Source organism: Trematomus bernacchii, unplaced genomic scaffold, assembly GCF_902827165.1.
Source record: "Trematomus bernacchii unplaced genomic scaffold, fTreBer1.1, whole genome shotgun sequence".
Lineage (NCBI taxonomy): Eukaryota > Metazoa > Chordata > Actinopteri > Perciformes > Nototheniidae > Trematomus > Trematomus bernacchii.
Genome location: NW_022987593.1, coordinates 7,070,794 through 7,307,762, shown reverse-complemented (window position 1 = coordinate 7,307,762; position 236,969 = coordinate 7,070,794). Strand labels below are relative to the sequence as shown.

General features: G+C 39.7%; 10 protein-coding genes across 25 annotated transcripts; 4 read left to right on the top strand and 6 right to left on the bottom strand.

Moving 5' to 3' along the window:
* The first annotated feature begins 4,155 nt into the window (after positions 1-4,155).
* On the top strand, positions 4,156-20,289 carry cpe (carboxypeptidase E). Its single transcript, XM_034130263.1, has 9 exons — positions 4,156-4,480; positions 13,576-13,772; positions 13,945-14,112; positions 15,182-15,299; positions 15,678-15,860; positions 17,230-17,369; positions 18,075-18,174; positions 18,348-18,466; positions 19,111-20,289. The coding sequence occupies exons 1-9, from the start codon at positions 4,237-4,239 to the stop codon at positions 19,207-19,209; spliced, it is 1,368 nt and encodes a 455-aa protein (XP_033986154.1). The 5' UTR covers positions 4,156-4,236; the 3' UTR covers positions 19,210-20,289.
* Positions 20,290-21,848: 1,559 nt separating this feature from the next.
* tll1 (tolloid-like 1) lies at positions 21,849-75,799 on the top strand. The gene is made up of 23 exons (XM_034129245.1): positions 21,849-21,962; positions 24,102-24,161; positions 31,378-31,859; positions 47,908-48,030; positions 48,225-48,305; positions 49,338-49,511; positions 49,612-49,729; positions 51,846-52,024; positions 53,539-53,644; positions 54,810-54,934; positions 56,583-56,698; positions 56,952-57,054; positions 57,690-57,806; positions 58,050-58,195; positions 58,637-58,832; positions 58,938-59,063; positions 59,693-59,853; positions 59,939-60,119; positions 65,291-65,416; positions 69,091-69,218; positions 71,709-71,922; positions 72,234-72,484; positions 73,565-75,799. Exons 3-23 carry the CDS (start codon positions 31,679-31,681, stop codon positions 73,697-73,699), a joined length of 3,087 nt encoding a protein of 1,028 aa, XP_033985136.1. The 5' UTR covers positions 21,849-21,962; positions 24,102-24,161; positions 31,378-31,678; the 3' UTR covers positions 73,700-75,799.
* Positions 75,800-79,492: 3,693 nt separating this feature from the next.
* stox2a (storkhead box 2a) lies at positions 79,493-95,403 on the bottom strand. 2 transcript variants are annotated; one of them, XM_034129273.1, is made up of 4 exons: positions 95,064-95,403; positions 85,966-86,118; positions 81,510-84,036; positions 79,493-80,325 (listed from the first exon to the last, which is right to left on the bottom strand). In XM_034129273.1, the coding sequence occupies exons 1-4, from the start codon at positions 95,401-95,403 to the stop codon at positions 80,124-80,126; spliced, it is 3,222 nt and encodes a 1,073-aa protein (XP_033985164.1). In that variant the 3' UTR covers positions 79,493-80,123. The 2 variants fall into 2 exon arrangements, with proteins under 2 accessions (XP_033985164.1, XP_033985165.1); XM_034129274.1 differs by lacking the exon at positions 95,064-95,403 and adding an exon at positions 87,739-88,943.
* Positions 95,404-96,727: 1,324 nt separating this feature from the next.
* On the bottom strand, positions 96,728-102,640 carry casp3a (caspase 3, apoptosis-related cysteine peptidase a). The gene is made up of 6 exons (XM_034130229.1): positions 102,333-102,640; positions 101,824-101,963; positions 98,895-99,023; positions 98,593-98,768; positions 98,382-98,493; positions 96,728-98,282 (listed from the first exon to the last, which is right to left on the bottom strand). Exons 1-6 carry the CDS (start codon positions 102,395-102,397, stop codon positions 98,053-98,055), a joined length of 852 nt encoding a protein of 283 aa, XP_033986120.1. The 5' UTR covers positions 102,398-102,640; the 3' UTR covers positions 96,728-98,052.
* Positions 102,641-104,432: 1,792 nt separating this feature from the next.
* On the top strand, positions 104,433-109,925 carry LOC117481950 (butyrophilin subfamily 3 member A2-like). Its single transcript, XM_034129893.1, has 7 exons — positions 104,433-104,466; positions 106,377-106,397; positions 107,637-107,807; positions 108,165-108,212; positions 108,778-109,056; positions 109,413-109,573; positions 109,892-109,925. The coding sequence occupies exons 1-6, from the start codon at positions 104,433-104,435 to the stop codon at positions 109,520-109,522; spliced, it is 663 nt and encodes a 220-aa protein (XP_033985784.1). The 3' UTR covers positions 109,523-109,573; positions 109,892-109,925.
* Positions 109,926-111,920: 1,995 nt separating this feature from the next.
* Positions 111,921-122,901, bottom strand: LOC117482314 (oxysterol-binding protein 1-like). 8 transcript variants are annotated; one of them, XM_034130398.1, is made up of 20 exons: positions 122,741-122,901; positions 121,467-121,637; positions 120,894-121,102; positions 120,563-120,725; positions 120,353-120,464; positions 120,075-120,273; positions 119,519-119,633; positions 119,346-119,409; positions 119,067-119,234; positions 118,739-118,984; positions 118,477-118,597; positions 118,274-118,377; positions 118,047-118,142; positions 117,648-117,832; positions 117,312-117,541; positions 117,130-117,168; positions 116,902-116,949; positions 116,102-116,140; positions 115,955-115,987; positions 111,921-114,887 (listed from the first exon to the last, which is right to left on the bottom strand). In XM_034130398.1, the coding sequence occupies exons 2-20, from the start codon at positions 121,598-121,600 to the stop codon at positions 114,745-114,747; spliced, it is 2,448 nt and encodes an 815-aa protein (XP_033986289.1). In that variant the 5' UTR covers positions 121,601-121,637; positions 122,741-122,901; the 3' UTR covers positions 111,921-114,744. The 8 variants fall into 8 exon arrangements, with proteins under 8 accessions (XP_033986289.1, XP_033986291.1, XP_033986290.1 ...); XM_034130400.1 differs by having other exon boundaries at positions 119,346-119,406; XM_034130399.1 differs by having other exon boundaries at positions 122,735-122,884.
* Positions 122,902-123,891: 990 nt separating this feature from the next.
* On the bottom strand, positions 123,892-126,984 carry sart1 (spliceosome associated factor 1, recruiter of U4/U6.U5 tri-snRNP). The gene is made up of 2 exons (XM_034130397.1): positions 126,885-126,984; positions 123,892-126,708 (listed from the first exon to the last, which is right to left on the bottom strand). The coding sequence occupies exon 2, from the start codon at positions 126,667-126,669 to the stop codon at positions 124,348-124,350; it is 2,322 nt and encodes a 773-aa protein (XP_033986288.1). The 5' UTR covers positions 126,670-126,708; positions 126,885-126,984; the 3' UTR covers positions 123,892-124,347.
* Positions 126,985-127,060: 76 nt separating this feature from the next.
* On the top strand, positions 127,061-152,591 carry pcm1 (pericentriolar material 1). 8 transcript variants are annotated; one of them, XM_034129827.1, is made up of 40 exons: positions 127,061-127,226; positions 128,534-128,648; positions 128,808-129,056; positions 129,600-129,926; positions 130,853-131,023; positions 131,600-131,719; positions 131,937-132,123; positions 132,408-132,517; positions 132,790-133,063; positions 133,154-133,304; positions 133,613-133,828; positions 134,490-134,656; positions 135,774-136,003; positions 136,737-136,879; positions 137,022-137,151; positions 137,696-137,863; positions 138,002-138,180; positions 138,361-138,567; positions 138,651-138,945; positions 141,082-141,227; positions 141,318-141,628; positions 142,579-142,759; positions 142,863-143,170; positions 143,738-143,899; positions 144,129-144,185; positions 144,375-144,547; positions 145,701-145,829; positions 147,723-147,843; positions 148,217-148,378; positions 148,499-148,596; positions 148,831-148,965; positions 149,060-149,263; positions 149,873-149,932; positions 150,027-150,177; positions 150,571-150,719; positions 150,825-150,888; positions 151,023-151,246; positions 151,404-151,496; positions 151,625-151,748; positions 151,886-152,591. In XM_034129827.1, exons 2-40 carry the CDS (start codon positions 128,553-128,555, stop codon positions 151,909-151,911), a joined length of 6,498 nt encoding a protein of 2,165 aa, XP_033985718.1. In that variant the 5' UTR covers positions 127,061-127,226; positions 128,534-128,552; the 3' UTR covers positions 151,912-152,591. The 8 variants fall into 8 exon arrangements, with proteins under 8 accessions (XP_033985718.1, XP_033985720.1, XP_033985714.1 ...); XM_034129829.1 differs by having other exon boundaries at positions 137,999-138,180; positions 141,157-141,227; XM_034129823.1 differs by having other exon boundaries at positions 137,999-138,180.
* A 345-nt stretch (positions 152,592-152,936) lies between these two features.
* asah1b (N-acylsphingosine amidohydrolase (acid ceramidase) 1b) lies at positions 152,937-158,058 on the bottom strand. Its single transcript, XM_034130453.1, has 14 exons — positions 157,912-158,058; positions 157,712-157,758; positions 156,999-157,089; positions 156,831-156,917; positions 156,654-156,732; positions 156,487-156,561; positions 156,331-156,376; positions 156,083-156,227; positions 155,896-155,950; positions 155,731-155,812; positions 154,960-155,091; positions 154,469-154,592; positions 153,708-153,764; positions 152,937-153,616 (listed from the first exon to the last, which is right to left on the bottom strand). The coding sequence occupies exons 1-14, from the start codon at positions 157,978-157,980 to the stop codon at positions 153,527-153,529; spliced, it is 1,179 nt and encodes a 392-aa protein (XP_033986344.1). The 5' UTR covers positions 157,981-158,058; the 3' UTR covers positions 152,937-153,526.
* A 14,217-nt stretch (positions 158,059-172,275) lies between these two features.
* Positions 172,276-183,376, bottom strand: frg1 (FSHD region gene 1). The gene is made up of 9 exons (XM_034129251.1): positions 183,232-183,376; positions 182,262-182,329; positions 180,190-180,312; positions 177,948-178,005; positions 177,332-177,446; positions 175,981-176,085; positions 175,696-175,787; positions 173,293-173,403; positions 172,276-172,434 (listed from the first exon to the last, which is right to left on the bottom strand). The coding sequence occupies exons 1-9, from the start codon at positions 183,288-183,290 to the stop codon at positions 172,398-172,400; spliced, it is 768 nt and encodes a 255-aa protein (XP_033985142.1). The 5' UTR covers positions 183,291-183,376; the 3' UTR covers positions 172,276-172,397.
* Between the last annotated feature and the right edge of the window lie 53,593 nt (positions 183,377-236,969).

Here is a 236,969-nt window from a genome sequence, read left to right as displayed (position 1 = left end):
TTTTCTGGATGTTTGTACATGCATCCCATTCTCAAGGACGTAATACAACAGGAATGCTTTGAGGGTTCTTCTTTAAATTTGGTTCACTTGAACTCAAAGATGACAGGATTTGATTTCGGGGGTCAAAGGTCGAGGTCACTGCGACCTCACAAAACCAATTTTTGGGAAAAACTCTAGAATTATTACACTTCTTATCATAATTTCACACAATTGTTTAAAAAAGGATACAATTATGGAGTGATGACATGTTGAACCGACATGGATGTAAACTGCAACTTGACTAGCTGCAGAGGGAAACCACGATATTTTAGTTTTTTATACAATTTTCTACATGAAGACATTTGATTACCTTCATATTTTAGATAAGTGTAGATTAACAGTACACTGCTGTAGACAGCTGTGGGTTGATGGAGGAAGTGAGCGTGTTTGCTGCTGTAGGTTCCCTTCATCTCCTCTCTGCTGCACTGTGGACACACCCCTGCTGCTGCTGAGTCAAGTTAGCCAACAGCAGCCAGCAAACAGGAAGTGAGGCAGTATTTATACCAAGGACCAAAACTAAGTGATTGAGTGACATGAGGAAATGAATGCAAAACATGGTCGAACCCCATTCGTTTTTTTTTTTACTTACAACTATTTGGACTCCCAGTATTATTGTTTAATCTTTATATTCCCTTTGGTGATTAAAAGGAGGGAAAAATACCAAACAACTGAGAGCCAAAAGTGACATCTTTATATTGCTTGATTAGATTATTTCATAATGTCAATTTTCATCACAATCATTGTCTACCAGTCAAGATGAACAGAGCAGATCAGTCAGTTGTATGTTTTGATGTTTTATAATTCGATACCGATACACAAAAAAAGCAGGAAGGAATAAAAAGCTGAGTTTTATTGGATTACTTGTCATGGCTAGGTCCATTTATTCAGATTGGTCTTTTTGGTTTCAATATAGACTGTTTTTATTGTCTGTCTTGCTCAAAATAACCCCATGCTGTATACTTTTAAGATTTGCACCTTACTGTTAAGCATTTATATGTACTGTATTTGACTTTGGCATCAAATATATTTTGAATTTGCACCTTTTTGATACCTTAGGTTATATTTTGTTTTTGCATGTTTACCATATTTGCACTACAACTACAGAACACTTCTCTTATGTTATCCTAAATGTGGTGGAAATTCCACACTTAATCACCTTCTGGTAAGAAAATAACAAATATACAAGCTTAAACCAAAGTTGTGTTATTTAATAAAGAGTTATAGCATTGAACAGAATCAATGTTATTTCCAGCTGGAAAGGCCAGAGGTCCTGCACTAGTAGAAAACACCAGGATCTGACCCTGTTACAACAGAAAAACAAGCACTTTATACAGGAAAAAGACAACAGGGGGGAGGTCTCAGCTAGGGAAATTACATTACAGGCCATTGAAATGTTGGCCAGACGGGCGAAACTTGCTAATTACAAACCTAAGATCCATATCAAGGTTCAAGGTTCAAGGTTCTTTATTGTCAATCTGACATAGCTACAGAGTAATTATGTAGTTGAAAATCTTATGTCACAGGCTTCTCCAACAATGCAACATAATAACATAATAACAATAAGAGCAAGAGCAATACAAAAAGAATATTAGTTATAAAATAAAATAAAGTGATGATGTGGAATAGTGCAGTACGAGTCTATATACAAGTTATTGGAATGATATATATATATTAGGTATTAGATACATACTACTGAGTAGCAGATGAATGTTTGAAGTTGTTTCAACAGTTCAATTTTTTAACAGTCTCACTGCCCGCGGGAAGAAACTGTCTCCGAATCTTCTTGTCCTTGCCAGGATGCTGCGGTAACGTCTGCCAGACGGCAACAGAAAGAACAGTTTGTGGCTGGGGTGATGGGGTCTTTGATAATCCGTAGTGATTTCTTCCTGAGCCGCTGGGAGTAAAGGTCTTCCATGGATGGCAGCTCCGTCCTGGTGATGTGCTGTGCAGTTTCCACCACCCTCTGTAAAGCCTTACGATCGAGGTCGGTGCAGCTGCCGTACCAGGCCGTCATGCTGCCAGTCAGGATACTCTCTATCGTGCACCTGTAGAAGTTGCAGAGTATCCTGGAATCCATTTTGAACCTCCTCAACCTGCGGAGGAAGAAGAGCCGCTGTCGAGCTTTCTTGGTGATGGTGGTGGTGTGAAGAGACCATGTCAGGTCCTCAGTGATGTGGACCCCAAGGAACCTGAAGCTTTTGACTCTCTCCACCGTAGTCCCATTGATGGCGATGGGGGCGTGTCCCTCTCCCTGCTGCTTCCTGTAATCCACAATCAGCTCCTTTGTTTTGCTGATGTTGAGATGGAGGTTGTTATCCTGGCACCAAGATGTCAGGTTTTCGACCTCCTCTCTGTACGCCGTCTCGTCATCGTCTGTGATCTGGCCGATGACGGTCGTGTCATCAGCAAACTTCACGATGGTGTTGGAGCTGTGTGTGGCCACGCAGTCGTGGGTGAACAGGGAGTAGAGGAGAGGGCTGAGCACGCAGCCTTGAGGGGCACCGGTGTTTAGAATCAGGGTGGAGGATGTGATGTTTCCCACCCGCACTGCCTGGGGTCTGCCCGTCAGGAAGTTCAGGATCCAGTCACAGAGGGCGCTGTTGAGCCCGAGGTCTCTGAGCTTGATGGCCAGCTTGGAGGGCACAATGGTATTGAATGCTGAACTGTAGTCAATGAACAGCATTCTCACATATGTGTTCCTGTTCTTCGGGTCCAGGTGTGAGAGGGCAGTGTGGAGGGTGAGGGCTATGGCGTCGTCTGTGGACCTGTTTGCTCTGTAGGCAAACTCTGCCAGCTGAACTGCACACACTCTGAGAACACGGCCAGGGATGCCATCAGGTCCAGGAGCCTTGTGTGGGTTAACCCTTTTAAAGGATTTACACACATCTGCCCTATTTAAAACAAAAGGGCAGTGTAGCTCCTGGTCCCTCTGTACCTCCACAGCCTGGCTGCTCTCAAAGCGTGCAAAAAAACTGTTCAGCTCATCTGGGAGAGATGCGCACGCAGACACTCCCGCAGCACCCCCCCGCTGCTCCTTTGTAGTCAGTCATTGTCCTTAGTCCCGCCCACATATTCCTAGTGTTACAGCCTTTGAAGTCAGATTCCACCTTGTCTTTGTACTGTCTCTTTGCATTTTAATTGCTCTCCGGAGATCATACCTAGACTTCCTGTACTCCTCCAAATCTATGATCTTGGAGTCAAATTCCTCGTACGTGTAAACCTACCTGGTAATAAACCTGTTTCTGTTTCTGATTCTGATTCTGATTCTGATATTTGCTTGACAATAGGGCGGCGGTGGCTCAGTCCGTAGGGACTCGGCCTGGGAACCGAAAGGTTACCGGTTCGAGTCTCGGAATGACCAAGTGACTACCGAGGTGCCCCTGAGCAAGGCACTGTCCCTACACTGCTCCCCGAGCGCCGACCTAATGGCTGCTCACTGCTCCTAACACCAGGATGGGTCAAATGCAGAGATCTGATGTCCGGCGGTGGCTCAGTCAGTAGGGGCTTGTACTGTGAGCCGTAGGGTCGCCGGTTCAAGTCCCCGGTTCAAGTCCCCGGTTCACTGTGTGTGCTGTGTGCTCTGCATGTGTCACCATTAAAGAGGGTTTCATCCCTCCGATTCTATGTTCTACAATGGTCAAGGCGACACCCTTCTGTCTGTCTGAGAACATTTAGTAGCTAGGCGTGAATTTAAACTCTTAGAAAATAAAGTTACAGTGACATTATATATAATTAAATAAGACTTATGATAAATGTCTACGATTCTAAACTTTCTTGAATTAACAGCCTTTTTTCTTAATAAAAATACACCTCAAGCCTTTATTATGAAATCTGTGACCGGATGTGAAACTCTTGTGTGGTGCTTGACTTTGGAGGGAGTCTGCGCTCAGACTCAGGTAGAGCAGAGCATCACACAGGGACAGAGAGAGAGAGAGAGAGAGAGAGAGAGAGAGAGAGAGAGAGGAGAGAGACGAGAGGAAGACGAGAGCGAGAGAGCAGAGATAGAGAGAGAGAGAGAAGAGATATGAGGAAGATAGAGAGAGAGAGAGAGAGAGAGAGTAGAGTATAGGGAGAGTCTAGAGAGACAGAATAGAGAGAGAGGTATATATTTATAGCCTATAGCGAAGCTGCAGCACAGAGATAAGGCTTGGGACCGACACATACAGACAGGGCTTTGGGAAAAGAGGTCACGTCAAGATGAAACTCTTCACTTCGGTGGTTTTATTCGGGGCCGCAGTGGCCCTAGTCAGCGCGGCAGTAGTAGGCACCGAGGGGGAGATCTCCTTCGAGTACCACCGCTATGAGGAGCTGCGGAAGGCTCTGGTGTCGGTGTGGCTGCAGTGCCCGACCATCACCCGCATCTACACCATCGGGGAGAGCTTCGAGGGCCGCGAGCTGCTGGTGCTGGAGATGTCAGACAACCCCGGGACGCACGAACCTGGTCAGTTTTACGCATACAGAAAGTCATCATAATGCGGTGAATGCACCCCATCCCTGCTGCCTTTTGTCCCCCGACTTCCTTCACCCATTATAACAAGCTGTGATAATAACACAAACACATCACGCACTATTGCGCATAGCAGGCTGCAGGTGCGTTTATTTAATGTGAGGGTTCATTAGAGACCACCCGTGTGGCTGATGGGGGCTGAAATGACTGGGGAAGAACAGAGGAGGAGCGCAGGTGTGTGCGGTGCATTCAGGGGCCTGCTGCATCACTTCAGAGGTTTCTAGATGATAGATTGTGGGATCAGCCACGCAAAGCCGCCATTTTGCTGGTTGATAAAGATCTCTTCGTGCTTATACCGAGTCGTGATGTTGGGAAAAACATGCCAAACGGGGCTGATCATATTGCCACGGCTCATTTGGGCTGCCATTTGGGTTTATATGCCTCCCAATCAAAAGCAGATGTGTCAGTGGTGTTGGTTGCAGCATATGAGAGAAAATAGTCCATGCATGGCCTTCAAAAGAGGAAGCCTTTGACTGAATATGAAATGAAGTCTTGATAGGGTTGGACTAGTTATGGTGTCTCTTAGTGGATGTCTTGACTTCCCTTCATCTCCATCAACCTCCTTGATGTTGTCAGGTCCCGACTGCAGGCTGGTGGAATCCATAGAGTAGAAGAAGTCAGCATACAGTATGTGAGACTTTTTGGTTGAAGGGCAGTTTTCACACCAGCCACAGGAACTGCAAACCACCACTGCTGCTTTTAGATGCAAAGCACCTTCTCCTTTTTCTTAAGTCGCCTCAAAAGGGGAAAATGTCTCAGTTTTATCACTTGAGTGCATTAAGGAGATCAACATCACCTTTGAAATCTTCTGATTGCTTCAGGATATAGAGGCCATGAAACAGGAGTAGAAAACAAATCTCAAATGTCACCAGAAAAAAAGAATCACTATTCAAAAGTGTTTTTGAATATGGAGGAGCATGGCCTAGATTACCTCAAGCTGTTAGATGGAGACAAACATGGAGAGCCAGATTCTATTACATGTTCCTTTACTTCTTCCCTTTTGTGTTTTACATCAATCTGGAATGAAATCACACCATAGCAAAATATAGCTTTTATAATATAATAGTCAGAATCTCAATCTTGATAAAGATTGTAAAATGATCTAGCTTCAATAATGGAAATAAGTCCTTTATTAGTCAATTCAAGACAACAATATATATTTTTCATGAATACATTTTATTGTTGTTAAATAACAAAACCAAATTGGACATTTTATAATCCAAAATAGGGCACACAAATCACCATATCAAAAATAATGTGCATTAGTGAAATCATTCATCTTGAAGAAAGAATAACACTATCAGTGAAATTCAATTTTAACTTTTGTTTTGCAAATACCATTATATGAGCATGAGGTGAAGAATCCGTAACCATTACTGCACAAAAGCTTAAAAAAAGAAAGAAATGAAATTCACTTTTTACACAATGTAAAATATGTGTATTATTACAGGATATCTATATATATATATATATATATATATATATATTAATTTTTTTAATAGTCAGATTAATATTAATATCGTGACAGTATAAACTTCCACTAAAATGAAAACATCAGTGCACCAAAAGCAGTAATTCCACATTAAAGGGGACCTATCATGCCAAATGCACTTTTGTACGTCTTTTATACATGAATATGTGTCCCCGGTGTTCCAGGGAACTCACCAAGTGTCAGAAAACACAACCCTCTCTATTTTCCTCCATACCCAAATCTCTAAAAAAGGGGCTGCAACGGATCTGATAAAAACTGATTCACTGAACACTTCAATGACGTCACAGAAGTGGCGCTACGGCTATTGGGCCAACTCTCCACCTATCAGGGGAATGTGGGGTTGGGCCACGGCCGGCCATTTCCGCTCAAAAGCGCTGGAGACGCTGTAGTACATATGCCAGGCCTGTAAGTGGCGCTGTAGTTTGCCACAAAAGCAGCGAAGAAGACTTCCCGCCCATAGTTACCATGGTTACCCTTCTGTTTATTCTCCGCTGTGGCTTTTTTTCTCCCTCCCCGAGGCAAGCGTTTGCTCCCGCTGCAATGCAATCCCTCCCCGTCGAGGCAAGCACTGTAATTCTCTCCGGTTAGTCCACCAGCAGATGACAAACACCCACCTCTCCGCCTCTTCCAAGGAACGAGGGGACCGTGTGGCAGAGTTTCAGTTTCAGTTTCTTTCGCCGGTCAAGATGTCCGTTAAAGTTTAAATCTTCCGGACAAAATTAGAAAAGTGCCGGTCAAAGGTCTTCTTTGTTATTTATTGAGCTTTAAAACAAATGAATAACGACTCTATAGGCCTATAACAATATAATAAAACACGGAGGACGGAGATCTTTTTTTCTCCCCCTCTTGACTTGATCAGAGCACGGCTCCCCTCTCCTGCAGGGGGGCGTGGTCAGCTGCAGCTCACAAAATCAGACCCGTAGACAGCAAACAGCACATAGAGCGAAATGAGGCATGGCTAAAATGCATGATCTGTTTGGTATTTTGAAAACAGAAACGTATAAATATACCTTATATAGGTATGGCCCTACAATATATCATTTAAATATAGCATGATAGGTCCACTTTAAAGGATACATTTAACCTTAATGAATGTACCCGTCAGTGATTTCAGTCTGACTCTCAAAACAAACAGGAGGTTTAACTGTTGCAGCAGGAAGTGATTAATTTCTTCCAAGTACTCTGAAACAGCCCTCAAAAGAAAAAAACAAACATTGCCTATAATTACACTTTATATGGTGTACAGGCCAGTTTGTGGTGTTTGTAACTATATGTTTCATGTAAAGGTGTATTTTCTTCTCTGTGCGGTCTGAACGGTGCACCACAGGTTTGTGTGTGTTTAGCTGCATGGTCACAGAGTCTAATGACCGTATGTGCGTACTGAATAAGCCCGTAATAGTCTGGTGGGCGTGCGTCGGCATGAGTCACAGTAGCGGAGTGGAGACCTTATTACTACCAGATGAGTTTCCAACAGGGGCAGCACCCCCTCCCTCCTCTCTCTGTTCCTCTCCTTCTACCTCTGCTAAGCAAAACATCCACAGCAAGGAGTGGGATGAAACAGAGGAGAAGAGCTCCAGAGACTGACATGTCAAAAGGAGAGTGAAGGAAGATGGTTTAGATAAAAGTGTGTGTGAAATCTGCAAGGACAGGAACCTCTTTTAAGATTCCCCTTTAAAATGCCAGACCAATATTTTATCCGACCTCGCAGTGTGTTGAAACTCTGAGGTGGAGCCGAAATAGCAGTTGCCGGGGCAACAGATCGGCTTAGTGCACTGAGCTGATGGGCAGCTCGTGGTTGGCTGGACGGAGGACGACGGTCCTGGGCTCATCTGTCGGTGAGCAGCCATCTGTCACACTGCAGCACAGGAAATGCCTATAGCCCAGAGAGTAAACACACTGGTAACATATTCATATAAAGTCTATGCAGTATAGGAACCATACAGTGGTTGGAATAAACTCAAGTTACTCTAATACTCTTCTTAAATAGTTTTTAGTCATTCTTTTTATATTAGCAACAGATCACCTGACTACTTGTTGGTGAAAAGGGACTCTAATGCTGCAGTTCCCATCTAAGTTCCTTCAAAGCAGTGTTTCCCAATCAGTCATTAAACACATTGTTTTGGTTTTACGTCCTGCTAAAAGCCTTCCTTTAGGTTAACTCTCTCCGCTTCCATCAATGCCGTTTCTGTCTGCAGCAGGCAACTGTTTTCAACAAGAAATCTCTAGCTAGCGCTACCTGCCCAGCACCAAACATGAAAGAGTTAGAGACTAGCTGGTGAAGAAACATGAACAATTAGCAGACAAAGAGCCGGGTATATCCCTTACAAGTAAATGTATACTACAGAGGTTATAGATGAAAGGTTTGATACAATCTCATCTAGCTAAACTGCGTACAGCTAGAGACAGCAGCCGGTTAGGTTAGCTTAGTTTAGCACAAAGAATGGTAACAGCTAGCCTGGCTCTGTCCAACAAAACCTCTGCCAACACCTGAAATTCTCACTATTACCAAAGCTTTAGTGTAAATGTACTGTTTTACTGGCATGATCATGATACTGGCTGAATTTCAAATATACAAACTATGAGTTAAAGATTTTCAATATTCCGCCAACCATTCATCAGCGCTGACATGTTTTCTCATTTGAGGAGGAGGAGGTGTTTACTTCTTGCAGCTGGGCCATATCTGAGTGTTTAAGGGCTGAAAAGAGCGGCTTCTCTGCGGCGAAATGAGCTCCGGCCAAACTCTTCTGACTCTCATGTCTGGAACTATTTACAAGGCTTCTAGTGTGAGGAGAAACCCTATATTGTAATGGTTTTGGCTTTGTCTGAAGGTGCAAAAAAAATGTCAGTATGAGGCACTGCTTCAATATACTGTAGACCCTCTCATATACAGTAGGGGAGACGCTGGGGTGTTTTATCGGACGACACAGGAAGTATGTAATCTCCAGTGAGCACGCACACAGATGCTCGGTCATATGTGTAGCAGCCAGCTTCACCGCTGGATATGTATCACATTACATATTGAATATAAAGTGAAAAACAGGCAGACATGGGTTTAATAGTATCCATACAGTGGAGGAGAATAGAGTGCAATCCCAGTGCATTGAAAGGCCATTATAGCTGAGCGGAGCCTCTTCAGGCGCAGATAGCAAAAACAGCTGAGAGGAAGAACAGGATGAGATAAAAAAAAAAAGAAAGGAATGATGATTGAGAAAACGGGAAATGTAACAGGAGTGAAAGGGTGACGAGGGACAAGAAGAAGGACGGGCGAAAGAACGTAGAGGGAATAAGGGAGAAGCAGAAACGGAAAGAGGAGAGAAAGGCCAAGCCATCAGCCAGAGGTCATTTATTATACATCAGACTCCGACATGCATCCTCCTCCGCTCTGCCTTCACTCTGCTTTCCTTCTTCTTCTTTGTGTTTCTGTTGCCAAAGCTTCATTTCTGTTTCTTTCCTTCTTCTGCACATATTTGAATTGTGCTTCTCTTTCCACCATATGCTGCATCTCAACATGCTGGGTAACAAGCATGATTCATGTCACTCTGTGTATTGGCCATACAAGCAGCCAAAGTCCCACCTCTTTTCACTCGCCTTTCACTGTTGGTTTACTTCTTGTATTCAAATCTTCTGATCTTCTAAAACATGTCAAATTAGTTTTCCATTTTCTAAGCATCAGCAGTCAGCAGTCTCTTTGGTTGTTGTCGGTGAATGCTACCATTTGTTACCAATTGTATGTGTTTGTTAAAATTAAGAATATGAGTCAACTGAGGTCTGGACTCTTTGTCGGACAACATAATACATTTAAAGGCATCATCATAGGCATCTTAAAGTATTTATTAAGAAAACACCGTTTAAAGTGGGAATCACGTCAGTTGTTTGGTGTATATATATTTTTGATAATGTAAATATAAAACATACAAAACAGAGAGAAATAGAGGTTGAGTTACAGAAGAAGCTAGATTGTAAACGGTCTACAGACTGTGACTCTTTGTTCACGTTGTACAGCTGTTTTATAATATGTTTTATTTTACCTGTGTGTGTGTGTGTGTGTGTGTGTGGGTGTGTGTGTGTGTGTGTGTGTGTGTGTGTGTGTGTGTGTGTGTGTGTGTGTGTGTGTGTGTGTGTGCGTGCCAGGCAGACAGTCTGAGTGTGTTTACTCATCCTCCGAGTTGATTTGTCTCCCTAAGCACCTGCCCGTGTCAGTGTTGCCACGACGACTAAGAGCACTTCAATAGGGTGCTTCCCTAATGACGTGGCTGCAGTCATTGTTACGTGGTCACCAGGGAGACTGTATTGATCACCTGCCATGCACAATGTGATTAGTCCTGATAAAGCGAAAGATAATACAGTGAGGTTTTGTCTGCCTCAGATGTGTTATATGATCTGTGAGGAGAGGAGCCACGTCACACTGTTACACACACGCTCAGGGATATCTATCTATAGTAACTCTCTCTAATGTTTTCACATGTGAAATCTATTGAAACTAAAGGAGGAGAGGTTGTACACACACTAAATATCGTAAAAATTAAACAAAGCAACCATCTTCTTTCAAGATGTTCTTTAGGCAAATATATGAACACAAAGCTGGCTTTCTATAGGCTCAAGAACAATGACTTACTTAAATGATTTGTTTTGATGATTGACTAAGGATACAAATATATATAAAACCTCCATGTTTGCTAGTTTTAGTAACAAAATAGTGCATTGGATAACACAAGACCTTTTCAGACAACCTCTAGGAAACTGTGATTTTCCACAAATTGCTGACCTTTAATGGAGTTGGTTACAGACAAAAATGACAGCTCATCCTACAATTTTGAGAACACAACACCCATCATTCTTTGAACACATATTTGCCTGAAGAAAATCTTTAAAGATCAAAATGCTTAGAGTTTTTTGGAGCTTACAATAATTTGAGTGCGGACTACCCTTCCTTTTCCTTTGTGCACTGCTGTTGTCCTGTGTCTGTAGTACCCAATTTGGTTTGGGTGTGCACACTCTCCAAGTTGTTTTTATTTAAATCTACAAACCCTATTGTGCATTTACCAAATACATAAAATGATGTTTTGCATATAACGAATTCATCCGTGAACATTGTTTATGATTGTACAACGCAAATGGAAAATGATAAACTGTCCAAAAACTACATTGCCCTTATGTGAAGTATGAGAAATGTACATGTGAACCTTTTATGTTACTTTAAGTGTCCTGTCATGTGTTTGCACAGGAGAGTAAAAGCTCAGAGAGGTGCAGACAGTTTGACATACAGAGAAATAAGGTAGGACAACACTTGGTAGCTCCAGAGGGAAGAAGGACATTTTGATTTGTCCTAGCTTCTTGCTTGCCTTCGTGCAGAGAATCCACCTCTGGTTAAACGTGTTTGCATATCTGTTTAAATAGTTCTTTTACATAAGCACAAGTAGCAAAAATGACAATAAATGTAATTAATACAAACATGTATATGCCGTAAATTACCATTAGTCCTTCTCCTGCCTGCCTGCCCTGCCTCTCAAATTCATTAATTCTTACATGTGTAGGAGTAAGGGAAGGCCTCCAGATACTGAGCATCTGTGTAATAGTTTGAGACATACTAACTCATTTAGGCAGAGTACAACTTCAAAGTGTGTGTGTATGTGTGTGAACGTGTGGGCGCACGTGTTTGACAGCTCTGTCAGGCCTCTTACGCCTGTAAAAAACGTTCACAACGCTCAGAACAGAAAGAGTTAATTGTAGTCTTGAAATCATTAGTAGAAACTCAGAGAAGAACCAGAGCGTTTAAAAATAACCTAACTACCAGATGTGTGTTTGTGTGTGTGTGTGTGTGTGTGTGTGTGTGTGTGTGTGTGTGTGTGTGTGTGTGTGTGTGTGTGTGTAGCCACTGGGAAACATCAAACACTCAAGAAAAACCTCTAAACTGGATCAAGAAGATGCAAATATTGACACGCATGTATAAATTAATCTTGAAAGCATTACTTTTATACAAGCAACAAATTGAACTTAATGATGGGAATTAGGAGAAGAATCCCTGGAAATCGCCCAATTAGAATAGAGGCAAAAAACATTAAAACACACACAAAAAGCACCTCAATAGAAACTGGATTTGTTTCCCGAAAAGCCACAGAAAGCCACTGTTCTCTGGTTTGTAGCTAATCAAAAGAGTGGGCACAGTACCTACTTCGTCATCCTCTTTGTCCTTTTGTACACGGCTTTATATAACTCCTTAGTAGCACTTTTGCTAATGTGTGTATGTGTTTGTATACTCTAAGCTTGCACAAAGAGATTCAGAGAAGAAACAGCTAATTAGTGTAGTAAACAGATGGTTGGAGCCGGGTCATTAAAACACAGCTTTACTGAGCACACTGATATCAAAAGCTCAACATATAAAACCAATATCTCCTGATGATGATAAAGAAAGGCAGGTAAAGGAAAGCAGTCATGTTGGATGACAACATACTGTAGGTGGTTTAAGATTGTATTAGTAAGTTGATAAATCAAAAATAATTCTAAAATGCATTTATCGTTTAAGTCATTTATAAAGAAATAAAGCTAAATAATTGTCACCATGGCTTTGCATAGGAAAAAACACACTTACAATTATAATTTGAGCAGAAGAGTGGGCTTTTACCTTTTTTGCTGGTAGAGAAAACGTACTGACTTAAAAGGTTTATTGCAAAAACAAAATCCTTGCAATCTTGGTCATAAAAGCATTGTTTAGTTGAGAAAAAGGCTTTTCACATGTCAATATCAAACAACTTAAATTCAGACACTTTTCACATGTAAAATGGGTTAAGATCATTGTGTCTGTATATTACAAAATGTATAATATTCTTAATAAAGTACTTGAATGTTAAATTTCGAATTTGAGAATATGCATTGCTTTTGTTTTTGTTAATGCTGTAATGAAGGATGACGCATTACAAGCTATAAACAGCATGATGTTGGGCCCATATCTTACAAAAATACAAAAAAAAATCATATCATGTCCTTGAGGGAAACTATTCAGTGTTGAAGTCGTCTCTAACCTCAGATCTGTCCCTCCAGCAAGATTCAGGCAGACCAATCTGTGACAGTGTCAGTCAATAATCCGCTGTCTGTCGCTCTTTAGTGTCCAAATGGAGTTCTGCACTGCTGTGTTCAATTGTCTTTAACCTTTTAGCTGATGAGTCAGTGTGTTCGTCCCTGCTGGAGCGTGAATAACTAGCAGTATAGTCTATAGATCTGTGTGTGAGTGTTTATGTGTGTGCCCAGGGTAAACTCCCTCACAAATGACTTTATCAGTGAGCTTCTCTTCTTTGGTTTTCCATGACTAAAATGGCCTTTTCTCACAAAGATTGTGACGTTATTGTGATATTTCGCTCTGTGGCCTTATGTGATTGGCTGGTAAAAGGTGCATTCACATTCAACCTTGTGAAAGTCCTCCTTCCTTGTAACACATTCCTGTTTTCAGTTAATTATCTCGCTATGAACTGTACAAACGCTGTACAGAATAAGGTGGAATAAATGATGTGGAATTAAATCTCTGTTTATGTCTTCCCTGCAGGTGAGCCTGAGTTCAAGTACATCGGCAATATGCACGGAAACGAGGCCGTGGGCAGAGAGCTGATCATCTACCTGGCTGAGTACCTGTGCAACCAGTACCAGCAAGGCAACGAGACCATCATCGACCTCGTCCACAACACTCGCATCCACCTGATGCCCTCCATGAATCCAGACGGCTTCGAGAAGGCCGCCTCTCAGGTGATGAAACAGCACAACAATAACACCCAGTAAACAAACCTGATCTGAGGCTTTAGCACCAGACAGATTACAAGACAACAGATTTAGCCAACACGGCTCTTGACACATAGAAAGGAGCATCAGTATTTATTAAAGCTTTGTGTCTGAATATCATCTCCTGTTTCCTGCTCAGCCCGGAGAGATTAAGGACTGGTTTGTGGGCCGCAGTAACGCGCAGGGCGTGGATCTGAACCGTAACTTCCCCGATCTGGACCGCATCATCTACATCAATGAGAAGGAGGGTGGAGCCAACAACCACCTGCTGCAGAACATGAAGAAGGCTGTGGAAGAAAACACCAAGGTACACAAGCACAGAGAACATGGGATTAAAGGGACCACAAGCAGACGGTATGAATGGTTAAAATGGCTGCTGATACTTTTTATCGCCAACCAAACCCATGAAAAGATAAAAGCAACAACACATCCATAAATACTTTGTCTTTGGTACTCAGCCTTTACCCACTTCATCCTACTGACCATGTTAATCTCTACAAATGGGTCACACATTTATAAAGTGTAACATTTTACACAAAAATAAATCTGACATCTACAGTGTTATTGAAACAGGAGTAAGATCTGCACGTCTTCAGACCCTATTACATAAACATTTGGTTTCCTTGAGGGGTATTTACAGCAGCAGGATGGTGTATGTGGGATTGACATAAAGCTGCTAAAATATATATTGGCCATTATTTTTGACAATAATAATATATCAAATTTGTTGACAGTTTAATAATGTAAAAGGTTTGCTGATTGTGATGAAAATCCTATTATCACCTGAATCTGGAACTACCTATCTACTGTAGATACCTGGATTTCTTTGTTCATTCTCCAGATTGTGTGGAGTTGTTTTCAGCCCTAGCACTGCCAGCTAAAACACTTTTCAAATAACACTTGAGACTCACTACACTCACGACCCACCACCAAACAGCAGAGAGAAACAGTTAGTGTTTATCTGCTAAGCATAGTGGAATATCTTCCAGTTAAAGCTAGATATTTTCCTTAGGTTAGGGTGACCAAAACCAGAGCTAAAAGAGACTACTCGGCCTGGTATGTCATCTCAAAAGGTGACGATATGTCAGTGCTGTTTTTACTGATATCAACTGGGCTAAAAGCAGATCATTGCAGGTTTATGATAAACTATAGAGCCTGTTAACATGGACCCTAGTGCAACAGTGTGATGTGTTTCATTTATAAGGAACAATGAAGCTCTGTGGCACAAACACTATAAACTACATCAGGCATCACTTATCAATAGAATCAACAAGGAAAGGGTTTTAAGGACATCAGGTGTGTGTAGGTTGTAAGTAAGGACATATTTTGGATACCATTATGTATTTTTCAGTATTAGTGATGTTTTTTCTTTGCAGCTGGCTCCAGAGACCAAAGCAGTGATTCACTGGATCATGGATATCCCCTTCGTGCTGTCAGCTAACCTGCATGGAGGAGACGTGGTGGCCAACTACCCATATGATGAGACCCGCACTGGTATATTAACACACAATTTGGACACACAATTTCAAACCCAGCCCTATTTGACTGTTTATTGTGTACATTTTTTCCCTCAGTCGTTATGAGAATTCTTCCACAGATTTAACGAGACACATATATGACCTTTACATGGAACAACAAACACTTTATGAGTTTATTCTTCAGAAAGTCGTAACTTTAATCTAAATCAGATGGAGAATGTTTCGTTCTACTGCTTCCTGTGCATTTATTACTCAAAGTAAACTAAATGTTTTTGCGCAGGCATGCCTTTAATTAGTTTCAGATGAAGGTGTTTAGTTCATTAATACTTTATCCCAGGCGCTGTGTAAACATTGTGCTCTTGTGTGTTCCCTTCCCTCTCGTTCCTCCTCTCAGGCTCCACTCATGAGTACAGCTCCAGTCCAGATGATGTTGTGTTCAAGTCTCTGGCCAAGTCTTACTCCATGTACAACCCAGTCATGTCCGACCCCAACCGCCCCCCCTGCCGTAAGAACGACGACGACTCCAGCTTCAAAGACGGCATCACTAACGGAGGGGCCTGGTACAGCGTGCCCGGAGGTAAGAGGCCACCAGAGCCCAATAGCCGCGTTCACACCGGAGTACTTTTCACCGTACTTTTCACGTTTAGTTCCGTTAGTACCCCTTATGTCGCAATCACACCAAAAAGAGCACTTAATCCCGGGAACTTTTACCCCCATTTTTAGTGCCTGCTGAGAGATCGTACTTTCCTGGGGGAAAAAAGTGCCCCAGTTCTGATTGGCTGGGCGAATTGCAAACCACGCCCCGTACAACTCTGAAATGTTTTGTAGAGCTGCCATTTTATTATCCTCGCATTAGCATTCGCCCAGCGCACAAACGCAGAGAGACTAACTTATGGCAACACAAAATAAAACATGGGAGCGGTAGAGATGAGGAGGTGTCGGCGTTCTGGCGATTTACTCGGAAGGCTTCAGTAGAAGCTGCTGGGAGTCCCAGCAGCTTCTACTGAGGCCAGTCCCCAACTCCGGAGACTTCCGGCCGGGGACTCCGGGTGGCAGTATACGCCGTGAAGTTGTTTGCGGCCTGCCAGTAAACCCAAAGCAGAAGAAGACGAAGTGACGTCAGCAGCTCATTTGTGTAATCTTCCCTCAGGGAATTTATTCCGGTGTGAACGCGATCTGTACCAAGTGCCGGGGCACTGAGTGCCGGCACTCAGTACGGCAAAGTACTTGGTGTGAACGCGGCTAATGTGTGAGGTCTAGGGTTCTGCAGAGGAAGGGTTGCCTGGGTTAATAGGTTAAGAACTTAAGGCTAGATATAGATGAGGCTGATGTTAATATGGATATTTGATCTTATCTTAAATAAGGTCATCATAAATCATAATCATAAGTTTCCCATGCATAAATAGAAATATTATTCATATTAGCCCTTTGCATTTTCTTGCTGACATTATAGCCTCTGTATTTTTTTCAATCAGGCTTTTTGTCATGTTCTTTTCATGATAGCAAGCAAAGCAGCTTTTTTATTTATGGTTAACTCTCTTTTTTTACATGAACACATTTATTCTTATAAGAGTCTGTTATGTTACTAAAGAAATGTGCATGAACGAGATATTTAACATCAAAAAAATAAGTTGTCAGTGCTCTCTGATGTTAAAGTTTTAAAGCAATTTCAACACATCCTTGTGTTAGATCGTACTTATCATCCAGACAGGTATATATTTATTTAAGCTAAAATAATCTGCTGATGGGTTGGACTGTCCATCTGCTCTATTTAAAAATGTTACTTTAAAACAACAGTCAGTGTTTCTAAAAATCTATTTACCAAAATATATACAACTGTCCATATAAGTGTTTATGGAAAATCACCAAAAATGTATGTTACTCTAATTTCAACAAATCTACTTTCTGCTACTTTCTTATTCTTGTTGCTCTCTTACCCATCACAGGAATGCAGGATTTCAACTACCTCAGCAGCAACTGTTTTGAGATCACTCTGGAGCTCAGCTGTGACAAGTTCCCCAGTGAGGACAACCTGAAGACTTACTGGGAGCAGAACCGCAACTCACTGGTCAGCTACATCGAGCAGGTAGGCAGCATCGCCTGGACTGAGAAGATGTCCGTATTATCTCTAGTTTCAGCGGTGAATGGGATGTCGTTTTTAATCTAGTTTTAGTTAATTTCTAACTCCAGAGTCAACTCTAAATTACCATTTAAAAAAAACATCTCAGGGAAATATAGTAAATGGGGTAAATAAAAATCGGTAAGATGATGGTCGAGAAGTCTTTGTACTTAAATAATATAAACAACTTGTTTGTGAGTTGTACTGTTCTAAAGGGGACAACAGATGCATTTTCTCCTTATGATTTTCTATGACACCTTTTTTGGCCAAGTTAGGGTTAAGTAAGATCAACGATTATGACTTAGTTAAGGTTGGGCAAAGATTGCCTTCATGGGGAAACCAGTGTTGAATGTTGGATGTCAGAGGATGTGACATAAACTGCTGTCTCACAGTTTCAAAGTCACAACCATCCACCCTAACCTCAGAGGTTTTCTTCATGTATGACAACATAACATCACTTCCACTTTTGTTACTTAAAGAGTCCATTGTTACAAAATGTGCCTTAACAAGTGGATTGTTGTAAATATTGCTGTTGTATTTATTCCCTTGTCTTTTGTCTAGTGTGTTATCCGTTCCAAAGAGCACGCCATGTACATTTAAATCCCATTAAACCCATTTTCCGCCCTGTTTCCCTGAACCAAACATTGATTATTCCTCTTGGTGTGTTTGTAGGTTCACCGGGGTGTAAAGGGCTTTGTGCGTGACCTCCAGGGAAGCCCCATTTTCAATGCCAGCATCTCTGTGGAGGGCATCGACCACGACATCACCACAGGTATCAGCATCCAGTGAAAATTCACACAATCCTGAGCTCAGTGACATGAGGTGTGCCACGAATGTAATGTATGATGTTGTAATGCCCTCTGGTGGACAAACTCAGTAGTGCATCACTTTCTTAGCAGCTCTGTTGGGTGCTTTTGTATTAATGAGAAAATCTGTATTTTGTAGCCAAAGATGGAGACTACTGGCGCCTCCTTGCTCCAGGAAACTACAAAGTGGCAGCCACTGCCCCAGGATACCTGACGGTCATCAAGAAGGTTGCTGTTGCCTTCAGCCCTGCAACCAGGGTGAGACTCACAGACACACACAACTCTGCCTCACATTCACTGTGTGCTCTCTTTTTGTCTCCAAAAAGGTAGTATACAAGAAGTGCTTTTTGCTGAATCTCAAACTGCTGATTTATTGTGAATATTTTAATATTAGAGCATGTGAGTTAGAAATGACCTGGTTTGGTTAAGGTACACATATGTAGGGGGACGTATGACTGACTCCCAAGAATTGAGATAAACCGTTTTAATTTTTTTATAACAATATGTTTATCAAGTTACATTTAATTGAATTTTTAATAAAAAAAGAATGAACATTATGTATCCATATTTAAATGTATCCAGTATTATACTATCTAAAACATATACATAATATAAACATACAGATTAATGAGCAAACAATATTAAAATGATAAAAAAAGGAAATTAACTGCTAATACATAAATTGTAAAATGATTTATATTATTATTAGCTGTTTTGGTCTTTTTTATGGGGCATGGTAATAAGCCTTATTCATTTTAAGCTCTGAAGTGGGAGTCTTTACTTATCGATGAATTTGTTGCAAAATCTAAAACAATCCAGTCTATGGTAGGACATTTCTAACTTGGAATATGTAAAAGAAGAACTCTGTTATTATGTCTAATCCGTGGTTTTCTCCGTCTCAGGTGGACTTTGAGCTGGAGTCTCTGATGGAGAGGAAGGAGGAGGAGCGCGAGGAGCTGATGGACTGGTGGAAGATGATGTCGGAGACACTGAACTTCTAAAGCGTTTTGTCTGGCTGATGATCGGACCGTCTGCACAACGATGTAATATATTCAACATTTTGTGTGCCCGTCCACTCTTAAAAGAAGAATATATTGTCTCTTTATTTGTTTTGTTCTCTTTTCGATCATTATTTTATGGATTATTACTGTTTATTAATGTAATGGTTTGCCTCATACTCCTGTTGAATATCCTGCAGACACAGAAATAGACACAATAGGACTTTGCAGGTAGTTTGTTGGCAGTGAGATCGGTGTTGATTTCTGTGGTATTGTGTTCTTTATCGTACACGTGATTTGGTAACCATGGCACCCATCTATATAACCAACGAGTGACTGAGTAATTGTGTATGTAAAAGAGCTGTTTACATCATTACCACATGGATCCGTCGAAAATTATTCATTATTTTAACTGTTTTAAATGTCTCCGTTTCTCCAGGCTTTAGTACAAATTCAACAAAAAAAAACACACTCCCTTTTGATTCACAGTAATTTGCACGCACACATTAACTCTGTTTTTCTCTATGTAAAATTCGCTACGGTTTAGAGAAAGTCTGGGACATTGAAAACACTGTAAAATTACTGTAAACATTATATTGTAAAAATATATACATGCAGCACCGTTTCCCTGTTTGTTATCGATGTTGAGATCTCTTTTTTTTAAACTGACTGCAGCACAGCTTTGATTTTAGCACAAGATGAATGGTTATAATATATACTGTATTTATGAACTATAGGTATAGCAAGAAATGTGTGGTTTTGTAACTTAAAAATCTAAGAAACAAGGCCATAACATCGATAAATCAGTCCACTTGAGTCTACCAAAAGCCATGTTCCTTTGTACGTGCATTTCACAGGTAATACTGTGGTACATAAGGAAATGTGGTACATGCACAAGTTGTGTTTTTCAAGGATAAATTAACACTAATCTTCTAAGTAGATACAGAAAGTTTAACTGACTGTAGAGATGAAGTTCACCTGGTTTGAGACCGCAGAAAGAAATTATTGAATGTATATCTATAGAAACAGTTACAAATGTAAAGAATGAACTGATCAATAAAACTCCCCTCTTTATGTTGTCAATCTGAAGTCCAGTGTCTACTTTTGTTTCAGCTCATTCACATAAACAGTAGCAACAAAAAGACAGAGATTAGGAGTGTCCTACATGTGAAGCAAAGTGTAGTGTGTTAAGGTACAATTATACCATGTACTATGTACAGCAAACACCAGATGTATATATCAAGTATTAGCTGGCTGTTATATGACATTCCATGAGAACAAATCGGCTAATATTTTGTATCTTAACAAAGACAGCAAAAATATTGTAGGCGTGCCTGTTAAATTGAATAACCAAATATACACCTTTAACCAAAAATGCTTTGGTAGTAACATTTAAATGGAATAAATTAAAGGGGACCTATCATGCAAAATGCACTTTTGTACGTCTTTTATATATGAATATGTGTCCCCGGTGTTCCAGGGAACTCACCAAGTGTCAGAAAACACAACCCTCTATTTTCCTCCATACCCAAATCTCTAAAAAAGGGGCTGCAACGGATCTGATAAAAACTGATCCAGATTTGAACACTGTCCTGACGTCAGGACAGTGGCGCTACGGCTATTGGGCCAACTCCACCAATCAGGAGGAGACAGCCACGGCCATTGCCGTTCGAAAGTGCTGGAGACGCTGTAGTACATATTCCAGGCCTGTAGGTGGTGCTGTTCTCACAGAATCAGCCCTTGCAAAAACAGAGCTAACATTTTTCAAATTGAGCGAAATGAGGCATGGCTAAAATGCATGATCTGTTTGGTATTTTGAAAAAAAAAAAGTATAAATATGCCTTATATAGGTATGGTCCTACACTATATTATTCAAATATAGCATGATAGGTCCACTTTAAGATAATCTTTTCTAAGCCATATTATTAGGGTCACATGTAGATTTCAGTGCGATCTGTCATTCAACAATTCTGAAACATTAAATAGGCATGTGCCATTTTCCCTTCGAGAAGGTTATGATATCCATGGATTTTCCTCGGATTTCTATTGATCTAATGTATTGCATATATCTCCATGTAAAGCACTTTGTGACTTTGTTTTGAAAAGAGCTGTAGCCTATAAATTATAGTTATAATTGGTTTTATGCTGAATAATGGTAATAAAAAAAAAATCCTATATTAACCCCATAGACTGTATATATAAAGATTAACCCTCATCAAGCCTACTTAGTCTTTGTCTGTAATAATATAGAATTATGATAGTCAACATAAATTAAATAAACTATTGAACATCCATTTTGAGTCCCTCTGGGAAGTTTTGCAGTTATGAATAAGTCCTTTATGCAAGATGTTGTATCGCTTTCTCTTTTTTGTCTATATTTATTATTATTACGAGGTATTAGTTAATAGTTTGTGACTTAATGGTGCAGGATTTGTCCAATATTAGTGTTATTATAGTGTTGTGATGTGATTATTTTGAATAAATAAAGAAAATACACTCTTTAGGGAGTGGTTGGAGACATGTTTCAGCTTCATGGTTGCTAGGAGGCTAGTTGCCAGGCTTTAATGTGAGTGTATTCTATAATATAACCGCTAGGGGGCTAAACAACCTGTAAACAAGCTAACAGGTGCACCACTAGCATCAAAACACCGGTTTAAAAGTCGTTATGGCTAACTGGGTAACGAAAAGTCGCCTGCTTACACACCGGACAGAAGAACAACGTCGTCGCCCCCCTAAAGTATTTTTTTCTGACGAATGTAAGTTCAACATTGTATTACCTTGTTTTAGCTCTTGTTTATTCATCACCAACCACTTAACTTTCAGCATTAGCTTTATCGTTAGCTTGCTGGCTAGTTGCTTACGTTGGTATGTTTGGTGCTTAAAAGATGACTTAACGGTTAAGGTTATTATGGTATTTAACCAGAGTTGGAAGAAGTACTCAGATCTTGTACTTGAGTACAATTACAAGTACCAGAGAGTAGGAATACTGTTTTACAAGTAAAAGTCCTGCATTATACTCAAAGTACCAAAAGTAAAAGTACTCATTAGGCAGATCGACCCACTTCAGAATAATATCTATAAATATGTTTTGATTATAATAATTATTGATGCATATATATATATTTATCATAGCTGGTAAAGGTGGAACACATTTTATAATTTTAGTTACTGCTGGGTATTTTATGAATTTAGTCAAAGTGTAACTAAAGTCCTATTTAAGTGCTGATTATGTTTTATATCATATATGCAAAGTAACTTAAAGTACAAAGTAGCCGAAAATGAAAATACTCAAGTAAAGTACAATTCCCTCAACATTGTACTTAAGTACAGTACTTGAGTAAATGTACTTAGTTACTTTACCCCTAAGTATTTAACTGTGTATGGCAATTCGTTCATTCATTTTTTATTATTATGGGTATAACAAGTTTTTCATTTAGGTGGTGATGTCATACTTTTTTGAAGTCTGTATCAAGTCATGTCGGTATTTTCAATCTCTCAGAAGGTTTCTGTTGGAGTGCATCTGCAATGCTTCTACAACACAATGTCTCCTGTACTGTGAGTGTGAACATACTAGAACAATATACTATAATCATCAAAATGTTAAATATGTACAGTATTGTACGAATGAGGTTTCATGATGACTCAAAGGCATTTTATAACTTTAGGACTACATTAACCCTTAGCCCTCCAAAAGCTGTTGGAAGGATGACCGTCTAAAGTTTGATTATAAAACTGGTTGAAGTGTGGTTGAGAAAATAATCTTAGTACTTAAGTGTATGAAAAGTTTGGAAATTGCCATACCCGAGTGATAGTGTATATGTAATGTAATGCAAGTTAAACAGTAGCTGTAAAACCATGTGTTCAGGTACTTACTAAAGGTCTTACTGCATAATCCGTGCATATATTATTATTGACACACACACACACACACACACACACACACACACACACACACACACACACACACACACACACACACACACACAGCAAGGGTGGCACTTTTAGTCCAACTATGCAGTTGAATCAGCTGTTTTAGAACGAGATGCTAACTCTGCAGATCAATGGCCACCTTGGTCTATTACTCATACTGGCCCTATTAGCATCTGCTATTAGCATCTCCTCATCAATACCATTGATCAAGCTGCTCTGGCTTCAGGACAGAGTGGGACAGAAGAGAGGAGAACCACAGAAAGAGCAAGACAAAGACAGAGAGAGAAAGGAAGATACATAAGAGATCGTATATTTATCTGATCAGACAGTCAACAGTCAAAGGTGATGTTGTTCAGAGTGACACTAGACAATTCAGCATTACATAACAATAGTCTATTTTCGAACTATGGATTATGAGCTATACATTACAGCTGACGATTATTTGAATAATTGAGGAAATCTGCAGATGTATTTTTATTGCCACTTTAGTCAACATCATCAGTACATAACATATTAGAAAAGCATTGTCAGCAGACAGTATGCATTGTTTTAGTGATAAAAACCGTGTTTTATTATTTATTTAGGCCAACAACTTCACAGCATCTTGTGAGATGAGACGATATTTCAGTGAGGTTTTTGTCATTACTCCTTTAATCCTGCAGATGACAGTAGTGTGCTGATGACCTGACAGTACATTAAGGGAAGTTCAGTCTACTCAAAGAGCCAACTTGGTCTCTGTAACGCTCTCTGAGGATCCACCGCCTGGTCATGGATCATTATTTGGATGTTCTCCTTGTCATCTCTAATGTGCTAATGGTCACTAAGGTCATTATTCAGTAGAGTTGACTGCTTGAAAAACTACTTTGTTATTTACCATGTGGCTACTTGAGAGCTTGTTAATGTTTGTATCTGTATAACTAAACTAACTGTAATTGTCTGTTACTGATGATGCCTTCATTTCTTAGGTGGTGCAGACCGATAAGGAACATCCCCCCGCCTGTGATGAATCTGCTAAACCTGACTGAGTGAGTTTGTGAATGCTTAACATAAGTTACACCATATTTAAATTTCGAGACAACTTTGAAGTCGTCCAACGGTTAACTGTAGAAATACATACAAATTAACAGTGTACCAAAGCAGCTTTTAACAGAAATGAATTGACACACACACACACACACACACACACACACACACACACACACACACACACACGCACACGCACACGCACACACACACGCACACTGTCCAAGGTCTTTACTGCTCCTACAGTCTTTTTGTGGAAGCATATCTGCAGGGAGCAGAGGACACACACACACACACACACACACACACACACACACACACACACACACACACACACACACACACACACACACACACACACACACACACACACACACACACACAATCCCAAGTTCCTGAAGGAGTGCTGGTGCTGTGTCAGCAAGGGGCTACTGTTTACACACACTAACACTCATGCACACACACACAGCATCTTGGGCTTTCAGCGAGATGGTGTGAAAAGGAGAATTGAGACGCTATACTGTAGCTCACTTCGTACGATTCTTTCTCTCATTCAATTTTCAATTCACTTAAATCAAATTTGGGAACACATTTCTTTTCCGCATAGCTACAAAACGTGCAGATGAGGTGACATTAGTTCACCTGAGTTCAAATACATTTCACCTTGAATTCTTGAATTGGGTTTTGTATGTACCCATTACATTAATGTCTTCAACCTTTCTATTACAAGCTCGTGCTGTGTGTGCAAGTGCTTTTCAATTACAATTATTTTAAATCCCTTTCATAACTTCACCTAAATACTTTTTTTAAAAACCTTTTATTTGTAATACTTATTGATTAACACTTCCTATTCCTTTTCTACCATATAATGTTTCTTACTGTGGCAGCTTTGTTTTTTCTAACAGTGGTGTTGTGCTATGCAAATAAACATTATTTATCAAGAGGACATTCTACTACATAACTAAAACTAGGAAAATCTCCACACCATCATCCCTGCATCATTTCCCAGTATTCATTTCTCTTTCATCCATCTTTTCCTCCTTACAGCTGCACACATTTGTTTTCTTTTACTCCAACATATATCCTGTGTTCATTCCTTCTCGTCCCTGTTGATTAATTCTGGTGGCACGAATACAAAAGCGGTCCGTGTCATCTTTCCAAGCGCACGACCAGGATCATGAATGTGAGCCCACACAGTCACATGCACGGAAAACACAAGAGGCAGCGGAGGAGAGACGAAGGTGGAGAATCTGAGCCCTGAGAGGTGCAGAAAGGAGGAAATAAGAGCAGGAGAGAGAGAATGGCACGCACAGCTTGGCATTTAAACAGAGGATTTCCTCTGTACCTCGTCTTCCCTCCGCTCCCTCTGTTTACATAAGGAGAGACTTCACATAGCTCTTATGAGGAGTGTGATTGTGCGTATAAGAGTTATCCACTTACACAGGACAGTAACAGCCATCATTTATTTAAATACTGTTTCTTCACGTGGAGGTGTGAATGGAGAAATCTGATCATTCCCCTTTAAAGGTTCCCTTAAATTGCCTCAAAGTTATTACCCTCTTTTTTATTTAATTAACACCAATTCAATTTAAGAAATAAAGGGATAAAGAAACAAAATTGCTACTAAACAATATCTAAGTGTTATTATCCCCGGGCGTCTGAGGTGTCAGCAGACTGTCTTCCTGCTGCGTTTTAGCCAATAGGTGATGGATGTCTCTGGCCACCTCTTTGCTCCCTCCGGGGGAATTTCATAAAACACTTAAGACACTATCAGAGTCAGCAGACCTGAGAGAAAACTAAATATTTTCCTTTTTCCTTAACTCTTCCATCTCCACATTTTATCAGCTGTCACATGTTTGAGAACCAACGTGCAGAATTGTCTCACACAGCATTAAAACAGAAGACAAGTCATGAGGGGCAAACAACGAATAAGGCAACCACACGAGACATGGTTTTAGAAAACTAAATGATATGCCTTTAAAATGTAATATTCACAGTCTATTTGTCTATCTGTTGTCTTTATTTTTTAGGGATTTCTTTCAGTCAAGATTTAAACAATTTAAACTGAAAAGTTGTTTTCACTTTCCTGTCTGGTTTCATGTATCGGTCTTTTATGTTGGGAATCAGTTGCATATTTGTAAATTCATCAAAGTGGAGCCACATTATCATTCCCTTGGATTTTTTGTTTCTGTTTTATATTCACTCTCCTTCTTGCTCTCTCTTTGTAGCCATTAACTCCTGACACAAATATCTGGCTCTTTAGCTGCTAAATGTCCCACTACTGTATGTTCAACCAGTAGTACTGTGTAGAGTTGAGGGGAACTGCAGTTTTTGCTGGATAATTGTGTGTGTTTTCACTATGAGCGACCTCTTTTACATTGCTTTTTAGGGATGTTCGATCAAGTTGTTTCAAAAAGAAATACAACTCAGGGCTCTCTTCAAGAACATTAAAGTTATTCAAATGAATCGAATGTTTATGGTTGACAGTTGAATATCTTCGCATTACATTAAGGATAAATGCCTTGTTGCTTTTTAGAGGAAATGTATTTGCTTTATTTATAAAGTGTCCTCCATTTGTTGCTTGAGTGCAGCCCATGTCTTATGAATGTAATAAACTGATATCTTGTGCAAAGAAAAGATTATTAATTACTGACTTATTGGGTTTTTAACTCGCAAGGCCCCCCCCCCCCCTCGGTGAAACACAGCTCCATGACACAATGCCAGAGACTCTCACACTGAGATTAAATCAGTGCACATAAATGAGGTAAATGACACACATAATAACTCCTACACTGCTTTTTATGGTGTGGGGTGTTTCACTACGGGCGGGGACCTACAGTCATTTCATTTTAGATATAAAAATCTTGATTAGTTCAGCTTTAAATCTGAGTCCAGTCAAGTCTCAAGTACACAGCTGATGTATTTTGCCAAAATGATGAGATTTGTTTGACTCCAAAGCACTGCCTGCCTGTGTTTAGAGATATATCGACACAGTGACGATTGTTTTTTACACTTTGGAGTTTACAGCAGAGAAGACGATTATGCGGGTTTGGTTTGAGGAGTCTCTATTGATGTTTTACTGTTTCTCTGCAGTGAAAATTGCTCATTGCTGACTAAAGTTAATATTACCACATCTACTAAATTCCCATCTTTTACTAAACTATCAACTTTATTATACTGTTTAATATTCAAAAGAGTGAGTTTTGGCCCATTCTATACCTTTTTAAAGTTAAACAATTAAAGTGCAAACCTTGTGTAGTCGAGCTCCTGCATATAGAATTGATGTGAAAGTGTGTTTGAAGCTAATAATAGTGCTCCAATACCTGCAGACCACAGCACTTGAGGGAGTCTCGAGGGGCTGCTGCTCAGAGTGAGGGTTCCTCTGTGTGTGTGTGTGTGTGTGTGTGTGTGTGTGTGTGTGTGTGTGTGTGTTGTGTGTGTGTGTGTGTGTGTGTGTGTGTGTGTGTGTGTGTGTGTGTGTGTGTGTGTGTGTGTGTGTGTGTGTGTGTGTGTGTTGTGTGTGTGTGTGTGTGTGTGTGTGTGTGTGTGTGTGTGTGTGTGTGTGTGTGTGTGTGTGTGTGTGTGTGTGTGTGTGTGTGTGTGTGTGTGTGTGTGTGTGTGTGTGTGTGTGTGTGTGTGTGTGTCAGGGAGGGGTGGTGTTGGTCAGAATGCTGGCGAGGTACTTTCACAGAGTTCCAGAGACGCACTGATCAATAAATGCTTTAAATAGGGGCACAAATACCTGCACACAGCATTAATCTCAATAGCTGGATCCTATTTAAGAAGGAAGCAGTTTGCTGAATAGATTGGCTGGGTGGCACAGAGTTACAGTAAGTGGTCCGAGAGGCCCAAAAGCCGCTCAATGCCTTCCCCAGTGTTAATTAGCAATTGCTTAGGTTGAGACGGCAGACCACACACACACACACACACACACACACACACACACACACACACACACACACACACACACACACACACACACACACACACACACACACACACACACAGTTTAAGTGAGGTTTACCCACACAATGGCCCAAGTTTTGTTGAATTAGTTCAAGATAACTTTATTGAACATGCTGCCAAAACAGTATCACACAAACCAGCACTCCATTTATACTGTTAGATTGCATTTAGTTGATAAAAGACGACTATTAGTTATACACCTGAAGGGGCTTCAATATGCCCCAATCCTTTGTAAATGGTCCCTCAATTCGCAAAACACAAAACAAGGGATGACCTTTGAACTTACAGCACTGCAAGTATGTTTCTTTTGACTTTATATGTTATCTTATGGTCTTTATGACTTGCTTTTATCTGACAGGAATACATTTTTGATGTATAATTCATGTATTCGTGTAGCTTTGTACTGTTTGTCTTGTGTTCTTTCTTGTCTTTTTTTTAATCTGTGTTTTTTGTTATTTTCTTTTTTTATATTGACATGCTAAATATTGACTAAAGATGTTTGATGCCCTATTAAATAATAATAAGCCACTAATTGTTGTACACAATTGCTAAAACATGCGTTAACATTCTCTGAACATCAGTATGATCATCCAGATATTTGGATGAATTTGACAATTTCTACCTGCCGTTAGTTTGATGATAATAGACATTTTTCCCAGCACACTTCAACTTCTCCTAGCTTGAAAAGCAGAATTGAAAGTGATAACCTTAATGATGGCATGTTGAAGTGTAATATTGCAGTGAGCAGCATGCCTGATACAAGAATCTTCCCTAAGTGGAATGCAGGCATCAATAATGTTATTAAATACTTCTGTGCTTTCCCTTATATCTTAATATCTATCTGCTGTGAAATAGGCTTAATGTGAACACTTCCTTCTTTTTAGGCAAGGCAAGGCAAGGCAAGGCAAGGCAAGGCAAGGCAAGTTTATTTATATAGCACCTTTCAACACAAGGCAATTTAAAGTGCTTTACAAAAATGGAAGACATTAAGAAAATGGCATTTCAAATCAGTCATTAAAAAGAAAAGATAATAAAATAAACATTAAAAGAAAAAAGACATGGATAACGTTTACGTTCTTCCTCTTATAATATGAAGGGTCAAGTTGTCACTGAGGCCTATTTTTGGTGACAGGACAAAAATCGTGTGTGTGTGTGTGTGTGTGTGTGTGTGTGTGTGTGTGTGTGTGTGTGTGTGTGTGTGTGTGTGTGTGTGTGTGTGTGTGTGTGTGTGTGTGTGTGTGTGTGGTGTGTGTGTGTGTGTGTGTGTGTGTGTGTGTGTGTGTGTGTGTGTGTGTGTGTGTGTGTGTGTGTGTGTGTGTGTGTGTGTGTGTGTGTGTGTGTGTGTGTGTGTGTGTGTGTGTGTGTGTGTGTGTGTGTGTGTGTGTGTGTGTGTGTGTGTGTGTGTGTGTGTGTGTGTGTGTGTGTGTGTGTGTGTGTGTGTGTGTGTGTGTGTGTGTGTGTGTGTGTGTGTGTCCTCCAGTCCAGGGGATTTGTGTCCATGCCTCGGGGCGTGTGTAGTGGACAGCTTGCTGCTGGATTGATAGAGTGACGTCAGCACGTCGCTACCTCTCCCCGAGGGCAGGATTAGTCGGGAGCAGCAGAGACAGCGCTCCGGTAATCTCCCGGTGATAAAATGGGGGGAGACGGGCACGTTCGGAACTGCCGGTACCGAGTGATACCGGTGGCCCCCTGACACTCCTGAGGTCTGACTCCTGCATTTGAAGCATGAGGGGTCGCTTCGTGACGCCGCAGCAAACCGACGCGCCCCGGGCAGGTAAACGCAGCAGGTAAGCTGTGGAGAGGCAGGGTGAACTCGTCTCAGGAGGATTTACCTTGGCAGGGTGTCCACAGGCTGCACTGTCTGTCAACAACCAACAACTGTTATTTGTACTGCTTACTGTCTGCCGTGTGTGTGCGTGGAGGTTGGGAGATTATGGGCTGGTTGTTGACAACTTTCTACGTTCCGTGCAAAATTAAAGTGAAAAGAGGCGAGATTTAACTGGTGGTTAATGTTCTATTCTCCATTTTTAAAGCATCTTTGGTGTCACACACATAAACACATACTGAGAGTAGTGGTTAATTCAGCGTACTTTTGGGTACCAGTGATGCAGGGGAGGATCGTGGACCCACTTGAACTCGGTTCATCTGTTGTTGACGAACCGACTGCTGGCAAGGTTAGTGTTTATGACAGATTAGAGGAGACATCATAGCTGCCTGTCAAACTGCTGTAGCTGATAGTGCATCAGAAACTGAATTTAAAGACAAACCAAACACGTGCAAAATAAACAATTTGAAGTAAAAAGTAAAATCGTCAATAAGTGTGGATTTCAAGGTTCATAAGGTTTACTTTTGTGATGTAGAAACACTCAAAACACTCGGGCTAGTGTTCTGGTTCATACTAATCACCCTCTGAATGTCAAAGGCTCGACATGCTTGGGTGTGCGTATCTTTACGCACAAGTTTAAATGTAGTTGAATTGCAATTCATTAATAATCTAACCCTTGATCTTTTTCCATTTATCTCTTTCAAGGACATACATTAGGGGCGAGAGGAAGTGTAAGAGCAGTAAAGGAGTCCTACTATAACCCTCTACCTCTGGGAATTTATGGTTAGGCTGCCACCTACTTGGCACCTGCCTCTTAATCACCAAATAACACCCATTATGGACCGGGTATAAGGGGTGATACTAATGACCACAGGCCATTTTGTAGCCGCCTTGTTAATTTTACAGCTACCGGTTCTTACTGTAAATCCACTGTCTAACGGACCCGTGTGAGTGAAGGTCCAATAACATGTGAAGATCAGTGCGCGCGAGATGAGGAAGGAGCTCCTGAAGTTTATTCATTACATTGGTTAATCCGAATGCATGCGCTTTTGCTGCTGAGTGTGTGTGTGTGAGAGAGTGAGTGAGTGCAAATGAAACGGCAGCAAATGCTCAGTGAATAGAGACAATAAGGAACAAAGAAAGTGTTGGTTCTGCATCACTTAGGTCGAACAGTGCAAGTATTTGGCTGTGTGTGTGTGTGTGTAGGCGGTGAGCTGACTCGGGTTGAGAGAGATAGTACCGGACACGGGAGGGAGAGAGAGGGAAAGGGAGAGAGAAAGAGAAAGAGGTTGCCCTGAGACAGTCAGTCAGTGCTGGTTGGGAATATGCGAGGCGGTTGTTTCTTATGAGCAGCACACACACTTTGCGCTCACAGATCATCCAGTCACCGTCCACTCACCGCGTCCTTCTCTCGTTTCCCCACACAGCAGCCTCACCTGCGAAGCCACAGCTGAGGACAGCAGAGCTCCTCGGCGGACACTTTGCTGACTGACAGACACCGGGACGGACAGACGGACACCTCAGTGAACCTTCACCATGGAGGAGAGCCGGGCAAAGTAACTTCCAGCAGCCCACAGCACCCTCAGCCAGGCTGTCAGAGAGGAGATCCGCTTCACAATGACCCGTTAAATTCCTGCCGCTGATGCTTTCTTTGGAGAGTGGATTGACCATCTCCTAACAGCGGAGGAGACGAGCAGAGAGGCCTTTTTTCATTCTTTCAGTCTTCAGATGGACCGTGTGCCCTCGGCACTGGCAGCTAAGATGCGCTGGATCACGCTGGTGCTTGCCGGCTTGACTTTCTGGGGCAAAGTGACTATCTGTAACTGTTTCGACTACGAGGAGCCAGACTATGATTATTACGAAGAGGAGAGAGCAGAGACCATTGACTACAAAGACCCATGCAAAGCTGGTAAGTCCTGCAATTACTCAGTTTTTAGTTTTTTTAGGATAATCTGTTAATAACCTATAAGTATTTTTACGCGCCTGGTCGCTGTGATCCAATCCCTCTCACGCGCGTTTAAGCAATGACAACGAGTTTGTGTGCATGTATATGTGTCTGTGAATTGGTCCAAATGTCCCCATTTTCCCACGATTCATAACCGACCGTTATGATCCCTTGGTGGTGCCACGTGCAGTCCGGTGACTGTCCCGCTATGAGCTCGTCTCCACCTGAAATGCGCATGCATCACCTGTAGGCAGCATTCCATTTCTGACCGAAATGTCTTTGCATATATCAATTCTCTGCACGAGTTTGTGTGTGTTTGTGCATGACTCCAGATGTTACATCAACCATCAGATGAGAAACAGCTGGACCCAACTACACCAAAACAGCGCTGATGCACGCTCGATATGTTTTTCTGTGAACGAACAGATACAAACACAATGATACCATTTTTGTTGGACCTTTAGAGTCCCTGAACGAGAGTGTATGTTTTAGTCTCGTGTGTTTGTGTAGTGAAAGAAGGAGCATCCATTCACAGTGATCATGAATTACTTTTTTCAATTATGTAAGAGTTCACATATTAAATATAAGTTTTCTGCAGCAGATTATAGACATTTGATTTGTGTGTGTGTGTGTCATGTCTGGTGTCTTTGTTGGCTTTACCAAAATGAACTAATTTGATAACACAAAGCTGGGGATTCACTTAGGACTTCTGTGCACTCCCTTCTAAGATATCTGTCTCTTCATCTTTCTCTTACGCTATCATTTATGTCCTTCATGTTCAGTTTTTGTCGGGGTCCAGTCCATGTTTTTCAAAATGTCATAGATCTGTACATGATTTAAAACACATTTTCATTAAGCTAAATATCCTACAATACTCATCATATAACAATATCTAACATTGTTATAGTCATAACAATTAAGCGTATTGCAGATGTTAAAATATATGATCCAAAAAAGACAAAGACCTTGAACACGCAATGCTCTATCGCCAACCCTATATCTGATTTCACCTTGCCCTTCATGTTTTTGTGTGTTTAGGTTTACAGACATGTGTCGATCACCTTTTTAACACTATCTGACTGTCACCACTCACACTATGTAGCAAAGCTCAATGGCCACTATAAATGATTGTTGCACGATAATCCTCTAACAGCACCAGCATCATTCCCTTTGAGCAGTTGGAGAAATCTGAGCGTCTCCTCTCTTGTTGTAAGGGAGATGTGAGAGACGGTGTTGCATCTTCATGGTTAACATGCTTGCTTTGGTTACAGCTGTGTGTGTGTGTGTGTGTGTGTGTGTGTGTGTGTGTGTGTGTGTGTGTGTGTGTGTGTGTGTGTGTGTGTGTGTGTGTGTGTGTGTGTGTGTGTGTGTGTGTGTGTGTGTGTGTGTGTGTGTGTGTGTGTGTGTGTGTGTGTGTGTGTGTGTGTGTGTGTGTGTGTGTGTGTGTGTGTGTGTGTGTGTGTGTGTGTGTGTGTGTGTGTGTGTGTGTGTGTGTGTGTGTGTGTGTGTGTGTGTCAATGGCTTTTTTAAAGCGCTAATGTTGTCTGTGATGACATATTGAACTGATAAGAACTCAAACTAGAACACTGCATTTACACGCCGACCAACACACATTCCTCACATACCAAATACACAAACCTGGAAACCCTGGACACTGGCCAGTGTTTGTGTGCGCTTTTATGTTACACTGATCTCTGTGTGAGTGATTTTATGTTGATACTGCAATCCCATGACTTTGTGGGTTTTAGTTGTGCGGAGTCCTGACCGTGTGTTTGGATTGAAGCCCGGCAGGTTACAGGGAGACAGTCAGTCTACATATCATATGTTTGAGTAACTGAGCGGCTCTTGTAGGTTAAAATAACTGAGGTGGAAAACCCAGGTAGTGTTTTTATTTGCTGGAAATATCAGTGTACATAAAGAATGTTTTCATACTTTCATGCTTAGATTTCTCACAGCAATTGACCACACAGTATCTGGTTTCCTCTAAACCTCTCCATTTCTGTTTCTTTCTATGAAATCTTGTGACATGTTTTACCAAATCTTTACATTTTTTACGTTATTTTGATGGCCTTTTTTTCGCTTTCATAGGATACATGAAATTCAGCGCAACCAATAGCATGAGAAGGATAGGCTAGGGGGCAGCATGCGGAAAATGTCCCTGTCTAGACTTGGACTGGGAAAATCAGATTAACATGGTATGCATGTTGTGTTCAGATTAAGAGCAAATCAAATGTTAACCTTGCTTTATTCATGCCAAATAGACTGCTCAAGTGCAACCAAGGGTCAGAATGGACATTTTTGTATAGCTGTCATTCACATGTATGTGTGAAGAATTAAAAACTTGTATTAAAAAACTCCCCATTTTGCTCCTGTCCCTTCAGATGAATCATTAGCCATACACCTCAGGATAGCCTTAAATGTTTTCCCAAGTTGAAACAGTTTCAAATTTAGCATATCTTTACATGACAGGAAATTATTTTTGCTTATGAATATATTGCAAAATGTAGAAATAGAAATTCAAGAGTCACTGATTCTATATTCACATATCACATACATTGTTTTTTTTCTCAATTTTATATCATTGTAGTAAAAATATCTTTTACACAACCACATTCCCACTGCCTACACAAGAGGAATAAATGTGTCCTCTCAATATCTACATATACAAACATACATATTTGCACATAAATCTCACACATCTACATACATAGAGACAGAATTGCACTAGTGTGAGTCTACACATGTGCATGCAAGTTTACAGTATGCTTTTGCACATGCACATCCATCCAGAAATTGGGAAAAAAATCAACAGATTAATTGATAATAAAGACGATTGTTTGATACCCCCTTAGCTCGGACCCATGTTGTGTTGAGTGTGTATAGAGTTGGTGTCGGTGTGATTCTGTGTGTGTGCAGCTTGTAAGAAGTGGAAGCCGCTCATTCCAGGCCTGACCCTGTGGCATCGGTCTGAGTGGTTGGTATTCCGCCTCCTGTTTTTGCTGGGAAAACACAAGGGGAATATTTGGCTGTCTGCTTATCTCCTCCGAGTCCCGCACTGGTAGACAGGAGAACACACACTTCCAGGCCTTTGTGAAGTGATTTCCCTACGCGAACACACACACATGCATACAGACGCACACACTCAATACACACACACACATAGAGCTCCCTCCATTCACCCGCGCTTATCTCTTCCTGGTTGTCTGCATCCTGCTACTCAGCTGGAGATGACACACACACGTGCACGCACACACACACTCGTACGGGCGTGCGAGAGCCCCCACGCTCACTCAAGAGTCATTCATGCTTCCTTCCAAATCACTGTTCTCATAAAATGCTCACACAAACGGAGCGAAAGCTAAACAAACCTCGATGTCCGAGTGAAACTGCGGGTCATTTCTTCAGGAGTGACCCAGGAGACTAACTGCCTGTTCTTCAAATACAATAGTGGTGTATCGCAGGACTGTGCAGCAGTATAGTACAATACATAGAGTACATTTTCTCATGGGCGTCTCAACTTAGATATTACAGTACAGGAATTACAATAAGAGTTTGTGCTGCAACAAGGGTGGAAACAAAACAAAACAAAGCAACAATGCCGCTTGCATGAAGTCATTTATACTCAAATCCTGCAGTGAGGAAATCTTATTTGCTCCTCTCCACACAGGGATTGGAGAGCCGAGACAGGTAGAAGAGTTGGTTGAAATATATAGGGCCAAGATCATGAGCACTTAAGGAATAGTTACATCACAGTTTCCATGTGGAGCTTGAACAACCAGGACCTTCCACTTGAAGCACGATCTCCGCCCCACTGCCCACATGAAGAAGTTCTTATGAAAATGGCTTTGTTGTTGAGATAACTACCAGCTGCTGGATGTGTAGGAAAGTAAATCACATGTTGTCAATGAATTTGTTTTCAGTTACTTACTAAGCGATGTAAGAGTGATTTATATCATAACTTTTTCTGTGTGGTCGCTTGGTTTTTAGTTGGAGTCGCTCCAACATTTGTAGTTTCTGGGGTCTTCACCATGACAATTAAGTGGGTTTGAAAGTCACCAAAGGTTCATCATATTTTTACAAATACATATTTGCTTTAGTTTGGTTGGATATTGTTTCTTTGTAATTGCTGCGTGAATTATCCACAAAGAGCAAATGTAACGACTGTATAGACATTTGTTGTTTCTTCATAAGTCCAAGAAAGAAATCAAGAGTCCATTTCGGTTGTACATTATAGCACTGTTCACATGTTCTTTGCACTGAGAGCACCCATTCACAAAAGTGAATGGCTCTGAGGTATAATGTCTGTGAGCTTCTGATAATTTTAAAACAGAAAAGCAACTTAAAGCAAGCTATAGACACTCAACACTCAATGCTCTGATTTTTATCGGGATTCAGGCGACTGCAGGTGTTTATTTGGCCGTTTTCATATAAGCTCAACAAACACTGTACCCTATCAGTGCATCAGGTGTATCTAAATAGCTTGCTCTGAGTGTGCCTGTGTGAAGTGTTTGTGTGCTTTTGAGTTTTTCAATCATAGAGTGAAGCCCACCATGTCGTGACAGTAAGCTGCAGCTACTGTTCACCCCTTCCCCCATTCCTCAGTAGGAAGGAAACTAGAGCAATGTGTGTATGTGTGTGTTTGACACTGAGGCTGCATTGTGTGTGTGAGCGAGAGGACGAGCGGTCTCACTCATATAATATTAAACAGGATTTTCCCGAGCACAGCGCTCCTGCCACTGAGCTTCCGAAGTCCTCTTCAGGATTCCCGCCTCAGCACAAACTCGGCGTCCGCGCTGAGAGCCCACTGTTTGTTTTGGAGCGTCATTGTTCCGGAGCTGCAGAAGCCATGAGTCAGCGCCGCCGTCACTCCGCCCACCTGCCACGATTTGCTCAATTATTAAATGTCTGCCTGCTTTTATGTCACCTAGCTTCCCTGATGGTATTTATAGCAGCAAAATCATTCGCATACACCTATTATTCGCTAGGAGAAAGCCACCTTTTTAGAGTCAAACTTTTTAGATGTTCCTTGGATTGTAGGAACCCAGTTGTGGTCACAGCTGGAGCCCCCCCTAATAATGAGTTGACATTTGCTGTAAATCTCCAGCTCCTTAAAGCAAGGCACCAGCTGCACACAGCTGATCATTTTACCTTTCATATTGCCTAATTTCTTGTCATTTGATTCATTGCTATAGTATAACATATAATTGATTGCCTCTTTCAAAACTGTTCTACACTTCTAGACCTGAAGCTAAGCCAGCTGTGTCAAATCATTCCATTTACGTGATTTATTTCTGTAGGTCTGAAAAACTCATTAGCCTATATACTGTAACACTGAAAAAAACCGTTACATTAAACATCAAAGAAAACAGTTGTTTAATGAGTGAAGCAGTTGGGCCTTAACAGACTAAAAGACATAAAGAGCGGGACTAGCCACTATCCTCATTAAAAATAAAAAAAAACCCTGCCTTCTGTTAAACATCTTTCGTTTTATGTAAGAGCGTGTAACCTTCCGGCCCCTGGGTGCACACCCTGGACCCCCTGATGGTTAAACCGGGTCATGATCTTGTCTCGTCACTATGTCTAGCCAAACCCATGACCAGCTTGAGAGGAATCTCTGTGTCACATAATGTGATTAGGAGACTACACCAACTGAGTGTGTCCGTGTGTGTTTGTTTTTGTGTCTCTGTCATATGATATAGTGTCCTTTTGTCTCATACCGAACATTTCTTTGCCTTTTATCCCTTTCAGTTTATGTGGTGGAGCGCTCTTTAAGTGTGCATTCTTTTGAAGTTGCAGATGTTCCTTTCTGCTGAATATTATAATTATCTACATTTTAGATTCAGTTACAGTACATTGTAGCAGACACACAGACTGTTTGGAAAAGAAACTCAATAACCTTTTATTAAAAAAAAATCATTGTCTCTTTTGCCTTACAAGTAATTGTAATTTAAATGTGACTTACATATTTTAACCACCGCTGGCACTCACTTTTTGTCTTTGTGTTTTCGTGAAACACCACACACAGCTTTCATATTCATAGAGATTCATATAAAAAAAATGAAAAGATAAATAGTTCTCCTCGACAACTGACAGTATGTCCTTGTTAATTGGATGTGTTTATGATCAGTCTGGGCTTTATTTCCAGGTCGTTTCAGATGTACAGTGGTTCGCCTCGCTGCTCTGCCATCTGTTTTTAGCTGCGTTCATGCTCGAAGAAACTTTCCTTCCTAATCTGTAGACAAACACACACACACACACACACACACACACACACACACACACACACACACACACTGCGCTGGAGATACACAGGGATGTGTCAGTGTGAAGGTGTGCTATTGGGTCTTTGTCAGCATCTAGGAATGTGTTTTAAGACCGCAACAACATATGATTAGTGTGTTTGTGTGTCAGGGTTAAACTATGACATCACGCAAACATTATCCTGAACTCTGCAGATGCACAATAAACATCTGGTAAAGGAAACAGTGAAGCTTAACCTGCTGGACGATAGAAAAGTTTGCAACTATCATGGTTTCAAACTAGTTTTCTTTTTCAGTCTTACATGAACACAAACACACACACACACACCATTTATGTCATGGCAATTTCATTTTATGTCACAGAGGTTTCTCTCTGTGCACTAGGGTGCGGGTGTGAACTTAAACTTGGACTAAGTTTGTACATTTCTAAGCAATGACACCACAGACTCCTCGCTCCACATTGCAGCACCTTACATGCTCCAATTGGCCCTTTGTTATTCCATTTTAAATACTCACAATCAAAACTACAAGTCATAATCTCAATTTAAAGTCCTTCTCAAAGTGATGCTTTGTAGTTGGCCACACGATGGAGGCTATGGTTAACTTTGTCCTGAACTGGTTATGGTTTCCAGCAGAGACAAACATCAAAACATCCCAAGAAACTTCTCAAACCAGTCCTACCCTGTAGCATAAAACCAGCACAGGTGATAAACGCCACATTGAATGATTCCACATTGCACAATTGACGTTCAATGACAACATACAATGCAGATGTAGCGAGGTGGAAAGTAAGGATGTGAAGGGTAGGGGAGTGAATCTGACTTTGGAGCCTTTCCCTAAACGTCAGCATATCTTAACTATAGTTGATTTGCTGTAACCATGATGTTTTCTGTATGAAAAACACGTTGGAAAAACCTTTTATTAGATGTAAAAAACAAGAGAGTTTGGAAGAGTTGGCCAATGTTGACATTTCCATTTGTTTGTAGTGTTATATTATCCTGTAATGTTAATATATCTCGTAAAGCTATAATTCTGCCCAAACATGACATAAACAGGGCTTTCATTCGACCCTAATGATAATCCTGCATGCATTGGCTCATTGGCCTGATGCTGCACTTTCTATAATAAAAAAAGAAAGAAAGTTTGAATAGGAGTTAAATACAAAGTCACCATCATAAACATAGTGAAGGTGATTCAGATTCAGATACAGTTATTGGTTAAGTGAGTTTTCCAGTAGTCAGACAAGTGAATGAGTCGGAGCCAGGTTTGGCAGGGAAAGCTTGAAAAGGCGGTTGATTAATAATCGGGGAAATGTCAATGAATGCTGACAAAGGCGATTCTAGATATCGTGTTATGTCTAAACAACGACCCAACAAGACTTTAGTGATAAAACAGAGTAACAATAGTTGCCAATTTTCTGCCAAATCGATTATTAAGTGTCAGGAGGAGACATTAACAGTGTACTCAATTTGGCAATATTCTGACATAGATCTGGCAGGCTTTGAATGGCACTATAATGGTCTACTCAGCTCTGTAGTATGATGCGGTTCTTGTTTCGCTGTACAGTTTTTAGACCTTCAGTTTTGTAACCTTGCCCCATTTGAACAATGTCAACGTCCAGTGATTTCAAACTGCAGCACCTGTTGTTGCTCACAAAGGGTTAATGTGGATCAAACAATTACTTTTGGAGAAAATCCTCTAACAGGGCCGGGATTATCTGTTTTAATATTACTCTACATTCACAAGCACAGCTATATACGGTCTAATAATGACACAAGTGGGAACACACACACACACACACACACACACACACACACACACACACACACACACACACACACACACACACACACACACACACACATACATCTGAGCCCACCTAGAGTGTGACCTTATATTTGCTTAATGAGGAGCTTAGTGAGATGTGTGTGTGTATGTGTTATATACACCCCAGTGAGTACAGCATGAGTGCATAACTCAGCAGTGCATAAGTCTCTGCTGCATTGTGCTGTGGTGTTTGTAAAATGTCAAAGGAACAAATTAATCTGTTCAAATTAAATCCTCTCTTAATCACACACGCGTACACAACACACACGTACACAACACACACCGTGTAATTTAGTCTCTGCTTGTAACCCATCCCAGTATTAGGAGCTGACAACTACTCCAGAGCGCCGGGGAGCAGTACGGTGCTTTGCTCAAAGCCAACTCGGTACTGCCCAGGAGGTTAAAGGTCCACACTTGAACTGACGACCCTGTAGGATAAAACAAAACATAAAATTCAAGCAGGAGATAATTTCTTTTGTATAAAAGTCACTTTAATAAATCAAATAAAACTTAACTTGAACTAAAGCCTTAAAAAAATGCAATTCTGGGCCGTTATTTAGCTCACCTGGTAGACCACACACTGGGGCTCACAGATTTGAATCCGACCCGAGGATAATTTACATTTGTCAATCCCTTTGTCTCCCCCTTTTCAACTCTCTCTCCGATAGTGAACCAAATGAATACCACCGTCCCCAATATTGTTTGACTTAGTTTATTAAAGCATCGTTACATTTATTAAAATTAAGGGTTACTGTCTTATCCTATAAACTTGTACAGTACTACAGTATGTTTTTCAGGTGAATATTATGTTTTAGTGGATGTTGTTTGCATTATTGAACATGTTAGTATTTCTGCTCTCACAAAGACACAGTAGTAGGTTTGACATTTGTAAGCAGGCTGCAGAGTCAACTTGCACAAAGCAAGAGAGAAAGAGAAGTTGATCAATACAACAAAATACGATCCGCCTGCTCTCTAAACAGCCACCATGTTGGGAGCTGCTGGATGCATGTGAGGGAAGTCTGCCTCTCTGTGTGTGTGTGTGTGTGTGTGTGTGTGTGTGTGTGTGTGTGTGTGTGTGTGTGTGTGTGTGTGTGTGTGTGTGTGTGTGTGTGTGTGTGTGTGTGTGTGTGTGTGTGTGTGTGTGTGTGTGTGTGTGTGTGTGTGTGTGTGTGTGTGTGTGTGTGTGTGTGTGTGTGTGTGTGTGTGTGTGTGTGTGTGTGTGTGTGTGTGTGTGTGTGTGTGTGTGTGTGTGTGTGTGTGTGTGTGTGTGTGTGTGTGTGTGTGTGTGTGTGTGTGTGTGTGTGGGTTGCTGCAGTGCCCCTGCTGAAGGGCGAACAGTAAGGCCCTGGTCAGCATGATGTAGGTCTCCTGAGATGTCCTGGGGTTTTTGGATCAATACCTTTGCTCCTGCATCTCCCTGCCTCACTGTCCTCACCCCTCCTCACCCACTGGCTTGACTTTGGGCTATTTATGGTATCTCTATGGATTAACAAGACCCCAACAATCAATGGGCCAAACTTACTATCACTGTACACTCCCTCCTATATCTCGCTTTGTACCTCTGCTTGTGTCAGCTCCTTTTCTCTGGAAAACTTTGAGTCCTTGTAGTTTCTCGTGTTGTCCTGAAACAGCTGAAATTACTGGGAGTGTAATGTCACATACACACAGTCAGCCGAACAGAAACAAAAGCAAGGGGAATATCATTTCTAATGCAGATGCAACCTAATACGGTCTATGTTCATATGAGAATTCACACAGATAATGATTTTTTCCTGCTGACGTGGGAGTCTCTCTTAGTGAACCCATTCTGGGTCTCGCTATGACTCCACCACAGTTTGCAGTAAATAGGAGTGTCAGTAGAAATGTTGTCACCCACAGGGCAATTGGTACCAGCGCCTGTTCAGACCACATCATAGCACAAGCCATGGTGTAATTGGGTTATTTTTGGGTCTTTATAGGGTAAAGCTTTTAACAATCAAATAAAACCTTTTTTTTTTAATAGACGTCAAGTTCAAACGCTTTACTTTTCAACCACCAACTCACTAAATGCAGCCTTTTTAGTTAAAAAAAAAAACACCCAAGGGGAAGATAATTTATGGTACTATAACGTTTCTTGTATCTGCAAATGTTAATATAGTGTTAATATTTATTTTCCAGACATTACTAATCGAACAATAAATGACAAGAAATAATGTTACAGTTTTCTGTCTTGAACCGTCTTTGATAACTCTATCTGTATCAGATGTGTGATGATTTACTGGTTTATAAAATGACAGAAACATGTTTGTCATGTCCATGTATCAGCAGCAGGAACCTGTACATGAATCTGTGTGTACTTGTACTCTGATTCCGACAAACAAGGCGCTGAAGATAATGAGAAAATACTAGGGTTGGGTATTTAAAAAAAAACATTATAATTACCTGTCCCCTGACAGCAACAGAATAATTCATTTTGTTCTAGTTGAATGAAATGCCACCAACACCAAAAGCCAAACATTTTGGTGGCACCACTGAAACGTCCACTTGGTGAAAAGCAATGGAAAAATATCAAATGCACATGAACATTTGACTGGAGAAGTTTTGATACTAAAAAAACCTGACTGATAGTGTGTTTAACAAACTTAAACTAGCTTTATTAAATGTCAGGTCTTTGGCAGGAAAAACATTTTTAATCAATGATTTTATCACTGAGCACAATCTCGATTTTATGTTCTTAACAGAAACTTGGATTGAACAAAATACCAGTGCAGCTGTTCTTATCGAATCAACACCTCCCAACTTCAGTTTTATGAGTCAGGAAAGAATGCATAAGAAAGGAGGTGGAGTTGCTATTCTGTTCAATGATTCCCTTCAATGCAGGAAGACATCTTATGGGAACTTTGCTTCTTTTGAATATGTGGCCCTTCAGCTGAAATGCTCCTCTCGAGCTCTGTTCCTAAATATCTATAGACTACCCAAATACTGTGCAAGCTTTTTTGATGATTTTACCGAGTTGCTGTCTATAGTGTGTATTGACTTTGACCATCTAGTCATTGTTGGTGATTTTAACATCCATGTTGACAACCCCCAGGACAGAGGGGCTAAAGAACTGTTTTGTGTTCTTGATAGCTATGGACTGACTCAGCATGTGGCGGAGCCCACGCACAATAAGGAGCACACTCTGGACTTAATTATCTCAAAGGGTCTGAATATCTCAAAGGTTGTGGTGACTGATGTTGCACTCTCTGATCATTCCTGTGTTTTCTTTGAGAGCTCTATTTCTGTTCACAAAAATGTTCAAAAAAGAGGTAACCACAAAACGATATTTAACTGAAAATACTAGGGAAATGTTTACTCAGAATTTTTCTTCCACACTTGCCCCTGCTAACATCTCAGTAAATGATCTAGTAGATCATTTTAATTCAAAAATTAAAAATGTTATAGATGCCATTGCTCCAACAAAGGTAAAGGAAGTGACTGGGAAGAAAATATCTCCATGGAGAAAGGCCATGACCGTGAGAACAGAAAAAAGAGAGTGTCGAAAAGCTGAACGCAGGTGGCGAAAAACAAATCTCCAGGTTCACTTTGAAATCTATAAAGAGAGACTTGGCCTTTATAATTTGGAATTGAAAAACGCACGACAGTCTTTCTTCTCTGACATCATTACCAAAAACAAAAACAACGCACGTGCCTTGTTTGCTACCGTCGACAGACTAACTAACCCCCCAGTGTCAGTAGCCTCTGAATTTCTATCCACAATGACTTTGCCTCCTTCTTCACTGACAAAATTCAGAAAATCAGACAAGCAGTCAGTGCCTCTGTATCAAGTACAGCAAATGTGTTGTCCCTACAGTATGTCCACCTAATATCAATTCAAACACCATGACACAATTCCATCAGATTATTGATAAAAACCTAGAGGACATTATTCAACTTCTGAAATCCTCCTCCTGCTGCCTTGATATTATTCCAACAGGATTTTTCAAAGATGTTTTTCCTTGCATGGCCTCAGATCTACTTCATATAGTAAACAAATCTCTTCACTCAGGTATTTTTCCACAGGCCCTGAAAACTGCAGTCATTAAACCGCTCTTAAAAAAGAATAATCTAGATGCTTCAGTAATGAACAATTACAGGCCCATATCAAACCTGCCATTTCTAGGTAAAATCATTGAAAAAGTAGTTTTTCAACAGTTGAGTAACTTCTTGCATTTAAATAACTGTTTCGATGTGTTCCAGTCAGGCTTTCGTCCAAACCGCAGCACTGAGACTGCTCTTGTAAAGGTCTTCAATGACATCCACTTAAACACAGACAGTGGCAGAACTTCAGTGTTAGTATTATTAGATCTCAGTGCTGCATTTGACACTGTTGACCACAACATATTACTAGACCGACTGGAAAACTGGGTGGGACTTTCGGAAACAGTTCTAAATTGGTTTGAGTCCTACTTAAAGGACAGAAACAACTTTGTTTCTATAGGTAAATACACATCTGAGTTGACAAATATGACATGTGGGGTACCTCAAGGCTCCATCTTGGGGCCTCTTCTCTTTAACGTCTACATGCTACCACTGGCTCAGATAATGAAGAACAACAAAATAAGTTACCATAGCTATGCGGATGACACACACATTTACGTAACAATTTCACCAGGAGACTATGCTCCAATTCAAACACTGAGTAAGTGCATTGAACAAATCAATGACTGGATGTGTCAGAACTTTCTCCAATTAAACAAAGATAAAACTGAGGTAATGGTTTTTGGAGCCAAGGCAGAACGTATAACAGTTAGCGCTGAGCTTCAGTCTGCAATGTTCAAAACAACAGATAAAGCCAGAAATCTAGGTGTAGTCATGGACTCTGACCTGAGTTTCAACAGTCACATTAAAACAGTTACTAAATCTGCCTACTATCACCTAAAGAACATATCTAGGATTAAAAGATTAATGTCACAGCAGGATTTGGAAAAACTTGTCCATGCTTTTATCTTCAGTAGACTCGACTACTGCAATGGTGTCTTCACAGGTCTCACTAAAAAATCTATTAGAAAGCTTCAGCTGATTCAGAACGCTGCTGCTCGAGTCCTCACTAACACTAAGAAAGTGGATCACATCACTCCTGTTCTGAAGTCTTTACACTGGCTTCCTGTGTGTCAGAGAATAGATTTCAAAATACTGCTGCTGGTTTATAAAGCTTTGAATGGTTTAGGCCCAAAATACATTTCTGATCTACTGCTAAATTATGAACCATCCAGAACTCTCAGGTCATCAGGGACTGGTCAGCTTTCTGTCACCAGAGCCAGAACTAAACATGGAGAAGCAGCGTTCAGTTATTATGCTCCAAATATCTGGAACAAACTCCCAGAAACCTGCAGGTCCGCTGCAACTCTTACTACTTTTAAATCCAGGCTGAAGACTTTTCTTTTTGTCGCCGCTTTTAATTGAACTATTCACATCTTAAACTGCACTGTAACTTTTATCCATATATTTTTTCTTTTAATGTTTATTTTATTATCTTTTCTTTTTAATGACTGATTTTAAATGCCATTTTCTTAATGTCTTTCATTTTTTTGTAAAGCACTTTGAATTGCCTTGTGTTGAAAGGTGCTATATAAATAAACTTGCCTTGCCTTGCCTTGCCTTACTACTTGGACTATTTCGGCCGATACCTATAAAGGTATTAATACCCAGCTTATAAAAAATATCTGTTCAATGTCCTCAGCTGAATTACAAAATGACAAATATCAATCAGATATTGCCATTACTGAGCAACATGGCAATATTTTTAAGGTTACTTGTCTTATTATAAAGTAAACGGAATATTTTGGGGGATTAACAGATAGAGAACGTCTTACATAGTATCGTCTACATAATAAATACATATATAGTAATAGATACATATGATTTAAATTGGCTGTACCCTTTGGATCAGATATTGTCCTCATGTAACCAACAAACTGTATCATAGAGCACAATTTAGCAGCGCACTCTCCCAGTCTTTATCTGATATAGTGATTTTTAAACCATCTGTGGTCATTGTGGTTTGCGCTTCACTTTAACAATAGTTCGGAGTCGAGCACAATGGCACCCTGACCCCCCGTTTCCTTTAGTGGCTATCCTGATTAGCCAAGTGACATGTTTCTCCCATGCCATTGTTAATGTATTAGTGTCAAGAGTCCCTGTGGAGGTCAGTAACTGCGCTCAGCTAATCATTTAGAGATGGTTATCATTCAGTTGTTCATTGTGAGGGGCTGGGAGATGTACTGTAGATATGGAAGGAGAGGGAGAGAAGAAAGAAGGAATCATGTTGTAATGAGTCATAAAGGATGGGAGAGGAAGGTTATTGAGTAAGATGCTGAAGAGAGGAAGGCAGATGAGGCCTTCTGTCGTAACAGGAACGATTATAATGTTGTGAGAAAGGGTTTTCAAAAACTGCTTTATTGTACTGTTTACACACACAACATCACAAACCTGTAATCATGTAATTTAACTCTTGAAATTTGAAATACTGCGATACACATTGTTTGTTTGCTTTATTCTGAACAAACATTTAGACCAAACATTTTTAAAGGATTTCTAAAAGAGATGCAATTGTAGCTCTGTTAAACACAAACAGAAAATGTATAAACAGTAAATGTATTAAGGTACATTAGAAAACAGTTTTTAAAAGTAGCACTAATGAAAGACATAAAAGGAAACCAAGTTTATGTTTACAGGAAGGATACACCGTAACAAAATAATAGTGCAAATGTAGTAGTTCAAAAATAATATTGCAAAATCAATGCGTTTTAATGCTAATTAGTAAAATAATCCAATACGTTGACATTCTCAAATACAAATACACTTTTAAAAAGTCAACACATTTTTTCAAAAGCAACTCTTATTAATGTTTTATTGTTATCTGTTGGAAAACTGTCCCTTTCCTGTAACTCAATAACCAGAGGATTACATTATATTGTGATGACTTCACCTCTATGGATTAAAAAACACCTGATCTACTTCCTGCTATGCGTGTTGTACTTATTTTGCAGCTGATGTGACCCACCACTGCCAGGTACACAAGTACAAACGTATTTACCTTATTAAAGGGTCTTTGAGTTCTGCAGTGCAAGTCTTAACGGGTCAAAACAGTTTGTACTAGAACTGAACTTAAGTGCAAATAAATCCAAGCTATAACAGCTTTAACAACAAAACATGGCATCATTCAGAAAAACACTCTTAAGCGGATCCAATTTCTTTCGAGTCCCGTGATTTGAATTCCCATACGTTGAAGAAAAGTGGTCCGTGTACACAACTGTTCTTATTTTCACAGTGTCTGCACATTCAAACCTGGAAGCTGCCATTGTATAACTACTGTACAGTCTAATTTGATGGCCGTTTATTAACTCTGAAGGAGAAGCAAGTGTTGCTCTTTCACTTTACCTGCTCTGATTGATCCTGAGTCACTTTCTCTTTGTCAACCTCTACTCCTGGTTCCCTTCTTCTTCAATACATGAAGATGAGTAATATCGAAGCCCCTTTTGCAGCATCAGACATGAAAGTAATATTTATTAGACAAATACAAGTAGTAAGTGGGGATGGCTCACTCAACAAAATACCACTTACCTACGTGTACATCTTATTCCCCAACCAATACAACTAAGCCAAAAAAAGACTACTTGAAAAAGACTTTATGATTCAGGTGGCACTTCATGACCAATTTGCAAAGATATCAAAATTAAGGTGTGATTTTGTACCAAACAACGTTATTGTTTCTTTGTAGAATATGAAGGCTGCAGCACCACAATGACTTTTAGTGATTTTGATAACATTTTGATTATATGTTCAGACCTACTTCTTATGATGACAAATATCATTTTTGGACATGTCCTTCAAGTGTGATGTTAGTACTGTATTATCCCGCTGTTGTTTGTGATTATAACAGATGTTTCTCCCTTTACTTCCAGCTGCATTCTGGGGCGACATCGCTTTAGATGAGGAGGACCTGCGCATGTTCCAGATCGACAGGACGATAGACCTCTCACAGCACACACACATGCACACACACTCCCGGCAGGGGCACACGTCTGGTAAGTGGACTCAACATCGCACTCTCACTCAATAATCATCATGTAATCCTCTCTCTCGCATGCTTCCTCTGAAACTCTCTCCCTGATTACCCATCGTAGAGTAAAGCCGCTTCAATAGGAAGAGGACAGAGGCCACCTGAAGATATCAGCGTTTATTGTGCATTGTTTTGATTCTTTGCTCATGTGTGTATCAGGTGGCCTGGAGGAACATGAAATCTCTAAGAAGAAAGGATCTTTATATCTTCTGCTGGAGAGAATACGCAGGTTTGGCTTCGGTAAGGACTGTAAACTTAACTACTCGCTTTTCATGTTCAAGCTAATAAACTTCAAATCCAAAATCCCTAACCTTACATCCAGGCTCTAGCGTGAAGCCTCTGGTTTCCATTATTTTTTATTCAGTATGGAAACCAACTGTTGTGCAGGGACTGAAGGCTTTTAATAGACCCCTAAAAAAAGCTGTTTAAAGGAAGTTTGAATGCACTACCAAGAGGATTTTTGGTTGCCGCTTGCCATTTTAACCATTTCAACTTTGACAAAAGGGGTGATGAAAGTTTCACTGTTATAAAAAAACGTGTATCACGTTTAAATGATCTGCAAGTTGATTGATTTGATGTGATAGTGAAATCATTCAAACTGAATTAAGTAAATTAAGTACTGCACAGAAAGTTGTTTCTTCTTCTGCATTAAAGTCCTTTTGGCTCATTGTTACAAGTGGGACACATACACAAATGTTGGTTTTTCCACTCTAATCTAATATGAATACAGCTTATATCATCATTTAATGGAGAATCTCAAATTTGAACTTTTTGACAGTGAGAAAGTCAGGCACCGATATATCCTTTATTTAACCAGGTAAAAGACTCATTGAGATTAAAATCTCTTTTCCAAGAGTGAACTAGGAATTTTACTATGAAGTAAAGTCTGACCTAAACTCAAATGCATCAGCTTTATAATACATCTGCTTTCAATACTCCGAGTGTTGCTAGATCTCTGACGGTTCAAGTCTGTCTTCTTAAAGCTCTTTGCAAGTGGGCTAACAGCTCACCTCATTCAGTATTTATCATAAACATATTTAAATGAAATGTTTAATAAAACAGTATAATTGCACAGCCACATCTATATCTGTATATGAGTTGTATTACCCTCTGAGCTGAGAACAAACTCTGAAAGGTCACGTATAATAAGACCCAGTGCGATCCAATAATCTTAGAGCTAAATTATAAATCGACATTCATATTAATAGACCAGTCATTTATTCAGTTTGAACACACATAGCAAGATCTTGTTTTTTCTCCTCGCTCTGTTAGACTATCTTCCCAAGAACTTCAGCAGGGGAGCGGCCAATCCGAAGAGCCAAACCGGGAAAGGTGGGAAGATCAGGAAGGTTGTGAAAAGACGTATTCCTCGAGCAGCCACGTCCCGGGCTGAGAGGATATGGCCTGGAGGAGTCATTCCCTACATCATAGGAGGAAACTTCACTGGTAAGCGCCTGAACTGGACTGCTGCCTGTACGCCTCAACTGTAAAATACACACTGACGCGTGATTGTGTGAAAGTAGGATGTGAAATGTGTGTGTTTCAGGTAGTCAGAGGGCCATGTTTAAGCAAGCCATGCGTCACTGGGAGAAACAGACGTGCGTAACTTTCATTGAGAAAACGGATGAGGAAAGCTACATCGTGTTCACCTACAGGCCCTGCGGGTGAGTTTGGTGAATCTCTTTGTGTATGTGTGTGTGTGAGTGTGTGTGTGAGTGTGCACCTAGAGTTCAGTAGTGACCTTGTCACAGCGAGAGACGATACGGTCACTCAACAATGGCTCCACTTTCCTTCCTGTCCTGCTGCTGTTTCCCCATCCCACCAATCACGCTGCTCACTCTAAGTTTTTGTATGTTTGTGCAGTTTTTTGTTCGTACTCTGCAGAAGAGCATTGTTCTGTCGAGTGGCAGCACGATGGGGTCAGAGTGTGTTTGTACAGTTGTGGCTCTTCACTGACTGGCTGAGAGGTTTGAGATGTTAAGGGTTCATCTCTCCGAACTGTCGTTGTGCAGACGGATAAAAGAATAAGACATGTAGAATAGATAAATAAGTTGATAAATTCATAAATTGACAGGCGGTAAATGCACCAATAGCAAATCTGATGGATGATTAATTGAATTCATTTACAAAAACAACATTCACTATTATTTTATACTACTGTCAGTCAAATCATTCGGGATAATCACTGCTTGTTGTACAGAAGAACCAATTTGAAGATTTGTTGCATAATTCTTACCAAATGTACCTATTGCGCTTTTCAGGATTCAGACATATTTGATGAACATTTTTTATTTTGACTTGAAGTGAACAAGGCTGGTCCAACATCTGTATTGTTACTAGTGACAAGAAAAGATTCAATAGCACCAACATATTAATAAATATACATATTAACTGTTAATTGCCAAAATCTTGCCCAAACTGTCTTGCCACATTTGTAGTCTTATTTTCTTACCCTGTTTTTTAATGGAACGGAAAGTCTTTTTTATAAACAAATCTTATCTTTCTCAAATATTATGCCAAGAAAAACCACATCCAAACTTAATTATTGTTTCTTATTGCAACAAACACAATACACAGAGCTTAATTCTATTAGGACTTCTGTGGACTTAACAATAATAGTTAGGCAGAACAGTGTGCAATAATCTGTACGCTAAAATATATTAATATGTTTTGGTTGAACGAAGAAACTGCAGATTGTATTATGTTTACCTTAACATTTCTTGTTTTTTGTAGCACCTCGTATACTTTATTTTTGATGATATATTCTATTTTACTTAAAGAATGGAGGAATCTGCAGAAGTTCATTTTAAAATGTATCTTATTTTTTAAACGTAAATGCCATTTCATTCAATGAGTGAAAGATCAGCGTGTTTTCAGATGATGCCAGTTTTCTCGTCCTCTGTGATTGGCTGGCTGCATCAGAGATTAGACACTTTAATCTGATGTATAAATACCCTGCAGTTTGGATGTGTGACAGAAACAGGCAGACACTGGGAGAGAAAGGAAGAAATATATAAACAATGTTTTATAAAAGAAGCCCAGTACATAGCATGTGGCACCTGTCGTGGGTGAAGTGCTGGTACTAAAGCTGTAAATGCGGGAGGAAAATACCCTATCTACTCCAGTGACTCCTGATCCCTACCCTGCGATCAGCTCGCTGCATAACTTTAATCAGATTTGTTAGCCTGGCACAGATGTCTCGGTTAACCAGAAAAATGTGTGTTTGTGTGAGTGTTCTGTGAGCAGCAATATGTGAATTCTCACAGCTTATTTTTCCCATTTGGTTATGAAACCACAGCGTTATCAAAGCGTTGTATGTAAATAAATCCTGACTCTTTCCCTGTGGTGGACGTAGTATGGGGCAGGAAATCCTGGAAAGACTGTGTGAGTCTGGGTGTGTGTGTGTGTGTGTGTGTGTGTGTGTGTGTGTGTGTGTGTGTGTGTGTGTGTGTGTGTGTGTGTGTGTGTGTGTGTGTGTGTGTGTGTGTGTGTGTGTGTGTGTGTGTGTGTGTGTGTGTGTGTGTGTGTGTGTGTGTGTGTGTGTGTGTGTGTGTGTGTGTGTGTGGGTGTGTGTGTGTGTGTGTGTGTGTGTGTGTGTGTGTGTGTGTGTGTGTGTGTGTGTGTGTGTGTGTGTGTGTGTGTGTGTGTGTGTGTGTGTGTGTGTGTGTGTGTGTGTGTGTGTGTTAAACTGCACTGCTGAAGCTTTTTTCCACTGCCAAATGTGTAGTAAATATCATCCGCCTATCTCCCTGCTATCAACTTCCTACTAATCCTTATTAGGTGTTGTTCCTATGTGGGTCGTCGTGGCAACGGGCCCCAGGCTATCTCCATAGGCAAGAACTGTGACAAGTTTGGCATCGTGGTGCACGAACTGGGTCACGTCATTGGCTTCTGGCACGAGCACACGCGGCCTGACCGTGACGATCACGTGACCATCATTCGAGATAACATACAACCAGGTGAGAATCGGTACCCACGATGCACCTGGGCCTCGGTTAAGAAAACTATAGGGTCAGTAGTTAATTTATTTTACTTGACATTGCCATCACAGTAGCATTTGAATTGGACCTAAAATGTATACGCAAGGACCGGATGCAATAGGCTTCGTGTTTGTAAGAAAACGATTACTTTCAACACCTGTCCCCCTTTTTATAACTTTAAAATTGAAAAACAAATATATACAAATACAGTAAATTCACAAATTCATGCTCAACTAGAACAGCTTTCGGTGAGCACAGTCCTCTGCCAAGTCCAATATCCCATAAAGAGCTCTTCCGATGCTCCCATTTCCAGAGTTAGGAATTCTGTCCTTCATGAGCCTTAACTCGTAATGTAGGCCCAACAAGGAGGCGTGTGGCGCAGTGGACTAGTGCGTTGGTGTTTGGATCAAGGGAGCACAGGTTCAAACCCCACTGCAGTCAGCATGTCGTTGTGTCCCTGGGCAAGACACTTCACCCCAAATTGCTCCTGTGGGGATTGTCCACAGTATGGAGGATGTAAGTCGCTTTGGATAAAAGCGTCTAACAAGTAACATGTCATGTAATGTAACATGGACTCAGAGATTGCTCACAGCGTAAATACAACACGTAGATATTTGTTACAGAGTTGTTGTTTCGACTTAAGGATGAGTTCTTGGTAATGTTTTCTAGCTGCCAAAACTCCTTTTACAGATTACTCTGGCACCAAACGATTGCAGCACTAATGTCTTATCTCACAATGTTCAGACATTATTAATGTATCCACCCTGTGATTCAGATCTGCTCCAAATGTAATGACTTCATCCCTGGCCCATGCTACACCCCTTTTCAACAAGTTTTATGACAACCCGGCCAGTAGTTTCTCCATAATCATGCAGACAGACAAACAGACTTACCAAAAGGAAAACAAAACCTATTTCCAGGAGGTAAAGATATATTCACAAATACATAGACAAAACATAGACAAGACAAAACATAGATGTGTCTACAGGGGTATTAGGGGTGATAACAATCTCATCTTCCTTTTTAGGCATTACTTAATTAAAAACATTTGTGTTGCATTAACAGAGGAGACTGATTGTCAAACTCTGTTAAGCGTAATACAAGTTTCTAAGAGGAGTTATATGAGGACGTTTTTGGACAACGCTTCTGTCAGGCCTGTGTGAGTGTGAATAAGTCGTCTAATGACTGTGAAGTCACCTTGACCCTCCGGACTGTCTCTTTTCCTCCCACACACTCCTCTGAACACGACTTTGCCAGATAGGTGTTAAATCAAATGACAGACCTGACCCAAGTTTTTATTTAGAAACAAATCTGAGCTCTCCCCTGCTCTGCTCAATTGGACTTCAAGTATTTTAATATATGCAGTAATCTTGACACACCTAATAATTTGTTTTTAGCTTTGTGTGTTCTGTAAGGATTATACTTGTGTTTGCGTTCATGGTGGATGAGTGATACAATTGAAATGTTCTTACGGGTGTATGTGTGCTTCACAGGCCAGGAGTATAACTTCCTCAAGATGGAGCCAGGGGAGGTCAACTCTCTCGGGGAGCCATATGATTTTGATAGCATCATGCACTACGCCAGGAACACCTTCTCACGGTAACTAGCGGCACAGTCTGTTCTCATGACCTGTGTTGAATTTAGAGTTCATATACACACGCTGAAAAACAAAGCAGACTTCAAACCTGAAAAACCTTTCTTTTGTGAAACGTTGATCTTGATTTTTTGAATGTTTTTTTATGTTGATGTTGTTTAGTGGAGCTGATAGTTAGAACTACCCTTGACCAACTTTCATCACTCAGGGCAAGTAAAGGCATGTTAAAAGTGAATAAAGAAAGACTGCAACTATTTATTACCCTGGCCACATGGTAAACAAATACCAACAAACATATGTCCAATTCAAGCAGCTGTAATTATAGTTATAAAATAGTTTTTCCATTTCTTTTTACTTTTGACCCATTAAACTAACCAATATCTTCTTGTGACCACATGTCATTAGTTTTTATGTCTTCTGGCTACGACCAGCTCAAATAAACATTTTGCCAATGTAAAAACAATATGGAAGGGGTTGCCTGTAGTGATAACATATTACCATATTAACTTAAAAGTTGATGATATAGATACAGATATATATTCAAAATACCTGTTTTCGAAGAATAATAAATAATATGAAAGGGACTTGAAGAGCTGCAAAAATCCAGGAATTCACAAAACAGGCAAAACACAAAAAAGGTCCTCATAAACACATTTGTTCTGCTATCATATCATCCTAATCAGAATCGGAATCTGAATACCTTTATTCGTCCCGCAGAGGGGACATTTGCATTTGTTACAGCAAGAAAAGAGCTAACTAAGAAGCATGCATAAAAAAGAAATAAATGAAAGATACAAACATAAAAATAAATTACACAATTTACAAAATACACATCTGTAATAATGTCATGACAAACTAGACTTTTCCTGAAACACTTAGTCGGTGGTCATGACTCTTGGTTTAGACCCCACTGTGTTGTTTTCTCTCAAACATCTGGAATCAGCCAGTTATTTGTCAGTATGATTGATCACAGGTTTACTTTCCATGTGAGGATGCTTTTAGTCGCTGCAATGTCCACTCCTTAAACCTCTTCAATTCCCCCACTCTGCTCCACATCACAACACAAAACAAGATAGTGATAGGATGATTAGTATTTGCTCTGAAATCATAAATTATGATGTTTTGAAGAAATATGAATGTGTGTTGAAATCTCTCGTTTCCTTCCTAAAGGGGGATGTTCCTGGACACCATCCTTCCGTCCAGAGATGAAAACGGGGTCCGGCCTGCTATTGGCCAGCGCACAAGGCTCAGTAAAGGAGACATTGCACAGGCAAGGAAGCTGTATAGATGTCCAGGTACTGATATATATATATATATATTTACTATGAGACAGTGTGGTGGGTGTGTGTGTCTGTGATCCAGCCAGAGAAATAAGGATGACCTCTGTTTATCTGCTAGTATCTTTAGTGTGAAAAATGTGCCCGCCCTTTCGTTCTCCAAGGCACAGAGGCGAAGTTAAGTAATTTGTTTTTCCATGTGACGCTATCTCCCTTTTTTCGGGTCTCCCACACATCATAAACAGTCTTTGTGTGCTGTTCGGGGGTCCCTCAGGTCCCTGCTGCGCGGTACTTACGTGATCTGGAGCCACTCTCAAGCTGAGCTGTTTGGTAATGTTGCGAAAATGTGTGATCGCAAATGTGCTGCCATCGCTTTTTGGCCCACGCAAACATCCCCAGGACAGGTTCAAGCTTCAGGTCATCATGTGCACACTTTGTCCTCTATCTTAGAAAAACAGATTGAGTAATATTTGTCACCATTCTGGTCTGTTACATTCACCAAAGCCCCTTTTTTTATAATGATGTTTTTGATCTTGATGTTGTTCTGGGAAAATACAATTTATATGAAAATATGCACGTGTGGCATTTATTTTTGGGTGTTAATATGAATAATCCCACATATATTGCGAAATATGTTACTACATTTGATAAACAAGCGAGAACAAGACTGAATTTGAGTGTCCCAGCTGGAAATATACAACTTCAACCTTATAAGGTCATATTTTAGTGATACCATATTCACTGACAGATGAACAGAGCCCCAGGGCATTGTGGGGGAAAACAGCATGCATGATGGGATAGGAGTGGCACATTTGGCTAACCTCCTTTTTGAGAGGGAGTGACAGCATTAGTCTCGGTAAGAAAATAAAAAAATGAAGACAGCAATATTGTGTGAGAAGTTTCCATAACATTCCAATCCAGCTGCAAATCATTTTATGTTGTTTTCTTTTGTGTGATTAAAATAAAGTCAGTCACTTAAAATTAAGTAAAATTACTTTATTCTGATCCACAGTGATGAGGCTTAATGACTGTGGTTAGACCTCACGTTTGCACTGATACACACAGGAATACAAACACTCATGCTGCTGTCTCCAAAATGGAACAAGCCAAACACAACATCAAACACAAGTTTGTTTTGGAGGGCAATTGTAATTCCTTTACGGTTTTCCTAATCAGGAAAACCCCCTCTAAAGGTTTCCATATGGACAGATCAGATATTAAAGAATGAAGCTGTTGTTTTGACAAAATAGTCTGTTGTAAATTTATTTTGGTAAATTGGCAGTTAACGATTAAGAATAATAATAGACATGAGAGCCATGTGTTCTTTAGTGATGTACCAATCACAAGCATCGGTACACAGATGAAAGGATTATGCACAACAGCAGGACTCACCACAAAAATGTAACTCTCTGTGTGTGTGTGTGTGTGTGTGTGTGTGTGTGTGTGTGTGTGTGTGTGTGTGTGTGTGTGTGTGTGTGTGTGTGTGTGTGTGTGTGTGTGTGTGTGTGTGTGTGTGTGTGTGTGTGTGTGTGTGTGTGTGTGTGTGTGTGTGTGTGTGTGTGTGTGTGTGTGTGTGTGTGTGTGTGTGTGTGTGTGTGTGTGTGTGTGTGTGTGTGTGTGTGTGTGTGTGTGTGTGTGTGTGTGTGTGTGTGTGTGTGTGTTGCAGCATGCGGAGAGACACTCCAAGAGTCAACGGGCAACTTCTCGTCCCCTGGTTACCCCAACGGATACCCATCATACACACACTGCGTCTGGAGAATATCTGTTACACCAGGAGAAAAGGTGCACATACACACACACAAACTCATGGGCACACATACGGACACACACACACACACAAAGTGACACACACAGAGTGACACACACAGAGTAGCAGTGAATTTGCATGCACTGACAGTAAGAGCCTGCTGATGACGATATATTGATTATGTCCTCACACACTACAGGTGCCTCCCTCATCGCCATCTCTCTTCATCTGGTCTCAGGTGCAAACATCTGTATTAAATATGTTAAATATTTACTTTTGCTCCTCCAGATTGTCCTTAACTTTACCACCATGGATCTGTATAAGAGCAGTCTGTGTTGGTACGACTACATTGAGGTCCGGGATGGATACTGGAGGAAAGCTCCGCTGCTCGGTAAGACCAGGGGACCGTCAGCCAGAGGGGCGCCGGCTACTCTTTAGTAAACTGGCTGTTCTTGTTGGCACGTTCCTTCTTTAGCTCATTAATTCTGCTGAAATCACCTCAGATGAACAAGGTTACTTCCACACTGACATGTGTGGAAGAAAATCCATTATTTTTGCGAACCTAGCTTCCACACTTCTATGGTGTTTTTAACCCTAAATCAGAAAATGTTTCAAACGCTGATAATACTGGCGCTGCTTTTTAGTTTGATACTCCAGGATTGAGCTTTAGACACGGTTTGATTCCAGATTGTGTCCTTAGTCACAACAAATCCTTCCTTGATCGAATAACCCTTTTCCAGAATAAAACAAACCAGCTTAACTACCGTTGGTTAAAGTCCAACATTGATAACAAATTACAAACATTGCTGACCGTTTAATTATTATTTTGTACCACAACATACTTGCTGTGACTGTAAACCCATGTCCAGACAGACAGTAGCACCGTACTCTATATAAATGTTTCATATTTATGTTGTTATCATGTTTTTCTCATCACTTTTCATAGGCTGTATTTAATAAAAAAAACATTGGACAACCGAGTTATGTTTCATACAGGGTTTGTTTTTACATGTGTGTTTTTAACAGGCAGGTTTTGCGGGGATAAAGTTCCTGAAGTCTTGATCTCCACTGACAGCAGGATGTGGATTGAGTTTCGCAGCAGCAGCAACTGGGTGGGAAAAGGCTTCGCTGCCATCTATGAAGGTATCGCTTCTTCCATAGAAAACCAATATTCACATAAATAAATAAATATGTATAAACACACAGATTGTAAACCCACAGCACAAAATGAAAGAAAGACTGGTTTCAAATTAGATGTTTGGCTTTAAGAAGTCTTCTTGCATTATTTATACATTCACGTGTTTCAGGTGTTGTTGGTCAGTGCAGTTTATGCTAATTTGTCCCATCTGTCCGTCTGTCTTTCTGTGTCTTTGTCCCTCTGTGCAGCGATCTGTGGAGGGGAAATCACCAAGGACTCAGGACAGATTCAGTCTCCTAACTATCCTGATGACTACAGACCGTCCAAAGAGTGTGTGTGGAGGATCACTGTGTCCGAGGGATACAACGTCGGGCTCAGCTTCCAGGCCTTTGAGGTGAGTCACTCCGTATGTGTGTGTGTTTTTCTTCCTTCCCCTTTGTGTGTGTGCTCAGGAATGTCTGGGTCAGATTTCACGCTCGTATAGCTGCTAGGAAGTTAATAATGTTAGTCCTGCATGTGTTTGTGTGTGTATGTGTGTGTATGTTAGGATTAGTGTTGCGCTGTAAAAATGTCAGTATTAATTGACTCAATATGTCCCCATCCTCACTTCACTCTTGTAAGGTCAGAGTTCAACGTAACACAGAAGCAAAGATCAACCTCATTTCAAATCGCTTTAGTCTCAGACACTTCTCTCGGGTTTAACGACACAAATAATGTCTTGTAAAAAGATTGAATTTGAACTTGTAGTTTTCGCTTAAATATTTGATAGTGACAGGATGGATGTTGATATTCACAGTGTTTTTTGCATCTACAACGTGCATGAATGGTTTTGTAGATCGAGAGGCACGACAGCTGTGCCTACGACTACCTGGAGGTCCGAGACGGCCCTCTGGAGACGAGCCCTCTGATTGGTCGATTCTGTGGCTACGACAAACCTGAGGATGTGCGCTCCACCTCACACACACTGTGGATGAAGTTTGTCTCAGACGGGACGGTGAACAAGGCCGGCTTTGCTGCTAACTTTTTCAAAGGTGTGTGTGTCAGCTGATTATGTTTTCTCAAATATATTCTAACACAAAGCCTTTTTGATGCGTGTGGAAATAAATGTGCGCTGACGTGTCTGACGTGTTTTTCAGAGGAGGATGAGTGTGCCAAGCCAGACAATGGTGGATGTGAACAGAGGTGTGTAAACACTCTCGGCAGCTTCAAGTGTGCCTGCGACCCGGGCTACGAACTAGCTCCTGACAAGAAGAGCTGTGAAGGTAACCGTGTGTGTGTGTGTGAGAGACAGAAAGAGATTAATTCATGTTTGTATGTGCATTCCTTTGGCTGTTGCTATTTTCTTCTGTAGGATATGAGTCTACCTCATAAAAAAAAAAAACATCCCAACGGCCTCCATCAACAGGAAAAAACATCTTTCTGACACAAAGCCACATGTCTCTCAGCTCCAATGCCAAACATTCTGTGAATGTCCTTTAATTCCATGAAGTTGATTGGTTCCCATAATCTCCCACATATTGAAACAACTGACCAGACCACTTCTGACGCAGAGAGAATACGCTATGCGTTTGAAATATCCAAATTGTGGTTTTGCTCCATTCTTTGAAGAGCAGTAGTTACTCCCGATCCCCAGTGAAATAGTGTGTGGGAAAATCCTGAAGAAGGTGGATAACATTTAATTAAAAAGCAAAGAGAGGATTCTAGCTGCAGACTGAATCAGTCATTCAGAACTAAAAGAAGCATGGCGTTGAAATTGTAGGAAAAAAACGGACTCTTGACCAGAGCCACCACCTACTGCTAATATACGAGGCTGTTAAGCACGGGAATCCCAATAGGTTGTTCTGTGAAATGCTGTCTTTGTGGCTTGTCTGAATTGTCTGTGTGTTTCCAGCGGCGTGCGGTGGTCTCCTCTCTAAGCTGAACGGCACCATCAGCACTCCTGGTTGGCCTAAAGAATATCCGCCCAACAAGAACTGTGTGTGGCAGGTGGTCGCTCCCACTCAGTACCGCATCTCCATGCAGTTTGAGGCCTTTGAGTTGGAGGGAAATGAGGTGAGTGTTTGTGTGTGTTGTCTTTTAATGGGCAAAGTAGCCATCTTGTTGATGTGTGTTACAAGGGCCTTGTTTGTGTGTTTAGGTGTGTAAATACGACTACGTAGAGGTGCGCAGCGGCCTTTCACCGGACTCGAAGCTGCACGGTAAATACTGCGGCACCGAGGTTCCTGAAGTCATCACCTCGCAATATAACAACATGAGGATTGAATTCAAATCTGACAACACCGTCTCCAAGAAAGGTTTCAAGGCTCACTTCTTCTCAGGTAAGACACTTGTGTTACACCTGTGTGTGTGTTCGTGTCTCAGTGGGTGGGAAGAGCACTTTTTTTTGTTTGGATAGTGCAAATGAAGATTTATAATAAATCAAATATGATAGCTCACCGGGTGCTTTGCTAACCCCCTAACCCTCACATTAATATTGGATGAACATGCAACCCCCCCCAAAACACATTTTAAATGTAAATTGAAAACTTTTTGTTAATTCTTTGTGATTTATTTGATTGTGTTATTATTTGTACCTATGATATCGATTTTTTTGTTGAAAGCAATGACATTATAGAATGCAACTATCATTGTTTTTTTATCATTGGTGCCTTTCATTTTCAGTTCAATGCTTAATTTTTCCAAAGCAAAAAGGTTGAAATGCTGAGTACATTTCATATCTTCTTATTCATTGCAGTATTATCCTTAGCTTATTTAACAATGTCATCACATAAGGCATATGTTACTCATTGTGCATCCCATGTGACTCCATTGTGGTTAAATGCTTAAGTTTAGACAAGTAAAACACTGAGTTAGATCACCGTCATGCGGTTAAACATCAAAAACAGTGAAAGCTGGTGGAAGATGGAATACAAACCAAAATCTTCAGCCCTGATTCCTTTGTCTCCCTCCACTGAGTGTTTGTTTGTTTGTATGTCGACGTACAGTATGTCATGTTTTTTTAGTATTTGTGATAGGTAATATCCATATGTTTGCACACCCCTATGTTTTTTTGTCTGTGTCGTGCTGTGTCTCCGCTCCTCCACACTCCCACCCTGCCCTCTCTCCCTCAGACAGGCTGGCTCTGTGTCGTATGATTGTGTTTGAGTCATGCAAGGACATAAAGCGCCGCCGCTCTCCCCCCCGCGGCCTTATCAACAAGCTGGCAACCTCATCAAAGGTCAGAGGTAACATGACCTCACAATCGGACTCTCTGATTGGCTCTCGTCTACCATAGACGACAGGGAATGGAGTGATCCCGTTTTATCGTGGATCATCGTTTCACTCCATTGTCCTCCAGAGGGAAACATGTGCTTTGTCCAAATTCCATACTACAGATTAGTTTTACTGATAGTATTTATACAACACAATAATAACATTTAAGGAATTTCAGCAGATGAATAAATCATTATACAAATGTATATGGGCCAAATAAAGGTTCAGTGCAAGCTAAAATTAGAAACTAAAATTAAATTGTTATTGAGGCTGTGTTTTTTAAATATGAATAATTTTGTCTTCTGTTGTGACCTCACGCAAAGAGTTGAATACAGTTCATTCAGTATTATATTTTTCTCGAACAGTTCCCCTTATTATTGGCGTTAGGCACACACAGATAAATGTGTACCAATTTGTAGTAAAAGAAAATAATAAATGTACTAAAGGAAATCGATCAAGCTACACTACAGCCTTTTTCAAATTTCTAAATCTCCCAAATGTATAAAAGATATTACTTTTTATTGTCTGGCATGTTACAGAAATGTCACAACTTTCCACTTTTTGTTTTAGTTGGAAATTAAATTGAATTGAGTTAATTTAATTTGAATGTTTTAGAGCTGTGAGAGAGTCCTTCTTTCTGTTGCGTAATAGGACAAAATGGTCTATGAGCACCACAATTGAAAATCAAATTAACATAGTAGGTATGTACAATTGTTTTATTGTTACTTTGGAAACATGCACTGTACACTCTGGAAACCCACAAAGATTTAGTGCGTAGTTATGGAATTTGGACACAGCTATGATTCCCCAGTACAAAACCTCAACAAATATTCCCCACTCGCCGCTCCTGGGATGAATTTGTTGGATGTTAACATTAGATAATAACAATTATAGGAAGTTGTCCTGAAGCAAAGATCCACATTTCTCTTTTATTACTCTAACATTTACAGTGAGTAAAAGGGAAAAGTTGAAACTGCTCCAACAGGCAACTTCAATTTAACATTTCCGTCTTCGTCAGAAGAACTAAAGCTGTCAACTGGATGAGCTCGTCAAAGTTAAACTCCCTGCAGAACACCTGGAAGTTAAAGCACTCAGTGGTGCGTGGCTTCACAGAGGATTTACTACGATAAAGTGTGTGCGTGTGTGTGTGTGTGTGTGTGTGTGTGTTTGATAAAAGCTGCTGTGTGAGTGGCTCTTCTATTGTCAGAAGCTGTTAGTTGGCAAAGATCCATCAGCTTTAGGGAGGTCCCGTTGGCCTCCCACACATCTATTCTATGTGAGTTTGGACGTGTGTGTGTGTGTGTGTGTGTGTGTGTGCATGTGTGTGCATGTGTGTGCATGTGGACATTGTGTACTTGACCTGAGCAAGATACAATGAACACTGGAGCATCTACAGCAAAGCTTCTTAGCCTCTGTTAGGGTGAGAATGAGCCCACAATAACACTGTAATACCACATCAGACACACACACAAACACACACACACACGCACACGCACACGCACACTCACAGAAGAGTAGGATTTAGTAGTTTCATTAAAAGCAGATCTAGTTTGATTCACAAGCTCTTGAGTTGAGGTGAGACTCGGCGTCTGTGTCTAATCTCACATCTCTTTATGGGAATCTGTCTCTGTCTCCATCACACACACACTCTGCTCGGTCTCACACACTCTCCCTTCCTCATGCTCTGTCATCCTGTGCGGTCATCTGAAAATTCCCACCTCTCTGTCTCTGTCTCCGACACCGAGCGAGTCCTCCCTGTGATCCTCCAGCGCTCAGCTTCACTAGAAAGGGCTTTGTCATCACGCAGTCACAGTGACGAGAAGCCATGTGGTGAGAAGAAGCCACACATTAAAGGATGAGGGAGAGGAAATGAGCAAGAAGCCGTAAAACATAAACACCCTCAGTTGGTTTCTTTCAGTTTTTGTTTTAAGGCTACAAATATTTAAACATTTTAACCTCTTAACGAGCAGCTGCCTGCCACTTATTATAAACTCATACTGTGCCGCCAAACATCGTTCAAGTTTACAGACAGCTTTATTCCCAGTTCCTGTGGAGATGAAACCTCTAAAGATACAAAATATGTCAAGCTGTATTTGGGGGAAATGTTTATAAAAACATATGACATGACATCTGGAAATGGTTGGAAATGACATCTGGAAATAATAAATTAGGTCTTTATGTTTGAATATTATATTATAATATTACTTATGTTATTATTTTACTCACTGTAAGCATAAAGCTTTAAGAGGCTGATCCATAATATGGATAATACTGTCAGGGATATGTTTTAAATTACATTAAAGCTACTAACAACGATAAAGTAAATATAATGCTTCAGCAAGAAACTGGTTAGCCTAGCTTAGCACAAAGACTTACAACAGGAAAACAGGAAAACAGGAAAACAGGGCCGTCCCCAAACGGAGGACCCGGGTTCGAATCCGTCTCTGGAGCATTTGCCACATGTCGTCCCCACTGTCTCCCCGTTCAGCCCTATCTCTACAATAAAGGCACTGGTTTCCCCCCGCAAAAAGCATCTGAAAAGCTCTGTAATTAAAACATATTTCTTGTTTAATCCATGCAATTACTGCAGCATAAAACAAAATCCCAGAAAGATTTAATTTGCCTTGCTGTACCAACTTAACTGTATCAACAACATAGAAAATACCACTTAATAAGGATTTTAATAAGCGGAAAAGGCGAGAATATTTAATAATTCAATTCTAGTTGATTTTATGTAACAGAACCGTTCCATAAACAACAGTTAGGACTCATTGAACTTTCAAGAAAACTAGTTTTTCTTGTTTATATGCAAATGTATGGAGCAAACTGCCCCAATACCAACTCAATTTATTCATGGGATCTACATTTAGGCGTCACCATGACAACTTAATGTCCCACATTTCCTACCATGTTCCGTGGTAGCGAACAACACAGATCACAGAGAAGTAGGTCTGCAGCATCTTTCCAAATGTATGGAACGAGGCTCTCAAGATGACCAACGAAGGAGACGTGTCGACAGAAGCTCTCGTCACATTTTTACAGCAGTCAGCTGAGTTAACATCAGATTGAACAGAGGCGGTCAGCCCAGGAGAGAACAGCTGATGTGAAAACAGCTGTTACGGTCAGAGACGTTTCCGAGCCAAGGCGTGAGTCTGACCACAGAGCAGCCATGAGCATGAACGCCAGGAGCAGCAGGAAGACCGTTTTACAGGCCAACAGAAACACATTACTCACACTAACTAGCCCCCTTTGTGTTTGTAGGTGTTTCTATAACTCTAACTTTCTGTTACTGCTTTTTGTCATTATTTTTAGGGCCGCCCCCTATCAGTTCATTAATTGGTCGTTTTGGTCTTAGTCAACTTAAGATTTCTGTAGTCCATTATTATATTTTTACGGTTTCATTCATGAAGGAAAAAACTTCAGATTTTAACTTCCTTTCCTCTAACCTTTCTTTGGGAATCTTAAACAAAGCCACCGACACATAGTAGTAGTCTACAGGATCGGCTTCCACACAGCGGGTTGTGTTAAAGAGTCGATGTGTCAGTCCTGATTGTGTTTTTTTTAAAACATAATCCAACAAAAGAATAAACAGTTGAACGCTTACGACATTGAAGTAGCGCTTGATTAGTGCAGTAAGCAATAAGTGAGTCAGCTGGGCATGCTAACATTTGCTGTCAAAGGTACGGTTTCAACCATTCCCATTTTCCTCTCTGTTCTGGGAATAACATTTATTTGGAGAAAAGCTTGACAGGCTTGCAGTGCCAAAAGTGTTTCGGGGAGGGGTTTACATGTAGCATACTGTCAACCCATCTCTTCTGGCTTTCACTCTCCTAACGCCCTGTAATAAATGTTTTAATTGACAGGTCAGTACCTGCAGGCTCACAGTTGTTGTTGGTGATCATGTTCGCCTAGTATGATTGCTGAATATGTACTGTATGTTCATGTTTCTCACTATTTGCCATGTTCTCTTTTACATTTTCATTGACCTTACTTCCCTAGTTTGATTTGATTGTCCTTCTTGAAAAATCACTCTTTGTTTCTTCACATCTGCCTTTTCAATGCTATCTTTTCACTCCTTTACTTATCATCTTTTTTTCCAAAACTCTCTTCCCCTTCCTCAAGGTCTCATCTTTCCGCTCCTCTCCCCTGCTTGACCTCTTGCTTCCCTCCACACCTTCTTTTTTCTTTTTCTTTCTGTTTCCACATGATTGATGTGTTGCATGTGTGTCTCTCACAGACAAAGATGAGTGCAGCAAGGACAACGGCGGCTGCCAGCACGAGTGCATCAACACGGTGGGCTCGTACGTTTGTCAGTGTCGCCACGGCTTTGTACTGCATGAGAACAAACATGACTGTAAGGAAGGTGGGTTTCACGTGCACTCACATCAGCACACACACTGGCATAAAAGCATGGGAGTGCACATGCACGTGCCGCCACATTCACACAAGCATGTGCCCCTTCACAAGAACAGTCTGCGTCCGGCTTACAGCCCGTACTCTGTTTATCCTCATCAGAGTCCTCATGACAGCAGACTGGACCTTTCCATTTGAGGACTGTTTTCTTTACATGCTTTCAGCTCCAGATCTGAAGGTTTGAGGCTTAAGATGTGGAGATGTTCTACTTGTAGTTATAAATATGACAACTGAAATAGTGAGAATGGGATGACTTTGACTTGAGGTGTGTAAAACTTGACAGGCTTGAAACTTGAAAGAATCCTTGAGAAACACCAATTAATAATAAAAAGACAGTGTCAGGCAGGTTTAGCATCAGATGTTAAGTAATTGATCACTCTTAATTCTATTATTGTTTAATATTAAAACTGCAAAATGATCTAAAATATTTGTATCTTTACTTTGAATTTTCTATTGATGACTTGTGACTGGCTCTGAAAGACTCAAGTTTAACTTTTCATTGAAATACATCAAAATGTTTTCAGTGAATTTGTTACTTTACGTGGACTTGCCCAAGACATCAGACATTACTCTATTTAATTATAGATCATTTATAACATTATAATACAGCATTTGTTTGGTGACAAGGTATTGGTCTGTGGTCAGGGGTACGGATTGACATGAGACTTGATAATGATAATAAAAATGTATTAAATTATAAAGTTCTTGTGTAGGTATTAAGAGATGCTTAACTTAATTTGCCTCATAAGACTTACAGTATAGTCACTGCAGCTGTGTCTGCTGTGATGTGTGTTTTTGTGTGAGGAACACACACACACACACACACACACACACACACACACACACACACACACACACACACACACACACACACACACACACACACACACACACACACACACACACACACACACACACACACACACACACACACACACACACACACACACACACACAAAAGAGGGAAAAAGGTTTAACTTTGACATTATTTATTAAACACATTTACCACAGTCCCCTGTGCACACACATACACACAACTGTTGAATTGACATATTATACTCAACTCTTTGAAGTTGAACTTTTGAACATGTACACACACACCACATCAACACACACACCTCTCTAAAGGCTCCCTGTGCTGCTCATAAAAACACTCGTGTTTCAAACATCTGGGAGCTTGAAAGCTTCACATGTAGCGCTGTGTGTGTGTGTGTGTGTGTGTGTGTGTGTGTGTGTGTGTGTGTGTGTGTGTGTGTGTGTGTGTGTGTGTGTGTGTGTGTGTGTGTGTGTGTGTGTGTGTGTGTGTGTGTGTGTGTGTGTGTGTGTGTGTGTGTGTGTGGTGTGTGTGTGTGTGTGTGTGTGTGTGTGTGTGTGTGTGTGTGTGTGTGTGTGTGTGTGTGTGTGTGTGTGTGTGTGTGTGTGTGTGTGTGTGTGTGTGTGCGCGTGTGGTTATGTACTTCCACACAGTATGAGCGTGTGGAAGTATAAACATGGGGAAAAATGTACATTTGGTTAGTGTGACATGTACTGTTAACATATTGGATAAATGCAAACATCACTAAAAGGTTATAATGGTCTCCTGCCAGAAGTGTGTGACACTGAGACACCAGCAGTGGAAAACTTAAACTTATCTTTGTAGATAGACATCTGTAAAACTAGAAACTGTTGTGTTATTTACTTTATTACATGGTTCTATTATGATGCGTTGGAAGCTATAACATTTCCTGTTGCAGACAATAAGTGAAACTGAAGAGATAGTCGGTTATGTCACCTAACAGAAATACAGAGTCTAAATCTGCATAATGTTTTTAGTTAGATTACTTCAAGGTGTGAGGGTTTCTGTAATAATAGTGTGTATGGAATATGACGTCTGTATTTAATATTATGTTTGACTCTCCTTTACATTTACACATTGTTATGTTGATTCATCCATCTCATTCTGTACATGGGTCCAGTTTTTCTGACTCTTAATAAAGACTGTCGCTCTGGAATACATCCTGTTGTCTTTTGCATGCCTCCTGTCTCCTATCCCCCCCCCCCCCCATTAAGCCATTCGTTTTTTAAGTAGGGTTTTCCTAGAAAACATGTATGGACTAACACAAAAGGAATCCCTCAAAATCACCACTTATACCCCACTATGTGGTGATGTCTGTTTTCTGCAGAGAGCCTGTTCTCCGCCTGTATTTTCTCTTTTATTCTCATTCTGCTGTTGGAGTATCTCTGGGCGTAAACCTCGATTAAAAAAAGTAGCGACCAGCTGCCAGAACATAACATCCAGAGGAGGTGCCGATGTAACATGGCAAGAAGACGAAGCTCAATTCAAAACCAGAGGGAATCTTCTGGTTGGCTTTTACCCTATTGGGCACCCTAAGCCTCGTCCCTGGAGGAAGGACCGAGGACAAATACTACTCTTTCTGCCTTTAATTACTATGACACACTGATGCCATGTTTGGCAAGTCACAACACATTAGGATTAGAAGCGCTAATTAAATAGGCTAGTAGTACATCAATACAAATTAACTACAGGGTAACTGTTTTCTTTCTGGGATCCTTATCGCCATTTTTACTCAGACTCTGTAGGACTTGAGACTTTCTCTGAAAAACTGGCGAGTGACTTGGACTTGCCGGAAAGATTCAGCACAAATAGAACGAACCATTGACTGAGAAACAGTTAATGTAACTTTATAATATGTATGTAATTTACTAATTTGGTCAAAGCTGAGAGTTCAGCTCAGTCCCAAAGGTGTTTTTATTTCTTTCTTTGCAAAAGGTTATTTGTTGCATTGGAGGGACAGTGTAGATGAATGCAGTTGTTTTGGGTTAAGATGAAGCTGCCTGTAAAGGCCATAGCATGTGATTCATATCATTTTCATACTAACGAAAACATCCAGTGATCGCTCGTACAACATATGGAAGCATCTGAATTCTTAATGTTTCTTCATATCTATCTGTCTTCCTTCTATTTGTCACTCATTTCTGAACTCATCCAAAATGGACCCTGAATCTGAAAAGGATTTGATTGAAATGGTGAATCTTGTAACTGTGGCCAGAAACTGCAAGAAACTGAATTCAACGCTCAATAATTCATGTTCCAATCCTACACATCTTGTGCTTTTAAGATCCATTAACCGATCATCCTATCACCAAGGGCTTAGATTTGAAATAACAGTGTTTACAATGAGTTCTCTGTTTTGTAGGAATGGTTAATGTAAATAAATAAGCACATAAATACAATTTTCTATGCTTTTATGCTATTCAATTATTTAAATTCCAAGGTTCGGTCACATCAAGAACATTAACAGTAATTTCACCTTTAAATATTGTATGTAATGAATGATTTCTACGACTAAAAGAGATTTTTTACGAGGTCTCCATCCTTGCACAGTACAGTAGGCTCAGTGTAGCAGTGTTTGTTTAAAGCATGCGTGCGTGCTTCCATGTGAAATTCACACTGAGCTTGTCATCAGGATGTGTTTCTTTGAAATCTTTTCTCTCTCGTTTGGTTCTCTCGTTTCTCCTCTTCCTGTTCCCTTTCCATTTCCTTTGACCTTTTCCTGTGCAGCCATGATTTTAACTTCCTCTTTATGTGTGTGCTTGCGTGTGTTTGTGGATGTGCGTGTTCAGCTGAGTGTGAGCATAAGATCCACAGCCCCAGCGGGACCCTGAGCAGCCCAAACTGGCCGGACAAGTACCCCAGCCGTAAGGAGTGCACCTGGGACATCACCGCCACACCCGGACACCGAGTCAAGATCGTGAGTGATCTGAAATCAAGCGGATTGTGAAGATTCTTTAACCCCTTTTCCTTTAGCATTACTGGCCCTCTTCCCTTCCTCATAAATAAGCATTATTCTGTCTGTGGGGTCATATCTCATGTTAAACCCGCAGGCTGCCCTCCCCCCTTCTCTCGCTATGATCTCGCTTTCCCATGTTCCACTTATGAAACCCAAATGAGAACGGGGGGAGAAAGTGTACGTTTGTATATTCGGGCTAACTGCAAGCGTGTGCTCATGCGTTAGAAAGAGGCCTTGGGCCGTGGCCATCTGTGTCCTTGTGGCTTTCTGCGTGTGTGTTTGTGCGTGCATTTAGCCTGCATGTACACACACACACATGCATGTAAGCGTGTATGATCACCACAAATAGTAATTTTTTACTTTGAGTTGCAGCGGATGTAATTATTTGAGAATATACCAACATATAGTGTGTCATGTGCATGATGGCTGCACTGAGGACTTCCAAGTGTGATTGTAATTTGTAGGAAGAGAGACAGAAAGATAAAGAGGAGAACATTATGTGAGAGAAGGAATGGTATTTCTCCTGACTCAGGTGATTTCCAGAAGATACTTAACACCTTTTGCAAAAGTTGATTGAGTGTATCGAGACACAAACCATCAAACAGGCCTTTGAGCATCAGACAAAATGTGGTCTAATTTTGTGATACACTTTTACGCTTCATACCATCACGAACACTGTAGATAAACAGCTGGAATGCTGGCTGCATTATTCACACACTTACCTGCATATCCTGTAGCTAGAGCATCATAAAGTACATGAGGGGGGAGACCAGGGTCATTTATGTCCCACACTGACATGTCCTCCTCTGTAACACTTATACTGTAAGTACATTAAAAGGAGCAGTGACAAAAAGCTTTTTACTTTCAAAGCAGAAATTCAGCAATGACGGTTCCCATGTGTTTAAAGTCAGCTGCTGACCTTACTTTGTAGTCTGCTCCTACATGGGCTTAATTTGATCTTGCCAATATGTAATAATAATGTAAAAGAATGCATGCAAGCAAAGCTTATTGGGACCATACAAATATGTGCAGTTAACGACGCAGCATCAACGACTGTTTTTGATAATGATTTATATTTCCGATTCCTTGATTAAATATATGGTCTACTCTACAATATATCAGAAAATAGCAGCCGCATGCTGATGTTGCTGCATGCATGCTATAAAAAACAGTCATCAACCGTCATTTAGAGTTTATCTCTTATCTATGCTTGCATAACTGAAAATTATCAAAAAAGCACATTAAGTACTTTTTGGCACCTGATTTAAATGTGTGATTTTACGCACTATTACACACATATGAAATGTGTTGTTGTGTGTGTGTTGAGATTAATAGTGGTGCTCTGTATGAGCGGGATATATTTAAAACCAGAAATCCGAGTGTAGACTTGAAATGAAGGTCATTCAGTTATTCACACACACACACACACACACACTAAACTCTCTTGGGAGAAGTAAACAAATCCACAAACCAGTATCTCACCGAGCTACAGTCAGAAACATCTGGAAGCCATCACAACCCCTCAATCAAACACTTCCCCTCTCGGTAACGACATCCGCACATCAGCCCACCTTCGCTCTCCTCCCTCTTTCCGCCTGGCCGGTAAAATCAGTGCGGTACGGTGTTTGTGGTGGCGTCATGGAGCACGGTTCAGAAGACAATCAGAGAGGTGTGTGTGTATGTGTGTGTGTGTGTGGGAGTGTGGGAGAGACGCCTGCAAGGTGTTATGACTCAGCTCACGGTGACTTGATTAGATTAGTAGTCGTGACACTGTGTACATGCATGTCAGTGTGTAAGCAACGTGTAGGCAAAGAAGCAGGCGTTCTTGTTCTGCAGATTTATATCAAAGAATATAAAATGCTAATATTTTAATTCTGGTTGAAAGAGCTTTACAGATGCGTAACATTGACGTAAGATTATTTCGTAGTGTTCCCTGCATCTCTACGAAATGTGTCTCATTTAGGAACTGTTAAGTTCTTTCTTCAACAATATTGCTGTCTTTTGACCACGATAGGCAGCTGTTTTCACATGTAAAGCTCCTACAAACCAACTAGCTGGTTATGATCATGGAGCACTAAAAAAGCTAAAAGGTCAGATCATTCTCTCAGGGTTTGGTGGAGACCAGAAGAGCGCTAAAATCAAAAACACCGTGGTTTCTTACCACGCAGATTGTTTCAGTTCCACCTGTTATAGGTTTGAGGGATCTGTGTATCATCTTAACCCAACAGAGGTTGATGGAGTTATGTGTGTTTTTAAAGCATTGAAAATCACAAAACTTGCCTTCCCAGAAACGGTGTCCCTTTTTATTCTGACTGTACCAGGGGCCTAGCCTTCAAAAAGGGTTTCATTCAAACTATTTTCTAATACAGAAATAGTGATTGGTACTCTTCTTCTCTTTCAACACCTTCTTGCCTCTCACTCAGTGCTCTCTCCTCTCTGCTTCCTTTCCAGGCCTTCAATGAGTTTGAGATCGAGCAGCATCAGGAGTGTGCTTATGACCATCTGGAGGCCTTTGATGGGGACACTGACACGGCAGCCATCTTGGGTCGATTGTGTGGCAGCAAGATCCCGGAGCAGCTGGTCTCCACTGGAAACAAGATGTACCTCCGCTTCATTTCTGACGCCTCGGTGCAAAGAAAGGGCTTCCAAGCTACACACTCCACAGGTGTGTGTGTGTGTGTGTCTGTGTGGAAGAACGGACAAGCGCTTATATGTGTTAGTGATAAAATAACACTTATGTTAGATTTTGTGTCTGTAAAGAGCATCACTGACAGTCACCAGACTGACTTGTAAAGTTTGAATAGTTTTTTCAAGAGCAATCACTCCCCCCAGTGGTTCACAACAGCACATGCATGATGAAAATCATTTGTGAAATCTGACTAGAGTTTATTGAGTCTTTAGGAAAACACAAAATGTAACAAATGCCAGATTTTTCAGATTAAAATGTCCCTCTTTCCTGACCCTCTGTCTCTGCAGAGTGTGGAGGTCGTCTGAAGGCAGAAGCTCGTCAGAAGAACCTCTACTCTCACTCCCAGTTTGGAGACAATAATTATCAGGGGCACACTGACTGTGAGTGGCTGCTGACGGCCGAGCAGGGCTACGGCATCGAGCTGAGCTTCATCACGTTTGAGGTAGAAGAGGAAGCTGACTGTGGTTACGACTACATCGAGCTGTACAACGGGTACGACGCCAACTCACATCGACTCGGTCGCTTCTGCGGCTCAGGGGTAAGATTTTTGTTCTTATTAAAGGCACATTTTTCACCATTTGATTGACTTTTACACCAAAACGAACAACAAATACATTCCAATAAAAATAATTGCTCATACATTTAAAAGGCAGCCATTCGATATTTCCAAATAAAAAATTCCAAATCATAACTTTTATTAAGATTACGTTTTTTGTTTTAACTTTAATAATTCAATTTTCCTGTAGAGATGATTGTGTCGTTTAATAATCACTGAATTTCTAAATTTGTCAAAGGAAAAAAAGCAATTGGTACAGAGATTCATGTGTGTTGTTGACACCTGTATAACCAGTATCATTAATACAATACCTAGTCTTTGTCACCTCACATCAACATTTTGAGCTAAAACTGCTGAACAAAGGTTTCCTATTTAGGAAAAAATCTGATTTATTTACTTAAAGGTGGGGTAGGTAAGTTTGAGAAACCGGCTCGAGATACACTTTTTGTTATATTCCATGGAATGCTCTTAACATCCCGATAGCAATGAATATCTTAAGTGCTTTGACAAAAAATCCATAAAAAAATGTCATCTGTGGAAGCCGTAATACTGTAAAAAGCACGACCAATCATTTTAGCCGGCCCGGCTAAAATAACTGGATGGCCTACCTGCCTGTCAGCCTTCCATCTGTGCACAAACTTATCTCGTGCCCTCATTGGTCATGTGCGCGTTCGTGTGTGTTGGAGGAGGGGCTCTGTAAGGAAGTGGCAGATTATTTCCGGCTGTGTATTTTCAGATTCTAGCGCACTCAAGCTGGTTTCTCCAAAATTACCTACCCCACCTTAAAGTATAACAAAAATTAAAAAATGTATCAATAACACAGTGAAAAAATGACCTTTATCTTCAACTATAAGTAAAAGACTTTCCACCAATAAGAATACAACAGTCAAACCGGTTTCAAAAGTCTTCCAGTTAATGTTCATTTTTTACAGAGCTAATGAAAATGTTTCCTGGAAGTTGGGAAACTATACCTAAAAACACACCTTTGACATATAGTAGCCTATATTATATTTTGATATTAAAGGACTAAGTTATACAGTACTCTCTCTCTCCCCCCCTCAGCCCAGGGAGGGGATCTACTCGCCCGGAGGTGCTATGCTGATCCGTTTCCATAGCGACGACACAATCAGCAAGAAGGGCTTCCACATCCGCTACACGAGCACCAAGTTCCAGGAGAGCCTTCACACCAGGAAATGACCTCACACACACTCTCAGCCCGCGACCTCTGACCTCTGTGCAGCCCCCCCCCTTCACCCTGACCTTCACCATGGCAACAAAAAAAAGTACAGCCCGTCCCCTCTGCTCGGACCCCGACGTACAGAAGTGGACGTCCGCAGGAGGAAGACGACACTTTGACGTGAACATTAGTCTCTCTCTGCGGGTCATCAGACAGGAAACACATGAGGGCTGGTTTTCATTTCTGCACATCAAGATACAGTGTGGATACTAAAGAGTACAAACACAAACACACGAGATTCATATTCAGAATATAAACTATGGCTTCTCGAGGAGTAAGGAGCTTCTGCTGAAAAGAAAATGCATCCAACACAGGAGTTTTTTCGGACTTCTTGTGCGACTTACTGTGATCAGACGGCTGCTCATACCCACAGTAACTGAGAGGAAACTCTAAAATAGACATTTTTATTGCCTTTGATGCCTGGGAACTGGTCTCTTCACCCCAGCTCAGATCGGCTGCAGATGATTTTAATTCACGTCTTATTGTAAAACCCATTGTGTTTACTGTATGTGTGTACAGAGAAAACAAACAAAAGGCTGTCATTTTTGCTTAAAGCTTATGCAGACGACCATCATGGAATGGGAGAAAAATATATAAAAAAATGCAAATGGAGAATTTCCAAATGATCTGTGATGTTATTGTAAAGCCTTGCATTATGTTGTGTGTGTGTCCGAGCGTGTGTCCATGCTGTTTTGGAGTTTTTTTGCACCATCTTGTAACAAACTTTCATGGATGTTTCCACCTCACCCCTCCCCCAAAAATAAAAGTGGATATCGTAAGGGAATATTTTCACAGCTGTCTCTCGGAGTGACACGATTCTGATTGATGGAGAGATTCCCATGGTGCTAAAAATGAAACTACACTGAATGACAGATGACTGCGATTGGAAGTAAAGGTTTTCAGTAGGAGACACAGTCGGCGTGCAAACAGCACAATGCATCAACAGCACTAGTCCTGTGGAACTACAACATTGCCTTAGAACCAAAATGGATGCTGTCCGAGAGTTTTCAAGGTTTTTTTGGCAGCATGTTTCATTCGTTGGAGATCTTGAATGGTTTTATCGTGAAAAACAAACATGGGAAATGTAGTCTGTGTGTGAGATAAAGTGTCAATGGTGCATGAGTGTTTGTGTGTCATTGTTGAAGCTGCTTTCAGAGATACATATACACACATGCTTACACATCCACAAATGTTGTGCGCTTTTTCCCCGAACATATCTGAACACACACTTCCCTTTCTGTATATTTGGAGCGTGGAGAGCAAAGTGCTGTAAAGTTGAAAGAATATCAAGGTGCAAACAGGTTGCATCGTTTGTTGTGTTAAATGCAAAATGTGTAAGTGTGTGTTATAGGAGATTATAAAGAAATAATGTGCGTGTATGTCTGTAAACTGTATGTTTTTAAGTTGAATCATTCATTGCTGTACGTGCCAAGCTCCAGGTGACCCTGATCCACTGTAGTTTTTGTTTTATCACTCAACCTCTGTGTCTGTAGTTCAGAGACACTGACATGACGTCCTCTGCATCAGTCATTAAAATACACACAGGTAAAAACTACACTGTCTTTTGTGGATTTCTGCTGGGTTTTATGTATGGATGTACGTTGTTTTGACCTGTTGAGGCAGATAAGTGCCAAATATTGATCCTCAAAATCAAGGCATATTCCCTTGTGTGACAGTTATCTATAAGTGTTTTATTTCACATGATAATTATATTATACTTATTATAGCAACCTTTATTGTAATTTTCTGTTTAGTCCATTACAAAGGTGAAGTAAAAGAAGCCAACCTGATTTCATGTTCCTCTAAAGCTCACTTATTATACTTGAACAGTCATATTGTGTGTTTCTATAGAGCCTGGAATAACACTTTAAAACCTATTCAGTGTTACATTTATTTATAATGAAATTATAAACATTTGGGAAACATGATTATGATCACTTGGTAACCAAGGTCAGCTAAGAAGATACGAGTAGGCCTACTGTTACCTAAGAAATGTTGCTCTAGAAATGAATATAATGCTGTGTATCAACTTCCAATAAATAAAGTCGCTAGAGGCTTAACTAGGCTTATTATTTTTATGCATTCTGAAGAAAGAGTCACTGCTGAAGTTGTTGTTCCTTGATGTTTAGTAAAGAAATGAAAACAATCACAATTGCAGGACCTCATGGTTAACAGGAAATAGCCTAGCTTAGCTCCTTTATCATCCACAAACCCTGCTTTTAAAAGCTGGTTTAAATCATCATCCAAGGCCGTAACCATGGAGTCAACATTGGGGGGGACCATGGGAAGATTTTTTTTTAAATGTTGAAGTTAAATGCATCAATCTGGTGCACTTTGAGAGCAACATTAAGATATCTATGGATACATCTCTCAACACCCATATGAAATTGAACTGTAATAGATTTACTTTTTCTTTATGCATATTTTACTAATCACTCCCCTAGCTACTATTCCTGAAAAGTTCGGTTTTAACATCAGCACTACAAGTTATTTACACAAAGAAGCTAAACCGGAGGGTTCATTAACATTACCATTACGAAATAAAATAATATAGTTTAGGGCTAACTAGAAAAAGATACCAGAACTGATGGAGGGCAAATTAAAACATGACTAACCTGCTTGGAGCATCAACGCTAACTGAAGCTGGACTCGGACGTGCAACAGCGAAATACACCCCCCGGGTACAAAATAAAAGGTATGCATAAACAAACAAAGGCGGAAACCAATTTACATATGAAAAGAATATATCATTTTGGTGAAGAAAATAAAGATTTTCAAGTATACAAATAGCCAAAATAAAAAAGTCATAGAATAGCAATTTTATTTAAAAATGTTTATATCAGTTAGGCTATATATTGTGGGAGACATTTTGAGCGTATCTGAATATTGGGGGGGGGATGTGCCCCCCCCCAATGTATATGGTGAATTCGGCCCTGCCATCATCACACCCAGGTGACAATTGTCGGAAGTGACAACCAAATATAAATGTGAGCGGTGTAAACAAGTATTATTAATAATAATAAACAAAGGCTAAATAGGAATTGTGGTTCCTACAGTCTGATATAATAGTATTTAATGATTTGCTTTTAACGTTTCGCTAAGATAGTCGCGCTGCGGTGTGGAAAAACAACACTGCGCATGCGCAAATCCTAGTGGGGTTGATTTCCTACGTTTCCCCCCAGCTGGGGGTACAAAAAATACTGTTGTAGTCGGAAAAAGTTTGTATCGCATTTGAAGAAGAGAAAGATGTTGATTATCTTTTACAGCTAAGAAGAACCTTATAAAGTTAAACTTGACATCAAACACCACTGATAGTAAACACACACACAAAAATAGATTTAACGTGGAGTGGTTGTCCGAGACCAAAACAGCTAACTGCTAGCTTGCCAGAGAAGACACTTTTACTTTCCGTTTTCTTCTGAGGGCATTGCACCTCAAAGCCAGACTTTCAGGATGTCAAGCATCTTTCTGAGAGGATTATTAAACATGAAGGCAGCAGGACAACAAGCTGAACCTTGGCAAACATGGCAACCCAAACTGACAGAACTCATATTAAGGATAACAGTCCTTTATATATACAGTCTATGCAACAGTCAGGTACGTGTCTGATTAATATCACCTGTGTTAAACTGTGGGAAATGTGAAGTATACAGTGATAAATTGGACACATATTTTATCCAAGTACTTGAGGTACTTCATTACTGGGACTGGATACTCCATTTCCTGGTTCTTTATACTTCCAGTACTTCTCAGATACTTTACTTCACTACATTTCAACGTTTTCAAGATTCAGAATAATCCTACAACAAAGATACACCAAACAATGTATCATGTGTTGAGATCAAATGTATTAATTTATTGGTTAAATTCACAAGCTAGCCAGAATAAATAGGCCTTTAGTTTAAAAGTGTACACTACTCATTTACTAGTCTATGGGATGAACACATTATCCAATATTTAAATTAATTGTATTTTAAAGAAGGGCCGTTATGAAGAATGACTATTTAAAAATGTTTACACTGTCAAAATGTAAAAAAAGTGTAATTTTCCAAAATGTATTTTGTAGACACTGACAACAATATGATCGTTGATCTATAGATTAAGATCTATGTTTGAACCATTTTAAGATTTTAAGGATAAGCCACTTACCTTTATAGGATCAGTTAGACGAGCTTCAGGTGTCACACTTTTATGCAACCGGGTGCAACCACACACACGTGCTGATATACAGCCAGAGGACCACTAGAGGGCGCTCTGTTCGAGCTTTTTAAAGGTGCTCTGAAATGGATCAAATGCTGGTGTTTTTTGTCGTTTTACTTATAAGGAATGGTTGAAGTTTTTAAATGACAGCATGAGTTTCTCTGAGATGAAAACGGAATGTTGATCAAATATGTGTAAAACTCATAAATGTTTTTTTAAATGTGAAATAATACTTTTAATTTGGACTTTTTTTGATGAGAGCATCATGTTGTATATTCATGTTCAAATAACATCATACTAGTTAACTATGCATGTAGTTTCACAAATTGTCTGACCCTCTCGGGTCCAACTGTGGCTCCATCTACACTACAGTCTATGATGACCAACCTTAAGGAACAATTTAACCAACTTAAAAGAAAAAAACAGCAGGTTATGTGATCAACACAACTATGACTTATATCATCTTATTTCAATGAAGTCGAATATTGTTTGTGCTGCACAAACCATTGGAAAATGACATGAACAAAAGGCAAACTTCATGGACTTGTGTTTGATTAGTGGATTCATCCTGAGACTTTTTATAGACTTTCACTGAGTAAGTAAACAATTATTTAGTGGTGCAACTAACAATTGTTGTCATTAATGTGCTTGATATTTGTACAATAAATTGAGTCATTGTTTTGCCCCTAACCTGATGAAGAAAAGGCCAATCACATTTCCCTTAGCCCCAGGTTACATATTCAGATCTCCTTCTTTGTCAGTTCAAAGAACAAATATGGTCCTTTCATATAAGACAAAGAAAAGCAGCAGGTTCACCAGGACATTGGTGGCATTTATGCATGAAACATGATTCAAACTATTAATGCATTATTAAAGTAGTTGCTGATTTATTTTCTGTCTATCGACTTATCATACCAGCTCTAAAATGATTAATCCTTAGAAAGAATATCTTGGTTACTCTAGGCAATGCACAGACCCCAGTGTCATCAGTCTATAAGGAGCTCTTTTCTTAGTAGAAAAATAAAATCAGCTTTATCTGACCATTTAGACATTTTAACTCAAATTCACAACAGCCGAGTCAATATGATGAACTGACCATTTTTAGTTTGCATGTTGTAGAACCTGCTGTAAAAAAGTATTCTCATTCTGTTCACACAACGCACCATGTTTGTGCTGTTTTGAAATTAAAAGCCTTCCAAAAATCTCAGAATGTCCAACTGTGATGAGACGGATCTCCTGAGGAAGATCATGGGATATGACTGAAAGCTTCAGAACAGCTACAAATCTACTTTAAACGTTTAGTCACCTTTTTTAGAGGTCAATAACTCATTGTATGCTTTAACATAGACACACAAGTCCTTAAAGTGCTCAGGGAATTGTAGGGGTTGATATTTACACGTTTATGATATCTTGACAAGCTCCGCTTCCTTAAGAACATTATGTGATATCATTGAAAACTCCAGATAAGACAAAAAATGGACCTCATGGTGAGACTTTTTGTTTTTGTGTTGTGCATGTGAGGGTGAGGTGGAGCTCATTCGGTCCAAACATCATTTTTGGTCACATAGCATCTTTAATACCACCATTATAATAATTAGGATATCAAAAGTATCGAGTATACATACATCATTTGCATTGCGGTACACAAATCTGAGCTGATTTATGTTTTTATATCTTTCATTCGTTGTTCTCAGGATCAACTTTTATTGTCTCGACATTGTGCTGATACATTGAATCGTCCTGAAGAACTTGACGCTATTTCAGGAAGGAGAACATTTAATTGGACATGTATTGTTAAGTAATATAAAACGTTTTTTTGATATTTCCAAATGTAACTTGAATCCTATAGTCTACTACTTTCCAATACCAATAGTCAAGAATCTTGATATAAGCCAAACTAGAGTCCATGTCACCAAAAATCAAAGTACTTCAGGTAGGTTTCCTCACCTACAGTGGTCTTGTAGTTTCTCTTTTTTGCAGTAAAGTTCTTGAAGCTGTGGGAACAGTCTCTTGAAGCCATGCCTGTTTTTGTAACAGTCCCAGTAAATGGATTCTCAGGAGTCTGAAGATGTGTGTTTATGTGAATGTGTGTGTATTGGTTGAGGAAAGTGAGGGTCTAAAATGGTGAAGCCCCTCACTTCCTCTGTCCTCCACCACCGTCCATGGTCTCAGTCTGTGCTGCTGTCAGACACTGGTGATGGAGGCCAGGCAGTTTGATGACTTCTGGAGTTTCTCAGGCTGTGTGGTGGGGGGCTCTGGGATGGCGCGAAAGCTGAAAGGCAGTCCGATACTACTGGTGCCGATGTGGCCGGGGCTCAGCGCTGGATTATGCCGTCTATTGCTTTCCACAATGCTGGATGTGTTGGATGCAAGGCTTTCACGTGTCCTGCACAAGAGACAACAGAGAGTCAAGTGTTGGCTTTCAAGATGCAAAAACAAATCTCACATTGTGTATGGCATTGGTGGGGCTTGGGTAGAAAAACAGAATACCCCTAAAATAAAACTATTTTCGAGTATATCTTGTGAGCGAAAAAAAGAGGATACAGACTAGTTACTGAGAAGAAACAGGTGATGTATTCAGGATCATTTTCCACTCTCTTAGATTTAAAGATATTTGATAGAGAGTCTAAGGACAGTTGATCTTGAGTTGCAATGTGGGATCTAGCTTATTTTGAGCTGAGTCTACAGAAATAGCTTGCTGCCTTATACATTTGTTTTTTCTTTTGATAAACTAATGTTTGTAGTTGTTCATATAAAGTCGAAACTTTTATTCTCATTTCAAAAATTGTATCCATTTTGTCATTTGGCTCAGCTGTTTTTGGCGTACATAACATGCATTTGTAAGTTACTAGCATGTTACTATGATTAAGGTCTCTTTCATTTAATGTTCACACACAAAATGAAGCTACCAACAGAATGAACACAACAAATTCATTATCATTTTACTATAATAGATATTATTGTTTACTTTGGCAATAAACTGGTGCCATAAGCCTTGTTTTACTAACATGTTATCCAATTGAAATGGCACCATTGGTACTTGACACTAAGAGCTGCTCCAAAAAATAGCAAATCATCAAAATTACTATAAATATAAAAATAAACTTGTTTCCACTTTATTAGGTTCACCTCTAAAATGTCTCAGTAATTGGATTCACACATTGCTGACAACAATACCATAATCATTATCAGTTCCTTAAATGTGTTGTATAAGATTAAACTATATTGTTCACTTGTATCTAATACGGTGGTCCCTGAGTGTTGATACAGAGTTGAGATCTGATTGAATTGGAAATGAAATAGGTACTACAGATGTGAGCTAAATCCATCCACTGAGAGAAACTGTTAAGAGTAGGATTTTCGGACAAAACTGAGCATGTGGACCTTGAGCTAATAATAATGATTTGTTTTATCAAAATAAAAGGTTACTTGGCCCTGGAGGGTTAAATGTTTTAAGCCATTTATATTAGCCCCAATGTGTGTCACCTAAAGTTTGCCCTAAGACGTAAGAAGAGTTCACAGTTCATGGATCATCATATTTCATTCGTTATCGATCATTTTCACACAAACCTGGGGGAGTTGAATCCACTATCCACCGTGACACTGCTGCTGTCCATGCTGTCCAAGCGTGCAGAGTGGGCCGACTTCTGGCTGCTGCTGTTCTCCGTCTCCTTGGGGCTGAGTAAGGTCAGGTTGGTCTCCAGTTTTCGCTGCAGATCATGATCCTTTTCCCGGTCCATGAGCCACTGCATGGTTCCCTCTCCGCCACCACCACTGCCTCCACCATTACCACCCACTTCCCCATGATCCTTGTTGTCCTCTGCCGTCGCCAACTCTTTGTGCGAGTCCTCCTCTGCCTCTTCCTCTTCTTCATCATCTGATACATTATAATAGTCAAAGGAGGCGGAGGGGACTGTTGGCTCTAAGCAGCTCTGTAAAACTGCCGGTGACGCTGAGGAAGTGGCTGAATTGGAAGGCTGCTGGGGCTCAGGATTGTCTAGGGCCTCTGTTGATTTGGCATGTGAGGCTTTCCGCAATGTGCCGGACTTGGTGTAGCTGCTGTCCACGTAGCCTGTGGACAAGGCATTGTGTGGAGGTTTGAACAAAGTGTCCTTGCTGAAGATCTCTTTCCTCTTGATCGACATACCACCGCCTCCCCCACCGGGATCTACATTGTGTTGGTGTGGCGTCAAACGGGCATTTTGCGCCGGCTCTGGCGTCTGGCTTGGCGTCAGCCGCACTGAGCCATTCTGTCCCTTTGCTGCCGACAAGTCCTCTTTGTACTCCATCGTGTGAGGAGAGGTGAGGTGAGGCGTTTGCCGGTCAGCCGGAGAGCCCTTTCGGAGTCCCCCTGATGAGGTTAATGTGTCATATTCTGATTTTGCCTGAGGCGAAGGGGCAGTTAGGATTGTTTCATTTGACGTATTGCACTGGAAGTACTCATCTGTTGAGGGCTTAGGAGAAAGTCCCATTAGCTCATTGTACGTTGGCAAGCTGTCTCTGCTTTTGTTCCTCTCCATCGTACTCCGAATCCTTGACTCGTCCAAACTCCCTTTCCCCAAATCAGGCACATTAAAATCAGAGTGGAACTTAGCAGCAGAGAACATGATCCTTGAGAAGTGGGAGGACTTCTGCGTGGCGCGCAGGGTGCCGTCGTCAGTGTAGTAATGACTACGCTCCTCCAGAGTGGGTTCAAAGTCTTCTGGCACCCCCAGTGATGGAACCTTGAGGGAGTTGTCCATGGACCGAGAGCGTTCCTTAGCTTGATCTGACCTCTCGTGACGCGACTTCCTGTCCTGATTGTGACTGTGACTTCTCTGCACTCTGGACTGGCACGTCCCGCGCGACGGCTCAGGGAAGGGCATCTCCGTCCGTCTTTTGGCTAGCTCCCCGGACACGTCCCACTCAGGGGTAACAGGGCAGGACGATTCAGTAACGTTGGGGTTGCTATGGACCAGGTATGTTGCGCCTCCACTTCGCCTGCGCTCCAAGGTGTACATGGCCTCCCGAGGCGAGCGAACTAACGAGTGGCTAAAGAAGCGGAAATCCCTTTCCATGAACAAGAGGTCCCAGTTTGAACCCTCTGACGGGTCTCCCCTGGAGGTTCTGGGTTTGCTGTGTGAGCGGGATTTACCATGTGTGGCCCTCCTGTGGCCCCTCCCCCTCCTGCTGCGTGCACTGTGGTGGGCTGAAGACCCCGCCTTGTTCTTCTGCGAACGCTCCTCCTCAATCCTCTTCATCACAGCCGTGTGCCTTGCAACGTTCTCAACAGTTAGATCGGGGTTGATTCTGCGGATTATCTCCATCTCCACCTCGCGGGGTATGGCCGTGGTTGGCACTTCCTCGTCACGAAGAGGCCACTCCTCCGGGGGGAACTGAGCTGAGAAGGTGGCAAGCTGCCTCATTTTGTCCTTCTTGAAACTCAGCCTGAAGAGCCTGAGACCGAACCTTTTGGATTGCTTCTCGCCACTGCTGCTGCCACCACTTCCTTCTTTCTTTTTGGTGAGAGTGTCAGTTTTATAAGGAAAAGAAGTGATGCTTTTGCTCTTATCAGCGGGCTCTTGAGGCGGCGGTTGCACGACAGGAGGGGAAGTGGGAGGAGGGGGATGAGGGTATGATGGCGGTTCTCCTCGGTGCTCCTTAGCTGACGTGCTTGGTGGAGTTTCCCCACTCTTGTGATCCTTGGGCGGCTTACTTTGATAAGAATCTCCCCTGTGCTCCTTTGGTGACTTGGTACTGTGAAGTCTGGACGAGTCTTCGCGGTAGGAGTTGTATGAGTCATTGTGATTCTTGCGAGGAGGCCTCTCTCTCAGGCAGCCAGGTGTAGATGGTGTTACATTACCAGACGGAGGTGAAGTGCATTGCTGAGGTTGCTGCTGCTGCTGTTGTTGCTGCTGCTGTGACTGTAGCGGTGAGCGCTCTTGCAGCCGATCATCCAGGTGATACCACTTGTTGTTGGTCCTGATGAGGGACGGAGTGATAAAGTAGGTCTGGGGGGTGACGATGAAGTAGCCCTCTGGAGTTGGGTAGATCTTCCTCTCTCGCACCAGCATGTTCAGGGTATGTCGCAGAACCTCTGAGCTGGGTGTAGGCACACCTGCAAGACAAATACAAATCAGCCACAGTTGTAAAACACATTTAATTTAAAAAACATTGTTATAACATCAAAAAAATACATATATTCTCACACGAGGCATATCAAATATAGGTGCCCAATTAAACCTAAAGTTGGTTAGAATATTAAAAAAATGGAACTAAGCAGTAAAAAAAATGTAAAGCTATTGTTTAAACTATCCCCCTAAATTTCCCATTACATAAAAAAAAAAGATCTTCTATCATTTTATTCATGCTATATAATGCTGTTTTTTATTTATTTCCCGATGCGTCTTTACATGAAACAATAACTAAACTTGACAAATACAGTGTGTATGGAAACAATATGATCTCAGAAGAATTTGAGATAAACTTAACTTTGGTTTGGATTCAGCTTGACAGCACATAAACAAATAAATGAATATAAGCTATTCATTTGGGTTCTCTTCTGTTTTTTTTACCATTTTTTAAATAAATAGTAATGGAAGTGTAAAAGTATTTATTTTTCTATTTTTGAATTCTAGAAAATAACAAAAATAATTGCAGATATTTTATGCGCCTCTTTTAGTAAATGCAGTTGAGTTGAACCCAACAATAACACTATGAATAACCCAGCTTTTTCTTATATTGACCAACAGCACACACAAATCCACATACATTTTTATGTAACACCATGACTTGATATGACAACCTAAGATTTAAGCTGTATGCAAAAAAGGTCATTAATAAACACTCTTAAAGATAATTAATCAGTCACCTCAAGAGTTTAGTTTAAATGGCCACGTAAACATTAAAAGTCCATTTTAAATAAAACTATTCATAGCCTTTGTCTGGCATGGCCCTGTGTTGCCTGACATTACATCACCCTGTTTTTTTCTACACAGCAATGATGCAACCTATAAGTTCAACTGCTTTCCACGCTGGCATTTAGTAGAGGATAAAGATGATTTTGAGGGACATATTTCCTTTTAAACTTGGCTACACAGTGGGTAACCTTTTTAGTGTTTGGGTAAAACCTCAGATGTTAAACATTGTGTTTGGACACATCTCAAAGAAAATTACTTTTGTGTTAAAACATTACGTCTATTTATTTATTTATTTTAAAATGTTATTTTTGGAACAACGGAACAATTTGGAAACAGAAATCACAGATAATAGTCATAAAAACCTTTGAGAGATTAAGCCTGGCCATCCTGCACTTTTAACAAGAGAATATCCACAATTCAGAATAAATCATTTGTTCATAGGCAATGTCACATACGTATAACAGCACTTGATTAAAACATAGGAAAGGAAGAAGGTAGGTGTTTTTGTACTTTTTACACATGTCCGTGGTATGATGTGATATTCAAGTTTAGGACTGCAACAATTTTGTTAACAAAATGTCAGAAAAAAGTGTACACCATAATTGGTGGTGTACATTTAGGGCAATCAGCTTTATTTCGCCCCAAAAGTCAACATTTCAAAACTATTCTCTTTACTATGGTATATGACAGAGAAAATCAGCAAATCTTAAAAGCTGCTTTAATAGTGTAATAATAAAATGGTCACTATCATGAAAATAGTTGCCAAATAATGTTCTGTTCTAATCGCTTAATCGTTCAATTGTCTGAAATCTATTCCTGTAGAAACATAATGCTATTTGCTTGTTGGTTGATAGGATGACATATTTGAATTTGAAACGAATAATTTGCTTTTCGAACCCGGCTTTTATTTAAAACATTTATACAATTAGGCTGAGGTGATTAACCAACAAATCAGAAGACAATAAACCAGGTATATGCACATTTTTGGATTTATTTCATCACCATTTTAACCTTAGTAGTAACAGTAACTGATTATTCTCTCACATATGCCTCATGATGTATTCATAAATCAGTTTTTGCATGCTTTAGTGCAGTCCCATGTTATATAAGGAGGTCAGAGGGCGTACCTGGGAAGCTGGCAGTGAGGTGCTCCACCAGAGCCTCCTGGTTCACAGGCTTGTGGGCAGAGTTCATAGCAGAGATGGCCAGGCACAAGATCTCTCCCAGCGGGATGAACTGTGACTGGCTGATAGGTGACATACTGATCGGAGACACGTCACCTGCAGGAGGAGGAGGAGGAGGAGGAGGAGGAGGAGGAGGCACAACTGTTAGATCATGAATGAACAGCAGGCGCAGCGTGTGAAGCTATGATGTAATGGTCAAACGGCAGCAGTTTGCATGCTGCCTCGCTCAGCTCCACCCCTCCTCTCTGTGCTTCCTTACAGCCTCTCTCCCTCCTGTTTCTCGTAGGTTAGCAAAGCGAGGCAGCTGCTGCAGCAACCGTAGTGCAAGATCACCTGCATTCCTCCTCATTCAATTCACATCGTCTCACAATCAAGGCATACTGTATATTAACAAAATATTACTGACTTGAGCGCCACATTTAGAGCTTACACACATTCATTCTCTGTTGCCTTTGTTGCTTTAAGCTGGCTTTGCTGTCAGCAGTAGTGAGTAGTGAGATCATCCTACAACCAGACGGCCCGGCTTCAAGCCTCTCTGAGAGCAAACATCTGCCCCGCTGAAAGGTTGTAGAGCAACACACGAATCCATCGCTGCAGCATCTGTGCTGTGGCTGACCCTGTCCTCTGACCTAAATCTGCTGATCGATAGAGAATCACGCGACACAATGAAGAGAAAATATTCCATCACAGCCTCCATCTTTGATTCCTAACCTAACATTGTGTGTCCTGGTGTTCACAGATATACAGAACAATTATTGCCTCATTGATCGCTGGTTTTAGAGTTTTGTAATCATTTTACTGTCCACACTTCTTGTACCTGAGCTGCAGTATGTGCAGGGCCCTGCCTCCTCACCACACTCAGCTGAATGGTCAGTTAGGCAACACGATGACGTTATCTCTGCTTAGTATCACAGCCCCTTAAGCTTTCTGTGGCTTTACGAGGCTTTACTCTATTTTTTTTCCTGTAAACATGAGAAAAGCTGCATCTGCCAGTGGATTGGTTGAAAAAAAATCCCGGTATTGAGCTCTTATGGTATAGTATAGTATGCAATAGTAAAGTATCGTATAGGAATGAGGTTGTAGTATTTATGTCTCACATCCTACAAGAAGGCAATAAAGACAGCAGAAAGAAATTCAAATATTTATAATAAAAGGGACAAAAAAGATCAGATGTTCTTGGTAAGGACATGACTTTGCGATGAGATAGCCTAGAAGCCATCTTTGTAATTTCAACAAATGCCAAATATAAATCTGTCACAAAATTGGGCACAGAGGTGATGCAACTAATAGAATGGAATAATGCTGAACTATTAGGGACTATACAATTATATACATACAGATTTTTATACGGGTCATTACATTTGCAGGAAATTGAAGAATATGCTAGGAAGTAAAAAGGTAACACAGATTTGGATCAACAGAAATATAGATTTAGTATATGTGTAATATAGAATTTGAACACAAGCCAAATGAGGGCCCTATAGTGCCTGTAATATAAGGCTTTAGATTAAATCATTCAAAAATATGTTTAATTCTTCTGTTTCTATTTGACTACATTTGATACATTAGAGAAGGGATCAAAGGGGGTCGTTATAATTTCCTTCATAACACGAACATTTTGTTCACTCGGAACTTTGCCCCCAAATCAAACTGTGTCTTTGCCCTGCGTAGAGTGAGAGGGAGGAGCTTCTGTAGGTGGGAGTGTCAACGACTCACCTGGCGCACGATAACTTGGCGGGGACGGAGAGAAATGAGGAGCAGGAGGGGGAGGAAGATGCTGCTTCTGCACACGGATGTCTTTCTCACTACGGGAGAGATTGTGCTCCAGCGGGCGCTCGCTGAGCTCTGAGCTGGGCCAGGCCCGCCGCACATTGCTGCTGCGGTTCTTCTTCATCGTGACCCCTTTACCAGGTGGCCTTCACCCCTAGGGGCTTGTTGGAATGGGGAGAGAAAGGGGAAGGAAGGAGGGAGGTGGGAAAGGGGGGGTGTGCAGGGGGAGGTCGACCAACCTCAGGCTCAGTGCCTCCCCCGCATCAGTAAGAACGTCCCGCTAGAGCGATCACACACCAGACATGGCAGGAACCAGTGTGCACCTTCACACACATACACACGTCTCATTTACATCCACGAGAAGGCTACAAACGACCGTGTTCGCACTGAGGGGGGTTGTCATCGGCTGCTGGGCTCTCCCAGGCTGATCTGGAGCGATGGCAGCGGCGGTGGAGGTGCAGGTGATTGCGCGAGGCATCACCCTTTCATCGCCATCAGTCCCAGCCACCATTTGTAGCATCCCCATTTGCATGCGTAGGGAGGCACATTACGTAGCCGCTCTGATGTGGGAGGAGGGAGCAGGAGAGAGGTGGGGGGGGTAGGGGTAGAGATGAGGGAAATGGGGCATTGGAAGTGAGGAGGACGGTGAGGAGAGATTTCAGAGGAGGTTTTGGGATTCGCTTGTTCCTTTTAGAGGGGAAGGTAACAGGGGAAGGAAGGGAGGGAAAGGATGGACGGTCAAATATTCAAAGCTTAAGAGGCCCAGTCTTCGACAATAGCTCAATTCACCACAGGAGTGCTCGGCCGATCCCCGGAAAACAAAAGAGCCCACTTAAAAAAAAACACAGAAATAACAGGCTCCATTCACCCTAACGGGCACTGAAACCTCAATAGTATGCCAAGCACCGGAGACGCCACGTTCACCTCCATCTTTATCCGATCAAGCACAAGACCCCATCGTCCTTTCGACAACAGCACACCAGGAGAGGGTGGGGAGAAAAAAATGGAGAGCATAGAAATAAATAAATAAATTTCAAGAATAGATATCCACCGTTTCCCGCAATCCAACGGAAGAAGGTCCCGAGCCTATCGCCGTAGCATCCATTCATTAACAGGGGGGGATGCAAACTCCAGTCAACGGCAAATCTCTTTCAACGCTAATGCTGCAGCTGCTCCCAGCACCTCCAGGAAGGGTGTGTGAGTATGTGTGTGTGTACGCGTATGTGTGTGTGTGTGAGAGAAAGTGTGTATGCGCGCATCCGCCTGCTGCGCGCGATTCTGCGTGAGCATGCGTCTGTGTCTGGGTGATTGAGGCTGAGGCTGAGGGGAGGGGAGGAGAGGAGAGGATGCAAGAGAGAGAGAGGGAGAGGACATAAGGCAGAGAGGAGAGCAAATATCAACAGCTCTTAACACACACAAGAAAAAATAAATATTCAGCCCTCAGATGATGTCTGGGGAATATCTCAGTGTCTAAATCTTTGGCTGAATTTCCATCCTCATCTTCCTTCCTCTCTGCTTCCCTTACACTCTGCTCTTGAAGGATGAGGGGCCCCTTAAACTCCCATCCATTTGTGTCTCACCTGAAGCTAAAGATTTAACAGGGCCCCAAACGGAATTGGTGTCTTTCTCATCACCGCTTCCCACCGGTTGATTAACAACTGTGTGGAGCTGTCAGTGTAAAATAACCCCCCCCCCCCCCCCCCCCCCCCCCCCCAAAGCATCACCTTAAACCCGCTCAGAGTGGCATCTCCTGCAGACTCCTGCTGACTCACATGTGTGGAGTGTGAATGTACGTTTGGAGGGACAGAATAAGGAGCAAAGTGAGAGGGCAGGACGGGCCACGGGTGAAGAGGAGGAGGAGGGGGGGTGGGAGGCGGTGGTGGTGTCACAACCAATCTGCTCCAGTTCACTGATACCAAAGAGAAAGAGGAGAGGAAGGAGGGGTGAGGAGGAGGGAGAGCGACACCACGCCAGCCATTTTATTTCTCAGTAGTGCTGCAACAGCCTTTGTTGCCATGACAACGCAAGCCGATGATCTCATAGCTGTTACCTTTGAGTGCTGTTCCCTTAAAGGGCCAGCGACCCAAGATAGAAGCAGACAGACGGGACATAGACGAGCACTCAAACCGTCTGTTATACGGACAGAGAATACTCGTGCATCGCTGCTGAAACATCGACGTCTTTCAGCAGTTATCCTCCGACAACTACAGGACAATATCACTGACCAGAGGAATAAATAGCCAGATGACCTGATAGTGGCAAGACATTACAAATAAAATATGTATCAATTCTACAATGATTTACTAGATATCCCATAGAAGAATCATGCTATCTACAAATATGTGGCTATTAGAGTGAAAACAAATAGTTGTTCAATTGATTAGTCAGTCGAAAAAAATGTATATGAAGCAAAATGTATTTACTTCCCACTGATTACACCTCACATATTAAGATTGAATATTTTGGGGGAAATACATTTATATATAACAGCTAACAGAAACAGGATTATTTTGGGTTGTGGGGAACTGTAATGACATTTTTTATTATTTTTTAACAACGGGAATAAAAGATAACTTTCAGAATAGATTTAAATGACTTTTTTTTTTTACCATGTTTATCATTTCAAGTATTGGCATTTTAACGTTTGCTTATTAGCCAAAACACAAATTGCAGCTGAGCAGAGTTGGGCGATATGGAGCAATAACATTTCATGATATATCTGACCAAATATATAACTATCCATACTGTAGGGTTGAATACTCGTGTTTTCAAAAATTATTTACGAGTAATGTAGATAAATTAACTAAGCACGTAAAGGTGGAGAGTTTGGTGAGTTCTTAAAATAACGTTACAGTAAGGCAGCTAGCTAAAGACAGCAGTTATACCATATTGCAATATCCAGAATCTAAGATGATATCAAGTGTCCTGTTCCCATATCAATATATTTGCATATTGCCCGGCCCCTCAGTTAGTTGCCGGTATATGTTTAAAACCAGAGTATTAGATGGATTATGATGGAGTAGTCCTGAGCTGTGCCAGTAAAGGATTTGTGGCCTGTTACAACTTCCTTGCAAACAGGACCATTCCTGCCGGTGGTCTGCCCTCCAGTGGAACATTTATGACAACACATGTTTTCACAGTAAACTCTCTAGGCTGAATAAAGAGACTGAGGAGGTTTTGTCACAACAGCCTACAAAACACTCCTGACATTAGGATATACGGCAACAAATCTCTCTCTGCTGCGTTTAACATTTCCCCCAATTCTCTACTGGGACCCTCCCTTTCCTTCCAGTGGAGACCCCCGGCTACAGCAGGGAATGCAGTGCCATAGTGTTTTCCTGAACAAATGCTCCACTTTTCCTTCCTTTCGAGCAGACACTCCTCCCAGTCTATTGTTCATGTCCTGCTCACAAACGCAAAGTCCCTCAGTTAATCAGATTGCATGTCAGTATTAAAAAAACACTTGGTTTCCACACAGTTTAAAATCCACAACTTTGGTCTAAGTGTTGTAATCCAGCTACTTTTTGGCTCTCAGCCCTAATCAGACATTCTCAGGCAATTTGGGGGATAATCTGCATTATATCAACGTGTAGCAGTCATAGTAAAAGTTTGGTTATCAACATGCACAGCTAGCCAACTAAGACTTCAAGAAAACTAAAAAAATCTAGATATGTCTTATTATAATTTACTAGTAATGGACATTTTATTTTAGTCTATCCTGTTTCCCTAAAATAGTGTAAGTAAAAGACAATAGTGTTAGCAGATATGCATTATAGGCCAAATGCTTACCTCCTTCAGACAGTTAATGAACATCCAATGGTGAAAATGTGTCTGAACTAAGTTTGAACTTGCCTTGTAAACTCAAATATTGACACTAAGGCTGTATGCAGCTCATACAAGAGAATACACCCTGCAGTGATTTTCATCTGTATAGAATTATTATCACTTTAGGACATTTTCTAAAAATGTTTTGCATGCTAGGACTGTTTCAAGTGATCTGGACTAGGTGAAAAAAGTTAAAGTTTAACTCCTGGTTGAATTCACATGAGGTTACTGGTAAACTAAAGATTGATTATGTTTCCTAATTATGTGTTTAAATGCATTGCAATGATTAAATTGTTTCACCATTGGTTCCATTCTGAGATATTTAATAAGTTAATACCTCTCCTACAGTTGGGGAAACTGGATAACTTCTATAAAATAAAAATATATCAGTATATAAATTGCATGAGAACCAACTGCATACGATCTGTTGGTTTTGGCATTATAGAGTCTGGTGAGTTATTAGCTATAGGACAAACATTCCACGGCTTATCAGTGTTTGCTTTAGTAGTGTCAGTGAAGTTAACGTCACTTTGTCTGACGGACAGACAAAAAAAGCGGCGCCAAAAAAATTCACAATCTATTTTAAGATTTAGCTTTTGATTATTAAAGCTATTAAATCCAATACAATCAATAGAGCTCAATGCAGAAATGTGATAACATGGACGGAGCATTAGAAGTGTTTGAACAGTCATTACAATCTAACATTTCAAGTTCAATCTGACCAATCAAGACTCTGCTGGGTAGTAGCAGCCGGTACCACAAGTTGACTTGAGACAAACAAACTGTTTAATACCAAACTTTGAGTTATATCTGTTAACTATAGTATTTACAGATACTCAAACACTACCACACCTCATGGTTTTCTGCAGTGTGTATTAGTGTAGTGTAGTGTAGTAAATGTAACCAAAAGTGTAGCTTTGCATGTGAAATATGAAAGATTTCATCACCTCTGCTCATTTTCTTGGAAGGTTTTTGATTCATTTTTCAAAAATGTGTTATAATGGACCCTACCCAACTTTACATATGCTGAATTTGCTGTGTAAGTTGGCACCACTGCTCTTTTCTCCAGCAATGTCATGTCTCTCTATTTCGTCAAGTGTAATAATATGTTCCCCCCTAAAACACTCCTAGAAATCCTGCTTAATGCCCTTTGAATTCCAGGACTAATGCATCAAGTAAAATGTAATGATATTAGCCGTGATTGGACCGATGTACAAGGGACTTAATACGATGATCAAGTATCGAGTATTTTCTGTCTTTTTGTGTTTTCCCAGCTACTGTAGATGCTTCTCATCTATGACACTGACTATCTAAACAGAGGCTCACATAAATAAGGTAATCTATGACATTCTGCACGCCTCTCTCATTTGCACACACACACAATCACAGTCAGATAAGAAAGGTTGTGAGGACAGTGTGATGTGTGCAGCAGTTGGAATAGCCAATACCTCAATTCGTCCAAACCTGTCTCAGCACATACATGAGTTATAGCCTCGTCAGAAGAAGATGAGTATGAGTGTGGGAATGAATCCCTGTCTTCTCCTTTCTGTGTGAGTAAGTCTACCTGATGTGAATTAGGTGAGGTTATAAGGTTAGATGCTGCCTAAACATTCTCTCATCGGACTAGCTTCGACTAGTTTCATGCAACCGCTTTTTCTTAACTGACAGATACATTATAACCTCAAGGGGAAGTATTTTCACAGAGCCACAAACTGCAGATAAGGCTATTTTTTTTAAAGGTAACAGTCTCATAAACAAACATTGAGAAACTCTTTAGTCAATTATGTCAATTTAGAAAAAGTCCACATCTCGAGTCTTGTCAGGCAGCCTGATTAAGACAATGAACAAAAAAAGTAGTTGAAATGAAAAAGCGGTCTTCTATTTAGAGAGATTGAGTTTAGAGCTTGTTTTTCCTATCTGGTTCTTTGTGACTGTGGCACTTAGTTTGAAGGTGAAGTAACAACAGCACTCAAGATCTTTTTTACAAGATAGACCGAGGACAAAACCGCATGCATTCGTTGCGAACAAGGTCTAATTATTTTTAACACTTGCAAGTATTAATAAAAAATCCTTAATTACAACTTTAAAGTCTCTTAAAATAGTTGGTGTCTCTTTTAGTGCTTGGTTTGCAGTTCATTACAATATTAAGGTGCACAATGTCTGAAATGGGTCTTAAACGAGTAAACATTTTTCAAGTGTGCAGCTATTTCTTATTGTTCTGGGATTTTATGGTGTAAAACTCTAAGACCTTTGTTTATATCTTAAGTCTTTAGGGAGTTGTCTGTGATACCTTAGAACAGACAAGTCCTTATCTTTGTTACTTCAGTCATTTCGAGTCCAAGTTTAATGTCTCTGTAAAGAAATATACAGTATAGGGGGTAATACAGCAAAGTTGAAATCACTTAATGTTGTATCATCCAGACAGATTACGTTATAGGCCAAATCTGTCAGGTTTAAAGTACATTTACTTAAGCACTTTACTGAGGTTCAATTTTAAGGGTACTTTTACTTCACTTGAGTATTTTCTTGTTATGCTACTTTATACTTTTACTTTACTACATTTTGGAGGCAATTTTCACAAATGTTTTACTCCACTCTTTAAAAAAAAATGTATTTAGTTACTAGCTACTTTGCAGTATGGATTTATCATACCGAATATAAATATAACAATACATTATTATGTATTATTATAGGTTAAATTACCTCAGATCTATCTACCGCTAGCAGTATATAAAGTAAAATATAATCTCCACCTTCACCAAATGCAACATTGACATTAATGCATTTATGATTAAAATACAAAAATGTGATTTTTTTTAAATCATGGGCCAAACTGGAAATGTTGTATACATCAAGTATATTTTGATGCCATACTTTTTAGTTTTACTTGAGTACCATTTTGGGTACCACTTTACAATAAGACTACCCTTATAAAGGATTCATAAAGGGTTTATAATTAGGTTGTAAACACTTTATTAATCATTAAGAACCATTTATAAACCAGTTCTAACATAGATACATACATTAACACAGGCTCACTATTTCGCAAGATGACTAAGCCTTATATTGGCTACTTAGCGAGAATCAACTCAGTGAACAACAGATACCAAGGATGCTGGCTAATGAAGAAGTAAGCTAAGTAGACAATATAAGACTTAGCAGTACAGATAAATGTGGGCTCACTATTTGGCAAGCAACCGGACACAGTTGCCCTGTTTATCTCATGTCTTATAAAAGCTTATTAATGATTTATAAAGTGTTCACAACCTAATTAATAAATGAATTACAAACTATTCGTAAACCCTTTATAAGGGTAGTCTTGTAAAGTGGTACCCAATTTTGAATACATTACTTTTACTTGTAACAGAGTATTTTTTACAATGTAGTATTGCTAATTGTACTTAAGTCAAAGATCTGAGTACTTCCCTCACTCCAAGCATACCCACCTATGAACTGGATATCGTAGCCCTGCGGTGCTTTGAGGGTCCGCCTGGTCCATCCGTTCCTGAGCACCTGCAGGTGAACCTCTTGCCCCTGAATCAGAAGCACGTGCTCATCTATCCATCCGAGGAAGAAGATCTCGGTCAGCGCGAGGGTCAGAGCCTTGTCCCAGAAGTGCTGCATGTTTACGGCTTTGAAATTAGCGAACACCTCGTAGCCGGTGACGCGTTGCTGTAACTTCGGTGGTGATGAAGATGATGATGGGGGGTCCGGTTCATCTTCTCCCCCGAGCTGCAACAGCACCAGAGCCACTGAGTGCGGAGCGACCTGCAGAAACTTCTCCATTCCTGCTTCAGGCAAAGTTAACGACGGTCCGTATCAAAATATTACACTGTTTCCTCACTGTAGGACGGTGTTTAGTCCGCGCATGTCTTAATGTTCTATCCCCAAACTGCCTGATAATCTCAACAGGTTTACACATATTTAAAGAAATGGACTACAGAGTAAAAGAAAACCGCATGAACTTATTCGGAGTTTGCAGAACGACGTTGGAAATAAGCATAAGTACAGGTGCTCCATGTAAAATCAGGGAAATTAGCAACATGACACGCCGTCCTCTGCAGCCAACTAAACCCGACTGTCAGAGAGTATTAGGGACAAAGAGGAAAGGACTAGTGCTGCGTTCAAGGACCACACGTAAACTCCTACTTTACACTTAGCAAGATCAATGATCATCAGTGTCAGGCCTCTTTGTTAGAAATGGTTGACCGGTCCTAAAACACCAGAACAAGTTTTGCAGATTGGCTTTAACTGCACAATCAAATTACGAACAAGTGAAATAAAAAGAGAAACATACAACCGCATATTTAGTGCAATATAAACGTAACTATTTTTAACGTTATTGCTTTATTGTCCCCAAAGGGCAAGTTGTCTTGTTAACAAAAGTCAGTAAGAATAATAGTTATATAAATAACACAAATATCTAAAAGGCACTTAAAGAAAACCATAGAGGTGAAACATCACCATCAAAAATGTTTTAAAAAGGTAGATATATATAATCGCTGTACTAGATTGCATTATTTTGTACAGGTGTGCCTCAAGAATGTGTTAATTTATGGCTGAAATCAGGGGAAACCATCATGTTTTAAAACAAATCCAATCCGTGCTACAGATTTTTATCCCAAGACTACAATCGTAACTTCAACCAAAGTAAAGAATTTGAATGTATGTACTCTTTATGATATTGTATTCAGGGGGCTTTTAGTCTGCTGGTGTGTGTAGCTGTTGAGCTGTGAGCGTTTGTATCAGTATGTCCTCCAGGTACCAGGTGTAAGCCTCTTGTTTGTGAGGACTAGTTTAGGTAAAGTGCATCTGTGCTGGCAGTGAGGCAACGGAGGCCCAGTTTTATTTGGCCCAGGGCCTCAGGACCTGCTGGCGCAGTTCTTCTCACCGGCATGCCAAATCTGGAGTAATCCTGCCTGTTTACACTGAAGACAGCGTGCACAAGTAGACGTTACTGTGCTGTCAAAGGTTAACTAGATTTTTTTATGAGACATGAATAACAATAGCAAGACTTGATGGAAAGTGAGCACTTTAACTTTGGTAATATATCTGGAGATATGCTACTGTAGAGCCAAAAACAAAATCACCAACACTGTAGTACAACACATAATGGAAAGTGGTTTTTATTTTGTATGGAAACACAACACCTATCTCACAGTATAACTGCATACGAATAGTTATGGAGTGTAATATATTGATAGGACTTAAACTGGATTGTCAAACAACTGTGAATGATTTTAACAGCAAGAGGATTTTAGCTAGTTTGCTGTAAATATTGGAAAATGTACTCATGAATGAGCAGCACCTGGACACAATCAAATTGCATTTCATCTTTTATAAATCACTCAATGCTAGTGGTTTAGGTTACACATAAAAGTTGGATTCACAGTTCAACAACAGTCCACTGGAAATGATTGTTTAAGAAGTTAATGCATGTAACTGTTGAAGCAATGAGGAAAGGCGTCCTATTTGCCATATCTTCAAAAAAACAAGAAATACATTACCTAGTGTCTATCAAGAAATTAGAACTTGTGTTCAAGTATGTGAATATGAATGAAAGCATCTTGCGTGTGGGCTGGCTTTACTCATGCATGCTATGGAGCCTGACACCGGCTAATGTAAAAAAGACATTCACAGCAACAGTTATTTCAAAGAAATCCATATAAACAAAACAAAACAAAAACATTGAAAATATAATTCTGAGCTTCAAAACCAACCTTACACAATATAGCATAGTAGATGTTCCTGAATTTGCAACAAGTGCAGCATTCATTTAGGCTTCACCCAATGTATCAGGTTATTATTAATTGAATTATTCTTCCACCTTCATGTCAGATGCCACCACAGTGACTCGAGAATGAAAAAGGACAATAAGGATGTAAAGAAAAGAAAAAACAGGCACATAAATCCCACATGATCCCTTAAAAAGTAAAAAAATCTGCTGACTCTGAAAAAGGTTGAGGCTGGAGGGCAGTAAGCGCATCTAGGGTTTCATGATCAAACACACAGAAGGTCAAACTTTCTATCAAAATGGCTCCCAATAGGTTTCCCTGAAATCTGTATAGTGTAAACAGCAAAGAGGCATCCACTGGTAGAAAGGAGCGAGCTTGGAATGACATTTTATCTTTAAAATTCCTGATTGTTCTTTTAACATTGTTTTAAAAAAATAATAATCTCCTTTTAAGGTTAAATATTTAAAAGAGAATAAAAGTGTTCCTGCAGTAATACATTTTTGAATGCCTAATAACTGAAATCCAAACAGAAATATCTTTATAATGCCAAACGTATGAAATGTGACTCTGCATCCCATTTACTCTCCCAAACAAAAGTAAGCTGACGTTCAGTCAGACAATGTAAACTAAAATAATTCACAAACAAAACCTCAAGCTTTTCTTCTGCAGATGAAGGCTGATGTCTTCCGATGTAGAGACATCAAGGAGAAAAATACACCTCTTTGGTCAGCATTGACACTATGCATGGGATTTGTTTCTTTGCATTGAAGCCTGGTGAATAGGTGACAGACTCAAACTCTACTGCCACCTTGTGGTTCACTCGGGTCAGGATGTGCTGGAGCTCCAATTCCTTTCCATATTTGCTGATCATTTCACACAGGGACTGCATGAACCAGGACCCGCTCGAGGTGTTCCTCCATGAGTAGTAGCCTACAGACACATGAGAGAAAGACGATGGATCAATACAATAAGCAAAAAGATTATGATGAGTATACGAAAAGGCATGCGTTTGTGTGTATGAGTATTAACCTGGGGCGGTGGAGAAGGCATACAGGAAGTCAGCTTCCACAGGGATCCTGGTAGTGCCATCCTCTGCGCTGTCTGCTTCAATGCCTGCATCCAGCTCGGTGCCTCTGCAGGCCTAATGTGAACGCACACACAAAACAAGACTTGGTTAGACAGTAGCAAAACTTAAGGGTTAGTACATGCAAGAGGGAAAAAGCAAGAAAATGAATCGTACCTGGATGAAGAAGAGTTTGGGTTTTCCCACCAGTGATTTACAGCGATCGCCTCGAAAAAGTGATGTCAGGAACTTGAGCTCCACTGGACCATCCGTACCAAAGAACACGCCCTCGTCTCCGTGACTCAGCAAGACGCAGACGAATGAGGCGTAAGAGCTGTGATCTTCCTTTGACGCTAAATAAAAAAATAGTATAGCATTTAATATATTTTGTCCAAGAGGATTCACAGGCCATATGTGAAAAGACAATTAGTATTTGTTTGTGTATGTACACATTTTGTATACAGTCGTCATCAACTTACCAGAAGTTAAAACCTGTACCATCTGATCCACTGACTGGTCGTTGTAAACCTTTGTTTTGTAACCCAACTTTCCGAACACTTTCATCGCATTGGCTGCATCTACATCTGTACCGTTTCGTTGATTCATGCCTTAAGGAAACAAAGAAAATATGGTTACTTGAACACCATTTAAAAAAAAAAAAAAACAGCCATAAAAAAGAAAAACATTCTGTATGCACTTAATACGAGTCATATTGATTTGTTTTCATATTATTTTAAAAGTTGCTTAACACTCATGATACCCCTGCACACATTTTAATTATTACATTTAAACTTCTTCTCGTGACTGTTGTGGCGTTTAGATTTATTCATGACAAGCCGTAAAAACGTGTTCTTCATTCTGTTATTTTTACGATGCCGTTGTTACCCAGGGTCTTTTGCTTACACAGAGCAACGTATGAGGATTTTTTTGCGCACGCCCAACCTGTACACACCTGCACTGTAATGGTGAGTTTTTTGAGTGCACCCTTTTTTATGAGTACATGACACAGTACATGAGCACATGTCTGGTTACCTTACATAAGCTCCACATATCTTCACTCTAATCAGCCAGAAAACATAAAGACACCTACACAGGTGTAAATAATAACATGATTGATGGCTGAAAAGGATTTGCTGTCAGTGTGATGGCTGATTTGAACATTTGAATTGAACAGAGCCATCGTTAATGTGATGAGTAACACCTGTGCTTTTCCTACGATGACAAGTCAACTCGTCTTCTATGAAAAATAGTTTCGAACAAAAGATCCCTCGTGTATATAGATTTTATAAGAAATTATTCAATTTGCTTTTAGTCACTCAAAAACGAATTGTATCAATATTCTCTAGTACTGTTTACTACTGTTAGCCATGGCAAAGTTAATCCTTAAACCTTTCTGTTCACACAAGTAATTATTCTCTAGTTAAATATTGTATTTCTGACTTTTCTATTACTTTCGGACACTAAATAGCCGTCCTGCCACCGTCTATCTGTGTCCCTTGTGTTCAGGTTTGAATTACCTCTTTAGTTTGTAACTATGGTCACCTGTTTTGTTTGTCAGAGTGAGGTTATGGTGCACAACAAGCCTTCTCTCATTGGCTCTTGCACATAATGACGCAATAGTCTTGGGAACATGCGTGGGGGATTACAGAGTACATCTCAAGAGTACATCTCAAGACGTAACTCTGTATGTTATGTACTGTATGTGCACAAATCAACCACAACAGGAACATCGTGGTTGAACAGGCGTAACCACTGCTGCCGTTTACCCCGCTCACTCATATGATGTACGTGATGTTGAACAGTGTTGACCAAGCAGTCATGTGTACTCGGTTAGTCCTGCTAGACGGGTTTGTTAAACACAAGTCTGACGGCAAAATATGACCATCATAAAGTAACTCTGAAGCTGTATTCACTTGCATTCATATCCAAGGTCTTCTCAGCCAGATAATAGAGGCAGACTCTTTCAATAACAGCACATACTGCTCCTCAGCTTTGCAAGCTTATATTGCGCAATACCCATAAAGGAAAGGAAAGTACTAAGGTCAATTCAAGGTTTATACATTATCTTCAACTACTGTAGACAACAGGCCCTCAGAAAAGTAAGTATGTATATTCATATGCTGTATGAAAAATCTCTTATCGATCCTCAAAGGGACTCAGACATGTACCTCCTTAACCAAAACATAAAGGAAAACTTATGTCAATATCTTTAATGTTTTTCTGTATCCTGCCACGCTTGAGCAAGACACCACAATATCAACGTTGCTGCGCCTTCAAATAAATATACAGAATTAACATCCTCAAAAACAGACCACACTCCACTTGGAAGAGGAACTAATCGAACCGTCTGCGTGATAAAGGCAAACCATACGGCAAGTCATGTGGAAACCTGAACTTCATAAAGAGCAACTGAAAGTGAGATGCACTGGGAGTTACTGAGTTGTCTTGTAAAAAGCAATAATGCATTACCATAGGATAAGTACTGCCTGCTTTCATCATCAACAAAGCCAACTTTACAGAACCTGTTACAGAACATGTCATTTACTGGCAGGAAACGTACAGAAGTAAAAGTAAAAATGTGGTCCCGAGCATTCCAACGATTTCATAAAGATGACAGAGAAACTAGAGCCAACCAATGTCTTACACCTAATAAAATATTTAAGAGTGTACACTTGAGCCAACCTTTAACCTTGGGCTAAGGTGTGAGTTTAGCTAAGACTAACTAAGCATTTCAAAATGGCTCTTAAATCTTAGTGTGGCTTTTTCTGGACTGCTGGAAATAACCATGAACCTGACATCAAGAGAATAAAAGATGGACTAAAGTAGATACGTTCACTTCCTTGTTGCCATAAATTACATCTTGATAATAACTGAGAATAAAACATATAATCACTATACTTAGAGCGTAACAGATGTTTTGTCAGAGTTAAAAACCCAAGGGCATATATGATTGGAGTAGAAAACAGCAAGTAAATATTCACCTTTGTTACCACTAGGGCTGGGCCATATGGAAAAAATAAATATTACAATACTTTTGATGAAATACCTATCGATATAGCAATGATAATGAAGGGTTGACTATTGATTTTTTTATTAAAACAAAATCTGAAATGTGGCCATAATGACCAAATGGGAAAAGGCAAGTTATAAAACCAACTGGTAAGTTCAGAAAATTACATAACTTTACTGTAATACAGCCTTTAAAACCAGTAAAAGACACCAATATGACGACATCCAAAACCTAAGATGTTCAAGCATTTCAGCACTAGGTTACAGACAAGAGGCTTCATTAGGACTTGTAACGTGTGTGAACATGTATTCAATTTTCAGAGCCGTTTCATTTTGAATACGTGTCATTCGTAAACAAACTGACCATAGCCCTGACCAATAAAAGACCAAATGAAATACCTGTTCTCCTTTCAAAGTTCTTGTTGTTGATGATGATGCACTGGCCGATGCAGGGGAAGTTCAGACTGTATCTGAAGCTCTGGGCGCTGGGCTTGGCGTCCACATCCATGGAGGCAGAAGCAGACAAAGACGACCCAGAACTGAAGGAAAACAAAACCAGAACACACATCTTTACTTTAACTGGAAGATAACAACACACTATAATTAATGCACGACAAAGAAAGAGCCATGAGGGCATTTAAAGAGTGAGTCACAGGCCTGCATGAGTGAAGTGACTCACAATAATATAACACCATGCTGAAACAGCTGCAGACTTACAAACAACAGCTAATACGTTATAAACAGCGGGTGAATTGATGCTAATTAGTAGCCTGTAAGGATGCTATATAGCGGTAGTATATGTTATCGAAGGAGAGCAGCTTCCTCATCACTGCCTGCTTGTAGAGGACAACAATGAGCTTAAATAGATACAAATCTAAAAAGCTACTAATAACTAAACCGTGACTTACTGTTGTCCATCGACACTCTTTGCGTCTGTGGAGTCTTCTCCAGGTCCAGTTCCGTTACCCGACATGTTTCTGATTCAGAATATTAACCACACAGTGAAATAACACACCCTGTATGATGTACAGTGAACCCGGCAGACAGCTAATGCTAATGCTAATGCTAACGCTAAGTTCAGGCTGTAAACAAAGATGCTGATGTCATGGAGAGGCGCACTCGTTTTACACCCCCACGCCTGCCGTGTGAGGGGGCGGGCCGTGTAGTGTCGTGTACTTGCCGCGGTCGCTGCTAGACCATATTGGAATTTGATGAAGAGAACCGCTCCTTGTCTCCGAACACGGTCAGTGTATGTTTTGGTCATTGGATTTTCTTTTCACAAATGGAAATTCAAAAACAAAAAACGACTGGATATTTGATTTTCGTTTTCAAATTGAAAAACCAAAATTGAAATACAAGGCGTTTTTCTTTATCACGGTCAAAAAGGGATTTACTAAACTTAAAAAACGGGATGATTTTCATTTTCTACTTCTCAAAACAAAAAATAAAATCACTAGAAAACAGAAACAAAAAAAAAACCCGTTTTTTCATATTCTGCTACCGGAAGTTACCTTACAAAATAAGAGCGCAGACGAAACTCACGGAAGTGATTTCAAAACAAAAGCACTCGTAGGCTATGCTAAAATCACACTTTGAATCACTACAGTATCCTGTTGAAGGAACTGTGATTATTATAAACAAGGGGAATTTAGCGATCACAATGAAAACGGCCAAGACTCACTTTGAGCCCAGAAAATGAATGTTATAAAGGGCTGTAAATATAATAGGCCTATTTCTAAAATGGACAACATTGTTAGGAGATTTCAACTATACAGCGATTCTGCACTGCGGTCAACTCAGCCGTCTGGGTGACCAGATGTCCCGCTTTGTGCGGTATTGCACAGCATTTTCACGACTTTTGGTGCGTTCCGCAAATTGAGACGATGTTCCGCATATTTCATTTTGATTGGCTAAAACGCTTTTCTAAAATCTGATTTATGACATGAATCAGATGCGGAGAAAGGCCGGCTCGGTTCGCTGATGGCCGGCACCGCCCTTTATTATTATATGTTTTAAACTTTATATATACAGTCTATGGTTTTAAACGGCATCATGTAAGTTGCGCTGACAGCGACAGAGGTTCACAGTGTACCACCCCCCCCCCCCGCTGACAGTTCACGAGCGTCCATAGTGTCTCTCCACCCCCCGTTGACAGTTCACGAGCGTCCATAGTGTCTCTCCACCCCCCGTTGACAGTTCACGCGTCGACATTGCATTTACATGTCCCACGGGCCACATTGTCCCACACAAACATACTCTAGAGCAGAAGTGGCTTGATTTTGTTCTCAGCATGGGACTTTGACAGAGGATTTCTCAAAAAGTAAAGAGTAAAATTACTTAAATGTATTGTAGTAGTAGGCTTACTAATACAGAGTCAAACAGTATCAATTTCATTAAGAACTAATGGTAAAATTGTCTTTTTATCACTCATCAAAGATAGCAGATAAACATACATTATGTAGGCTACTATGGAGGGGACTCTGACAGAGGATTACTCAAAAAGTACACAGTAAAAGTACTTCATTTCATTTCGGGTAGCAGTCAAACTAGTACAGAGTCCAACTGTGTCAGTTTTATTTAGAACTTTTGGTAAAAAACTCTAGAGTATGTTTGTGCCACAAGTGGTGCAGAGCTCTGTCCCACTTGTGGCTTTCTGGCACCATGGTCACCTCAGCCGTCTCTCGAGTTTGATTTTTCAAATCAGCTGCTCTTCATTTTTTTTCCTGCTATATTCAATGAGTGATACAAATATTTTTGTCCACAAGTTCTTAATAAAACTGACACTGTTGGACTCTGTACTAATTTGACTGCTACTGTTACACCACTCAGACCGCAAGGGTATTATAGGTGTAGAAAACGTTCATTTATTAACTTCCACAAGGCACATGTGCAAGATGTCAGCATCTCAAACGATCTCAAAGCACAACACACAGACACACTTCTTCTGTTCATCTCCAGCATAAAACAATGATGAACCATCAGGTGATCTGCCCCCTTGTGGTATAAACATGCATGTGCAGGTAGACAACCTCAACCTTATGGGTGCTACACTACCAGAAATGAAATGAAGTACTTTGACTGTGTACTTTGTGAGTAATCCTCTGTCAGAGTCCCCTCCATAGTAGCCTATCCAGGCCAGTCTCTAAAGAAGTTCCAAGGTGTGAAAATGCTGCTGCCGGACTACTGACTGGAAGTATTGCTGATATCATGTCCACCATCCTCTTAAAATACTCTGTCCAACAATATCAGTCTCAGGAAGAAAGGTGTTTTAACGCTTATTAAAAGAAAAACATGCATTCTTGTTCTCAGGAGGGGACATTGACAGAGGATTACTGGAAAAGTACACAGTAAGTACTTCATAGTACTTGTGGGGGTAGTTTCAGTAGTACTGAGTCCAACAGGATCAATCTCACGAAGAACTAATTGGCAACAAAAAATAATTCCCTCATCAAACTTAGCAGAAGTGGCTTGATTTTGTTCTCAGCAGGGGACTTTGACAGAGGATTTCTCAAAAAGTACACAGTAAAATTACTTCAATGTATTGTTAGTAGTAATATCCTTCAGCAAAGTAACACACTCTGTCACTCTGGTTGCCCTCTTATGATGCTGCTGTCTTTTAATATATAACTATTTCTCAGCCGCTAGTTCGTTCCTCGCAGATTCTTCAGTCTCATCAGCCTCATCCTTCCATCAGTCCCAGTCAACGCCTCCAGCACACTTCCAGTGTCTGACTCCATATGATATTGTCCTGATGCTGTAAGGGTGATGCCCCATGATCACAAAATGTGTGCCAAGGACCTCATATTATGTCCGTCATTAATGTTACATCACCCATTATAACAGTTCTCTTTCATTTTTTCTCTTGTCTTAACTGAATAGCCCTGTCTTTAAGTATAATACAATGTAAAGTCCTTTTCCTGCACCATTTTAAGGCTTCAAAAACAGCCATTTTTACTGTATGTGTTTGGAGAAATGACACAATCAATGGCCCAGAATTGTACTTTATAAACTATGAATCTTGTGGTGCTTGAAAAAATACACACTGGCTAAGCCGGCCAGGATATATGCCTTTTTTGGAGCCCTTTTTTGCAATATTTATTAAAATGTCACTTTAAACAAACCCCTATCTGAGGATAAGACAAGCAACCATAAAACGCCCTTTATCTAGAGAGCCATTGAAGCCCATGAAGAATGTATCCTTCCACAAATCTTTTCATCTGCTGTAATAATAATAAAGCTGCCACGTGTTTTCAAATTCAAGTTAAGGCACTATCTGTGCAGAACATTACAAATATTCTTAATTTGCAGTATTTTATTTGAAAAGTGTTCAGAAAGACTGCATCAAATATGCTATATCTATATATATCTATATAATATCAATATTGTTATTAACTTCAATCAAAGTCAATTTAAATAGCGGGCAAGACTTTCCAAGGGGTAAAAATGCTGCTGCCGGACTTCTGACTGGAAGTATTGCTGATATCATGTCTACCATATCCTCTTAAAATACTCTGTCTGAGTGAGAGCATGTGAGGAGCAGGGATGCTAGTACTTACGTGTGTAGTATACCATGTCTCAACGACTTACAAAGTCAGGCTTTCAAAAGAGAAAAGAAAGGAGAGAAAGACAAGAGAGAGGGACTAAAGGGCGACAGTATGTCACCCAGTTTTTCAAAAGAAAAGGTGGGTGTGGTCCATGAGTGGTGGAAATGTGTCTGTTAGCTAAGCGTAGTCCATTGTAAATAATAATTGTTATGTTTTTTTTTTTTTACTAAGCTGACATTAAGTACTGTTAATATATATACAGGTTTTTAATTTCACTGCTCTTTTAGCTGACATTTAATAAATGCAGGTACATTTTTAGCAGCTATTCATACTAAATCAGTTGTCCCTCCCCCTGGTGCCAGGACCAACAGATCCATCTTTAGGCTCAGCAGCCCTGACCTGAACCAGCTTTTCTCCCAACTGAAGGAGGTGAGCAGCATTGTGTAAAATGCCATGCCACTTAACATATCTGAAGGGAGACTGGAATACAAAATATATATATCAAAACAAAAAGCTAACATCTAATTTCAATTACACATTTCAAACACAGTATTTTTCCACATATTTAAGTTATATTTATTTGGATTTATGCATTCATGTTGAGAATGTTCCATTCAAAAATGTTATTATTAAAAAGGCATTTACACCATAAAAGATGACTATTGAGATCTATTGTCAGGAATGTTGTCTTATATCAAATAGTGAATTATACTGCAGCAGAATGTTGCACGTCTGCACAGTGTTATATTTTCACAGCTCAGTGTCAGTAAATATTGTGCGGTTAGTATTGGACTACAAGATAGATGCAAGCCTGTACAGGTAGAGTTACTTAAAGCATAAATGAGTAGGTTGGGTTCTGGAGGTGTGGTTACAGCAATTGTGCTTGGTTGGCGTGGCCTGTGCCTGGTGGTGGGGCCCAATGTGATATATTTTCATGGGGCCCAAAATCCCTGGCGTGGATGACCAGAGGGCAGGACCTATAAACAGCATTGTGAGGCTGAACAAAAGGACCGTTTGACTATGTAAATGTAGTCTTTTAACAAAACAAAACATTTACTGACTTTTTTAGGATAGCTTAAAGTAATGTTGTAAAATTACAACCGGGGGCCTTACAGGGTTAAGGGCTATTGTTTATTGTTATTTACTTTAAGATGTTTATTCTTAACCAATCATTTAATTAAAAAACTCTTATTTAAATGATGTGTGTGTGTCTCTGTATTCCTGATGATACACTGAGAGAATGAGCTCATAGTGCTGCTGATCACCATAAGCTAAACAGTCTGTATATTGCATTACATTTGTATAATGTAAGCTTCGTTGATACTTTGCCTGCGGGAATACGAAAAAAATAGTTAGATATACTGAATATTATTTGATCTATTCCACCACTTAATCCCAAATAATGTAGAGGTGTGTTGTAGGTGCCTTAAATGTGTGTGTGTTAAATAAGTGCCTTATTTTATAGTGAGATGTATTTTTATGTTCATATAATAGTGATTTCAATGCCACCCCAAAATGATCAGAATGATGCCGTGTTACCCTGCTTCCCCAGCTCCAGAGAAAACCTCCAAAATAAACTGTTTGACTGGAAGAAGGTCGGTCACGGAGGAAAAACTCTGCACGAAGTCTTCATGTACGATTCTGCTGTTTATTATGATCGTCATTCAGGTCAGAGTGAGCAGTTCAAAGGACGAGTCTCTCATTTCCAAAATGAACTGAAGCACGGAAACGCCTCCATCGTCATCAGAGATACGAATGTGATCGACAGTGGAAGTTACATCTGCGTTTTTCCCCGTCTACAGCCAGATCAAACATTCCACATTGAGCTTGTTGTTGTTGGTGAGTACTTTAATAATACAGGTAAACAATACCATCACTCCTAAAACAGCCTTTATACAGCCTATACTACTGTATAAGTTTATCAAAAAGCCTATAGCAGCATAACTATAACTTTATCAAAGAGGAAAGTATTAAGCCTACTCCCAAAAGTGAAGTGGACTTTAATTTCCTCTAGTAGATTGGGAACAGAAGTGTTATGGCACAGTGGCTTTATTCAGAGTTTCCCCCTTGGGGTTTAATACAATTTGATCTTGATCTTTATCCCATACTGACTCTCAGCCTCTGTTACCTGTATGAGGTGTTCAGCATGCTGATTACATCAAGCAGTCAAACAGTAAAATGTTTATTTCCCATTAGGTTGTGACCCATGCTTGAAATTGGAGAACAAACACGGGAAAACTGCTGGTGAGTCCTGATTATCTGTCTCTGATATGTGTGTGCTAAACCTTTGTCGCTGCACTTACAGTTTATTTCGATGTATAATTAATCCCAGTGCCACTGACTGGTCACAAAATGCTGATATAACCTTTAATTGTATAAAGTTAGTTATATTGGGGGTTGTTTATCCCTAAAACAAAGGACCAGGACAGGTAGTGTGACAAAGATTTTTTGAATGATGGAATGTCAGAAATGGATTTAGCACCTTCAATAACCCCCAAAAGCACTCCAGAAAAGTCTAAATCAGCCAAGCCACACTATTGTCTGCATAGGCTGTAATGCTAATCAATGCTAATTAACGCATTTTATACTAATTGTTCAAATTCCCAGACTTATACAGGTTAGCATCCGGCAGTTTCTATGTGCTGGGGACCCGTACTATACATTTCTAACATAAAACTTTGGGGTTCACAACATTTCAGGGTTCACTAAGCTTGCAACTAGACTAATAGCCACATCAATCCTTAAAGACTGAACAAGTCTAGTGCTGACTCATGTTATTTTTAATGTATTTTTTATTCTGTGTTCACAGGTGCCGCTCCAGAGCCTCGCACCTCGATAGTTGACATCACGGAGTTGGGCGTGCTGCTGAAATGTGACGTTCGAGGTGCTTTTCCACAACCTAAAGTAGAGTGGCAGGACAGTGATGGAAACATCCTTCCTGCTGAGGATCCTCAGGTCTCAGAGAGAGGAGGCCGCTATGACGTTAGCATCCAAACCACTGTGAACAAGCCTTCAAACAACCGCTTCCACTGCGTCGCCACACAGCAGCTGATCGGACACAGGGTTAAAGCCAACATCACCGTGTCAGGTGAGACTAGACAAGACTTTGATGTGAATATCATCTGAGATGTTCATCTGGTGGAATTTAAAGGTTCATAGACTTTAGGAGGGTCACCTTGATCTTTTTGAAGGGACACAACTTCTAAACTAAAGCAGGACATCAACAGAGAAATATCTGAGTCTAGCTTTCCCTCTCTGTCCCAAAGAGGACATATTGTGTCTCTACTTTAAAGAGTCCTCTCCTGCTGATGTTCAGGTTTATATCAGTATGTAGTGTCTCTACTTTAAAGAGTCCTCTCCTGCTGATGTTCAGGTGTATATCAGTATGTAGTGTCTACATACATGATATACAAATATTTTCTCACATTTGTTTTTGTGTTTCAGAGAAACTCTTCGAGGAAACGTTCAGCAAAGCGGAAATGAATGCACGGTTCTCTGGTGGAATTATTTGGGGAGTTGTTCTTACTCTGCTGCAGTTTTTGCTCTTGCTGTAGTTCTAGCTCTGCTTGCAGCTATAATGTTGATCATAAAGCGCTGTTAAAAAGGTAAGTTCTACAAGAGACTGATCAACCTTTCCATATAGTGCACATATCAACAAAACAGTAACCCTCTCATGACAAAAAAACATCTTAGTTTTCACAAGAAAAATAGTTTTTGCTCATCTTAAAATGTGTACCATCATTTTTGTTCTTATTAGTAAAACATACATTTGCGTTCTTTAAATAATAAAATAATTATTAAACAACATATTTGTTATATAGCATGATGCTGGACATTATCTATCATATTTGTTTGTAACTAGCATTGAAAAGTAACTTAAACTCTTAATGATGTATAATTATATGTTTTTGTGTTTGCTGCAGGTTCGGCTGGCTCAGCTCCAGTATAGTTTGTTGGGACTTCTCCAAAGTCAATGGCTCAGCCTACCAGTATGCCTAATTTTGCAAAACTTGAAAATCTACTTTCAAAAACAACAGCTCTCTTTTTTCCTCAACACCTCTGCCTTCACTGGGAGCACAGCAGCTGTAGTTCTCTTATTCCTAATGGTAGAGGAAGCAAGCACCTTTCCACATGTAGCTAGATTAGCACCAACAGCTACACAAAGCCTGCTGCTAACTATTTTAAAGAGGTCCTATTTTTATTTGTGGGGTTTTTCCCTCTCCTATAGTGTGTTCTATAGCATATCAATTCTGCAAAGGCTAAAATCCCTGTATAAAAATCTGCATAATCTAAATAATAAAATAAAAAAAATAAAACATTTAATTAATTTTTTTAAAGTTAGCCTATCATCCATCCTTACTATGGCATTTGCCACTTGATTGACGTACAGGTAAGCCAGTCTGAGTTGTATTGTGCCATACGGGTTCATGCAGTTATGAGGGGGCCTCACCTCCTCATCTGAAGCGCAAATGCGGCGCACTATAATACACTTATGCGGCGCAATTAGTGTAAGCTAACGACACAGATTGGGCAGGGTCGGCCCTGTAGGTAGATCATTTGGGCTTGGTCATTTTAAAAGTAGCTCCCAAGCTGAACAAGTGTGGGCACCCCTGACTTAGACAGTGAGAGGGAGGGGCATGATCGGGTTTTGTCCTTTATATATACAGTCTATGGCTTTGTCCCACGTGGCTCAAAACGTCTCAATAGGCACACACTGTAGACACTAATTAGAAGAACACAGACTAAAACAGCAATATACAGACAAATCAGATGATCAAACATGATCTTAAAATATATTTTATATATTTATTTATTTGCATTTCTTTGCATTTTTTTGTAATCATTATTTGTAATACTTTCTGCTGACACTAGGTGGGGCTGTGCCCCACCTGCCCCTAATGACCAGTCACCACTGGATGTTGCCTGTATGTATTAAGTGTGTTGTTACCGTCTATGGTTGTTACCATAGACTGTATGGTTGTTACCATAGACTGTATGGTTGTTACGTGTGGAAATATGTATTTTTATTTGAAACTGCATAAGCGTCAGCTTTAACAAGGACTCCCTGCATGGTGTGATCAAAATGAAGGAACATTCAAAACCAAATGTTCAGTTTGTGCCTCTGGTCAGCAGAGGTTGTTTTAATAAAGAAAGCCACGGTGTGTAGAGCATCCATCCATTTGGGCATCCATTTGGGCTTTAACTTGTGTATTTGTATTTATCTCTCTGAAGTTCTTTAGTCCAACAATAAAACAGGCTGGACATAACTCTTCACAACTTGCACTTACTGCTGATTGCCTTTATATCTAGTTAGAAAAAAAACTATTGTTACAACTTTGCACACTTGTCTAGTGTACACTAACGGCCCGTCCACACGGCGGCGTGCGTTGAAGGTTTTGACTTATTCCTTTACATTCCGATACTCACTTTTATCTTGTGGCTTTTTCTTAAGTAATAGCATTTTTTTGTAACTATTAGATCTTATTCATGTTTTAAGTTCTGGGTCTTCATTTTTTTTTTTAAAGACCTTGCAACTTTGTTTTGAAATGTGTTATAAAAGCAAGGGATGTTATGTGTATAAGTTTAACAAGCACCTTCTAAGTACTTACTACTGTAAGGGTATTACTTTACTGTATATAGTTTCAATATATTTTGATGCATATTATCTATTTTTTCTCTTTTAGTGAACAAAATGATTGTATTCTCTACTAAATCTATACAATATATATTCTCATTCTTGAGTCACATAATGTAATCAGTAGTATACGTTTTACGAATATGATACTTGAAGTGTTTGGCCAAATAAAATAATGTTGCTTTGTCACAAAACTTATCCTGTACTAATCTGAAGCCCAGAGAGGTAGCCAGACCATTTCAAGTAATACATTTAACTAACTACTCCCAGGTCGTTTTTTGAGGATTTGTATGACAAAATCAAAATCACAAAAGATATGCACTTCATTTTCGTTCACTTTAATATTGGCAACCTCTAACACAACCCTGCAAAAAAAAAAAAACTGCATTGAAGGACAGAAAAGGTGAAAAGTATGCTCAGAAAACGTAGTCGTTACATTTGTATATTTTTACCAACGTATGTTTTAAATACACTTCACACTTCAGGAGCCAACATCAAAAGTTGACATCACATTGGGCATGATCAATAATGTAATGTAGGTAAGTGCAAATACACCTTTAGTCAAGTTTTGAGAGCTGTGGGAAGTTGTGGCATTGTGACAATCTCCACCACGCTGGGCAAAAAGAAATCTTAGAAACTTAAGAAAACAAAAGTTAAAAACACACAAAGGAATGCGTCTACGCAATTAAGAGCCATGGCTAAAAACCAAAATTATTTATATGTTTAAACAGACTGCAGACGTGAAAAATCTGTAATGCAAGATACATTTTTAGTAACATCAAGCTGTACATTCCTCAGACACTCTTCATCATGTGTTTGAATGATGTATGAAGGAACATTTAATCACACTAAGCGATGGTTCAAACCTAACATGGTACACTCTGCTCAGACAATTCAGTTTACCACTTCTGAGTAAACAATGAAACAGAAAGGAGAAAAAAAAAAGCATAAGTGCATCACCTCCATTAGATTCTCTATCAATATAACCAGTTAATATCACAGTTACTTTACAATTTAATATATTTACACAGACATATTTGCAACATTACGTTTTGTGATCTTCATTTTCAGTGTTCTCCTTTTAAGTACACTTGAATATAAATGAAATTCAGATTTTTCATCAGCCACACAATCCTTCCACTCATGTGACAAACAACGGAGACGAGTACGATGACAGAATTCAGTTTTTGCAATTTCAGCGAACTCACACATTTCATTTTGTGCCAAATGTATATGCAGTGAGGCACTCTTATTGCTGTCTGTTAAAGAAAACTACACTCGCAACACACGACGACTATAATAACCCACATCAAGATTAAAGCTATGATCAATACATTTGAAGGAAACCAGGAAGACAAAAACACTTTTCCCTTCACTTCACTATTCATCAAGCCAGTATAAATCTGCACAGCTCTGCTTACATTAATCTCAACTGTTCATTTGTTGAGACTCAGCATTCATTTAGAAAGCAAAGTTTAAACGGTTACTCTAAGCATTAGTGAGAGCACAAACTTTAGTATGAAAATAAGTGTAGTGTGAGTGTGTGAGAATCAAAATAGATTTTATCTTACACATAAGGATTAGAGTCAATCTCAAACTCAAGGTGATTCAATCTTACAAGGCTTTTACTCTGAGTAATGTGGTCAACAACTAAACTATTTTAAAAGTAACTTAGCATTCTGTTTTGGGTTTAGCATGCCCCCTTCACAAATTGTAAAACTGCCCATGTTAAATGTAAGGGGGAACGAGATGTTGCGTCGCAGTTTAAGGGAGATTTTCTTTTCTTTTACAGGCTTTAGGGGATCTACAGGACAAAATAATAGTACATTCTGTGTAAAAGTTAAACAACTTCTGGTGGAATGAACACTATATAATAGGAACAAGATAAATGTATAGGATAACGAAGGGACTGTACTTATAATCTTTAAAATAAATTGGTGAAGTAGAAAGATGACAACAAAAGACAAGGTCCTATATGTTTTTCCCCATTGTGCCATTGGTATTTTTATGCTTCATATTTTCATTGGTACTTAACATAGTTTTCATTAAGGTATCACATTGAACAAAGAAAATATATTCTATTAAGGTTAATGTGCTACTCACAGAAAGGTAGTTATTCTTCCTAAATAAAAAATAAATAGAAAAAAACTTTAATTTGTATTCTTGTATAGTGAAAAAAGGTTTTAAAAAATCATATATATGTAATGACCCACTACTGTTATTAAGATAACAAAACCAGCCTTAACCGAGCCAAAATTTATCACAACGAACTACTTTCACATTTCTTCACCATGTGTTTTAGAGTGGGTTTGAGGGATATCAGGATAAAGGAAATCACAAACAAGTTTTGAAACTGACTAGCTGAGGGCAACAAAAAAAGGCTAATGTGTCAGGTTGTTTCACTTTTTGGAATTAGGTATCATTGCAAATTAATATAAATTGAAAGGCTAACTCTGCATCATGTCTTGGTGTTTGTGAGACTTCTCTTTTTAACAACATTTCTCACTTTTGCCTGTGCCACTCAAGCCCATGCATCTATGCATTTGGTTTGGGCTGAAACTGCTATGCTCAATATTTACTGTGTGAACTATTAAAACATTGGGTATGAATACACTTGACTCAAGGTGGTGCTGTGCTGGGGAAGTTGCAATACATGAATTGCAATAGTAGTCAGAATAAGGAGTGTAGAACATTAACAAGCACATGAATAACATGCTAGGGAGTAGCTCTTTCTTCCTGAGCAAACCTTGTATAGATCTCATCTGGATGATTTATGCCTTTGAAGAAAAGGCTTTTTAAAGAAAATGCACAATAACACGAACCAGAATAACCTGCTTCCAAAAGCAACTCAAAGGCTGTACCAAAGAACCATGGACTGAGAACAATCACCAGACCAACCAAGATAAACATTGTGTGTTAGAGAGGCAGTGAGGGAAATCTGAACACTAATCATCTGCAATGTGACAACAATGCCACAAAGTGCATTGTATCTACGTTGAGGGGGAAGATGCTCTTAACCCTGAGCAAATCACTTCTGGAAAAGGTGATCAGTTGAAGCTACAGACATTGAAGATTGGTTAATGTCAGGCTTGATTCTCCTGATGCTGAAGGTTGGTTCTCCACAGAGGAAGACCGGCCGGATCAGAAGATTTCGGGGCACATGTCCCAGCTGCCTTGTTCCTTGGCCTCCCAGTAACCGCCCTTGTAGACATGCAGGGTCTCTCCGGAGGCGGGGTCGTCAAACTTATCAAACCACATGGCTTGGTAGTTGTCTGGATGGGCGCCTTAAAAGGAAAGGAAAACAAACATTTAAAAAAGAAGCTTTAAAAAGGAACCTGAGGGGAGGGTGAAGAAGCCACTGAGCCATGACAAAACATCATGCTTAAATCAAGCCGACATGCTCTCAGATAGCTGATGAAGAGATATTTAATGTTTCAATTTCACCTGGCCTTCCGCAGTGTTCATTTCTTAAACAAAAACTATGACCAAAATGTTTTCCATGACTAAAACAAGTAGTTGACAAGATGGCACAGGTGTCATTAAACACTAAAATGTAACTGTCTCACCATACAATACTGTTGACGAAAAAGACAATGTAGTTGGGTTAAAAACTGCTCCTAAATCTGAATTTGTGTCGACAAAAAAAGAGCCGTTTTATTATTTTCTACAATGAAGCAGTTCCCTTTCATGTGGTGTTTGTGGTGAGCAGTCAGGAGGACTCGCAGTAACTTACCAACGTTTAAGTAAAAGATGACAACAACAGAACTTGGCAGAAAGATCAAGGCTATATTTCTGCTATACAACGTGAACTGAAATACCCCTAAAGCTACTGTATGTTAAAATAGTTATGTTCCTTTTTTAAGATCAGAAGAATAAAATGCCAACACTTTTAGTCCCCCATAATCTGAACAAAAGGATGAGGTTGACTAAATATGATCAAAACTAACAAGGACATTTGACACAGGACCAAGACAAAAAAAAACTGCTGAAAGAATTAACCCCATTCTTTAGATGCACCGTATTCGTAATGACAAACAAATGCTCCCCTAAAACATTCAAGTACCAGGTTTGTGGCAACTCTACAGTGAGCTACAGTCTAAAGGGTTTTCTAAAAACTACCATCACAAATCTAAAAACTAACAAAACAAAAACAGGATGATGGAGAGCTAGACGGATGTTACTTGCTTTGGACTTGAGCTCCATAAGCATTATGATCTTTATTGCCTTCCACTAAGAGACACCAAGTTGCAAAGGGCGTAAAGGGTAAATGGGAAATGGAGAGGATCTAAATCTAGATTATACAAAATACTAGAAAATTGGAAATATTACTTCATGTCATAAGAATACTTGCTTTGAAAAGGAACATGTGATGGTCCATAAGGGGCTGAAAATAGAAGAATTAGGGATGAATCTTTGAGAGTTAGGAAATAAAGAATGGCTATGATCTGAAGATGACTGATACAAAGAGACAGCCAATGAAATGTAAGAGGCTACTTGCATGCAACAGGTGTGAGAGGGGGAGAGTCCTCTGTGTCAGCTTTACACCAGCACAACAAAAAAAGATTTTAATCCACAACTGAAACAGCTTTCAAAATACACACACATTTTGTTTTTATGTCCGTTTTAGAAGTCCTGTGTAGCAATTTAACAAACTTGCTGGAACAAATGCAAATGTCCCCTCTGTGGGACGAATAGCCAGATATTCTAGTAGTGAACAAAAGACCATAGGCCAGACAATATTTGACCTCTAACCCATACATCACTTCCTATCATAAAAAGAGACCTTTTTGCTTAAACATTTCAAGATGTCTTTTTACCATCTTTGCACTAAAATGCCCTCTTCCCATCCGTGCTAGACTTTTTATTTGTTATTTGGCCAACAGAAGAGTGGGGGATTTCCCTTAAAAACCTAATTGGTGGCATTGTGAAGGCTGATATTAGATCACATTTTAACAGTGCTGGTCTAAATTGATTATGTGAATCATTTGAATTGACAAATAGTAACAATGTAGTGATGTCAAATTGGATTAGAGTATTGTAAGGCCTCTCTCAGCCTGTCCCTAGTAGATCTGTCTACCATGAACATATTGAAAGTGCATAAGGAGGGAATCTTGAGTCTTTTTTCAAGAGACGTGGGACAAAAAAGTGACTCCTGCACAATCATCAGCCCTTGTTTGAGTAACCGTCAACTCATTAGTATTGACAAAAAAAAACATCAATTTTTGTCATTGCTGTTCAAATGCTACACAAAGCACGTCTAAAAGTACATATTATGGTAAGCTGTAAAATGATACTTGCTTTCATCTGAAACCTCACTAGCTTCTGTGCCAGTCTCCACTCCATCAGCTAAATGGAACAGACATGGATGAAGGGATGGTGAAAGTGTTAAAAAGAAGATGTTGACGACATTTAGCATCTTTTGATGACACACAAACATATTGTACATGTGTTTATTTATTATTTATGTGCATCTAGAGTTCATGAACAGTGTAGATCTAGGGTTAGGACTAAGAGAAGAGTACTTGCTTTTTAAGGGTGAATCATTGATTGAATCCTCAGTGACAGCTTAGGGTTGAGACAGAGACAGACAGACAAGGTATTTCAAGACAGACAAAGTGGGAAAAGATGAATGGAAAGTGAAACATTGGAAAGAAACATGAGGCAAATAGATAAAAAACAAAGCGTATTCCCATCTTCTATTTGTTTACCTTCCTCAGGTGTGCTAGCTGCTTTAACAGCCTCCCTCTCTCTTTCTCTGCGTACAATGCGCTGTTTCTCTTCTAGCTTCTGCTTCTCTGCGTTAGCCTCATCCCAGCGGCCGTCCTCCATCATTTTCTGGTCAGGGCGCCGCCGACTGTCTGTCGGAGCCACTCCCTCTTCAGACTCATTGAGCGTCAAGGCCAGTGAGGAGAAGAAGTACATGTTCTCCGCTCCCTCTCTGTAAAGTCATCAACATGAAAGTTAAGAAGCACCAAGACGCAACAATTTACAAGCTCCATTAGTTAAAAAGCATTTTCAACTCTCTCAATACTACCAGAACTCACGGTAAAGGGTTCTTCTTCCAGATTTCTTTGGCTTTGAGGGTCTGATAGACAGTCCTCTGTTTGCCTTCAGTGCCGTTCTCGCCTTTACTGCTCTGCATGATCCTGGAGAACTCCATCTTCTCATCCCAGGTTCCTGATAGCACGTAATGCGCCTTCCCATCCTTATCCGTCACTACTCCTGTTACCTGAGAGACAAAGTCAGATTTAATAAAGAATGCTAACGGTAGGCAGGGCCAACAGTAGGCAGTGCAGGGAGACACAATTAAAACGACAGCTCTGCAATTCATTCATTCATTTATTACTGACAACTAAAGCTAAAAGGAGGTGTTGAGCTGGACTACATAATACTGGCTCTTTAGAGCTATATAATACAAGAAAACAGTGTGTACAAACACTCACCTTTCTTGGTACATCTCTGGAGAAGTAACTGTAGGGAGCAAACTTGAGGTGGCAGCGATCTCCTGTCTTGTGGTTCACCACGTCGATCTCCCCTGACTAGAAGAGACATTGTTGAGAAGTTACAGATAAACCCAATAGAAGAACAAGCAACATGTTCTATAAAAGACATCTATGGTATTTATTAATGAGTATTTGTGGTGTTATGGTTTAGTCAGTTTTAAATGTACCTGGTCAATCCATAGTTTTCCAACAATGATATTGTGTACTGTTGTAGTGACTTTCTTCCAAGAGTAGTGATTCTCACTTTTGTCAAATAAACACTGGATAGAACCTGGGGAAAATAAGAGAAAGAGCAATGTTAGGCCTGGTAACCTTCATGTGTAACCTGCTAACCAATATATCAATATCATATTTCACTCCACGCACTCACCCAAAGGCATGATGGAGAGATATTTCCCTCTGAACTTGCTGGCCAGGGTGATTTCTTGTCTGAGGGTCCAGCCCTTTTCAGAGAGGGCATGGTGAGCTGCAGCAGGCGGGTGGTGACTCACCTGAGAGAGGAGAGCGAGGAGAAGAGAGACAGCAAAGTCAAATCCAAATAATGCAACGGATTAAGACTATTCACGCTATTTAACAACCATGCATTAACATCCTTCAAGCGTGTTTATTTTTCCAGTGTGTTTTGGACCTACCTGCTCACAGAGGGAGCGGTAGCCACAATCTTTGAGCCGATCGAGCTCAAAGGTTTCTCCCAGCAGAGGATTGAAGGGTTTTCCTGTGCGGTGGACAGTGGTGGAGTAAGAGGAGACTGTGAAAGCGGCCACATAACACATCTGCTCCAGAGAGCTCTGACATTTAGCAGCCTTATCCAGCAGCTCGTAGTACTCCAGGTCTTCAGAGAGACGTTGCAGCATTGAGAGAGGCTCGTTGAAATTCACCTACAAAGTCACAGAGGGAAGAAGTCAGGTTACTTCTGATTCCTCTCACAGGGGAACACCAACTAGAGTACATGTTTCTTACAGGCATCGGTATCTTCGAGAGCTCCTTTCCAATGCAGTTCTTCATGATGCTCCACAGATTGAGGTAATAGTTGGGCTTGTCCGGGATACGAGTCCGCCTCTGTCTAACTGGCTCCAGCTCAAGGGTCTGTGGAGACTCTGGGTTGGATGCCAAGGACAGTTCATCAAACTGGAAGAAGAGAAAGATTAACGGTCAAGACTTGGCGTGGGGTGTTGACAAGAAGTGGATAAGACAAGTCATTACAAATCAGAACTTGCAATAAAAACAAAGTTAACACACATTAACTGACTGATCGTCCATTCCAGTCTCACAGCTGAACCCACTAACGTTGCTGCCGGATCTCCTGGCGGACAGAAGAACATACATTTAGAAGCAGTCCAAAAGAACGGAGCATAATAACAAACACATTAATTAAAGTGAGAGACATTAGGAAAAGACAGACAGGTAACCACCTGTGATACTTGGGGTCAGCGGGGACAGTAATAAACTCTGCTGGGTCTTCCATGGCATCAAAGAACTCATTGTCATCATCCTCGTCACTGGCATCACCTTTTCCGGAGACACCCCCTGTGGTAAAGCCAGGCAGTGGAAGAATAAATGACTAGGGATACTCACTCTCTGCCGATCGATCGGTGCTCTCTAAAAATGCCGATCGCGAGAGCCGATCGCATGACGTAAAATACATGACACTTTTCTCTGTGCGCGTCAAAACAAGCTCGCCAAAATGGCTTCACTAGTTGGGCAGTATTTTAAGGTGTCCGAAAAAGACAATAAAATAGTGGATTGCAACGTGTGTGAAGCAGAAATCCTGCAGCTCCACCCGCTGTGACGGACCGGTGAGCGGATCGGTATCGGCCGATACTGATTCCGGCGATCGGCCCCAAAATTGGTGATCGGAGCATCCCTATAAATGACTAAATGGCTCCATTTGCCTCAGGTATGATACACAGCAGGTTAACTGTGATTAGCATCAAAGATAGACGTTCAAATTGTAGATTTTAGCCTTACCTTTGTTACCTAAGGCTGGATTGCTGAACGAAGAGGGGAGAACTGTAGCTCCTCTGAAAGCCCTTTCCAGGTGATTGTGTTGTTTGGCCAGCTGCTCCAGAGTCTCCTCCAGACGTATCCTCTGGTCTCTTTCGCTGTGTAAGGCCTTCTGCCAGCGCTTACTGTGGCTCTGGGCCAGGGAGAGGAAGTCTCTACATGCCTTGGGGAACATGAGGGACATTTCAGCAAAGGAGACAATGTTGTGTGTTCAGAAGCAAATGAACACTTGGGTGACTTACATTAATCATGGCATTAGAGGTGATTCTGAACAGCGTGGCTCTCTCTGTTACTTGTTTCATTTTGTCTCCCACGTCCCCGCTGACACGAAGCGCCTCCAGTTCTGACAAAGACCTGCGTGTGTGGAATAAAGAAATTAATAAAGGAAATAAATTAAAGATCATTGTATTTAATACAAAGTAATCACTTCTGCTCCGTCTGATAGTTGATACCTTTGTAGAGCAGACCCATGCTTCACAATGAGGTCATTGCAGGTGTTGAGGTCCTCCACCTTGCTGCCCAGTGTGCGTAGTGTTGATTGGATTTCTAAGTTACGGCAGCCTCCACCCTGTCCTGAGGAGGGGGGCGCTGCAGGACATTCGTCACCCGAGTCATCTGACGGAGAGAATGGGGAGGATAATATGACACAAAAAATAATGATAAGAAAATACTTTCCCTATAAAAAATATAAGCATTTTAGCTTGACTTAAATGTTGCTGTACATTTGTATGTGTTGTTATTTAATGTCTCCTGCAGTCTCCAACAGATTTGTTTTCCTCTCACCAGATTCAGCCTGCATGTGGACGGCCTTTGCTTTGGCGAGCTCCAGAGCCGTGATCCATCGCTGCCTCTCTACTTCTGAGCTGGCCTTCAAGTGGTAGGTCTGTGCACCTCCGTTAGAAATGACAAAATTGCACGAGTCTTCCACGGCAATATTGGCTGTGGCCAAGTTGATGGTGCCTCGGCACGTGTGACCCATCTCTGCCTGGCTCCTGGAGACAAACAGAACAAAGAAAGGTTAAATACGGAGGTTCTAAATCCCTGTTTTGTACAATAAAAAAAAATAATGTGTTCTTCTGATGCAATTTTACATGTCCTTCAAATTGTGCAAACAGAGTTCTGGGAGCTATTAAGAGTGCAATTCAAATTTTTGTGATCTTTAAAAGTTAGAAGAAAATAATATTGTGTTACTGCCGGAAAACATGGTTGTATAAATGTAATATATATTCCCCAACTTAACACAGCCCTTTCTCAGGTACCACCTTGGCTTCCTTTTGAGCCATGGAAAACCCATCCAGGGAAAACCCTTTAATTTCAAGACATATAATTACAAAATAAGCATGGAGTGTAACTTACCTGTAGTAGGACAGCAGTCCATTGCTCAGAACAAACCAGCGTCTCTGGTAACCTTTAATGTAGTTAGTCCATTTAAAGAGCCAACCCTTGTACGTGTCTCCAGGGGTTGGAGTAGGGGGCTTTGGCTCCGACATCACGACAGCCTGTGCTTTAACTGGGTGAAGTTATAGCCTGTTAAAGAAAAGAAAAAAAACGTATCAAGATTTGCATTGATATTGATATTAATCATTTGGTGGGCATGATGAGGCTCAGTATGCTCAATGCAAATCTGAAATGTATGAATGAACAGTTTGATGAAAGCTACAGACACTGTCATCACCTCAGTAAATAGTTTATTAATTTTAACAACTTTAGATTTGTAAGTTAAATATGTCTTTCTACCATGACACTAATTTTCTTATTATTAGATGCATAATAAGTATGGATGTTTTGATAAATACATACACATAAGTATACAGTATAAAGAAATGCACATAATCATACAGTCAATCTTTACACATTTGTATTGTTTTCGTAGACGTTTTTTCAATTTAATTGTGGTAATTTGTGCTTTTAATATATTTATCTTAATTATATTTATAAATGCAACTATTATTTTCCATAGGCTACTTTCGAAGGCTATGATTTACCTTTATAGTGCAGCCTTGTTGTTGTACCGTACGGCTATTTCTGTGCACGTAAATTAAGAGCGTTACAAAAAACGAAAACGGAATCAAATTCCATGAATGTGTCCACAATACGTGGCCAATAAGGTGGTTCTGGTTTTTGTCAATGTTACAAGAGCTATGGACGTTAGGTAAATCCATGGAAGTCACCAATTTATAAATCGGAAATAGCATACTGAGCCAATAATCTATAAATACGCTACGATAGTTCGCTTATTGTCGTAAACCTGAAATCTGGAAATTACAACACATCACAAACGCCTCAGTGCTGACATGACTCCCAATAAACTGTTTAGCTAACATTTAATGGCACTGCGTTGAACCGACATCTCTCAAAGACTGAGAGCAGCCGACACCAGTCGTGTTAACACTCCGGTTATTTAAAGAATTACTAACAGATAAACACAGCCGGGACAGTGAGGCACTTCGAGATAAGTCATTTGCGAACACCAAAGCTACTTAAACAGTGTCCGTCACTAAGCTCGCTGCTAGCTACACAACAGGAAGCTGTCAAACAGCCTGACAGACGATGCTAACGATCAATCCCCTCATCTCCGTCCTATATCTACGTAACATTAAGACATATTATTACATGACACTCACTCTTACCGTACGAGACTTCAGCTGTTAACGGCCTGCATGTCGTGTTGGATGAAGCGATGTTAGCTCGCCTGTGTTAGCTTTGCTAACTACTTTCATGGATGTATTAAGGAGAGCAGCTACTTTGCTACAGGTTATTCATCTTCCTCTTCTTTCGATTTAATGGCAGCTTGCATCCTGAATGTTGCACTACTGCCCTCTTCTGGTGTCAGATACCTCCTACAGTGTCCAGTTTCTCAGATATTTTATCATCAGTGCTGTTCTTATTTGGAGGCTGACCAAGCATCTTCTTACTTTTCAACTTTCTACACTCCATTATCTGAACCTCTGCTCAGTGGTCGAAGAAGTCTTCATTTATCAAGCAATACCACAGTCTAAAATATGTTATAACTAAAAGCCCTGCAATAGAATGTGTACTTAAATAAAGATAATGTACTTGTAATATTCCACTTCTGCCTCTGCTTTACCCAAATATTGTACTTTTTCCATGATGTCTTTCTCTCCTATACGTACTTCACAAAGTGTTCACAATCATCAGTTAGAAGCTACCCATACTGTGAAAGTGTGCTTTTCATCAAATCTCACAATACCAATGTATTTACTCCAGTTATAAAGTTATTCAGTGTCCCAGTTAGTACTTACATACTTTAACATAAGAAAGGTCTTTCAAAATGCAGGACTTGGACATGTATACGAGTACTTTTAGCGAGGTATTAGTACTTTTGCCTAAATGAATAAATAAAGTGCATACCTCTTCCACTACTTCTGTTGATTAATTTTCTCCTCTGAATTAAAAAAGGTATAATAAAAATGTTAACTTGTTTTTTAAACACCCATTTGACTGTCTTAAATTACCGTTTCATTTTTATTGACCAACTACTCCTGAAATGGTGAACAAGAGTTTAATTTAATCAACGAACACGGTCTTCTGCCTTTGCAAGGCTTCCCGTTGTACTCACCCCATTTGACAGTCAAGAGTACAATTGTGTGGAATACATATTCATATTGTGCAGTTATATTCTCTAATTTGCAAATCAAAAAGGCCAACTATTATATTATTGAATGTAAATTCAAAACCATATCAATGGTGCATACTATTAATATGACAGGGGAGATGTTAATATTCAGTTTTAAAAGTATTCGCAACGTGCAATTATTTAGTTCACATTTTATTAAAAAAAAATTACAGAATTGAATTTGCCATCTACTTTTGCTACCAATAAAAACAAAAATGCATTTTAAACCTTTTGATAAACATATATTGCCTTGTTCATTACTAATGAACCCATTATAATACTCATTCCACAAAATATGCAAAAGCTGTCATTAACCTAAACAAAAGCATTTAAAAGTGTTACATACAAAAAGTAGGTTCTCATCATAAGATAATTCCTCTGAGTTACTCTTTACCCTTGCAAGTTAGCAACAAAGAAAACAATTAAACATCGATCTAAATTTGCCTTAATTTTATTGGACAAATCTTTACTACAACACTACAGATTGTATGAAGTAGGCATGAAATAGGAGCAGTTACTTTACTTAAAACATCGTATGTGTATGTCCATGTATGTGTCAGTGTGTGTTTGCGTTAAACATAATTCGCTCTTCCCCCAGACTCATTTGGTGATGTTATTTGCATTCATACTTTTCCCACTCCCACTAAGCACAAGGTAAGGGGTTTTCTGAGATTTCTGCTTCTCCTGAAGCAACGCCACCGTCCCCAGAGGAGTGTCACTGCTGCTCATCTTCTTCAGCAGGGCTTCTTCCTCCAGCTTTTTCATCCTCCTCTCGGTCTTCATTTTTCCAGACCCTTTCCCGTGGAATCGATGTGAAAGCTGCCTGAAAGCTTCTTTTGGAGTGAGTCTCCGCCCAGATTCATCCACATACTCAATCTTGACCTCAGGCTGATAGGCGTCTTTATCCTTGAAATCTTGAGTGAAGCCTCTGTATTCTTCTCTGCGACTGTATTTGTCATCAAAGCCCACCTTATCCTCAATGCAGTAGTTGTCATTTGGCAAGGCGCCTTTTGTGGCTCTGACACGGGACATCTTCTGCATTTCAGTGTCCAATAGACCTTTGTTTTTGCACAGGTGCAACGCAGCAGCAAGCCCCGAGCTGACAATGGGCTCCTCATCCAAAATGGTGGCAGAGGCAGTGGAGAAGTCTGGCGCTTTCTGCTCCTCATCCAAATTTACTGTGCTCCATCCAATATTCTCATCCATGTCCGAGTCTGGATCTCCAGCATCATCTTTCTCTTCCTTCTCCTCAAAGTCAATAATTTCCTCTTGGTCTTCTCTATTGCCCGAGAGCCCATACGTTGGAATATCACCCAGTGTTCTGCAAAACTCTGAGATGTCGTTGAAAACAATGTTATTCTTCATCTCAGGATCGTCGTCAGGACTGGCTTTATCAAGCTCTTTAATCTTCTCAGCCACCTTCTCCCCAGAGTCTTTGAGAAGCTGCTTTTGCCTCAGCTTCCTCCCTTTCTCCAGTTGTTTCTGCAGCTCCTGCTCGGCCTCATCCTCCTCAATTACAGCAGGCTCTGGAGGTGTAAAGTCATCCTCATCACTAATGTCCATTTCGGCCATTCTAACGTCATCAGACAAAAGGGGGATATCATGGGACAGTTTGACCAGCTCCACCGGCTTTACTTCCTCACTCCCTTCTTCCAGCTGTCTGCGGCCGCGACCACGGGCCCTGGAGCCAAAGTCAGTGCTGCGGGTGTCGACAGCAAGCTCGTCTGCAACTGTCAGCTTGTCCTTCTTCCTGATCTTTCTCACACGCTTTTTTGTCTTTTTAAAGCCCGTCATTTCCTGAAGTGTGTAATACTCCGAGGCAATAGAGAGAGCCGGCATCTCCAAAGACTGGGCCTGGTCTCGCAGAGCTTCTCTCATGGCCTGAATCTCCCGCTCTCGCTCCCCGTCAGCAAAGCCTCCTGTATTCAGCCGGAAACTCTTTTTCTTTTCACCCTCAATTTCCTCATCATACTTTGACAGTACAGTTTTGGGCTTGAACGCGACCATGTCATCCACACTCTCATCTTCTTCATAGGGCTTGTATTCAGGCTTCTTCTTTTTTAACTCCACATTCTTCTCTGCTCTTTCCCTGTCGATAAGATTAACATTTACAAGCACATCTTCCTCCTCTACGAGCACACCTTTGTCTTGTAGAGTCAGGATGATAGTCTGGCCCTCATTGAAGGAATCCACCTTGTGCTGCACTTTGAGTCCCTTTAGATCTTTAGCTGTGTAGGCATCTTTTTTGCCATGTGCAAACTCCTCCTCCACCAGACTGCTGACGCCAAACTCCTCATCCATCTCTTGCAGAACTTTGGCTCTTTTCTCCGCCATTTCTTTCTCTTTTGCCATCAGCCTGCTTCTCTCTACCCAGGCAGTGGTGTCATCCAGCCAGTCCTCCTCGGCTATGGTCTTGACTTTTCCCAGTTTCAGATTCTGGATGCGTTTTTCTTTCATAGCAGCAAGCTTCTCTCTCATATCTTTCTGCTTCTTGATGAGAACAGGGTTGATGGTCTCTGCCACCTTAGGATCTTCTTTGGTGCCGAGCTCCTTCTTTTCCACCTCTAATTCCAGAGGCTTCAACCCCAGCTTGGCTCTGAGTTTGTTTGTCTCCTCGATGCTGAGAGACGCATCTCCGCTTGCAGACTGAGGTGCAATTTCTGCCTTGCTTCCTTCATACCCAAGATCAACTTTCTCCTTCTTCACCCGTGGCTCCCCGGTGCTCCTCTCACCTTTGCTACGGCCCTCTCTCCCGCTTCTTTCCCGGGACCTGGAGCGTTTTCGTTTATCTTTATCTTTATCCCTTGTCCCATCTCGGTCTGTAGCGTCTCGGTCCTTATGACGATGTTTCTTATGTTCACGACGGCGTTCTTCTGTATCCTTGTCGCGGCTCTTCTCCTTGTGTTTCTTGGATGACCCCATTATTTCCTTCGAAGATTACAGCAGTTGTTAAAAACGAAGCTGTTGTGGAGAAAAAAAACGTGTTAGACGTTGCTCCTTCGATCACAAGCTCACATTAGCTTTGAATGCTAAGTGGCTAACCGACGACACAACTCACTCAGTACGGGTGAAAAAATAAAACCTCACGTTTAAAATCCGATATCAACCAACAAAGAGTAGGAATGTGGAAAAAATACCTAGCCAGCTGTGTCGTCTTCTTCACACCAGTTTAACTACTCCACACCACGGCCAGGCATACAACTTTATACATCGTCAAACAAACACCGACAGTGTTTCTGTTTCCGGAACTTCCTGTGGTGGAAGGCTAGCTACAAACTAATGTATACCGCCACCTGCTGTATGGGAGTGTTTATATCAGGCCAGGATCACATCCATGAGTTGATGTTGCTGCGTTTTGGGACCGATAAGACGTTGTTATTTATCAGTTGTCTTTAACAACAATGAGAGATCATCTGTAAAACCGTTACTGCAATATATGAAGTGCTTGGCACCGACATCTTCTTCTCTTTCTCTGTATGGTAATGGTGACATTCCTTATCCTACATTGTAAGCTAACTTAGCAAGCGCAGTTTTAAATAACATGACTAAAATGCCAGTATGTTTAACCTGCTGCGTTTGTCGTTAGCTAATGTTAGTGTAATTTAGTGTTGACAGTTTGCAAACATCTAGTTTGGAGCGATAACATAATTATCAGCTCGAAGTCTGGCTCTGCTACGCGAGCTAAGATGCTTGTTTGCTTCAACTTTTATCGAGACATTTAAAGTTAGCTCAGTTCTGCAGTGATGCTAGCTAGCATTAGCGAGGTACCTCAGCAAGCTTGGCAACTTTCGCTGCTCGTTAGCATAAGGTCTTGTGATTGTTTTGCCGACACATATAACGTGTTGTGGTGTTAAAGATTCGACACAACGTTAAGCAGCGGGTTAGCTGCTGCACATCGGGGTTATTGCGTGTTGCCATGGCGATTGTGAGACAGAAGTAGGTCACAAATGTTAAGCTAGTAAAGTTTCTCTCAATATAACAAGCTACGTACACTCCCACAGTCGTAACGTTTGGTTAAGCTAGGTTAACTGCAAGTGCTTGAATGGTGATTGATACACTTTCTGTAAGCTAACATTAGCTGGTGTCACTGTGGGGAGCAGTGACAGAGAGCTCGCGCTGCTTATTGTTTTTCCCCGGGAATTGGAGCGGGCCACATACAAAACCCACCAACGGCTGCTAACGGCAACGGACATCTCATAGAGATAGCTTCAAACAGTTAGTTAGCTATATGGTAATAGCTACACTAATGCGTCAAAGTATTGAGGTTTTCAAGCTGGTCATGATTTAAGAGTAAACATTAGCCAAAGTAAAGGCTGTTGGAAAGACATGACGCATGTGATGCTTTAATTTAACGTTAACAGTTTGGTTATTAAACCTTTCTGCGATATTAACTTAAGCGTTGACCGCAAAACCATCTTCTTACGTATGGTGAGTAACATTCATTTGTAGTCACTAATAGCCTTCTAGCGTTATTGTTGCCATTACAACATTTTAATTACAGTTAAATGTAAAATGTTCTGTTGTTTTTAGGCACCAACTTTAAGTTAACAGTGATCGATATGAACCAAAACCAGTCCGTCAGTTGGCTAATCATAAGTTAAGATTGTTTGACCCTCTTGTTCTGTGGTCCCATGCAGTGATCAGTATCTCTTTAGTTGTGAATTCCAGCAAGCTTTTTCCATGACGGTGAAATATCTTTCTCCTGCTATGTTTTTAATGTAGACTTGTATACCTCGCCTTTTGTTCTGTGTGTGGTGACCAATATACATTTTGGTGTGAATTCCAGCAAGCTTTAAGTGGGTGACATGGCAACAGGAGGCACTCCTTTTGATGACAGTGCAGAAGAGCTGCACGACTGGACTATAACCAATGGCAGTCTGGAAGATAGACTCAACAACCTGGTAAGACAGAACCTAAAATCAATGTTGCTCTATCTTGTTCCTATCATGGCTTATTAATGTAATCGTATGTATGATATGTGTGTTACACAAGATAATAATATGTCCTTATTAAAGTAAACATTTATAATAAATAGTGCTTTTTTTTTTGCTGTTCATCAGGACTGGGGTGTTCAGCAGAAGAAAGCAAACCGATCCTCAGAGAAAAACAAGAAGAAGCTGTCAGCTACGGTGGTGGAGAGCCGCCTGACTAATGACATTTCACCAGAATCCACCCCTGGGGCCGGTCGCAGGAGATCCCGCACCCCTCATTCCTTTCCCCACATCAAATACTCCACCCAGATGTCTGTCCCAGACCAGGCTGAGCTGGACAAGCTGCGTCAGAGAATCAATTTTACAGACCTGGATGAGGTGAAAAACGGCGGCACTTTATTATAAATCGTTTCTGGTTTTACATATGTCTCAGGCAAACATAAGCACGAAGACGCACATGAGAGGCACAAACACTGATGATTGTACAAAGCTTACCATTTCAAGATTTACTTTTATTATATTTTCAAGGACATGAAATACAATTCCTAATGCTTATCAGACTCTTCAACAAAAAAATGCATACTTCCTTCAGTGATAAAATGCCAAAGCATTGCCATGAGGCATCGGCAGGCAGTAAAGAAAAGCAAAATATATATTTTTAAACTCTAGCCTAGGGTTGGTTGGCTAAACTTCTTCTGCTGTGGATTTGAAGTTGGCAGAATGGCAGAACAGAAAAACATGTAAAATCCATAAGGCCATTTCATGGTGAACAAAGTTTAAAATAGTTGTGTTCTGAAAACAAAAATGATTATGAAACATTTCTAACGATTTATTAACAATAAAAAGAGGAGATCTTCATGAAAAAATACCCAACTGCTTGAGTAGTAAATTGTCTGAATTTGATCTTCTTTTGTTACTCAGAGGAGCATTGGCAGTGACTCCCAGGGGCGTGCCACAGCTGCCAACAACCAGAGGCAGCTGGCTGGAGAGAACAAGAAGCCCTACAACTTCCTACCTCTTCATGTGAACACTAACAAAAGCAAGAAGCTGCTCCACCCCTCCTCGTCTGCCCCAGCCACACCAGCTATCACCAAGGAAACCAAGAAGCAGGGCCCAGGACTCAGGGATACTTTAACCCCTTTGGTTCCCAGCAAGGAAGCTCAAAGGCTCACCCGTGGCAGTACAGAGAGGGGGCCCTTAGCGCACAGAGAGCATGGGAGAGGAGAGCCCAGAATAGACAGCAGCCAGGTAACATTGTGTTTGGTTGTTGCCATGGTTTTGTCAGCTCTTACTCTTGTTGTTCTGCAACTTGATGCCATGTATACTGAGGATTGAGCCAGACTATGAGGAGTTTGTCAATTCTGGTTACGATATGGTCCAGAGCTAAAGTATTTACTTAATAAGTGAGACATACTAGTGGTGTTTAAGGGGAAAGTCACAGTTATAGCTGGTTATAGCAAGTCATTCAATAAGTGTAAAGATATTTCACTATGAAACACAAGTGTAAACCGTTTGATGGTGTTAGATATAAATTAAGAGGATAAGTATTTATCAGTAAAGGGCCATATATATTCCTCCGTCGTTGGTAGAGAACAGAAACAGAGCTCAAAGAGCTTGATTACATTCTTACTTGCATTACTAGTTGGCCAGAAAAACAACTCAAAATGAAACACAACATTGCTCCTAATTTCTGCCTGTGTGAATCAGTATGCTAACACGTTTGCATTAATCAACTTAATATGTAATTTCAAGTCAGTGTTGACAACTACTGCTGCCCTCAGGTGGCCAGATATATCAGGTTTAAGACTAATAATCCTCCTTAGAAAGACATTATTTTCACATTTAAATGAAATTAAGCACTTTTCACGTGTAAATGTGGAAGTGTCTTGGTATCACTTCGCTTCTAGCTACTGTGTGAAACCAAAACTAGGATAAAAGTGAGGGAGATCTAGTGCAGCTGAAACTAGGCTGTATTTAGGGCAATTTATAAATATGCTACCCCTGGCGCCTAGTGAGATTTGTGCCCCACCCCTTTCTGCCCTTATTAAGCCTAGTCTGAGCTGTCGCTACAGATGCTGTCGCCTTTCCTTACGTATTCCTATGTCTCCTTTTCAATTACTTTTTGAAACCCACACCCATACGCCACCCTCCTCTCTCTCTCTGCTTGGTCTCAGGTGGTGAGCAAACTGGTACAGATCCGGGAGTACATCAGTAAGGCTAGCTCCATGCGGGACGACCTGGTGGAGAAGAACGATGTGCCGGCCAATGTGGAGCGTCTCTCCCATCTCATCGACCACCTCAAGGAGCAGGAAAAGTCATATTTACGGTTTCTGCAGAAAATGCTGGTAAGTCTGTCATTTGTTTATTTTTTAAAAATCTTTTTCAGAATTAATCTAGTTCTTGGCATTTCTAATGCTCGTAGACAAAGGTATACATTCGTTTGTGTGTGAAGCTTGTTTGTTTGCTTATTTATGGTTGAAATGGAACTGGTTTTCGTTTCAATCTTGGCAGCTTGGCACACATTTATTTTTAATTATGTTCATGTTTCATGTGATGATAAAATTAGGACATTCAGTAGCCTGCTACCTTCCATTGCAGCAGGTTGGCTTTCTTAATGGTTTGGTATCACTTTGCCTTCAATGGAGCGTTTCTGTGAAATATATTGTAGTATTTGCAGGCACTTAATTTTCTGTTTTGCAAAAGGGAAATCTAAATAACTGCAGGTGTTTTTCTCACCATATCTATAAATAAACGTTCTCATATATAGAACATTTAGAGGAGCTTATTAAGTTTTGAATAATTTACAGCTTTTAGGTTGATAGCTAAGAAATGTCAAACAATTGTTGGAAAAAGGGTGTACTGCATACTTTCCTTTTCAGTTATCATTAAGTCTCTTGCTGCTTTTTCCAATATGTCTGTAGACACGGGAGAATGATGAGGATGAGGTGGGGACCCTGGACTCCGCAGTGGGCTCAGGTTCACTTGCTGAGAGCACTTCTCTTAACATTGAGGTCCGATCCTCAGATGCTTCAAATGCAACGGTGTGTACCTTTGCATTAAACCTTTATAATTAAAAGGTAATTGCAATTTATGTAAAGAAAGCAATTTGTCTTTGATTTGCTTTTCTCGTTGTAAGTTAGATGTATTTGCTGTGTCAGTACCTGATAAGCCTCTTTTAACTTTTTCTGCTGAGTAGCATTCCAGCACTGTTTTGTTTTGTGCAGTGTTTGTAATGCTATCTGGATGGAACTATTGTAGGCTGGGCGCACAGAAATGGTGCGAGCTGACCAGAAGGAAGAGTTGGAGAATCTGCGTAAGCAGCACGAGCTGCTGAAGAAGATGCTGGAGCAGCAGGAGCAGCTCAGGGCCCTGCAGGGCCGACAGGAAGCACTAATGGCCATGCAGGACAGTGCAGAGCAGGCACTGGCTGTGATTGAAGACACTGGTGAGATACACAGTCACAGGCCTATTCACAATCGCAGACATAGTAGACAGTAGTATAGATCACTTTTCTTCCAAACAGAAATATATCAATGAGAACTCAGTTGATATCCTTTTTAAGAAACCGTTATTACAAGAACTGATTGTATTAATAGAAGGTATATTTGTGTTTTTAGTATATTCTGGTAAATATGTCAAGAAATGTATCCACTTAATGTCATATTTGATGCTGAACATAAACAAACATTCACCTGGTTTAATACATTTGACATTTGTTGTTGTCATTAGTTGTCACAGAAACGACAGGCAGTGTTTCTGGCCTGAGCATCACATCAGAACTGAATGACGAGTTGAACGATTTGATCCAGCGGTTCCACAACCAGCTGCATGATTCTCAGGTACAGTAGTAGAATATGCATTTGGGCTGCCATTGCCTCCTTAAATAAAAGCAAATATTTCCTGCTTCCTACTCCGAACTGTCTTCTGACTAAATACCGCATTATGTCACTATGTTAAGCTATTTACTTTGCAACACTTCTCATCTGTAATTATGGCTTGTTCACCCTTAGTCTACCTCTGACTTGACAAGCCATGTCAACATGGGCAAATATTTATTAACTGTTAAATAACAAATGTTTATCTCACGTGTTTGATTATTTATGTCTTGTAGACTAAAGCAGTGCCAGACAACCGTCGGCAGGCAGAGAGCCTGTCCCTCTCCAGAGAGGTGTGCTGGTCTAGGGCTCCCCAGGCTGTTGGTCCTCCTCAGCACAGGCCTCTCCTCCACTCGGCCTCTGGCCCCCACACTGGCCTAGACATGGGGGCAACAGCTGCCAATGCCAAACTCACTAAGCTCCAAGAACTCCAAGACAAAAAGCAAACCATGGACAAGATCCTACAGGAGCTGCATTCACTCAGAGACCAGACACTAAACAACAACTCATGTAAGAGTATTTTCAAATGCATGTTTTGCAGTAATATGCGGCTTTTTTTTACCTATAAAGTGTAGATAAACTGCAAGTGATTCTTTTCAGGTCGTGGCCTGTCAACACAGTGCAGTCTGAGTATGGGAGCGTCATCAGACTGTCCATCTGCTCTCTGCTCTAATGGGGCCTCAGCTTCCACTCCCTTTCATCCTTCACTCACACAACACCAGAACAGCTCCAATTCCACAGACAAGCTCAGGTAAACACAAAAACACACGCAGCTGAATAGGCAGGTCAGATATCAGCAGCAGGGAGTTGTACAGAGTGCAGTGAAACCTTGCAGACAAGCCGACAAGTTTTAGCCTTTGCTAAAGTCTTCTTGATCACAACGCTTAGCACCCATGCTTTTATAGAGGTGCTTTTCTGTAGGTGACTCAACACAATTCATTTTTGTAGAAGGGCAATTGTGAAGACATTGTGCAATTGTGTGACGTAACCTTTATTATTATTTAGCCTGGTACACATTCAGATTTCATCTAAACTTTTGTTGTTCTTTTCCCTACACAGGAAGCTAAAGGAGGTCCACAAACGTTTGAATGAACTGCGGGAACTGGTTCAGTACTACGAGCAGACTTCTGATATGATGGTGGATGCGGTCAATGAGAATGTGAAAGAGGATGATGATGAGGAAGAGGAGGAGGAAGATGAGACAGAGGACAGTTCAATGTTTGATGCCCTTTTTGACTCTGAGCAGGAGAACCGCCAGCCTGTAACCAACATCAGGTGTGTTTTGTTTCAAAAAGTATACTTCAGGTTAAATGAAGAGTCATGGTATTGTAGGTCATAAAACATTCTTAAGATAATATGTGATAAGAAAGTCATTGTATAGTATGTTGCAAAATTGTTGCATTATAGAGAGGCGAAGTCCCGCCCATCTACTTCCGACCCATGGGACCTTATTTCGGAAAAAGTATGTATTGAAGTCAATGGGGAGAGAAAGATTATCTTTCGATCCCGTTTGAATTGTGCCACGAATTACACATATGATGTTTGTCAATCTTAAAAAAAAATTTCCATGTAAAAAAAAAAAAAGGTTTCACACAAAAAAAGGTGTTACTTCACAGTTTTACGACACATTTTTTTTTTTGACTTTCAAAATGATCTTTTAGATTGACAAACATCATATGTGTAATTCGTGGCACAATTCAAACGGGATCGAAAGATACGTTTTCTCTCCCCATTGACTTCAATACATACTTTTTCCGAAATAAGGTCCCATGGAGGTCCCCGGAAGGGGAGGGACTTCGCCTCTCTATTATACTGAAACCCTTCCAATTGGAGGAGATTGTTGTGTTGTTGATGTTGTGCTCAAGTTACAGTGTGTTTAATTCTCCTTCTGGCCTCTTGATGTCTAAATAACAGTCCCTGCCCTTTCTGTCTGTAGGAACCCACAGCGCAGCGGGAACTGGACAGACTTGAACAGCCTGACCAACAGGCGCGCTGTGAGGGGCAGCGCCACTAACAACCGTGATGGCAGACTCAACACCGAGTGTGAGATCAACAACCGGTCAGCAGCCAACCTCCGCAGCCTCAACATCCCATCAGCCATAGGTACACTCATGCACATGCTTGCATAGAACCGTGTTACAGCTGATGGTCATCTTCCTTTGTGTAGTATTGTATTTTCCTTAACCCTTAGATGCACGAGTGACTGGACCCTACACTCTTCCATAAGTGGGTCAAAAAGGACCCGTATTAGAATAATATGTGTTTTTATGCCATTTTTGTCATTTTGGTTAAGAAAAATCACTTGTATTATATTTTGGTTAACTCTAGAAATATTTTATATTTAATTTTTCACTATTTATAATTTTAGACATTTGTTTTTACATTTTGAAAAAAAACGTTTTGAACATATTGATGCAAAGATCTCCGCTATTCTGAGACCCTCACAGTATTCCAGTCCCTTTTCAAAACTCATCTCTTCTCCTCTTGTCTACTCATAGCCCACTCCCCATCAATCCATGCCGGTTGATCAAGTTTGATAGTCCTATACCCCCCACCCTAACCTTCCCTTATCATGTAAAGCGATTTTGAGTCCTTAAAAAGCCCTATAAAAATATAATGTATTATTATTATTATTATTATTATACTGACAGGTATCAGATCTTGCTGTGTAAAATAATCTTCCTGAGAGGTGTCACTTGTGATGTCGTCTGTGTGGTCTACAGTGAATGTATTCCTGACAGCAACAGGTGATAAGAATCAAAGGTTCCCATCGGATGCCATAGAAAATGCATGCAGGTCATTTTTGACCCACTTATGGAAGCTTGGGGTAGAGATACAAAAACTGCAATTTTTTCAAATGTAAATTAAAAATGTGAATGGCATGATATCCAAAACATGTTTTTTGAGGAATAGCTGGAATATGAAATGATAAAAAAATGTAATTACAAAGATACTTCAAGAAAACCACCTCACCGGGTAAAAAAAGACCCACTTAGCATCTAAGGGTTAAAGGTAAACGGTTAGCATCACTATTTAATGGCATAAATAAAACGGATTTTAAATGTATTCACACTTGGCAGAGGCACATTTGTGCAAAAGTATTCGGTATCATACTGTGATAAGATATATTGTTTTATCAACAATATGAATAATCATTCTTTTCAGAAACAAGTATTGAAAGAGGGATCGAGATCTCATATGAATCTTTGCCCTCATTTAGAGTGCCAGTACAATAGGGACACCCCCTATAATCGGGTGAAGGATGACGATGAGGATGAAGATCGTCTCGATAATGAAGAAGGGGCACAGGCTGCGGCTCCAGACAGCGAGGCTTCGGGGTCGAGTCGAAGAAGCAGTCTGGGGAACAATGGGGGTTTTGCCCAGAAAGTTCATCGGCACACAGCGAAGCAGAAACTCCGGCAGCTTCAGGAGCTGGTGGCCATGGTTCAGGTGAGGCAGACGACAGGATCACATCAGAATCAGAATCAGGTTTATTGCCAGGTAGGTTCACACATACGAGGAATTTGACTTGATGTCATGGTGCAGACATAAAATATAAAACAAAAAATCTTTAAGGACACCGTAATAAAATATAGTTAAATAGCAATAAAATAAAGCAGTAATTTACATGGAAATAGAATGCTATGAATGACTTGTAGGATATCAAATATGAAATAAGAAATATGTGCAGTAAGCAGTGTTAAGAACATTGTGTGCATTGATGTAATGCATATAGGGACTACGTTGTGGCTGAGGTAAGTGTCAGTGGGGGGGCCGGGCCTTGTTTAAGAGGCCGGTAGCGGAGGGGAAGAAACTGTTCAGGTGACGAGAGGTTTTGGTCCTGATGGAGCGCAGCCTCCTGCCAGAGGGGAGGGGGGTGAACAGTTTGTGTCCAGGGTGGCAGGGGTCGGGCACTATCTCCCCTGCCCGCCTCAGGGTCCTGTGTATGTAATGTTCTTTAGCAAATCAAATAAAGGGGTTTTCTTGATTGGTTACCTTTTTATGGGAATAGAAAACACCATTAAAACAAATAATAAGCTTTGGACTACAAGGTCATTGTTCAACATTAGGTTGGTTCTTTTAACAGCTGACGATTTATTTGTTTCTGTACTAGAAAAATGTGATGTCTTATCTAATATGAATGTAATCAATGTATGGATTGTGTGTTTCTGTCTGTATCCAGAGTGATGACACTGATGGCACAACAGCTAATGAAGATGAAGCTATACACCAACAGCCAAATAATACCAGAGCTACTGTGGTTAGGTCTCTGGGAGCCGGGTCCAAACAGAGTCCCAGAGAACTCACTCTGTCCAGCAAAGCCAGGTACAGTGTTTAAAGGTCTGAAAGATTGCCGGTACAGTGGTCCCAAAACATTCATTTGACTTAGTTGGCAGCTTTTCCTTCTTCGCTGTGTGTTTTTGGTATTCAATGACTTTGCATCGCATCAACACTTTAATGGACACAGGGAGAAGCTGTACGAGGAGAAGCTGCGTCAGCAGAAGCAGGAGCTGAAGCAGCTCCATGAGGAGCGCCAGAGGCTCATTGAAATCCAAGGCAAGATCCACGACCTGCAGTGGGCTTGCCCTGACCTCCAGGTATGACACACTCACTCACTCACTCACTCACTCACTCACTCACTCAAGCACTCACTCACTCACTCACTCACTCACTCACTCACTCACTCACTCACTCACTCACTCACTCACTCACTCACTCACTCACTCACTCAAGCACTCACACAAGCACTCACTCAAGCACTCACACAAGCACTCACACATATACACATCTATACAAGGAGTGGCTGATCAGTATAAAAATCAGATATTAAAAAAACATGTGTGGAAAAAGTTTTGTTAATATTTTCTCCTACCTCTTTAGAGCAGTTAGGGGGTGGCCCACATATCTATCAATAACAAACGCAACATACTACAGCCTCCAAAAGGACCATACATTTGAATAATAATTTGTATAAAACTTTAAAAAAAAAAGTGAACATGCATGAAAGGTTTTATTGTGTAAGACTGCATAATGTTAACATAGGTGCACCTAATAAACTGACGCCTGCATGTACATCTGCTGTTACTTTAGAGGGTCAATTATTTGTATTTAACCTGTAACTTCTTGTGGTGTCCTTCCTAGTCATCTCTGTCCAGCGCTGTGAGTCAGCAGGGCTTACTGAGGAAGCTTCCAGTTGCAGTTTCCACTCCAGCCACTGTCCTGCCCTCCCCCTCCGGACCCAAAACCAACTCGGCTGTGCTTAAACCCACGGCTCCAGAAGCAGCTTCCCCTTCAGTCACTGACAATGAGGTAACATACCCCCCCCCCCTCCCCCCGCACACAGGAAGACTCTTGGCTTCCATTGGTCAAATGTCAGAGGAGATCTGTACTTTCAGAACCGTTCAGAACACAGTTTACAGGTCCTCTCTGTTCCTGTGTTGTCAGCAGCTATGGTCTGAGATGCGTCGCCACCAGATCTTGCGGGAAGAACTGCGTCAGCGCAGAAAGCACCTTGAGTCCTTGATGGCTGAACACCAGAGGCGCAGTGGTCTCGGTGACTCCCCCAGACAGATCGATGACTCAGAGGGCCTAGCTTCACCTTCACAGCCAGTCAGTAGGGATGAAAGGTAGGAGGCTTATGTTGCATTTGTAAAGTAGGAGATATTTGCAAGTGAATATCAGACCCCCCACAGCAGAAACATTGAACAACAGGAGCTCTCTCTCTTTCATATGCTGGGAAATAAAACTGAAATGTATTCCAAAGAAAACAAGATATTTCTACCTTTTTGTTTTCTTTCCATAATTAGGACAATGGCTACCTGGGGTTCCAGTCCCTGCCACCTTGATGATGATGACGATGAGGATGATGATGAGGATGAATATCAATCAGAGATCGGTGCAGAGGAGGAAGAGGAGCATGAAGAATGTGCAGATAGCAGCTCTGATGACGACATCCACATCTACTCATCCAGCAGGAACCAGTGCTCCTACAGTAACAGGAAGAATCAAGGAAGGTCAGTCGAAGTGCAGGCAGAAGGAATTATATCGCGCTGATTTTATTTTACCATGATTTGCTCACTTATCTTTTTGTTCCTAGCAACCTGAAGCCTCCAGCAGCCTTCTCAGGTGAAGGCAGTGGGAATCCATCTCTTCAGAACAAGGCTAATGCTAAGCAGCAGCAGCAGCAGCAGCAGCATCAGCAGCAGGCAAGGATTATGAACCAGTCTGCCAGCAGCCAGCATGGAGCTACACGGCGACAAGAGAACCTGCGCTGGGCCTCTGAGCTCTCCTTTGCTGAGGGCTCGTCTCAGTGGCAGGAGCAGGTCATCCAGCTGCAGAGACAGCTGGACTTCAGCACCAGCATGTGTCAGACGCTGCTGCAGGACCAGCAGGTTGGTGCTTTGAACAAAAACATACACTGACACATTTGTCCAGATCAGGTGTTTCTTTTTTATTTACACATACACTGGCACTGATCTGGATTATGGACACAAGCTTGCACCACATTTGGAGAAATCATGTACAGGTTTAATGAAATCATCTGTACTCATAGCCAGTGGCGAGCCGTGACTTTTATACCTAGGCCCTCTGACCCCAGTCCCCCTTCCCCCTTAAGTGTAATTTGGCATGCTTTTATTTTGAAGGCGAGTTTACGCTGTTGACAGGAAGTTGTTGTTGCTATGGAAACAAGAAAAGCTTCCCAGTGGGCGGAACTTGTCATAAAGTCCGCGATAATAAAACCCACCCATTTAGAGGGAAGATATGATTGGTCAATTGCACTGTCATTTGACATTACTCTCTCGTTCAGTTACTATAGCGGGCTCTCTGTGAATTTACAGCAGGGTTGCGGTCGAATAGTCCACTTAGCTTAGGAACCTTCCTAACGGAGTGAAATGACCCGGAAGTCCCTCAGTGGCAGCCATGATAAGTGCCGTTCGAATTCTCTAAATGAAAGGAAAGGAGGTTTCAAACTTCCTTTATAACCTCCTTTAGCTTAGGAACCACTGGACCTCCCTAACCTAAAGGAGAGGAGAAAATGCTGCCCCACAATGCCTTGCGGCCGCGGCATTTGCCTTGCCATCACACAACAGTCGGCCGTTCACGGAAACAACCGATTATGAACGAGAAATGATATCATGAAAGTTAGTTATTAAGCATTTTAAAACGTATGTGGTAAGTTGCCAAAGTGCTTTGTTTTGAACGTTCATCAGTATTATAATCAAAAAGAGAAATATGAACGTTAGTTTTTACTGAAATGATCAAATAAAGTCAACATTTCACAGTCTTTACTGAGCTGTGTGGGGTTTGTTCAACTTTTAAAAGATGTTTGAATGGTGATATACACAGTGATAGATGTTAAGGACTAACGTTTATAATAAATACATTTGTATTGATTTTAAGATCTTTTCATACAATCATACGTATTGGGATCATTTGTATTAATGTGGACCGGAGGAAGAGGGGCATAAGTTTCACTTTCCTTTTTTATTTCAATTCCAACTTTGGTCATGAAGAATATGTTTCTCTGTTGTCCCCGTTCATAAAGCATAAAACAACAGCATCAGAGCACGGTGCAGAGTCTCTAGATGAGTTTACAGTAGTCCCTCGTTCTTATTAAACATCCATGTTGTAGTCCGCTGTATAGAAAACTGTAGTTTCCATAGTTTCCCCACAGCAGCAGACGCACATTTATGACCTCCGCTGGCGCGTCATAAACACGTCGGATAGTGAAAGTGCAGTCGGATTCTCTAAAGTACCGCAGTCTCTTCTCCTAAATCCTTTTGAATTCTCCTATCCACTATCCCTTAACCCCATGACGTTTCACTCCGAGGTTAAGGAATAGACGATAGGGTTAGAACTTAGGAGCTGATTTTTGGACTATTCGACCGCAACCCTGGACCCCCAATCAGCTCCTATCTTCACAGTAACTCGCAGAGACGGCTAAAGGAGCTTCTTTCATTTAACCCTTCACATTCAAACAGAAACTGAATAGGCAGATTCGAAGGATTTATTTCTTTGGAAATGTTATTTTAAATTGAATTAAATCAAGTTATTTTGGTAAAACTAATGAAAAATATAACTAAAAAAATATATCTATTTTCTTAATGTTTTTAAATATTATTTTTTAGTATATCTTAGGCCCTCAGAGAGGGCCTAGAGGGCCCTGACGGCTCGCCACTGCTCATAGCTTTCTATCCGGTCTTATGGGTCTTTTTTGAAACATGCAATATTTGGCCTTAAAGGTTAATAAAAACAGAGCTTTTGTAAAACTTCCACTGTGAAGCTTTTCTCAGAAACTCCCTTCTTGGTGTTTCACAAATGTTTGACATGTGGCCCAACCAGCCCTCTGGCCTTATCTTGAAAATTGTGTTTTCATGTTTTATACATAGATTTTTTTTAGACAGTTATTTTGTGCACCAGATTGATATATTTCAGGGAACAAAGGAATAATTATAAAATTACCTGTCTACTTCTTAACCAAGCCTTTGTTGTTTCAAACAAACACATTCTCTCGCCTCCCTCCACAGACACTCTCTTATATGTTGCAAACCCTGCTGACAGGTCAGTACAGTGTGTTTCCCAACAACGTGTCATCACCACAGGTCCACCTGATCATGCACCAGCTCAACCAGTCTTACACCCAGCTGGCTTGGCAGCAAAACAACGTACAAAGGTAAAAACAATACCTTACAATAGAATCTTTATTTATATCAAGCAGTTCATCTTTTTAAATGTTGGATACTCTCTCTAACGTTTGCTTCAGGCTAAAGCAGGTCCTGAACGACCTCCTCCGCCAGCAGCAGCAGCAGCAGCAGCAGCAGCAGCAGCAGCAGCAGCCGCAGCCGCAGCAGCATCCGCCGCAGCAGCAGCAGCAGCAGCAGCAGCAGCAACAGCAACAGCAGCAGCAGCAGGCTTCCTCCTCAGCAGCAGGGTGGCAGACCCAGAAGCACGGCTCGTCCCAGGAGTCCAGCTCCGGCCCCTCAGCCTCACCCGGTGTATTCCTCCCCTTCTCCTCTAACCTGCAGCCTTCTACCAACAACATGTCAACTGCAGCCTTATCCCCATTCCCTCCCGGTATGACGCACTCATATATTTTTAGCTCTTGGGATTAATTCTGTCACAAAGCATGTCTAGATTGGTATGCAGGACCAACAAGTTAACACATATGAATGAGGCTTTAAAGGTAGGGTAGGTAAGTTTGAGAAACCGGCTCGAGATACACTTTTTGTTATATTCCATGGAATGCTCTTAACATCCCGATAGCAATGAATATCTTAAGTGCTTTGACAAAGAATCCATCAAAAAATGTCATCTGTGGAAGCCGTAATACTGTAAAAAGCACGACCAATCATTTTAGCCGGCCCGGCTAAAATAACTGGATGGCCTACCTGCCTGTCAGCCTTCCATCTGTGCACAAACTTATCTCGTGCCCTCATTGGTCATGTGCGCGTTCGTGTGTGTTTGAGGAGGGGCTCTATAAGGAAGTGGCAGATTTTCTCCGGTTGTGTATTTTCAAATTCTAGCGATCTCGAGCCGGTTTCTCAAACTTACCTACCCTACCTTTAAGGTTTATCGTGTCTCCTTTCGAGCAGCTGAAGTATTTTTTGGTTATGATGTGAGGTAGAGTTTTAAAGCATCTTTGCTTTTCCAAAATCAATACAAGCATGAGATTTCATAGGTCATTGCTTTCATGAAAGTCTTGGGGAAGCATTTTAGCAAAAATAGAAAATCAGAATGTCTTAGAAATGTAAATACAAAACATTTAGAAAATATTTCTTTCTACATGTAATTCTTGTTACATGCGTAAACAATGTTAATGTTGGTGCTGTTACTGATGTGAGTAATTTTAATTTGTAAGTACCGTAAGTGATAGATTTTAAGATGTGCAGAAATGAAAGAAATGAAAGGCTAAAGAAAGATGTGCTGAAATGAAAGGCCAAAGTGTCATGATTTATTGTTTTTATTTTAACATTAACTTTTCAAAGTCAGAAAATAAAGTATATTTTCTTTCTTTCCCTCTGCAGGCTTTAACTTATATCCACTCTTCCCTGCTCCCATGGGCGAGTTCCCTCAGAGTGCAGCAGGCCAGCCCGCCCCCGACCAGCGGAAGCAGCAGTTAGACCCCAACGCCTCAATCAAAACAGAGTACATGAGTTTCCCCCCTCCACTGCAGCGCTCTCCTCTGAACACCACCACAGAGACGGGGTATATTTAACAGTTCTGCCTGAAAAAAAGATATTAACATTTTTTTATATTTATCCATGGAATAATATTGTTGATATATTTGTTCTCCATGTGACCCCTCTAGAGCGTCTGGCTGGCTTAATACCTCGTATGTGAACAACACCGTCCAGCATCACCAGTCTAACACGGAGCACCAGGAGTCTCCCTCCTCCTCCCCCATGTTTGCCAGCCGCCATCCCAGACATCAAGAATTTGACAGAGCATCACAGGAAAGCTTCAGCACCATGCCTGACCCTGTGGATCCCACCACCATCACAAAGACCTTTAAGGCCGGACGCAAGGCCTCTGCACAGGCCAACCTGGCCTCAAGAACCAAGACCCCCAACTCCAAGAGCCGCCGCAGGAGGGGCAAAGGGCTCAAGAACAATGAAGGTATCAAGTTGAATTCTCAGGGTGTCCGCGGGGTCTTAAAAAGTATTAAAAGTTGATTAAGGCTATTAAAAAGTATTAAACGGCATTTTCCAAGGTATTACATTTTGTAGCTTGTTTTCAATAAGTATATAAATTGTCCAAAGAGGTTGTATTCTACAGTTTGCCTGAATGTAATCATTGCGTAGGTGTGTAGTGTGATTCTGTGTAGTTTATTTATGGCATCCCGTTGGATTTGACGTCATCTGAACAGGACGCACGCTCACTGCTTGATAGCGCGCGAAGGTCCGTTTACGCCGGTTGTTAAACAACATCGTTATGGGGAAATGCAAGTTTGCGTCCAAATGGTTGGAAGATAAGGAGGAAGGACAATCAATACTGTATATAGTAAATGTGAGGTAAAGTGTGTCGCCAATGTAACCGGTTAAAACTCAAAGTGGCGATGAGGTCTTAAAATGTATGGAAAGGGTCTTAAAAAAGGTCTTAAAAGGTATTACATAGTATTACATTTGACTTCAAGATTCCTGCATATACCCTGGTGTGTTTATTTTCGTTTTGTGTTTCCCTCAGGCCATGAGAGTGACAGTGTGAGCAGCACTGCAGACTTTGTCCAGGAGAGGGCGGCGCTGTCCCGTCAGAAGGATCAGAACAAGAGTCTGTTGGACAGGCTGACCCAGGAGAAACTCGACAGCAAATCTAATCTGGGGAGCAAACGAAACGACCTCTCCTCTGGTGCGAATCAAGCCGTGAAAGTTATCCGATTCTCCCCCCCCACCCCTTTTGTGTCTGTGTTTTTTGTCCTTTTTATGTTAAGGACCAGATTAAGCTTTTTTTAAATGCTATTTTGCCCTTAATTGAACATCTTGTCCATTTCTAATTCGTTTTGCATATTTGTCCAGATCATGTGTTTTCATTTTGCCTTAATTGTCTTTGTTGTCACTTTAATTTATCCTACTCGCAGCCTATGCTTGGAGGACACCCTTCCTCTCTAACAGAATTGCATGCACAGAAGCACCAGGTAAACTCACAATGCAAACCCAAGCTTCATGTGCTTGTCATTATGTCACATAAACATCCCATGCATCTTCTGCTTTTTGCTTGTCCGAAACCAAATCTTTTCATTATGATTACAGAGTCCCATTTATTTCCTCGTGTAGGAAGTTATATTAAACATTAACAAAAAATCTGTCATATCTTGTACTTGTAGACGCAAGCAGCGACTTCTCCCTGTTCGAGGCGCTGAGGGAGACCATCTACTCTGAAGTGGCTACGTTAATATCCCAGAATGAGTCCCGTCCACATTTTCTCATTGAGCTCTTCCATGAGCTGCAGCTGCTGAACACAGACTACTTACGGCAGAGGGCGCTGTATTCCCTGCAGGTCTGTAGCTGCTGTAGAGTATGAAAATATATATCCTCCTTGCATGGCTCAGATCACAGAATAATCCGTTTGATTTGAGTATAGGGTGAAGTTCCTGTCTGGGTTTTGGGTCAGAAAGGTTTCTTAGCAGAATATCTGGTCACGTGTCTAAAATATCAGAAACATATCTGTGATGAAACAGTTTCCAGACATAATTAGGGCGGTCTGCATCAATTTAAATGTTTAAAGGTCATATTGTTTACCTTAGCTTTTTGGGAAGACCTGCAGGAGATAATGAGAGACAATTAGGAGGAGGAGAAGGGAGACTTTTTACATTTCATTCATTAAGCTGTTGAGGACAATGGGTTTCAAAATGTAGGATAAAAGCTGGTTGAAATGTGGCCCTTAACATCTGACCATGCAGATAAAGAAGAGGTAAGAATAGGCGGAGAAATCATGAGGATGAGAGACAGAATAAAATGTAACCTGGTGTAAATATGTTCCAATGAATTGTACTTTATAATTTATGTGAAATGTATCTGGCAATAAGTTATCATTACATTACATTACATTGCATTTAGCTGACGCTTTTATCCAAAGCGACTTACAATAAGTGCATTCGACCAAGAAGATACAAACTTGAAGAAAACAGAATCATATAAGTACATCAGGTTTCATAGAGCCAAAACATTTCAAGTGCTACTCAACTGGCTTTAGATAAGCCAGTCCTTTGTTAGTATATGAGTGCTTTGTTAGTAATTGTATTGCTCAAAGTGGAGTCGAAAGAGATGAGTTTTTAGTCTGCGCCGGAAGATGTGTAAGCTTTCTGCTGTCCTGATGTCAATGGGGAGCTCATTCCACCATTTTGGAGCCAGGATAGCAAACCGACGTGTTTTTGCTGATGGGAACTTGGGTCCCCCTCATATATGTATCATATACATGTATCCCAGTTAAGCTTATTGAATTAGAGTTGGAAGCAAAAATACTGTGGTTTGAGTGTGTTTGTGATGTTATCTACGATGTATCTTTATTTGTGTGATTTTTATTAGGTTTTTAAATCAATCAGATCAAATCAGAACTTTAAAATTCTTATAAGGCTGGGCTTGTAAATAAATACAATGTCCCCTCGAGGACCTGCCTTGATGACAACCGTGTCTCTGTGTGTTTGTGGCAGGACATAGTGAGCAGACACCTGTCGGAGAGGAGTGCAGCGGAGGAGCTCCCCCCCCTCGGCCCTGTGGTGTGGGCTGCTGGCTCTCAGTCTGAGCTCACACCCAGTGAGAGTCTGGCTACCAGCGATGCCGTAAGAGACACATCTTCCCAGTGTGATGTTCTCTCACATTCCTAATGTTGTTTGTTCTTTTTTTCTTCAACCCTCCGGTATCATTTGATTGGACTACGCAAATTAGTCATTCGGGACAAAAATGTCCACTGCAAAAGACTTTGATAAAAACATTATATTAAAAGTTTTTTTTCACAAGTTTTTTGGGTTCAATCTTTAAAGCAACTTCAGCCCTAATCAAAAATACCAAATATTGAATCATTTTCAGGATTTTAACCCTTTAAATGCCATTTTGAATACATGAAACCGCTGTTGTTTTTCATGATAAAAACAGAGAAAACAAGTTATTTTCCATATAATACATATCTGGGGACTGGCTCTTTTTTTTTTTATCACAGTCTTGGATATGTCAAAGATTACCAACAAAATAGATTTTTGTGCATTATTAGTTTTTGCACAAAATTAGATTAAACAAAAAACTCCCACATTACGGTACGTCCACACAGCAGCGTTAAAAAAATCTTCCAACGCTTCTGCCCATTCACTTTGAATGGGGTGACGTCACTTTGCCTCACTTTTCGCCAAACTGCATTGTGGGAAGCAAAGCGGAGATTTCCAGGCATCTCAGGCTTCAAAAGTTGAGCAATGTTCAACTTTTGAAGCTTCTGAAGCTTTCGGTGGAAGCGTCAGCCAATCAAATCATATGCCAGTACAAGCTCTAGCCAATCAAACCGCTGCTTGTGTGTCAGGGGCGGGAGATTCATGTGATTAGTTGTTGGTCGAGCTTCAGACACGCCTGCCGGCAAGCTTTTTCCAAAGCCGCTGTGTGGACGTACCGTTAGTCATTCGGGACAAAAATGTCCACTTCCAAAAACTGCTATAAAATGATAACAGATTAATATTTTCTTAAACTTTTTGGGGTTAGATCTTTCAATCAACTTCAGTCCTGATCAAAAATACAAAATATCAAATTATTTTCATGATTTTAACCCTTTAACTGCCTGTTTGAAAACATGAATTTGCGTTTTCTATGAAAAACGTACAAAAAAAGGCAGTTATTTTCCATATAATAAATGTGGGGGGGGGTGGCTTTTTTTTTATCACAGTCTTGGATATGTCAAAGATTAGCAACAACATTGATTTAGGTGGATTATTAGTTTTTGCACAAAATTAGATTAAACAAAAAACTCACACATTAGTCATTCGGGACAAAAATGTCCACTTCCAAAAACTGCTATAAAATGATAACAGATTAATATTTTCTTAAACTTTTTGGGGTTAGATCTTTCAATCAACTTCAGTCCTGATCAAAAATACGAAATATTAAATTATTTTCAGGATTTTAATATGTTGTGTCCCTCCATATTGAGGTTTATACCACTCCTAAAGTATTTCTCTCAATCCTTATTGGCATCCTCCCCCTATTCTTCATTTCAATACATCTTTCATTAGTTTCTCTCAGCCTTGTCTCCTTTCGTCCTCCCCCTGCCTTGTCTCTTCTCATCTTTACATGTCTCTCTTCATTCTCTCATTTTAATTTCCCTCCCACCGTCTTCATTGCCTTTGAATTCAACTTGACAGCATCGCTTCAGAAACCTGTCTATAAAATAATGACCCTCATTTCTCCATGTCTCTTTTGCCACATCAGACATGTGTTCTTTGTTCTCGACCAAGGTCCCTCGAGTTCTTCTAATTGGGTGACAGGTCCTTTTTTCTGTCTCAATAATGCCTGTTCAGGAATGATGGATGATGTTTAATTTTAGATGTTAAAGAATGGCAAGAGAAGTCGACATATGCTGAAAAACCTCTTGCCTCTATAGTCATCCTTTCTTCTATGAACCGAACAGTTTGGGGTCCATTCTCTTGTCAGATATATGTTGCCGGTGCCTAAAACTGGATGTTGTTCTTTTTCAGGAGGTGGTGGAGAAAAACCTGAGGCTCACGATGAAGAAAAGGGATGATGCAGAATCTGTGGGCAATGACAGCAACATGTCAACCTCCTCCAACCTCGAACCATTTGCTAACGATGACCTGGGTACGGTTATGCATGTAGACATTATTTTGGGGCTGAAGCTATACCTATCTGAAACGGCTTCCACATCTGGGTGTTCAACTGCTTTGCTTATAGCCTTTCAACTAAATAAACCACTTCACACCTCAGGATCAACAACACATGTTCAAAGTAAAGAAAACTACCTTTGAGAAATGAGATTGGGAACTTCAGTGACACAGATTAGGAGTGACGGTGATTAGGAGCTGGTTTACTTAAGTTTGATCCTGTCGTGTAAACCTGGTACGAGAGGCATTCATATCCATTACTGCCTTCTCTCTCTTGCCTCATTGATTTTGAACTTTTGTATCCCTTTTCTTTCTCTTTTTTCACTCTCCTTTCTTTTCTGCTCTGATAGGCAACACAGTGATTCATTTAGACAAAGCTCTGGCCAGGATTAGGGAGTATGAGCGCATGAAGCTTAAAGCTGAGTTTAACCCCTTCAATGGCAGCTCTGCGGGTGCAGGTGAACTCTCACTTGCTGAACATCCTTCTGCTTCCCTTGCTGCCCCAGTGGAAGGTACCTCATCTCATAGCCTTCCTGAGCACACCTCAACCAAAGACCCGTAGCAGCACAATCATTGCCTTTGAATGGCTGTTTAATTTAGCATAAATATTCAATATAATGATTTGTGTGCAGGAGGAGCAGCTGGTGATGTGCACTGCCCTCAGATCGACACCCAGCAGCTGGACCGTCAGATCAAAGCCATCATGACCGAAGTCATTCCTTTCCTTAAGGTAGGACAACACACACAGAGCTGCAGGGTGGATTGTTGTTACATTCTTACCAGTAGAAAATGCACTTAAATTGAAAAATAAGAACTAAATCATCACATTTGAAAAGTATTCTTGTTGGTAATTAATTGCTAAAAGCTTTTTAAAGGTAAAACGAATATGTCTTCGTTACTGGGTGCAGCACTGTGAATTTGAACAGGGTTAAACCACTCTGTTATGTCGATGTTTTGTTATTAGGAGAACATGGATGAGGTGTGTTCCCTCCAGCTGTTGACATCTGTGCGGCGCATGGTCCTCACTCTCACCCAACAGAATGATGAAAGCAAAGAGTTTGTCCGCTTCTTCCACAGACAGCTGGGAGGCATACTGCAGGTATCAAAACACCCGGTTCCTCGAGGTGACACGAGTCTAAGCAGAGACGACGATCAACAGCTCTCCTGACATTCTCTCCCTCTCTCTCCTCCAGGACTCGCTCCGTAAATTTGTGGGGCGTACTCTAAACGAATGTGGCGAAGATCTTCTGGTGGAGATCTCCGAGATCCTCTTCAATGAACTCGCCTTCTTTAGGCTCATGCAGGATTTGGACAGCAGCAGCAGCATCGCCTTGGCAACCAAACACAAGAATAAGACGAGGGCTGAGCCACCAATGAGAGCGAAGAACAGTCTCAAGGTAAGTCGTTTTTATAAATTCAGGCTTCGTAGTTTTTATCACATAATATAAGTATCAGGGTTCTTACGGTCTTTAAAAACCTGGAAAAGTCATGGAAATTCAAAATGCTAATTCCAGGCCCTGGAAAAGTCATGGAAATGTAACTAAAGTTGCATCAAATATAATTTATATGTTATCTAATCGCAGAAATAGTAATACTATAATGATAATAAATACTGTATCGTATAGTAATGAAACGTAAAATGGCATTTAACTGACGAGGTATTTTGCTGGTGAGAGATTTTAGTTGCTTTAGCCTGTAGAAGCTAGTAAGCCTACTATTTGATTATTTTTAGATGGACACAACATGTTTCATATGCAGACCTTATTTTCCTGTTCCCTGTTAAAATAAACCATTTTCAGTGGTACCGCTGAGAAAGTGTAATTTTTTTGGTCATGGAAAATGAGGTAAAGGTCATGGAGAAGTCATGGAAAAGTCATTGAAAATCATTGGTGAAAAAGTGTATGAACCCTGAAGTATGAATGAGGAAAAAGTAAACGGTGCTGCGCAGGCATTTGTTTGACTGAGACTGAATTACACTCTTTATGTTAATGTTTTCCACCCGTTAGGAAAATACAGTAGCAGGTGCTGACAAATCAATGTCTCCGGCCTACACTGATGAAGACAAGGTCAGTCATTTAAACACCGATAATGAAAAGGTCGATACCACTTAGAACCCCAGTAATCTGTGTTACAATAATGTCTCTGTTGTTGTTCCTCCAGGACCAAGATGAGGCCGAGCAGGAAGGAGCAGCCAGCCTCCAGGAGCTGTACCTGCAGAGGGAGAGGAAGAACACCAGGAGCAGTGAAGCGTCAGAGGGGGAGGACGAAGAGGAGGATGAGCAGGGCGGTCAGGGAATCCGTCTGTCAATCAGTAAGTGGCAATATCATAAAGGCCTCTTTGATAAAGCCAAACATCCAGTCAAATCTGATATTTGAATGTTGTTATTATTCCCTACTTGTGTTTTTATCCTTTATATGCCAGGATACATTGTTCAGTAAGTTACAACAAAATCTACTCAAGAATTTTAAATGGTTTATACATGACAGTCAGTGAAAAGTTGACAATAATGTTCTATCAGGATGTAATATCAGTAGTTTTGTTAAAAAATGTTTTGCAGGAAATAAGCATAACTCGCTATCAAATGCTAACAAGGACTGGATTATGGATTATAACATTTAAATATGGTCTAATTTAATGATGTATTGCTGTGGATACCTGCATTCATCTCACACATTTGCCACCATTGTGTTGTGACTCTGCCAGGCCTGTCCAAAGCAGAGACTCAGGCTCTGACTAACTACGGCAGCGGGGAGGATGAGAACGAGGAGGAGGAAATGGAGGAGTTTGAAGCCGGACCTGTGGATGTCCAAACATCGTTGCAGGCTTCTGCTGATGGACAGGTGGAGCAGGAGGTCAGTGATACAGTTAGTCATTAAGTTATAGTTTTTATATAAAATATCTCTCATTATTAAACGTATTCATTATTCATCTGAGCCTGTTATTGTTTGATGCTTCAGGAGACGATGCTCAGCCAAACCCACGAGAGCAGAGCTGAGCACAGGAGTTCAGAGACCCATGACGGTGAGGCGCTTTACAGTGGAAACGTCGTTCAAGCTAATACACAGTCAAGCTGGCTCGGTCTGAGAGAGACTTTGTAGTTTTAGACTCTGCTTTTTTTAGGCCATTAATTAGATCAGATTTTCATTGTTTTGCAGAAATGAACAACTCAGCAGCTGTGACTGCAGAGCACCGTGACATGAAGGAGTGTCAGAGTGCTGAGGAGGAGAGGGGAGGAGGAGGAGCAGCTGTTGCCTCTGAAGAACCATCTGATGAAGTCTCCCATCACCAGGACCAGGACCAGGACCAGGACCAGGACCCCAAGGAGACCCACACCACAAGCAGCCCGGACTCAGACTCTCCCGTCATGATCAACGTGGATGTAAGTCCAAGCTTAAAAAAATAGAACTCAGGATATTTATATTTATCACATTATCCGATTTATCTCTGCAATAACTGCATCATTACTTTCTAATAACAAACTGAACGCCCTTTATCGGTGCTGTTGTGATCTGATCTTCTACCTTTCATTGGTGCAGGAGATGGGCTCCGGTAACACGAGTCAGAAATCTGACGAGGAAGACTTTGTGAAGGTGGACGACTTGCCACTGCAGCTGTCTGTCATGTGTGAGGTGTGTAACAGCTGACACATCCAGTTAAACACTCACTGAACGTTTTCATGAAGTGACTGATAAGTAAAGGTGTATAATCCACTGTGGAACCGCTTTGTCTCATGATACACTGTGTGCTGTCCCGTCAGGAGGAACTGCAGAAGAGGATAGTGGAGGAGCAGCAGAATAACAGGCTGTCAGTAGAGATCCTCAACGGGAACACTGAATCGCTGACGGGGCTGGTGGGAAACCCGCAGGCCCTGAAGGAACCAGGTAAGCATTAAAGCTGAGTTGGTTGAGTTGAACACACTGTTTCCTTGTTGCCATGTGTACATCCATGCAGGAATGTGTGTTTGTACATAATGAGTGAAACCCTGTGAGAGTCAATTATGTTTTCTCTTGTTTTTCAGACACTGTCGGTGCCCAGAGCGTGTAAAGATTTTTTCAGATGTCTCCAAATCTACTGTTTTTTTTTTAGCAACACTATGCTTGCACCCTCAATCTGTTCTGGATGTACGGTTGTTGATTCTCTATCTGTTAGTTTTAAGGAGCAAAGGCTCAAAAATATCTGTTACAAGTTAGCTGTGACTCTTGACACACAACGGATAAAACTACACATAATCAACACTTAGTTTATTTTATTCCTGAATGTTTATTGTGATTTGTGGGTGATCTGGGGAGGGGTGGTCTTTATGCTGCTGATGATTGACAGTTAAGCCTCTGTCTGAATCTTTATAGTCCTTAAACTCCTGTTCAGATTCGCCTTAGTCTCCTTGGTTCTGGGATTCAACATGAATTGTGATTTTTTTTTTGTAAGTGTTTTATTTGTCTTGGCCTTATTGTTACACGGCTCGTCCTTCTGCACTTGACTCCTAATGATACAGAGATGACAGTAGGATTGAAGTTCAGTTGTAGCCCGGCTGATCAGAGAGATTCCTTTCTCTAGCTTGGAACACTTTTTCCTTTGTCAGAGCTCAAAGCTTAGATTTACATTTTATCCCTGTTAACACATCTTTATATACCGTTCTGTTAATGTTTTTCCTCCATTGATTTCCATGTAATTAAAATGTTGACTAAAGTAATAAGTTTGAAATAATAAAATGCTGGAACTTTAAAGAATGGTGTGTGTATTGAATACATTTTGTGAAAATGTCTGCCACAATTTCAATTATCTATTAATCATTTGTCAAAAAGCAAAGATCCAGCTTCTAAAATGTAACAATTTGTTGCATTTCTGTTCCTAGAAGATAGTAATCCTAATATAATACTTTCTGGGCTTTGAACATCTGAAGTCATCCTTGCGTCCTCTAGGACATTTTGGGAAGTGTTTCTCATTTTATGGACAAAGCGATATATTGATTAATGGGGGAAATATTCATAAGATGTCAATGAAAATATGAATTGAATGCAGCCCTATTGAAAATAATATATCAAGCTCACAAGTTTAAAAACACCAGAAACTTAAATTTCAGAATCATTTTATTAACCATCTTTAAAAAAAAAAGAATACACAGTGAAGGACACCTTTGAGGTACATTAGTCAGTATCAGTGGTCTCAGTACCTGTAAGTTAGTTCTTGGCATTTTAACTGGCAACCTGTGCAAAATAAGACTAAATCAGGGTCACGGTGTGGAGGCACAAGCTGGTGAGTGGACTGCAGTCGAGGTATCAAACAAAACAATAGTTTGCATTCATTTAATTAACACGTGTTTATCTCCGGGGTCCCTACGCCCATGTTGAGATTCACATGCACTCATATTGCAAATAACACATAATTACAGTAAAAACTGTGAGGGAAAACATTTATACAAGTTTGATTCGCTCTATCAATTTCCCCTAACGGCAACAAATTAAGGATCAAGTCTTTTTATCAAAGCTTTAAGGATTCCTAAATCATCAGAAAAACGTAACAACAAACTTTGGTTTATTTGATTTGAGATCTGTGCAATAGTTAAAAAGGAGCAACCTCAACTTGTGACCCGAGATCAGCTGAGCATCACAGCCTCCCCTCTGAGTTATCCACAAACTGATCTGGGTTCAGGGGTCGAGTGTTACCAGGGCATGCAGGGGTTTGGACAGTTGCGGATGTACGACTCCAGCGAACCCTCAGACACCTGCATCAGCGTTGTGTACGTCGTCAACTGAGAAACACGATAAGAAAAGTTAGTTACACTGAAGCAATTCTGTTTGCATTTCATTAATAAACAGAAACACTTTATTTAAAAGACTCACCTTGTTCAGTACTGGTTTGGTTGAGAGGACATCATACATGGTATTCAGTGTGATATTCTAAGAAAACCAAAAGAAAGATCAAAAAGTGTCTCACGACTTTGATCAAACAGGAATGCGGCTTGAATCACAAGACTAGCATGATGGAGCTTTATCATCTGGAAACTTTTTTTTATTTTTATAAATAAATCATACTATACTTTGACTTTACGAGGATTGTGACATTTTATGGCATACAGCATGATATTTTTATTATACACTACAATTACTTTTTCTAAAAATGTTATAGCATACTGTATTTTGATTCTTGTAGGAAATGTATGACATGTTTTGTAAAATAAAACACAATCAAGGTTCAAGGTTCAAGGTTCTTTATTGTCAATCTGACATAGCTACAGAGTAATTATGCAGTTGAAAATCTTATGTCACAGGCTTCTCCAACAATGCAACATAATAACATAACATAATAACAATAAGAGCAAGAGCAATACAAAAATAATAATGAAATGTGTTATGGCATTCTATGCAAAATACGCAGATATTTTTAAGGGAAGCTATACTAGGAATTTATTTCCCTTTTTTATTCGTCTTCCTTTGTTTGATAGCACAGCTGAAGATGGACAGGAATGGGCTGCGGGTCAGAATGAACCTGGGTCGCCTGCTTTCCTAGGATGGCTACCCTATTTCCAATTTTTATGACAAACTTGGACTTTTATATGTCATTTATTTGGCGAACTACTAGTACAAAGATCTGAAACACTCACTGTCTGCGTGGTCTGGTTCATGCACTTCATGGCAGGAGTTCTGCGGTCGTCCAGGAACAGAGGCTCCTTCCAGTGATCGTAGTTTGTCTCCAAGACGTACCAACGGCCCAGCTTCACGTCAATCCTGAAATACAATAATGAAATAAAAATAACTCGACATGTGACATGCAGCTTCACAAGGAAAAACACTTGTGAAATAGTCTAATCAGATGATCTGAAACCAAAGCGGTCATCAGTTCCTAGTTGCGCAAGAAAAAACTAACTTTGATCCACTGGCACAAAAAACTAGACATAAAAAGGCACAATTCATGGAAAATGACTGCTGCATTTCCTTTCATTTAAATATTGTCTGATACATCTGCCTGTATTTTGAATGTAAACATATGCGATGATTAAGCATTCAAAATGTAAATCCCTATTCAGGAATGCAGACATACTGTAATAGTTGACATGAAATGCTCTCCAATCACAGAGTAAGCTCCAGTACTCACTCCAGGATATCGATGCTGAGCAGCCTGGAGCGGGTGATGATGCAGCCCTGGCCCGTCTGGTTTCCTCCCAGGATGAAGTACGCTGGAGCCAGCAGCTTGGTCTGAGCCAGGAGCATTTTGGCTTCCTCGTAGCTGGAGAGAACGGGAAAACACTTAATGTTGGTGCAGAGCCTTCATCACTCGACACAGAGAAGAGATATTCAGTATTTATGCTCAAAGTCTGCATCCAGAGAAATCCTGCTGTAACGGTTAGTTCTTTTTAAACCATAGCTTTGAACATGTATTAAATATTAAACATGGGAATATGCCCTCAGATTGCAGTGTAATACATTAATATTACATTCATGGTAAGTGCAATGTTGTCAGTATTATCATGAAGTCAAATTTTGCTTATTTTTATCAATTTATTTTACTCTTCTTGAATCTTTTTCTCTTATATAGAAAATAGAATACTAATTTAAAAAAAATGTTGCCTCAAAAAGGGATTAAAGCTTTTTATTTTGTTTGTTTTAAAAAAAGGTTACCCTGTGCCGCTTCGATTATAATCATTACTCTCATCAGACGTACTGTAGAATACTGTTTTGATTGTGTTGAATGGTTATACCAAACAGCTAGAACTCAAGATACTAACACTAGTGGCCTGTTAGTAGTAACACATATATAACACTCTGCAACAACAGTGGCCAACAACTCCACAATGTTCCTTTAAGTATCAAAAGAGGATTCCCCCTCTGTGGGCCGAATAAAGGTATTCTTTCCGAGTCTGAATACCTGTTGGCCTTTTCCAGAACTGAGCGAGTGAGGAAGCTCATCCACATCCCATCTCTCTTTCCCAAGATCCACTCCAGGATTCCTGCATGTGAACACATTTAGATGACGACAAGAAGCAACAAAACAGAGACCTCATCTCTAAATGCAAAACAGATAATCACTCACCAATGTATCCTCCATCCAGACTGAAGCGCTCGTTCATAGTGAGAGTGAACAAGTGCTAGGGAAAGAGAAGGCAAACATTTTTCTTACATCCAGTGAGCAGGGAGTATATCCAACCCAGAACATATCGTTGGATATTAATAATGTTTAACGCATTTTAAATCTCAAGTTCTAAGACTAATTGACTTACAGGCTTGATGCCAGTCAGCATCCCAACATATCCAGCGAAGTTTGTTGACTTGAAGACGGTCTGATTATTTCTCTTGAAGTCGAGGTTGACCACCAGAGGCTTCAGCTTCTCACTAATGATCCACGACTTGTTTTTCATGTCCCAGCTGTGAAGAGGAATCAGTCCGTCTCATGAGAGGTTGTTTTTCTTCTTTTTACAAGATCAGGAATATCAAGCTTAAAATGTGTAATTTGGGAGTGCTTACTTACCCCATAAATAATCCAAAATCCAGATTTCTGCCATGGATGAGGTTCCCTATAGGAGTGCAAATCCCAAAAGCATTTCAGTACCAATATATAATTATTCTAGTAGTTTGTAAGATAAGGAAAAAGTTGTTAAATCATCAATTTCTCTTAATGACCCACCATTTTTGTCTTCTGCTACAACTGATGTGCACACAGTGAACACCTCATAGAAGATGTTGAACAAGACAACTTCACCTATATTTTAAAAATGAAGAAAGAAAAGGGCAGAGGTCAATGGAACTTTTTAAAAAGCAGTGATTTAATAGGATGAACGTGTGTTTTCTTACCAAGAGGAACCCCTGAAACCTCTGCGATTCCTTTCATTTCCTCACCAAAAGGCTTTGGGAATGTGTCCGCCATAATAGGCTGCAGAACATAAAAACACACTGCAGTCATAAAGCCTTCAATAAAATAAAAAGAAGGCAGTTATTCTAAGGAAAGCATTTCAGAGAGAAATAACTCACCAGCGTAACGTCCACCAGCTCTATCAGCCTCCCACTCGGAACAAAAGCATTAGCCAAGTCTCTGATGGCCTGAATCATGTTGACCAGCTTTAAAGAAGAGATCAAATGTTAAAAAAAACAAGGGATATTTCTGTGAGAGTGATATAAAGTACTTGACAGCGCTCTTACATCTGTTTTCTTGTCAGTAATTAGAGCTGTCCATCTCTTGCTGGGCGGGGAGTCGAGGTCCACAGTGTACCAGCTGACGGCTCCGTTGAACCTGATTAAAAAAGGAAAGCTGTCAAACTACTGAAGCCCGACGATACAATTGATTACATCCAACTCACAACATCAGAGAGTAGACGGGGTTTATTTATCGCTTCTTGAAATGTAATGCATGTAACATGCAGCAGCTGAAGGCTTACAGGCCCGTTTTAGTTGAATCCTGGTTTAATCTAAGTGTGGAAACAAATAGTTTAAAAATAACAAGCATTTAAATCATTTAGCCATTCATTGATCATAAAAATCCCCCACATTTTCTCAGATGAGTTGATTTATTGCTTTTTGCATTCATTAAAAACAGTAGATCTCATATCATTGTATATTTATATTTTGGATTAACTACTAAATAAAAGCAATTGGAGATGGGGAACTTTATACATTTGTATCATTTATTGGAATAATGCCTCCCACATTCTCCAGCACGTTGAATACTTTTCAATTGCAGCATCTTTTGATCCCGGCTGTTTAATTTTTGACATTTAGATTTACAAGAGGCAAGTGAAGGTAGCAGATTTCAGGTATAATGCTGCGTTCACGGATACCAAGATAAACGTTGCAAAACAAATCAGTCAATAACAGGTCTGGTTTAACGGTGGACTTTACAGACTAAAGTCACTTACGTGGGACCCTTTGGTGGATACATGTCTGCCCGACAGTCTTCTGTATACTGTCAAAAAACACATTAAAATTAAATATAAAAGGTTTCTGTGTGACTTCAGAGTAGAAACCTAAATCAAAGTAACGTGAGTTAAATAACACATCTAGGCTTGTCGAATACATGTGTTAAACAGGACAATGATTATGCAGAAATGTCACTTACCGGTGGGATAAATTGGGCAGATAACACGGACAATAAAGCCGCAAAAATAAGAAAAGTAAAGTGCCCCATTTTGGAGGATTTCACTCAAACTGTTGCCTGTTCAGTTCACTGCGGAAGCTGCTTCTGTTTACCTCGTGACAGTGACCTGCGTTTTATTCCAATATGGTCCAGCTGCAGGCGCAGCAAGTACACGACACGCCCCCTACACGACACGCCCACCTGACACGACACTACGGTGGCTGAGAGACATTGATACCGTACATGGCAGATTAAAAACGAATTGCAAATGTTATTGTAGCATTTTAAGCAACTATTAGGCAAATTAATTAATAACCTAGTCTATCCGTTTGAGACACAACAGTATATGACTTTAAGCACAAATCATATTGTCTAATTCATCAATTAAAAAAAAAGGGGCTTAGTAAACTTTATTTAAATTTTTTAGTACATATAAAATAGGTAATAATGAGATCATCTATTAATTATGTCTGTCTAACTGCTACACATGTATTTATACATAAATGTAGATATTTATGAACATCTAAATATAGTTGTTAAAGGTTTTAAGATATAAATAATCACATCATGGGGTCATTAAGGTTTCAAACAGGTTCATGTAAGGTAGGCCTACTATAACATGAAAACATGATTTTTATCTCACATTAGCCTGTAGTTTGGTATATTATTGATATGGGCTGGACACCCCTTCACAATGATCATCATTGACTTTTTTTAGACCAAATTAGGAGGGCCAGTCAGGCCACTAATGAGCTCAATAATTCACATTTATTATTATTACTTTATAAATTAAGAGTACTAGGGGTCTATTACAAAACCTTTGAAGGAATCGTCATGCATTCTGAATGTTTCTGTACTTTAAAAAGAGGCATCATGGCTCAAGATCCTGTTCTTGTTTAAGATTATTCATACTAATTTGTGAATTTAACATCCATATTCACTCTTCAAAATTGAAACAACTAAAACATTTTTTTTTAAAGCATTGCAGGCCTAAAGTTCCACGTCAGTGACCTATATTTTAATTTCTTCCATCAAAAATGGCAAACAGCATGTTTTTAAAGATTTAATCTTTTAAGAAACAAAATATCAACTTTGAACAGAAGGGTTTAAACACACGTTTTTAATGCAAATAAACTTGAAACATAAACCTATTTGTCATTTCAAAATTCACTTTTATTGTCTGCGTGAAAGGCACAGTGTAAACATTTACCAGCATTTCACAACATTTAACAGTATTATTTTACAGTGACATATTGTAATCAAGGCCCCCTGTAATATCCCAACAAATACATGTAAAAAGGACTGTATCCTTGGATTTCACAGCATTTAACTATTATTTCACAATAAAATACTGCAATCAAATCCTCTGTAATATCACATCACATTTTGTAATATCACAACAACATTGTAAACATTGCAAGGATTTCACAGCATTTAAGAGTATCATATTACAGAGAAATATTGTAATCAAAAGCCCCTGTAATATCACAACAATATCTATAAAACTACAGTAAAATTGGATTTCACATTATTTAACTATTATTTCACAGTAAAGCACTGTACTCAAAATCATCTGTAATAGCACAACCCATTACTGTAAAATTTGAATTGTGCAGCATTGCACATGTGGAGAATAGACTATTCTAACCGGCGTGTGTCCTGCAGCATAGCCTACTTCTCAAACCGTCTGGAAGATTTGAACTGAGACATTCTATACACTGTAAAAAAAGATCATAATTTTACAGGAAATAACTAATTTTTTATAGTAATTATCATGTTTTTTTAAATAACTTGCAAAACCCTGTAAAATTACAGATATTAACTATAAATTAACAACCCAAAACATTATTTTAAGTATTTTGACAATAACAACAAATAAAAAATGTATATTAAAGTAAATTTACTATATAATATTTACAGTATTTTTGCACTTTCAGAAAAGACATGCAGATGTACGTAAAATAAAAATTATTATCTGTAATTAAATATGTAACTCGTAATATAAAAGTGTATTGCGATTATAAGACTTTCAGGTATTTCTTTGTAATTTTAAGGTAAACATAAAACTGTAAAAAAAAGTGTCAAATAAAAAAAATGTAAGTAAAACATTTTTACATAAATAATTTTCTCAATATTCGATTGAATCCACCACAAACACAAAATATCCAATGTTGAAACAAAAGTAAATAAATGTTTTCATGAAATTCCTAACTTACTATATTGTAAACATCTACAGTTGACAATATCATTTAAAAAAATAAAAATCATAGAAAGTGGAGAAATCTCTGCAGGGAGGACCAAGGTTTAAAACACACACTGTTATTTACTCAACAATAAGTCACAGTTATCCTTGTTTTATTTATGTGTTATGTTGCTGTGTTTTTTTTTCCATTGGTCAATATACAGTAATATGCCTTATAGTCTTACATGCAGTATAATGTATGGTTTTCGGATTCTGGCTGACAGCCAGAGCTACGGCACTTGAAATAGAATTCAGCCAAAACACGGCAGGCAAGTCAGGCAGGATTGGAATGAGTCCATAACACTCCTGATTGGTTAATATAAACGTCAACGAAGAAACCTGCCAATGAGAACTGTCCGCGCCTGTCGTTCACATTTGAAATATCCACGTCAGTTTGAGCGGGTCTCCTGCGGAGCTACAGCTGTCTGTATGTCTGCTGCTGCAGGAGTTTATGAATTAATATCGGGATCGTTTTACATCTACACGTTAAATATGAGCATCGGGACGTCAACAAAGAACAGAAGACTTGAGATCAGAGGCCTGTACTACGAAGCTGGTTCAACCTAACCTGGATATGTTTGAGTTAGCCGGTTGGCCCAATCCAAAACATACCCGCTCTCGCTAAGCTGTACTACGACGCTGGTTATCAAGTGGATCGCTCAAGCCAGCCGTGTCCTATCTAGTTAGGTGCGCGTTCACATGAAAGGGGTGGTATTTGGAGCATTCGACCAATCTCAAACATGGACAAGCGTACTGACAGCGCAGCGTCATACTTCCTGAATGAAAAGTGAACTTTAATATGTCAAATATGAAGAAGTTAAACTTTAAACATCCATGACTTAAACACTTTATTCAGGATAAAGGCCACATAGCTGCACCTGCAAGGTGAATACAGCTGGTAAAAGAAAAAGCGTTTGAATGCGTACATTAACAGGTTTATGAAATCACTGCCCCGTCCAAGACACGAGTAGATCTGACTTTAATTACATTTGACTCGAGTGTTTCGTCAACTTAATGTGTTGCTTAAAATAATACTTCTGCATACAGTATGTGACACTGTGAGTGTTGCACGGCCAGATACGGCTCAAGAAGCTGACTCAAATAAGGAAATAGCCTATATGATACATTATGATGTGATATGATATGAATGATAATGGGACACATCGACGTCTGCACTCACAGTGCCGCGGACTGTACTTAATGTTACTCTGATCCGGTTACATGTTGTGGCAGATATTTAAGTAAGCTTTCTTAACGCTAATGTTATAATAGTCAGATTGCTCTGAAGATGGGAGGGGATATTCTATTAATTTTCACGTTCACACAGTCAGTTGATTTTTGCCGGCCGTCTTTCCTGCAACAGCAGTTTTTCTGTATTTCCTCTATCCTGTAATATGACTTGATAGCTTTAAACTCCGCACACGGAGCTCTGATTGGTCAGCAGGCGGTGCTTTCACTGAGTTGATCTCTTAGCCTGCAACCTAACCTCCTCCCGAGGAGGTTAGCCGCTCAGCATAAGTTACCATGGAGATCTAGCCCGCTAAAAAGAGAACCAGCGTCGTAGGACCGGAAAACCCGAGTTTTCCCTGAAGTCAGCCGGCTAAGCGGAAATCCAGCTTCGTAGTACAGGCCTCTGATGAGTCCTGCAACTGTAATGGAGTTAAACATGTATTTAGATAATCCTTATCTGTTTGTGAATGTTTTATTTTTTATTTAAGGTTATGTTTCTTCTTCTAGTTCAGCGCGTTTTGGTCGTACAGTGATGAGACGTATACATATGGAATTTGTGGAATCTCAGCTTTCATATGATATGTCGATTAGAAATTAGAAAAGATCGCTTTTATGTGCTAAAGTCGCGTTAGCCCCATTAGCCTGTTTTCGCTAAGTGCTGATTTAGAGCTTAGCGTTAGACTTGAGTTTCGTTTAGGTAAAAATGGTTAATATCGCCAGTTAGCTGAGTTTCTTCCCGTTAAGTGGGTATGCATAATTAATAGGTTGTTAAATGTTAAGAAGCCCTGAGATGCTGTTTCTTGCAAGATGTTGCGCCCGGGAAACCGGGCTTAACAGGTGGCTGCTAACGTTAGCTTACAGCTTATTGCAGTGCTGCCGCCACCCTCTCGTCTCCAACACGGGAGAATTACACATAAACATGCAGCGGGGTGTCACAGTGTTGTCGCCACGTTTATTGTAAAGTTTCACAGCTTTCTTACAGCGGAATCTAGTTTGTTAATGTTCAGTAGCCAACAGCTAGCATAGCATAAACGGCTAACCGCTAACGTTTGGCTAACTTGCTAGTTAGCTCTGCTCTATATATTACAAGCTAACATGACTAGCTAATGTCACACTGTGAACTAAAATAGTTTTTGTATTACTACATCATACATGCTTGGTCCAAATCTCTGCTAAAATTATTATTTTTAACAAAATTGTTATTATAGTATGTATTTTTTTCTTTTTTCTTTTTTATCACACTTGGCATACACTATTTTAGTTCATCAATTGAGAACGGGAGAATGAAAATAATGATTCGTGGCAATCAAAAAGAAGGTATTTAATTAATACTTTGAATATTAATGACTAAAGAAATAGATTTGAAAATGTATAGTAAAGAAACACTCAGCCATGCATGAAATAACATAGGAAAAGACCCATGTTGTGCCTTAGAAGTGTAGTGATACAAACATGATTTTTATTCAAAAAGTAAGAAAGGAAAAATTAAAATTAGAATTGGTGTTGATCCAAAACAGGTTAATTGAGGAATACCTGGAATCCTGAATGATTAAAGTAATTTATTGCAAAGATATTTACAATTAAAACTAATTCTGGTCTTTTGACGCATGTTGGTTGTATGTTGTGTAACAAAGGGTTAACATGACAGCTGTGATGTTCACTCTTTTAACAGAGCACCAGTGGACAGTGAAGACTATGGAAGAGAAGATGTGATGGCTTTGTGTGGAAAGCTGCTGAAACCAGCCGGTGTCCCTCTCATCAGTCTCTCCAGGCAGCACCCAGCTATTCTTCTTCCATCTTGCAGATGAAAAGACTTTGATATGGGAGTAATAACTAACTTGTGTCTAACATAATATTCAATGTGGTTTAGTAAAGTATTTAAAAATACCCCACATTGTACATGTACAGGACAATCAGACCTTGTTCAACAAAGATCATCAGACAATTGTTTTGTCTTTTAAGGTGCAGCCGCAGCAGAGAGTCTGAGTTTGAAGAAAACACTAACATTTTATTTAGTGTTGTTTAATCAATCAATATTTACTGGTCTTGAATTTCCTCACTGGATTACAAAATGCTCAAATCTTATTGTACAGGGACATTATGCAGATTTCATCAACTGAAGATGAAAATATAGATTCAGCGATATGTACCATTTTAAGGAAATAGACTGTTAGCGGTATTGACCGAAGCTCCGCAGCTGTAGCTAGGCGCTGCTAATGAAAACTCAAGTGCTCAATTTGTTACTTTTGCTTTTTTATTAAGAATTGACCAAGCATATCTTCCTCTTCGAAATCCCAGTTGTACTTCGCTAACACGCAGTGCCCACCCTTACCACATTTATGGACTAGGTCATGTTAGACAAGCAATCCAGTGGTTAGTTTTAGGGTAAGCTCCATTGTTTTTTTTTATGTATTCACTTTAAAGGTAGGGTAGGTAAGTTTGAGAAACCGGCTCGATATCGCTAGAATTTGAAAATACACAACCGGAGAAAATCTGCCACTTCCTTATAGAGCCCCTCCTCCAACACACACGAACGCGCACATGACCAATGAGGGCACGAGATAAGTTTGTGCACAGATGGAAGGCTGACAGGCAGGTAGGCCATCCAGTTATTTTAGCCGGGCCGGCTAAAATGATTGGTCGTGCTTTTTACAGTACTACGGCTTCCACAGATGACATTTTTTTATGGATTTTTTGTCAAAGCACTTAAGATATTCATTGCTATCGGGATGTTAAGAGCATTCCATGGAATATAACAAAAAGTGTATCTCGAGCCGGTTTCTCAAACTTACCTACCCTACCTTTAAGAGAAAGGGATTTCAGAAACAAGTCTCACAAGTTTGGCTCGAGGTAACATTAACAAAAGCTAACTGTTGTTTGACTATGTTTCCCCCTTCTAAACTTATGAAATGAATGAGAAAAATATGAACGACTCCTCATAGAGCCACATCCACACAACTTTAAAGTTGTAGGAAGCTGAAGCATTGCATTCGTGCCAGCGCCTAGTTGTAGTTTCTAAGGTATTAGAAAGTTGGTGTTCTGGAAGGGGTTTAGCATAGGATCAATTCCCTTGGGATGCTATCAAGAACTGTTTTACAATCAATAGTGTGTGTGTGTTTAAGTTTCCATCCCTGCTTCAAAGGTCCATCATACAAGATAGGGGATCTATTGGCAGCTGCTGATAATAACATTCATCATTATGGTTTACTAATTGTTGTCTTTTTGTCCTCTAGGTTGCACTGCCACGTCTACAGTAGTGCAGAATGGACAGAGGAAACATGATTGGGCCTCATGTTTTTTGCAGCCAATATACATTCTCCTACAAACTTGGGATAGGAGGGTGAGTGAACAAGTTATCCATTGTTTGGAACCTACATCCCCATTGTTAGACGTACTAAATCCTGCACACTGCTCCTTCAATTTGACAATGTGAACATATGTCGCCATTTTGTAATTTTCGTTATTTTCAGTTGAGAATGTTTCAAAGTAATCTTAAAAATTAAACTTACTTTTTGTTTCTACTGTTTATAAGTAGATATTTAAATATTAAATGCTGTATTCATTAATGGTTGTATAATTCTACAAATATTTGTATATTTTAAGTTTTAAAATAGTTATAGTAATTGTTCCCTACAGAACATTTTGTGCTGTCATTTTATTGAGCGTGTTTGATTGGAAAATGTTACAAAAAAGCTGTAAAATAACAGTATTCTACCTGTTGAATTGTGAATTGTAAGATATGAATTTGTTTATTTAATACTCTTATACTAATCACTTCCTGTATTCCCGTGATAAAAGGGACATGCGCAATAAAACGTGTTACTTCCGGTTGAAGCAAAGCCGACGGTGCATGTGTGTATTTATTCCTCTGTCACGTTAAACTATGTTCACGGTATTCCTGCCCTAAGATCATGGCATCGTCAACAGGTTATGGGCCCAGGAGGGACCATGGAAGCCGGTGGAACTGTTTGTGTTTCGACGGAGACGAGAAGAACTACGAGTTATGGGAGACAACGTTTTTGGGTCACCTGCGACTGCTAGGATTGAAGGCTGCCATCCTAGAGGAGCCAGGTGAGGATGATGAGGCTGATGATCAGAAAAACGAAGAAGCCTATGCGGAATTGATCCAGGTACTGGACGATAAAAGCCTTTCACTGATCATGAGAGAAGCAGCGGACAACGGAAGAAAAGCGTTACATATATTGAGGGACCACTACGCTGGGAAAGGGAAACCACGGGTGATCAGCCTCTACACTGAACTAACGTCGCTGCAGAAAACCGCTAATGAGAGCGTCACTGACTATATTATTCGTGCCGAAACGGCAATTACAGCACTGAGAAATGCTGAAGAGACTCTTAGCGACGGGCTGCTGATAGCCATGATTTTAAAGGGACTGCCAATCTGTTTTAGGCCGTTTGCCATCCACATTACACAAGGGGATGAGAAGCTAACTTTTGGTGAGTTCAAAACAAAGTTGAGGAGCTATGAAAGCACAGAAAAATACAATGCCAACTTGAGTGAGGAATCTGATAATATTATGAAAGCGAGTGGCTGGGTGAAGTGGAGAGATGGCCCCGATATCACCTGCTACAACTGCGGTCAGAAAGGGCACCGGGCGCGTGAGTGTCGAAGTGCGCGTAGCAGCGAGAGACAGTGGTGCAGTTTTTGCAGAAATTCCACACATACAGATGCAAACTGCAGACGCAAAAAGAGAGACAATGCTAAACAAGCAACTGACGTTGAGGACCACTCATTTGTTTTTAAAGTACGTGACAGTCCAGTAACCGGAGTCACACATAAAGGGCTGATGGTCGACACCTGAGCAACGTCACACATAATAACGAACATCGACAAGTTTAAAAGGTTCGATGAGACTTTTCAACCGAAAGACCACTTTGTTGAATTGGCTGACGGGACCAGAACAAGTGGTGTCGCTTTGAAGAAAGGAGAGGCGGAGGTCTGCCTGCAAGACACGGAGGGACAACAAGTGACAGCGACGCTGAAGGACGCGCTCTACATAACGTCCTATCCACAAGACATTTTCTCTGTTAAAGCAGCGAAAGCCAACGGAGCATCAGTGAACTTTCGTCAGGCTTGTAACCAGCTGATTCACCAGAAAGGTAAAATATTTGACATCAAGGAATATGATAGACTTTATTTTTTAAACACTGTGGACTGTGAAGCTGAGGACGATGCATGTTATGGATGTTATGACATTCAAACATGGTACGAAATACTTGGTCACTGTAACTATGATGATGTGTCACAACTGGAAAAAGTCACTGAGGGGATGAAAATTAAGGGTGGGATTGATAAATCTAACCTTAACTGTGAAGTGTGTACTCAAGGTAAATGCATGCTTCTTGAGAGCAATTTACCAAAGAAGCTATGGACATATGCCGTCATGACTGCAGCTGTAATACGTAACAGATGTTACAACAGACGTGTAGGACGCCTTATTATATGCTGACAGGACGTAAGCCTAACCTTTCGAAAATGAATATATTTGGATCTGTATGCTATGCATACAAGCAGGAAAAGTTAGACTCGAGGTGTGAGAAGGGTATTTTTGTAGGGTATGATAAAAACAGCCCTTTGTATCCACCAAGCCAGAAACCCAGGTGACTGACTCGTGTCCAAAAGAGACACAGGAGGCTCGAACTGAAACAGATGACACTAACACTCAGACAGGAAAGGGAGCAGAAGGTCAAAATAGACGCTATCCCCAAAGAGAAAGGAAGAGACCTCAGTATTTAGAGGACTACGAATGTAAAGTACAGTGTGAAGACCACAAGTATGTAAATATTGACTACTGCTACAGAGTAATGTGTATAATGTACCAAACACCTTTAAAGAGGCCATGAATTCAACAGAGTCAAAACTCTGGACTGATGCTATGCAGGAGGAAATGAATTATCTTAAGGAAAATGACACATTCACATTGACCACACTACCAGAGGGCAACAATGCAGTGGGGGGTAGATGGGTCTATACAATCAAAGAAAACACAGAAAAGACTGAGATATATAAAGCCAGATATGTTGCAAAGGGATATAGTCAAGAGGCAGGAATAGACTATAAGGAGACATTTTCCCCGACTGCAAACATGACATCAGTACGAAGCTTGATGCAACTGGCAGCTCAACATGACTTACACCTACATCAGATGGATGTTAAAACTGCGTATTTACATGCTCCAATTGATTGTGAGCTGTATGTACAGCAACCTGAAGGTTTTGAGGTCAAGTCAGACACAGATGAAAAGCTAGTCTGCAAGCTGAATAAATCACTGTATGGGTTAAAACAATCTGGAAGAAACTGGAAGAAAATGTTGCATGATCATCTCTGTGAGAACAGTTTTGCACAAAACCCAGCTGATCACTGTGTCTACAGTAAAGGAATAGAAAATGAGAGGATCATTCTGATTATTTGGGTGGATGACTTAGTTATCGCAGCTAATGATATTCACACAATTAATACTGTGAAAGAAATGTTGAGCACAAAATTCAAAATGAAGGATCTTGGGAAACTTAAACATTTCCTAGGCATTGACTTTAGTCAGGAAAAAGGAGAAATAAGAATGAGTCAAAAATGAATCAGAAATTCATAACAAAAATACTGGAAAAGTTTGGTATGAATGACTGTAAGCCAAGGTCCACCCCATACGAACAGAAACAAAACTTTGATGATGATGGTGAAGCTGTTGATGCAACACAATATCGTGAAGTGGTAGGCAGCTTAATATATTTAATGACATCTACACGGCCTGATCTAAATTGGATAGTCAATAAACTGTCACAGAATTTTTCAGAGCCAAAAGAACAACACTGGTTAACTGCTAAACATGTATTGAGGTACTTAAAGGGCACAACTAATCAGGAGCTATGTTTTAAACAACAAGATGAAAAACTGAAACTTGTTGCATACTGTGATTGGGCAACAGATCAAAAATGACAGACGGGGGCCGTTTCTCGCGAGGATACTGGCTTCCAAGCCAATATTTCAAGGATGCTACGTCATCAAGTGGCGCAGCAGGACCGTTCCAATGTCCAGCATACTTGGAATTCCACCGAGGCCGCGTCCTTGGTTTGGGGGAAATTTCGAGGCTGCACATGGGTAGACTTCGCGTCCTTAAAATCCCCACAATGCTTTGCGCACGGACCAATTTCCCCAAATCTGTGGCGGAAGATGTAAGGCGGGGCCTCTCATATGACGCACACCTGCACACTTGCTAGCCTGTTCCACTCTTCGTTTTCCGAATGCCAGGAAGTATGCCTCGCTTCTGAAGCAAGATGCTCGGGAGACATGTGCTACCAAGCAAGCGTACTTGCGATTGAGAAACACCCTGTATCTTGTGCAGCTAATAGAGAGCATGGACAGTGAGGGTCAATATACTCCTGTGAAAATCTTTGAAGATAACCATTGTGCAATTGCTCTATCCAAGAACCCAGTATGTCGTCAACGATGTAAACATGTGGATATCAAGTATCATTTTGTTCAAACTGTACTGAGTGATAACATGATAACCATTGACTATTGCCCTACAGCTGATATGGTTGCTGATATTTTCACTAAGCCTGCAACAAAGGTCAAAAGTGAGACATTTGTAAAGTATTTGTTTGGAATGTAAATAACCCCAGAAGTTTAAAACACTGTGTTATTGTGCAAGTGTACAAGGTGTTTACATTTTAATTTATGTTGAGAATTTGTGCAGTATAAGAGTAAGTGGGGGTGTTGAATTATGAATTGTAAGATATGAATTTGTTTATTTAATACTCTTATACTAATCACTTCCTGTATTCCTGTGATAAAAGGGACATGCGCAATAAAACGTGTTACTTCCGGGTGACGCAAAGCCGACGGTGTATGTGTGTATTTATTCCTCTGTCACGTTAAACTATGTTCACGGTATTCCTGCCCTAAGATCATGGCATCGTTAACACTACCTGTAGAACTTTAGGTTCTGTATTTATTTTTGTGTTTGATCATAAAAATCTAATAAAAAAAAATGTAAAAAACTGTTTTTCTCATCAGAACTTTATTTAAGGTATTTGAATGTAACATTTTAAGACAATGGATTTTGAAAAGAGGAAACATCTTTAAGGACAATTCCCGTAAATTAATGGCTTTTGCACTTTATTTCAGTTAAAGTATTTTACTTTAATTTAAGGGTTTTTGTTTGGCAGCCGCTGCTACCAGTACTTTGACCGTTTTTTTACGGGTTTTCTTTTTACAGTGTTTTTAAAAAAAACATGAAAATACAATGACAAGCCTAATGTCAAGCTGGCTGCTTAGTTGAGTACTAGTACTATACAGTTCAAGTACAGATTATTTCAGTTCATCGAAATGCTGCACCTTAATGTTTATTTTATTATATTTTGTATTTATTTGAGTGAATATTCACAGTTTAATAATAATTAAAAACCCAAAACAAATATTTTATGTTTTGTGAGTAGGCTACTAGTACAGTAGCTAAAGTTCAAATACAGATTATTTCAGTTAATAGATATGCTGCACCTTAATGTTCATTTTATTATATTATGTATTTATTTGAGTGAATACATTATTCACAGTTTAATAATAATTAAAAAATATATATATATATTTTATGTTTTGTGATCATTTTTTTCTGCTGTACCGAAAACGTACCGAAGCGTGACCTAAAAACCGAGGTACGTACCGAACCGAAATGTTTGTGAACCGTTGCACCCCTAATGTCTACAGTATAGCAACTAATAAATGTTTTAAATAAATAAACATTCAAATGTGAAAGACACCTTCAATGAATATTTAAAACTTACACAAAATCAGATTCTTGCAAAAATGAGAATACATGCATTGTTCCATCTGTCAAGCTAAGATATATACATATATCTTAGCTCTTAGCTTGACATGCTCGTTCAGTTAGCATGTATGCTAACTGGACATGCTCGCTCAGTTAGCATACACATATATATATATATTATTTATGTATTCCATTCCTTTAAATTTAATATTTAAAATACAAATTAGCAAAATAAACACAATTACACTGCGCTAAACAGCCAAATCGACAAACAACCGAGGACCTACATAGTATGTAATTATATCTAAAACCACAAGACGTTAATTACCTGTACTCGGTGCGCTATATTGTCTGTTGTCTGTTAAACCCATAGACTGTATATATAAAGGTTAAACCTTAAACCTCCATGTTTCATTAAATATCCTTGCGTCAGCGTCTCACGTGTTGGACGCGCTCTCTTCTGACCATATTTGGAAGTACAACTTCCTACAGGTTCAACCTCCACCGGCTGCGGCTGCAGCTGGACCCTTCTCTTTTATTCAGGAGAGGGAAGGCCGAAAGCTCTTAATGAGACATAAAACGCGATTTGTAAAAAATAACGGAGTGATTACACACATGCATTTTGATTATCTTTTAAAACATCTAAAGAAGTTTCTTTCATTTGCCATGAACGCCAGAGGCTGCGACAAATAGAGTAATCATTGACATAAATACCCCTCAGAACAGATCGGCAATGGTTGCTTCCACGCAGAAGTTAACATAATAACATGACCGGTCAGATGGTTGATTATGATTGTTTCCTCCTGTGACACCTGCATCCCTACTAAAAGAGTCTCTTAATGTATATTTTCCTGTCGTTTTGCTTATTAATGTACATTTACTTTTAATAACACGTTTTTAAATTAATGCAACAGTACATATCAGACTTAAAACGATTACTATACATAAAACGTTTCTTGTTAGCCTTTTTTGATGATATATTACTCTCCAAACCCTTAGGAAATAAAAACTGAACAACATTATTTTACTGTTGAATTTGCATTTATGAACATGTTGTATACCACATTGTGTGACCAAAAATGTGAAGACACTGCAGTCAACATACTGTTTACAACTTCAAACAGAAGTAACATAATTCCACATTGTTCGTACAATAAAGAACAAGAATTACAAACAAAAAAATATATAAATATATATATAGATATGTACTAAAAAAAAGATTTATTTAATGAAAATTGTGGTAGACGAATCACAGAAATCAATGTCAGAATTAGTGCTCACTACACATACAAATACTGTTTGTCTTTTATCTTTTACAACCACATTTTATTCCAAAAATATGCTCATATTACAGTAATACATTATCTACTTTGACAAAAATAGTATAAGTAAAATGTGTGTAGCAGAACTTTGTTTTTCTTTTTTTGCACCCCATAACCCCTCTGATTAATTCTGTAATACTTTGAAGTGGATCACTGTATACCAAACTTTAGGTATTAAGTATTAACAATATAATTATAAATCCCTCACAGGGGCATCAGCCTGTAAAACAAGATCTTTTACTTTTGATCCTTTAAAGGGGACCTATCATGCAAAATGCACTTTTGTACGTCTTTTATACATGAATATGTGTCCCCGGTGTTCCAGGGAACTCACCAAGTGTCAGAAAACACAACCATCTCTATTTCCCTCCATACCCAAATCTCTAAAAAAGGGGCTGCAACGGATCTGATAAAAACTGATCCAGATTTGAACACTGTCCTGACGTCAGGATGTCAGGACAGCTAAAATGCATGATGTTTGGTATTTTGAAAAAAAAAAAGTATAAATATGCCTTATATAGGTATGGTCCTACACTATATTATTCAAATATAGCATGATAGGTCCACTTTAAGTTCTTTGGCATATGATAGTAGGACTTTTATTGGAATCTTACATGTATGTTTATTTTAAGTTGCTGTATTGGTTCTTTTACTTACTAAATCACTGATACAAAGAATACGTTTATTTATTTACAGAATTTGCCAATGGGTGAACACAATTATTTTATTGTCACCATTAGGATGAATTAAATATAAGCAACCAACACAACTCATTTGACCATGTAATTTTATTAAAAAAAGAAAAAATAGGAAAATCATTAAATGTCACATCAAATGATAAAACATTTAAAAATGAAGACCGTAGCAAAGAAATTAAAAGTAGAGTCTTCACTTGCAGTAGCGGTCTGCTTTCATTTTGCTTCTCCTGTAATGAGAGGAAAGACATGTTACAGTCAGTGTTGTTACTGAGCATTCGATCTTTTTTCTGTTATGATAATTCATTTCATGTCTATGTGCCTAATATAGTGTTGGTATAAATAATAGCTTTTTGGGTTTTAATAGAGTTACATTAAAAGTGGGGTAGGTAATTTTGGAGAAACCAGCTCGAGTGCGCTAGAATTTGAAAAAACACAACCGGAAAAAATCTGCCACTTCCTTACAGAGCCCCTCCTCCAACACACACGAACGTGCACATGACCAATGAGGGCACGAGATAAGTTTGTGCACAGATGGAAGGCTGACAGGCAGGTAGGCCATCCAGTTATTTTAGCCGGGCCGGCTAAAATGATTGGTCGTGCTTTTTACAGTACTACGTCTTCCACAGATTACATTTTTTTTATGGATTTTTTGTCAAAGCACTTAAGATATTCATTGCTATCGGGATGTTAAGAGCATTCCATGGAATATAACAAAAAGTGTATCTCGAGCCGGTTTCTCAAACTTACCTACCCCACCTTTAAGTACATGTGCAGCTTTGTATAGTTTTTTTTTATTTAAAGAAAACATATTTAAGAACATTTCATTGCAATTTGTTATTTTCACATTTTCAAAAATGTTGTATAAAGTGTGTTTGTATTAATCCTCAGAAATTAAACTCAAGTGCCAATCTTTCATTAGCCTAGTATTTCACGGTTTGATGGATTTTTTATTTAGCACAACTTGAATACCATTAGTGAAAACTAGGAATTAGCAGCTCAACTGTTCTTTCGTGTATATGTTTCCTTAATACCTGAATGAACAAATCAGAGTTTGAGATAAACATCTAATGAGCTTATTTTCTCACCTGTCGAGCAATTGTTCGTGAAACTTCCCATCCGTTCTGGCTTTCTTGAGCTCGGAGGAGTCTCCTTCATTAACCCTGAGCCGTCGATCTTGAAAACTCTGAAACTTTTTCCTGCAAATCACACAGAGACATTAATAAGAATAAAAAAGGATAAGCAAAGGCAAATGACTTAACACCAGAACCCAACACAAATAAACAGACTCCCCCTCAAAATACATAAAATAATTACAACTAATCCTCTTTTGAGGACTGACGCTGAGGCGATAGAAGCTAACGGTAACAATAAAATCCAAACAATAAGCCTGAGTATCTAAATGTTGAAAATAGCAGCTAAATACTAAAGCTTAATGTCTAATCTGACTAGCTGCCACAAATCAACATATAATGTACTACCAATTAAAAAGTGGAAATGTTTTTACTATTCAAATTTCAGCTTAATTATATATGTAAAAAAAGGTACCACTGCACTGTGTGAGGACTTAATCCTCCCTTTGTCAGTGTGAACCTTCATGAACATGTAAATGAGCATGGGGCATCTTAAAATAATCTGTTATTGTAATATAAGCAATCTTAATAATGCGTTCACATATCTACCACAGAAGTGCCGTAACAAACTGAGGCATCTAGTCAGAAACTTCCTTGATATTTAGTCTCTCTGCTCTGCCTGTGTTTTATGATTCCCGGGCTGCACTCCATCCTGAAAGGCCTTTTAGACGCTAAACACTACATCAAGACGCAGGCTCAAGGGCAGCTATTATCAACATGTCAACATGATGAGTCCATTTCCCCAGCATTCATCTAAAAGAAATAATAGAGCAGGAACACGATCCAAAGCATGCCAAGCAAAAAAGCTTTTCAAACATATTGCCTAGAACTTAATAGGCTACAGGCGGGCCCGTGTATAAAACACTTCCAGCATCGGAAGCTGAAATGTGGGATTGCCTACTTTCTCTTCCAACTCTAACAGGAGACCATCAATTGCATCTTTAAAAGGCGTGGGACTGATGAGGCGGTAACTCAACCCTGTCCTCTCACACACTGCGATTTTGTTGTCAAAGTCTTGCCGGTGCTTTCTGACACAATGGGAAGATAATGGGAAGGATATCACCATCAATTTCCCCCTCAATCAAAACAAAGTGCTTCAGTACTCATACCAAAGGAGGCTGGAAGGTTTACTGCTCAAACTACAACACATCAGGCTGCTATCAAAGTGTAATTATTGACACACAATGTGACAACAGCTTAAAGGCAAAAGCCACCTCCAGGGTTTAAAACAGCAGGATAAAGAAATACAAGAGATACTCCATGTGCTGCATAATAAGTTCTCTATTTTTGAATAGGAACATAAAGCATTTCAAAACAACATCTAATTTGCTAGATGGAGTCTTTATGAAACATTATAGTACCAATTATCACTTTACCAAAATACCGATGTAAGTAATTCGATAACAACTATACATTTTTCCATGAATTTAAATCACATTTTAATTACTTTTTCTATGTGAGTCTGTATGTATATAACACTGTATGATAGCTGTGTACAATTAATATATATATATTGTATATGTAATATGTAATGTAAATACTTTCGGTTTAGTGTCTTCCTATAGCTTATCAGGGTATCCCATCTAACATGTCTCCATTATGTCTTATGGCTGTACGTGTATTTGTATTTAAACTTGTGAATAAATAAAATGAAATACTGTGTATAAATAGAGTGCACCCAAGACACCAATTCTCATTGTACGCAAATGCTCTGATGGCATGTAATGTTATGAGAATAAATCCCCTGAATCCTTGAACAAGTTTCAAAGATAATGTTTGTAAAACTTGTAATTGTTTTTGGCAGAGAGGAGGTGGTTACACTCTGGTAATTTGTGAAGCCGAGTTGTTGTACTGTTGAAAGTGGTTCATTTGACTGTAGAGCAGCAAACCTTTACTATGCTTGTGACCCCCTTAAAACACATTAATGTCAAACTGCGAACCCTATCAGACGACTTCTATTTTAGAGGCAAGAAGAGTTAAAGGTGGTGCAATTCTGTATAAAGACTGTTAATATATTTAAAGTCAACACAACATTTACCGTCCCTCTTGCTCCTGATGCCTTTCTCTTTATACATCCATGGCCTTTTCCCCGGGCTTGCCAGGAATATTTATGTATGATATTTGTTTCCTATTTAGGGCTTTGTATTCGTCACTTTATCTGATAGCACTTGGGTAAAAAAAGCTTCCGATTGGCTCTTATTTCACACTATATGCAGCACAAAGGGTCTACTGAACCTAACAGAGAATGTCAGGCAGTTATTAGGAAGTTATATTCAGAGAGAAGCCATCATAGGTTTCCTTCATTTGTTGTTGATTGAGCTGCTTGTTATCAAGTTAAACAAAGCGGAGGTTACGTACACATAAGTGACTTCGCATGTCTTCACGTTGCCCCGGTCCTCTTCTGCAATGTCATCTTTACGCTTGACCTCTCGCTCCACACCTGATCGGATCTGATTATCATTCAGGTAAAAAAAAACAAAGAGAGAGAAGATTTGCATTAAATATAAATACCTTGAACCCCCCGGAGAGAGGTCACGAACATCTACCCCTTCCATCTCAACAGTCAGGACCCCACAGAGATTGCATGCTTAAAATGAAAGGCTTAACGTGCAACCTTGTGGAAGAACACAATTTACACATCACCTTCAGCATCTCGCCCTCCCCTGCTGTCTTGCTCTTGGCTTCGAGGTCCCCGCTCTCACTGTAGGAGATGAAACAGCTATTTGCTGCCAGGAGAGCCATTTTACCCTGAGGCAGAACAGAAGGAAAACAGAGGAGGGGGCAGTAGATTAGATAGAATTGCAGTGGGATTGGTTGTTGTGACAGGCATGAAAGGTTGCCTCATTTTTGATGTAAAAGAGTCTCAAGGTTGTGCCGGGCAGGTTGTTTATAGGTTCAACAAAGCATCAAAGCGAGCAGTGCGCTAAAGTGATAAGGTAAATGCATTCTGCATAATGAATTCATCGCTCATGACTGCAGCTAAGTGTTATTTCTCTCCAATCTGCCATGAGGCGAGCCGTGAAAGGCACGGGACAGCGATACAAAAAGTGTCCCTTTGTTCATGATGTGCCTCAACTGCAAAGCATATGTTTATTTATTTCAACCAATTAAAGTTGTTTATGGGAATCCATGGAGAACTTTTGCACTTAGAAATACATCTTAACAAGAGTTGTTCTTAATGCATTATCCATAACTAAAGACTATTTTCATCATCAATCAATGTGCAATTTATCGTACAATTTACAATGGCCATGTCAACACAACGTCAAAATGCCCATCCCAATTTTTTTCATTATTATTTCAAACACGGTACAAATCCTGCTTAATCGGTTTATTATGATATATGACAAGAAAGGTATTAATTGTCAAATTTAAGAAGCTGAACCCAAGGAAATGTTGACATTTTTGCTTGGATAACAACTTAAGTAGCTTACTGTAAGTAGCTCTGAAGATGACTGCCCACTAAGCCCAAATTAGTTCATCATATTAGAAAAAGTTAGGAGAATACATTAACTTTCATATCCATGTATACAGTTTGAAACACACCATAAAGACAAAATCATTTAGTATCTAGCCCATAGGTTGACTCAATAATCCCATTTTATAGAGGACAATAACAAATATAAACTGTAAAGAAGTGGGGGACATGGGTCCGTAGTCATTTAGCAATTACAATTTGGAATGTAAGGATCTATGCTAAACAAATGAGTAGTCATCAGATATAATACAAACAACATTCAAATATTATTTCATCAATGGGGATAAAACACTAACTCATAAGACTATCCTATCTAATGTCCATGGTTTGTTTCTGACCTCATTGATTACCAGTTTCCTGTCATCTCTCTCTACTGTCTGTAATCAAGTCTTAAATCTACGGTGGATCCCCCTGTGTTTGAGACCATCTTCTTTTCTTTTTTTATCCCATTGGACCTGCTGGGTTAAATCTACAAATGCACTCAGATCAGGAGAAACTTAAAAAAGATCCACTCACTCCCTCGAAGACCACCTCCCATTGTTCCCTGGAGCCAATGGCATCGGCGCGGCCCACCACCAGACCATCTGAGTTGATGCCCAGGTATTTGCCATATCCAGACTTTAAGGCTATCCTGCAACGGCAAAACATTACCACATTACATTTGACGACGGCAGTCAAACACTCACTGCCTCAAAAGACCAAACACAGAATTTGATAAAACATTTTTAAAGCCGATAAGCTTAATTTGTATGGCTTTTCAATACTATTATCTCTTCATAACAAGAAAGGTTTACTATATGTAACGTCTTTTACACAAAATGAAATGACCTATTATTTCAACCTTGTGAATTAATATATGTTGTTGGCATTTTCATTGTATTGTTAAGCATCTTTTGTAGCAACTCTTCACAAAAGGTGGTAAACAAATAAAAGTTTAACACTTATAAGAGAGTTAATTTGAGATGCACAACTGAAGCCATGGCTCCAGAATGGGCAGCACCTCCATGAGGAGAGGGTAAATTACTCTCGTACATTTAAACACAATAAAAAGTCCTTGCAGAAGTGAGGTAGTACATCTAAAGGATTATCTGTGGATGTAAATACTCTGCACACTTTGTATCTTCTTCCTCACCTCGTGTCTGAGACCTTGACGGCTGTCAGCTGTTCTGGAGGGTCAGGTCCTTCATCCTCTAAATAAACAAGGATTACATTTAAGAGATTTTACAGTTATTAGTATTGCTTTGTCTTTATATTGGTCCATACACAGATTTTTATTAAAATTCCGATTAGTTATAAACAGGGTTCATACACTTTTTCACCAATGATTTTCAATTACTTTTCCATGACTTCTCCAGGACCTTTACCTAATTTTCCATGACCAAAACATTTACTCTTTCTCAGCGGTACCACTGAACATTGTTTATTTTAACATGGAACAGGAAAATAAGGTCTGCATATGAAACATGTTGTGCCTATCTAAAACAAATCAAATAGGCTTACTAGCTTCTACACGCTAAAGCAACTAAAATCTATCACCAGCAAAATACCTCGTCAGTTAAATGCCATTTTACGTTTCATTACTATACGATACAGTATTTATTATCATTATAGTATTACTATTTTGGCGATTAGATAAAATATAAATTATATTTGATGCAATTTTTGTTAAATTTCCATGACTTTTCCAAAACTTTGGGAAAAATATTGTTTTCCATGACTTTTCCAGGGCCTGGAATTTGCATTTTGAATTTCCATGACTTTTCCAGGTTTTTAATGACCGTAAGAACCCTGTATAAATGAGGCTCCTCTCTACCTCTTAAACACACCAATAAAGTTGTAACAGGCAGCAAAGTTATAAATCTTGTAATGTGGGATGATTGACCCGTAACCAAACTCTGATCTTTATTTATCAGACAATAAACAATTGACTAACTAAATTATTTACTGTGTAACTTTAATGTGCCATCATCAAAATGTGCCTAATCTCTTCTCATAGGGTAATTATACTAAAGACCTGTTTCATGTTTAAGTAATGCACTTATTTTAATTAATAATGCAAACCCTCTGCTAAGTAGTGATGTGGGGGTCTGGGTCCATTTCATCAGCACTGACACATTTAGAATAAGATAAGGAAGGAAGTATTGTGTTGCATTTAAATGCTTTCTTTCACACTGAGGTCTCCTGGGTTCCTCATGATTTCCTAAAAGTGACATGTCTGTGATTAGGTCACTTGCGACCTTTAGAATAATTCAAAGTTAAGCTCAATGTGTACAGGTCAGAGGAGAGCTGAGTCTGCAAGACATTAACAAGGAAAGCATTAATAAAGTAAAGGTAAAATGTGACACAAGCTGCTTCTTCCAAAGGCTGATTATCTTTGAAATATGTCATGTGGCGACCCTTGGAGTGGCTAAGAGAACATCAGCATGGTCCTCTGACCTGAAGAAGAATGTGAACACTTTCTTTCAGTGAGACGCTGCATCGTCCACAGCAGGGCGTCTGTGCAGGAAATAACCAGTAGCGAGGGGAAATCTCTAATCTCTCCCTTTATACTGCTAGCTCGTATCCACTTTCATCTCCTATAAATGGGTTTATGTGCATGGAGAGGATGAGGACCCACTAAGGGATTTGGGATGTTTCAATCTCCCAGCCGTTTCCTCTGGTTCTCACAAAACGTGGACTGAATTAATTGTGAGTAGTGTTTCCTTCAGTGAGCACCACTCCCTCAGTATGCCCAGAGGCAGAAGTGAGTGAAAACTAGCTCCGTCCTTACCCTTAACTCAACCCCTGTTCAGCTTTTTTAGTCCGCTGTCTGGATTTACTACTTAAATACTTACTTATTTTGGGGCAGAAGGCAAAAGAAACACCTGAAGCCAACCTAGAGTACACTCAAAATGAGGTCTTTCAAGTTTGTACAGCCACAGCATTAGTGGGCACATAAAGGAGTTCATCTAAAATGCAGCAAAATGAAAATGCTAATTTGGCATTATAATCCTTATTTTCAATGTCTTCCAGGTAAAGCCCCACTCTTTTTCTGTGTGCTACATATATCAGTAGATATTACATTATGGCAGTTCAATACAAAATGTAATATCAAATATTAAATTAATGTGTCAATCCAAATAAATGTTTTGCAACTGACTATCATTTTCATTATGAATTAATCAGTTAATTATTTTATCCATGATAATTAATCTAGATAGAAATAGCACAACAGGCAAGAGGACATCATGTATTTTAGATTTGAGGATGCACTCCCTCTTTCAACTATTCCCCTCAATATAGAAAAGTGTTACTGTGCTGAGAAAAAGTGATCAAAGTGAGTAAAAGTCCCCAGAGCTGTGCGAGTGACCCGGAGCCTGAAACCGTCTTCTTACCTTTGTGCGGTGCACCGATTGTGAAGAGCCCGCTGTCCAGGGCATGGATGTACGAGAAGTTCTGCATCTCTATGGCAACCGATCCAGTGATGTCCCCGAAGTTGCTGACGCACCACCAGCCACCTGGCGAGCAGAGGGACACATGTCATGAGGTGAAATGACACTCCAAGCTGCTGTGGGCTTAAAGCCACAGAAGCTTGAAGGAGCATATTTCACTCAGAAAACTCTAGTTCTTTTAAAAGGTCCCCTATTATACTGTTTTACATCAATATATTATAGGTCTCAGATATATACAAAACATGTCTCTGAAGTGTTCGGCTCCAAATACCAAACAGATCATTGCAGCATCCCATAATCCCCTCTGTTTCAGCCCTGTTTCAAAAGTGCTGATTCTCTGTCTGTTACTTTAAATTAAAATAAGGAGCCACTCCCCACACCCCTCTGATACCCCTTTCACACCAACGGTGTTTCAGGGCCGGTTCGGTGCTGGTGCTTGAAAAGCACCGGGTTTTCCTGTTTACACCGCAGCGGAGCAGCGTCATAGCTCCGGAATCCGGTTCGTTTCGAGCACCAAAAAGTTGTCCGTCTAGAAGTAAGAACCGCATACGTCACGCTTACGTCGGAGGGGGGCGAGATTAACCTGAGCTAACACTTAAGGCGAGTACGGCAAATAAAAGTTGTAACAAGCAGTAGTGCTGAGCAAAGTAACTAGAATGCAACCACACACTTGTTAAAAAAAACACACTTTATAAAGTCAGGCAACACTAACCAGGCTTCGTGTGATTCTGTTTATTTGTACCTTACTTTGACCATCCGTTCGCTGTTATTGATCATTGTGGAGAGCAGGCAGACGTTTTGTTTGTTATTATAGCAGCTATCGGATGGAATCAATACATGGGCTGCACAGGTTGTCATGTCCGACTATCACAAGTAGAATCATAATGAAAAATACGTCGGTAAAAAGTGCCTGTAGAAAACTGCTTAGCAAGTAGTCAGTTTAGCTTCGGTTGCTATGCTAACATCACCCATGTTATACCAGAGAAACTTTCATAACAGCGTTGTGATGCCAAACAGCGTCAATTCAGACTGACACCAAACAGCGTCAATTCAGACTGACACACATTCACTTAAGGGGAACTGGGGATATGTATCAGCTGCTTGTGTGACAGTCAGACAGTGAATACTTTAGAGCCGTGTGAGCTAACCCGGAGCTAACGGGAGAATACACTCGTGGAAGAGCAGCCGGCCAGCACTGCAGCGGTCGGTAAATGCCGCTGAAACACATTAATAAACAATGAACCACGGCACTCTGGAGAAAAGTATAAGGTTGGAGAAGTCGTTATTTAATTTAATCTGGCTTCGTATGATTAAAAGCAACGCAGTCCCCGGCCCGTTGTTATTGTGAGGTGAGCTCCGGCGTTGGGGAGAAACTCAGCGACGTAAACTGTGACGTCATGACGCAGCAGCGGCAGCACCAGTCGGGCTCTGAGCGGTGTGAAAAGAGCCGGCGCTAAACCGAAGAACCGGTTCTGAACCAGAAAAGCTCTAGCACGGAGCTTGAACCGGAGTTGCGTTGGTGTGAAAGGGGCATCGATATTTGGTTAAAAAGAACACAATGGTGCTCTAGGAGGAGATTCAGGTGATAAGGTGTTACCTTGGTTGGTGATTGGTGACAAGCCAAAACATCGTTATAACATCATAAAGTGGCCAAAATCTGATCAGCTCATTTTCAACCAGGTTTTTATATAAATGGTTCTGGACAAAAAGAGAGGGGGTCTTTTTTCCTGAAACTTTCAGAATCTCTTTACACAGAGGGGACACATGTTTATGTATAAAAGTCATGAAAAAGTGGATTTTGCATAATAGGTGACCTTTAACATTCAAGGCACTGATTGTGTTATTATTGGCTGATTTGTATATGCAGATACCAGAATGAGAAATATGTCTGTATTCATTTGTCCCGCCCACCAACATTGCATGCTACAAGTATATTCACAGCTTAATGGGACCATTAAGAGGATATCAAAAATATTTGGTCTGCAATATTGTTGACAAACAGTAGATAGACATACAAACAATATCAGGTTTTTCTTCTTCTTCTCCCTCTTTACTCTTCTTATCTTTATTCTTCTTCTTTTTCCTGTGAAAAAAATGAAAAATTCAGGTTAGCAAATTCATCCATGGAAGAGGAATACGTTGTCCTTGTGAATACAACTGCAATATTCTTAAAATCAACGAGAAATAACTGATATATGAATAGCTTTTTAAGATGAAAAACGCCTCTCTGATTGAAAGTGAATGCTATCTCAGCTGTAACCACACACAACAGTTATGTCCCTGAACGTCACTGCAGCGAGGTGAGAGGTTAAAACACTGGAGGTCTCTAAATAAATTAGTTGTGCTGCAAAAATACTTATTGTTAATTATTACCTCTAATTAAGAAACTCAGAAGTGCCTCAAATCAAAAACATTAATGACATATAAAGCTAAGTTGTGTGGCACTGATGTCTATTTTTACGTATGGAGTTGATCTCATGTGTCTTATCATTTAGCAGTACTATTTGACATCTGGTACTGACTGTATTCATGGGTTTTGACCTTTATATATACAGTCTATGGTTTTGACAGACTTAGTCTATGGTTTTGACAGACTTTAATTAAACGGTACGTTTTTTTATGCTCTTCCGAGACAAAATTGTTGAACTGAGGTTATCTAACTTTACTTTGGATGTTGAACTAACGTTAAAGTTACTTTGGGGCAATTCGTTTATTCAAAAATAAAACACTTTGATTTATTAGAGAGCCAACGAGTTAAACAAGGAGCTAACGTGTTTTTGAGCTAGTTGCAAACAGCCGAGTGAGATTGAAGATGTTTAGCAGCCTTTGTCACCATGCTGGTTGTTAAAAGTTTAAGACTGCTTATTTAAATTAACGTGTTAGCATCAGCTAGCTTTAGCTTTGGTTATACAAACACAGCTAGCAAGCCGTGAATAACACCGCAGACACAAGCGATTAATGTTACTCATTAAAATAAACACTTACCCTTTTTTAAGACCTTTCAAAACCAATTTGGTTTTTTTAACGTGAGAATATTCAGCCATTGCTTTGCTTAGCTAGTGGTTAGCCCGGCTGCTTGTTCCTAGTTCACAACAAGTACGGTGGCTGTGGAGGCTCAATCAACTTTTTTTCCGATTCTCATCCGACCATTCAGTCCAGATCAATATTGAGTGTGCTGTGCGTTTATCGCTCTGAATCAGTCTCTGTCTCCAGCCTAAATCTACCACACTACCTTTTTCATACTTACAACAAATGATTCATAGGGTGCCAATGTGACAAACACTTGTACTCTGCAATACAATAAAATCATCAATCAATGTTAGATTGTACTCTAATGCAAGAGTCCCATAAAAAAATACATACTTTTCTTGAACTTTCTAATAGAAGTGCTAATACAACTAGATTGCATTCAATTGTAAGGTGTTTCTTATCCTCATATTTTGGAAGACAGTTACAGTTTTTTTTGTGTACAAAGCCTATGGTCTAGGACTCTAGGTTTTCACATGGGACTACAAGGAATTTGATTAGGTTTTTTGGTGCACAACAATATGTAGCAGTAGAGAAACAAAAACAACACACACACACACACACACACACCCTCTGACACCCTCTGGCACCCTTATCTCAAATACAGAAATAGTAACACCAATCAACCGGTAAGGTGCGCAGGGGGCTGACCTCGACAACGGTGTCCTCATATGTTTATGCTAATGCTGCCTTGTTTAACAGGAAGGACCCAATCAGGAGTCTGTGACAGGAGCTTATAAATCATCTGTGGACACTGTCAAGAAGTAAAATAAATTAGACACTGGCTTGTGTTATCTGCTCAGTGCAGTAAAACTCAAATGGTAGGAACTCAATCATCCAACTGAAAAAAGAAAACTAAGATACGCCCAAAACTCAGCCACACTCACCATAATAACTCATGTGACGCAGGAGAGAAACTGTTCTGTCTTAGTGAAACTCCCTGTGTTGCTGTGCTTGAGGAAAGTTACTGCAGAGTAAGGAGGATTAATCTTGTTAGAAAAAGTATTGTAAGCTTAAAGGAAGTTAGCCTGTGGGGTTTTCAGAAGTCATGATTCAACATTTTAGCCTGCCTAAACTGAATCCCACTCCCTCTGTCATTTCGTCAAATTCAATGATACTTTGACAGCTATCCCTGTTGTTGATGGGATTAAACAGTCATAACTTGTACTGAGAGAGATGAGTGGTTAAGCCCATAAGTACTTGCAAAAGGCCCACTGAAGACAGTGTCAAGCAAAATGGCAAAACACAGTACCTGAAGCTGCCATAACACCATAACATATGGGTTGCCAGTGTTGTGAAAGTAATTTTTTATGGTGTTTATTTTGTCACTGCAGTGATGCACATGTTTACTGTACTCTCCAATAAACCATCAAGTATGTAGTCATACATTTTAAAGTAAATTCCTTTTTTTGAATATTTTCTCATTAGGTCTTGGTATCCTTTGTTGGATAAACGTCAGATATGTGTTATTTATATTTTCAACAAATACAATCTTACTTCAATAGGCCTCAATTATTGATAGTGTTTTTTTTTAATTATCATCAAGCCTTCAGTTGGTTATCTTATTAGTTGTTTGGGCACTTATTAACTTATTTTTTCTTTCTTTCTTTTCAATACACTGCATCTCTTTTCCAGACAGCTAGTGGCCAAGTGTCACATTTAGGGGTCTAGATAAATTAAAGAGAATAAATATGCAGGTGTCATGGTGGAGAAACATCAACACCAAGTCTTTAATAAAACCCAACTGACATCCTATCATCCAATTGTTCAGATATTTACAGTTAAAGCATCAATACAACTGAATCAATCCAGCCAAAATGACATGTCATTAAAATAAATATTCTACAGCTTTTACCTACACCTCCTTTTATCTGTATATTTATTGCTTCACAGATAAATCACAACGTCAGTAGTCATGTTTTGCCATCATTAGACAGGCTTGAAGGAGTGACTGAAATCCTTCTCACATCATGTATTTATTTAACAATACGACACCTCTCACAGTCTAAATGTTAAATCCGTCATCTTGTGAAGGATGAGTTAATTCAGGAACACTTCAATGTCCTTTGTGTCTCTCATGTCCTTGTTAAAGTGCCTTTTGTCTAACAAGCCTGCCTGCTCCATTAGCTGCCTTCCAACTGTGAACAAGATCATTTATCATCCTTTATATGTACTGTAAACCCACAACAGTGCTGACAAGGAATTAACTCCTTAAGGCTGAAGGGAAGTCGTGTTTGTTTTTGTCCTCAAATAGGCATCACAAATGATACAAAATGTAGTGTTATTTTTTATTTAACCCTTGTGTTGTGTTCGAAAGCTGTTACCGTTCATGGTGTTCGCGGGTCAATTTTGACCCATGATTTATCTCAGTCCAAAACACTCAAAAAGAATGACTATCATCCAATATTGTTTTAACTACATCATAACTAACTTATTATGCATTCATAACCGTACAATCCTGTTGTAATTTTATTTTATGGCCCCAAAACATATTACACCACATATTTAAGTAAAACGTGTGATTCAATTCACTCAATATATTCCCTATAGTGAAGACAGTGGATCATTACGTTATCTGACTATAATAGACTATTAGAATACAATCTCCCCAAAAAAAGTTTGAAATGATTGTTACAGTGGATGAAGGAGGTGGGGGTGGGGCGTCTAAAGTCAAAGATGAATTTTGATTGGGCCAATCTGACCCCGAGTGACCCACAACAATTCTGCTGGGTCTTCCCAGACCCGAACAGCAAATTATACACTTTTTTTTAGAGACCTTCAGACTTGGCAAAAATGGTCAAAATCTGTTTTGTAGTGTTTATATAGCTGTTGTGGAGGATATCATGAAGCCTTGTTCCGAAAATTAGAGCGTAGTTATTATATAATTTTAACTTGAAACGGGTCACGGGAGACCCGAACACAACATAAGGGTTAAGCTAACTTATATTTAGCCAAAGGGCTTGACGTTTTTCTATCTGCACATACTGGATGGATTGCCATGCAATTGTTACATATTCTCCAGAGAATTAAACCTAATCATTTGGTGATCACCTAACATTTATTTTGATACTTTGACTGCCAAAATGAGGTTGACGTTTTTGGTTTTGAGTGATATATCTCGACAACTGATGGATGGCTGCTTCAAACAATTTCTGAAAAGGGGTATGCACCACAGGTAGTATGAGTAAAACAAAGCACTTTTTGAACTTTAAAGCATGTAACCATGTCACAGTAGAGGCACACAATATTAATATGAACCTGAACACGAGCATAATATGTCCTCTTTAAAAAAGAAATATCTGTCTAGTCAATCCATGTGTATATTGGGGATCCCTTGACTCTTCATTGAGCACACCAGCAGGTCAAACATATTTAACTATCCAGTGAATTGTTTCACAATGTAATACAACATGTGGTATAGGCATGCAAAGTATCCAATAGATCATGGTGCTCCCTTAACCTTTGCTGCACAATGTTGGACATCTTGCCTGACTTAACTTTGACCCAGTTACCAGGCACTGAAAGAGCAGCAGGAAATGGATGTGTGTATAGATATAAATTGCACCTGCATTTTTGTTGCAAAGGCTCATGAAGTCTCTCATTCACCGCCCCCTCATACCTAATATACCTCATATAACATATAACATACCTCATATCTAATCACCACTCTCAGAGACTTGCCTCTCCCTTCTCTCTTTCTGTGCTGTTTTTCTATTTTCATCCATCTCCAACAAACTTTTCCTGATGAAGTCACTTCTGTCAATCCCTCCCCTCCACCTCACCCTGTCACCCCTCCCCTGACCCCCTCCTGGCCTACATCTGTCAGATATAATCCTCCAGAGGGAGTTCAGGTGATAGAAGGTTAAGTTGCTGACAGCGTGGAGCAGGTGTTTTCATAAGTGGCAGCGTGCTGTTACATTGCACTATGGCCGCACTCTCACTTTGTCAATGTCACCGCTCCTTCATGATGTGTTTCCTGGGCTTTCACTGTGAGCGTTTGTACATACTGACAAAGTTTATGATGAGGATGCCATCTGATAGAGGGAGACAGATGATGATCGATCCTGTAGCTCAGTGCCCCGGGGCGGCTTAGTTAAAAATGTCGTAATGATGTTATTTACAGAGAGTGACACAGGGGAGAAGACGAGATGTTCGACATGTGGAGAATTTAAATGTATGGCCTATTTAAGCCTTTGGGTGTAAGTATTTTCACTCTATAATTCACATAAATTGATGACAATATTTAAGTGAGATAGGAAATAAATCACAGCGCACAAAGAGCTTGATAAATGACAGTTATTAAATCTTATTTATCATACCTTAATGGCAGTTTTTTAAATTACGTTTTCTGCAATGAATTCAGATGTCCCGTGTCTACAATTACCTTTCCCAGGATGAATTATGTAACAGAATACTGCATCTCAGGTTGTGACTGAACACAGATGAAAAAGAAAGCTCTTTGGCAAAGAAAGTGCCTAACATGCATATTCATTCTTGGATTAATAAATGCAAGGCTTCAAAACATTTATCAACAAAAGACACATAAGTAAGGAGATTAACTTGAGAAGTGCAAGGAGAGCTATTTATCCCTGGATGAATAGAGCGCCTGACTTAATACTTTTCATGCTGGACTGGACTGCGATATAACTTGACTTCATGGGGCTTTGGCTCTGGAAATTGACTACAGCCTACAGTCATTTAGAGGTCTTATGGCAATTTCGCTGCAGGTTATGGAAGAGAGGAGTTCAGTTAATGGATAAACACCTGTGACATTTCCTTTCAGGACTATGTTCAAGGTTTCCACACTGCCTTTCTTTCTTCTCCTGCTAGATTTTCAATGCCTCCTCTAAGGGAGAATATCTGGATGTTATTTCATTGTTGAAGTCCATAAATCAGGACTAACATACTGCATATTGCTTTTGACATTGGCTTAATTGAAATAGTAGATATCAACTTGCTGAAATAATTGAATCACTGTTTACAGATATAGCACTACACATTTCGTAGTCCTAAATGGACCACATGTTGTCCTGAATACTAAACAATGCAGAGTGTGAAAGAGAGTGTTTAAATCACAAACACGTGCGGTGTGCTCCTTATATAGCTGAAATCGTGCTTTAAATAGTCTAAAAACATGAACTGTCATGCTATCAATTACCTCTTTCCAACATATGCTACTCATTAAGGTTATAGAGGAAATAAAAGATGTTGAAAACTTGTATAGCCTTTTGCAGCCTGCTGCCCGTGAGGACCATGTTCAGTGCCAGGTTTTTTATAAAAAGAACAGTGGCTTCTGTCTAATTTTAATCTTCTGGAACCAGTAATTTTGTAAGCCACTGAAAATAAACTTTTTCTGGTAGAGTTTTTATTATGTGGATTCGGGATTGTCGCTGGCGTTTATTTTTCCAAGTAAAAATTATGACCTACATACATCTCCTGTTCCTGCTCCTCTGTCCGTCCTGTTGACAAGCGCTGTGGTTTTCTGCTCTGTATGGTTAGTGCTCGCTGTCTGTGGCTCTGCTCTGTTGGCTCAGGCAGAGTTGTTCTTGCTTCAGAGCTTCAGAGCACCCCAAATCCCGGCTTTACTCCTTCTGTCACTTCTCCCTCCCTCCTGTCTTTCCACTCTATGCTCACCGGCTACACAGTCCTTTCAACCCCATCTTCACAGACCTTGATTGCCTCCATCAGTTGTGAATGTTAAAAGAGACTAATTTATTACCCAGTCCGATCCCTGCAGCAGGGCTGAGGAAGGCGTTCAGACTGCAGGCATGACTCATCCGGGCTTGTAGTTTGACACATTTTCACTGGGTGGCAGTCTACACGCACGGCTCCATGCGTCAAACATCAAGCCTCCTCAAGCCCAGCATGACACGCTCCCCACTGATCGCAATTCGCCAATGTGGATTTTAGGCATGCATCCTATAATGAATCAAGATTAGATATTTTCGAATCATGCATATATGTATGATTCGGATGAGCAGAGAATCATTTGGTGTGATTTTATTTTGCCTTTAGGGTGTAGGTCTTGGTTAACAAGAAGTGGATCTAATCCAAAAACATTATTGTAAATGGTATTAATCATTTATAAATTATATACAGGAGATTTTTCTTTCATTCAAACTCTCCAAGTGTGACCTTTTAAAAAGGTTTTTTGATAGAAAAAACTCACAAAAGTGGAGGAAGGCAGTTAATTGCCTTGTTCACACAACATGGGTGGTATGTTCTTACTCTACATTTATTCCTCTGCTCTTAATAAACTAATTGCTAGAATTATATTCTACCGGCGGTGGTTCTGAACATAAATGCAGTTTCACATCAAACATTTCACATCCAATATCTAAACTCACTGATGGGCTCCTCGGGTATTTGGCACATAACTCACTGTGACTGTGGAGCATCAAGTCAAAAAGCCTCTCAGAGTGTGAGAGGAGTGGCTGAATAATTCACAGTCTTGTGTATTTTTAAACTCATAAAAAACTACATTCATAATGCAGAGCAATTTGAATCATATGACACTGACACGCTGTTAATCTTTTAGTGACTGCACATCTCCCTGGGCTTTTATCTGCGATTCACTGGCAGTTAGCAAATACATGGGATACACACACACACACACACACACACACACACACACACACACACACACACACACACACACACACACACACACACACACACACACACACACACACACACACACACACACACACACACACACACACACACACACACACACACACATCTGTTCAAAGTTAAATGTGAAAGCTTGTGTTCATTTCCTTCTAAGCACAGATGGCCTCGTGTTTTCTTCGCGTCTTCCTAACAGAGAGGAGTTACTCAATCTGACATCACCTGCTATACAAACTGGCATCAGGCACTTTAGTCAAAAAATGACCAGTGATAACAAAATATTATTCCTTCATCATTCATCCTTAACATTTTCGAAGCCTTAAAGATGTTGTGTCTCAAATAAAAGACACCTCTGATTAATAGGCAGTGCACCGTGGAGTGAGAGGAGATGGAACGAGATGGGACATGAATCACCAGCTGGATCTGAACCAGGTTTGAACCCACAGTCTCACAAGCATATGGTAATCATGCAATAACGAACTGTTGTCTGCTGTTCTCTCTGCAAGGTATTCTCCTCAACATATTGCTGTGTGTCTGTTCACACCGTGGTGACATGGGCACTGTTCATCACACACAAACACACACACACATCATCCTGACAAACTACAACAATATCTGGGCAGTAAATTATTGTTTTAACAAATAACTGAATCACACACACACGGATTTGCACCCACACAACAAAGACAGGGTACTGTTTGTTTGATTTCATCTCTCTTTGAAAATGTCAGTGTTATTAGATACATTTGTCAATGACAATGACTGTGGAACTTATTACTTGTTGCATACAACAGAAGCAAAAACAAAAAGGAATACATGAATAAGTAAAAATAACATTTGAGAGGGAGGAATATTATCCTAGAAAAAGGACCAAGTCACATCTGTTTAAGAGGTACTGTGGATGATTGCTGGCAAAGGACATTTTCAGTTTATTTATTACGTTTTTTAACATTAACATGTGAAGTTTTCCAAAAGCTAAAGTTTTTACAGAAAGTGTAATGCCTTTCTTTCTCAACATATCTTCAAAACATACATTTTAGACAAAAAGACAGAATGTTTGCACAGACCCATTCAAACCGTGTCACCCTTTAATTGTCATCTTATGGCAGCTAAAGCATGATTAAGACAGAATTTATTCCAATCAAGAAAGGAAGATGGCTTGGATACCTTCACAGCTGCTGACAACAACAGGACTCATATCAAAATAAAAAGTGAGTCACACTAGAAAGCTGTGTTTCACTTCATCTTTAGAAAAATCTCAAGTACAGCTGTGTGAACAACTGGTTCCACCACAGGCATCGTGTATGGTTAAGTTTAGGCAGGTGAAACCATTTGGTTGAGGTCATGTTGAGATATTAAATATTGAAACTGAATTGATGTATGGTGTAAACACATGCCTTCAGAGGTGAAGCACTTTGTTCAGACATCCATCACTTCACACATTAGATGAATATTAATGTAATTTAAAGCAGAAGGGGCTTGCATGAGAAGGCCATGAAATAGAATTAAAGACCATGTAACTTCTGTTTGGTATTGTGCATTATTGGGGAAATCTCACATTATCAGACATTGCAAAAACAAGGGCAAGTTGTGTTGTTCTGTATTTAATGCATTGTATTAATTGATGAATTTATATGATGTATTAAATGTGTAATCGACCCAAGTCTTGCCTTACTACACAGACTCTCACTTCGGTCATAAATTATTCCTGTTGAACTCAATGGTTAAATCAAGGCTACTGCAAGTTTGTTAACAACTGAAGTATTAACGAGAGCCTTCAATTTCGTGTTGTCCCCTGCAATCAGAGGCACCGCTGCTAGAAAATAATCAGCCACACTGACACAGTTCAAGTGGAAAATCAATGCAGAATTCTTGAACTTATTAACCACTATTTTCCGTGCCAGTAGAGGAAGGACTTACTATGCTAATGACTCAATCATTGTGAAGATACAATATTACAATTTTGTGTGAAGATAGTGTTTTTCTGGTATAATTAAAACCTGGTTGCACACTTGACTGGTTAAAATATGTTTTTTATAAAATCATGAAGTGCGTTTTTTATCTGATATATTTGGACTTATATCAACACACACTCAATAGACTTAGGGTCACATTTGTTTTTTATTCCTCTCCTGTGACATGTATACTGCCTTTGCTGCAGCACCTCTTCTCACCCTCTGTCTGAAACCAGAGTCCAGTCTGTTGTGATTGGCCAACAGCTTAGAGATGTCCCGCCCCTTTGCCAATCACGTGCAATGTGTTGGAGCACTAGCCAATAGAAGTGTGAGTGTTACGTAGTGATGTCACTATGTTCGGGAAGTAAACAAAGTTGTCCAATGGAGGCATTTCAGGCAGCGGGGAGGGAGTGTGTGGGAGAGATTCTCTTCTGGAAGAAAAAAGGGATTTTAGTCTTCGCAGACCATTTACATGCACAGAAACCTAAAGAACACACTACAGGAAAGAGGGCTCCTTTAAAGACTAAGTAGTGTCTGTGTGTTTAGCAATGTGCTATGGTATGTTACTGATACTGTATGGGCAAGCCTTTCTTCTTGCCCCAGTCTAATCCCATTGAAACTGTGTTATGAGTATTTACAAAGGATGCTTTTTAGACACAGATTTGCATGTTTGGATTAGTAGAACCCTGTAATGGAGTCTTGCAGGAAGCCACCATCTTGTTCCTACACACATTGAAAAGAAGCATTGCTTTCCCTTTTAACCACCAGACATTACTCATCTGTCTGCCAGCTCAGATAATTTCTTGCGCGGAGAATCTTTTTCTGTTGCTTATAAATGTAGGAAGCTGAGTGAAGAGACTCCCTTTTCAAATGATCAACCTCAGTAGCCAATCTTCTCGCCTCTACAATGTCGAACAACAGCCACTAGATCAAATACCCTCATTTGCATGTGAGGCGTCCAGGAAATTGAGTGAGTGAAGTAAGTATTCTGTATGCCTGAACCCCCTTATGACACTAAACTAGTTTTTAATACTTCCGAAACACAATGTAAAGAAGAAAAACATCTGTGACAATTAGCTCCCAGAGATTGTATATGGCTGTTTTTTTCTCACAAGAAAGACAGGTGTCTTTGAGATTCATGTTACATTGAACACATTTGTTCATCAACCGGAAGGCACAGCTGGGTGTGAAATCACAGATCTCAGTAACAACTCACAGAAAGTTACACGTTTTTCATTGCTGTCTCTTCTTTCTCTCTCTATATATCAATTACTGCCTATCACTTTTATCTACCGTAAACATAGTCAGGATGAATAAATATGAATAAATATGAACTGTAAAATGTGGTGTGTTTCTCTTTATATAATCAATCAGAAGAAAAAACAAACAACCATCTGCTTACCTGAGCTGTTATCACACAACTTCTTCACTTCATTTTGTGGTGTGTCAATTCTTAAACTCACATGACACACTTGGCCAAAATTACCAAGGGAGAGATCTGATGCAACTGTGGGTAATATACACAGTGGAGATACTGAACAGAAGTTACTATCGTGTTTGACAATGGCAGCAAGTAAATATGAAGCCTGAGCAAGAGGTTAAATGAGCAAATAAATGGAGTTCTACCTTTTGAATAAACCTGCATTTCACAGCTGGTGTGTGAAGGGAAACGAGGGAAGGTCCCAAAATGCAGACGTAGAGGCAGGAAAGAACACTTCAGTGATTTATTCACAGAAGTAAAGATTCATAAACTCATGGGGATGTGTAGCAAGTCTTAACAGAAGTCGAATTTAATCCAGAGGATAGCAGAAAAAGCCGTGTAAAATACAGACAGACAGGGTCATGTCCTGGGGGCCTTGAAACAAAGACTTCATCCTGGTATAGCAGGGAATGAATGGATCTGGGCCAGTATATGTAGTGAAAGGGTGAGAATAGTGCAGGTGAGCGGGTCAGGAAACATCTGGTGAATGAATGGACAATAGTAATTAAGGGAATTGTGCTGTAGAGGAAGAACACAGAGACATTAATAGCAGTTATTTTCTGTATTTAAAATGCAGCAGAAACATCTTAAAATACAAGATTGGCAATGTAAGAGCCAAATGTGTTGTTTTACAATTACAATTAACCAATTATCTATATAAGAATAATTGCAAGAAATTAGTGAATAATCAGCTTTTTGAAGCAAATAACGTTTATATGGTTAAATTACAGTATTTTTGTCTGTTATTGTGATGCAAAAAGATGTCTGAATGCATAGAAGTCTATGAGAAGATTACCCACTGTCTAACTTTACCCCATGAAGAGTTGTTTTCCGTTAATCAAAGTAAATGTTTATATTTTGTCCCCTAAAAATATCTTGTTCAGCATTTGACTGAATTGCGATGGCCAACATACTGGAGGCTTTAAAACGGTAGTCTACAAACCAATGGGGAACATTATGTGTCCACTTGCTTAATACAGTCTTTACAGTGGGTGCGCTCTGCCATGCAGACCTTTCATATTGAACATATTAATTTAATACATTTTTAAAATACAATATTGTGCAATTTTAAAGTATAATATAAATCTGATCATTATAATTTGTTACACTTATAAACACATAACTTATAGTTACTCATTTCCTCGTGAGTGAACAGGGGAACAGGGTCCCCGAGCTAAGAATACCACGTTCAGAATAATATATTCTGAGCTCAGGGAGATTTACAAATTCAAATATTGTTCAGATATGCAATTCATACCATGGTTTGCAGCATCTCTGTTGGTACCAGGCACATTTGTATTCATCACAGCACAACAAATGCAGTAATGGTTAAGGGAATTGTATAACAGCGTTGCTGCGTTTAACTCCAGAAATTGAGAATTATTTTTGCTCCTTATTATGTTTATTAGAAGAGAGATAAACATCCAGCATGTTTAAAACATGATCATGACCCATATTCAACATGAAGGATTAATGGGTGCTTTAATAAATATTATAAACACAAAGTGATGTATTAAAACACTATATGGACGTGCAGACACACAAACACACATATTACAGAATGCATTAGCACACATAAATACCATGATTACACTGGGATCAGCCAATAAACAGATACATAGTACTAAGCAAACAAACAAAAAAATGAAATAAGCTGTGAGTATTTTCCTCCAAACAATTAACCTTCCCATCACACAGGTGATTTGATATTACAACACCAGCTTGTCATTTTGCCACCATTCACAACAATGGAGCAACATAAGGCGAACCATATGGCTCTGTTTACACACTCCAGCAGCGTGTAAACAGGTATCACAATGCTTTGAATGTTATTGTGGTCACCTCACACCTCATACCTGAACTCAATACAGCTCAATAAGAGTTACAGTATTAGCAGGTTGAACAAATGCAAGTCAGTTAATCAGGAATAATAAAAACAACCCACACATACACAGAGGATTTACTTCCTGTCCCATTCTTCAGACCCTGGGTTATTTTAGAGAAATCAATGCATGCCTCCCAGCTTCTCAAATTTACAAGGTCATGAATATTCTCATCAGGTCCGAGCTAGTGGCCGGTCAGGACCTCGCTCAGAGGACACCCAGGGGGCCAGAGAGGAGCCAATCAGGCCTTAGCATGAGGGTCACTGGTGATTACGATGCAGGGCGTATTTTTCATTACCATCCGCTGAGGCGAGACAGCATGACACGGGCCACAGTTTGGTTACTCATTCCTTACAGATTTTCGTTCTTTACAATTTCAACTCTGCTGCATTGAAAAGGGAATATTTCACAATGTGGAGGAAGCTAACATTGTCAAGCAAGCAGGTCATGCTGGAAGCTGAGACGTTTTTGAACATCTTTAAACTGCACTAGGAAGTCACCACTGAAAACTTATCGTTACATTTTATATAGGCTGCAAGGCAGAAAATAAATATTTCATCGTTGAAAAAAAAGGCTTTTAAACCTTCTTTATTATATTTAGAGGAGAATAATGCCCCCCATCACACAACAGTGTCGATCTTCCAATATACATATTTCTAAACATTTCAAAGTCCTATTTCTTTAAGTATGGAGCTATTGTTGTGACATAATCAGCCTAGCTTCGCAAACAAACTGGATGGAAATGGAAAAAGCTAACCTGGCTCTTTTAGAAGCGTAATTTGTGCTTTTAGGGGAGTGTTTTTTTTAACCTTTTTCTTGATAGCAGTTGGTATTCACAGGCCATGCCCCTGAGAAGATACCTCAGGTTATGATGGCATGTAGCTTTCTCTAAAACCACAAATTGTTGTTTTTACATAATTGTTTGTGTACTGATTAAACCAACACTATACAATGTGTTAATAAGTCAGCATTAGAAGTGCAGGTAGGTGGGTTTTCTGGAGTTTTGGCAGAGCCAGGCCAACTGTTTCCCCTTACTTTCAGTTTTTACGTTCAAGCAAAGTTACTACACTCCTGGCTCTGGCTCCATACATACCCCATGACAAGACAGCAGATCAGCTTAGTGTGGCTGAGGCAGGAGGTGGAGTTAGTTGTGGAAATGTATTGCAGCGATGGCAGTTTGGTCCCCTGCTTCTCCTGTTAACAAAGTGTCTTTGAGTAAGATACTGAATCCCAATTTGCTCCTGGCCACTATACCTTGCATTAAAACGAGCTTTATAAATGTAGTCCATGTACCAAAATATATTACATTTTTACTTAAAACATCATATTTTTACCTCAATCCCTTACCGATTTTTTTAACTCAATTTGGCGCTCAAATGTCTCGGAGGGCAGAGAAATGTATTTCAGTGAATCCATTTATTGTTTGTCTCCTCTCTCGCCCGTTAGCACAACATGGCTCATTTATCATTTTTTGAATGAATTAGCAACCAGGCTCCGACTGTCCTCTGCCTTCTTGTGTCTTCTGCGTCTCCCTGGATCTGTCTTGTCTTGTCTCCCTGCTGTCTCTGTGAAACCCTCTCAGTATGCTGATGGTGCTGCTCTGATTGGAAAGGCATTAGACGGACACAGATGAGAGATGAGAGGGGGAGGAAAGAAGGAGAGGGAACGGTGACGGTGAGAGTAAGTAAAAAGGACAGAGATAAAGTATAAATGTGTTTTTTTAGTAAAGCAGTAGAGAGATATGGTTGAGGAGTTGAAGGAGAAAGAGAAGTAAAGAAAGTTTTATTTCAGTAATGGAAAGAGTAAGTCCACTCATGTGTGTATGAATTCTTTCCCCTGCCCTCTCCTTCTCTTGGCATTATCCCTCAAAGAGCCTCTTCGACTGAGCCATGTGTTTTATCAACACAAGGCTGCCCCTTCCTTTTGAAGGTATGATGAACGTGCAGGTGTAAATCCAAACAGCTTTAGGTCATAGATAACACTTTTGGCAAGCATGAGCTCTGAATTCAAACTAGTATTTGTACATTTACAGAATTCCATTTGAGCTACTCAAGCACTCATCATGAAAATACAATTATCCTTACAAATTAGATAATTGCTTTACTTTCAATGATTCTTCTCACACTTAGGTGATGTACAATGAAACCTGTCTCTTCAAAATCGAAGGTAGTATTGATAAGATTGTGACCACTAGGGGGCAATCCCCCCCACAAGAACAGGCTGACAGACATATTTTCTTCTGTGCTCATCCAGATCTTCTGTAGCGTTGGCAGCAGGCAAACCAAGGAAGCCCAAACCTCCTTCTCCCCAGCAACGTCCCCAGCAATGTCCTCCAGCTCCTCCTGAGGGATCCCAAGGTGTTTCCAGACCAGATGGGACATGTAATCCCTCCAGCATGAAGTCTCCTCCAAAATCAATGTGTCTGGAAAACCTCTAAAGGGAGGTGTCCGGGAGGCATCTCTATCTGATGCTGGACCATTTCAACAGGCTCATATTTTGGAGAGCTGTCCCTTTAAGGCTAACATGACAACAAATCATTTCCTGGTTACACATCTAAGAGATACAGTGGAACATTTTTTGAAGCCGGGTTTCTGGCCACCTATTGAGTGTTATATTACCACTTCTCTTTGACTTTCCTAACAAGGACGTTCTTTTATGTTGTCCGTCTACCTTTTAGTACTGGGCTGGGCAGGTATAAAATAAAATCAGTATTTTATGTTTTATTTTTTTGTTGAAACAGCCAACAGGAGGGTTTCACTACTGTATGTCACATTCCCTGCGCATTAGTAGAACATATATTTTCCATCAGTAGCTTGTTCCAAATGTTACTCTCAGGATTTCAGCTGTGAACAAAGACACAACATCTGATTTACCAATCATTTTCGTCCCTTTAGGGTCCCAACCCTGCCTTTGGAAATGATGAACAGATTCTATTGATAACTTTTAAAGCTCTACTGAGCCCTGCACCGAGTTATATTGGAGAGCTGATAACCCCACAGGATGTTTCTCAGTCCCTTGAGATATTCAGAGGCTTACCTCCATGGTCATCCCAAGGTCGAGAATTAGTCCCCTAAGGTGACCGTGCCTCTGCTGTTGTTGCTGTCAGATAATGACCCGGCCTCTGGAGGTCAGGGCAGCAAAACCAGTTTTCTCATTTAAAACCCAATTGATTTTCTACTTCCATCTAAAGAAATACATATATATTTACACTTTCAGTCGTTGCTCTGTGTGCAGGTCTGTTTAATTTGCTTTGAGGGTATATGTCACCCATTCATCTTTTGTTAGTGCTACGTATTTTTATTGCATTATTGAGTAGAGTTCAGGGAATTATGTGTCCTTGTCATTTGTACTTAAAAAACTATTAAACATAAATCTGCTATTAAATTAGTCTCTCGTTATTTTATCCTTTCCGATAAATGTTTAGCTTAATTGTAATTTATTTCTGTTACTTAGTTATTTGTATTCCCTGAATATTTTAAATTAATGTTGTTTACTTGTGTCTCATTATTTGCAACATTGTTTTGGCTGCAATGCAAAATACATTTTTAATTAAACAATTTTCGTTTGTGATCAGAACTGCAATAACTGTCCATGTGAAGTAAAATCTACATTTTCTTATCTCAATGAGGCTTAATACTGTAGCTCTGTTGTTTGCTCTGTTGAGCGATATTTTGAGGATAAAAGCATTGAATACATCATTAATAAATATAACATATGTGATAATTTGTATTTGTGTGTGTATGTGTTAGTAAATAGTCACAAGGATGCGATGCAATAGCTCAACATCTGAAAGAAATAAAAAACCCTCAAATGATCCAAGTAGGCTTTTGGCTGAATGAGGCCCATGTGGGGAAAGTATAAAGACGCACAAACACACACTTTATTAATCTGCAGTCAAAGAGAGAAAACTATGTGTTGCGGATAAAGCCATTAGGGAACAACACCAACTGCACAAGCACTTCATATTGAGTGTTCCCAGGAGAGCGAGTAAGCCTCTGGTGTTGTTGAGAGATGCAACATAATTGATGATTGCTAACAGTTTGCTATGTTGCTCTGTAATATGGCTCAACCTGTATCAAAACGCTACGACAGTCATCTCCCTGCAGAGAAGCCGGTCGCTATTTCTGACAACAAAACACTATCCCTCTTGTTATTTTCTTCCCTGCTGGCTCAAAATAACAAGGAGAAAATTACCGTACTATCTTTTTTTCTCACACTCCTGCTCTATACAGAAAATAAAATCCCAATAGGGGAATATGGAGCTGGCTAACGGACTATGACAGTGTTACCTTAGTGAGGTGTGAGTGACATTAGAGAGAAGGCGATGTGGAGGTGGAGAATTCACTCAGGCTGTGAATCTGGTATGCAGAACAATCCCACCGACTCAGAGTGAATAATTCTAACTCTTTGATGTAGGCTAAATATTCTCTGTACTCTTGCTCTGCTGGGTGTGGGGAGATGCTAAAGAGGGCGGACCTGGAGGAGTCATTTGAGTGTGGGAAGAGGAATGAGCGAAGAGGTGAGTGCAGCCCGAAGTGGGTTATTTGAGTAGGAATGGGTTAATGTTTGTCTTTGTATTTTACCATAACATGTTATGTTAATGCATGCTAACAGGTTTAGTGCACTCAGGGAATCAGCTTGTCAGAGCCATTCTCAAAATAACTCTGGACTGGCTGAGAGATTAAATAATAAGCATTCAGTCCATCCACAGATATGAGTGAGAGAGTAATACAAGGACCAGCGAAATGATAAACCATTGGATAATTCTGTACATTTCAAGAGTGGATGAGCGTTTCAGTTCCATTCATATAGTTAACATTCTCTGAGATCTGTCCACAGTCAAAAACAAAAAAAAGCACCCTGCCCTCCCGGGTTGTTGCCTGCAAGGAATAATTGATAATTAGCAGGGATTCAGACCGGAAAACAGCCCCGCATTAAAGCAGTTCAGGGGCCGCCTAGGTGGAGGTGTGTTGTCCAAAATATAAATTCATTGGTTTGAAGGATTATCAGATCGTGCACAACAAAATGTAATACCCACAGAAAATATTTCACAGTATGATTGACACTATTGTATCTTTTGTCTAAAGGGAAGACATATATCCGGCGTTATTCTCACAAATTTATTCATAAGGAATATGCGTTTACATGCATTTGATTAACCAATGCAGCACCTTAGCCGGATGACACCGGCTTTGTGGCAAAAATAGAGCATGGTAAACCTTTTTGCAGGTCGACACCACATTGGTGCTTGTGACTTCAGTCAAGAAATCTAGGCCCCCTTCGATTTTGACCTTTCAAGTTTCATTCGTCTTTCGCAAACTATATGGAAGTGCGTTCCTATACCATTAGAGTACCCCTTTATACTATACCAAACAATAAAACACTCAATATTTATGACAGCAACATTCTAAGGATATCTAAACAGAAATGTAATACATACATCTTAATGTGGTTGTTATTCAAATTGTTGTTTTGGTGACATTGTTCTGGAAACTTCCGAATAAAAGCCCTATGCATTTGATATTATTTATGGCAGATTTATGGTGGTAATTACATCAATTACACAATTAATACAAGTACGTTAATTATTCTACACTCAACAACACTTCACACCCACAACAACTGTCATCTCACAGCAACAAGGTCCTGGGTTCAAATCTCAGCTCCACTCCAGCTCCATGTTACCTGATTATTTTACCCTGGAGTTATTTTTACGTTTTAAAGTTTTCAAAAATGACACAAATTATCACGTACATTTATTCATCACAATTATGTTAGACATGGCTGTCATTTCTGAAAGTAAACAAACATGTCGCTCATGAGTTAAAGTCGAACACGTCTAAGTGTAGAGAGAAAATGACATTTACAATATGATAAAACAAATGGACCGAAACACTTTGTAATGACTCCCGATGTATAGCGTAAGATTGATGGCGGAGGTTAGAGAAGTGTACTGGCTAATCTCCACACACAGCAGTATTCCTCTTAATTAAAATAGAGGTTCATATAAAAAGAGGGAGATCATTGGCTTGATGTTACGAAAAAGAGTGTTAATTAATGGCATACTGGGCGTGTGGAGCAGGAAGCACTTGCCACCCTGATTTATCACCATCTGTCTCCACTGACATATTATAAATCCCAGATTTAACTGAATAGCTTCGATGCCAAGCAACACCATTTTTATTTAAAGCAGGGTTGAACTTGAACAAAGAACCAATTATCACCAACCTAATGATTATCTTATTTAGCATTTAGTTAAAGATTATTTAAATGGCTTTGTTGATTCTGTAAAACACTGAACACCTAACATTGTTATGTTGGAACAATTTGTTTAACGTAAGTTAAGGGTGCAGGATTTCAGAAATTCATCCCTCAAATGCACCTTCAAAACATGTTTTATATCCTGTTCGAGTATTTTCTAATAAAAACTAGATTTTCTAACACTAAGGTGTAAATGCTGTTTCAAAACCTTCTTCACACAGCAAATACAATTACGTTTCAGAAACACTTAAGCCTTCATAGTGGTTGGAATTGAAACTCAAAACATGCTGTTCTCAATACAATCTGAGTAGGGTCGAAAATGCATCCATGGAGCTAAATATTGAAACCTGTTGAATATTGAAAATAATGTTTCATTGTTTGAATTAGGGAAGCTTTTTAATATTTTGGCTGTATTTAACTACGCACACTTTTTAACAGCAGTTTGGTTAGCTTTGTTAAATAAATAACAGTTGTATTTTAAGATTTGTAGACACTGGGCTTATTTATTTGTATTGATTTACTGATTTAAAATAGCCAAATTTAAAGCTGTATTAACAGATCTCTGGTCACTTGTGCTTAGTAAACAACACTGACGTATTAAAACCTTAAAGTTAATATGTCCAACGTTAGCAACATCTCGCAAATATAGAGCAACATTTCAATTCATTAAGTGTTGCTGTTTTTAATTCACATGACAGATGTAAGTACAATATTCATTTTTATCGTTTGCTATCTTTGGCTTCCACCAATTCCAGATGGAAACATTGAGTCGTTTACATGCTAAATGCTCTACTTTGTTTACCAGTAAGTTTGTCTGTCAACAGTTTGGTGGTTTTTTTATGTGTTTTTTTTTGGCTTTACGTTATAAATGGCTGCTTACTGTGGCTGGAACATAATGATGAGAGCAGTGAGAGTGATGTAAAACAATAAAGTTGCGGGCGTAAAACCAAACGAGTGAAAATTATCTAACAAAGCCCAGTAGAGATGAGGGAACGTCAGATTTGGGTGATAATTCTCTGTGTTAATTACTACCAGCAACTCCTTTCACACTTCACGCTTACAACATATTTGTTATAGCAGATCTAAGAATATAACAAATCTTGGATTCACCTTACACCAACTGTGTATCGTTGTTAAATGTAGAAAATAAACCTTGTGACGCTAGCTCAGTGTGAGCCATATACATCTCAGTGTTAGCCATGTGCCACCAGCATGCAAAAATAACTGAATTTATACCAAAGCCCTCCTGTGTTTATGGCAGACATTTTTTGCATGATGTTTACTTGTGAGTTTTATAGTTCTATAATTCAAATTTACGAGCATATACATCTATAAAACACCACCTACAGATCCCTTTAATGGCACTGTATATTCCCATAGCCCCCTCCCCACACACATTTGAGTCGTGTTTGAGAAATATGATTGATGACAAGATTAGCTCGAAGTTTCTCATCTTTGTTTGTTTGTGTAGGTTGTGTGGAAGGACCCCTGACGGTTTGTAAGGATGACAAGTTCAGGTGTCGCTTCACAGACTTGTTATATCCCAGTAGATCGCTATCACATGCTGGAGCAGGGAAAACAACTCTGCTCATTTACACAGCTGTTGATTCTTTCAAATGAAAACACTGGAATATATCTTAGTAACAGAATAAAATGTAGAGCATCTTGCCAACGACAGCAGGCAGCAGTATGTGACAGGAACACTGTGTATTGACAACAAAGTGTGTATTATTATAAGGAATAACAATCACTCCTGATAAGGGCAGCTTCATATCAAAATAAAAAAAGCTCAAATACAGGTGGACTGTAATGGGCATCCAAACTAATAGGACTGCCCTCACAGATGTGCATCCAAGTGGTTTTACTTTTACCATTTTCCATTTTCTCATTCACACCTTATTTACCATCCCAGCGATCTCATTTGCATTGTAATGATTAGACTGTATGCATGCAAAATAGCTTTTTAAAAATGGTTTAATAGTCCTAAATATATTCATGAGATTCCCGGGAGAGTCGAGCAGACCTGTCAGTGTGGGAAACCACTGCCAGCTAAAATAAAAATGACTGCACTGATATTCTGTTCTTCTTTCAGGGTGTACAACTGGAGAAACACAATGTTCAGCCAAATGTTTCTGCCATTGTGTGGAGAAAATACACATTTATATAATGGACGGACACATATCTGGCCAAAAATGATATCCATGCTATTCGTGTTCTTCGTAAGGCCCGGTTCAAACTACATGAATATTCAAGTATTTCCTTTAAAGGGGCCCTATTAAGCTTTTGGAAGTGTTCCCCTTTCTGTAATGTGTTATAGGTTCTTGTGCACGTAAATGGTCTGTAAAGGCTACAATCTCAAATGTTCTCTCCCACATACACTGAATACCACATACATTCCCCCTGCCTGAAATGCCTCGATTAGACATACTTTTACGTCTATGATATAGCGACAAATCACTATGTACGTGATAGGCTAAGATCCATGCAGCCAGCTAACCAATCAGAGCAGACCGGGCTCTGGTTTCAGACAGAGGGGGAAAAGAGGTGCTGCAGCACAGGCAGTATGAGAAAAATAGAGCTTTTTAAAACATTAAAGTATGTAAACATGTCATAGTAGAGGAACAAAATACAAATATGAGCCTGAAAAGGAACATAAAAGGCACGTTTAAGAGAATGGAGGAATGTCAGACATTATGCAAGATACCGTTTCTACGCTCGCTCATTTAATTTGAATAAACTGGTTAAAAAAACAACAACGGTATATTAAAAAAAAAAACCTTTCCAAGACAATATTCCACAGTAACACAATGGCTGTGTAACGAATTGCTGTCGGAAATAAAGACAAGAGGTATTTAAAGTAAAAACCCTCAGTGGTTAAACATCCTTGAGCAGCTGTTCAGCATTTTGTAATCCTTTCTTTACAAACCTGTCTCTTCAGTACCGTTAACCATGGAGAGATGAGCTGGAACCGGGGAATGCTTATGGCAAAATAAAGCTTTGATAATGTCATCGTCTTTTGTTATGAAGGCTGTAAAGCTTTCAGAGCAGAGAAACAAGGTACTAACTAAACGGCAAGGTCACACAATAGAGGGAACTGACGAGGCTTCGCGCCCTTATCACACCTCCATGATATCTTTAACAATAAACAAAATGGCCAACCTAGACACTAAATTATTTTCTTCAAGAATAATGAAATGCCCTTTCCTGTTTTGGAGCTTATGTGCTCATCCAAACAACTTCACACAATGCTTTCTTGTGTCCTGAGGCTGCCAAGTGAAGGTGATAGGATAAACAGTTTTTGAGAAAATGACCAATAAATATGTCTCCAGTCTCTCTTTATTTATGTGTTCTTGGATTGTCTGTTCTGTTATTCCCACATATATTACAAATAGACACAATATATAATTTGCAAGGGAAGGTGAAGGAAAATGCCATCATGTTTATCTCAAGAGCTTGCACTTGACATTGCATATCATTGGCTCCTCAGCGAGCGTGAAGTCTATCCAATGACCGGCTTGTAGAGAAAATCAAAGGACAGACAGAGAGACTCCTTCCTCCTCTCCTAGTTAACTACATAAATACAAAAAAATGCAAATATCCACCTCTTTTCCTTTGGGGTGAATATTGGTTTTGGAGTAATGCTAAAACAATATTTATTGCAAAACTTCTATAGGAGGTCACACATAAGCCAGTTTTGTAGCTCTAAGCTCAGTTTGTTGCTGTTTCTCTGTTTTGTTATAATTTCAGAGTGCTTCCAAAGTCAGACCCACAATGCACAACTGGCAAAACTTCGGCATGGTGTTCAACTTAAGCTGGAAGTTAAGTATAGCATGAGAGACTTCAAGAACAGAGTTGAAGAGGTGTGAATTTAAGGAGAGGGGCAGAAGAAGAAAGCGGTGGTATTTCATTCACCCAACAGTTCTTAATTGGATTTTGCTTTGATGTCCAACACCAGTCACCATGGGACGTAAAAAAATGGAGGGGCTTTTCTTAAGGGAGATTTATTTCACAAGCTGTTCAATTTTCCATATTTCCTTTTCAACTGGAGACTGGAATTGTAATTACTTCAAGGGGACAAAAGTGACATTCGTTTCAAGAATTTTAACCTTGCACTACATTTGAGTACACATTTTCTTCCTGTGGTTTTGGTTTTTGGATTGTTTTGAATGGGCTTGGATAGTAATGCTGCAGAAACAAGTATTTAAATCTGTCATTGAACGGATCTCACTGAAGATACAGTACACTGTGTCAGCTCTTACAATCTTTTTTTTAAAACACACACATCTATCAGCTTCTTTAAACGGACGGTTAACTGTGGATGAAAAGGCACTTTAAAGACTTGAGTTGTTGATAAATCCTTGACATCAATTCGACAAATGTTGCATCATGGGAGGATGCATTAGGCTACAAAACATTGTATACCAGGAATATCCGTGGATGTGCACTGTCCATAAAGGAGGTGTTTACACAGTTTTTACATCGAAAATCCCAATGCTACTTATTAATTCCATTCTTCCTGAGTACGCTGATATATTCCTGCAAAACGTGCACAAATAGGGCAGAAAATAAACAGCGTAACTCTCAAAGCACATGCATAGGGGGAAATGAACCCTTAACTGCCAATACAATAGTGTCCCGTTGCTTCTGTGCTGCAGTATTTGCATATAAAAAGGTAATATGGATACATTAGCCGCACAATTTAACAATTTCTATTCAAATGGGCCTCTTTGCACAAACAGCCCAATTCACAAAGACCAGCGCTAATAGACACACACAGTTACAGTGAATTATTAGCGTCTTTGGAAAGTTGCTGGTAACTGAAGCGCATTTCTAAGGGTGGTTATGCCCAGCTTTTCCAGTGATTATGGCAACATTGTCTCATGTTTTTTCTTTGTCCTCCGCTTCAACTAACGCTGTCTTCTTTGACATTTTGAAGGTGAGCATTTAATGACACAAACAGCACTGGACAAGACATATATAAAATGCAAATACAGTTTACATTTCTGTCCTGAATTTTTAAGAAGGCCTTCTTATGGCTTGTGGATCGACGACACATTTTTTTTCTCTGCCATTGAACTGTTTACTGCGTTCTTGGCGCAAAGTCAATATTTATATTTATTACCATATTGATAATTGCAATCAGATATCCCCTGAACTGCTAATGGGTGTGTGTTATATTCTTAACACAATATATTCTGTGAATCGGACATTCAGATCATTCGTTGTGAATTCGCCCTTCAGTGTAACATGCTTTTTTCTTTTTGGGGAAATTAATTGGGTCCTTGTGGCTCAGTTGTTGTGAACTAAAGCACTAAGCACCAAAGCGTGGTAAATGGAGCATGATGCAGGTGCACATGTGTGTGGAATACGATGTTTGGTTTTCACTGCTGGGCATACCCAGAGGTGGGATTCGGGGAAAAGCGGTACACGTGTCCCAAACTGCTTCCCAAACTGCTTCCCAGTTATAGACCAACATTCAGTGTTGAGAGCAAGTGAACAGTCCGCGAGGGACTACACAGGTGGAGAAAAGGTTAGTCAGTGCCAATAAAACCAGTGCTTTCTCCTCCCTTGAACATACACTGACTGCACTGTGTACTTTCACATTTTCTGAAGCTGAGACTCGGCAACAGAAACACGTCTCCAGAGTATAATCTGATGTCCTTGTATGGAAAATACAGAACTGCCAAAAGGGAATATATGGTGCTTCAAATAAAATGAGCTCTGGGAGAGATAACACACTCTGTTCCTCTGCTCTGCTCCGAGGAGAATCATTGGCTTATGGAGCAAATATTTTAATGATATCAGGTAATGAGCTAAACAGAAACTGGAGGCAGATTGGCAACGTGTCGACATTCACCAGTCTGACTCAAATATATTTAAATGATACAGCCACTAACTCTACGTGCGCCACAAGTTCATTGACACTTGAATAGTCTTTCTTTGTAAAATGAGAGGAAAAAAAGAAATATCCTGTGTTTTATTTGGCTCTTAAAGGCATGAACATAAAATGAAATGTGCCCAAAATATAATCCCAAAAACAAGTTTGTATAGGCTTTGAGTATCACACCTGCATAACTGATTTTGATGAAATATTGCAGAACATGACCGTGCATTTCACACCTTTGCTCTGGTCTGAGCAGGGAGGGACATCAACTTAAACAATGATAATCCTTGGGATCAAAAGTGCTGCTCTTCGTTGACACAGCCACCACTGCGCTTCTCTTCTGACTTTGATGCAGTGAGGGTCACCGAATACTAAACATGCACATACACACTGAGTCAGGATTTGCAAGACAGGCAGGAAACTAAACGTATTGTCCTTAGACTGACACCAAAGTCTGACCCAACTTTCTGAGTAGGAGATTTAGTTGTGTGAATCCGACTTAGTTGTATAATCACGCTCTCGCTCTCGGTCCCTTTACCAGGATTTCAGTTTTGTTTCATATCTTTAATACTCAAGTTTGTGAAACCCATGCACTGATATCTATAATTTACTTAGGTCAATCAAAATGCTGAAGAAATAAGGAGTGAAAGAATAAAATGCAGATACAGTTAGGAGTCTGTGATAATATTTTCGGAGCATATATATATTTTTTTCTACTTTTTTATTATCTCGATTATTGTTGAACAAAATTGGAATTTGCCACTATTCACTTATAATTTATAATGATATTTTAATGTCATAAAATCAAATTGAAAACTGAAATATGTAGCTGTTTTTATTTTAAACCTCTATACATAGCAACACTTTGCAGTTTTACAGTCAGAGCTGTGAAGTGATCAGCTGCACAAAGTAAGTCTGACATTTTAGTAAGCCTCCTGATAAGAGTGCTCACAGAGCTGCCTGCCACGGGGTTTAGGAAGTTTTAAACTAATACCCTGTCATATATTTCTTACGTTCCACCAAGTTCTTTTAGGACATCCTTATATAACACTCCTCTCTAAAACTTACCATTTCAAATAATTACTTTTGTCTGTTAAAGTGTTTCCTGCTTTTTGACATTTTTCCATGTTGACACTGTAGGTCATGTTGACCTCCTCCTTGTTCTGTGTATTTTTAAAAGGCTCGAGTCTTGCTGTGGAGGTGGAAGAGCTTTTGAGTGTTGCCAAAGAAATATTTATTTGCCAGATGCACTGTAAGACTCATGGTAGGGTCTGACTGGTCCTTTGTTTTGTCCATTATAAGAAGCAGAAATGTGTATGTCCTGTTTAATATCCAATCAAAGCATTCTGCAACGTATAACATACATGGAAGGCTAACCATTATAAAGCAATTAAGCAAAGTTTTCAGGGGATTTAAGAGTCACCTAGTTTTAGGAAAGCCAAGGATCATTGAACCCGTTACAGAGGCCCAACACACGAACATGAATTATGTGACAATTGGCCTCTGAGCACACATGTAAAAAAAAAACAGCCCATAGCAGCTGTCAAAACAATTGTGACTGGGCCTTTTGACTTTTCATTGAGATATCATAATTTGAATAGTGCTTCGTTTGCAGAGAAAACGACACATGCATCATTTCAGACCGCAGAACCTAAATGAAGATATTGATTGAAGTCAACTCAAATGAAAAAAAGATTAAACAGGATTGGACAAAGAAAACTAAGTGTCATTAGGCACTGAAATAATTAAATGAGTCTTAAAAATGTATGGTTTTTCCTTTATTTTGTCACACATTTGCTCTGTTGAGGAACCTGCGATCTCAGATTTTCATACATTACATAATTAACACCGTAGTTTGTTTTTTGTTATGAAAAGAAACCTTTGAATCTTGAACATGTATCAAAAGTTAACTCCAAGGGGAATGAGAGAAATATGAAGTGAAGCGAGGCTTTTTAGATAATTTCTGCTCATTAGTCAAATGCAATTGTGTTCAAATCCACTTTTGAAATGAAAATGAGAACTCAGCTCAACTAAACTCAGAAATGAAATGTGTCATTTAAATGGAAATAATAATTTGACATTTAAACCTCCGCACTCTCACTCTCATAGGTAATAAATGAAAGCAACACACAAACATGTTTTTTTGTACAGACTTTATGTGCGAAAACCCTATTATTCTCTCATCATACTTGAGTTGTTCAGTAAATGTGAGTGACTTATAATAATCCACCATTATCTCTTCCTTTTTATTATTTGTTGTATACAGCAACATTCCCTAAGTGACTCATCCATCACACTAACTGGTTTTTAACTCAACATTAAAATACAAATATTTTCGCAATGCAAAATCGCCCCTAATTCATCCAATAAAATAGACTACATTGGTCTCTTGTTGTCTATAAACACATGAGGTTCCTTTCCAGCACATCTTATCAAAGGTTGTGAACGCTGCTCTGCGGTGATTCTTGACACTGAAGCCGTGTGTTTGATTCCAGTAACAGACCGTTCTGCCTCCTACTGTGTTCTTTTACAGAGAAAATATGTCCTTCACCGTTTGTCTTAGTACTCTTCCTACTACTTTGCACTGCCTGAAGCCAATTTTCAGCAATAAATAGTAATACAAGTGAAACACTCTCGGGGTAGTACCGGCGGAGAGACCAGAGTGGCTGAATGGGAGTTTCCAAACAACACAGCTGATTTAATTTTGTGCCCTTATATTATTCAAGTGAAGACACAAAGATAGATGATTAAAAAGCATGTCCACAGGGTTTTTCTTAATGTTAGGATTAGTGATAAATCATTTAGATCACCTCATTAACTGTGTAATGATTGTGATAATCCTTGCCTCTATTTTCTGTTCATCTAATTCATTCATACACACCTTTCACTGTGAAGATCAGCTGTTGAAATGCATCTCGTTTAAATTCAGCGGACGTTGTCATTCAGCTGTCATGTGTTGTTTATTTCGTATTTGCATTGTATTGAATAAACTCACCTAACTCCTGTTGATGCCCGTCCATATGCTGTTTTCTTTTTCAAATTTTCTTGGAGAAGAAAGCTGAAAGAGTGAAGCAGACTCCGCTCTCTATACAAAGCTGACATCTGATGGATTGCTACAGGTACGACGAATATATTGCTGTGATCATTCATCTTGCCAAATGTGACACATCAGCACAACAGGGGATAACGCAAGGTGCACCAACTGCTGTTGACAAAAGACTTGACATTACCCAAGGGCAAACCGACTAACATCCTCTCTCAGAGCTAAAGCATCCACCAATTAAGACCTGAAAGCTGAAAGCGACTTGGAGACTGTGTAGATTAGTGTTTTCATTTTGACAGTAGGGGTGACATTTAAAGGTTATTGCAAACACGTCTTAATTTCACTCAATTTTTCTAAGAGCTGGACTTCAAATAAGCTCAGTGGATGAAGCAATAGACACAGGTTATGATCAAAACTGAAAGTGAATAGTGTGGAGGTGGGTCTCATTTATCTGACATTGACATGACAGCCGATTGAAGCAGATAAATAGGCAGTTTTATTTTTCAACGAGGTGAATGGATCACAGAGTCAACCTGAAAATGTAAACTCCTTCAGAGGGAGAACATATAAATATAGGTAAGCAAGAATATAGTGTTCCCTTTATAGCTAAATGTAAACATGGGTCACTTTGCTGTTTTGGTGAGGTCAACGTCTTTACTGTATAATTAAGAAACACATGTAATCAATTAGTCTGAACCAACAATTATCAAAGGTGTGACCACTGATAAAAGTGGAGAAATAATCACAAGAGTGAAAATGATGTTTCCCTATTGACAACTTTACTCAAACAACTTGCAAACCCTTTTCTATAGACTATTAATACAGTATGTATCAGACTTCTTAATCCCCCTTATATTACAGTGACAACACGATAGCTCAAACATCACAAAGTTTCTTATTCTTTCGAATATTACCAGAGAGGTGGAAAAAAAAGTATTCAGATTCTTTGCTTCAGTAAAATAACTAATACAACAATGTCAAAATACTCAATTTCATGTAAAAGTACTGCATCAAGAATATTACTTAAGTACAATTATACGATTAGGAAAAGTAGTTTAAGTAAAAGTACTCATTGCAGGGAAGAACTTAAATATTTTAAAGCAAAAGCAGTTTTTTTCTGTTAACCCACTCATGGTTTTAGTTAGGTGGTTTAATATATCAAATAATAAAGTTTTGTGTGTCAAATCCTACATTTATAAGCTAACTAGTTAATATACAATTTATTAAATAAATGTAGTTTAGTAAAAAGTACAACATTTGCTTCCAAAATGTAGTAGAGTAGAAGAAGTATACAATGAAAATACTCAGGTAAGTACCTCAAATGTGTGCTTGAGTACAGTACTTGAGTAAATGTACTTAGTGACATTCTACCACTGAATATTACTGTGACAACAAAATAGCTCAAACATCCCAACGTTTCCTAAACACAACATAAAGGTAACAGATAACACAAAAACATGCATAATACACACACAGGTGCTCGGTTCGTTTAAGTGGGGACCTAGCCTAAACACACACACATCAGCCAAAACTCGGCACAACTTAACAACGACGCACTTAACAACTCTCCAAAACACTCGTTACATGAAAATTGCTTAAACATTGAAACCAGCTGAAAGTGATGTTTCCAGATATGTGGGTGGAGACGAAAGCAATCGATATCCGGACCCTAGATCAAGACCCTGGGTGTTAGATAGAATACTTTCTTACCATTTAAAAACATGTCACAAAATGTGCTTATTAGCATCAATAAAAGGTCATTTAAAAACCTCTTCAAGGTTAGTATAGCTTAAGTTTGTCTGTTTTATCTGTTTTAGTTTGCCATTTATCTAATTGTGGCTCGGATTGCTGCTCAGTTGCTTGTCAGTTTAATCAATGTTTCCATGGTAACAACAACCCCATTGCTTTGTGAGAATGTTGCCATTCTCCACTTTTTGGGACTCGGGGAACACTTCTTTCAAACTCGCTGGAGCTGAATCTGATTCATATCATGCTCTCTATTGCAGGAGATAGTGTCCTATTGCAGCTCCCAGAATGTAAACACAATTTTGTTGCAATTCCTTCCTTATCAAGGATAACTTCTTTGGCAATCAGTGTAATTCAGGACATATCCAGAGGTTTGTCAGAGCCCTGTGTGTGTGTGTGTGTGTGTGTGTGTGTGTGTGTGTGTGTGTGTGTGTGTGTGTGTGTGTGTGTGTGTGTGTGTGTGTGTGTGTGTGTGTGTGTGTGTGTGTGTGTGTGTGTGTGTGTTTGTTTGTTTGCTGAGGTTTGATAACATTAGACTACTGGGAGTAAATCTGTGGAGGTACACAGCTCTCTCTTTGTGTGCGCGCCTGCAGAGCTCAGATTAAACTTGAATTATCGGTATAGGGGCTGCCTGCTGCTTCCTCCTCCTCAATCATAGCGGTTCATCTCTTGTTATTGTTGTTATACTCTGTGGAGAAGCAACAGCATCGGTCCACCGTGTCTCCAGAGACACCTAAGAAACATGTCACTCACACAAACATTGGATGTCACCTATTGTTTACTTCTGCTTATTTATTCTATTATAGTTTGACCCTCTGACTATGTCCATATCCACAGTAATCTGAGTTTCCACAGCGAGGACTGAATGAGAATGTGATACTTTTTGTAGCGTTGGAAATGAATAGAGCCGCCCTGCAATGTCTACATGACATTTTCAGGGAAAGAATCTGAAATAACAATAACAGTGGTTTAGTTGTCAAGCCTTGAAAAACTGTCTTTAAAATTGTAATTATGAGCCATTCTTCAAACAAGAAATCTCGTTTTTTATATTCCTTACAAGTAGGTGTTGATATGCCATTCAGGGATGTTCATATAAAGAAATGTTTCTCAATTGTGCATGATGAGAAAAACATCATCCCATTTAGTCCATCACAGCACTGTCATTCTGCTGTGTAATTATAATAATATGCTTCTGTAATTGAGTGATATATTTTCTCTGCTTGTTTTTGTTCTTAGTTTCAAGATCTGTATGCATTTAGATTTATTTTTCAAGAAATGCTCTCAGCCACGCCTTGGCTACTTTATGTGTTCTGTTGAAACTTTTAAACTATACATACAGCTCTCGAAAAAATTAAGAGACCACTCCAAATGTTTCTTAAATCTCCATCTTTACATGTATGGCAGTCTTCCATTCCAGTGTGTTGAATACCAACAGGAAGACATTTTGTCAGTAGTTCATAGAAAACCATTTTTTTTTTCATTTTAACATATACCTATAAATGGTTAAACCAGTCTTATGTTGCAATGTTTTTTATTAAAACATTGGTAGCCTAAGGATTAGACTAAATTGACATTTAAATCTACGAATTGATCAGCCTGATATTGTTTAGATTTGTTATGTTCCAATTATATGCACTGATATTCTATCAGGTATTTTCTGTGTGGGAGGCGTTGTCATTTGTGCGCTAACCTGCCAGCCAGGTGAGTGCCAGCAGAAGGGGAAAGGACCCAAATAAAGAGCATCCAGGCAGAGAGGGACAGTTCAATGAGTTATTGAAAAAAAGTAAAGGTCCAAAAGGTCACTGACATGTGCAGCAAGTCTGAACAAGAGAAACTGAAGATCTACGGGTGAGCGGTTGTGGAGCAGGGAAAAGGTAAAGGCAGACAGACAGGTACAGAGAGGTGCTCATGAACAGCAGGGACAGGTGGAGTAAAGTAAAACATGAAGCAACATTAACAACCTGGCAATGAGCAGGTGGAGATGGGGTGTTATAAATACCAGGGAGGGTAATTAAGGAAGGAGGAAGAGGAGAGCAGATGGATGTAAGCGTCACGTGACTAGGACTGGTACTTAAGTCTGAGGAAGAACGGCGTGTTTGGAGAATTCCCAGGAAATGCATTGACCCAGGGGAATTGGGAATATGGATGAAATCAGGTTCTGACATATAACTACACAGAACAATGACGTATCCGACCGACCGACAGAAGTCATTTCCATTCAGGAGCAAGGATTACTCTTCAATTTAATTTTGCACACATTTTATTTCGAAAATGAAGGTCTCACTTTTGTTTCGATGCATTTTGCACACTTGCAGGAATACAGTTTTAGGAGGGAAAGGTAAAGCCCTCATTTACGAGTTATTGTAATGGTATAAAAGCAGTACATTTAAACAGATTTATTAGTTGTTTTTTTCTTTTGTGGGGAAACAGCATGCAATGACTACATATAGAACCTTTTATAAATCTAAAAAATACTGATACACTGTTTTGTGTTTTATGTATTGCATCACTGACAATTTCTGAACATGTTTTGCAGTCTTGAGAAATTATCTGTCATAAAGGTTTTACGCTGCTCACCGGGGCTTGAGACTGAAGCATCAGTGGCCATAATATTACAGCGTTGCCTCTTTGATTCACACCTCGTTCTGCTGTATTTCACAGCTGACATAATATCGTATAAATAGCTTATGAGATCTGACATCAGGGCTCATTTTTCATGAATGTTTCGGGAAGTTGTTAAAGTTTGTTAAGTTTGATTTCAAACAATCCTGACAAGGGTGCCATATTTTTATCGCAATATAAAATAAAGCCTGCAGTGTTTTTCTCTGCTGAGTTTTACCCTGTTTTTATTTATTCCAAGTGTGCTCTTAGCATACGCAACGTGTATGTATATTAGATGAAACCTGACCTTGCTTGGCAATATCTTTCTCTCTCTAAGCCTCAGCTTCTCAGCACATGGCCGCAGACTGCAGGTGGATATCTGTGATGAGTGACAGAAGAAGAAAAAAAAGAGGCAAGAAATCAATAGTGAGAAATAAAAAAGCTGTTTGTTGTTCAGCAGTCTTACCTTGAATGACTCATGCGTTAGGAGCAGGGTGGTCTTTGCACAGCAGAGTAAATGTTCACCCATCAGTATGGATAAGTAGCATGACTTTTACATGCCCTGCGGTTACCTGTGGGCAAATCATGGAAATCACCACACGCTTTCATGTTCCATTAAAGGCTTTTCAAGCAGCATCTCTGTTATTTCCACCAACAGCGGCTTTGATTGATGTATGTTAGACATGTTGCTTTAATTATCCAGCCTTGAGAATATTTGATGAGTATTGAGTCAGTGCAGATGTGATCTGCCCTTAACTGTTGAGGCTCTCCCAGAGGACTAAAGCAGGATGCGTTCAGCAGGCAGTCCATGTCTGCGCTGATGAAGTCAGACACTCACTGAGGCTGGATATTAACCACAACGGGTGCTTTGTCTTAAGCCGAGATAGAAACAGTATATTGCTGACGTTCTAAAAAAGGATCCAATATCATGATAGTGATTAGTCTTAAGTGACTCACCGAGATACTAAGAACATAGGCTTGCTCTCATTTGACAATTTCCTTGTGTGAATGTGATTTCCTAAATATATTCTCTATTATCCTATCATTTTCCTACGCCTTTGTATCCCAGAATAAAGTGCTGTCACTCCATATGAAACATAATTTATGGTAAATTATTCAAAGAAATTCAATGGGGAAAATATCCTTTGTTCCAAAGATACAGTGTCAAATCAAATTTCTGTTTCAAAGATTTCACTGTTGTTCCTCTCAGCTTTATATGTTTGAGTGTAAAGTAAAAATTAGTATTTCAACACACATATATGAGCATTTTTCTTCTACATTCAAACACCTGTCTCTGAGAGGAGATATTGCACGAAAGACACGTTTTATTAAACATTGGCACAGCTGCACTTAAATCCAGTGAAACAGAATTTTTTTAGAGTGACTCATAAACACTTTTTGTCAGGAGGGAAACATTCCTCAATTCACATTTACAAAGGAAGAAATGTTCTTTATTATTGAGGTATATTTCGATATGTATGTATGTGCATATGAAGAAACTGTGGGGTTTTTCTCTGGAAGTTTTTCCTTGTACGATGTGAGGGTCTAAGGACAGAGGGTGTCGTATTGTCATACTGATATTCTGTACAAACTGTGAAGTCCACTGAGACAAATGTAACATTTGTGATATTGGGCTATATAAATAAACATTGATTGATTGATGAAGCTGTTACCAATGCCTATTTTTGTTGAAATGAATTAATGTATTATATGAATCTGAAAACTATCTAATTTAATTAGTTCTGCCTAATATAAAGACCTTTGCAATGATAACTGCCACAGAAAATAAGCTTATTGTCCGTTGGGACAATCATTTATTGTTGAAGCCATGAATTATTTATAGTGGCTTACCGGAGTTTTAAATAGAGACATGAGTTGTCTTTCTACTGACAAACAAACATGGACAGATCTTTCTTTCAAACCACACAAATGCATCATAATTGTACTATTTTTCTCTTAATTTTTAAGCAAGCTTCCTGACAATTATATTAATAGATTCATAGTGAAGAATAGGCACCTGAGAGAACTTTGTATAGATTGTTTAATGCATTAATTTAGCTTCAAATAAGTGTGGCTTTAATTCTCTGCTGAAGGACAGGTGGTTATGAATTGTAAATTTGCCCTCTTCATATTTGCATGAAGCCTTTGTGTTGCGCCTGGAGGCACTTCTCTCTTTTAACAACCACGTTGTGCAGAAGCCATTAAGAGGTACAATTCTCAGTAATTTATCTGGTCTTGAAGGCTCTTCAGACAAGACATTCATTTTGACATCAGGAATTGCAGCAGGGACCAAATCCTGACAGGATATTAAAACTGCAGGTTTAATCCTCTGTTCTCTGACACAGACATCATGCATTTAGATTCCATTTGTTGTCCTACTGTATGTAAAGTTGTAGAGAAGCTATAGCTATGTGAAAAAAACGTAATTGTGTTTCTTCTATAATTCCAAGACAACATGTTGCTGTCACTCAATACCTCATCAGGATGTCAACCTCTAGCCCACTGCTGTCGACTGAAAAAGTAGATTATTTTACATTGACGTAAATAAATTACAAACATGTTCATCATAATGAAAAACATGTGGAGGAGGCATTCAGATATTTTACTAAAGAGTCAATGTAGCAATACCACAGTCTAATTACAATCTTGCATTCAAATTGTACTACTGCAAAGTTATTTTTTAACATAATAAATCATCTTTAATTGTTCATTATATTTTACATAACTAAGTTGAATGTGTAAAAGTAATTTTAGCGGATTAGACATGTTAATATTTGCCTCGGATATGCAGTGAGCAGAAGTATTGAGTAGGAGAAAATGGAAATACTCAGGTAAAGTACCTCAAAATTGTACAAAAGTATAGTCGAGTAAATTTAGTTTCTATTCACCAATATCACCCTGTACAAGTGTGGCTCATTGGTGTATTTATAATAGATTTTGGACAGACATTTTGACATGTCAGCAGGAAAGGCACAGATGCATTTAATAACATGTTTGATGTCCTGGTTTTATGCTGGCTAACTGTAACATTGTGACACTTAATGGAACTGAAGCGTAGTTAACATTATCAGTTTCAGATGTGTTTTTCCCACTATGACAAGTCAAAAGGTCAGGTAAATGTCTACAGGTATATGACAGATAAATGGTGAAGCTTTGCTACAAAGACACCACTCAGCACAGATAAATCCTGTCTTATCCTGTTTCTATTGTACTCATTTTCTTTGTATAGCTCTCCTGTATAACAAATTGAGCAGCGTTCACATGTCAACATCAAAGCCAGGCTGGGAAAGGCTGCAGCTACATACTTCATCACTATTATTTACACTTTGATGACACGCTAATTGAACATAACATGTAAACAACGGTGAGCTGCAACCTGCTCGGGTAAATCACACATATCTGTTTAGTTTAGTTTAGTTTATATATTTTTTTCGAGCGTGTAAAACCAAAGAAAATACAAATGAAACAAAAGGTCATACAGACATGATACAGTACTATACAAATGAATGCAATAACAAAACGAAACATTTAATTAATAATTGAATAATCTGTAGTATCATTGTCTGATATCAATAAACAACAAAGCTTTAGCTAATTACACGTCCGAAAAGGGGTCGGAAGAAGTTTACACTTATTTAATCCGACCCCTTCTGTCATCCAGGAAACTGAAGGGGAAACTCTGTTGCTGAAGTTGGATCTGACAAAGCAGGCTGATGTTCTGAGTCTCAGTTCAAGAAGAGAAGCCTCACTTGTGGTTCTGTGTTTTCCCATCTGTGGAATGAGGTGCAACATCAGCACTAAGCTACCTTACTGCACACTCACAGATGATTTAACAGCCAGCTCTTAAGCGCAGCCATGGATTAATAGAGCTTGACATAAAGCCTTTTCACTGGCTTTATCTGTTTCTCCCAAACTTGGGGGAATTCAGCAGTGGTGCTTTTCCCAGGGTGACACCAGTATCATTTGCGATTTTTTCACAGTACTTTTTTGCTTTTTCCCCAAACTTTGGGGTTTATGCTGTGTTTGCAAGCACTTCCCTACTACTGGCAATCTCTCTCCTCAGAGAATCAGATCAAAGCAGTAGTGGCTCTTTTGCCCAAAGATTAGCCTAAATGAAGACCTAATTCTACGCTAAGCCCCTCTGGGTCATCTAAATGTGTAAAAAGACGCTCAGATACAGTCTTAGTGGTAATGCTGCTTTGGATTATGGGAGGTTATCACGGCTGACCTCATAATCCACTTGTTTACTTCTTCAATTTTGTTGTAGAGGTCCCAAATGACAACATTTCTTCTGAGTTAAGCCATGAATTTTTAAAAGGTTGATACAGTTCAAACATATAAACAGTAAATGTGTAGGAAATGTGGAGATTTGGAGGGCTTTTGGGGCCTTTAACAAAATCTGTGGATGTATTTTTAATCTATGAGAAACTGAAGCATTTTCCATCATGCCCTCTGCAGTAAGAAGACGAACGTGTACTTTTTCATTTTTTATGTCAAAAGTCTATTGTTAAACAAGACAGAAGTTAAAACATTTCCCCACCAAATTCTTGTCTCACAGTGTGTTTTGACTTGAAATACCCTCATGGTAAAACTCCCACAGGGATTTCTCCTGAGAATGAGGCAGTGTTATAATGAATGTAAGTTAACTGGGGTTTTCTTTCCAAATACTGTCGGTCTCAACCTGCAGGTGACCTTCCAAAGTACAAAGTCAGTCAAAAACCCAGATCCATATTGAAGTTTTCACAAGAAAGCCAGCCAGCGATAGATCTGCACTGCTCAGAATGTGAATTAAGCCACAACAGAGGAACAAGAGAAAAATACTGTCGAGATTAAGTGGAGATTCTTCTGAGATGAAACGCAGGAGGTGCTTTCTGCTAATTGTCTCCCTCAGGAATAGACCGTTTTTTTGTCTTGTTTTAAATGTTAGATTTCTTGTGACTTTTTCTGTCTGTTTATTTGCGAAAGTGAGTGATGGAATCTTCCCAAATAAAAAGTAGCTACCGTTTTCTGACACATTTCCATAAGTTTGAACACATTACACATAGTAGTCGCTCTCACCGTAGTTTCAATATGACTTGCATACTAATAAATCCGTACTTGTATTAACAATAACAATGCAAGTATTTACAAACATGTACTTTAAGCCCTGAACTACTGTCCTGTTTAACCTTCTACGACCATTTCTCTGCCATCTGGTGACCATGTGATAATCTTTATTGCGTGAGAGAGTTACTCTACTACAGAGTTCTGTACTACACTGCCATTCTTACGTATTAAAGAGCAGTGTGTTCAAACTGACCGTAAATCCTCCTCTGAAATGTCAGCATCAGAATCAGAAATCCTTTATTTGTCTCACAGTGCGAACATATAGGTGTCAGATAAAAGGCAACGACTAACATAATACAGAAAGTAGCAAGCCACCGTTAATAATATAAAAACAAAGTACACTTCCACGGTAAAAAACAAGTAGAACTCCACGTGATGAACCATGTTTAGATTTGAATAAAGTAATGGCAGACAGTTTTTCATGTAGACACTTGTCTCACTGTGCTCTTTTTCTCTGGCTGCCTTTCTGGTGATGTTTCTGTGTTTTGTCCAAAGCTCCCTGTAGACCATTAAGTATTCACCAGGAAAATACTGCCATTGCACAACTGACAGCGGATGATTTTTGGACCTCAGAAGAGTTCTCTGCCAAACCAACGTTGTGGAAGACTAGTGTGGGTCCTAAATGCCTGCAGCTAAAGGAGGAAGCCCCAAGGGATCATCGACAAGCTGCCACCAAAAATACAAAAGAACAAGGAAGATTTTACACCAATTACTGAGGTACCAGCTATATCAGTGAACCCACTACATGGTGCAGGAGGAGAAAAAAAGGAGAGGACAGTGTTTGCTAATCTATCCAAACAGCAACATCCTTATGATAATTGCATTGCTTTGATATTCTATCTGAACACTATAGATGTTTACTAGCCTGACTGTCCTTATCCATCTTCTTTAATATACCAAATGGCCCTTAGTAATGGCAGCATCGCTCACATTTACAATAAGCATGGCAACGGCGGTTTATCTCACAGTGTATTTTATTTTGTCAATATTCGTTTTTCCGTCTTAACAATGTGATGATTAGAGGCTGCGGGCTGGAGTGGAGGAGTTCTCACAGGATTGCCAATTTGGAGCACTTGCTGCTGACCACATGAACACACACACACACACAATTTGAGATAGATGCGAGAGGGATTGTGTGTGTCTGTGAGAGAGCAGGAAAGCGAGAGAACATCAATCTTGCCCAACATGATTTGCTGACTGGATGAAAGCACTCCATCTGTCTTTTTATTGAGGGAAAATTGGTTGAATTTAGCTCAGTGGTTCCACAAAAAGAGAGATAAAAAAACATTAGAATATGTCCTTGTCCACACTTGTGGTGCAGAGAGATATTTCAGCAACAGTGGGAAATCAAGAAGACCAACGTATCACACTTAAGAGACAAGAGGACCTTTATTGACATCCACCTATACTTTGCTGAATAGGAATAAAACTGCATTTATTTGGTCCTTGGCTTATGATCAGCACTGCAGCAATGACAAGGTTTCAATTCTTGCAATGTTTACCTTGTTTGGGCGTAAAGTATTTTAAATTAAAGCGGATCACTGACACTTGACTGAGGTACAGAGCCAACACAGCAAAAAATGTCAGTCCAAATACTGTTTTGTATACATGATCACAACAAACATATTTAACAGTACCACCAGTTTACAGTTTACAACCAGTTTACAACCAGTACAGCCAATAAGTCTTAAATCAAGAAGGGAGTTATTAAAGACACATTAGCAATGTAATTTACTGCATGTAAGGTCATTTAGTGTACAAATCAGTCATATGAATAGTTATCAACGCTGCGCTGTACAAACAAGATGTTGTAGGCAGATTTTGTGAGCATCGCACTGAGCCTGTCAACCTGACTGCCCTCTTTCTCAAGACTTTAGCTAAGCTAACCAACTGCTGTCATATCTTCACATTTACTTTCACATCAATCTCCTCAGAATGAATGAATCTGCCCAAATTGATAAACTATTCCTTTCATGTAACTATAGGCCAATCTCTAAATTGTCAGTTCTGGCGAAGGTGCTCGAACGCCTAGTGAGTGAACAAGTAAAGGAGTTTTTATGTAAAAATGATATGTTTAAATGTCAGTCAGGTTTCAGAAAGCAACATAGCACCATCACTGCGACAATGAAAGTGGTGAATGACATTACGAGTATTTTAGATAATAAGCAGAGTTGTGCAGCCCTATTTATTGACCTTTCCAAAGCGTTTGACACCGTCGATCATCACATCTTAAAGCAGAGGCTACTCAGTATTGGCATATCCAGCCATGCAGTGGGGTGGTTTGTGAACTACCTCTCTGAAAGGTCCCAATGTGTTCACTTTTATGGGCTCACTTCTGAGTGGTTGAACATTGCTAATGGTGTTCCCCAAGGTTCTGTTTTAGGTCCACTTTTATTCTCCATATATATCAATAGTTTAGGTGAAAATGTGGATGAAGCTACTTTACATTTTTATGCGGATGATACCGTGATGTACTGTGCAGGTCCCTCGATTAAGGAGGCTGTTGTTAAATTACAGGCTGTTTTTAACATTATTCGACTCAGCTCTCTGAGCTTAAGCTTCTTTTAAATGTTGAGAAAACCAAGGTAATGCTTTTTTCAAAAGCTAAAAAGACTCCAGAGACTGCTTTGGATATTGTTACAATGCAAGGACAAGTACTCTAAGTGGTTGCCTGTTATAAATACCTAGGTATCTGGCTTGATGATTGTCTTACTTTTAAACTTCAGGTCATTAATCTGCTTAAAAAGCTGAGGGTTAGACTAGGTTTCTTTTTTAGAAACAAGTCCTGTTTTTAATTTGAAGCCAGGAAAAGGCTAGTCACTGTGACCTTTTGACCTGTGCTGGACTATGGTGATCTGATATATATGAATGCACCTGCCCATTGCCTGGAAAAGTTAGATGCCGCCTATCACAGTGCTCTGAGATTTGTTACTAACTGTAAAGCACTTACTCATCACTGTACCCTGTATGCCAAGGCAGGTCTGCCTTCACTTACTGTACGGAGGCTCAGTCATTGGTACATGTTCATCTACAAAGCCATGCTGGGTAAACTACCTTCTTATATCTGCTCTCTGATCTCTCGACAAATTGAAAGTACTTATTGCCTGAGATCTCATGATGTGGTTTTATTAAATGTGCCAAGTGCTAGGACTGTCTTAGGGAAGAAAGCTTTTAGTTGTGCAGCTCCACTAACAGTCTGCAAAAACGTTTAAAACTGAGCACTTTGGTTCCCCTGCATCATTTTAAAACTCGGCTGGGTGACATGCTGTTTGATACTCATGATACCTGTCACTGTGAATAGAGTTTGTAAACTGTACCCTGTAATTTATGTTGTATGTCGTCCTTATTGTTGTTCTGTTGTTTTTATGTTACATGTGTAACCAATGTGCTGCAGGTCACCCTTGAAAAAGAGATATTTTGATCTCAAGGGCTTTCACCTGGTTAAATAAAGGTTACAAACAAACAAATGTACAATTTTAGAGGGGGAAATTAATGTGCAAATCTTATTAAAATCTGAGCAGCTGGGTGTTTGGCAATTTCTTAATAAATCACCACCAGCAATATAAAAAGTCATTGTCCCCACAGACGACAGTGATCAAAGATAATGATGTTGACATTGATTATATATTCTGACAAAGCTTGACAAAGCTTAAAAGCTAACCCTTATTCACATGCAGTCTGTCTATTAACCTATAAACCATTTGACTTACTCAGCCTGCACAACGTAGGCATCATTAGCAACGTTAATGATTTTGCATTAGCTATTTAAGCAGCTGTTTTGTAAAGGAAAAAAAGGAGGACATTGCTCTGTGAGGATTTAGTCCAAGTGATCACAGACACAACAAATGTTTGGCAGTAGGACTTCTCTTTCTTCCACTCTCTGCTGGGATATTGCCCTGGTTTCTCAGCTTTTTCTACCAGATTCTTTGTCTGGTTTCTTCTTAAGCATGTTTACACTGCAGCAGACACAGCGTTGAGCGGTTGTGTTCATGATGAGTACAGACGTGGATTATAATCCCCTCCGGCATAATTTAACGCATCGCTTCAGACAGCAGGGCCAGAACGACAAGCAGCACTGTCAGTCAGACTGAGGAGGAAGTTATATATTTCCCTGACTTTATTGTTTTGCTGAATATATGACAGCAATCATTTTTGGTTGTAAGTTAAAATGAGGAAAGGCTGTCATAAAGCTCACAACAGCTGGCAGGCGGCTAAAGTCCCAGCTGAGTCAAATGTACAGGTGTGACTGCTTTAAGCCTCTCTTGGGGGAAAGAACAAAACAAGTCCCAGGTTTATTGAGATGAGCATCCAAATTGTCTCCTCTTTTGCAGTGAATTGAACCAGATTAAACTCAATACCCAACTTTAATCAATGCTGGGAATATATTTTACATCTCTTGCCTAAAAGAATAGGTTTTATAAACTAAACAAATGGTTTTAGCTGCTGATTTTTTGTCATAAATGTGCACTATTGACATTTTAACACTTTTCGACCAATGCTGGTGAGAGAGAACAACATTTTAACATGTCGATCCCTGAAGTGTTTTCTATCCATTATACCAGCATTACACAGATGAAGCAATTTCAGCAGATCATACATCTGTGTGTGGAGATTATGCTGCACTTAGCGCACCATAAACAACAAAAGAGGTTGTATTGTAAACAACAGAAGTTTTGGATTAGTGTGTCTCTCGCTACCAATCTATTTGATAGAAAAGTATGGTATCTGTTCTGTGATTTGAAGTGAAGTGAGTTTCAATAATTGTGCTATACTCCCAAATTTCCTGGGTTTTATGCTACAATACACCTAAAAAAAGTTATTTTTCTAAATGAGGTGTTGGCCATTTGTAAAAATATCCAATAGACCTCTTATTCACTGATGATGATAAATGGTAGTGTTTACATGTTGGGTTGCATCTTGATGAATGTTAACATCGATGCATTGTTGGTGGGAAAAATCCAACAAATCCAACAAATGTTATTTAGTATCTTTAGCCTTTTCTATGCTGAATCATGCCGTTTTTCCTGTAGCCCTGCAGCAAATGTTCAGTATCCCTGTCCCCTGTGCCTCGCCGTTGGGTAAAAACCTGTGGTAGGGGTTGTGGCTTGGCCCATTCGGAGTAGTCTGGGCAGCAGAGTAGCGCCCTGCTGGTGCACATTCAAAACACAACAAAGCTGGGCAGCAGATGAAGCAGTATGAACTCAAAGTCTAAAGCACCTGAAGGGGAGAGGTTGCATTTGAATGCGCTACATCCATGTCCTACCTGTGAAGAATAAAGACATTAACACACTCCGGTGTCCTCTGATATCGTTCTCATAACCCCCAAACAGGAGCGCTCTTCCAGGAACCAAACCCCCAAGCAGCCATGCCTCAGGGTCAAACATTAGGCATCGGAGGTGGAGCTGCATGGCTACATCTGCGCCTCTCCGCCTGCAGGGAGAACAGCAAGCCCACTAACATCAGTCTTTACTGGACACATCACAGCACAATGCAGCTGGAGGCTGAGAAGAGGAGCAGAGGCCAGAGCAAAGCCAAACTAACTTTAGGGTAAAGACATTACTCTAAGTCTTATTTTAGTTTAGCTGTCTTTTACTTGTTACTCCCTCACACATGCATGCATGACGTTCACATTTCTGTCTGACGGCCATTTCCTGCCCGCAAGCTCCCCCAGTGTTTCTCAAAGTGGGGGGCGCGCAGAGGCATGACAGGGGGGGTGCGAGAGGAGGAAAAATGGTTATGAATTTTTTTTTAAATAATTATTGATTCTAAAATAATATGATACAGTACAGTACAAGTACGTCTGGGTCTCTGTGTTTCATTCAAGCCCGGCTCTGTGTGTGTGTGGAACGAGCCATTTTGTGTGCGAGCGAGAGAGAGAGAGAGAGAGCGCACCGGAGATCTTTGTTGTTAGCTTCTGGTGCTGGCGAGCTACGCTAACGGATATAAGGAGCTTTTTCCACAACAACGTGGAGGAGAGTCCTCTCCTGTCAGACTCAGAGGCTCAGTGAACTAAAGGACTCTCAGTGTTTAGATAGTTAACTTTAGTATAAGTTATCTCAGTGGGTCTCAAACGGTTTGGTCACGATTAATGTAAACAATTATTTCTGAGGCACACGTTTATATGATCATTATAGTTATAAAAAAAATAAGAGAATAAATGAAAAACAGGTATGAAATACTATATGACAGTAAAACAAGAATAGAGTTTAAAAGGGGAGTGATTAGTAAAATATCCATAAAGAAAAAGTAAATCTGTTTACAGTTCTGTTTCATATGGGTGTTGAGAGAGGTATCCATAGATCTCTTCATTTTGCTCTCAAAGTGCACCAGATTGATGCATTTAACTTCAATATTTAAAAAACAAATCTTCCCGGGGGAGCATGCCCCCAGACCCCCCTATGTGAGGTCCACACACCACCTATAAAAATAGCACTTTACCCCTGCTTACACCTATATGCCGTGAGCTGATTATCGAGCCTTCATTGTAACAGTCGCGGGTACATTGTGTATTTGCGTGTGGAGTGTTGCAGTAGAAAATTCCACTGTAGCGCCCGGTACATTAATGGGAAACCCTAAATGTTTGAGCACCCTCTATGAAACGTCAAGCTACCCCACAGCACCCCCAAAAGAAATCTCTGGCGCCGCCACTGAGCCTGCAACCCCGTTTTGAAGAAGTCTGCAGTGCAACACAGGCTCATTGCAGCCACTAATGCTGTGATAAGACACACTTTGCCAAATATCAGCATTTTCTTTCTTTTCATTTTTTTTGCACAGATTGCAAAGTGGCGAAGTATTATAAGTTATTGTTCTAGCAAAGGGATTGCACAATTGTATTATGTATTTTTTTTTTTACCACACAGACTTCTGGAGCATTGTTTTATTATCACTGTTCTAGCAAAGTGATTTTTTTATTTTTTTGAAAGGAATGCTCACGTTCATATTGATGTATTTTAATAAATGTTAACTTGGGCCATTACGTGACTATTTGTGTTGGGGGGGCCCGACTTTTTTTTTTCTCCAAAGGGGGGGCCTGAGAGAAAAAGTTTGAGAACCACTGACATAGTCTAACAAAATCAATGTCCGGCTCTGGTGACCACCAATGAAAAAATCACGTTTTAACATAGAAATATGAGCTTTAAGGCGCTGGCTCATTGCCATCACTTCGGCTAACGTTGTTACTGAAGATGATTGACAACCTGAGGCTCAATATCCTCCGTCTTCAGAGCTGCAGGCATAATTTTCTGAAAATTGAGGCACTTTTACTAGTAATTTTTGGTTTGATCTGCAAGAATTACCAAGATTTTGACAGATAAGCCTTCAATTTGTATTAATCGAACAAAAGATATACCTGCAGTACACATTTTAATGCTGTAAGAAGTTTCTTCTGGTTGAACTCAAAGTAAAACTTGAAGAAGTTGTCAAAAGTGACAGTAAGAATGTTCTAGTGAGTGTTTCTAATCCCGAGGGAGTTAAGTAGGATGCACCTAAACCACTGCCTGGCGTGCAGCTGCGGAGATTTCACTAATATGTTGGGTTTAGGGTGTAGACACGTTTCTACATAACTTTGCGCGTGTGTTTGTGTGTGTGTGTGTGTGTGTGTGTGTGTGTGTGTGTGTGTGTGTGTGTGTGTTTGTTTGCAACAAACAGGAGTTGTGTTCTGGTTCCAGCAGGGGACTGCAGGCAGACGCCGGTACACACTAGGGAGAAATCATTTGATGGATTTCCAGCCCTCCCAGGAATCACAAAGCCTCTTTTCCTCTCCTCATTACTGAGGCCGTTTCATTTTTATTTGGAGATGAAAATAAAGACACAGATGATTCATTTACTCACTATAACCTGTCAGCCTTGTCCTTATATCATACTAAAAAAACAGATTATTTTGCATTTTTTCAGCAATTCTGTGCTGCACTGGCAGGAATACAAATACACTGAAAGGCTTTTATTTCAGTTATATTGGCCACTTATCTGAACAACAAAGATAACACAAAGCATGTCAGTAGGGCGCAGTGATTCCTCTGTCTTAATAACAGAGCTCCATTAGGAGCAACAATGATCTCAACAATAGTCTTCGGAGAGAGAAACCCAAATTAATGTAGAGACTGAGGGAGAGGAAATGCTGTATTAAAGTGGAGAGGAATGCATTCTGAGATTATTGGAGCGTACTCCTCCAGGACTCAAACTGTGTTTGTGAGAAAGACTCGCTGTGTAGCTCCATGTCCATGCATTCATTTCCAAAGCAATCTACAACACTTCACAGGAAGGGGGCAAGCTCTTATCATAGCCAAACATAGATGCTTCATGCTTCTGCATAATTCACTGTCGTGTGCATTAATCCACCAAGAAGCTGGAAGGGAACCATAGAGCTGTTAGTGGTGAGAGGGGCTGTAGCTGGAGGGTCATTGTGTCACTAATTACTGACGGGAAGAAAACTGACAAGGACCAGGAACCAACATTTGTCTCATGAAGAAATGACATCATTTACAGTGCAAACTCAATGAAAATCAGAATAAATGAAGTCCTGTGTGTGTGTGTGTGTGTGTGTGTGTGTGTGTGTGTGTGTGTGTGTGTGTGTGTGTGTGTGTGTGTGTGTGTGTGTGTGTGTGTGTGTGTGTGTGTGTGTGGTACATCCAGGAAGAGGGCAAGCCTTAACGCAAAAGCACTTCTATTAGCTTTTCTCTCTTGAGATGCCAAGTAACAATTACACAAAGGTGCAGCTATATTTTTTGAAGATTCCATATCCACCTTCAAACAGCATTATTAGTGAGTTGTGAGAATCAATATATCACAAGTTGGAGGATTTAAATTGTAACACAAAAGCCTCGTTTTATATATTTGGGCTTTCCCAAAAGAAAGGAGAAATAGCTGCAGTTTCTGCTCTATTTCTCTGATGCGCATTGCCCAAAAACAATCTGCATGGATCCGGTTATAATGGACAATAAATCACAAAACAGGTCCTTTCCACATACCATTTAGAGTTTATTTGGGTGTCACATGGTGTTAATCATTTAGGATATTCATATTCCAGAGTGCTACATTTGTCAATCAAATGGATCAAAAACAAAGGAAAAGCCAATTGGAGGAGGACAGTTTGTCTGTTGGGACTGCCATGTTGTAATCATGGACTGAGTACACGAAAGACACATCTGTGAGGCCTACAATTAAAAAAAACATCACAATTTATGAAAATAATCACAGCGTAGGACAATGAGCGTTTACATAGTGGCTGCTCAATTCGATAATAGCAGTGCATTAACACATATGTACACACATGTTATCATAATTACACACACATTATGATATTTATGCTTGTAATGGCGTAATTAATTTCCTAGCATCTAACCGTTAACTTAAAGCAGCTCTGATCAGTTTTGTCTTTTTATGGTGAAAATGCAAAGGATTTCAAAACCATCCAAGAAAAACTCTAATGACAAAAAAGCTACAAAGTGAGCACCACATTTGTATCTGAAATCCTAACTTCTTAATGCTTCTTCATTTTCCTTTGCGTTTTGATGTGATAAACTTAAAGAAACAACGAGTATTCAACGCAGAACTCTGAAGCTATACGTACAACTAGGAATTCAGGAATGAGCACTCCTCACATTTTAAAACTAAAATGATTTCAGTTTTATATTTTCATCAGATAATTGTTAAACCGAACTACTGATGATGGATAACCTTCTGGCAAGTGAGTCAAGTCGCCTACTATACACACACACACACACACACACACACACACACACACACACACACACACACACACACACACACACACACACACACACACACACACACACACACACACACACACACACACACACACACACACACACACACACACACACACACACACACACACACACAGATGAAGGAAGTAACTCCCCTATCTGTGCAGGGATCATTACTTTCTTTTGGTTTGAACTCTGTGTAAACCCTGACTCACAATCCTTTGCTTTCACTCCAATTGTTCCACCTCCTGTCTCTCACTTACACACACACACGGACATCTCTCCACCCTAAACACACACACAAGAACACACGCACACACAGACACACACTCTCCCTAAGGCTTACCACATCTGTGCTCACGCCCCTATGTGTATGTACTCAGGAAGACAGTGTAGGCACCATGTGTTCACAGAGCGATACAACAAGGAGATTCCTCGTGTCTGCTTGTGTGGGGCGAGAGTTCAGTGCAAGCCAACTCCTTCTTTCTTATAGTGTGTGTCCTTCTCTCTTCTATGTGTTAGTCTGTCATTTCCTCTGCCTGGTTCCTGCTGGAGTCAGGCTGTCTGCTCCTTAAATAGGCTTGACCTCAGTGCAGACTCTGGGGCTGCTTCAGTCTTCAGCTCTGCACATGCTTCTCCGTTTGCATTAGTCTGTGGTTGTGTGGGGGTGGGTGATTTCGTACAGGCGCCCTGCTTGTAGCCACAACTGCGGGTTTTATCGATTCTTAGGCCTCCTGAATGCTACATTTTTTGTTTCAAATAATGTTATATACGCTGTCATCCATTTGCTCTGAGTGCTCATGTAGCATTCAATCATGAGGTCAGAGACAATAGGTACACGCTCAACAACAAATCCACTTCATAACATAGCTCTCATACTCTGGGGGAGATTAAATAATGCATAATAGACATGAGAATAAAAACACACATGAATAATAACAAAAATGCAAATAAACAAGCCAAACCTCAGTCACGGTCTAGTCCTTGACTGCTACAGTAGTGTCGCCCCAAGGTATGTGGAGGATGAGATCAGTATGTAAAGACATACATCTATTAGAAAATGAAATGGCTTAGCTGTAAGGGGTATCAATGGTTTATACATGTACATGTTCTTGACATAACAATTCTTCTGCTTCCTCTGTTTTATGTCCTTTTTTATTCACACATTTTTTTAAAGAATAACAATCTTACGACTGTGCAGTGTAACAATGATCCATGGAACTTTTAATCTGAATCCATTGCTGCTCAATTATCTGCATAGCACTTTTTAGTTTTTACCTCTAATCAAAAACGAGGTTGTAATTATATACAACAGTGTTTTGAAGCTTAATGCTAATGTCAGAAGGCTAATATACTCCAATGCCAATGCTTGAACTAACATTGGCTAATAAGCAGACAAGGAATTAAACCTGATAGAAATGTGATTAAGTTTGCATGTATTTTGAAATGAACAGAACAATTATACAAACTAAAAATGTTACCTGATCAACCCACTTGTTATCCCTAAAGCGTGCTCCTCGTGTGCCTAAAAGTGTTGAGATAATGATTGATTCACCAAGGAATTTTGTTTCTACACATTCTACGTTTCTGGTCCAGGTTCTATCTCACGCCTGGAGACTTCCAACTCCCTCCTGGCTGGTCTATCTACGAGCACCATACGACCGCTGCAGCTCATCCAAAATGCAGAAGCCCGACTGGTTTTCAACCTCACAGTTTTTCCACATTACACCACTCCGCTCCAAGAAATCTGCTTCAAACACTGAAACTAGCCTGCCATGCTGTGAATTGATCAGGCCATTCCTGCTTCAACGACATGGTTAAATTATACACTCCAGCATGTGTACTACGCTCTGCATCGGCCAATCGGCTTACTACTGTACCTCCTCACTTCGAGGTAAAGGTTCTCTACAAAAGCACCCCTGTTTGCTATCTTGGCTTCAACATGGTGGAAGGAGCTCCCCATTGATATCAAGACAGCAGTAGGTCTGACTGAAACCCAGTCGTTTTGATGGCAAAGAAAATAAAAAATAAAATAAAACACTGTTAATAACAGTAGGAATATGACACTCTGGCTAATTGTAAGCCATATCAGTTGCACTTATGGTTCAGCATAATGAAAGCTTATGTACCTGCAGGATTTTTGCTTTCAAACTCACACTGTTGCGGTCATCAACAGGCAGACAGAGTGTCAGAGAAAAATATAACACATCGAAAAATGGTTTGACCTTTATCCAACTTAATAATAAAGTATTTGTCCATCGTAGATTTATGTTGTGTTTTAAGAAGGACACTTAAGTAGTGAAATCAAAACAGCAAGCTAAAAACACATTTAAGGAGAATAAATGCCACTAGTAAACTTCTTGCACACAACAAGAAGAATACATGAATATTTAAAAATCAATTAAAAATACACTTTATTTATGACGGAGGATATAAAGGCATACACTGCAATAAGACATTTATCCAAACTGACAATGCGCTGCCCCCTGCCACATCTGTTACTCAACATGATAGCTATTCATCATTTATCTTGCTTGCATCATGAATTTGGAGCGAAAATAATTATGTTTACACCGAACATCCTGCTGCTATTGCCGGGACTCTGAAACTCGGGTTAATCGTAGATCCTTATATCTTAGATTAAATGAACTCTAGTCATACTCAACATTGCATGAATAGGCAAAAGTAAAGCAGGCAATGTTCCAGCTTCTCATTAGTGATGTTGTCTATTTTTGAAAGGTTAAAACATGGACACAACAGCAGTTAACTAACTCATAATACACATGTACGTGATAGGATGTGAAAAGGTCAAACTCACTTATTTTTGGGATCACGTTTGTGGCAATGCTGTTTTATTTTGCCTTTGATTTGTTTTCTGTCCTTTGTTTTCTGATTATTATTATTATTTAGTGCTGTGATTGTAACGTCTACACCTACACAAGAAATCCAATAAACAGAATTTTTTTATTGTCAGCTGAACTGCTGCAGCACATCTTAACATGATAAGATGGGACTGCAGAGGAAATGGACACCAAATGGTATCTTTTCTGAGTAATGAATAAACGAAAATAGGTTGGCTTCTAATGCTCAACTCAATATATCAATGTGGTGCAAATGTTTCTCAAATGCCATTATTGTTTTTTGTCCCCCGACGTGAGTGCTTTCTAACTGCCCGTTGTCTCCACTGTGCATTGAGTGAAGCAGAGCTCATACTATAGATTATTTTCTGGTTTCATTTATCAATTTAACTCAAACAAAGCCGGCAAAAAGCAAGCATCTAAAAGTCACATCATCTCTTCACACCTTCGGGAATGTTTATTTTTCCAGAATAGAGTCATTAAGTCGTAATGAAAATATTGTATTTAGCTTCCCTCTCAGCCTGCTGTAGAGTTCATGGTACATTAGTGTAGCAGCCAGCAATATGAAGCTCTTTAGGCTCCACCTGTTCAGAAATGTGTCAGTGCCACGGTTAAACTCTGCTTTGCGATTTGCAATGCAAACTAGGTAGTTTGGCTCCACATGGATTGTAAGTAGGTGTAAAAAAAGTGTTTACTTCATGAATTATAAATGTTGTAGAACTGACTGGACATAAGCTTTGCTAAGACATATCCTGTTAGGCATCCTCCAGTGAAGTGAATCAAAAAGTTAGCTCATGAGCTACATCTGCTCCCTAAGCTTATCACTGCTGGTGGGGATTGCCATAGAATTATATGCAAGACGCAATGTTTACTTCAGCTGCGTCCCATTGATAAGGCAGAGGGTGGAAGCAGTGGAGAGAAAACTAAAACCTCAGGAGAGAGAAATAGTTTGTGGAGCAGCACACTGCAGTACTGGACCACCATTAAAAATGATGTAGAGGAAAGCTCTGAACCGAAACCCATAGGCCAAGGAGGTGCTGAATGATCACACTGTATAATAATGAGTCATAATGAAATATGTATGTGTCAAAAAAAGAGGCCATAACAGAAAGTTAACAGAAGTTTCTGGAGATAATTGTGGTGTTTCAGACACAGCATGTCTTGAATACTGGCTTTTGGGAGTAACAGAATACATGAAAGGCATTACCGTGGTTGGGAGGGTTCATTTAACAAGTATATTTTAATTGGTCACTAATAATCTGTTAAAAAATGTAGTCAGTAACCTAATCAAACTTCCTCAAAGTGTCCATAAAAATGGATGTTTATATGTTTTAAGGGTTGTTTTATTAAGCAGTAATGATGGATGTGAATGCACTGCTCAATATTCCCCAGCAGTGCCTGTGATTAAGTGGCAAGATACAAAGTTAAAGTTGGAGAAGAAGAACTATTCCTCCTCGATTGTTGTTGTTGTTATTACCTGCAGTAGCAAGAAGATTAGGTTTTACTGGCAGCACAGAGAACATGTACGCAGACTTTAGAGTGGGAGTGCTGGCTTGTTTGGTTCAGTACAGAAATTCACTCACATATGTATACATGCAAATTGGGATACTCAGTGTTATATGTTAATGTCAGGTTTAGGATGGTTACTTAAAAAAATATGTCTCTTACATTTACTAGTGACCTGTAAAATAAATGCAATTCGTAACCTAATTTCGATGAGCATATTCAGGCTGTTGCCCATACATCAACAATGGAAGTGCATAAAATAAACAACATCTGATTCAACATAAAACACACACTTCTTTAAGAACATATATGTTCACCTCATATACTGAGAGATAATGGTTTATAGTTTAAACTCTGGTCATTCAAAGGTAGACAAGACATGACAATTTAACCAAGTCCCTGGTTTTCCCTAACCTTAACCAAACTGTTCAAGTATCTTAATCATACTGCAAACCCACACACAGGTTGCAGGCAGAAGAATGCTGGTTGCAGGATTGGTCTCCGGTGCACCATGGACACCCATCTTCCACCTCAACAGCAACACTACAAGATCTATGAGTTTCAAGATTATTAAACTCCCTTGGCTTGCCAATGTGTGCATCGTGCAACAATGCCAAGCTTGCCTACAAAATATGTTGGGCAAATGTGGCAGTCTATTATCTCAATCGTTACCAGAGTTTGAGATAACAATTCCTACCTTTAGATTTTTCAATGCCTAATACTGTAGTGGGAAATTAATTACACATTCAGGATTGGGTTATGAAATAGAGCCGACAGCCCTCACAAGCAGTTTCACGTTGAGTTTTGATGGTTAATTACCTTCCCAGGTGTTGCTTACCACCTGGGGAGATGTTTGTTCAGCGTAACCTGGATGAGGTGACTTTGCCTCCCCCGCGAGCCGACAGCGCTCTGATATGGAACATGGATCCTGAAAGGTGGGATTAGCGACCCGCTGAAATTAAATGGTGTCAGCCTTTGTCTTACCACATGAGTGAATTTAATATGTGTGATCCCCATGTCCTCAAACCAGTGGAGCAATCAAAGGCACTGCTGATGAAGCTCAAGGGCGTCCAAGAGGGCTTTTTTATAAACTGTGAGGGTTATAAAGAGGATGAAAAATATTATTTGTTTTCATCTGAATAAACAACAGACTTGCAGGTTCAAATTAGTAGTTCATGCATATTTTACATGAGAATAAATTACATGAGCTGAAACTGAAATAACAAGGAAAGTTGTGAAATTAGTCCAGTATCATAATAATTTTGTTACTTGTTCCAAAAATGTTTTTTAAAAATGATTTATGGCTGGAAAAAGCTGAAATCTATACATAACAAAACAATAACTGGCTCATGCTTGTTCTACAGTATAATGTCGTATATACATAAGTGTGCATGTGCATTTGCCTGGATTTTAGTATGACAACATTCTCATTTCCTTTTTGGTTACAATCCATCATATTTTATTCTTGAAATGAGCAGATTTATGATTGAATTTCTTGAGAAGTATTTCTCAATTCAAGATCAACTTGAGTCTGGAGTGCTGCCCAGAAAGATCTTTGAATAACCCTTTTTTCACATTTCAATTGTTGGATTCCTAGAGCCTCATCTTGCGATGTATTTGGAAAAATACGTGTTGAGGGACACATACCTGCTTTCATTTGAAGAAACCTGGCTCAGGAAAAAGACTCAGCAGCATCTGCTCACTGTCCCCAGGAAGACCCAACGACATTTGCTGCTCGTTTAACTGATACAATTAGTGATGTCATTAATAGCTTTAAATACTCTTAAAACAACTATTGAAGTCGCAACACTTAATTTGACAATTGTCGAAACAAGCTAGAAAGAAAATAACAAGGTGATGTAGATATATTTTTGCTTCAATGAATTGCTTGCCGTCTCCACTCCACAAAAGCCTCCTTGGGTTCATATCATAAAACATGCATAATCACAAAATACATGCTTTTGCCATTTTTCAATGGTGTTGATGAAAATATATGACATTTTAAGGTTTTAATAAAAATACAAAAAGGTTAAAAGAAAAGTGTTTTTAGTGTCTTCAATTTTGCCATTATTTTTGTTTACATTATATGCATTACATCATTTACCCCTTTCAATGTTCATTTCATTGTTTCTGTTGGTTAGGCACTGTGAAGTCTGTTTCAATATGAGCAGCTTATTTATAATGTGTTATTGAGATATCACCACAGATGATGGTTTACAAATACATGAGTTTATGGTGATGCTATGAATAGCTGTGAGTGATGGCAGTGTGTAATGAGTAAGGCATTGTTGGAGAAACACACAGATGTGGCGTATAGGTGAAATTGCAGTTGTTCTTTTCAGCTCTAATGAGTACTGAAGTGTGTGAAACTGGGATTCAAAATAAGGCTTGTGCATGTGTGCCCAGCTCCACAATGATTGACATTTAGTAAACAGAACCATGTACACACACATATTTGTATAAAGTCAACCTAGAGACACGTAGGTTCATTTCTGTCTTTTTTCGTCTTTTTAGTTTTCATGCATCTGGAGCACAGAAGCAGAATACAAATCACATCAAACCCGTGGAAAACCATTATTGTAAAGATGCCTCCATCATCCCATGTGACTACAACTTGTCAGTCTGTGAGAAAAGGTAAGGTTTAGGCTTTTAAAGAAAAAATAGCATGGGCTTCCTTTTGTATTTATTGTATTGATTTTATTTGCTCTTCCTCCTACCCTCCCCCATTTTAAACAAATGAGAGTCGCTGCTGAAGGCTGAATCTTCATCATAGTTTGATTGGAATTTGTTAAAGCTGTGAATAACAAGGGTAAACAGGAATATTCATTTAAGGTATTACTGTCCAGCTGTTTTGAGTGAAACCTTATCTAATTAGCATACTTAGCTTTAGCTGCAATTCAAATAAAGTTGATACAATGCAGCGAGAAAGAAAAAACAGACCGAACAATGTTGAAATTGACCATTCCTGGTCGAGTTATCAACAAAGCTGTGTAATGATACCAAATTATGTTTTTCTAA

Coding starts and splice junctions, on each gene's coding strand:
- cpe (XM_034130263.1), top strand. CDS start 4,237: ATGAAACTCTTCACTTCGGTGGTTTTATTCGGGGCCGCAGTGGCCCTA. Junction 13,773..13,944: donor TCGAGAAGGCCGCCTCTCAG/GTGATGAAACAG, acceptor TTTCCTGCTCAG/CCCGGAGAGATTAAGGACTG. Junction 17,370..18,074: donor TGGTCAGCTACATCGAGCAG/GTAGGCAGCATC, acceptor GTGTGTTTGTAG/GTTCACCGGGGTGTAAAGGG.
- tll1 (XM_034129245.1), top strand. CDS start 31,679: ATGGACCGTGTGCCCTCGGCACTGGCAGCTAAGATGCGCTGGATCACG. Junction 57,055..57,689: donor GAGGAAAGCTCCGCTGCTCG/GTAAGACCAGGG, acceptor TGTTTTTAACAG/GCAGGTTTTGCGGGGATAAA. Junction 59,064..59,692: donor TGACAAGAAGAGCTGTGAAG/GTAACCGTGTGT, acceptor GTGTGTTTCCAG/CGGCGTGCGGTGGTCTCCTC.
- stox2a (XM_034129273.1), bottom strand. CDS start 95,403: ATGGAGAAGTTTCTGCAGGTCGCTCCGCACTCAGTGGCTCTGGTGCTG. Junction 86,119..95,063: donor CTACGATATCCAGTTCATAG/GTGGGTATGCTT, acceptor CTCCTCCTGCAG/GTGACGTGTCTCCGATCAGT. Junction 80,326..81,509: donor AGTGGATTCAACTCCCCCAG/GTTTGTGTGAAA, acceptor TCTCTTGTGCAG/GACACGTGAAAGCCTTGCAT.
- casp3a (XM_034130229.1), bottom strand. CDS start 102,397: ATGTCGGGTAACGGAACTGGACCTGGAGAAGACTCCACAGACGCAAAG. Junction 99,024..101,823: donor GAACTTTGAAAGGAGAACAG/GTATTTCATTTG, acceptor TGTTTCCTTAAG/GCATGAATCAACGAAACGGT. Junction 98,283..98,381: donor TGCCTTCTCCACCGCCCCAG/GTTAATACTCAT, acceptor ATGTGTCTGTAG/GCTACTACTCATGGAGGAAC.
- LOC117481950 (XM_034129893.1), top strand. CDS start 104,433: ATGCATGTGCAGGTAGACAACCTCAACCTTATGG. Junction 108,213..108,777: donor CAAACACGGGAAAACTGCTG/GTGAGTCCTGAT, acceptor CTGTGTTCACAG/GTGCCGCTCCAGAGCCTCGC. Junction 109,057..109,412: donor AGCCAACATCACCGTGTCAG/GTGAGACTAGAC, acceptor TTTGTGTTTCAG/AGAAACTCTTCGAGGAAACG.
- LOC117482314 (XM_034130398.1), bottom strand. CDS start 121,600: ATGTCGGAGCCAAAGCCCCCTACTCCAACCCCTGGAGACACGTACAAG. Junction 118,985..119,066: donor TCTCGAAGATACCGATGCCT/GTAAGAAACATG, acceptor GTGACTTTGTAG/GTGAATTTCAACGAGCCTCT. Junction 116,950..117,129: donor CAATGATTCACCCTTAAAAA/GCAAGTACTCTT, acceptor TGTTCCATTTAG/CTGATGGAGTGGAGACTGGC.
- sart1 (XM_034130397.1), bottom strand. CDS start 126,669: ATGGGGTCATCCAAGAAACACAAGGAGAAGAGCCGCGACAAGGATACA.
- pcm1 (XM_034129823.1), top strand. CDS start 128,553: ATGGCAACAGGAGGCACTCCTTTTGATGACAGTGCAGAAGAGCTGCAC. Junction 131,720..131,936: donor CAGATGCTTCAAATGCAACG/GTGTGTACCTTT, acceptor GAACTATTGTAG/GCTGGGCGCACAGAAATGGT. Junction 134,657..135,773: donor CAACATCCCATCAGCCATAG/GTACACTCATGC, acceptor GCCCTCATTTAG/AGTGCCAGTACAATAGGGAC.
- asah1b (XM_034130453.1), bottom strand. CDS start 157,980: ATGGGGCACTTTACTTTTCTTATTTTTGCGGCTTTATTGTCCGTGTTA. Junction 156,562..156,653: donor GGTTTCAGGGGTTCCTCTTG/GTAAGAAAACAC, acceptor TTTAAAATATAG/GTGAAGTTGTCTTGTTCAAC. Junction 153,765..154,468: donor TGAACCAGACCACGCAGACA/GTGAGTGTTTCA, acceptor TGGTTTTCTTAG/AATATCACACTGAATACCAT.
- frg1 (XM_034129251.1), bottom strand. CDS start 183,290: ATGGCTGAATATTCTCACGTTAAAAAAACCAAATTGGTTTTGAAAGGT. Junction 180,313..182,261: donor AGAAAAACCTGATATTGTTT/GTATGTCTATCT, acceptor TCTGCTCGCCAG/GTGGCTGGTGGTGCGTCAGC. Junction 177,447..177,947: donor GTCAAGGTCTCAGACACGAG/GTGAGGAAGAAG, acceptor TTGCCGTTGCAG/GATAGCCTTAAAGTCTGGAT.